Genomic DNA, 257,323 nt, shown 5'->3' with positions numbered 1-257,323 from the left:
AAGTGTCACAGGGAAAAGTTTTTTACACTTACAACATACACAAAAATGGCAATTTCAAAGACTTTTTGCTTATTAACTGCTACAGTTGCAAAATAAAAACCTTATTTAGGGAGTAAGTTAACATTATTAATTTTTTTTTTTTGCGAGATAAGTAATTGTTATTTACAAGAAAAAAATCTTTGTGTATAACAAATTTTCTTTTTCACGCAAACAGTTTGTTATTTAACACATCCTGAGCTCTCCTGTCCGCTACTTCTTCCAACCAGATAAATAAATGCACACGTCATCTACGAGAAGTTCTATGAGTAGGTATAACTGTTACCTTTCGACGTCAGAAACAAAATCGCTCGCTCTCCCTCATGCAGGTGCTGACTTCAAAATGAACGAAAACAACAGAGAACTCTTTGCAGATGGAGACATGAATGATGAGGGCCGGGCTGCTTCATGGAAGTTACTACTGAGTGAGGGAAAAGAATGGCAAAAGAAAAGAAGACGAAGAAAAAAAAAATGAAAAAAGCGAAATCACGAGTGTGCTCACTGTTGTTTGAGATTATTTAGATGATTAGAAATACAGAGAACCGATAAGTACTAAAAATACACATCAAGACCCTTTAACCATTACATGTATATTGTTTATCAATTTAGTCCACAAATGTTTCACTTCGCCAGTATCAACCCCCCCCCCCCCCCCACCCCGCCACCATTGTATACTTTATCTAGACATTACACAAAACTGCATTGCCTGAGTAAAATTATTTGTGTAAAATCTTAATATGGCCCATATCGTTGTTTTCGAGCAACTTAGAAACAACATCATTGCACAGGTGGGTTCAAATCACCCGATGTAGGCCCACTCCCTACCCTTGCTCAGACCATTGAGGTAGATGCATGGGTAGACTGCCAAGAAAGAACAGCGTGATCTTTCATAATTGTTCTCCGAGCCCCGTCAATAATCTATGAAATGCAGTTGAAGTGTACTGCAGGCATAAACAGAACATATATGCACACTTTTCGTTCGTTGTCGTGCCACAGTTTGTTCTTGTTCTACTTGTTCTATGCTCTACATGGAACCGCTGTCGGGCAAGTCATACACTTCATGCTCGCGGGTATACCTCAGTGTACGTAGAGCTCTATATCTCGACAGTAGGAATGGTAACAGTTTACATGTAATCCCAAATGCCGTTCATTAAAATAAATAAAATAAAAGAATAAGACAAAATAAAAATAGGTACTTCAGCCGAACGTGATGATAAACTTTAATATTTCACTGTGACTGAATGGAGAACAATACGTATCATACATTGGCTCCAGACGATGCCTGATTAAATAGCATTGCAGTTTTTTTCCACCTGCGGCAGTCAGCACGTGTTGCATTATATGCTGCATGCATATTGATGTAATAGTCTAGATTTAGTGTTTTGCGTCTAGCCAAAAAGAAGTTCTAATGTAGTTACACATCATAATGCATATAATCATTTTTTTTTTTAGATAATTTCATAACAGCAGCTTGGTCGAAAAGTGAGATTAGCACTGGTCAAAGGGAGATCACTGTTGTTGCGCTACAAGATTGACAGCCAGCCTCCTCGGGAATCAAGATCAAACAGGCCCTGCTGTTCCTAGACTCCGTCAAATGGGTGGCGTCTGCCTTTTTTGCACGCTGGGCTGAAGATTGGTGCAAGCAAGAAACGTGTTTTGCGCTTAGAGGTATGGTATAATAGAACATTTTCTAGATGTTTCAATTAGTTTTTGCAGTTAAAAATGAAGTAAATACTTTAATCGTTATGTTTCGACGGCATGGTTGTGCAACAACAACGACAAGCCATTGATTTAGCATGCCCGCCGCCGTCACTGTCAGTGTCAGCTATTAATTTAAGTCCTGTGTTCAGAATTCACAATTGAAGTTTCATCTAGAAGCTGGTTGTTTCATTCATACACATTCATACATGAATCTTGGCATGGATTACATCTATAAGTAAGACCTAAATAAAATTGAAATACTTATGTAAGATTATATAAAGTAGGCAAAGCCTAAGACTGAACGTAGTGTATAGCCTACATACACATTGTACATCTGTCAAGTAGCCCCAGGTTGCAGGGTGTTGGGGGTAAATTTGTAATGGCGTGTAGCCACCTTAAATTGGATGATTTACGCCAAATGCCAGATTTTAGTATAAAGTTGAGAAGATATTTGTAGACCACGAGAAAAGAAAGAAAGAAAAAAAGAACGTTGTTAAACCTATAGCAACGGGTAAGAAAATTTGCCAGATCTTGGAATACTTTGTTGTAGTTGTTCATGATATTGATAATCGTCTCCACTGTAAACTGAAGGATTCCTAATCTACGAAGATCAGTGCATAAAAAATGACTGGCGTCATTTTGGCCATCGCAGTGCAGTAGATCAATTCTTCTATGAGACTCTCTTCGTACAAACGCGAGTTGTGGTTAGCGAAGCGATACAAATACAAATTTGTGGGTAGGTGCCTGGATAAAATTCGGAAGTTATTCATCTACACGATGGTTAAGTTTGAGCGAATATTTCATATTGATGGAGGGTTTGTGAGATGTTCATTGTTCAACCTCACTTAATGCTCACTACTCACAGCAAAATGTCTAACTTTAATATCTCAATAAGACTTAAAAAGCAATGCTTGCCTGAGTAACGGTGTCATTGGGGGGTTTAGATATTGATATGTCCTAAAGTAAAATGCCATGAATCTTAGGGCCAACGGATGGATGGCTTACAACCGGTGTTACCCTACAGTTTCTCAGTTGTAAACTGAAGGGAAAAATAAAGTTTAGCAATCCGTCTGAAGTTTTCCTTAGATAATGACACTACCCCAGGTGGCTACTTCATCTCCTCTCTTTATATTGGGCTGGCGGAGTATGTTATCCACAGGGGGAACCAGTGGTAAACTATACACCGATTCATGGCATGTCCCATAAGTCCTTTCTAAACAATGGCCACAGTCCCAAAGTGGTGTCAACTTTGTCTCTTACCTCTCAGCTTGCCCACAAACACTTATAATTTGAGAATAAAAAGAATGGGATGTACTTTCCATTATATGTGTGACACAAATATGTTAAACCCAGTGAACACATAGGTCCTATACTTCAAAATACAGGCTGTGAACTCCTACCAGTAAGATACGTCATATGATTTTCTGGCTTATATGTTTATGTGGTGGGAAGGAGAGCTTGGTGCATGGTTCTTTCCATAATTTATCTTTTTGCAATCAGCCCTTGAGTGCATTTATATACAGCACATACTGTTGGAGATGGAAAGTACTGAGCGTTAAAAGCGATGTGGTTGGAAGAAGAAAATGTAAATAGAAGAAAAAAAAATAACTCTACTTTTTGTGGAGCCATAAAAGTGACATGGTTAGTAGAAAATTTAAATGGAAAAAAAAGACAGATGCCCAACTTTCAAAGTGTCTTATGTTTTTTTTTTTAAGTAAGTCATGCTGACAATATAACTGACCATTAGAAATGCACATTTATGTTGTACGCACGAGATCTTTGTTAAGTCGTGTACACGAGATATTTGTTAAGTTGTGCGCACAAGATATTTGTTAAGTTGTGCGCATGAGATATTTGTTAAGTTGTGCGCATGAGATATTTGTTAAGTTGTGCGCACGAGATATTTGTTAAGTTGTGCCCACGACAGCGGTACATAAATATAAGGTTACTAAAAACATTTTATTGTAGAAGTGAAAAACAATTCGAGATTTGTACCTTGTCTAAACGATACCACTGATGTTGTGGACCTACGGCTGAAGTGATAAACAACCTATTTATGCATGCTGTTTTTACCTAACTGGCACCAAAAAAAAAAAGGAAAAAAAAAACAGATTGAACAGAACAGTGCTTGTGAATGATAAGTACTGAGTAAAGTGTCAAGCAAGTGTCAAGTCAACCCTTTCCATCACAAAACATCAATTTACTTTCAACTAAGTCTTGTGAAACTGAAAGTTGCAGCGAGAATACATGCACAAACAGCCTGAGATGATCGCTCATTTGCGCGTGATTGCTGGGATACCGTGATGCTAAACATTGTTGGGCCTTCGCCTTCGGGTTCCTGCACCAACTTAGGCTAGGAGTGAAAGAGAAAGAAAAGACTGTTTGAAAGATTGATGATGAGTATGTGTAATAAGGCTGTGAAAATCATAAGCGTGCTGTGATGTGAAAAACCAAAAGTTCGCCAGCCATACTTATTCTGTCTCACGATTACGATGGTTAAATGAATTTAACATTACCTACAGACCTCTCTTCACTTGGCTTGATCTTCGGGCTCACTTCAGATGATGCCTTTAGTAGTTACAGACACTGTTCCCAAATGTTGATGCAAGGTTATTCGTTGATTTGTGGCAACTGTACCTTGTGACAGCAACCTCATCTTAACAGTTCCCCTTTTCAGCACGGTAGAACATGTGGGAGGGAAGTCAACATTTGTGAAATTATTTGTTTATCCATCCAAATTATTTTTACTGATCCTGTCTCTCAGATATCTTGTCGCACATTTACAATTGCTAATTCCATGGAAATGGTTTCAGTGAAGACCGTGCTGGTATCACTCAAAGTTCTTTTTTATGCCCTTCTTAGATTACAAAGGTTGATGACAGTAATGGAAGTATAAGGTTTTCTGGAGAATGGAAGTATAAAGTTTTCTGGAGAACTTCAATGTCAGAATTTCATTACGTTTCAAAACCACAAAGTAGGTCACATAGCCATTTAAAATGGCTATTAACAGCCAGGCACTCAATACAGTTTTAGCAGATAACTCACTTCTGCTGGAGTAATCAATTTGCTTTATAATGACGTACTATATGCAGAAATTTCCTCTTTAAAAAGATATTTTACATAATCTTTCAGAAGCCTTCACCTGCCCAGTTGTGAGTCTTTTACCATCTTTTAACAACAATCCAGCCGTTTTAACTTCTGAATAAAACCAGTTGAATCAGTGTCTGATATGTTTTGAATTCAAACTTCTGCCAAGTCCTGGCAAGGTACATGCTGGCTGTTTGAGAATTTTTTTCCAGCTTTACGTTTCATTAGGAATTTATCATTTTTTTTTTTGCTCTTTTATTGTTTTCAAATATAAGGATGCTCTAGACACTGGATTCTTTTCACACTTTAGCAATTATCATTCTTTCAACGTCTCACTATCAGATTATCATATAATGGTAAACTGTAACTTTTTTGTTATAGGCATGCACTATGTGAAATATTTCCACTTTAAAAAGATGTTATATAATTTCACAGAAACATGGGCTTTTGTCCAGTTGTGAGTCATCCTTGACATGTTGGCGACACAAGCACTTTGGGTGATCTCCCTTTTAGTCTGAGTTCAGAAGACATTTTTGAAACACAGTGGTCCTTTTAGGAGAGGCACACTGTGGTAGCAATTAAGCTTCATCTCCCGAACATTATTACACCTGCTCTCACTAGACACTAGACACTAGACACATCAGTTTTCTAATCCCAGGGGGGGGGGGGGGGGGGGGGGGAGTTTCAGGATGTAAAGTTTTGGTGTTATATCATTGTGGCGTCCCTTCATGCCTTGATATCCTTGGATAGCTGACTGATAGGAAGTGCTCTAAACAGATGTCTTAGATAGTCCAGCCCCACGACACATCCTTGGATGGCTGAATGATAGGAAGTGCTCTAAACAGATGTCTTAGTTAGCCCAGTCCCACGACACATCCTTGGATGGCTGAGTGATAGGGAGTGCTCTAAACAGATGTCTTAGATTTAAATGTGCCTTAAAACCAAAATCCTCTGATCCCTGAGAGAAAATATTCATAAACTAGAGTGGTAATGGAAGAAAAAAAAATTTTTTTTTTTTTGGCCTGACTTTGTCATTTCCCTGGAAACCATGATCTTCATTTTTGAGTTCCTTTGAAATCATGTATCCTAAAATATAGCTCTTGAAAAGAGAAGATTTAATCATGGTAAAACGTTGCCTGCAGGCATCTGGCTGTAACACCAATTTTTCTGACAGCCATTTTCCCATTGTTTAGCCCATAGCTATAATTTGTTCTATTTTCAACACCCAGATTGAGAGTGGAAAAGCGCATATAAACTATACAAAAAACTAGATAAATTCCTTTGTTGATTCCAAATTAACATATCAGGAAGAAACCAAATTTCAGTCCTGCCACTGCATCTATTCTTATTCATGAGAGTTTGGTGAAAGCTGGTGCATAAATAATACCCCAGTTGCATGCCCGACAAAAACTATGAAACTACAGACCTCAAGCAAGACTGAAAGGAAGTTCTTTTGAGATTGCAAACTGTGCTACTCGTGCTACTTAAGTACTGTCTTTTTTAAGAGGTTGATAAATTGAGCAATATGAAGGCTAACAAAGACATCTGTTTGAAGCACTTCCTATCATACAGCCATCTAAGGATGTGTTGTGGGGCTGGGCTAACTAAGACATCTGTTTAGAGCACTTCCTATCATTCAACCATCCAAGCATGTGTCGTGGGGCTGGGCTAGCTATGACATCTGTTTGGAGCACTCCCTATCATTCAGCCATCCAAGGATGTGTTGTGGTGCTGGGCTATCTAAGACATCTGTTTAGAGCACTTCCTATCATTCAGCCATCCAAGCATGTGTCGTGGGGCTGGGCTAACTAAGACATCTGTTTACAGCACTTCCTATCATACAGCCATCCAAGGATGTGTTGTGGGGCTGGGCTAACTAAGACATCTGTTTGGAGCACTTCCTATCATTCAGCCATCCAAGGATGTGTCGTGGGGCTGGGCTAACTATGACATCTGTTTGGAGCACTCCCTATCATTCAGCCATCCAAGGATGTGTCGTGGGGCTGGGCTATCTGAGACATCTGTTTAGAGCACTTCCTATCATTCAACCATCCAAGGATGTGTCGTGGGGCTGGGCTAGCTATGACATCTGTTTGGAGCACTCCCTATCATTCAGCCATCCAAGGATGTGTCGTGGGGCTGGGCTAACTAAGACATCTGTTTGGAGCACTCCCTATCACACAGCCATCCAAGCATGTGTCGTGGGGCTGGGCTAACTAAGACATCTGTTTGGAGCACTTCCTATCATTCGGCCATCCAAGGATGTGTCGTGGTCCTGCGCTAAGACATCTGTTTGGAGCACTCCCTATCATACAGCCATCTAAGGATGTGTTGTGGGGCTGGGATAACTAAGACATCTGTTTACAGTACTTCCTATCATACAGCCATCCAAGGATGTGTCGTTGGGCTGGGCTGACTAAGAAATCTGTTTGGAGCACTTCCTATCATACAGCCATCCAAGCATGTGTCGTGGGGCTGGGCTAACTAAGACATCTGTTTGGAGCACTCCCTATCACACAGCCATGCAAGGATGTGTTGTGGGGCTAGGCTATCTAAGACATCTGTTTAGAGCACTTCCTATCATACAGCCATCCAAGCATGTGTCGTGGGGCTGGGCTAACTAAGACATCTGTTTGGAGCACTTCCTATCGCTACATGTGAGTTAATAGTTTAAGGAAATATTCAAGCACAGATGAGTTATACATGATATAACTGCGCAGATTTTGAAAAACAAGACTTGTTGAGAGGCTTCCCCCGCTGCGCCCGTGTTACTATATATAAGTGACCAATTGTAGGGCACATAAGTTTTGTAATATACCTGACGTCACATTCAAGGTAGGCAGAAAACGTCAGGGAACCAGACTAAGACAAATATAGGCTGCCCCTTCAGAACTTAAAATTTGTTCACATGAACTCTGAAGATAAAACATTAAAAAAGGAAAAGTTTTCATTGTGAAATATTATTTGATAAAGAAAAATATGCATTTGTGTCTTACCTGACAACGGTGAAGAATTGTTGAAAAAAAAAACCCTGGATCCATATAAGCATAAACATCAAAAGGTGTCAAAAAGCGGAAAGAAAGCATAATGCCAAGGGGGGTAACTCAGTACTTGTGTAAGATCGTCACATTTTCCTCCTGCCATCTGGATGCACACACGCATTAGTCAGATACATGTACAGCACATGAAATTTGTGCGTTAAATGAACTAAAGATTTTTTTTTTAATTTGGAAGTTTTTGTTATTGGTAACAGTTTATTTTGTTGTGACTTGACAACACACAAGACACACATATAATCAATATCAGTACTGTTTTGAAAAACATTTGTTTCTATGAAAATAGTCAGGGGTTCATAGAAGTCGTCTGAATAAGCCGGTATTCGGTGCGTCGATTGAATGAAAAAAACTCAATAACTGGTTATATTTATTCAATTTGAGGTGGTGTTTTGAAACAAATATTCAAAATTTTACATAAGTTCAATTTGAACATATCCAAAGTTCCGCGAAGCATTTTTTTCGCAGTACGAGTTATCTCCCTTCTACGGAAATCTTCATGATCCTCTGCGGTTGATTAGATTCAAGAAGGCAATTTTTGGGAGCAGAGGGGAAACCAAACACGACACATAATAAGCTTCTTTAGTCTCTACCAAATCGGACCTCATGAATAATTTGACCTACTTCGGCTTCCGATTCTTCAGTTTTTCACATTAGCGTAGCGCGAGTGACTGCATGTGCGTGCACGCAGCCTAACTGATTTACTCCCCCTGACCTCAGGTGGCACTAATATCTTCAGCTCCTTGGAAGACAAGCACGCAGTTAACCCAGGTTTCATTTTCTGGATTATGATGTTTGATAAATGGCTTACAGCAACGAAATTAAAACTTTCTTTGCCAGATTTGCCATTTACCAATGACATCGTTTCACTATGAAAGCGTCTTTTTTGTTCAAAAACTGAACACGGAGTTGTGTGCCAGACAGGACTTCGGGCCGCTGAGATCCAGCCCTGTTCGTCGTGGAAAAAGTGACAATTCATTGATACATACTTCAGAGACTTCATTTTGAACTGCTTTTGTTGATTGAAATCTCCGTGTATTTGAACAAGTAAGGATAATATTTCAAGAGAATTTAAATAACATTCATCTGGATGCACGATTCATATTAGTTTCTAGGACACACGAACGGCGTTCCTTGAATTCGATTTTCTCAAACGTTTTCTGTTTTTTTTTTGGTGTTAGATCGTTTTTGACTTGCCTTTTTCAGACTCAGAGTGACAACCACGTGTCCATTAGCCATTAAAGTATGGCAGTTTTGTCTTCATTCATGACTTGAATATTTTTTAAAAGTGATATCAAGACCACTGAGTTTTAGTTAATCGAAACTGATGCTCTAGGTTGTAAGCTTTGTGGGCAGGCCTTCACTGGACTGTTATCCTGAAATACATGTAACAATATTTACGATTATCAGTTCGCAGTATCAACTAGGAGGCTGACTTGAGCTCATATATAGGCAGTGATAATTACTTTAATCAGTGAAGGACAGTAAAGCACAAACATACATGTATTCACATTTAGTATCTGAAACAGTCAGTTGAAACAAATAAATATCAATTTCAGCTGAAAGAAAAAAAATCAGTTTTGCCCAGTACGGTCAGTACGTGGAAAAATGACTTCTATGAACCCCTGAGAATATACTCAGGGTGTTAGAGGACACTTGTCCTCTGTCAATAATCTGTCACTGGATACAGCGGCATGCTTCGGGTCGCAGAAAAATAAAAACATGATCAACTCGGAGAAACTGCTTAGTCAGCACTTGTCAGTGATTGCCAGCCCGCATAAATCAACTGAAATTAGTGCCGAATCGGATGCTTCAAGCTGCTTCCCGTCGAAAAAATGACCTAGTTGCTCCTAGTAACATGGTTGATATATGCCCATTTTAATGACAACTCCAAGAAACAACAGTCACTGAATGTTCTGTTTTGTTACCACAAGTCTAGTAAACATATAAATCCCCGCCTATATCTCAAGATATGTATGTTGTAAACGGCAGAGAAGGCAGAAGCTACAAGCATTCTATTCCCAAAAGAAAAATGGTTGCATAAAACATTAATCAAAGACTTAATGTAGCCATGGACCTCTGTCAGTGGCTGAGTGTCACCATGCACTTTTTCGTCAATGACTCACTGTCATCGTGGACACTTTCGTCGGTGACTCAGTGTCACCATGTACTCTTTCTTCAGTGAGCCAGTGTTGCCTTGGACACTTTCATCAATGACTCAGTGTTGCCATGGACTCTTTCGTTAATGACTCAATGTCGCCACTGACACTTTCGTCAAGAACTCATTGTCCCCATGGACTCTTTCGTCAATGAATCATTGTCACCATGGAGTCTTTCAACAATGACTCAGTATTGCCATGGAGTCTTGACAATGACTCAGTGTTGCCATGAAGTCTTTCGACAATGACTCAGTGTTGTCACTTATTCCCCTGGGATCTGCCCGGATTCCTTCCACCATAATGCTGGCCGCTGTTGTATAAGTGAAATATTCTTGAGTACAGTGTAAAACACCAATCAAATAAATAGATAAATAAATAAATCAAAGACTCCAAAACTTGATAGATTTGATTTAGTCAGTGAGGGGATTTTGACTATGACTTACAATAACGGCTTGCTTCTGTGATGTACAGAAGGGAAGTAATTACATGTAACTGACCAGTGATTGTGTTACATCAGAATCCTTAACGACATTCAAAAGATCACACTCTTCTTTTGGGAATAGTATTTTGGCAATTTACGCCTTCCATAATAACACCAGTGTTCACTTTCTCTTCTTTGACATTCATACATGTAAAACCAAACTACATGCATAGTTCAGATATCCAGTGGTTGTCATTGTTCAACAGTTGTGCATCTGTAACCGGATGCTAGTGCAGAGCAATGACCCAGGAGCCTCTAAGCAATGTGGTCGCTGTGATGTCAAGTCCTGCTCCAGCTGATTCTGAGAGAGGTCTGTTGATTTCAGAAAGAGCATTAGTCTTGACCTTTATTTGCCTTTCATTATTCAGTCAAATTATTGGGATTTATTTTTTGGAATTTAACTACCTAGGTATCCATTTTTCAGCAAGCTCTTCGTTAGTTTGGGAGTAAAGAATTTTGCACATGTAATTATGCCAGTTCAAGAGAAGTTATAATTTATAAAAAAATGTGTGGAAGGAGTCCTTGACAGGAGATTGCAGGGTAAAAAACCTTTATACAATCTGGAAATAGGCACGATATTAATATAGGTGTAAAATGCTCTTAGTTTGAGATTTTATTTTCAGAACAAAGGTCACAGATATTATAAATTCACTGTTCATAATGGACAAGATTGTATTGTTAGCATGCAAATGTATCTGTCAGTATTTTGAGCAACAGAGTGCGCATAGTCTATGACATATGCTCACACATACACATGCAGCTGCAGTAGGCTTAGCAATTTTATGCAAGAAGGGATCAATGCAGTTTGTCCTTATGCACATACAGTATTGTATTCATACTCACTTTATAAACAAACCCACGATAGCATGTGTAAATACATGTAGATGGCATTTGTCTGTGACAGAGTTGGGTGATAGGACCTTCTCATTCTGCACCATGGGTGATACCAGCAGCATTAATGCGGGCCCAAACCACATAGTTGCCTCTGCGATCAATATGGATTTCAGCAGACCCTGCTCTGCATTATTCAGGCCTGATTCTTGAAGGGCAATTTTCCCTCTGTGTATGTCCCAGTCAGTTTTAGGCTTGCTTATTGGCCAGTGCTTTTAGGGTTATTTTGCTGCCAGTCAAGTCGCTCCACAGGAAGACAAGGGAGAGCAGTGTGTCACAGTATCCTTACTGGTGCCAGCTTACAAACAACTCTGTGTTTAAGCTCCATTTACCTTCCACTGGCTGAGGGTGTCATTCTGACAGGACATCAATTTAAGGACCGCAGGTAAAAGAAAATTACAAAGCCTCTGTTGTTGCTTGTGACAATGCATTTGGCATTCTAAACCTCTGTTCTTTCAGTTTTTTTTCGTTTTCCTCTTTTTTTTGCAAATGTGATATTTCTTGCAGAGGGCTCATTTTTATTGTGCACAGAGCCCAGGCCTGTTGGTGTCTCTCTATCAATGTGCAATCTAAACCATGTCTTGCACACATACCTGCAAATTATATAACTGTAGAGTGTATTTTGTGAAAGAATGCAATGTTTCCGTATTTAAAAGAGTGGAGAATTGATTTTATTAGTTATATGTTAATAAGGAAGAGGACAGATGTATGTGATGTGATTATGTATCATTGCTTGACCTTGTGTGTTACAATCGCATTCGATCTTCTGTTTGGCCTGTTGTGAGGAAGGTTGGTGCAGAAAGGAAGCTGCTCATCATTTGGTAGGTTAGAATTTAGGACCTATTAAATTATCCCACCAGCCACACTTTTGGTTACCAGGACAAGCTGAATGAGCTTTTGCAGACGTGTATATTAAGGTTAAACCTTCTCAAATAACTTACCAAGCTGAGATTTCCTTTTGCCAAAAAGAATTTATAAAATGTAAATGGTTGTGTAATTTTCATGTTTTTTGTATATTAATGATAATCAGGCAGCTGTGTCCCAAATGACAGTAAAACAAGAGGAACGATTAATGGCTTCAGGAGCCAATAATTAGTCTCAATGCAGGAGCTCAGTGACATAGGTGTCAGCAGCAACGGCAGTGCTTCTCGTTAATCCATCCCTGTCTCAAGTGAAAATGAATAATTGATTAACCAATTGCTTTACTTTTTATTTAATCTGCTTGTCTTTGTTGCAGTGGCGAGGCAGTAAGTTAACCCTGGAATCTGCTTGTGACAAGACAGATTGGCCAGTCTACCCGGTACACTAGCCTGTCTCCCCTCACAAGCTTTAGTCTCCTTCCCAGGCCATCCTCTCTACAGGTAGGTGCTAGTGCGAGAAAGTTTCTGTCAGAAGCTTTACCCATTAAGTCATGCTGAAAAGTTTGTGTCCTTGGGAGAAGAACCTGTGTCAGGAAATAACAACGGAGGGAGAAAGTCAAAGTCATGAGACATACAAGAAGCTTGCTATCCTGAATAGTTGATATGATGTGAATGGATGACTTCCACATGATCTGTGTGTGGGTACTATTTGGCTGGAACCAGGGTACATGTACACTGCAACTATCAGGGAAGCTCAGTCCAAACCTGTCACAGTTGTTCTCAGCCATGGCACTCATGTCCTTCAAATTATGTGCACAAACTTAGATCCTTTGTCCAAAGTGATTTTCTCATGTTGGTGTGATGTAATATTGGACATAAGCTCCATAACTACACCTTGTAAACATCAGCATCATTCTGGTGGGCAGGTTACATGAAGTGAAATCCAGTACAAAGCTAATAGAAATTGTGGGCTTGCCTTGGGGTAGAATCTCCATCAGAATGCATCCTGGTTTTTCTTCTTTGTGATCCAAAAAGCATATGATGCAGGTGTCAAAAGGTTTATCTGTTACTCTCATATATATTATTGGTACTTAGTTCCAGATAACTTAATATGATTCGTAGCGATCCATATCAGTTTGATGACCAATTTTCAAATGTTTGAGCAGACCAACTGGATAATCCATTTGACCAAAGTTCACATGCATGTACATATACATGTATATTTACAGAAACCTCTATATTAAGGAGTGGTTCGTTTCCACATGGGCTAGGAGCTATGCAGGGTAAAGCGTGTAGGTGTGTACATGTAGATTTGCTGTGTCCCTGCGTCGTCCCTACGTCGTCCCTACATCGCCATACTTTGTAGTCTTCATCAACATAATGAAGTTGTTATATGTATCAACACCCATATGCCATACACACACATTCGTCCACATGAAATGTGTAGACTCGTAGTTTTACGTGTAGCAGTTCTGTGGGCAACTAGAAGAGGGTATGAATATTAATCAGTGGATTGATATGTGTTGCAGTTAACAGCTTGGTATGTAATGGGATGGTGATGAGTTATTGCTGCAGCTTTGACAGTTGTTGTGTACCAGCTAGGTTAGAGTGCTCTAGTTCTCCACACCTGATAACTACCTGGCTAAATTGGAACAGAAATGCTGATAAATTATTCATAGGTGTTGTATCAGTAATGACTATGGCTGAAGGGCCCTTGTGTGGATGGAGTGGAACTCCCCATATTTGTTTGGGTTGAACTGGTATTGATTCCAACAGCAGATTTCCGTACTTCAACTGCAAGTAATTTATTATTCTGACTTGTTATTGTGATATATTTATATATATAGTAACCATGTGGGTTTGAAGGGGCAAGCAGACTTGAAAAGGTTGTGCTAAATTATTGTAATTTTTTTTTAAATTGATACATACCATTGAAAAATGGATGATTTAAAGATTTCATTTAAATATTGAAAGAAGGAGTTAGTATGGATTAATGGCAGCTGGACTGTATTGCAGCTGTATTATGACAAGACCTTATTTAAAGCAGGAGACATTAAATGTTTTTCAGTGTGATATTGAAAACAGAATCAAACAAAAATTGACACATTGTTTAAAGGTATGTAAAGAATTATGTTTTGTGGTATAGGCCAGTTTAAAATGTTGAATGATTGGAACACAACAGGCTACATATACATGTTAATAATAGAGGCTTTCAACTTGTCCAATTTTGGGATTGTAATTAGGCCTGTCCTACATGTAGTTTTAATGTATAGGTCTGCATTCTCTAATTATAGATGCCAATTGCATTTTCAGTGAGAAACTGTTAATAAATTTTTTATGAAGTTTTATGTTAAAAAATGGTTTAGTGAAGTTACTGTGAACAAGTGCAACTCTAATTATGGTGAAAATTATCAGAATAAACATAATAGAAATACTTTTTATTGGGCACCAAATTAGAATTTTCCCTGTTGATGTTGACTGACTTCTGATGACTGCCTGTCTATCGTACTCAGTAATTTTTGCAGAATATGATACATACAACAAAGGCTGGTTTATTGAGTGGAACTGCACAAAAGAACGTTGGATATTCATGATATCTTTGACAGATTTTTAATGGTTTGCCCCATCTTTTGGACACATATGGCTTGATGTTCTTTGTACCTCACAGTTAGCTTTGTCTGAATCTACTGATCAGATTAAGTTGTATGTTGTTTACACCTCAGACTTCGTGGAAACGTGACTGCCTTACACATTGGCCGTCAGAGAATTCCCTGTGGTAGCCAGAAAATTCAATAATGATAGTGGGTTATTTGGTAAAGAAACGCAAACAAAATAGGTCAGTCACAGTGGATTAGTCTGGGAAAAAGTAGCCCTAGTTTCTAGACTATCCTGACCAATGACATGCTGAGCAGTATTGTTTCTAAGCATAAACATGCCAGTTCTCAGAGAGTTGTGCCATTGTAGTGATATTGTTTACTGTTATACACACAGCAGAAAATATGTGATTAGACAAGTTTTTGTTTTGCTGACTTGTTTGCCCGCCTTCTTTTTAAAATAAATGTTATCGTTTTTTTTTTTTGGGATGTGCTGTGTACAGGGTGTTGACAGATTCAGTGTAAGGAATGAATCGATGTCCACATTTGCTGTTAACAGCTATGCATGCGTACATACGTTCATTGTTAATTGTTCGTTAATTAGTATGACAAAAGCATGTTGATATTCTCTTGTGTTTCAGTGTATATGACTGATCATCCAAAAGTCATATCTGCAGGGAATGTAATAATTAATGTAGAGCTATATTTCATATATTAGACCGTAAAAATTTTTCACTTGTTGTTGAAATTAATTTACTAATACATCTTTTCTGTTTTTTTGGTGGTGGGGGTTTGGTTTTTTATTTAAACAGAAAGGCAAAAGGTTTTTCTGAACTTTTAGTGCTTCCACTCACAGTTTGTAGTGTTTTATGTAAAATATTAAATAGCACTTTAAAATTGTGTTTTGTTAACACCCTACTTTTAAGAAAATGAAATTTTCAGTTTTCATGTGGCATTGACATTTCACAGAATCAGCTTTGGTTTATCACACTGGCTGACCTTTTTCCTTCTGGAATCTGCCAATAAATTGCACTGGGTTTTATATGGATTGCCACATACCAAAGTTGATTGTGTCATAATACAAGAACATTAGTCTTTTTTTTAGGTAGCTCCTATCATGTGCTGTGAAGCATTGAGCATGAAATACATGTAACTTCAGATAGTCTTCATTTTTTAATCTTTATCGTCTCACCCCATTTTATAAGGTGAAGCCGTGTGTCTATAAATTATCAGAAATGTTTGTTACATGTCATTATGTGAATCGAGCTAAGTGTATTACCAAAATGCATTATACAAATGTATTGGTGATTTTGTGGACCGTTGTAATACTTAAAAGTCAACCTAATTGGATGCTTGCTTCTTCTGAAAACATACTAGTATGACATGTTTCTGAAGGTTTGGGATTCAACAGGTCTTCAGTTGTTAGAAAGTTTTTTTTTTATTATTTATATGTTTAATACATTTAAATAAAACACATTAAACCTCAAGCAAACAAAGGAGCAAGGGATTTTATCTGTGGTTTTTGCAAAACATGCCGTTCAATACCGTGCGTTCCATTGCCACATGAGGAACGTACAAGTAACATGTATATAACTTTGCATTTCAAATTTGTCTTTGATAGATCAAGAAAGGATTTGCGGTACTTATCCATGTACATGCTGTATGACTGTGCCAAATTCTCATGTGTTAAGAACTACAGCAGCAGAGAATGTGTCTGCCAGACCAGCAAGTGCAGGTTTCAAGCAATCTTTTGGGCTTTGAAGATTTTATTTTTCTGCCTTTAAAGATTTCTGAGTATGCGAAATCTAGAAGAATCGTCTTCTGTAATCCTGTAGATATTGAAACAGGCCTTAGCTCAGCTTTTTGTCGACTTGAGTGTTTGATGTCTTCATTTCATGTCACAGTCTGGCTGATGTTAGCAGGTGCTGCTATAAGCATGTATTCTCCTGCTGTAATCAAGCTGGAGAACGTGTCAAAGTGGGAAGGGTTTAGTCCAGGCTGAATGGGGATAGGTACATGTGTGATAAACTAAGCTGGCATTCTCACCTCGTTACAAACCAACTAAGTATTTTTGTACAGACTAATCCTCTTCATGTTCTAATCTGACTGAGCATGGCGTATATACACTCAGGTGTAAGGATGATTAGTTGTAAATTCAAACAGATGTAAGTAAGGTGTTTTCCTTATCAAGACACCTGCTTATGATCTTCTAGCATGATGAACATCTTCCAAGTGATGATGAAAATCAAAGGATGGCAAGGTTATCAGTTGTACCATCAACTGACACCAAGGGACTGCTCAATACAATAATGTTTTTTTTTCTTCAGATCACATGAAATATTTCTTACTTGCTATATTCATGGGTTGCATTTTGTTTAGAAATGCAGTGATTCGTAGCTTCGTATGCGGCCAGACTTCTGCACATGGATGTACAAGTATGTGATCACCTTAAAATTGTTTTAACAATTTCCAAGACTGGTAGAATTCTGAAGGACATTGGATGTTGATGAAAGTAAACAGATGTAACTGGTAATTATATTGGTGTTCATCTGCCATGGCCCTGTGAGGAGACCCTGCTGCATTGTACACAAAGACTTTGGCTGGTATGATTAAAGTTCTAATTTGAGATTTGAATTCTTCTGAATCAGTGACATATTAATGTGATCCTACTGGTATCTGAGCAATGTTCCTGGCAGCTGAGTTGTCTCTGTTGTTCAACTCATTGAAGTGGGGTAAAGAAATAAAAGTTAGGCAATTGTATGCATGTATGTTTTTTGTTTTTTGTGATCTAAAAAAATGATGATGTTCATAAGTGTGGTCTTATTAAAACAGATAGTTCAAAATGGGGTCAATGATTTCAAATGTTCAAACCAAAAATTTTAGTACAGCTTTCAGTTGCTCATTGAGTAGAAATGGGAAGCTACCATGAAACAGCTACAAATTCTTTACACGACAAATTCTGATAGTGTTTGTTTCATGCATTCATACCATCGCCTTACAAGTATACTGTTCCTGTACTTCCTACATCCCATTCGGGAACATGTTTCTCAGTGAGTAGATGGTCATTATCTGTAACAGACATCTCTTTTTGACTTTCATGACATCATCATCTATAAATGAAGGCCTGAGGTATCTAGAGAGTGTGTGCTGTCTTCCCATCCCCTCCCCTGACCCTCCAGCCTAGCCTCTAGAATCAATACTCTGCAGTGTTGAACATTCGCCTTGCGTAATTGTAATTATGGTAGAGGAGTTGTTACTTTTATGTGGTCTTACTGAATAGCCTAAGCTTTCTTTGTCTGAGAGAGGCATTTGTTTGGGTGTGTGAAAGCCCCTTGACATGATCCTCTTAAGGCATGCCTATGTACCTGCTTGCACTCTTTGTCATGTAATCCTACACCTTACTGTCAGTATCCATGTATATACCTGCTTGTATCCCAGTAGCATACATACAGGTATTCCCTATGAATTCATGCACATTTATATTATAAAGGGCCTTCACTGGATGAGTCAACTTCAGCAGCATTATTCACACCTCAACTGATCAGATCCTGACTGATGAGGTCACAGGTTCAAATCCACCCTTCTCTTCTTCCATTATACATGTAGCTTTAAATCCTGAGTGGGGCCTCTGTGGCTCAGTTGGTTAGCGCGCTAGCGCAGCGTAATGACCCAGGAGTCTCTCACCAATGCGGTTGCCGCTGTGAGTTCAAGTCCAGCTCATGCTGGCCTCCTCTCCGGCCGACGTGGGAAGGTCTGCGGATGGTTGTGGGTTTCCCCTGGGCTGTGCCCGGTTTCCACCCACCGTAATGCTGGCCACCGTCGTATAAGTGAAATATTCTTGAGTACGGCGTAAAACACCAATCAAATAAATCAAATCCTGATGTTTGTGAGGTCCCTGGAGAATGGTGATGCTATAGTCAGACCGCTGTCATACATACAGGTATACATTGATAAGCCTGTGAAAATTTTTTGAAAACAGCTTTTCATGAAAACCCAATAAGTAAATTTACAACACTTATAATAAATAGGTAAATTTACGAACCAGTCATTCATGGTAACAGATAGTCCTGTGTACACATGATATATACACCCTACATGTACATACATAATATACATACAATCCTAAACATGTATGGTGGATTTACCACCCATGAAGCCAACTGCCATTTTGTATCGAAATATTCTGGAGTACAAGTTTTATAACGCATTGAATATATTACTTATTGCATGTAAATATGCTTGAATGTCTCCTCTAGAAATGTTTTTGGAGCATGTCTGCATGTACATGTATATTCAGCTCTGTTCTATGGAACTTGTGTGTGCATGAAATACACAGACAAACCCAAGACTCCTTAGACGCCCAAGATTTACTGCATGCATACAATGGTAATTACAGATTGGGGGATATGTCCATTACATGTGGTATATTTTACGAGCGTATCATTGATTTATCCATCAAGCCATGAACATAACATACTTTGTCAATTTGTTCCTTTTAATGAGTGAGCTTTGAGGTGGATGAGTTTACCCACTTGAATGTTAACATCCCTATAATTCTTGGGCTTGTCTGAAGAGCCTGACAGCAGATGTATGTATATTAGTACTTTCTCTTAGAGCTGTCCGTTAAGCCTGATAGACAAGTCTCTTGATGTGACAGGAGACATCCTCAGGGTGCATATGTAGTCATACAACAGATGGAATTAATTTGCAGCCTGGGAACTCATACACAACTTGTTTCACATTTCATATACCCTCTTCTAATAACAGATACACGCATATAAATAGATGAAATAAATACTAGTGTTGCCTTTTATATTGTAGACTTCACATGTAGCAGTTATTACTGAAGACACTTGAATGTGATCCTTTTTGTTTTGTTTTCAAATTGAGTGGGGTTTTATGGTGATAGTGGCCTTCTCTTCCTAAATTTCTCTATGTCATGCTATCTGGAGTCATTAACTGTCTTCCCATATCCACGTAATGATATATGATTGCTATCCTTTGTGTCAGCTTGCACGAATGTCTTCTTTGTGTTGAGTTATTTTGTCTGTTCACATTATGCGTCCGTATTGGTGGCCATTTGGGAAACATGTTCCCCTGACATTCAGTGTCTTTAACTGTCTTCCCATATCCCCGTAACGATATATGATTGCTGTCCTTCGTGTCAGCTTGCACGAATGTCTCCTTCTCTGTGTCGAGTTATTTTGTCCTTATTGGTGGCCATTTGGGAAACATGTTCCCCTGACATTCAGTGCCTTTAACTGTCTTCCCATATCCAGTTACTGATATATGATTGCTGTCCTTTGTGTCAGCTTGCACGAATGTCTCCTTCTCTGTGTAGAGTTATTTTGTCTGTTCACGTTATGTGTCATTATTGGTGGCCATTTGGGAAACATGTTCACCTGACATTCAGTGTCTTTAACTGTCGTCCCGTATCCAGGTAACAGTCTGCTATTTCAGTCCTTTGTGTCCATGTCCACGGTAACAGTTTCCAAGAAGACAGATCCTGAAGGCTATTTTGAACAGCTGCACTGAAGCCATGGGAAAAAAGCCTTAATAGGTGTGGCTGTGAATCGATAACTGATACCTTAGCTTTTTTTATGCTGAAGCAGATTCTTCTGACTATTAAGTCAGGAGGAAAGGTGATATTCTTTTATAAATATGAAACCTGACAGGGAATGTGCCAGACAATATCAAAACTTAATAAACACTAGTCTGTATGAAAAGTGAGTGATGACAAGGATTGCCTATTTGTCTTGTAATGGTTATCCATAATTTTTTCATATCTGTGTGCAATAATTCTATAATGAACTCGTAGATCCTATCTGAATAAGCGGCAGGGCTCGATTTAGAAATTCTTTTATGGCTGGCTGGTTTTAAGTGTTTATAAAAATGTAGGAATATCATTAATACAGTAGGGTGCCTCCATGGTATGCTAGCACAGCACATTGACCCAGTCATTGTTGTCTCCCCAATATGATCGCTGTGAGTTCAAGCCCAGCTCATAGTGGTTTCCTTGGCGGTAGAACATAGAACATAGAAGTGTGTATATATATATATATATATATATATATATATATATATATATATACACACATACACAGGACACTGATCACTTCATATTTACTTTGGGGGCCTCCGTGGCTCAGTCGGTTAGCGCGCTAGCGCAGCGTAATGACCCAGAAGCCTCTCACCAATGCGGTCGCTGTGAGTTCAAGACCAGCTCATGCTGCCTTCCTCTCCGGCCGTACGTGGGAAGGTCTGCCAGCAACCTGCGGATGGTCGTGGGTTTCCCCCGGGCTCTGCCCGGTTTCCACCCACCATAATGCTGGCCGCCGTCGTATAAGTGAAATTATCTTGAGTACGGCGTAAAACACCAATCAAAAAAAAAAAAAAAAAAAAAAATCATATTTACTTTGTGTGGAAGATTAAAATGTTACTAGAAAACAGTTCACTTGGAGCAAAACCCATTGTGAGAAGATGTATGAGTGGCACAAGAAAGTGAATTTTTAATTTGCCAGATCTGACAAGAAGACATGACAAGCAAAACCATTGAAAATCCTGAAGTGCCTAGTATAAAGAAACTTACATGCCATGGTGACTTCAGTCCTCTTTATACTGTTGAGGGTAACTTTGTGTCAGAACACCAGTAAATTGAGCACATGACGAGAAGATCTTAATACCAATGGTCTCTCAGTTTACTTCCCCTTCAAATAAAAGCAAATTACTGTAACATCGCCAGAGTTCAGAGAAAATTGACTTAAGCCCTCTGAATTCAATCATTGAATCGTGTTAGCAGATTTGTCAGTGTTAGATCTAGCAGTAGGCTTGAGGTTGGTTAGTGGCCTTGGTGTGCGAAGATCTCATTCCTCAACTCTTGCTGGAGCTTCCGGCTCAGGGTTTGAGTAGAGTTGGTCCATTAAGCTTGATCTGCTTTAGCTGGCTCTGACCTGGCATGATGGGTCATGGGCATGTACTTGTACTCTCCTGTATACAATTGGTTGTAAAGGATGATGACCACATACTCCTGTACTGACACAGGCTCTGGCTGCATGAAACACCTTCATCTTACATACAATTGTAAACGTTTATTGAATATGTGTCCTTTGACTGTGACAGGCAACTGTAATGATCTAAAATCATCAAAAGATATTTTATGTAAAATATATAATATATAATATTTCAAAAGGATTGAGTGGGAAAGCAAATCCTAAGATTCAATGCAGATTTTTTACATTACATGTATCTCCGAGCTTTATGTATGAAATTTTTTGATAATTTGTCTACAAAAAATCGTGTAAAAGTTGAGATTGTCTTACACTGGTTGAAGCATATGTTAATATTAGCTGGGAAAGCACAGTAAATCACACATACTGATATTTGTCACTTACAAACTGGACACAGGAGTATAGGATTAGTGACTGTAAAAGTTTTGTATCCAGATTACTGTTCTTTGGAAGAACTCACTGTGTAAACAGAGCACATAGTTTCATATAACCCTGGTTCCTAAAATGAATTTTTGCACAAAAAAATTAGATTAAAAATTAGAAGCAAAGCTTGTATGTCACATTTCACACCACATTTCCCACCACATTTCCATTATGACATGGTGAATGGTGATGATTTGATGGGCCTGGAGCTGGCTGTTTCACAAAGCACTTGTAGCTACAGTGAAATTGGCCCAGGATTGTTAAATTTTTGTCTCAGTTTCCTGAATACAATCCTCATGTGCTGTCAGCCACACCTGGCAGAAGGCCACAAGGTGTAGAAATAAAGGCCTTCAGGTAATGGGATCTGGATTAGCAGAGTGAACTTTGGTGTCTGAAGGTTAAGCCAGAATTACGTGTAGCTGTACGTTATCATTTCCATTCAATGCTACGATTAGCATGTGTAATAAATAATTGACTCATTAAGTGTGTCCAATGATTATGATAGCTGAGACCAGAAATCATCAGTTTTTTTTTCTTCAGCTGTGTGCTGAAGTCCAGGCTTGATCAGAAACAATACAGAGAGAGCGTCCTTGTGAACGCAATTGGGAGGAAGTTCTGTAAAGGAAATTTAAATTGTCAAATCAGATTAATCAGTTAAATCAGATTGACAATATCTTGTGTCTTTTTCTCAGCTTTTATAAGTGTAAACAAAGTCCCTGTCTGTATAAATGCAATATAGCAGACTTTGAAAGGGAATTTTGTGGCCATAACGATTCGTCCTACATGTAACTGTTACCATCACCAGTTCAGCTGTAAAGGAAACATGCCCCAGTGTAAACATCTGATGTACAGATGACGTCTGGTAACCTTGTGTAAAATATTACAACATATTCCCACCTTGTGCTGTGTTGTAGTTTTGTGGCTGTTACATTGCTGTTTTGATTCTTGCGTGACCTTCGCCAAGGTCTTTATTAATGCATGTACTGATTATTGCTCAGAAAAGTCAGTCCATGCTCATAAACCTTCTATGTTGTAAACAGATGGTATGTTTTTGAGGATGTTGTTCCTGTCCTTTATGCTTTTGATCCTCCAGTTCCCTGACCCTGGTGCTATTTAAAGACCACCAAAGGCATAGAATTGATTGGAAGTGTTTGTGTGAATCCTTATCTGTTGTGATTTCTCTAAGAACTGGGATTAGTCGGATAGAACTTTTCCCAGGGCAAGAAAATGGAGGGAGAAACCTTACATATTAAGCGTGAAGAAGATTGTCATTAATGCCCATCCCCTGTCTGCACCATCACAGCCCCAGGCCAGACAGGTGCTACCGAAATCACTTCACTCTACACAGCATATAAGATTTTCATGAGGAGCTCATTAGGGATGTTTCCCAAACCACATAAATTCTTCCAGCGAATGAAAGTCGGCGCTTTGTGCGCCATCTCATTTACAGGTTTGCCATCCTGGCTGTGTATGTACATGTACCTGTATGCTGCCTTGTGTGTGTGTGTGTGTGTGTATGACAGACATGGCTGTGTATATGGTGCCTTCTGTGTGTGTGTATGGCAGACATGGCTGTATATATGGTGCCTTCTGTGTGTGTGTATGGCAGACATGGCTGTGTGTATGGTGCCTTCTGTGTGTGTGTAGGGCAGACATGGCTGTGTATATGGTGCCTTCTGTGTGTGTGTAGGGCAGACATGGCTGTGTATATGGTGCCTTCTGTGTGTGTGTAGGGCAGACATGGCTGTGTATATGGTGCCTTCTGTGTGTGTGTAGGCCAGACATGGCTGTGTATATATGGTGAATTTTGTGTGTGTGTGGCAGACATGGCTGTGTATATGGTGCCTTCTGTGTGTGTGTAGGCCAGACATGGCTGTGTATATATGGTGAATTTTGTGTGTGTATGGCAGACATGGCTGTGTATATGGTGCCTTCTGTGTGTGTGTAGGGCAGACATGGCTGTGTATATGGAGCCTTCTGTGTGTGTGTAGGGCAGACATGGCTGTGTATATGGTGCCTTCTGTGTGTGTGTAGGGCAGACAGGGTTGTGTGTATATGGTGCCTTCTGTGTGTGTGTATGGCAGACATGGCTGTGTATATGGTGCCTTCTGTGTGTGTGTAGGGCAGAATGGCTGTGTATATATGGTGAATTTTGTGTGTGTACAGCAGACATGGCTGTGTGTATATGGTGCCTTCTGTGTGTGTGTAGGGCAGACATGGCTGTGTATATGGTGCCTTCTGTGTGTGTGTGTAGGGCAGACATGGCTGTGTGTACATGGTGCCTTCTTTGTATGTAGGGCAGACGTGGCTGTGTATATGGTGCCTTCTGTGCATGTAGGGCAGACATGGCTATGTGCACATGGTGCCCTCTGTGTGTGTGGGCAGACATGGTTCTGTATATATGATGAATTCTATGTGTATAGGACAGACATGGCTGTGTATATATGGTGCCTTCTGTGTGTACATGTATGTAGGGCAGACATGGCTGTGTATATGGTGCCTTCTGTGCATGTAGGGCAGACATGGCTATGTGCACATGGTGCCCTCTGTGTGTGTGGGCAGACATGGTTCTGTATATATGATGAATTCTATGTGTATAGGACAGACATGGCTGTGTATATATGGTGCCTTCTGTGTGTACATGTATGTAGGGCAGACATGGCTGTGTATATGATGCCTTCTGTGCATGTAGGGCAGACATGGCTATGTGCACATGGTGCCCTCTGTGTGTGTGGGCAGACATGGTTCTGTATATATGATGAATTCTATGTGTATAGGACAGACATGGCTGTGTATATATGGTGCCGTCTGTGTGTATGTAGGGCAGACATGGCTGTGTATATGGTGCCTTCTGTGCATGTAGGGCAGATATGGCTATGTGCACATGGTGCCCTCTGTGTGTGTGGGCAGACATGGTTCTGTATATATGATGAATTCTATGTGTATAGGACAGACATGGCTGTGTATATATGGTGCCTTCTGTGTGTATGTAGGGCAGACATGGCTGTGTACATGGTGTCTTTGATGCATGTAGGGACAGACGTCTGTATGGTACATATGGTACCTTGTGTACTGTATACATGTATACTAAATGCTTTTATCACACAGACTCTGAATATTACAGTACTAACTGATTAAATATTCTTAAATTAGGAAAAAGGATATAACATATACATGTATAAAGGCTTTATGGACTCTCTTGCCTATTGTGAATTTCAAATTTCAGGTTTTTATTTATATCATTTAACCCACAGAACATTTGTATTTGACCTTGAAATTATTTTTTGGCAACAGGGTTGAAATTTGATCTGAAAATTTGAATCTTGCCTAGAATATCACCTATCTTTCCTATTGAAAAATGATAACTGCTACCCTGTTGTATGTTACCAGTTTTAATTTTTGTTTGTTTTATATCTTACATTTTGCTTTGGGAGCTTTGGTTTAATTATGTTGTTTTGGAAACAAGTTTTGTGATTATTGACTAAGAATGTGCCTTCAGGGTTTATGAATCGTATGTGAATGTTGAATTTAACACTTAAGATTTAAAATTGCGTTTTCAAAACAATTATGTTTAAATAATGTAACAACGTTAATATATGCATTTTATGTAATTGTACCACACAGGAACAAAGCAGATTACATGGTGTTGGGCCAAATTTAAACTAACTCATGGTCACTTAAATATCAATCATGAAAGTGTAAAACTGTCTTGCAAAACACCAGACATCTAAGGATACAATTTTTCATTTTGTTTATATGAAATATTAGTGACGCACACTTAACTGTTCCAGACTGAGACTGGAATTTGTCTCTGTTTGATTTGAAATGGTGCACATTCATTGGTTGTTCCAAATGGGGACGTGGAGTTGACCACATGTATTTGACCAGCATCTGGCCTTTGCTCCGGCTTGGAGATTGTTCCTTAACTAATCCAGTCTGGCTGAGGAAGAGCTGACCATCAGACTACATCTACACAGTGGCTAGTGCTGAATGCATGGGCCCTTTTGGCTAATATTGATTTTACCACAGTACATGTGCATGTAACTTGCCATATGATGGAGAAGATCTCGATCAAATAGACCTACAGCAGGGCTGTTTATTTGGGAGTGTGCCAGGATTGGGCACGCCACTCTGTCTGCAGTCTAGAAAAGAAGGTACCCCGGGAAGCAAGAACTCCTGTACAGTGCAACATTGATAAACCATTCTTTTTAAACCTCAAGCTCTAGCCATCCCTTCACACACCATGGATCAGGGACAATTTTGTAAAGTGCTTCAAAACCACACACCCCTATCAAATGTGGTGATCCGTCATTATGAGGTTCAACATTGCATTGTAATTATGGAGAAACAATCTTCTCGCTTAGTGCTTGACTATTAAGGTCTTGTTTTTAATGCTGTTTGCTTCTAACATGTGTATTCTTTCCGGTTGTTTCAATCTTTTGTGTTCATCTTAGCGTTCTTGTAATCTCATTTCCTTAATATTAAACCAATTTTTTGGGGCACTTGGCTAATGTAGCAGTAATAGCCTTGCTGTAGCGACAGGCTAAAAACCATTATCCAAGAGTAAACATAACATGTGGTTGGTGTTAACACACAGCTGCTTCCCCAGCTTAGCTTGTCCTGTGCCAAGAGCTTCAAGCAAACCCACAAGGGAGCATTTGTCCATTAATTCTAAAGAAGCCATTTGGCACCGGAAACAGCTTTCAGGTGCGTCTGAAACAAGATGAATGAGGTGTCAAGAAAGAGTGACAATATAAAAACTCCTGCTGCTTTTGTTGCCTGTAATCGTAAGTCTTTCATTGTTTGCTTGACAAAAGGTGTCTCCCTCAGTTTGTCCAAGCATCTCCCTAGCCCATAAATATGGTTTGCAACCTGTCTATAGCTATTATAAGGACATTTGGGATTTTCTCACCAAAGTGTTTTTTTTACCAGAGGGGAATCCATCTTGAGGTTTGCTCGAGGTGTTTGTGTGTTTTTTTAGCAGTTTTTATTCTGCTGCTTTTACATTTTGTAGCATAAGGATATTCTGTCATGTATTGAACAGAACAGAGAACTTAAGTTCCTGTAAGTTAGGGAACCAGATCGTGTTTTCATGATCACATGGAATTCAGATCCTACAGAATTTGGATAGTCAGATTTTGAGGGTTGTATGAGATGAATTGTTGACACCTTATACAGGAAGTATCAATTTGAGTACAGCAATAAAGTAACCCATGAAGTATTTTGTGAGCATCTTTTCAGTTTAATGCAAAAAGCTTGAAGTTGCAGCGAGTGTGCTTCAAGATTAGATCTCAAAAGACAGAGAGTACACTTCCAGTAATTATTGTACCATTTATTTTATTCACAAAACATGCATTAAGGTCTACATTAAGTAACAGAATCATCATTCAGTTTTTTCTCTTCTTGGGTGATGCTTAAACAGCGTTAAATAATTTTTGGATGCTAACTTGTGGTAGGATGGAGCTGCTCTTTGCATGCTGTATGCAGCTTCATTATGCCTGCCTATATCAGATGCAGTCCTAAGAGACCTAAAAGTTCAGACGGATTTCATTCAATGAACAGTTTGTGCAACCAGTTGACATGTTGCCATTTATAACAATAACGTAAATATAGATTGTTGTAAAAATTATCGAAGTACAACACTGAATTATTGAAGACCACTTGTGATCAATCACCACCATGTCCAAGTCTGTACACACAGGAACTTCCTGAAACTTGGTAGTTTACCACAGTGTACCAGTAAAACTGGTCGCAATCACATGCACATGTAAGTGAAAAATTCAAATAAGAGAATAAATACCGTGGTGCACCTTTATGTTACAGTCAGAGACGTAACCATGTATTCATGTCAGAAATGGATGCTGCGGCTAATGTACATGTATACATCTTTCTCCATTTTATACCTTACTCAGGAGAATCTAGACAATAGAGCATTCAATATGTTGGATAAATGTCATTTACTCCAGACCAGTACTTAACTACTAGACGACTACAAGATGGATAAAGACATATTCATGTATACATTTCCATGACAGCTAAAGTGATGTCAGGATAGTAATACATGTGAGCAGATTGTGCATGTGTTTCTAGTGCCATGTGTTGATTACATGTAAAAGCCAGTATTACTACTGACATGCATTGTTTATCCTAGTTGTGATCCTGCATACTATAATAGAAGTGCACGTATACGTCCATTTTAATGCATTTACACATGATGTGCATTTCTTGTATATTATGTGTGTAATCAAGCCTTTATTTGTATAGCATCATGCAAATATTCATTGGGATGAAGAAAAATCTCAGGGAGAATGCCTAACTGGTTTGCTGGTATAGTTTTATTGATTTCATTGCTGGGTAATTTCCCTCCTGACTTTAGCAGGATATTTGATGCCAGCTTCAAGAGAGTTTTACCCTCGTCTTCCCTAATGCTTCCTGAATATGATGTCTTATTGATCTAAGGTGTGAGAGGAATCGCTCTGAAAGACATTGCAGTCTCCACTCAAACAACTACTCGTCCTTGGATAATGTAACATAGTTAGGTCCACCAAACCTTTGAACTAACATGAACTTTTGTGCTGACATCTTGGCTACTTTTTCCTCTCAGCAGTAAGAAAGATTTTAGTTTTGTGTGCTCACAAGACATACTGAACGTTACAACGATAAGATAGTTATATTCTCCCCCCCCCCCACCAAATTTTTATATTCCTTCAGTTCAAATTACCTCTGAAATGTCATTGTTTGTGCAGAAGGTTAAGATGTCGAAAAATTTGCATTTTAAAAAATACATACTTGTAATGTACCTTTCCTAAAGATAACCAGAAACCTGATTTTTGTCAATCGAGTCTCAAGTTTGAAATCCTGCTCTCCATGATTTCACTTGCTCTCTGCCCGGTTTCCTCCTGCGTAATGAAAGCCGCCATGGTATAAATGAAATGTTCTTGAACACAGAGTAGAACTCCAATCAGATGTACCTAAATAATTCAAGTTTGAAACCTGGTGAGAACTATAGGGGCTTTGTGCAGATTATGCCTGTACATGTTTATCTAGGGCCATTGTCCAATAAATGAATTTATTTAGTCTAGGGAAGGTCTAGCAGCAACCTGTGGATGGTTGTGGGTCTCCTCCGGGCTATGCCCGGTTTCCTTTCACCATAATGCTGGCCACCGTCGTACAAGTGAAATATTCTTGAGTACAACATAAAACACCAATCAAATAAAATAAGTAAATAAATAAATAAATAAGTCAATCAGTCTAGGTCATTTTGGTCAAGTGTTGTGTACCTATTTTGTACATACACATGTGGGTGTACCTGTGAAATGTGTTACACGACCAGTCAGCTAGTGACAGAGTCTGGAGTGTAACAGGACAGGTGGGGATTTTGTGGTGTTTTGCTGCCTAGTGTTAGCCCTGGCAATTCAGTAATACTGGAACTCGCTGGACTGGTGTTGATTCTGTGGTGTTTTCTGTCCCATGTAACCTTCGTAGAGCTGTGATACACGAACATCAGCCTGTTACTGGGTCTGGTGTTTTGTTCTGTCCCATTTAACCCTTGTAAATCTGTGATACATGAACAGTCAGCTTGATTTTGGGTGTGATGGAGCCTGCCAGGGCTGGTGTTGATTCTTTGGTGTTTTCTGTCCCATGTTAACCCTAGTACATCTGTGATACTCGCACAATCAGCCTGATATTGGGTCTGGTGGAGTGAGCCTGGCATGACTGGTGTTTTCTGTCCCATGTTAGCAATAGTAAATCTGCGATGCATGAACATTCAGCCTGTTATTGGGTCTGGTGGAACCTGGCCCGACTGGTGTTGATTCTGTGGTGTTTTCTGTCCCATGCTAACCCTAGTACATCTGTGATACTCGCACAATCAGCCTGATATTGGGTCTGGTGGAGTGAGCCTGGCATGACTGGTGTTTTCTGTCCCATGTTAGCAATAGTAAATCTGCGATGCATGAACATTCAGCCTGTTATTGGGTCTGGTGGAACCTGGCCCGACTGGTGTTGATTCTGTGGTGTTTTCTGTCCCATGCTAACCCTCGTAAATCTGTGATACTTGAACAGTCGGCCTGTTGCTGGGTCTGACGGAGTGAGCCTGGCAGGACTGGTGTTGATTCTGTGGTGTTTTCTGCCCCAGTCAACCCTGGTCAAACTGTTCAGCTCAACCTCTCTGCTAGCACAAGGTGCTGTTTACCAACTCGGCTTACCATAATCAAATCTATTTCCCTGCAGTCATCAACGTGGCTGGTTGGATTGCCCAGACTCTGCAATCAATGAGCATGTGATTGACCAGATCTTCAGGAGTTGTTCCAGTGCTGTTCGCCCCTTGTCATTGATCATTTATTGACCCCTTGGAAAGTGATTTGACTTTTGGTAGATCAGAGGAGTTGGGGATGGGGAAGCGTGTAGAGAAGGGATAGGGTACAGACCAACTAATAGGTAGAGCCTCAGGAAGTAACTTTATGTTAGTGAATCAAACTACGGGGCCTGCTTTAGGGGCAGTACACCCTCTATGGCACAACACTTCCTGCACCACACTTTCTGGTGAAAATTCATAGATTTTTAGACATAAAATCAATAGCTCTGTGACTTGGTTTGGCTGCAGTATTTGACTACCATTGACAGATTATTTGGATTTGAAGGAAGGTTGGTTGTTGACTAGTTACCCTGTGAATAACGTCCAAACTGGTGACAAGCAATGAACCCACTCCACAAATTACTAAATCCCCCCCCCCCTCTTTCCCTAAAAAAAAAACATTGTTAAACATTTCTGTCAATATATTTTTAGTTCAAGGTTATTTGTGAGGACAAAAATTTGACTTATACCTGCAGAGGTGTTGTGTGACATTTAGGATAGCCATTCCAAACAGCAGTTGTGAGTGGCACTCACAGGACGCCTTAGCGTTACAGCATCTCCACTTAGCATTGGTCAATATTCATTTCTCCCAATCATTTGTGTGCATTTCTGCATCACAGCTACTGCTAGAGAGAGAAGCAAAGGCTAGGAGGAGGATTCGATTTAACGGCCAGATTTCCCTCGATTCCAGTCACGCTTACTCAGTCCGTTTACGTCAGTTTTTAGCTGCGCCACTTCCGGTGAGGAACTTCTCTGGGCTGGGTTAAGTGCTGGTGATTGGTTGTACACGAGTGGAGCTTGACAGAGGGTCAGAACTACCTTCCTTTCACATTCTCTCTACACTACCATCATTCAGGTCTTTCTTACCTCAAGGATATACACAAATTTGGTTATTTCCTTTCTGGCAGAAGGTAAGCTTGGCAAGCCTATGTTTATTCATGTTTAATTTTATTGGTTTGAGGTCTTGGGGGTTGTTTCCCATAAAACCACAAATGCTCTCCATGACAGGTCGCCTTCTTTAGAGGTGAAGTGACCCTTCTCCTCTGCTACCATATGCTAGCATTGATATGACTCATCTGTCACGAATATCATTGGGAAATGCATTTATATAGGATATCAGTCCCTCAAGTATTGTTACACTTTGTATAATCAATTAATCTTCCAGCTAAATCTCAATATTATGCAAGAGACTTACTCTTCTTGGAGAAAGTTGTTTTTTTTTTAAACAAAATGCTTTGGTTGCCAATGGAGTGCAGATTTTGGTGCACAAGTACAAGTCTATGTAGTGGTAGGTGATTAACCTTTTTTCCTGTTTTTCATTCTTTCCTGCATGTTATTATGCTGAGCACTTTTGTATATGTAATCGAGAGATTGAATAAAGCTGAACGTAGCTCACTATGAATGCTTGCACATATTGTTAACAACTTTGATAAACCCATTTCCATGTTTACTTCATGTTTTTTTTCCATTTGGTGTTATAAAGCCAGTCAATATGACTGTGTCCCTGAGCTGTTAATGACTGGGGTTGCTTTGGCCTCTAGTAGCTAAGACCATGCAGCCCTGGATTGAAGAGTTGCCAGATAAAACCTCTCCACAAATATGCAGTGCTGGCTATTTCTAACATGCTGCTATTGATTGGACACTGGAAATTTGCATGGTGCCATAACGTACATATTGAACTATAGGTGTATTTGGCACATTCGGAAAATTGTGATTGATAGGTTAACCTCGTGATATTTTATTCAACGGTTGAGAAGACAAACTGTAGTGCGATTCTCAGATTACAGGGAATAGTCCATGGGGCACTTTTTTGGTCGCTTTTGAAATATGGGTAATATAGACTTTCTTGCTGCGTACATGTACATCATTCCATTAAATCTGTTTTGACGTCTCTGAATTTGAGGACTAAGTTATTGTTTTACACCTGATAATAAAAATGTGTAGGCCACTTTCCTGAGTAATAGTAAACATTTACCTGATATGGTGATGTGAATTAAGCATGCTTTGAACATATGCATGAATGTAAAATATACCAATCCTTCATATTGTTACAAGAATTTGGGCTTCATAAGCAAAAATCATTGATTAAAATCCCAAGCAAACTGTCATAGGAATAACAAAGTTGTTAGTTTTGCACACTTCTACATATAAAGTAAAAGTAGTATGTCCAAGAGGACTGAACCTGTTTAAATTCAGTGAAATAAAATCGCACGTAATATTCATGGAAATTGTATGTCCACAATATGTCAAAGGATATTGCCTTAGGATTGCACAATATATTACGTCAAACTTTATAGTGTCCCAAGGATATCCTGTCAGATGCTTTCACTCTACCTTTCTTAAATTTTGCATAAAGTATACATCCGGGGTGAGGAAGTATGGAATAAATGTCCAAAATTTTCGACACTGCTTCATAATTGCATCTCCTTCTTATTCCCTAGCAGTGGGATATGTACCTTGTTGAGTAAATTCTGCTGTACATGTTTGGTACTTGAACAGAACATTTACAGTTAAAATACTTAATTTGGTTAATAATGTTGAACTTATATGCATGTAATACCATGATTGGTGATTTGGATGCTGATTTACAAGTCATCATCTTTGGACATTGAGGATTGCTTCTCTTTATATGACTCTACTAATTTCTCATTTGTATACAGTAAATCACCTGTAATGTCATGGAATTTTTCATCCAGTATAGGGGTTCGTAGAAGTCGTTCTTCCATGTACTGACCACCACTCTCGAGAGGGAAATTGAGTTTTTCTTTCAACTAAATTTGAGTGTTTTCTTGTTTCAGCTGACCATTTGAGATGCCAAAATTGAATATCCATCATTGATTAAAGTTATTACTGGCATCATAGCCTATATAAATTCAAGCTGGCCTCCTATATATTGCAAACTGATAATTGGCTACAATGCGGTTACTGTACATGTATTTCAGGGTGCCAGACACAAACTGTCCAATGAAATGTGAAAACCTTCCAAGAAAACTAAGAGCATCAGTCTGGACTGACTGAAACTCAAAACAGGTGCAATCAGTATCCACATCACTTTCAAACAATATTTCAGTCGTGAAATATTGTGTGGTCATGAATATGGTGATGGCAAAGGGAATATGTGACTGACTTTCTCCCTCTGTGAAAAGACACATCAAAAATAATGTAGGTTGAAAGGTAAAGAAAAGCAGTTGAGACAGTTTAATTATTCAAAATGACGAAATGCATACCTTATAAGAATACTAGAGACTAACAGTATATCTAAATGAATGTTCTTTGCATTCTCTAAATTCTCCTGAAATATTATCCACAAATGGTCAGTTTCCCAATGGAATATTAACCTCAATGATCTTTAATTAGAGAGACTACATATTTAGAGAGAACAGAGTACAGTGCTATTATGTATCAATGATAATCGCTTGTGAGTTTTCCTACAATGATTACGGCTGGAAGTCCTTTCTGGCACACATCTCCATGTTCTGACTTTTGAGCAAAACAGATGCTTTTATCCCGAATTGATGTGGCTAGTATATATACATGTACATGTTCATATCTGAGAACAGTTAATTTGTGCAGACTCTCGAAAGCGAAACATGGAGACAAGATTGCAAACTGCAACGTCTAGTTTGCTGTCAAGTATTTTGCTAGCCTTTGAAAGTGGCTGAAGCTATTATCGCCACCTGACGTCAGGTAAGGAAACCAGGTGAGGAAACCAGCCAGATCATGTGCGCATGAGTCACTCGTGCAATTAAAGCTGATGTCAAAAGCAGAATGATTGGAAGCCAGGGAAGTAGGTCAGATTTATTTGTGACGATCAGAGTGGTTACTGTGTGACATATTTGATCTCGTGCCCCACCACTTTCAGTCTTAAGTCTAATCAACACAGCTGTTTGTGAAGACTTTCGTACCAGGGAAATAAATCGTGCTACAAACAGATTGCTTGCAAAACTGAAAGGAGTTGATAAAAAATCACATGGACTTTTCTTTGTGATTAATCACATATATCTCACATAATCACCTAGGATTTTTCACCCAGTATAGTCACCATTGTGTACTACAGTAAGGCAGTTATTTGGCAAAAGTTTGAAATTATAAAATTTTATGCGTTGGTTTGGGTTGAAAGTTGTGCTGGAAATCGGTCTTACTCAATAAAGTTAAGGGAAGTATACTTGAATCACCCTGTCAGTGGGTTATTTTTATTTAGGACTTTGCATAACTTTTCATGTATTCAGATTTTGTCCATGCAGCTTTTCCTAAAGCACTGAAGCTACATGTACATGTATTTCCATGAAACTTACCATACATCTTTCCTATCATCTAAACTTGTGCATGCTTAAGTTTAATTACAATTGTGTGATTATTTTCATAATTACTCCAGTCCAGGTTCAGTGATGGATATTCATGTACACTGTATTCTCTTCTGATTGCTACATTTCTCCATTCAAACTATATGTACCAGTAGTGCAATCAATGCAAAGGACGAATGGCCTCTGAAACAATCTATATGAAGCCAAACTATTGAAGCAACATGACTCCTGTAATTTCTGTTAAGGTTTTGTTAGTTCTCTGTGTATTATTTTTAGAAATGTTAAGGGATTGAATGGAGTATTTGGGATATCCTAATGGATTCTGGTTGTTTGCTGCTGCAACCAGTCTACTTATCCTGCTTTTTGATGCTCTCATATCTCTGTACTTCCTGTCATAGGTTTCACATATCAGGTTGCCTGTCTAGTAAACAAAAGAGAAAAAAGGTGGTGGGAAATAATTGGCTTGCAGACATCTGACCTTGACTCCACAGATGTACAGCCTTGTTATGAAGAGTGTTGTGGTTTTAGTTTTCCTCTGGGATTTTGCAACCCATTAGCTGACACCAAATCCTTGCTGAGGAGAGTCCCATTTTATGTTGTACATGTTTACATCACTTGTGGCACTGTCTTGTTCAGTGGCTGCCCACCAAGACACGTACATGTACATGTAGGCCTACATGGTCCTGTTTCCCTCAGATACTTGCTTCTATTCTCACAGCTGGACTGTTTCACAACCTTTAGCATTATTCTGTATCAGAAATGATTTCAAGTCTTATACATACAAAACATGCAGTAACATTAGATACATTTCAAGTCTTATACATACCGTAGGCCTACATACAGTAACATTAGATACATTTCAAAATGTGTATATGGTATTTTCTTCAAGTCAGGTGGTTTTCTCTGTCATGGTTGCCTATGGGCATAGGGGAGTTTTTGATGGTTTCCCCTGTCCTAATTAAGAGCTACTGTAGCTGTGATACCTGTTTGGTATCAAGTTCACCAGTTATGCTTTGCTGATATGACTTTACTAAAGTAACTGACTTCCTGAGATTTTTGCTTCAACATTAAGGTTCCACAATGATTGTGTAGTAGGCTATAGTCTTAGAGTTACCCTTCATCTAGCCACATCTATAACTTACATATAATCCTTATACAGTGTGTCTGCATGCTGGCTTCCTCTCCAGCCACACATGGGAAGATCTGCCAGCAACGTGCTGATGGTTTTGAGTTTGCACAGGGCTCTGGCCACTTTCCTCCCATTGTAATGCTGGCTGCCGTTGTATGAGTGAAATATTCTTAAGGACACGAGTCAAGTAAATAAATAAAGTGTGTCTGTTTTATGGCCTGCAATTTCAGAAAGGAAAGTTAAATGGGTTGTGAAATTATTAATTTTAAGATCCAGCCTTATCAGATGATAAGAATTACTTCCAACCTGTGGCTGTTTAGACTAGGCTACATTCTCTGGCATCATTAACACTATATAATGACTTGGAAATTGAAACAGCTATGCTGTTCGTCATGAGTTACATAGTAAATGTACAGTGCAGATGCAGCTTGTGACTTGGCTCTGGTTCCGAAATGGATGTATAACGCTTGTCATATGTTATTGTCAGAGTCTGTGATAAACACAGCCAAAATTGTTCTGTTATAGCCAATGTAAGGAAACGGTCCTGAACACAAGGCTTCTCAGGAAACATCTTCCCATTATACATTAGGGTTTAGGGTATTAAGAGATGTTCGTTGTCTTTTTTCTTCCAACCACAAATGTGTGTAATATGAACTTCATGCTACATGTAGCTGGGAACCACCTGTAGGTGAAATCAGTGAAGTTGTGAGTACCAGGAAATATAATCCCAAGGCAATAGAGGCCCAACTTGTAAGCATTAAATATTGTCATTATCCTCAATTGTTACCCTCAATTTTCAGTGCATTTATACATGTGGAGCTGTTTTCTGTTATTGTAGAGAAAAGTCTCGCAACCAGATTGCTAAAATATTGCATTCTTTCACCCTTTATTTCTGTATGCTTGTCCTAATGTAGATTGTCATTACTACAGTGTTTTTATTTTTAACAAATTCAGGCCATCTTTTAAACTATTCTTTTGAGTAAAGCGAAAGTTTTTTTTTTTTTTAATTCTGGCTAATGAAAAAAAGAAATGAGGATGGAGAGAAAAATAAAACAAAAACTTCTCTCAAAATCCCAATGAAAACTTTTGGCGTCTGGCCTATTTGAGAGTTGCTCAGTTTACACGTATAGAGATAATTTTAATGATGGCTGGATTCATAAGTGCTGAAATCTGTGTTAAGTGAAATTTGCAATAAAAATCAATGTATTGTCTCATATTAATTTATAGCTCGTTGATATGATGAAAGAAATTTTGAGGTGTGAAAGTGCCAGTGTTAGTGTGTACTGGTTTTGGCATTATTTAGCACATGCTGTACTTTTCTGACCACTCATCTTGATTTGATCATAATAACCGTGGTTGTTTATGGGTTAAGCATGCACAGTTTAGGCAGTTTGTCTCCAAACTGAAGGCTGAAGGAGCACTAATTGGGTAATACTGGCACTTAGACATTTTAGGTTGTTGATGCACTACAAATTTCTGCTCAGTTACTGTGTACCTGGTTAAAATATATCAGAATTTAGTCTGTTTTGGATAGAACTGAAAATTTTTGCCCAGTGTTACTACCCACATTCTGGACGTTACCAAGGCAACAGAATGCTAAGACTTAACTCACCAATCACTTCCAGCAACCACAGCTAAAGAAAAATGGTGGTCTTGCAAATTTGATGTTTTGATAAGTTGTAGAGAAAAGTAGAAGTTGTCTGTGGTGGTATGGCATGGTACCACACAATTGTTAGGGGTATATATTTCTGAGATTGAAGTTGACAAGTTTACTACATAAATAGTAAGAAAAAAAAACAAGATGTGCTTCTTTAACCTTTTATCCTCTCAGGCAACCTGAATCACAAAATGCAAATACACATCTAATACAGCAGACCCTAGAGAACACAGACATACACATGTACATGTACATTTCTGTGTACAAGTATTTACTTTGTACCTGACCTTGTGGTCAGGGCTAAATATACCCAGCATACAGGTAACATATAGAGCGAAAAATGCTTGACCTGACACAGGTGAGCAGGACTTGAGAGACACTGGACCTGTAGTCACGTGGGAGGATAGTGGAGTGTATAGCTTATAGATACACACATACAGATGACACCTTTCTCCTCGTGAACAGGACTTGAGAAACACAGAACATGTAGTTTCCTGGGAAGATAGTAGAGTGTATAGCTTGCTGAGATACACATACATGCATATACAGTATACAGATGACACCTTCCTCCTTGTGAACAGGACTTGAGAAACACAGAACATGTAGTTTCCTGGGAAGATAGTAGAGTGTATAGCTTGCTGAGATACACATACATGCATATACAGGATACAGATGACACCTTCCTCCTCGTGAACAGGACTTGAGAGACACTGGACCTGTAGTCACCAGGGAGTGTGTAGCTTTATACGTTGTACAGATTCTTGTACATGTACATGACATCTTCCTCCAGATGAACCGGAATGGAGAAATACTGGACCTTTAGTCAGTCACATGGCTGATAGGATTGTGTCCATAGTGTTGTGTAGAAGACTAGTTGATTGTGTGAGTTAGTGAGCTGGGCGGAGGATGGATGGGATGAGTGATCTTCACCCCTCTCTGCCAGGCTCCTCAACCAACCACCTTATAGCCTGACAGGTAAGGCCCAGGCCACAGGAAGTCAAGAGAATCCAATTTACTTGATGTATCCGCGATCCGGTACTAGTCAAGATAAAGGCCAATTTTCTGTCTGTAAATAACGTTAATGCTTATGTAGTTCTCTCTAATCCTATCTAGGTCCATGGATGTAGTATTAAAGTGGACTCGTATGTACATTAGAGCCAGCTACAATATCCGCTAAAACTTGTTATCAGGATGTATCGGTCAGCTACTTTTATGATATTATGTACTGGCTTAACACTTTAACATGTACAAGTTTTCTGACTAACACTTACAGTGTCCATAAATATTTTTTATGAAATGCTGGGTTGAGTATGGCATTAAACAACAGTCAGAGAAATAATAGATATCCAGTGCTACATGAGGTATAAAGAAGCAGAATAAAACATGTGTGGGAGAGTAAAACTTAACATGTGAGGGGATTGTGTCTCCCGTATGGTGACTTCATGTTACAAGGTTAGGAATATTGTGGATTCTTATCTCGGATTCATATACTCTGGTGTAGTTCATATCACCACTTGAAAGAAAACAGCAAATAAATCATCTACATTTACGTTACAGGTTAGGTACAAAGATGTGAAAGTCACTAATTTCTTGGCTCCTTCTTCATTGTATAGTAATATGTCTACCTGCTGACTCTGTTCTTGTGCATACTCCCCCCTCCCATACTACTAGTTTGTAGGCTGTATCCATGTGGTGTAACATGATGTTTGTCCCTTCATGAGCAGATGTGATCCAGCAATTATCGCCTGTCCACTTTCCATGGCACAAATCTACCCAGAGAAGCAGCAAATAGATACGATTAGCATTGATCTCAACCCTTTCATAGTTCATTTAATTGAATTGTTAGCGGTTGCCATGGTAACAAGGCATAGATAAATATCGGTGGTTGATTTCAGTGCCCAGTATGTGCCAAGCCTGCCAGTGCTGATTAGGTAAGATTCACCTAGGCTATAGATTGATCCGTTGTGCCTCTGTTGGTTACCAGAGGGCTCATTTCAGAGGTGCTTGTTTGCTGTCATTTGTCTGAATGCAGTTATATTCATCATAGCTCTTCATGTTGTTAACTGAATTAAGCGTATCAGTCGGGTAGATGAATCCCCTCTTTCAGGACTTTATATTCTAGCAGTTGTTGCAAAGCTGCATTTTGGTTACTGAACTGTGGTCAGCGCCTGTTACAAGAGCTTCATGACTGAAAGATTTTATCACACCTGTCATTAATTACTGATAATTCCGAGAAAACTGTGAGGTCAGGGAAATGTGTTTACCGGAGTAATTTCCTCCATGGAGATGAATTAGAGAAGAGATAAAAGACTAGACAAGTGACTAGACTGTTCACAGTGTAAAGTACTGCTTCTGTTTTGCACGTAAACCTAGTATACAGCTGTATTGTCACAATGTTTAATGCAACATGTAGTTATTAAAAAGAAATGTTTTGTTAAGGACAGAATGGCAAGGCCCATATACAGTATGGTGTAGCTTAAATTGCTAAGCTGTGCTTAGTTGTTTTGGTGGTGTTTGTATGAGATAATACTGGCTAGAGCTTGTCTTTCCATGTGCCTGGGTGCTAACAAGCAGACAAGGTGTGGTTAATTGTCCACCACAACTGACAGGTGGGCTCAGGTGGAATTTTATAATGTGTTAATGAAGCAGAGTGTGTATGGCAGCTTGGCTACTCTGGTGTGATACGAGTTTAACAAGTCTCTGGTTGGTTGGTTTGTTATGTTTAACTTGCTAGGCAGAATTTGGCCAGATGGACTTCCTTTAGTATATCTGCTCACAGATATATGTATAGCTGATGACAGGGTATAAGCCCAAGGGCAGCCAGGCAGCAATAAGTATTAATTATTAGCTACCACTGGTTGGTTGACCACAGATTGGACGGAACGGATATAATTGGAGGCTACACAGCGTGATCCGAGCGGACCTGTATATTAATGTCTACAGAAGATGATGTGGGGATTTTCTCCACTGTAATTAGTGCCTCACTGGGGTGTGATGACAGGATATGAGACAGTGCAAAATACGCCTGTCTTTACATGTATCTCCCCTCAGTAGCGATATCTTAATGACAAAAAACAGTTGTTTCTAAAAAAATAATTGAACAAGAAAAATGTGTTTGTTTCTTGAAAATTGCCCCTGTTGAATGTAATTTTTTGCATTTATCATGAATAGATGTTATCAGGCCTTGTTGTTGTTAGACAGTTGTTTTCTTTTTAATGTAAGGTTGTGTCACTGAACAGTTTAATCTATATGCAGTACTGAAGAAATATAAGTGACAGGCCAGTCTACCCGTACCATTTGTGAAATGTACGAGGTTTCTGGTAATTTGCTAACTGTTAACAATGTATTACCACTAATGATCTTTTGGAGGATTAATAGCCAGAAATATGAGAGAGTTTGTCCAAGGAGCCTTTTTTGATGTCTTTTTGCTTGAGCAAGTTGTCCAGATATCCCCCTTGCCATTAAAATGTGCAGAAAACAGGGAGTCCAAATATGCCCCAACACTTTTTAAAGCGGATAAATAGCAAACAAGCATTGGAACTGAAAGTTGTTTAGTATTAAAGGAAAATAATTTGTCAGTCAACAAACTCCAGGGGCCACTTTCACAAAGATGCCGTACTCGTACGATATTGCACATGTAGGACAAGGGTACCTTAATTGTGACATACAAAATATCCTACAACAGATGTACGATAAATAAATGTTGTTGTACGCTGCTTTGTGAACTACTGTGGTTAATTGAGGTTTGTTACCTGCCCTTAACTTATCAGCAGGTAGAACAGGTATTGACTTCTGTGATATTGTGTGCATGTCTAGAAATGTATACAGATCTATGTATTTACCTGCGATGGTAGTTGTGACATAATTCATGTGATGAGAAGGAATTGAGCAGAGAAGTAGATGAAGGTGTGTTCTATTTGTCCTGGTTACTAGAATATCATGTATAGGTGACCATCTGGACAGTTGTATCAGGTTGTCCATCTCTAGCTGACAATCACTTCTCATAGGAAATCAATAGTCTGAATGCCTGTATAACAAGCCCTGGATGGCTTTGCATATTGCTAGGCTTTATTAAAGACGTTAAGTTGAGGCGGTGGTCAAACATTGAATTGAACCGCCAGTTGATGAGGCGTCCGGGGCTCAGACTAGGGCTTATAGCTACGTAACCAGGCAGAGGTCAGTGGTTGGATGATACAGGTTGTGAAGGCTGAATAGTGTGAGGTGTGGATGGTGAGACACCTAATGCAGCAGGCAGATAGGAACGGCAGCTGGACATATGCACAGGCTGTTCAGTACCAGAGAGTAGGCATTATAGAGAGAATTCTCTCATGGTGAGTTTGGTATTATTCAGTATTGGCAAGATTGTTTAGCTATTGTTAGGTGGTGCACAATGCCTTTGACAAGTGTCACCACTTCATAGTACATGTATATACGTGACCTTTTTCGGAAAGTGAAAATACTTCATCTTGAATATCACGTCATTGAGCTACATATCTTCACCCATGTATTTGGGTATGTGAAGATATTCTGAACTGATTATAGTGTATATAATTAAGGGTATTGCTCAATATGTTCAAAGTATTTTGAATGAAAGTGGTGCATTTTCATCTTAGCCTGAAGTTACAATGTAAATGTAAGGCTTTGGGAATACATGTAAGTCTGCTTGATCTATATGATTTGTTCATAGATAAAAGTTATGGTAGATGTATAAAGGCTTAGAAATGACTTAGAAATGTTCAACACATGCTCTCCAGCAGTCACAGGGGTACGTGTTGATGTAAACCTTAGGGATAGCCAAACTGAATCATTCCCTAGGCTTACACGTACAACTGTGACTTCTGGAGACTACACGTCAAGCAGAACCATTCCCCAGGCTTACCCTTGCAGCTGTGACTTCTGGAGACTACACGTCAAGCAGACCCATTCCCTAGGTTTACACCTGCAGCTGTGACTCCTGGAGACTACACGTCAAGCTGACCCATTCCCTAGGTTTAAACCTACAACTGTGACTTCTGGAGACTACACTTCAAGCAGACCCATTCCCTAGGTTTACACGTACAACTGTGACTTCTGGAGACTTCACGTCAAGCAGACCCATTCCCCAGGCTTACACCTGCAGCTGTGACTTCTGGAGACTACACATCAAGCAGACCCATTCTCCAGGCTTACACCTACATCTGTGACTCCTGGAGACTACACCTCAGGTAGACCCATTCCCCAGGTTTACACCTACAACTGTGACTGCTGGATACTACACGTCAAGCAGACCCATTCCCCAGGCTTACACCTAAAACTGTGACTTCTGGAGACTACACTTCAAGCAGACCCATTCTCCAGGCTTACACCTACATCTGTGACTTCTGGAGACTACATGTACATGTCAAGCGGAGCAATTTACTAGGACATGTGGAGTCTCGGCTTGTGCTTACGTGTTACTCTGGCTGCGTATATCACAGTTAAGAATTGATCAATAAAGTCATGACCCATAACTGAAAGCCTTTCTACATAATGTGCTTAGGCTAGCTGCTCTCTCTGAGTTCTGGCTTCGTCTTCTGTAGTGATACAACTGTGTATCTCCCACAGCCAAGCTGACACTCACACATACTGAGCTAGTCCCGATTGATTTGTCTCTTTGTCAATCAATGCCCAGGACATGTTATAAAGGGAGTTGCAGGCTTGTCTCTCTATAGCCTCTGTTACATTTAATACACACAAAACTGCACCTGAATGGGTTAGGGTAAGCTTCTGTTCATGTTGATTGATTACATTAGACTTCTCTCTTCACAGCTCACTACTTCTTGGCCAAAACAGTATTGAAAGTTTTCCACACCTAAGCAATCGTATGCTGGTAATATTAAGAAGAACAAAAACATAAAGATCATCTTTAAATATTATTTCTTGGGCTTTAGCAAAGTGTAGTGCTTGTATTCTTCGAGCAGTTATAGCCACAATGTGCCATGGTAGTGTATTACATTAATTTCATTATTTAACTGCATGACAAATTGGTTTTGTGGTGGAATTGCTGATGTACATGTATACAGTGTAAATACTGTCTCCAGGATACATGTACATGTATTACAGAATATCCTGGGATTGCTGTTACGTGCATATACATGTACACGTATTACAGAATATCCTGGGATGGCTGTTACGTGCATATACATGTACACGTATTACAGAATATCCTGGGATTGCTGTTACGTGCATATACATGTACACGTATTACAGAATATCCTGGGATTGCTGTTACGTGCATATACATGTACACGTATTACAGAATATCCTGGGATTGCTGTTACGGCCATATACATGTACACGTATTACAGAATATCCTGGGATTGCTGTTATGTGCATCTACATGTACACGTATTACAGAATATCCTGGGCTTGCTGTTATGTGCATATACATGTACATGTATTACGGAATATCCTGGGATTGCTGTTACGTGCATATACATGTACACGTATTACAGAATATCCTGGGCTTGCTGTTATGTGCATATACATGTACATGTATTACAGAATATCCTGGGATTGCTGTTATGTGCATCTACATGTACATGTATTACAGAATATCCTAGGCTTGCTGTTACGTGCATATACATGTACACATATTACAGAATATCCTGGGATTGCTGTTACTGGCATATACATGTACACGTATTACAGAATGTCCTGGGATTGCTGTTACGTGCATATACATGTACACGTATTACAGAATATCCTGGGATTGCTGTTATGTGCATATACATGTACACGTATTACAGAATATCCTGGGATTGCTCTTATGTGCATCTACATGTACACATATTACAGAATATCCTGGGATTGCTGTTACGGCCGTATACATGTACACGTATTACAGAATATCCTGGGATTGCTGTTATGTGCATATACATGTACACGTATTACAGAATATCCTGGGATTGCTCTTATGTGCATCTACATGTACACATATTACAGAATATCCTGGGATTGCTGTTATGTGCATCTACATGTACACATATTACAGAATATCCTGGGATTGCTGTTATGTGCATCTACATGTACACGTATTACAGAATATCCTGGGATTGCTGTTATGTGCATCTACATGTACACATATTACAGAATATCCTGGGATTGCTGTTATGTGCATCTACATGTACACGTATTACAGAATATCCTGGGATTGCTGTTACGTGCATATACATGTACACGTATTACAGAATATCCTGGGATTGCTCTTATGTGCATATACATGTACATGTATTACAGAATATCCTGGGATTGCTGTTATGTGCATCTACATGTACACATATTACAGAATATCCTGGGATTGCTGTTATGTGCATCTACATGTACATGGGCACACATACTAACAGGCCTGGAGCCTAAACACACATTTTACTGTTTATTGGACATGTATCAAGCTTTATTGAACCCCTGTGATATTTCCATGGTATATATCATGGCAGCGGTTGGCATTAAAACCCCCAGGAAACAGCTTGTATACATCAACAACATACACATGGCCAATTACATGCACAGTGGTTGTGTTCACCTATAGCACGGGGACTGGAAATCTCACACCGGATAGAATGAGGTCCTAAAAACCATTGTGTACAATGATTGGTTTCTAAGGCTGACTGTGAACAGCATTAATTCCATGTTAATAACTGGATATTGACGTGGAGTCTTCCTCAGTAGAATCTGGTGGTGGTTGTGTATGTGTAGCTGCTTTTAATGGAGAAATGCTTTACACTTCAACAAAAACCTGATGAGTCACACATTTGTTCACTCCTATGATGAATAATGATGTCTTATTATATCCATGTAGTGTAATTGTGATCACTGATCATGTAAAAATCAACATTTCGTTCAGATCAAATAGCATGCAGTCAAAATCTGTCTTCATCACACATTAACAACTTTGTCAGTAGCTTTCCAGACATTGATGGTTTACCTCAGGAATTTGGCTTTCCTCTACCCAGAAAACTGCTAACTGTCATCTGAGGTAAAAAAATCCTGAATATGGCATTCATGAAGAAATAAACAAATACATATTCTTTGATTTAATACATACATGTACTTGTACATGAAAGCACCTGTTTTGTATCTCTCTAGAAAGCAAATTTCTGCTTTGAGTTAAGCTTGGTTTTTTTTTTGGGGTGTTTTTTTAATGGAACCTTTGAACGCACAGAATGCTATGTACCGTAACTGTACAAAAAGCTCCTCTGTATTATGTATTCCCTGAATTGATGTTAAGCAGTTATTCCCTTGATATTTATTACCATATTTCATTAATGATGTGTGAATTATAGGGTTGGCTGAGTTGGTCTTTCCCTGCAGAGACTTTTATTTCATGTATTGTCTCAGCAATCATTTATGTATGATTATTCTGTATTTACATATTTCCACTAGAGTGTCGGGGGCAAACCCAGCATGTTGTTGAACAGATCCAGGTGGTGGAGCATGCTTCCAGGATACAGATGGCATGCTGGAAGTCAAGGTGTAAAATATTCACACGGTCCAAAGGTCTGGGCTAGGCACCTTCTTGTCAGCAGGCATTAAGAGCCCAAGAAATGGACTGGTTTGACAGGAACTTAGTGGACACTGCTCTATCAATATTTCACCATGTTTGCTGAAAGGTCTTCCTTCACTCATTAACCAGACATTTCTTCGTGTCAGCATAGTCCAGCAGTTGACTGCAATCAAGAGCTTAGCATACATGGAATGGTTGACACAGAACATTGGGTTGTTGGAAATCCAGTCTGACCCGTAGACATCTCCGATGACAGCCTTGCCTGTAGCTGATGGCCATTGTTAGCTTTGTCAACCAACATGATGATGGTCTACATCGCAGCCATGGCACTGGGCTGTCTAAACTCACCTGGCCTTAACATGATGATGGTCTGTAGGGCAACCATGGTAATGGGCTGTCTGAACTCACCTGGCCTTCAGAGATCAGATGTGTATATATTGTCTTATCCTAAAGAATCCAATATGTAAATCCTTCTTGTGCTGTTGTCCTTATCCACAAAAGTGGAACGGTGGCTTCCAAGACAGATGCACTGCTGTCCACCTGTTCTTTCATTCATTACAAATGTATTGTTAATGCTATGAATGTGACGAAATTGACAACCTTTCAAACTTGGGCAGTGCCAATTCCCATTGATGAGAAAACAACTAGCTTGAAGTTTTTATAAGCACAGAGTGACTTGCATAGATTGTTCTCATCAACTTCTCTCTGTGTATCAAGTACATGTATGCATGATATGCAGATGATGACACCTATATGTAGTTCCTGGTGGAAACCACTTTGCCAATGATGCCCATCTGTCCACAAGTCTAGTGTCATGTCAAATCTCGTAGACAGGCTCGTTATCTTGATCTGAGGCTGCTAACTACTGAGCCTGTTTTAGCTTACATGCATATCCTTAGTGTACATTACAGCAAGGATGCTTGAGGTACATGGAAACCATAGCCATTTGGCAGCTGTAAGTGCCAAGAAAATGAGTATCACAGATCTAGGTGGTGATTTTGTGCGGCAGCACTGTGACAAAAGCATTCACAGGCTTTTGTTGATAGCAGATCAGAAAATGCTGAAGTACATGCACAGTACATACAAATGTTCATGTTGGAAGTTTCCTATATTAAAAGCAGGTGTATGGAGTGATGTGTTGATAATACGTCTCGTATGATTGCCTGAAATATTGATCAACAGAGCCTTAACTCATTTCTCAAGGCCATTGAATTTGCATTTTGAAGCTTATTACTACATATACATTGTACATCTGAATGTCTGTATTGCCTTTCATACAATCTGCTCTGCCGCCGCTGGCCGTCGTTGTATAAGTGCAGTATTCTTGATTACAGCGTAAAACACCAGTGAAATAAATAAATAAATAAATTATACAATTTGTATTTGTACACTGTAAGTTTTGCAGTAATGAAATGTAGAACTCAATTTTTACCCCTTGGTCAACAGGTAATATGAGTGTCATGTATAACTCGTGTCTTTATGTCTGTCTGGTTACCCAATGACTCCAAAATTGTTACGTTTATATATAATATAATGTACAATGTAGTTGGATTAGCCCATAGGATCCTGCTGGTATGTAACACTAACTTGTGTGCAGACAAAGAGCAAACCTTGTCCACAAGTGACTCTTATCTCAGGATCTCTATATCTCTTTATTGTCTGTTCCATTGTTTACAAGCATTATAACCTTTGTGTTATTTCACTCAGTGATTCCAAAGTTATCAGCAGTGATCATTTTTGATTTTTTTTTCACTGTGTGTAACTGTATTGCTGCTGTAACAGGTAGACTAAACTGTGATGATAGAGGTGTTCCCAGGTTTAAGACAAGTTGTTGATGCTGTAACAGGTAGACACTTTTATGATACAGGTGTTCCCAGATGTAAGACAACTTGTGAATGTTACAGCAGGTACATGTAGACACTTTGATGATACAGGTGTTCCCAGGTGTAAGACAGCTTATGGATAACAACATGTAAGACAAGATGTGGAAGCTATAAGAGGTAGACACTTTGATGATACAGGTGTAAGACAACTTGTGGATACTCTAACAGGTAGACACTTTACTGATACAGGTGTTCCCAGGTGTAAGACAACTTGTGGATACTCTAACAGGTAGACACTTTGATGATACAGGTGTAAGACAACTTGTGGATACTGAAACAGGTAGACACTTTGATGATATAGGTGTTAGACAACTTGTGGGTACTGTAACAGGTAGACACTTTGATGATACAGGTGTATGACAACTTGCGGATTCTGTAACAGGTAGAAACTTTGATGATACAGGTGTTCCCAGGTGTAAGACAATTTAGGTATAACAAGTTAGTCCTGAGTTTGCTATGATTACCGACCACCCACAAATCTAGCAGCATTGGGTAGTATGTCGAACAAGCCAGGTCGCATGGGAAACCTGATTATGTGTCGCAACAAAATGCATCTTCCTGGAAATGGAGAAAGCATTATCACATAACATTCTCTGCCTGGTTTATTTTATTCATTTAAAGACATAATTTAGACCAGAGGTTAAAACTTTTCCCCTTTTCCAGAGGCTAACTTGAAGTTATACCCAGAAAACAGCAGGAGACAATTCAGATTTTGCATGTTAAGGGTGGAAATAATACATTGTAGGAGCCAAATACAACAATAGCATACCCCAAGTATCCAGAAAACTATTTAGACTTAGAAAACATTTCACCCCATAGGTGTACGAGGTGAATTGTTCAGGAAACTGTGAAACCTGCACATATACATGCACTAGTGCAGGGTCGGTATGATGGACAACATTGTGAGTTATTGTCCAGAACATGACAGTTTTGTCCAATTTAGACAAGAAATCAGATCGTTCAGAGTTTTATAATATAACAGGAGAATATTAACGGGAGAACACTGGTCTTGAAAAGGCTCTTGTTTATTTAGATATCTTATCCAGATGGAACTGTACTAGTTCGTGAATTATGTTACACTATGTATCCATATTTCAGACAAAATTTATGTGCAAGGATTATGTGCAAGGTCTACAGATGTTTGTTCTCATCAGTGATGTGTTTGTTTTTTCAGAGAGAAGACCGATGTAACAGCCCTAGCTCTGCTAGCTGGTAGATACATCCACAGTTTGACCCTAGTCCTCCTGTCATTGCCAGCAGTCTGTGTCTGGCCAAGCCATCCTTCCCAGAGGACATTAGCTTCACAGTACTACCAGGCTTTGTACAGGACATCAGAAAGCACTTACCATGGCTTTTATTGCCAAACAGATGGTGGGCAACCAGCTTAAATCTGTAAAAGGTAAGGCTTTGTTGGACCAGAGATGAATATAGATGGGAGACTGGATGGTCGACATGCTGTTGTTGATGTTAAACTACTGCATTCATCTTGCGGGGCAAGTAATCTGAAACTTTCAATATAGAAACAATCTTTATTGAAAGAACTGTGGATATCAGATTAAATAATTACACCATGTAAAAATGTACAAGTGATCAATTGTGTAAGTCTTTGCATGATTTAAAAGCCTGAATAACAAGAGGATTTGTTATCAGGATGAAATGAGTTTATTTATTTTACACTATGCTATATGTGCTTACACATATTGTCTTGGTTTTTATGGTTGCTCTTAAGTCAAACACAGGAGCGATATTTTTGCGTTGTTCTTTCACGCCGAAATACATGAAGTGTCCTAGCAAAAAGCACCTTTGTTGAAATGATTCTGAGAATAACTCTGTTTGACACCTTCCACACATGGAGACTGTTCAACTACACAGTGCAACAAAAGTAAGTCCCCCAAAACGATGTTTGATATCTCCCTTGATATGTACCAGATCGCAATGAAATTTTGCACACACCATCCCAGTAATCTGGTGGACGTTGTATATTAAGGATTAACGTGCAGGTGCAGTTGTGCGCTAATGGGCAATTGCAAACTGAAAATCAGTCGATTTTGAAAATTTCACAAAAGGAGTCAACCAGATTTTTCAAAGACAATTCTTTATTTTATCACAGAATTCAATCATTTTCACTCAATGACCAGTAATTATCAATATCATGTGTAGCCGCCATGAGACAGTATCACATTTCGACAACGTGCTCGCATTGTGTTGATGAGGCGTGCGATTCATTGTTGCAGGATGGTTAACCACTCTTCCTGAAGGTGGCATCTCAAAACTGATGCAGGTCATGTTTAACTGCATGAATTTCTTGTGGTGTGTGTCATGTCCTTAATGCCCACCCGCACAAATATTTCAGGACTGGTAGCACGAATTCTCTGATGAAATCTGAGAAATTTTCAAAACCAACCGATTTTCAGTTTGCGCATGCCCATTAGCCAACAACTGCACCTGCATGTTAATCCTTAATATACCACTTCCACCAGATTACTGGGATGGTGTGTGCAAAATTTCATTGCGATCTGGTACATATCAAGGGAAATATCAAACAACATTTTTGGGGGAACTTAATTTTGTTGCACTGTATAGATTAGTAGACAGAGAATGCCAATGAGACTAGGGTTGATCAATGTTATTGATTACCTTCGTTGATTATATCATCTACGTGTAGTTTTCTTTCCATTACTAATTTAGCAGTCCAATAGAATTCCTTTGTTTCTCTTCATTTAATCACACTTCACTGACCAAGGTGCTCTTGTTGAACCCTTTCAAAGAGTAATTTCATTGTTATCCATTGTACGATGAACAGCCGCAGATGCCATTGTCCATATCTGAGAGATAAGTTTATGAAGTTAGATAGCGTGATCATGTGAGATTTTCCTGGTGGCATGATCAACGACAGAGTGTAGCGAGTCACCTTAATTATTGATAAGACGTTTGGCAGGAAGCTGAAGTGCTCTGGATCCACTCTGCCCTTCTGTCTGCTATGATTGAACTAAGCTGGTGGCCATATAATATAACGCAATGGCCAATGGCTTTTCAGTGTTTGTCAGGATCCCTGTGTATTTTAATTGGTGGCTTCCCTTAGACTAAAGCTTTTAGCGTTGCGCTGGGCAGGTGGTTCCTACACTGTAAGGTGTTTGATTGGGTGTCTTATCCGGGCTCCATTTGTATAAATCTGTCTTAGCTTAAGTGAAGGACCAGCCATGGCTATATACATGTGTAGATGGTGGCAAAATGCCCTGTGGTAAATGATCTAAAATTTGGCCCAAAAATTACATTTATGGGGGGCAAATAAATGTCATAATATTAATTTTTGTTTCCAGTAGGATATCACACTACATTCTAAACATACCTAAAAACAACTTTTTCTTTTAAAGGTCAACAGAACTCTCAGAATCAGACCAAATGTGCATCACGGGCAAACTTTTAGGTCATGTACCTTATTATTTGTATGGTATGGTATGAGCACATAGAGCCAGGTCCTTTGGCACAGTCAGCAGTAGTGTGCAAAGATCAGCACAATACATGTATGTGTACATATATGTAGATGAATAACCACCTATAATGTGACATCAATAAATCCATTAATCTCCCCTATCTCCTGATGGTGCTCAACTACATGAATAATAACCAGGGTTGTTGTGATGGAGGGTTTTTCCCCACTGAAACAAATTGCACCACAAATGTTCTGGTGATGATAGAAGACATTATAGGTCAAGAGAGATGTATCCACTGACACCAATATCTACTAGGCTGCTGAACTACAGCTTGTGCTAAAGATTGCTACATGTAAACCACACTTATGTTCAGTGTAACTGGAGATTAACTTGTGTGTATACATGTAATGATGCATGCAACATTCTTGTTTCTAGAACTGGTAATATTTACAAGAGATCATCAATAGTGCACTGGCTGACATTTTAATTACATGAAATTGGAAACGGCCAGTTGATAATGTACAATGTAGTGTTGCTTGATGTGGGGAAGCAGCCATATTAGCACTGTACATCCATGTAGAGTAATTGAGACAGTTGGCCAGGAAGTAAGGTGGAAGCAATATTGATAAAACATGTAAAAATCACATACCGATAAACTCCCAAGGACATTTATGGCCTTGAGAGTTTGCTTTTTGTTGAATACGTTCAATTTGTTTGCTCAAGATTTCCAAAGGTTTATGTGCTCCAAGATTTAGTTTCCTGTCAAGTCTCTCTGCATTTTTCTGTTGTTTTCTTTCTGGAGATGTTCAAAGTTCCCAAAAAGTGCTCATGAATTAACAGTGGACAAATAGGAGGGTTTTATCTGTGACGTCATGGCTCAGCATGGTGCACATATTTTCATCATGTGGAGGAGAGACACATCAGGCTATAGGAGCTCCTAAAGTGCAGATGTTTGGAATGGTTAAGAAATTCCTATAAGCCATCTATATTGTTTCTGAGTTAAGACCGATACTGCACACCATCTGCTCATGTTCATATATAATTTACATCCGACATTTATTTTTCCACCTACTTTTCTACTTGTGATTTATTGAATGTGAAGATTGTAAACTGTGTGGAGGCAGTGTTTATTGTGCACTAGGGCTGACAGGCTGTGAAAGCAGCTAGATTGCACAACCTGATGTCTCTGATTGATGCGCTATCCTCCAGTGTTGGATGGCACAAACACTGTCCATTATTTGTCTTCATATCTCTTTAGTTGTTGAATGCAGTGTAGGAAATCACATAAAGTGAACAGTAATTTGTAGAGTGCTTTTGCTTGATATCATTTGTGACAAAGTTATTTCTTCTACTTGATAGCCACTTGCCTTTGTTATAGACAGCTATCAAGCATAGAGATTTTATGTAATCCTGTTGGCAGAAACCTTGTAGTCTTGGGCGTCTAGAAACACAGAGAGCAAGGATTACAAGCGGACATTGTTCCCTGTTTTGAGAATGTTTTTGAGAATGTGCCAAGATAATGTGATTTAGAAAATATTCAAAAGATATAATATAAAAAAGCTGCAATTCTGGTATAGATGTTATTTTCATTGGTTATAGGATTACCTGGTCTTTGTTGTTATCATCATGTAACTGAATAATTGTTAAGTACGACATTAAGCCCCAAGCACTCACTCACTCACTCACTCACTTTGTCACAATATCTGTACAATTACAGAGACTGTTAAGAAGCCCTTATCCACAATGTACATGTGTGTGTGATGAAACATAGAGTGACTGTAACAGTACTGTCAGGGACTAGTCATTTACCCTCTGACTATCCCCTGTGTCACTGTCACATACAGCTTGAGCAGACCTCACCTGGCTTCTAGATGTCCATATGTACAGTAGTTTTATTAAAATTCTCTAATTCACAGGTGATTGTCAGTAGTTTATCTTTATTTTTTGTTAATGTTGTTTACTGTTGTTTCTTTTTTCTTTCCTCTTTCGAATAAAGCAGAAGTTTTCCTTGATATGGATGTAATTTAGCCAATGGAAAGCTAATAGAATCTCAACCTAATGTCTATCTGAGATTGAGTTTGTTCAAAATATTGAAGATTGCAAGGATTTTCATCACTTCCTGGATAAGGCTCAGAGATTAGTGTTTTTTCAAATAGAAGACTTTCCCTGAAAGTTTACTAAAGTTTGCACGTAATTTGTCAGTTTCCTGATTTTAACAGTCTTCTTTCAAGATTTATATACAGTGTTATGGTGAAAGACCTCAGTTAGGTTTGTGAAGGATAATACAGGAAGGGACTACCCTCATCATACAAGTGAAATGATGTTGTTGTTGTTGTACAGGAGCTCTGGGGGACAAAGAGGAGGAGACAGAAGAGGGTGGTGAGGGAGAGGCAGGAGGGGAAGATCCCGAGATTGTCCAGGCGAGACTAGAGGCTGAGGAGAAGAGGAAGGAGAAACACCGGAAGATGGAGGAGGAGAGGGAAGGCATGAGGCAGTCCATACGAGACAAAGTGAGCAGGCAGCACAGTGTGTAGCTGTATGCAGGCATTACACGGTTATTGAGTCCATGCAAGACAAAGTGAGCAGGGGACACCAGCCAGTCAGGCTGGTGCTATGTGTAGCGAGCAGTGATACATGCAGCCTATCATTGCCGGTCAGGCTGGTGTCCTCATTGGTCAGGCTGCAGGTATATGTAGCGAGCAGTGATACATGCATCCTGTCATTATTGGTCAGGCTGGTGCTATGTGTAGCGAGCATTGATACATGCAGCCTTTCATCGCCGGTCAGGCTGGGGGTATATTTAGCGATCAGTGATACATGCATCCTGTCATCGCCGGTCAGGCTGGTGTCCTCATTGGTCAGGCTGCAGGTATATGTAGCGAGCAGTGATACATGCAGTCTGTCATCGCCGGTCAGGCTGGGGGTATATGTAGCGAGCAGTGATATATGCAGCCTATCATCGCCGATCAGGCTGGTGTCATCATTGGTCAGGCTGCAGGTATATGTAGTGAGCAGTGATACATGCAGTCTATCATCGCCGGTCAGGCTGGTGTCCTCATTGGTCAGGCTGCAGGTATATGTAGCGAGCAGTGATACATGCAGCCTGTCATCGCCGGTCAGGCTGGGGGTATATGTAGCGAGCAGTGATACATGCAGTCTATCATCACAGGTCGGGCTGGGGGTATGTGTAGCGAGCATTGATACATGCAGTCTATCATCGCAGGTCGGGCTGGGGGTATGTGTAGCGAGCATTGATACATGCAGTCTATCATCGCAGGTCGGGCTGGGGGTATGTGTAATGAGCAGTGATACATGTAACCTGTCCTTATTGGTCAGGCTGGTGCTATGTGTAGCGAGCATTGATACATGCAGCCTTTCATCGCCGGTCAGGCTGCAGGTATATTTAGCGAGCAGTGATACATGCATCCTGTCATCGCCGGTCAGGCTGGTGTCCTCATTGGTCAGGCGGGGCCTCCGTGGCTCAGTCGGTTAAAGCGCTAGCGCAGCGTAATGACCCAGGAGTCTCTTACCAATGCGGTCGCTGTGAGTTCAAGTCCTCATGCTGGCGGCCGTACGTGAGAAGGAACCTGCAACCTGCGGATGGTCGTGGGTTTCCCCCGGGCTCTGCCCGGTTTCCACCCACCATAATGCTGGCCGCCGTCGTATAAGTGAAATATTCTTGAGTACGGCGTAAAACACCAATCAAAAAAAAAAAAAAAAATCATTGGTCAGGCTGCAGGTATATGTAGCGAGCAGTGATACATGTAACCTGTCATCATTGGTCAGGCTGGGGGTATGTGTACTGAGCATTGATAGACATAACCTATCATTGCTGGTCAGGTTTGGGTATGTGTAGATGGCAGCGATACATGTAACTGGTCAGGCTATTTAAGTGGCTCTGAGGACTACATATGACAATATGTAAATGGCAATAATTTGTTGGATTGCATTTGTCCACTAGAGATCAGCAGGCCTGTTGCCATCCCACCAGCTTTGAGTACACGAATGCTTTCATCTTTTGTTTGCAGTAAACCTGTTGTCATCCCACCAGCTTTGAGTACATGAATGCTTTCATCTTTTGTTTGCAGTAGACCTGTTGTCATCCCACCAGCTTTGAGTACACGAATGCTTTCATCTTTTGTTTGCAGCAGGCCTGTTGTCATCCCACCAGCTTTGAGTACATGAATGCTTCCATCTTTTGTTTACAGTAGGCCTGTTGTCATCCCACCAGCTTTGAGTACACGAATGCTTTCATCTTTTGTTTGCAGTAGGCCTGTTGTCATCCCACCAGCTTTGAGTACATGAATGCTTTCATCTTTTGTTTGCAGTAGGCCTGTTGTCATCCCACCAGCTTTGAATACATGAATGCTTTCATCTTTTGTTTGCAGTAGGCCTGTTGTCATCCCACCAGCTTTGAGTACATGAATGCTTTCATCTTTTGTTTGCAGTAGGCCTGTTGTCATCCCACCAGCTTTGAGTACATGAATGCTTTCATCTTTTGTTTGCAGTAGGCCTGTTGTCATCCCACCAGCTTTGAGTACATGAATGCTTTCATCTTTTGTTTGCAGTAGGCCTGTTGTCATCCCACCAGCTTTGAGTACACGAATGCTTTCATCTTTTGTTTGCAGTAAACCTGTTGTCATCCCACCAGCTTTGAGTACATGAATGCTTCCATCTTTTGTTTGCAGTAGGCCTGTTGTCATCCCACCAGCTTTGAGTACACGAATGCTTTCATCTTTTGTTTGCAGTAGGCCTGTTGTCATCCCACCAGCTTTGAGTACATGAATGTTTTCATCTTTTGTTTGCAGTAGGCCTGTTGTCATCCCACCAGCTTTGAGTACATGAATGCTTTCATCTTTTGTTTGCAGTAGGCCTGTTGTCATCCCACCAGCTTTGAGTACATGAATGCTTTCATCTATTGTTTGCAGTAGACCTGTTGTCATCCCACCAGCTTTGAGTACATGAATGCTTTCATCTTTTGTTTGCAGTAGACCTGTTGTCATCCCACCAGCTTTGAGTACACGAATGCTTTCATCTTTTGTTTGCAGTAGGCCTGTTGTCATCCCACCAGCTTTGAATACATGAATGCTTTCATCTTTTGTTTGCAGTAGGCCTGTTGTCATCCCACCAGCTTTGAGTACATGAATGCTTTCATCTTTTGTTTGCAGTAGACCTGTTGTCATCCCACCAGCTTTGAGTACATGAATGCTTTCATCTTTTGTTTGCAGTAGGCCTGTTGTCATCCCACCAGCTTTGAGTACACGAATGCTTTCATCTTTTGTTTGCAGTAAACCTGTTGTCATCCCACCAGCTTTGAGTACATGAATGCTTCCATCTTTTGTTTGCAGTAGGCCTGTTGTCATCCCACCAGCTTTGAGTACATGAATGCTTCCATCTTTTGTTTGCAGTAGGCCTGTTGTCATCCCACCAGCTTTGAGTACATGAATGTTTTCATCTTTTGTTTGCAGTAGGCCTGTTGTCATCCCACCAGCTTTGAGTACACGAATGCTTTCATCTTTTGTTTGCAGTAGGCTTGTTGTCATCCCACCAGCTTTGAGTACATGAATGCTTCCATCTTTTGTTTGCAGTAGGCCTGTTGTCATCCCACCAGCTTTGAGTACATGAATGTTTTCATCTTTTGTTTGCAGTAGGCCTGTTGTCATCCCACCAGCTTTGAGTACACGAATGCTTTCATCTTTTGTTTGCAGTAGGCCTGTTGTCATCCCACCAGCTTTGAGTACACGAATGCTTTCATCTTTTGTTTGCAGTATGGCTTAAAAAAGAAGGAGATTCCAGCTGAAGAAGAGCCTTTAGGAGCCGAGGGCCGGATAGGGAGGAAGAAAAAGACTCAGGCGGAGTTGGCAGCTGAAGCTAATGCAGACTCAGATGACGACGAGTTTGCAAGTAAATTCTCTTCTTTATGCTGCTGCATGAACTTTGTGTAGGGCTAGCTGGTCAACTGTCCCTACATACACAGCCTATCTTCCATTCTCCATGAAGGACTAGGAGTTCTGTTTCAGATGATAAAAGTGTTATATGCTGTGTATGATATGAAATCATGTGGTGAGGAGAGAGAATTGTACATGACCTACCAATTTTCTTTGCTCAAGGTTGAGTCTGATATATTATTGCATGCCTAGTGTGGAATGCATATTTAAAACTACAGTTTAAGCTGTCTGTATATTGTAGCATTCTTCATTGTTATTGTTGACATTTTTACCACTTAAAGAATATTCAGATATGTATATTATATATACAGTGTATACAAACATATATGTGTGTGTATATGTAGCAGAGAGAATACAAGTCTATGGCAAACTCTTATTTTGTCAAGAGAACAAAATGTGGTTTTATACATATGTAATAATTCTTGGTTTTAGGAGGAATTAAATGTGAGAACATTCGGAATTACATTTACATTTTAAGATTTTACTTTATATTGCAATTCTTTTACCTAAGGATGAATTTTTACCTGTCCGTAAGTTGGAGACCAGTTTTTATTCAAGGGAAGTAAATGTGGTCTTTTCAGGGGAGATAATTTCTAACTTCATGATGATTGATTTGAAAATGAACAATATTCAGAACTTATTTGTATGTCATATATTTTGTTTACAACAGAGTGTATAGGTAACTATGTTTAAATGTGTTTCGTTATTTTGTTACTTTTTCTTATTATTTTTTTCTTGTTATTTGAGTTTTTTTCTCTTATTGAAATGGTCACAGATATGCTTATTGCATACAGTTCAACACGATCCAAAGAGTTTATGTTGGCTTGCATGGAAATACCAAATATTGGTTTGGTTACAGTTTACACCTCAGACATCACTAATTATTTTTATATGCAGTTTGTTTTGGCTACTTAATCTTAACAACATTGTTGCATTAATTTAGTTTGGATACATAGCTGAGAACTATGTTATTTAAGTACACCTTACAGGATGACACCATTGTTTTTCTGTGGTTACCTTATTAGCCTGGGCCAGTTGTACGCCTTACACCTAATGTTGTATATTGCTGTCAGATATCACATCCTTGATGCGTGGCCTGTCTACTCAAACATTCTCACACTTCTTCTATACATATGTTCTGTCTACCATATGTTATAATATCTGTTTTTCTTTTTCTTCTTTGCTCCTGCAAGTTCTTAGCTGAATGGCTGTCTTATTTGGTGTATGTACATGTACTTGAGCTTGGTTACATCTCTGCCCTATTTTTGACTTGCGTGCTCCAATTGTGGTGCGTTTCCTTGTGTTTTCCAGAATTCCCCTCCAATTTAAGTGAGCTCACAGCTAAGGTCTCGGAAATTCCTTCTAAGTTGGCTGACAGTGTTGGGGAGGTCACAAGCAAGTGCACTGTCCAGTGAGCTGGCAGGATAGTCTGTAAGTGATGTTCGTGCACCGTATAAGCACTGTGGACATGTCCGTGCGACCATAGTATTACAGACCTAGCCCAGCCTGTGGCCGCCTCTAGAGGCGTCTTCACAACAATGTGCTTCCTCTGTCCCTGCTCTGTGTAGTTCTCCTGACTTCTGTATCTTTACTCGTCCTGCCCTTGTTGTTTTGTTGTTGTTGTTGTTGTTACTGTTGCTTTGAACTACAATGCTTCCTTGGATTTCTTATAATGTATGTTTTTGTTCTGGATTGTAGAAGTTTTCATGAAGGAATATGTGGAGTAGTCTGTAGGATGATAGATTCATTCATATGAACAACTTAATTTACAGACTGTGGAAATGCATTTTACCGTTACGGTCTGACGTTGACCATTGTGGTAGATTCTGATTACAAATTCACTGAAATGATTTAAAATGTAAGATCCCACAATTTGGCATCTTCCCACCGAGGGGAATGTCTGTAAGTATAATAAGGAGGGTCACACAATCTGGCATTTTCCTACCTGGTGGAATGTCTGTAGGTATAATAAGGAGGATTGCTCAATCTGGCATCTTCCTACCTGGTGGAATGTCTGTAGGTATAATAAGGAGGATCGCTCAATCTGGCATCTTCCTACCTGGTGGAATGTCTGTAGGTATAATAAGGAGGATCGCTCAATCTGGCATCTTCCTACCTGGTGGAATGTCTGTAGGTATAATAAGGAGGATCGCTCAATCTGGCATCTTCCTACCAGGTGGAATGTCTGTAGGTATAATAAGGAGGATCCACAGTTGGGATCTTCCTACCTGGTGGAATGTCTGTAGGTATAATAAGGAGGATCGCACAATCTGGCATATTCCTACCAGGTGGAATGTCTGTAGGTATAATAAGGAGGATCCACAGTTGGGATCTTCCTACCTGGTGGATTGTCTGTAGGTATAATAAGGAGGATCGCTCAATCTGGCATCTTCCTACCTGGTGGAATGTCTGTAGGTATAATAAGGAGGATAGCTCAATCTGGCATCTTCCTACCTGGTGGAATGTCTGTAGGTATAATAAGGAGGATCGCTCAATCTGGCATCTTCCTACCTGGTGGATTGTCTGTAGGTATAATAAGGAGGATCGCTCAATCTGGCATCTTCCTACCTGGTGGAATGTCTGTAGGTATAATAAGGAGGATCGTACAATCTGGCATCTTCCTACCTGGTGGAATGTCTGTAGGTATAATAAGGAATATACCACAGTTTGGCATCTTCCTACCTGGTGGAATGTCTGTAGGTATAATAAGGAGGATCGCACAATCTGGCATCTTCCCTCCTGGTGGAATGTCTGTAGGTATAATAAGGAGGATCGCTCAATCTGGCATCTTCCCTCCTGGTGGAATGTCTGTAGGTATAATAAAGAAGATGAAGTGAAATTCTTCATTCATTGTTTTAGATGAATTTGGCACCTGTATTGTACCTGGAACCTCACACCTATCATTATTTTCCATGAACATATACTATATGGTGTTACTTCACGTTATGTTAATCCTGAGAATTGGTTGATGAAACTATTTGACGATATTCTGAAAACATGCATGTGATATGTTTGCCATTATGTTCACGTCCTCTGTGGCTTCTACTTTACTCTGCTTGTGCACGTCCTTTTTCAATTATTTCTCGTTCACTTTTGTTATACTACATGTATTTTTGTTTGTTGTTGAGGACAATTAGCAGATAAGTTGATGTGCTGTATTCATAGCTGTGTGAATGTTATGACACATAAGCTAGAGAAGGAAGGGCAGAATGGATTACAGTTTTTAACTATGTTGGTAAAGATTCTGAACCCAGAAACATTAGCATCTAATATTGACTTTTATGGCTTTGATTCCTGTAAATAATGGACTACATGAATCTGATGAACTTTTTATCTCAAATCTTATTTAATCTTACTTATGTATAAATAGGTAGAGTAAATATACACTCTTTGCTTTTCGTAAAAGCTTATCTCATTATTCAAGACTTTTCTTGAAAGCTTTTGTCGTTATTCAAGGCTTTAATTTTATAACCACATTTGTATTTTAGGCAATTATGTCTTTTTTCCTTCTGTGCAATTCTTTTTAACAAATGATGATACATGTGTGTGACTTGTCTTTCTGATTTTTCATCTTTGTAATTCCACTTTCCTGTATTTGACTGACAGCATGGGGACCCTCCATTCAAGACCTCCAGCAAGAGTTATGAAGACTATGAAATATGTGTAAAGGATAAAAGTTTGGAGAAAGAGGTCTTCTAGGGGTGGATAGAAACACACCCACCCGCACACACACACATAACAGGTGCCTAATATCAGTATAGTTGTCTTATTTCCGTGAAGAGTATAAATGTATATTATCACACATTGTAACCCTATGTTTATAATTGACACTCTACTATTCAGCTGTGCAGTAGAGTACAGATAGTCTCCCATGTGGTGGTCAGAAGTTCTGGACAAGGCACAGTCGTATATACTGGGGCCATTCAGGACGGTCATCTGATTTGCCAGTTTTGTTAGTGGTATTTGAGCAGCCAATCAAAATGTTCAACTTGTCGGCATATTTGTTGTTGTTGTTTTACTGTATTGATACTCTTTTCCATTATTTAATAATTTTCTGGTGTGTTTTTTGAGCCGCCTTGTTGGTTGTATAAAAACATTTAAATATTTGGTGTTTTTAGCAAACAATTTCTGATAAATTGAGTTTTTATTCATGTTGCTAACTTCGTCTCATCATAAAAGTGTGCCACTATTTTTACCTAATAGAGGAGTTCAAAATACTTGGAAGTTGAGTCTTCTGCTTACAAATATGAAGTGCAGATTGGCTTGACTCTTTAAAATGGTTCCGTTTCGGGGATCATGTCATTTGTAAGTAAGTTAATTTCCACAACCAACCAAGATATTTTGAGTTCACAGTGTTATCCGTATTGAGCAAGATTTAAAAACGTGACATGAATATCATAGAATTAAAGGCTTTTTGAGTTCTGATGTGTGGCTTATTGTTATTTTGAACACAAAACTGTGTATCTTATATCCAGGAATTCGCCATAGTCACAGTTTTGGTTGTTTACTTAGTACTTGTGTGTAGAGCCCACATGCTGAAATACGAAATGTGTTTCTAAAGGAATATGCCTGACCAATGTATGGTCTACAATGCAATAGTCTCTTTTAGACAATACAAATGCGCTCACTTTCATGTGATAGATATTTGTTCCCGGTTGTTTTCGTATCAGATTTTACTTAATGTTTATTTATGCTGTTTATTTCACTGGCATAATATTTGATAAACTTTTTTTTGTGTGTGTGTTTTTAAGCCACGTGTTAGTAAGATTTGTTCTGTTATTTTTCTTGACATTATGGAGAGTTTGCTATCAGCAATAACACAGTGAAAGATCAGCACTATTGTAAATACATTTGAAATAGAATGGTGATTGATTGACATGCATACATAGTCTCACTGCCCCCTATGACTGCTTTGTCTGTAGCTTGTTTTATCTTGGTACAGTATATATATATATATATAGACACAGTATGACGTGTTGTGCAGAATTACACTCAGAAAATGGAGGCTAAAATCCAAGTTGCATCTCAAGGATTTCCATCAGCTTTTACACAGCTATCTTGTGTTCATATTTCCATTGTATATTTCCATAATGCTTGGACTCTACTATATAGTAACAGTAGGGAAGCACAAGTACAGGATGTAGGTGTTGGTAGGTTAACTTGGCACACATAGGGCACAGTACACAGTTTTAGTCTGCCCTGTACTGCACATCATTCTTGTGGCATTTGTTTCACCGTATGTCCCGAAGAACCCAACAGTCTTTGTTCAGGACCAAATTGTTCATTTGTTTGGTATGTAATACTCATCTTTTATTTGTTAACAAGATTGGAGACATGTTAAAAACTGTGTAAGAAATACAAACATTAACACATGTATCTAGTAAGTTGATTTATCTCTATGGAAGAATTCATTTTGTATGTGTACATTTCCGTTTGCTTTCTGGCACCTTCTGTAATTTGTGCTGTGGGCTGCACCTGTGGATAGCATCACATTTTGCACTTGTTTTCAAAGCAACCTCATCAGGGTCTTCAAGGCTGGCAAAGTTTGTATAGTTTCAAGATGTTTAGCAATAATCTAGTTCAGCCACAAGGTTCATATTGTTCTGCAGAGAAAAGCATAGGGTGTGAGTAGAAAGGGAATGTGCTAGGTTTGGTCAGTTACATGTAGAATGTTTATTTCAGTTGTGTTATTAATGCACAAATCAAGTACAGAAACTGTGTACTTCTGAGTATCGGCTGAAAGGAGAACTGACTAACAGTTCAAGGCTTGGTGTAAGAATAACATTTGGAGCCATGGCATACATTGGATACATCTAAAATAGTGCTTTTAGCAGGCACGCATGCAAACTGAATGTTAAATGCAAATGGTTACAGATTTTTAAGTTGTCAGGTACTGGAAAGAAATTTGATCTCAGTTTCGAATGCACTTATTTTGTACACAGACTAGTGAACAAGGTAACATGTAGATTCACATAGCAGGCTCCAATATTGCTGATTGTACATAATGTATCATTAACTTATTTACAGTTTATTCTTACTTACATGATCTCATATTCAGGTTATTTGTTAACCAGAAAGGATTCATAGTTTTGGCTTCCCGTATCTATTCTAGGGAGAATTTCCATTTAGAATAAAAACAGACGTTATACCTATATTTTCCTTATCTGACATTCCAGGTCATCCTTGTATAATGCTACATGGAGTTAGTATTGTTTTAACATCATTCTACCTGTTCCAGACAAATCGTTTTATTTACCTGTTTTATTTTTTTTTTTAGAATTACCATTAAAATTACATTTAAATAATTTGAATAAAGTTATCTGTTATAGCGTGAAAATATTCTGCTCTCATGTACAAATATAGGATCCTAGAGATCATTGTGAACAAATAAAATTACTGTTACAGTAATCAGTTTGTATGTGTTTGTTGCCGTCTCTCAATCCCTAAGCATGTCACTTTGGTTTCCAAGCTGAGCTTGGATCTCCAGCCAGTTTTATTAGTCAGTGATGATGACCAGGGTTTCTTAGTGTTTTAGAGTGTTTTTATAATGTTTATTGTTTTCGTCCAATCAGTAGTGTCTTGAATCAGTGGCTGAGGTTTCCTATGTCAGTGATGATTAAAGATTGTGCCTATTTCAGCCAATGACCAGAGTTTCCTTTGTGAGCAGTTTTCCTCAGCTAGTGACGAGGGTGTGCTGTGTCTGCGTGTGTCATGAAGCTTTAGACTAGCTCATTGCCTATCTACCAAACTAGTGTATGTCAGTGACCTGGTTAGCTATGTCGGGGCCCTTGGCTTCTACAGCCAGTGACCTGGGTTGGCTATATCAGTGTTCTTGGCTTCAAAAGCCGGTGACCTGGGTTGGCTATGTTAGTATTCTTGGCTTCAAAAGCCGGTGACCTGGGTTGGCTATGTCAGCGCTCTTGACTTCTTCGGCCAGTGACCTAGGTTGGCTACATCAGTGCTCTTGGCTTCAACAGCCAGTGACCTGCGCTGATTATGTTAGTGTTCTATGTTACCTTAGTGAGCAAGGTTTGCTGTGTAAGTGTACTTGGCTTCTCCAGCCAGTGGCCAAGGTTTGCTATGTCAGTGCTCTTGATTTCTCCGGCCAGTGACCTTTGTGTCTCCAACCAATGACCAGAATTTGCAATGTCAGTGTGCCCTTGGCTTTAGCCAGTGACAGGGTGTTTTCTGTGTTAGTGCTTTTGGCTTCTCCAATCGGTGACCAGGGTTTGCTATGTCTTGTGCCCTTTTCCAGCCAGTGGCCAGAGTTCGCTATGTCAGTGCCTTTGGCTTCTCCAGCCAGTGGCCAGAGTTTGCTATGTCAGTGCCTTTGGCTTCTCCAGCCAGTGGCCAGAGTTTGCTGTCAGTGCCTTTGGCTTCTCCAGCAAGTGGCCAGAGTTTGCTATGTCAGTGCCTTTGGCTTCTCCAGCCAATGGCCAGGGTTTGCTGTGTTAGTGGCCTTGATTTCTCCAGTCAGTGACCAGGATTCACTGTGTAAGTGCTTTGGCCTGTCCAGCCAGTAGCCAGGGTTTGTAAGTGTTCTTGGCTTCTCCAGCCAGCGACCAGGGTTTGCTTAATTAGCGTCCAGAGCCTTATTTCAGGCACACATAACACTATTTTCATGTAATTACCATGGTGATGTAATACCACAGCATTGGTTACCATTGAAGATATATGCTTGTAACGCAATATGTGCTTTGTGAAATGGCCTCGAGGCCGAAAGTTGGCTCGTAATCAACAGTTTGGGCAGACTCTCTACTTACATTGGTTTCCTTTACTGCCGTGAATTATTCCCTTTGTGTTGAATCACATGAGATTAGTGTAATTCCTTGTTCGTTGGGGCTTAGGGAAAATAAGTGGTAACCATATATGCAGTCTTACCATTTGTCTTCCAAAATAGCGCGCAAGACATGTGTACATCTGACAAGTGGAAAAGTCAGCATCCTGTCAAATGTCTTAGTTTATCCCGGGCACAAGCAACTTAGTACGTGATTACTTTGATAAACAGTGCCGTTGTCTGTTACAAGGGAGATAACTCTAATCCATCCTAAAACCTTATAACAGCTTTATGATTAACTCCCCTGAGTGGTGTTCCTTCGCTATGGGCAATTTGTCAATGGCTAACGTGGTACAGAGAAAGCACATGTATGCCACTGAGTTTGACTATTTGACTGGCATTCCACGCTTTTATTCCTACGCCAAGTAGATTTAGGAGGCAATGAGGAACATTTCCTGCCGATTAAATCACAATTCGGGCCAAAGCTGTAGGCCAGCTGCGCAACGATGTGTGCCGAAAGAGGTAACACAGAACACTGAGAACAATGGTCAGGCCAGCTTGGACGCTAGTCGCCATTGAACGGGAAAAGGTCAGTACCCTATGAAAGCACGGCACTTGAGCATGTATGCCCATGACCAAAACGAAATCGGAATCCCTGAGTAAAAGAAGAACCTTAGTTCAGTTCCTTTTCCTAGCCCAAACCAGTTTCTTCGGCCCCTAAACACTACAGATTTCCTGTATAACTTTGAAAACAAAAATTTAAAATTTTTAAATGTGTCTTTTTTAAAAAAAAAAAGACACATTTAAATTGCTTACGCTATATTCTTCTATTAAACAGATTTCACTAAACTCGTGGGAACTATTTAACCGCCTAGCTAAAGCCGCGTCCTGACGGCAAAAAGATTTGATTTAAATTGCGAAACCCTTTTCTTCCACCAAAAAGATTTGACGAAACTCGTGGGAACTGCTTAACCCCCTTGCTAAAGCCGCGTTCTCGCGGTGCTCTTTGTCCTACCAACGAAACGTGTCAGTTTGATTTTGTACAAATTTTAAGTATTCCTATTTCCATGCTACTAATCGCATTCTGTGTGTCTGTCAATACGACAAATCGCTGAATGTGAACGCGGCTTCACTTACAATTTTGGATTTTACAGATAAAGGTTTAGATTTCGTAACAGGTTAACCTAGCAAAAAAGATTCATTTAAATGCAACGTACAGATATGTACAGATGTACATGTATACACGATATTGGCGGGCTAAAATTGGTCTTAAACAAAAGTTAGACAGTACGAACAGCCCAACAAGCTCCACACGACCAACCAGAACGAGGCAATCAGCAAACCCCTTGTTCAAGGCCGGAATTGAACCCACAATTCCCCGCGCGAACAACGATTTGGAGCAATTCCCCCTATGTAGGGTACATATACAGGCAGTAAGCTTATATGCACCATCCTCTGTATATGTTACCGGCTAAATGAGGATTTCTGCGATGTTTTGTCTTATACTCTGTTCGTGCAGATGTGGACTTACTAAAGTCTGTGTACCATGGCGGTACCTTGGGGATGAGAAGGACGCGGGACTCATGGTTATTTGCATGTCCCACAAAAAATGCATCAATGGCTCTATCTACCTATAATAGTTGAGGCAGACAGGGTAATAAGCTATACCAATCTATATCCCCTCTAGGGCCATTTCTCCCAATCACGGAATGCCCTGCACCCATTACAACTCATCATCTATATCTATAACACATGATAGGAACCAACATTCTCTGATGTGGCTAAATAGGAGAACCAATCCTAACCACATAAGTATGATAATCCATGAACGTGTACTGATGAAACAACGATGTAAATAGGCACCTTCAGCTTGCTCATAGGTATACTAAAATGAGTATAAGTGTTAAATTTTATTTAATAGATTGACATACTTGGCTGAACTAATAATATCTATCGCAGTTAAATAACATCCACCGCGGTTGAAAAATTTTCAGTGCAACTGTTTTAAAAAAAATGATGTAACAATATTTCTCAGTGGAAAATAGATTGCTTTGTAAAAATGTGCATTACTTTGTGAAAAAAATATATATATATACAAAATGACTTACTGTACTTGCATTCCTGATAAAATGTTTGATTTATTGGCATGTCGTACAATCAGATCACTAAGTATATGTATAGGGTGCCATAAAAGAAACATGAAATAAGTACTAAATGCTCATTCAGCGCTGACACTAGTCACAAGTGGACGTTAGTCTCAGCATCTGGTGTCACCAACATATGACATGTATACCTATATATGCGCTTCTTTTGGGGGACAGTATAAAAAACATACCAAGAATTCAAATGAAATGAAAACTCCACTACACACAATAAAACACTAGAGTTGTGCGCGTTTTTTTCACCAGAAGTCTTGTGTCATACTTGAACAACTGGGTCTTGTGTTGAATTAACACAAAGTCTTCTGCTGAAAGAATTGAATACAGGATGTGTTGGATGTTATACACGATACTTCTTTCAAAATACACAAGTTTATAAAGCTTATAAAGCTCAAAGTCCCAGCTTAAGAGGATTTAGATACAGTTGTGACACTCTTTCCACATTTACCAATTGTTATATTTACTGTAGAATATAAGAAATTGGGAGTGAAGACGTGCAAACGAGTATCCTTAACACTAGATTGCTCTACTCAATAACCAGTAGGAAATCCTCATATTTGTCAAAGGATCTAATAAACGCTACAAGGGCCAGATATGTTGTACACTGAACAGTTTGGCATTGTGCTGTCTAAATAAGGATCATTTATGGTTTCAGTATTGAAATAATCCCTTTAATCTTTCACATGAGGGCGTCGTAAGAGGAGGCCTTTCTAATCCATGTACAGATAGGTTCAAATAAGATGCACCATTAGAACTGTCTATTGTCTTTTAAATCCGGCGAGGGTGGATAGATTCTGCTCACCACTTCAGCATTGTTAACACCAATAAATCCTCAATATATCACCTGGGTGGCAAATTAATTACGGATTGAGTCTTAAAAGATTGCTTTTTAGTAATTTGTGTTTATAGTTCTATTTATGTGAAACTATGTATCAGGCTATCAAAAGAGGTGCGCAATTCGCACCAGTAGGAATTCTTATTCGGGGCACCGAATTTCAAGTATTGTTATCATTTACTAAAAATTCAAGTAATACAATGAACTATGTAACATCCCATGAATGGAAAGCTATTTATTTATTTATTTGATTGAAGTTTTGCACAGCTACACTCAGCTACACTCTAGAATAGTTTACTTATACGACAAATCGCCTATGATCATTATAGATTATAGGCTATGATCAAACCCGGGTCTTGTCATACCAGACTTTAAAAATGGCATTTGTTGCAGCCTCCCCTTAGCACTCAGATGTTAGAGTAAGGCGACAAGACTGATTGGTCCTGTGTCAGTATAATGTGCATGACTGGTGAGGTTTCATGTCTGGTGTCTTTGGCATGTTACTTCAGTGATGGAAGCAGTTTGGCGGCATGGACCCGCTCTGTCACAAGGAGACACAGTATATATACATACACTTAATGACTCTCCGTCGTCATATGACTGAAAAATTGTCAAGTACGACGAGTTTACGTGGTGGGGTGAAACCTGGCAGAATCCGCACCTTCCACCTATATATGCGACAGTAATCTTAATAAATGGTACAACTAATTTAAGGCTTTGTTGCTGTTGGCGTTGGTGTATCAGTGACCTGTTTTAGTGAACATCGCGACAATTGCTGGCGAAATTCTGCCAGTTAAATCTTTGTGGGGCATTGCAGTGTACATACACGGGTAGTGTAATTCCCCAAGGCTAAAACTTCATTTTGGCTCAGTTTTTCAACATATATTTTTGCGCTCATCAAGAATAACATGAAAATGGGCAACAAAAATGGTGACGGTACCTAACCAAATCATAGCAATTACACTAACTTGGTAAACGGTAAACCTAAAGCAAAAAGAACCACTAACGCGTTATTCTATTCTCGCGATAAGGCATCGATCAACATTACCGGGGCACCCAGATAAACATGTTGGATATAAAAACATTGGAAATGACAAAGCGTTTATATTGCTTCGGGGTTGGGTCTTCTGTGATTGCAAAGAAACTAACGGATGGATTACTAAGTTGCTGTAAAATTTAAGTTAAGTTAAAATTTTAAAAGTTAAATGGTTTTCTTGTCTGCGAGATCAATGAACGTATACCCAGATCAGCAAGGAAACCGGTTCACTTCTAAGGAGTGAAGGCGCGACTACAAACATGGCTAGTCCGAACATTTGTTAAGTATACTTGAGGAAAAGGTGTGGTTTACATTGTTCGTTCTGGCCGATTTCATGCTCTCCTTAGGTCAATCACATAATCAGAGAATCAATCAAATATAAAAGAGTTACATCACAGAGAATAAGACCAGATCAGCGACGACAGTGTAATGGTTGGTATATGGCCACACGTATATAATAGGTAAAATACAGCCTCTTGCCAACTGACCTCAGTCAGGTTTTTTTATTCCAAATGTCCATGCAAATTGCGAAACAGTAGCAATTCACACGCCTCTGGCACCACGGTTAACCGACCACCGTGATAAGTAAAGGGAAACATTATGTAACTCATTTGATTCTATCTACACTCCCATTCCATGAATATAATGTATATATCGATTAGTGAGAGGTGTATAGATATAGACATGAGCATACCGTCAGTATTATTAGCCACATAACGATAAGATATATGGGAAAGGATGTGCGTAGAAAATGTGCTGCCTGTGTAGTCGTTAATTGTCACATAGCATGTTGTTGGACATGAGGGACATTTATACTGACGACCACCAACACAGTTCAATTATAACAAGTCAATGACAAGGTTGTCCATCACGCAACCATTCACCATCTCTGCGCGATCATGCGTGAATATACATAAAGACATATGTATATAGACTGAAGAAATAAGAATTTCTGTCTTATATATGTTGTACAATAGTTTTCCAGCAGTAGAAAGGTTTTGCTAACGATATATATGCAGTGAAACTCCATGAGTAGGAGTAGTGATCCTACTAGGTTTTCTCGGTAGTGAAGAAATATGAGCCTTAAACATTTTCACTGACCTGCATTAAGTCGTTAATCATAAAGCAAGGTGGATTTCCTTATATGGTAATTCCCACTGAACAGTTTGTCGTATATAGTATATATAGACTAATTTAGCATGCAACTCCGATGAATGACATCCACTGTATCGTTCGATACTTCGAGTCAGGAATCAAGAAGCCCATCAGCATGGGTGATATATTCAATTTTGATATTCAATTTGGTGAGGGTGCATAAGTCCATGGTACACTAAGCAGTTGGCAGATGGGGCTTATTTATTGAAATTCTTCGATACTTGCGTAATTGTTAGTGCGGCCTGGTGACCAGGCATCTCTCTGTTTTGTTACTGAAGGACGAAGAGCATCCTTGTCACGTGAGCTTGCACACAACCTTAACACTGAGCCCTGTATGGAATGTATTTCTCTCAGATGCAAAGGTTTTTGGTTGTACCAGTAGAATAGCATATGCGGCATAACCTCAGCCTGATTTTCTATAGTGTGGACATGTTTCTAACCAGCTTTTTTAACAATATAGGACAATCTTACAAACACATTTGTGCAGGTTTCTGATTTTATTATTTCCCTAAAATAATAAATAAAATTATTTTATTGTTAAAAACTATTTTATTCACCCACATTCTGTTTTGGAGTTTCTTTCAATTTTTACCAATGATATCTTAACCTTTGTTGGACGAATTATATAATGAGTTAAGGAACGAGTTATACATTCAATGAGTTAGAAGCTCTTGGTCGCGAATTGGAAACATTCCCGAGTTTCATTTACAGAATAAAGGTGGTTCCCAAGTAACCAGTGACCGTTTTTGGCCACCCTGTTTTATTTCTAACTTATATGTTGTGATCTGCAGGAGCAATCGGAGCATTTTCAAACAGAAAAATATTCATGAGCTGATGAAAACGTTCTGAACTCTTCGTATAATGGACCCTGACTGACTCTGGGATTTAAAGCGTTGGCCTCGTATGCATAACGCGGTCGATCAGCCCCTACCGAGTGGGGTCGCAGACTCTTTTTATGTATAGTTCGGTTGGAGCTGGGAAGCTTGTCAGGGATGGATTCCGCAAAGCCGTTTGTGACGTAGGCAAAAACTTAAAACCTCAGTATTTGTAACTGGAAGTTGAAATTTAGACACACAAAATTTTAATTTCTACAGGCGATAAATAAGCTTCAAGGCTGCATTTAAAATTTTGACTTAAGTCAGAAGTGGCTTTGTGGAATCGCCCCCATGTTCCTACAAGGTGAAGAATGATGGTGCATTGAAAGCTCTCCGGGTTCCCCCACCAATGGGGGATAAGTAAAGTTGGATAAGTAAAGACTCCTATTAATTAATCTTATTTCTAAAGAATGACTTTTATACACCTGACATCAACTGAACTCATTCAAACCTCTTGAAATTATACGTACACTTAGACATCCATATCGATTAAGCATTTTGCCGATAATCCGGATGTGAATTCCGCTCCAACAAATTCTAAGCGATTCTACACAGTTGTCAAATGTCTGCCTGTAACTTGGCGCGGCCACAGGCACGAATCCATTTCTGAATCATTTTTCGGCTGGAGCCTGACATTTGTCCAACGACTGTCATTCATGAACCATTTCTAGAAGTCCGTCTTTCTGTCAGAAACCCTAAGGGAAAGGTAAGCACTGCTTTTGATTGTGTTGCTTTTTCCGATTCTACTAATTTCAAAATATAAAAGACTACAGCACCGAGAGTAAAACAAGAGCAATGACCACAGCGTGATAGAGTACAGCACAGAGAGTAAAACAAGAGAAGTGACCACAACGTAATAGAGTACAGCACAGAGAGTAAAACAAGAGCAGTGACCACAGCGTGATAGAGTACAGCACAGAGAGTAAAACAAGACCAATGACCACAGCGTGATAGAGTACAGCACAGAGAGTAAAACAAGACCAATGACCACAGTGTGATAGAGTACAGCACAGAGAGTAGAGTACAGCACAGAGAGTAAAACAAGACCAGTGACCACAGCGTGATAGAACACAGCACCGAGAATAAAACAAGAGCAATGACCACAGCGTGATAGAGTACAGCACAGAGAGTAAAACAAGAGAAGTAACCACAACGTGATAGAGTACAGCAAAGAGAGTAAAACAAGAGTAGTGACCACAGCGTGACAGAGTACAGCACACAGAGCAAAACAAGAGCAATGACCACGTGACAGAGTACAGCACAGAGAGTAAAACAAGAGCAATGACCACAGCGTGATAGAGTACAGCACAGAGAGTAAAACAAGAGCAGTGACCACAGCGTGATAGAGTACAGCACAGAGAGCAAAACAAGAGCAGTGACCACAGCGTGATAGAGTACAGCACAGAGAGTAAAACAAGAGCAGTGACCACAGCGTGATGAAGTACAGCACAGAGAGTAAAACAAGAGCAATGACCACAGCGTGACAGAGTACAGCACAGAGAGTAAAACAAGAGAAGTAACCACAACGTGATAGAGTACAGCACAGAGAGTAAAACAAGAGTAGTGACCACAGCGTGACAGAGTACAGCACACAGAGCAAAACAAGAGCAATGACCACGTGACAGAGTACAGCACAGAGAGTAAAACAAGAGCAATGACCACAGCGTGATAGAGTACAGCACAGAGAGTAAAACAAGAGCAGTGACCACAGCGTGATAGAGTACAGCACAGAGAGCAAAACAAGAGCAGTGACCACAGCGTGATAGAGTACAGCACAGAGAGTAAAACAAGAGCAGTGACCACAGCGTGATGAAGTACAGCACAGAGAGTAAAACAAGAGCAATGACCACAGCGTGATAGAGTACAGCACAGAGAGTAAAACAAGACCAATGACCACAGCCCGATAAAGTACAGCACACAGATTAAAACAATAGCAATAACCACAGCGTGATAGAGTACAGCACAAAGAGTAAACAAGAGCAATGACCACAGCGTGATAGAGTACAGTACCGAGAATAAATCAAGAGCAATGACCACGTGATAGAGTACAGCACAGAGAGTAAAACAAGAGCAGTGACCACAGCGTGATAGTTGGCGAATGCTCACACATATTATACCGGTGAAAACCTTGCATCCAGGAATGTATAGCACTAAATGATGTGGATTTAGTTACATATATTGCACCGACTGTTTAAGAGGGAAATGTCAAGAACAGCAATTGCTTCCCTGTTGTGCATATAGTCACATGCAGTTAGTGGTATGCTACACGTGTTACTGCGGTCTATTTATTTCTTTATTTATTTGATTGGTGTTTTACGCCGCACTTAAGAATATTTCACTTATTCGGCAATGGCCAGCATTACGGTGGGAGGAAACCGTGCAGAACCCGGGGGAAACCCACGACCATCCGTAGGTTGCTAGCAGACGTTCCCACGTATTACTGCGGTTTACTATACGCCAATAAAACACAAGTTCATAAATAAGAGAACGGCTACATTAGTAAAGTTTAAGTCAAGTTTATGGGTAAAATATGTATCAGAAAAAATAGCAAGGCTATCCATCACTGATGTATGTAAGCAGTCGATCGCTTTCATAAGTAATGTTGTAACTCCAAAATAATTATATAATTTTACGCTCATCAGTGTGGAATACATATATGATAGGACTGACATTATCACTGTAGAGTTTATCAAACGGCTATACATACCAAATGCTTTCGTTTGAAATGCCCGGGTTGAGCCTTAGTTAATGAACATCTAGGCCCCATCATGTGGAATAGAACAATTTAGGCATCAGACCAAATTTTTCATATATTTTAAATGAATGAATTAGTTATAGACATTATCTGGGAACATACATTTAGCCAGCTATATAGTTAATTCCTGCTTCAAACGGTAACAATATATGTGGCGCAGGCACTCAGTGACATCTCTTTCCATTGTCTTCAGGTGGCTTTAAAGGTTAAATGTGTATTAATTATAATAGGAAAACTTGGATGACGAATGCGATAACTTTATTCATATTCATAACATTTATAAGTTAAGGCTACACCTTAAAATCAACTTCACTGATATATAATTTTAATTGCAGAAACCTAGAGCCAATGATAAGACACTTCCAGCTAGCGAGTTTTGTATACAGTAATCCACGTCGGAAAGTACAAAACTGGAAAACACTAATAACATTTTCCCCTAATCGATTTGTAGGATTATTCCTGCCTTATATATCAGCTTTGCTTATCCCCTCCTATGCACTTGTTTGTGAATATTTGCCTTTTTGTTGTTGGAGGGAGATTTTGTGAAACCAAGTAGAGTCTTAAAGGAGAAGAAAACATAAAAATGATATCAAAATCAGATTAAAGAGCGTCAAAACTGATTGCAAATATGATCTTTAATATTTTTCTGGATTTTTTTTTCCAAGAGAAAAGGGTATTTGAAATTTTTGTATGGTGGGTATTTTGGAACCAACTTTTGGTATTTATCGTTGTAGCATAGCAATGTTCTAAATAAGGATGTGGTGCTTTTCTAATAAATTTATTTGAATGTAAATTTGTTGTTTATATGGAAACATAAACCTAAATTATGATAATATTTATGAGCATATTAAAAATATAAATATGATCCAAATTGAGGTTTAATACATTTGTTAGCTGAAAAGAACAAATTCTAGTGCAAAAATATTTATTAAACCTGTGTTATATTCTCTCAAGACTATAAATACCAAAAGATGGTCCCAAATACCCACCATACAAAAAGTATATTCAAGTGTCTTTTTCTCCTTCTCCGGAGAAAATATTGAAGACCATGCACATTCAGGGATAACTTTTCGCACTCTTTCATCTGAACTTTATATCATTTTTCCAACCTTTAAAGTGAAAGTCCTTTACAATTTAAACACTGCGTGACCACAATTTCAAAGTCTTGCACAGAACACCCACAACTGTCACAACTGTAAAACAATACAAGAGTTGAAAATATCGCACATTATCAAAGTGCAGTCAACGATTTATGTAGATGATAATATGTAGAAAGTTCGTGAGAACGCGTCATGGTTTTAATAAGTGTTAAGCATCGACTTTAATAATATGTAGAATGTTCGTGAGAACGCGTCATGGTTTTAATAAGTGTTAAGCATCGACTTTAATAATATGTAGAATGTTCGTGAGAACGCGTCATGGTTTTAATAAGTGTTAAGTATCGACTTTAATAATATGTAGAAAGTTCGTGAGAACGCTTCATGGTTTTAATAAGTGTTAATCATCGATTTGAAGACATTTTAAATGTCAAATTTTGTAGATGGAAACATATAGCATTTCAGATTTTCCAATTTACTCAAAAATATCAGGTTTTAATAAAATTTAAACGGCAATGTTACAGAGCCATTCTGGTATTCCTAAATATAGTAGGTCAATATACATGCTTGCTGGTTCAGCTACGCATTTTAACTGCACAAGTATACCAGGACTATGAGTATAAATCTACACCCCATCGTTAAAACACAATTTAGGCTCAGTCTCACGTGCATGGGTCACATATTTTGAACATGTGTTAAAACAGGTTCTAGCTCCAGCCCATTTATTTTCACCATATATTCAGGGATTGGTCTAGGCTCCATGTGAAACTGAACGTCAAGTATAAAAAAAAATCTGAACTCATTTGTGAATTTGGATTTATGTTTTCCATAGAGTTATTTTATCATAACGGATATGTCATATTGCTCTTTACGTGTATAACACGATGACGTGTCAATGTTGTATTTATTTATTTTATTTCTTTGACTGGTACTCTAGGCCGTACTCAAGAATATTTCACTTATACGATGGCGGTCAGCATTGTGGCGAGAGGAGACCGTGCAGAGCCCTGGGAAAACCCACCACTATCCGCATGTTGCTGCAGATCTTCCCACGTAAGGCCATAGGGGAAGCCAGTATGAGATGGATTTGAACTCACAACGACCACATTGGTGAAAGGCTCCTGGGCCATTGCGCCGCCCTGGCACGCTAAACACCGAGGCCACCGAGGCCAAGTCAGATCAGAAAGTAAGTCGCTGATTAAAGACACAGAGTGAGTGTCTGTGTCGTGAATATTTCACTAGTACAACGGCAGTCAGTTTCATGTCGGAAAAAAACACGAAGTAAATTCGTTATTGTGTTTTTATTATATACATCTAAAGCTCTTTTATCGAGAACTCAGTTTTTGAGCTGCGTTCAAACGTTGTAATGTTTTGTTTACAATCATTGAGAGCACGTGGCACACGCACCTTGACCTACTTAACCGACCAATCGGTTGCGCAGACAATTTTTTAGCGCCTTTCATTTAATTTACGCTCATAAAAATGTATCGTTGTTATCTGTGGTCTTCGGGAGTCACAAAAGACTTGATTTATTCATAAAATTTATCTGTAATTATAAGGAAGATTTTAGTGAATGAAAACGTGACTATTTGACGCGGTGAGAATTTGCACTAAATGACCCAATCGGAGGACGAGATGGCAATTTCTGCTTGCGCATATGGCCGCCTATGTTGAACAGGTGATCGCCTGATCCCGCTGAGAATTTGGAGCTGATCTGACCAAGGCAGTGACTCGTGTGAGGTGAGATGTAACTCAGGGCTTACTGTGTTTTCTCCCTTGCCAAATAGACTGCCCATAACCAATAACAAGAGCTGTCAAATCGTAATTTTGACGTTACATGAGCCCCGACTCTCGTCGTGCTGGGGGTACTGACTACATGTAGGCCTACATGCCGGCTTGGTTATTCGCTTACTGACATTTGAGGTCACCAGGCATAGGTTGTTTGATGTGACGTTTTCATCCGCGCGCTCGCGTGCATCACATCCCAAGAGTGTGTCAGTTTGTTGGCGCAAGCCTTTGATCACTAATAGATAGAGACTGTCGAAAGGTTAGAAATAATAGAGAACGAAGTGACTCGTAAATCCTTTCATCTTTGTCAACATCAGACCATTGTGTCAGCCACTGAATAATCTCGATATCATAATATTAATAATCGTTAGCCACTTACACAAACACCTCAGGTGTCATAATAAGCTACAATGAGATTTGATCAGGGTACAGTTGTTGTTATACTTGTTTGTTTATTTATTTATGTGAGGTTTAATTAACACACTTCTCAGGAATATTTCATTTCATACCAGTATATATGACAGCTATCTAGCCCAAGACCTTGGTCTAAGGGTGGCTTATATATACCGTTACGCAGGGTTTGCTGGCCACCCTCAGCCCGAGAGTTATGTGGAACCGATTCGGTAATAACGCTTCAAAGAACTACCTCCCATGCAATTTTGATGCATGTGCATTAGATTCGTCCTGAGTACACATAAAGCATGGCAATTCTGATAGTTGAAATATTTATGCACGTTTTGCCACAATCGCTATTTGCCTTTACATCACCATTCTCCTGTAAATCTTAGCCGAAGTGGAAAATAGGCTCATATTTAGCAGGTCGTGACGTGTTCTCATGTTATCAAAATCTGGGTCAGCAAGGCGCGTGTCCACAACAGAGGTTGACCTTTCCGTGAAATTGAATGGAACGGTCTAAAGATACCTCCCCTTTTTCACTGCAAACTTGACAGTGGGCACAAACTGTGGGTTCCGTCATTCTGCTTCATAGCCTTTAGTCAGTTTCAAATTCGTGTCTCTGCAGCCTCTTGGCCCTCTGTCTGTCAAAACTGACAGCCAGCTGATCAAAACATAGTGACGTCGTAAAAGGTCAACCATGCACGCGCGGGGAAGCATAAGTCGATTTATTAGATCACGATTTATTAGCGCATGTCACAACTGTGAATTAGTCACAACTGTGAATTATGTTGGATTTACTGATCATGAAGGCTACAGAATAGACAAAATTGGCAGAGGAACAGAATGTCTTGGTGAACATAATTTATTGGAATTTTGCTCGGTTAATCCATGTCATGGTTCATTTTTACACTGAATTTTGTTTCTCTGCGCTAAGCTGTTCTTAAATACCACTATTTCAACCTGGAAGACTCCTTGACTGTAATCTACTCCTAATCCCATGTCAAATAATCACAGCCGAGATCCTTGGCTAACAGCTATCTAGCAGTAGGGATAAGGTTGGAGGAACACATTGATTCTGACGTCTCATGATTTATGCCATGTGGATGAAACTGCACTGCTCCATAAGTATAAGACTTCAAAATCCAAGTAAGTTACGGCTTCAGAATCAAACTGCGTGCAGGTTGTGGTTCAGCAGTTCAAAGTGCCTGTTTTGTCACTATGACACAGGAGGTGCAGATTCATCCTGACCTCCGTTTATGGGACATTGGTGGCAAAAATCGTCAACGATGATTGTGTAGCCATTTGCTCAGTTAAACGTCCATATATCTGTACCACACAAGTGTAAAAGTTTATCAGAATCTTGCTAAAGGCCGATGGTTTACCTCATGTGCCTTGGTTTCCCTCATCGATAGAAATGCCCTTTATCGTAGAGGTGAAAAATTATTGAGTATGGCATTAAACAACAGTTAAATAAACAATGATGTATTAAATGATGTTATTTCCCGTGATCATGTTACCTCTGCAGGGCTGCCTTGTGGTTTGAAGCATTTATTGCAAAAGTAATTGTCATGTTTTCTTAACTTTTTATATATATATGACTAAATGATCTATGTACAAAGTCTTGATCGTGTGTTCTTTACTAGGCATGGTTAATTTTCAATTCAATGGAGAGACATTTAGATTTATGAAGCAGATATAAATAATCCACAGTGGAAAATTATATTAACACTTAGTGCTGGCCAGAGTATAAAATTTTGTGGTGAATTGGTAGCATACCAACATATAACCATATTACATTTTAGAGAAATGGAGTGTTAGAAATTAGAGTGTCTTGAGAAGTAAAAGGTCCAGCTACAACTGTTTTGTACTAAGTCAAAAGTTCCGCTTTTTTCTAAAAGGGTGGACGACATTTCATGACATATACTTGTCAGCTTAAAATGGTACTGGCAGATCTAATATGCACCAATGCCTTATGTCAGAAGGTTGTGAGGAGTCATAATTAGAGAATGATTGAGTAAAACCAGAAAATTACTGTTGAACGCTGATGTGCCACAATAGAATTGGGAGTTTATTTTATTCTGCATCTCCCTTGTTGTCTCTTCTCTAGCAAATGTTTTTGGGAGCAGTTACAGACCTATGCATACATGGTGTAACTGAAGGCTTTATTACTTATGAGTATGTTATAATGCTTAATGTATGTTGAATTTTTTAATACATATTTAACACATTTCGGTGATTATACACCACCTAGTCATTATTGTTAGCTCTGGCAGTTTCTAGGTCATAAGCAGAGTCAGGACAGATAAACTAAGTAAGCATGTTGCTTTTTGAACATAGTATTGTTAGATCATATACACAGAGTAATACATGTTGCCCCCAACAGATTGTAGTCAAATAAGATACAGAACAATTGCACTTATAATTATTGTGTGGCTAGTGTAAGGATCAGCTGGTAGTTTGAGAGGCCAATGCACCATCACAGTGAACACAGTAATGCCATACATGTAGTAGTACCAAGTTGACAGGCCAGGTGACAGATTTCTCAAGACATTGACAAATATGTTGTCAATATCTGACCTCTTTTTATTTTTTTTAGAGCATTGATGTTGAGGCCAGAGTGGTAAAGATCAGTAACAGGTGGGTTTCAGCTTGTGATAAATGTACAATAAATGTTCTGTGTGGCTAGGTCAGCTTGTGCAAAGCTGTTTGAATGTCACATTTAAATTTTACTGATGTTACCACTGTCTCTCATATATTCATCTCAGACTAATAGTAGCATTTTCAAAATGCTTAATAAAACATCTCCCCTGTCTGTTCAGGAGAAACATTTTCCCTGCAATAAGTGGCTTGTAAAAGCTGTAAACTACCTGTATTTATCTGTCTCATATTGTAGCCTGGAGAGGACTAAAGGTTTACCCCTTAGCTATTAGATCATCAACACACGGTTTTCCCAGAGTTTCTCTATCAGTTCATCATATTGTGAATTGAAACTTGATACATGGTTTCACTGTGACAAGTTACAGATCTAGTTCGATGTTGGGCTGTTCTGTTCCTTTTCGACAAAGTTATGGACTTTTTTTTACTTTCACAAAATGATAGTCTTTCACATAGAATTGAAAAGACTATTTTTCAAAATGATCATTATTCTGATTTGGAATATGGTTTACCTACATGTACCTGGCCAAAGAGATCAGACTACCAGATGACTAGCCCTTGACAACTCATCTTGCATTTTAAAATCAATCTCTGGCTGGCTTCTTTGTGACCTTATTTTATGAGGGTTGCCAGGAACATATGTGCCGTGAGGCACAGTAGTTTCTCAGCACTGCCATGTTTTCTCAAACCATTGCCATGTTTTCTCAGACCACTGCCATGTTCTCTCTACCCACTGCCATGTTTTCTCAAACCATTGCCAAGTTTTGTCTAACCACTGCCATATTTTCTCAAACCATTGCCATGTTTTCTCAAATCATTGCCATCTTTTCTCCCAGCACTGACATGTTTTTATAAAGCACTGCCAGGTTTTGTCAAAGCGCTGCCAGGTTTTGTCAGAGCAGTGCCAGGTTTTCTCAAAGCACTTCCAGGGGTTTTCTCAAAGCACTCCCAGGTTTTCTCAAGCACTTTAATGCTGCTAAATGGAATTTTTTGATCCAGTGGCTAATCGTTTTGTGTCATACGAGAGCAATATGTGTTAGTATGTTGTGTCAAGCATTATAATGAAATAAATCTCATCCCCTTCTCCCTTGACTGAGGTTAATGATGCTGTTTTAGGTACTAATTTACAGCTATTTCTCAGACATCAATGTGTAAATTCCACCTAATATAGATGTATACCTGTTTGTGTATGTGTGTTTGTTCATGTTCTAACTTTGAAGAGGTGTGAAAATTGTCCTGTATCTAACAGTTGTGTTTAACATTATTATGTGTATGAATTTCTGGATGGTAAATTAACAGCAAGGTATCCTTGAAGTTCTAGCGTTGTTGATTGATTGATTTTTTTTTTTAAGGGCATATACTACGAGTGAGTGATGATGCATTTGTGTGTAGGCTGGTGTTGACAGATTTTACCTGAAAGGCATCCTGAATATAACATAAGTCATCTTATGATTGCAGTGTAAATGTATGTACAAATGAAAAAAAAAAAGGCAATTACATGTAGCTGTGAACCCTATTGGAAATAAGTTTTGGTGCCAATGATGTAGAATAGCTGAGTGATAGGTGGGTGGGGGTGGGTTGGGGGTTTGTTGTGTTTTCTCATCTCATTTGATGATGTATAGAATTGCCAGCTGCAATACATGAGGCGTCATGCGCATTTTCATCCCTTAGGGCGCATGCTGGTTTTCCATTACCTGGAAGTACGTCATTAACTGGTTACCTGGAGCATTACCTGAAGCCTGATGCACACAAGTGGAGGGTTGTGTTCAAGTGTCAAATTGATGTACTCTCAGGCAATTTGAACACCTCGTTTTCAAAAGCTAGCTGCCAGATGACGATAATAAATATGATAGCCGACATCCAAGTGGTGAGAAGTGATGTGATTACAAACACTAGTACATGTATGCTCTGTTTTCCTGATGGGTTTGCTGCACATTGAATGATGGATTGTGAAGCCTTAACCTGCACATTAAAGCAAACAGTCACATCGATAGCTAACAGATTTATTTATTGTTGTCTGTTGGATATATACATTTATTGTTGTCTGTTGGATATATACATTTATTGTTGTCCGTTGGATATATACATGTACGTAAAAGACTGCACATATTTTATCATGTTCATTGTGGAAGTCAGGGGAGAAAACTCAGTAACAGAATTGTCAATGAACAAAATGAATCTGCTGGGAGTCGTACATGGAGACATAGCACTGCTGGATGTGTAACTTGTATGCTGAATACAGTGAGCATGCAGTTGTTGTAGTTGAATGTTTAGATCAGTAGGCGTAGCTCTGCTGGATGTGTAACTTGTATGCTGAATACAGTGAGCATGCAGTTGTTGTAGTTGAATGTTTAGATCAGTAGGCGTAGCACTGCTGGATGTGTAACTTGTATGCTGAATACAGTGAGCATGCAGTTGTTGTAGTTGAATGTTTAGATCAGTAGGCGTAGCTCTGCTGGATGTGTAACTTGTATGCTGAATACAGTGAGCATGCAGTTGTTGTAGTTGAATGTTTAGATTTAAGTTTATTAACAGTTTTTTATCCTGGTAATATTTTTTTTATCCCCAGTTCTTTATTTGTGTGATTTTTCCAATTTTCCTATCTTCAGGAAATTGCCACACCTAGGTATGTCCCATGAACAGGTGACACTATGGATTTTTATCTGATATTATTGGGCTTTTCCACCCTTTTTTTGACCACTGTTAGTGTTTTTTTATGAATTCACCAGATGTTGTTATCTCTGTGAGGCACCAGTGGTAGACTGTAACAGCTGTTCTCATTAACCTACATGTGTAAAAACACGTTTAGCTGCATTGAATATTTAAACTGTAGTCAAGTTTTCTTTTTGGACAGGTATAAATGTCAGTTTAGAAAGTGAATTAGGTAACAGTATTATCATTATTAGGGATTACTCTTTCTGAATATAGCACAGATTCTATCGCTGAAAATTGGCTGAGACCACTGAGGGTTTTGAACCAGCGACCTCAGAGTCAGGCACCAAATTGCCAACAATACATGTCAACCACCTAGACCACTCAACCAACAGGACTTCCACAAAATAGAAGGTAGTTGACCGGTAGACTTTACAGCGAACATGCATTACCCCTCTGGTAATCACAAATGACTGGTTTGAAACGCGCAGTGATCTCAACCAAATATCAGCACTAAAATCTGTACCATATTCAGAAAGTGTAATCCCTAATAACAATAATACTGTTAAAATTTTTTTTATAAATGTTTTTTATTTCTCAAATTTAGCCTTTTGACTGAAATCCTTATTTGCTTATGTGTCCAAAAATATAAAAATTCTATGAAACTTGTACACAAATTCACTGGTGGTTTCAGAACAGATTCGTGAGAGCATCAAAATATAAATGACATTTGAGACCTACTTCATCTGGTCAGTGCTAAAACTATCTTTTAAGCTTTATCTACAGAACTGTACTCGCTTATGCAGATTCTATCAGCTATATAAATGGGTTCATTGGTGGTTCCCCAGAACAGATGAGAGGTTTAAAATAAAAGTTCACATCTGAGACCTACTGGTGAGAGCTGTAACTCATCTCCAAAACTGATGAGAGATATTTAATGAATCATCATGCAAGTATTCACAGAGGGTTCCCCCAGACTGTACATGTATAAGTGTTGTAAGTGCAGATGACCTCACCCTTATGCACTTTCTCAGGTGAGGTCAGATCTCATATCTGCAGATGACCGCACCCTCATGCACTTTCTCAGGTGAGGTCAGAGCTCATATCTGACTTGTTATTCTGTACAAGATATCTCCTTAACTACAAAGCCATTTTTCACTTTGAAAATTTTAATAAGTCACACGTGAATCCCAAGCAGTGAATTTCATTATGATGGTCACAAGTGACCTTGGACTAACTGCCATAGGTCAGTTCAAATTTGTGTGCAACTACAACAAAAGGCGGCCACATATGTGTCTGTACATGTATGTATGTTTCTTTGTGTATACATATGCCCTTTGATCTTCTCCAACACCCTTCATTTGATCAAGTTCACTCTTTCCAGGTGTATATGACATGATGTGAACAAAACCTATTTATATTCCTTAAATCTCTAAAAGGGCTTAGATACATTTAAACAATTTCTGAGACATAGTAACTATGAGAGAAGGAATCTCTGTATAAAAAGTAGGTATTTATGACATCACACATGTTTTGAACTACATATTACCTGTAATACTGTTAATGATAGAGTTCTGTGACATTTCATGATAATTACATTAATCCTCTTCTAATTCCCTTAGATCGTAAAAGATTGTTTTTATTGCAAATGACTTCATGTACAGTTTGCAACATCATGTCTTTAAGACTAAAATGAAATTTAATTTTTCTAAGTTTGAAAAAAATTTTTTAATTTTTTCACAGATGAGTTTCCCTTATCTGATCAGATAATGAGCAGTTAATTATTAAAATGACATTTGAGATACATGCACTGTTTCGTTTTTGGGGCAAAGTTTGTATTTGACTCTTTAGAGTGTAAAAGAAAATGATGGTGTGTGTGTGTGTGTTTTTAAGGTTTTTTTCTCCCCAGTTATTTAATAATTAATCTTTTGATTTATTTATTTATTTGATTGGTGTTTTACGCCGTACTCAAGAATATTTCATATTCATAATATACGACGGCAGCCAGCATCATGGTGGGAAGAAACCGGGCAGAGCCCAGGGGAAACCAACGTCCATCCGCAGGTTGCTGGCAGAGCTTCCTACATACGGCCTTAATGACTATAGTGCTTTATATTTATTTAGTATTGATTGTGTGAAATACTGAAGTGTGACAAAATAACTATTGTAGCTCTAGGAAATGCATGTGGATGTGTCTATGTGTGTTATAGAGAGGCTTGTGGGTATAGCCTAGCCCACAGGGACCTATAGATAAGACCTAGGTAAAGCCTATATTGTGAAGTTGTATGGTCAGTTCATGTAAGGCCAGTGTGGCTGTGTTTAAACAGGAAGGCATATGAGCTGGTTTCTCTCATTTAGGCTTCTCAGAACAGGAAAAGGGAATATAAACCTCTCCACGTTAAAATACATATTTCAGGTTCCTAAAATGTATTATTCTCCGTGTGGGCCAAGTTCAAGAGGCTGTCACTGAGCTGAGCAAAGAAAAGTGAATCGCTAGTGTTTGAAATCGGTCAACAAAGTGAGGTGGCAAGTTGACAGAGTCAACAGCCTCCTTCTGGCTAGCATTCCAATTAGTTCATTTTCTAAATCCTGGTGAAGTTTACCTTTGAATTTAGTTGGCAGCTTTGCCAGCATACCTGTGAGTGTGAGAGCATCTAAGTGGAGCAGATTCTCTCCTGCCACACTCCGCTAACACGGACACTGCTATAATCCATCTCCATAGGGAATATGCCTGGAAACAAGAACGCTTTCTGTGAAGTCGTTCTCTTCAGAGGATTAAAAGAATTAGAAATAGATAATGCAGTCATTCTATGTGCTATATGTACCGTAAATCTTCAGCTTTTTCAGCCTCTAAAGCACTTTTTTAAGTGGAATTTAGTGCGCGTACAATTATTAGGAAATGACACCAAGAATGATTTGTTTGTGTCGCAGATCGTTTCTCTACACCCCATAGTGGTCTCAGAATGTTTCAGAGTATTGGTCGCAGTGGTGGTTGAAAAGGTTGAAGAATTAAGGTATATAAAAAAAAATGGTGCATTACATAATAATACATTTTTTGGCAGTCAGTTTTATGGGTGGATGAAAATAAAGTGCCCAGAGTAAATCACCAACCTGTGACAATTGACTGCTAAACTTTCACACGTGTGAAATACAGATATGCACACCATACATTTGCTAGGAGTGATCTTCAAAAAGTGTTACACTGCACAGTCGGGCACACTAGCATCGTTCGCCATTTACTGTCGCCAAGGCCCCACAAACTAAGTCACTTGTTATATGAAGTACCATCTAGGAAATTGTAGCTACATGTATATCTAGATTGTCTCGCATACACTTTGTTACATGTTCGCCTACTTTTAAGATCGTTTATGCCACACCATCATGTGTTGTTAGTTCCTAAAATATGGTTATCACATTAAAATAGAAGTATCAACATATATTTGAAGAATTTCTTTGTCCCTTGTTCCTCTGTGACTGGAAAGATTTGGAAGATACATATGTAGATAGCAGCTTTTGTATGTACTATGGATATGCACTTGTTGATTGTATGGACATATATGTATTCCCATAATAAGAAACATTTCTCATTTGTAATTCATTTTGTGGATAGGACGTTAAAGGACTGAATAGATTAATGACATAAATGTAATCTGAAATGTCAGACCTCTATTAGCGGATTTTTGGCTGTTAACAGTTTCTGTGAAATCTGTAAAGGCATCAGCTTTAGTGTTTGTATATTACTGTATCGAAAGAGCTGAGTCAATCTGTGTCCAAACCTTGCTTCCCTGAGGTCTGAAGAGGCCAAAATATTACCCTACATGAGTTAAATCTAAAATATTCACATGATATTATATATTGCTGGGAAAAAGAATACCTTGTATACTGCTAGCTTCGGCTAAACAGGAAATGTGTAAGAAAATGATTCACTCTGTACATGTCGATAAATAGAGATAAGTTTTGCTTCATGGTCCAAGCATTACAAGCCAGATCGTCCTTGCCTTCTGTGATACAGGATTCCACATGTCTGGAATACTATCATCTCTTCTGGGAAAGAAGCTGGCTATTCCACAGCCATTATTTAAAGAGACTACCACAGATTTTTGGCTAAAGGTAAAATCCAATAAAATTTTGCTATCATTTTAAATAGCCGGTTTTAAGTACATTTGACAAAACATCTATCTTTTTTGTGCACATGTTACCTATCAAATTTGTAATAAAGTTCATTATAACATTTATAATAATTGCATTTTACATGAGACTTGTCAGTGCACATTAACTTTCAAATTCCTAAAATTGAAGACCCCAAATTTACAACCTTTCCACTGAAATGCAAGAAAGATTTTAACACCATAAATAGGACAGGTACAAGTAGGATATTTACTGATGCAATAATTAGAGCTATTCTTGGTGAATGCAGAAAAGTTGATTTAATCAGTGATATGGATTTTTTCCCCCAAAAATTGTGGTATAGCCTATTTATGTCATTGTGACAAGAAATATCTGTTAATTTTGTAGATACAGGGCCAGTGAACCCTTTTACACAAATCACTGTTCAGCATTTAAAGTTTACAAAACCTCCAACAAATGCATGTAAACTAAGAGGTTTTCAGTGCCATCCAAAGTTTCTTCCAGCAAACAGCTTGCTGTGATAGACTAGTGAAAACTGGTTTCTTTTTCCTGACCCTAAGAAGGACTAGTTTGCTCCTGAAGAGCAAATCTTGTGTCACTTTCCATCTCAAGGTTCCCTGCAGTGGCAGGGTAAAGACCTGACTTTTTCTTTTCTATCACTTCCACAAAAAATTTGCTATCATCATGTATAAACTTCGAGATTTGTTTGAAGTTTGGAATCTTTAGGACATCAGATTTCTTGAGACACATTTTAGGACATGTATTATAAGTTGAATGAAAATGGCTGTGAAAGAAAAGTTGTTTATTGAATTCCTGAAAAGGCTTGTAATCTCAAAGAAGGGAATAACAGGGTTTTTGCCAAAGATATCGGATACATGTATGTTTACCTCTAATACATGTAGGTGTCAGGATTTCCAAATGTTGAAATTCATACAGGTATCTATTTGATGTGTTCCTAGATGATAATAATTACAATTTACCTTGAATATTTAGCAACAAAGAAAAATGTGAATGATGGTGCTTTGCCATTTCTTGCGTCTTTGTTATCAGTGTAGATTATTTTCTCCTTGGTTTTTGCAGGTAGTAATACCTGTATCAGACATATATATCATCAGATGGTAGTCTGCTGATGTTAAGTTTGGTATATGTGCTTAGTGTTAAAATCACACTGATGATCAAGGCTTTATGGTTTCAGTGCTGGAGGTTCTGAAGAATCATCGAGGCGCCAAAATTAGCTTTGAAGTGGATATATGCAGATTGGGGTAGATAGGTGGGTGCTGCACTCTCTGAGAGCTGGCCTGTGATAAGGAGGATGTGTACACGCGTGTGCATGAAGGCACTGTCGAAACCAGCCCTACGTAGATGTTGGTTTGTTAAGGCAGCGTCTTTGTTAATGCCCAGTGAGTCGTGAGATTTGTGGCTGATTGTAGAGAACTGGTGTAATCAACTGTTGTGTCCAGACCGGTCGTTGCCTTAGAACTCCTGTATATGTGTGATGTACATCACAATGCATATACAGATAGGGAAACTTTGGATTTTTTTGTATTGTTGAAGTGTTCAATTTGTGTGGGTCCAGATATGCCAAGCATTAATATACCCACCTGGAAGCAGGTGGTAGTGTCTTGGAAAGTAACTTTAAATTCATTCTAGATTTGACAGTATTCTAATGCTGTCCAAGCCTCTCAATCTTCTGCCCCATGGCAGTTTAATATTCGGTGGGGATTTCATCATTGTTAAGATACTACTGTCATACGTTAGCATTACAACTACTGTACATGTTCTCATCTTTCTTGAATAGTGAGACGTAAAATCTGCCACTGGCTCATGTTATAGATATCTAAGAGCATTAAGCCTTACTTCAGCTGTGTTCGTACACTACTAAAATACTTTAGAACATCTCCTTTATTGCCTTTGTTGTCTGGTGGCCAATGATGCTGACTCTCACGGTATGATATATAGATGTTGTATAGCCTGTGACCTATCATTTGTATAATGCCACAGGTTTTGATAAGTAGATGCATAATCAAGCTTCTGCTTTCAAACAGAATAAAATCTCTGGTGGTTTCTTCACCGAAACATGTGAAAGGCTGCTTGTAGAGATGCTACAGTATCAACCTGGTACAATATTCGGGGGAGACATTTGCAGCTATGTAATATTGAATGGGAGACTCTGGGGACGAGCTACACAAAAGCTCCAGATTGCAGTAGAACACATCATTTTCTGTGGTGAAGTTTCAGTGCTTGTTTATTTCATACATGTTTCCTGAGCACACATACACCCATAGCCGTGATATGAAAAAGGAAGAAAACAAGATTTCATATCTTTAGACCATTTTCTTAGAGGCGGGAAGGAGTTCCTCATTGTGTAATGAAACCAAAATTTGTCTGAACCAGGCTGGCCTAAGGTGGTTAAAGCTAAACCCATGAGACCAGATGTTGGATTCCAACTCATGTTTTGGCTGCAGCGTCAAGAGGTTTGTCAGGTACTTAGTGAAGATGGGTGGTTGACCTGGTCTAGCCATAGTGAAGGTGGGGGGTTGACTTAGTCTAGCCATAGTGAAGGTGGGGGGTTGACTTAGTCTAGTCTTAGTCAAGGTTGGTGGTTGACTTAGTCTAGTCTTAGTCAAGGTTGGTGGTTGACTTAGTCTAGTCTTAGTCAAGGTTGGTGGTTGACTTAGTCTAGTCTTAGTCAAGGTTGGTGGTTGACTTAGTCTAGTCTTAGTGAAGGTCGGGAGTTGACTTTGTCTAGTCTTAGTCAAGGTTGGTGGTTGACTTAGTCTAGTCTTAGTCAAGGTTGGTGGTTGACTTAGTCTAGCCTTAGTCAAGGTTGGTGGTTGACTTAATCTAGTCTTAGTCAAGGTTGGTGGTTGACTTAGCCTAGCCTTAGTGAAGGTTGGTAGTTGACTTAGTCTATCCTTAGTGAAGGTTGGTGGTTGACTTAATGCCCTCCGGTTTACTTCCACCAGCAAACCTTACCACTATCCTTAGGTGGAAATATGTTGAGCACTGTGGTAAGCACCATTCAGACAATCTGAATTTGTCATTCCTGATAGGATAGTGTGAAGAATGCTGCAAATGGATTCCTTCACCTCTATACAACAACAGCATGTGCGTGTAGTTGATGGGAGTATATTTAGTAGTTTGCTACATGCATGTGCTCGTTATAGTTCACGTGGCAATATCCTCATTTTATCCTCTGAGTGGTAAAATGTATTTAAGTACATGTAGATTAGCCAGACTAATTACAACTTGTTTTCTCATAGTAGGACATTTGGCTTGTTGTAGCAAATTTTAATAATCATTGGTCATTGGACAGATAAAGTCAACATAGAAGCGAGATCGCTAACCACAGAATAACATCTCCCAATCACACTTACAGGCAAAATGCTGACCACCATGAATTCCACACAGTACCTGGATCAGTGCTTGTGTACACATACATATTCTTGTCGAGTTTAGCAGCTTTGTAATGAATCTTTTTTGACAGGGCTGAAGTTTAACATTTGGTATGTTTCTTTTGTACATGTTGAAATACACCATGGAAGGTTACATTTGTTATCCCATTTGTATTGTTGTGTGTCAGGGTTTATTGACGTTTCACCCAATGCTTATCTCATATTGTTTGGAAACAACTGCCAACATAAATAATGACAAGAATATTTCATAGTGAAAGAGGCATACTCATTTTCAGTCAGAAATCATGATGTCGATAAGACACTTGTGCTGTATCAGCTGATTTCATTGGTCTGTGATGTCATAGCCTTCACTGCTAGCCGGGACCTCCAAGGCGTAGTTGGTTAGTGTGCTAGCGCAGCTTAGTGACCTAGGAGTCTCTCACCAATGCGGTCGCGGTGAGTTCAAGTCCAGCTCATGCTGGCTTTCTCTCTAGCCATATATGGGAAGGTCTGTCAGCATCCTGCGGATGGTCGTGGGTTTCCCCCGGGCTCTGCCCGGATTCCTCCCACCATAATGCTGGCTGCGTCGCATAAGTGAAATATTCTTGAGTACGACGTAAAACACCCATCAAATAAATAAATAAATATATTGGGCTGGTGGAGTATCGTAGCCAAATGGGCAACCACACACTGATTGACGCCTTGTCTGATAAGTTCTTTATAAACAATGGCTGCGGTCCTAAGCAGATGTCAACTTTGGCTCTTACCTCTCAGCTCGCCCGCACACGCGGCATCATAGGCATATTTCATTCGGTAATGGCACACCAGCCCCGTATTCACGACATGGCAGAACAGTTCTAAACAAGGCGTCTATTACACTCGTCTTTTCGGGTTTAAGGTGCATGCGCCATCTACTAATAATAACTTTTTCAAGACCCATAATTGTGGTGAAGGCAAAATGTCAGCTGCTTTAGCGATGATTGTGAGATGAATTTGGGTCTCGTGTGCCCTTACCGCATGGAATATACCTGGAAAGTTGCGTGTGTGGGCGAGCTGAGAGGTAAGAGTTGACACCAGCTTTGGATCGCAGCCATTTTTTAGAAAAGATTTATCGGACTGGAAGTCAGTCTGTGTATGGTTTACAATTGGTTGCCCCTTGGGCTACGATACCCGCAAGCCCAATACAAAGAGAGGGGCTGGCGCTATGTAATAGTGATTATTATATGTATATGTTCTTAATACATGTATCCAGCAAGTAGTATTTTTAAGTTTCTGAGACATTGTAATAATATAAATACACTTTACAAAACGGCCAACAATTACCTGAACATGTGCACCTTCTAGAAAGGTGTCCATTGTCAACAAGTTTATTTTTTCTTCAGGACTGTAAATGGTGACACATTAGAACTTCATTTTTCTGACCGTGGGCTCTTGTAGGACCACATCTAGTTTATACTTGAGGGCTGAGTTTCGATCATCAGGTTTCCTGCAGTACCATGGCCGAAAGTTGACACAATATAAAATCTACATTTATGCATGTGCTCAGACTGAATCTGTTGCATTGTACAAAAAAATTCAGGCAATTACCTTACATTGCACACTGGAAAGTCAAATGCATTTGGTGCATGTATAGAAGAAAAAGTGGTGAAACACATAAAGTGTGGTCTGTGGAAGTGTTATGAAAATCTACATTATTTTGATATCCCCTCATTTTAGGCCACCTTGTGAAGTATGGAGAGGTATTGTGAGAGGGTGATCAGATGCTGTCAGTGGTGGTGTTGGTGGCAGTGTCCAGTTAAGTTTAAGATTTTTGCCAGTCATAGGGTTGCAACGGTCACCCATAGTACACAGATAGTCAAACATAGGGTCGCAGTGGCCCCCCATAGTACACAGATAGCCAATCATAGGGTTGCAGTGGCCTCCCATAGTACACAGATAGCCAATCATAGGGTTGCAGTGGCCTCCCATAGTACACAGATAAGCAGTCATAGGGTGGCAGTGGCCTCCCGTAGTACACAGATAGCCAATCATAGGGTTTCAATGGTCACCCATAGTACACAGATAGTCAGTCATAGGGTCGCAGTGGCCCCACATAGTACACAGATAGTCAGTCATAGGGTCGCAGTGGCCCCCCATAGTACACAGATAGTCAATCATAGGGTTGCAGTGGCCTCCCATAGTACACAGATAGCCAATCATAGGGTTTCAATGGTCACCCATAGTACACAGATAGTCAGTCATAGGGTCGCAGTGGCCCCACATAGTACACAGATAGCCAATCATAGGGTTGCAGTGGCCTCCCATAGTACAAAGATAGCCAGTCATAGGGTTGCAGTGGCCTCCGATAGTACACAGATAGGCAGTCATAGGTAGCGATTTTCATCAAAGACCAAGGAAGTCTTTTACCTCATAGCTCAACATATTGCTCAGCTATTCACAGGGCTGCAGTGGCCTCCCATAGTACATGGATTGTCAGATGCAGTTCGAGATTTGCATATCAAAGATCTTTGATTTAAGTTTGTGTACTAACTCCTCATAGTGACCTTTACCACAATGATTTACAACTCCATAACTTCATATGAAGTCATTGCTCTGCAATCCTGATGCATATGATAAACAGTGATAGTGGTGACAGTATAATAATTTTGGTCTTTTTTGTTAATTTAATAGCAGGATCTTAACATTCTATAATTAGAGAATATATGGTGGTGTCATTCTACTTTTTGGGGTCTAGAGGTCATTGTTTGAATGAACCTTGTGTCACATGACTTGAACATTATGCAGTTTTACAAACTGCTCAATCCGGCGGGCTACCAGTATTCTCTGAAGGCCTTGCTGTCCTTGGTATCTATGCTTTCATACAGCCTCTGTGTTAAGGGACACAAGGCATCAGATGAATGTTACACGGCAGAGGTACTGTGTCAGGCAGAGGTACTGTGTCAGGCAGAGGTACTGTGTCAGTCAGAGGTACTGTGTCAGTCAGAGGTACTGTGTCAGTCAGAGGTACTGTGTCAGGCAGAGGTACTGTGTCAGTCAGAGGTACTGTGTCAGGCAGAGGTACTGTGTCAGTCAGAGGTACTGTGTCAGTCAGAGGTACTGTGTCAGGCAGAGGTACTGTGTCAGTCAGAGGTACTGTGTCAGGCAGAGGTACTGTGTCAGTCAGAGGTACTGTGTCAGTCAGAGGTACTGTGTCAGGCAGAGGTACTGTGTCAGTCAGAGGTACTGTGTCAGGCAGAGGTACTGTGTCAGGCAGAGGTACTGTGTCAGGCAGAGGTACTGTGTCAGGCAAATATTGCAGTGTAAAACTGTTCCAGTTCTCTATCAGCATCCAGGGCCATTTTTGTGAGGAATTTCCTGGGATGCTATTCGTCGTCATCTGAACTACTTTTTTGTAGAGAAGGATGAGCTCTTACAGGAGATGGGCCAAGGATCAGTAATTGAGCTGTGATTGTTGTAATGGAGGGGAAGAAAAGATCTTGGTAACATTCCATAATCTTAAAATCCTCTTTTATTTTGGTGCTTTGCTAAATTCTCTGCTCTCCCATAGGTTTATGTGTACTTCTGTTGCACTCAATACCGCTGTCCATCTATGTCTGCTGTCTGGAACACTTCTTTCTCTGTCTCCGTTATACAAACCTCAGACCAGTCTCATTGGTTTTAAGAAGCTAGGGCTTGCATTTGGCCACTATCTGAGCTGCGTGAAGCTTTTAGAGAATGTTTTGGTCAAGGCACATATGTGGCCTGGTCAGGGTGTGTGGCCAAGGGTGGTGGTTATAGTGTTCATTAGTGGAACAATTTCTTGTTGTGTCCATTCTAGGCAGGCATAACCAGCTCTATTACTGTAGATCTGTCAGTCTGAAGATGTAAATAACTGCATGAAAAATGGACCTGTTGAGGTCATTTAGTGTGCAAAACTCAGCAGCATTGATGGAGATGTGATTATTGTATTTTGGAATTTAGCCTCAGTCTTGGTCGGCCTAATCAGTTTCTGTCTCAAGAGTTGAGATTTTGACCAAATTGAGACACTCAAGGTTTGACTTTAGTATGATTTGCTTTCTTAATTATATAGATTGCTGGCCTGTTTTCATTGAGCCAAATGTTCAATAGTTGTGTTGGGGATTCCTCGAAGAATTGTGTGAACACCTAGTTGACGATTTTGTCAAATGAATCATTGCAGCAGCCATAGTCAGTATGAGCAGTGTTATTCATTGAATGTCTAGTTTCCATGTCCTCTGCTTGTAAACTAGGAATTGAAGTAGGGTTAATTTTGTAACTGTGGGCCTCTATTGACAACTTACATCTGTCAAAAACAAAGTGAAGGTTTATTTTCAGCCTGCATTGATCGGCATTTTTGGCACTCCACATGTACTTCTTTCCTTGTTTCCTGTACAAAGTTGTTTGCTGTACATTATACATGTACATGTAAGTTGAAATACTGGTCTGTCCACACTGGGAATGGGTGAAAGGGCCTAGTTAAGTGTCACCTACATGGCTTTTGCGTAATGCGTAATCATTAAATATATGGCAACATCAGGAACAATTAGCAAAAATTATGTTTCTCATGGCATGAAATAAACATGAGATAAGTATTGATAAACAAAAAGTTACATCCATGAAATGGTGAAGGACTGATTTGTGACCCAGAAATGTGGTAAGAAAATTATACAAGGCAGAGAGAATGAAAAGATGAGCATAGGTGTTATATGCTCAGTGATAGGACATGCCATAAAGATGATACGATCCAATTGACCTGTTCTGTGTGGATTGTTGAGAGTCTTGAGAAGCACATAATTAAAATAAAGTGCACTACTTTTTGGAGATGACCAGTCGGCACCAGAGGCCAGTTTACAAAGAGCTTGTAGTGTATGATAGCTCTTTGAACACAGGTCTTCTTTGGTTCAGTGAAGAGCACAGTATCTAAAACTGTTAGTCCATAACCCATGTATATGCATTATTTGGTGATTGGCGAGTCATATTGTGAAGATTTGCATTACAAGCTGCCAGGTTTTAGCACAGGTTCATAGTTATCAACTTAAAAAAAAACGAATAAAAAAAAAAAACTCCCCCCCCCCCAACAGTCAGTTTCAAATGTGAGCATTTTTTGCATCCTTTCATGAGATCAGCTTCAACTGTTGTTGGCTAACAGTGACAAGATTACACAAAAAATACAGCTGTCCTGGTCAATCCCACACTATAGATGTGACACTTGACCTTCAGCATCCTGTCATTCATGTATTGTTAGCAACCAGCTTCACGAGAACTGACTTGACCTTCAGGATCCTGTCATGTTTGTGCTGTCAGCATTCGGATTCCTGAAAGCAGAAGTCCTGTTCATCACACTGGAGATTTGACACTTGACCTTCAGGATCCCATCATGCCTGCACTGGTAGCAGCTAGCTTCATGAGGGCTGAAGTCCTGTCTGTCACACTGGAGATATGGCACTTGACCTTCAGGATTCTGTCATGGCTGTGTTGTCAGCAGCCAACTTCATGAGAGCTGGAGTCCTGCCTGTCACACTGGAGATATGGCACTTGACCTTCAGGAGCCCATTATTCCTTCACTGTCAGCAGCCAACTTCATGAGAGCTGGAGTCCTGTCTGTCACACTGGAGATATGGCACTTGACCTTCAGGATCCCATTATTCCTGCACTGTCAGCAGCCAACTTCATGAGAGCTGGAGTCCTGCCTGTCACACTGGAGATATGGCACTTGACCTTCAGGAGCCCATTATTCCTTCACTGTCAGCAGCCAACTTCATGAGAGCTGGAGTCCAGCCTGTCACACTGGAGATATGGCACTTGACCTTCAGGATTCTGTCATGGCTGTGTTGTCAGCAGCCAGCTTCATGAGAGCTGAAGTCAAGCCTGTCACACTGGAGATATGGCACTTGACCTTCAGGATCTCGTTATTCCTGCACTGTCAGCAGCCAGCTTCATGGGATGTGACACCTAACCTTTTCTCACTCACCCCACCCCCTCCCATGCCAATGCTGTCAGCACCCAGCTTCATGGGATGTGACACCAAATCTATCTCACTCACCCACCCACCCACCCACCCCCTCCCATGCCAGTGCTGTCAGCAGCCAGCTTCATGGGATGTGACACCTAACCTATCTCACTCACCCACCCCACACCCTCCCATGCCAGTGCTGACAGCAGCCAGCTTCATAGGATGTGACACCTAACCTATCTCACTCACCCACCCCACCCCTTCCCATGCCAGTGCTGTTAGCAGCCAGCTTCATGGGATGTGACACCTAACCTTTTCTCACTCACCCGCCCCACCCCCTCCCATACCCATTAGTGAAAGATTACTGAAATAATGTTCCCAAAAATTCCTTTCTTCTGCTGAACATCAGGGGGGAAAAAAAGGTAATGTGATGTCAGAGTTCCTAAATACCATCTTAAAGCCCACCATAGTATTCAAATATTTGAATGCCTTTCAACACTGTTAAAAACATCTGAAGATAAATAAAAGTATTTTTACGCATAGTTTTCAGCTGTCCTTACTTCATATTTGAGCTTTCTTTTTCTTTAAGCACAATGAATGAACAAGTATCTCTATTAAGATAAAGGGATAAAAATAACAATTATGGAAATGGATCCAGTGTTATTAATGCAAAACATTGTGAATGCTACTATACAAGTACATGTGACTTTAGCGCTAATATAGAATAGGTGAAATTCCTGGCATCTAAGTCATATTACATTAGATACATATACATGTATCTACGCTAACAACTGATTGTCCTTGCCTCAGTATTTTTCCTCAGTTTTCTGAATGTACAGAGGCTTGTTGTTCTCACATTGATGAACCGTTAACAGAGTTATGTGGTGGCACACTTAACATGCCTGTGTCTCCAGTTGCCCCCAGCTCATTAGCATGCAGGGCTTGCCCCCTGGTGGATCTGTCAGGATGTACTGAAGCGTGTTAACAGGGGAATGTAATGTTTGTTTCTGATGAACTACATTGTAATTCACCGATAAAAACTCTGTCAGGTCTAAAACTGAAGGTGAACACACTGTACGCGATGTATTTCCTGCAGACAAAGTCAAGTAATTAGTCAATAATCTATGACGGTAGTTGGTGTTTTGTATGACATTTGAGAGTTCGTGTACTCAGTACAGAGTATCCAATGTATGCGATTTGGCAGCCCTGTTGTAAGTCAGGGTTTTGGTGAGAAGACCCTGTAGAGTGTTCTGCTATATTAATGTGTTTGAGGATATCAGTTACAGATTAGAGAAAATGGAGGTATTAATCAGAGGAGGCTCAGATATGCATGGTAGAGAAGAAATCCACAAAGGCTTTTTAAATGACCAAAAAAAGGCGGATCCAGTATGAAGCCTTTTAACAGAATGGATTTGTCATTTGACTGAGAGGCTTGACTCACTGTTGCATGAACGTTGCCTGATAGCTGTAAGAATTTTAACCATTTTTCATGTTTTATCACCCCATAATTTTGCCATCTTGTTGGGGTTTGATTAAGACAAATGTCTCTCTTGCCAGAAGATGTGCGTGGTATAACATGCACGATGTTGTACGTTTTGATCTGTTTATGTGCCCTTTTGGTTGCTTGACTAGAAGGTTGGTGGTTTTCTCCAGGTACACCGTTTCCTATTTTCATAAAAAAAGAAGAAAAAGCCACCTGGCCTACTGGCTTCCTCAGAGCACCACTCCGGGGAAATATGATCGACAAAAGGGAGTAGGCTGTTCAATTAGGCAAAAAGTGTCTGGTGTCTTCAGCATGGTATTTCAGTGAGGCAGCATTATAAATATGCTGGAATGTGACAGGAGAACCTCAAGGAGATGCCATTGTGATACGATGAAAATAATGTGGAAAGTAACATTAAACCCAAGCAGAACAGTCAGAAAAATGTACCACCACAATATGGCTGAAATATATGGACAAACCAATAATCATTCATTCTCTAGAGTGTAAAATTGCTTTTCTAAAGGCAGAGTTGTTAATTTAAACGAAAAACATTTGAAATAATTACCACTCATTTTATCCTGTCAACATTTGGAGTCAAAGGTTGTATGTCTATTGTGTCAGCACAAAATGGTGTTATCCTCTGTCGAAGGATCTTCAGAAAGCTGAAAGTGTGGGCTTTATTTACAGTCCTTGTACACACAAGTCTTTTTCTGATGTTGTGGTTCTTGTAAAACCTGCTTTGTTTTAGCTGAGTTTTTGTTAACTAAATGGTTAGAGGCTGCCTCGGGCTATCACAGTTTGACCCATGACCTTGTTCCTTAATGTTAATGTGATATAGCTCTGCCTACATGGACTACATGTACTCTGACTCACATTTTCTTTTGTCTTATGGTGCATGTATAATGAAACTAAAATTAACATGAGGATTTTGTAACACAGTATTAAGTGAGGTTCACAGATTGTAAGTTTCCTCAACCAGTAAACTCATAACTTCAATGTAAAACAGTGTCATAAATTCCAAAATGCGAAATATGATAAAGGACCTAAAATTTGGCCTGAAAAAATACAATTTTGGAACCAAATAAATGTCATAAAATAGTATTTCTGGTGCTTGAGCTTACAAGCAGCAGGAAACCACTCCACCTTCTAAATGAACCTCAAATCACCTTCTGGTGCTTGAGCTTACAAGCAGCAGGATACTACCCCACCTTCTAAATGAACCTAAAATCACCTTTCTAAGATCAGCGTAATTCTCTCAATCGGGCAAACTGTACAACATAGGAGAAACTTGTAGACCATTTACTCTATATATATTTGTGTTCATAATCCATGTACCTCTACTTGCTACAGCCTGTGTAAGTTTCAAAGATTGTGGTCATGGTATTCTGTGCTTGTACATCAGTATTCCCTTGAAAACCCTGGAATGACCACAATTTGGTATTCCCTGCTCTGCAGTTTGTAATACTGGGACTGATGTCATGGCATTTCTGCACATCGGGATTGAGTGTGTTTTAAGAGTAAGTGATATACGTTTAATATTGGACCCAAATCCTGATTAGACCTTAGGAGTTACATGGGATATCTGTGATTTGGACACGTACAACTCCCAGTCACATAGGCTAAGTGACCTTTGTCGCAAAATGTGTCGCAATTGGATCATACATGTATCTGCACTCATGATGGGAAAGATCCTGGTCCCATAATTGAGATCCTTGAAATTGTTGGGGGGGGGGGGGGGGTCTTGTGAAAAGTGGTTTTCCAATTTTAACTGATGTATGTATATTTTATTATATGCACATGTAGCTATGCCATTATATAACCATCAGAAATAACTTCTTGTAGCATGATGTCACAATAGTTTACATTTGTTAATGGCCATGTAGCAGTGTTGCTCATGGTACATTGTAGCAGTGCATGCTAGTAAATGGTCTTCTGGTTACATGATGTTATTAATGTTCAGATGTTCTTTTTCCTGTAGTTTGCTGTTTGCCTGGCATCTGAAATATGATGATGTTGTTTGATGTGTGCATTAAATCAAAGGTTGCCTATTTCACCAAGGGAGGTAAGCCTGTTGTCTTTGCACACACCTCGTGTGATTTAGGCCTGCCTCATGCTGACATCAATCATGCAGTACCTCAGAGTTACCCAAGAGACATTGGCCAAGTGGATAACTGAGACATCCCTTTCATCTGTCACTGTTCACATAAATCACAAAACATCGCTAAAACTGGTTTATTATCCCATTGTCCCACATATCACAAATTCAGTCGAGCTCTTCTTTTTTTTTCTTCTAGTTGAAAACTAAGGCTAAAGTGTTTGTAATTAATAATGAAAAGGCCGATGTACATGCTTATGAAAAGTGAGCCTAGTTTACACAAGTCACACGTATGTTGTTTTTGAGAATACACGTATTGCTCAAATTTAAACAAGTTGTCAGAGTTGACTGTCTTTCATGGAGAATAAGAAACTTTCTGGCAAGATGTACCTGTGTAAAATTATGTTTTGTTAAAATTTAAATTTTGAAGTTTTTTCTTTTGAAGTTATGTTAACATACATGTATATTGTTCACTGGATTTTCTGGTATTATTCCGATTACGTTACAAGCCACAACAGGTACCACACTGACTGTGTCTTTTCCAATGAAAAAGCTCTTCCTGCAAACAGTACTGAGACAAATGGTCTCTCAGTGATAGCCTTGTGTTGATGGTGAAGTTAACACATGTGCCTTGTCTATGTCTGACGTATGGATTTATGATTAATTTCTTGATACTCTTTTCAGTTGTGTGGATGGTTACATTTTTGTAAATATGAATGATTCACACCACCAATGATGTCGCAATGTTCTAAAGACAAGAAAAGTGAACATTTTCTGTACAGCATTGCATTGAATAATAGTAAATGTATATATTTAAAAGTACATTAATGAATTATTTTGGAAAGAAGCCTGTTAATAACAATTTTTGGCAAAAATTAAGAGTATTGCAATTATCCTTTAGACATTCTTTAGCTTACACCTGAAAAGCGTATTTGAAAGGTGTTCTTTTTTTCTTTAGTGTTGGATATCTGCTACTTTTAGTTTTATGAAGAAATAACAGTTAATTACTTACTTTTTGGTTGAGTGATATAAAGGTACATGTACATGTGTTACTGTGTGTGATGTACATGTGTTACTGTGTGTGATGTACATGTGTTACTGTGTGTGATGTACATGTGTTACTGTGTGTGATGTACATGTGTTACTGTGTGTGATGTACATGTGTTACTGTGTGTGATGTACATGTGTTACTGTGTGTGCTGTATGTTACAGGATTATGTCTGTAGGGGTTCAAGGGGTACATCTACACACCATTTCTTCCAGGTCAACAGGCAATGATGAAAGCTTTTCTTGGTTCAGTCATTTTCTTCTATGTCATCTACTGGGGTCAACTTTTTTTTTATTGTATGGTAATTTTTCAGGTAGACTTTCTGTTGAATCTCTCTCTTGGATGAATGGGCAGCTGTGAAGATTAAATTGTACAAGCAAATGAGTTGACCTGATTTGTCTCCTCGACAATTCACCTGGCACAGTAAGTATGCCTTTGCACTATTTGTTTAATACGCAGCAATGTATCAGTTTTCTTTGTGGAGCACCTGTATTTGTAGTTTACCTGTACAGGTCGCCTGGCCCTGATGCTAACCAACACATTGTGCTGCTGTAGTGCTATATCTAAGCTGCTGATGAGCAGTTTGTCTTGATCACTTTACTGGATCAATCAGCAGCTTCATACCTGGTGAAATATGCAGCTATTTAAGGTGAGGGGTGAGTGGTGCCGAAGTGGAGCACCAGTTGACCCCTGACTCCCAGCTGCTTGGCAAGAGAAAGCGTTTGCACCCTTACACTTATGATCACTGAACTGTGTCCAATCCAGCCGTCATGGCGTGAAGTGACATCAAATTTGATACCCGCCTTGAATAGGAATTGCCAGGGAAAAAAAGAAAGAAAGATTGTGTTAAGTGTTGTGTTTGTGTGACGGCTGGTGTCTGTGACCCTGCTGGGTACATCCCCATAATTCTTGTCTTCATTCAGGGAAGAGGACAGGAAAATCCCAAGCGACATTTGAACCTAACAATAAAGTTATGGTACTTTAAATAAATTCGCCATGACTTGGCTCAGTGCTCCATAATGTCAATCTCATCCCAGGTCAAAATGCCTGTAATGTCAGCCACATCCATGCTCACAATGACTGTGATGTCAACCACATCCAAGCTCGCAATATCTGTATTGTCAACCACATCTAAGCTCACACTGACTGTAAAGTCAACCACATCCAAGATCTTAATGACTAATGTCAGCCACATCCAAGCTCATAATGACTATAATGTCAAACACACCCAAGTTTACAATGACCGTAATGTCAAACCTATCCAAGCTTACAGTGACCATAATGTCAAACCTATCCAAGCTTACAATATCTGTAATGTCAACCACGTCCAAGCTCACAATAGCTGTAATGTCAGCCACACCCAAGCTCATAATGGCTGTAATGTCAGCAACATCCAACACTCACAATGATTGTAATGTTCATCTAAACATCTAAGCTCATAATGACAACCTCATCCAAGGCCGTAATATCTGTTATGTCAACCTCATCACAGGTCGACCTTCTTTGGTGGCTTAATGGTTAGAGCGTCCGCCTCAAAGTCTGGAGAGACTGGGATCAAAGCCCAGGATGGGTCATGCCAAAGACTTTCAAAAAATGGCACTTGTTGCTGCTTCACTTAGTTCTCAGCACTGAGAGGCTAGAACAAGGAAACAGAACTGGTTGGTCAGGTGTCAGTATAATGTGACTGGGTAGGGTGTTATGTCTTGTGTCAGCATGATTCTCCAGTGGTGACAGCGCTGTGGTGGCATGGACTCGCCCTGCCACAAGAAGACACAGTATATTTACACACACTTAATATGACTGAAAAATTGTTAAGTATGACATTAAACCCCAAGCATACATACATGTTCATCCAAGCTCACAATGTCTGTCATGTTAACCAAACCCAAACTCACAATGTCTGCTATGTCATCCCTCTCCAATTGCTCACGGTATTTAATGACATCTTCCTCAAAACTCACAGTATCTGTAATGCCAACCACATCCAAGCTCACAGTATCTGTAATGCCAACCACATCCAAGCTCACAGTATCTGTAATGCCAACCACATCCAAGCCCACAGTATCTGTAATGCCAACCACATCCAAGCCCACAGTATCTGTAATACCAACCACATCCAAGGTCACAGTATCTGTAATGCCAACCACATCCAAGCTCACAATATCTGTAATGCCAACCACATCCAAGGTCACAGTATCTGTAATGCCAACCACATCCAAGCTCACAATATCTGTAATGCCAACCACATCCAAGCTCGCAGTATCTGTAATGTTAACATCCTAAAAGCTTGCAATGTTGTGTAGTGTCAACCACATCCAAGCTCGCAGTATCTGTAACAGGGGTTTTAAATAAAGCCTGTCCACCAGTCGGCGACAGAAAATATTTCATGGCGACCGGTCACAAAAAAATTCACCTGTTGCAGGGACAGGTAGGCTCAATAAGTTTACAATCATGTGAATATTCTTGCATGTCTATGACTGTGAACTCTCTAGATATTACCTGGCATTCCCATAATCAAAATGTTGTTTTAAGACTTCGTTATTTTCAGGCCGAACAAGTCATCACTGTTAGGACGTCATTTAGTGGATAAGGCCGTCGTCAGTGGACCTATTGTATTTACGCTTTCAATTCCAAGACCAAACATACCTTCAATGTTGAAGAACTCACTTGGTTATCATAGAAACAGCCAAATTAAATCTGCAAGACCATTGTTCATTTTCGTCCCGGTCTCTTCCTCTCCCCACAGAAGCGTATATCTTTAGGCTGCACTGATAACTTTCCCGCTCAAGGATTACGCATGGTTTCACAACTGGAAAGGGGAGCAACTTAAGACACACACATATAAATCTAAACGCACACAAACCAAATGCTTTTCCTCGGTTGTTTCTCTTGAATGGGAAGCAGATGGGACTGGGAATGGGAACAAGTGCAGACTGAACCTCCACAAGTAAGTTTTGTTTTAATGAGCAACTGTGCAGAAGTCTCGGTCCTGACAGAATATTTAATAAAAAGGGAAATGCTACTGAAACCAGGTATTCTTGTAATACCATAGACTGATATTCCTTTCGCAAAGGTGGCGATGTTGATGGAAAAATAATTTCGCCAAAACTGAAAGTATGATCGCAAAATGCGATTGGCGATTGGTAGCGCTAGCACAGAATAGCCTTTCTGAAAGTCAGAATGATGGGACAGGTAAGAAAAAAGTCTACCTGTCTCTGTTACAGGTGGTAAGAAAACATTTCTACCCCTGCTGTGATGTCAACCTCATCCACGCTCACAGTATTTGTAATGTAGACTGCATCCAAGTTCTCAGTGTTTGCAATATCATCCCTTCCAAGCTCAGAATGTAAACCTCATCAAAATTCTCAATTTCTCCAGACATCAGTCTCATTTAAGCTTTCAGTATTCATAATGTTAACACCATAAAAGCTCACAATGTCTGTAATTTCAGCATGATTCACAAGTTCACAATATGTGTAATAACAGCCTTCTCCAATTTCTCAATGTATTGAATGACAGGCTCCTTAAAACTTACAATCAACATCTGTAATGCCAACCTCTTTCAAGCTCGAACTGTGTGTAATGATGGCTTCCTCCAAGCTCACAGTGTCTTTAATTTTAACCTCTGGTCATTTCGGAATGTAATATCAACTTTAATCCGTAGTTGAACATTCTGGAGTATAATTCTTGAGTTGGCAGTAAAGGTATATGAGCATAACCAATGAGGACCTGTCAAATACCCATCAGGAGGACCATGACATCATTTTATCAATTGTAACATTGTAACATTGCAGATGTTGGGCTATAATCTAGGCTTGACATGTGGCTCCTGCTTCTCACTTGTACCACCTCCAGGGATTACAAAATATGCCACATTGTACATGAGGATATTCATTGTGCACAGTGTTGGACAACAGTGAAGTAAATAAATACAATAAATACATAAATGACCTGTATACCAATTATAATCATGGAAGATGTGTATAGCTTTGCTTAATATCTGTGTAAGATGATGGCGTACAGTAGACAGTCTGAAAAGGATTCTCATCCTTCTTGATATTCTGTTCATTTTCTGACTGCATATGTGGTCAGTGGCATTGGCACCTCGTTAAGAACACAGACTGTTTGAATCAGGACAACTGTGTGAATGTTAATTGTTATATGTACACGTGGCTCAGACAGCACACAAGGCTAACAGTCCGAACCTTTCTCTGGTTTGTAAGGTGATAACAGCTTATATACCTAGCACTTAATTTAACTGTTGTATTAAAGGATTAGTGTACAGATTTTTTATTTAATCATAATTAGCTACCTTTGTAGATATTATTAGATTAATATTACACTGAAAATGACTAGAAAATGATTCTAATTTTATGCCCTTTTCCATCAATGCTTCGTAGTCTCTACCAATTTGTGTCATGCAAGTCTATCCTTTATGAGCTGTCAGAGCCAAGTAGCTCAGTCTTAAAAAAAAGCTGCAAGAATGGAACAAATATATCCGATTTCTCCACGAAATTGTATGTGGTTCTGCATACAATTGTAAAAGCAGGTAGTCAAAGAAACTTGGAATCTATACTTGTAACTTTTTCAAGTTCTAAGAATATTTGACCCTTGGGAAGGCGTAAATTTACAGTACAAGATGGAAGGATTTTGTACACATCAAGAACAACTGTATCTGCTCTCGCCAGTTTATATCTGAATGCTGTGAAACAAATACAGCTGTACTTGAAAAATTTGGCTACTGCGGGGGCCTCATTGGACTAAAACCTAAGAATTAACTGAATTGAAAACTGATCGATAGCAAATATCTGTACGCTAACGCCGAGATCCACATATATATGGTAGATGACTGTATAGGTGTAAGCTACTTGGAATGCCGTCAATAACGTGCAGTTGTCAACGCATATAGGCATGAATTTAGAAAACCTCAGAGAATAGAATGTTTATTGTGAAGCGGACAGAGGGAAAGAATAGTAATTAAGTATCAAATTTTAGGATAAACACGCAAAATGTACGATACAACACAGGATAAACTAAAGCTCTAGCTTACCAGTGGATATTGCCAGTGCGGTACTGATAAATGCTTGGACAAAGATCAAAATCAGCGTTTTGAAAACTGCATGTAAGAATCTAAAGTCTGCCCAGAGATGTCAGTGTCATAAATCTGAATTTCAACATTATCCATTATGGGTTCAAGTTCGTATTGCAGTATATTTGCTTCTGTGTAGCTACTGTAGAATCCATCTCGAAAATGACATCATTTTGAAATGAATTGCCAGGTTATATGCAGTAGTCCAGCCATCTGTGGGTTAATTGGCCAACTATGACATCATGCGCTGAGCCATACCAGTGCGGCTGGCTGGAGATTGGCTGGGGCAGTAAGTCTCTTGTTTTGGTGGATTTAAAGTTATTATGCTTAGCAGAATACTCTTAAAACAGGTTATATCTTTATTATAATCTTTATAATTTGGACTACTGGCAAAATCTGGACACTAATCTTTTATGGTCTATAGTGCCAGCCTTACAGGCATATTGGGAACAGCCATGAATACAAATACTCAACTTAAATAGGTCTTCTTATCTTGGCTGGTGGCTGTGAAAGGTTACATGGTTATAGCCTATTGATTAATCCTGGAAGTTCAGATTTCAGCTCGCATTCTCATTGGCTAAAGCCAGAGCAGAGTGAAACACCTATCATTGACTTCTTGGCACTTGGGTTTGGATATGATGACATTTTACAGCCCTGCTTCCTTCCTCTTATCCTACTTCACCAACTTCCTGGTTTTACTTGGATGAACCGAGTTATCCTTAAATTTGCTATATGTTAATGTTATAAATATAAAATGAAAGGAAATATTGTAGAGGAAAGTCAGATCTGCGTGTACTTATAAATGTAATTTTTTTTTCCCTTTGAAGTTAATGGTATTCTGTTTTGATTACATTAAGATTTATAAAGTTGCTCGTGAAAATGTGTAAATTTTAAGTTTTATTATTTTTTAAAAATTTTTTGGCCTGAGTATCAGTGAGGTACATTGCTGGCTTTCTTGAGGGCAAGTCATTATTTTTGTATAGCTCTAGAAAGAATTCTCTTTGACAGTTCAGTCTACAGTGAAGGTTTGGGGAGTGCTGAGGAATTGCTCAGTACTAGTAGACTGTATGGCATGCACTAGGTGAAACCTTCAAGCTGCTAATGAGCTGTCTAGAGTTGTCTAGATTCCAAGTTAGTTGGCTGTTATCTGAAGGAAGCGGCTGAGATGTGACTACTCTTTATCACCAGTAATCCCATAGAGTCACTTGTTTTGTGTGGTTTCATTGCGATATGTGCATGATGGATGAAAGCGAGGAAAGAACTTGCGAGTTGCGAACATCAAAGAAAAAAGTCAGATCATCCCTGGTTCCATCAAGGAAGCTTGCCGATTTCTGATATGATGAACAATGCTGTCAACATTTACCCCCACTTGATAAAGAGTTGCATTCCATAGCTATCACTGAATACCCTGTAGGAACTCGAGCATCCATGTAGTTCCAGAGTACTAAACTTTGAACATATCTGGCATAGTCACATGATAAGGAGAAAGATGCAGTAGCACGCAATGATGAAACGGAAATCTTCCACACTAGATGAAGTAAAACCTCATGGAATTTTAGCTGGAAAATGGATAAAATCTGTGTCAGGACCATCAAACTAAAAGGTGAATATGGCCTGCCGTATCTTCGTACATGTATGTTTGACATCTCATGTTTGTAGCTTATACCACATTTACACGTAGGCAACGCGCAGAACCATATTTATTTTCTGTGACCTTGGGAAAATTTTCATTAAACTTTTTCCAGACATGCACTTAATCTTTTAGTCCTTACAGTTGTTTTTCATTGACCTTGATGCATTTTTCAAAGCGACTGAAGTCTGCTGCCATCACCTTGTGAACCCACTGTATGTTTCAGCAGAAGAGTATGGTCAAGGGTTATTTAATATATTGCACTAGTGCATGGTATATGAAATTATATTCCTGAGAATATGGAAGGATAGCGATAATTCAAGATGTTTATAGGGATTTACATGCAAGTCTTTTGCTCCTAGTACATGTACACATGTGCTGAAATGTTTGAATGTTTTTGTTTTTTTTCTTTGTTTTGATTGTTCATGTAATAGTAGGTTTTGAATGTTTTATTTCTTCCCAGAGTTTAAGAATATCCTGACTTGCCTTGTTTGCTTTTTTTGTCCTAGCAGTAAGAATGACTTGGTATACAGTTATAAAGTTGGCTGACTGTGAGCAGTATGCCATTTGTGTTAATGTACACAACTTTGACATCAATATATGTCTGCTTGATGATTACGTTTGTTGTCACAGTCATTACAAATATTGAATTTGCTGCTGCAGACAGCCTTTGGTTTGTTGACTGATTATACAAGGCCTGTCTAATGATGGCTGCACAAGCCTTGTCCTGCTCACGATGGTCGCCTTCTCTCCTTTGGGTAGACAGGTGCTTGTACCTCTAACCTCCAACCCCTGTGTCAACACGCACACAGCCCCTCCGCTTGTCCCAGGCACACACATAATCTAAACGCAAACACCATCTCAACGATAAATTGAAAACTGTTTCATATCTTCACGTAATGTCATCTAAAGAAATCTTTTCTGAAAAGATTGTCGCTTTTCTTGTCCATTTTGGAGGTGCATTGTTAAGTTATGCTTTGCTACACCCATTCCCCTTATCAGAAATATCAGCTTATACGCATTTCATAATTTCTCTGTCCTCCTGAAGTATCTATGAAGCAGAGAAAATGAATGGCTCAGTAATCAGGTATAAAGTGTGCAGGTAATGAAGCTTTTCTGATATTGAATTGTTTGAGGTGAAAGGTGAGAAATCCCATTACCCCAGTACTATGGCTGTATTGTATGGACTGAGGTAGTCAGTACAGGTAACCTTGTGAGATACCAGGATAAGGGGGCTTGAGACATCTAGGTAGGGGACTCTTTGTTGTAGTTTTATCAACCAGCAATGACGAACTACTAGCACTTGTACCATCATCAGGCCCTTGATATAAACTGTTTCTCCAAACCATGGAAGTGATTAAAAAAAAACCCAAATATTTCACCTTGTAGACGTTTATCCTCTATGTCATTTTTTTTTTTACCTCTTGTATGCTTGATGTTCACCCTTGCTTTAATATCAGATGATTATATGCATGAAATAGTTAATGATGATTTGGGTTTTTGTATCATGGTCATTAATTAATTATGGCATGGGTGAACTCGCAGGGATTTGGTTGAACTTGAAAATGTTTTTTTTTGTTCACATTGTAAGATTTCACACTCTTGTGGTGAAGTTTTTATTTGTAGTAGTTTATCAGATTCATCTTGTGTCAACTCAGTTCACAAAAGCATCTTACATGTAATATGTGATATAAAGATATCTTAACTCCTTACATACATTAATTACTTTACCTTCCAGATAAAAATGTTCACTCTTTCATGGAAGCGCATGTTGCTGCTTTTCTGTTATAATCAGTGAAAGTAAACTTTGGAGAAATAATGAACGATTTGGAATTTTTCTAATTGTTTACCAGTAGCCTGTGTTATTTTGTTCTTCATATCTTAAATAATGGTAACTTTGACCTTTTGAATGAGACTAAAACCCATACTTTTGATTGTTTGACTTGAGTTGTCAGGATCCTCCTACATGAAGACAACATGTGGGGTTCTGTAGTAAGGCTCAGGTTTCTCCTACATGAAGACAACATGTGGGGTTCTGTAGTAAGGCCCAGGTTTCTCCTACATGAAGACAACATGTGGGGTTCTGTAGTAAGGCCCAGGATTCTCCTACATGAAGACAACATGTGGGATTCTGTAGTAAGGCTCAGGATTCTCCTACATGAAGACAACATGTGGGGTTCTGTAGTAAGGCCCAGGATTCTCCTACATGAAGACAACATGTGGGATTCTGTAGTAAGGCTCAGGTTTCTCCTACATGAAGACAATATGTGGGGTTCTGTAGTAAGGCCCAGGTTTCTCCTACATGAAGACAACATGTGGGGTTCTGTAGTAAGGCCCAAGTTTCTCCTACATGAAGACAACATGTGGGATTCTGTAGTAAGGCCCAGATTTCTCCTACATGAAGACAACATGTGGGGTTCTGTAGTAAGGCCCAGGATTCTCCTACATGAAGACAACATGTGGGGTTCTGTAGTAAGGCCCAGGTTTCTCCTACATGAAGACAACATGTGGGGTTCTGTAGTAAGGCCCAGGTTTCTCCTACATGAAGACAACATGTGGGATTCTGTAGTAAGGCCCAGATTTCTCCTACATGAAGACAACATGTGGGGTTCTGTAGTAAGGCCCAGGATTCTCCTACATGAAGACAACATGTGGGGTTCTGTAGTAAGGCCCAGGATTCTCCTACATGAAGACAACATGTGGGATTCTGTAGTAAGGCTCAGGTTTCTCCTACATGAAGACAACATGTGGGGTTCTGTAGTAAGGCCCAGGTTTCTCCTACATGAAGACAACATGTGGGGTTCTGTAGTAAGGCCCAGGTTTCTCCTACATGAAGACAACATGTGGGGTTCTGTAGTAAGGCCCAGGATTCCCCTACATGAAGACAACATGTGGGATTCTGTAGTAAGGCCCAGATTTCTCCTACATGAAGACAATATGTGGGATTCTGTAGTAAGGCCCAGGTTTCTCCTACATGAAGACAACATGTGGGGCTCTGTAGTAAGGCTCAGGATTCTCCTACATGAAGACAACATGTGGGATTCTGTAGTAAGGCCCAGGTTTCTCCTACATGAAGACAACATGTGGGGTTCTGTAGTAAGGCCCAGGATTCTCCTACATGAAGACAACATGTGGGGTTCTGTAGTAAGGCCCAGGATTCTCCTACATGAAGACAACATGTGGGGTTCTGTAGTAAGGCCCAGGATTCTCCTACATGAAGACAATATGTGGGGTTCTGTAGTAAGGCCCAGGATTCTCCTACATGAAGACATTGTGTGGGGCTCTGTAGTAAGGCCCAGGTTTCTCCTACATGAAGACAACATGTGGGATTCTGTAGTAAGGCCCAGGTTTCTCCTACATGAAGACAGCATGTGGGGTTCTGTACTAAGGCCCAGGATTCTCCTACATGAAGACAACATGTGGGGTTCTGTAGTAAGGCCCAGGATTCTCCTACATGAAGACAACATGTGGGATTCTGTAGTAAGGCCCAGGTTTCTCCTACATGAAGACAACATGTGGGGTTCTGTAGTAAGGCCCAGGATTCTCCTACATGAAGACAACATGTGGGGTTCTGTAGTAAGGCCCAGGATTCTCCTACATGAAGACAACATGTGGGGTTCTGTAGTAAGGCCCAGGTTTCTCCTACATGAAGACAACATGTGGGGTTCTGTAGTAAGGCTCAGGCTTGAAGAATTTATGAAACTAATGTTTCTTGTCATCTTTATTAAATTTATGGGCTGTCTTTTGTAGGAGCCCTATCCTTGATGTAAAAGTGGTTTGAAAGATAAGGCTTCATCATCTCTCAGCAGTTAGCCCATAAGTTAATGACCTAGGTCAGTTATATATATATATATATATATATATATATATATATATGTATAAAGTTGTGAAGTAACCTAATCTTGTGCAGATTCCTGGGCTTAAAGGAGAAGAAAACATAACAATGATAGCAAAATCAGATGAAAGAGCATCAAAACTTATTTGCAAATATGATCTTTAATATTTTGGGGGATTTTTTTTTTCAAGAGAAAAAGGTATTTGAAAATATTTTTGAATGGTGGGTATTTTGGGACCAACTTTTGGTATTTATTGTTGTTGCACAATAATGTTCTAAATAAGAATGCGATGCTTGTGTAATAAGTTATTTGAATGTAAATTTGTTGTTTATATCGAAACATATGCATTTAACCTAATTTATGAAAATCTTTATGAACATATTAAAAATATAAATATGATCCAAATTGAGGTTTAATACATTTGTTAGCTGAAAAGAACAAATTCTAGTGCAAAAATATTTATTAAACCTGTGTTACATCCTCATTTATGACATTATTAAGATGGTCCCACACAAAAATTATTTTCAAGTGTCTTTTTCTCCTTAAGGAAAAATCAGAAAAATATTGAAGCCCATATTTAGGAATAACTTTTCACACTTTTCATTTGAACTTTATGTCATTTTTGTTTTATGTCCTTTATGTTTTCTCCACCTTTAAGTATAACACTGGGAACTACATGAGTGGCCGAATGTTTAGGGCATCCGCCTTGAAGTCAGGAGACCTCAGATCAAGCCCAGGTCGGGTCAACCAAAGACTTTAAAATGGTACTTCTTGCTGCCTTGCCCAGTGTTGGTATAGTGTGATTGGGTCGAGCGTCACACACCATACAAGTCGTCGCCATCATATGACTAAAAAATTGTTCTATTCAGTTTAAACACCCGGCATACTTGTATCATAATGGATCAGTTTATACATGTACAGTGTTATTCTTCATTTCCCTGTTATAAGTTCAAATAACGAACCGTTACAATCATCAGAAAGATTAATAATGTAACATATACGTGTAGTTCTGAGAATTGACAATTGATGCAGGAATGTGTTAAACAGATTGATTACTTGTTAGCAGGGTTAGTGAGAGTATCACAAACAGGTTATAGAACAGTGTATAGCCTTAATTGTAGATACAGATTAGATATTAGGATCAGATACAGTGAAACTACAAAATATCAAATGGACAGTTAAAGGCCATATCCTGGATATAAATATCTCATGACTTGTTTGGCATTTGTGAGACAAGGGGTAATTTTTTACTGAGGATGTGATTAATTTTCTACACTGAAAAGTATAACTGTCAGCTTCAGAGGTTGACATGCGTCTTACATAGTAAGTGTACTTGCCTTTTTTGTCCTCATCTTTACTTTTTAATTTTTTGCTGATTCATTTTATTTATTTTTTTACGATGTGGAGGGTTTTTTTTAATGGGGGTTTGAGTCTCTTTTGCTGAAAATCGTGATAGATATATGATGTAGTGTGAAAGATCTCAGTATAAAAATGAGAATGTTCTCAGTCTGGGTTCTTTTGTGCAGGGTTCATTTGTTAGTGTCTGTGAACTGATCTTATGATATGATCCTTGGACACATTGTTGACGTGACCAAAACTGGTTGGACCTGTCAGAGATGAAAGTTGACCTCTTGTTTTACTCTTTACACCAGCGGTCCCACAACAGTGGGTCTAAGACACGTGGAAAGCTTGACAAGACAAATTACTGTGCACTCAATAGCTGGGTGGAGCACTTTTCCCTGGGGCTCTTACACTGGTTCACCTGGCCGGGTCTTGTAGTTACAGCTATTGGGTTATGTATACATACCCGTACACACATCATGTACACTTCACCTGTACAACCATAGTCATTTCAGGTGTTGTTACATGTATTTGGATGTGTGTACCTTCATCTACGCTTTGTCTTCATGTACATGTATATAATGTACCTGTACAATTACAGTTACTCCAGGTGTAGTTACAGGTATTTGTTGTGTATGCCTTCATCTACACTTTGTCTTCATGTGTACTATACCTGCTGTTGTATACGGGAAATATTGATGAGTATGGCACAAAACAACAATCAAATAATTATACCTGTACAGTCATTGTCATTTCAGGTGTACATGTTACAGGTATTGAATGTGCATCAGCACAAGTTTCCTTGTACACTGTAACTGTACAACCACATCTAATTAAGGTGTAGTTACAGGTATTGGTTGTACATATACATAAGTTTAGGCACATCTCTGTGTATACTGCAGATGTACAACCACAGTCACTTCAGGTGTAGTTACAGTTAGTGGTTGGATATACACCTTGTCGTCATGTGTAATAAATGTACCTTGGCAGCCACATCTAATTAAGGTGTAGTTACAGGTATTGGAGGTATGTATATATATGTTCACACGTCTTCGTGTTCATACTTTCATGTACCTATGTAGCGACAGTCATTGTGCAAAGGTATACATGTCCGTGTAGTTACGTATACCTTCTGCCACAGGTTATACCTGTACAATAACACTCATTGACTGTAATAGGTGCTTGTTGTGTGAACTTTTCTACTCAGCTAATCTGTCACAAACAGGACTTTCTCAAAGTTTGTAAAATGATTTGGGGGAAATTAAATTGTGAGCCTAGCATATAAGGTTATTGCACTAGTGATCTCTCAGTGTATGGCCAAAGGGAAATGCTTGTATTATCACCCACATATAATTTACCTAATTCTTATCATATGTAATAATTTGAAATTGGGTGTTTTAGGATCTCCATCACCAGTATAATTTTCTTCCTCAGATTGTATCACAACTATATGTATATTGTGAAATGAAATTTTTTCTTGTTCTGATAAATACATGTACCTTTATAGAGTGATTCTGATAAATAACCTTTAATACTGAAGTAAATATTTATCAATGTAAAAACCATTTTTCATAGTGTGCATATATATGTGTGTGTGTGCAAGGGGACTTGCTGCAGACATAGTGTGGCTTTGATACATCACTATTTTGGCCTGAGTTGTTGATCTGTCATTCATGTGACTGCTGTAACATCGTTAGGTAAACAGAATGCTGACGGGCTGATATGAATAGATAACAGAAACGTATGACAACACACTCATTATGCACCAGTACAGAGTTAATATCTTTAAACTTCAACATAAATGGTGAATGAAATGATGGCTAAGAAGCCAGAAAAGTTTCTGGCCTGCATTCGTGCATTTGTAATCAGATCAATTAGCTGATAATCACTTGACACATGTGGATGTTAGCTGAAGCTATAAATGCTTGCTGACTTATGAAGACAGTGTACACAAAAATGTAAGTTTCAGGTCACATTTCAGTTGCTTTCATCATGTATGAGTGAAACTGTGTTTTGCACTGATTAGTTTAATGTGTTACATGACTTCATCAGTAGAATGTACAAGCCAAACAAACAAGTATTCTGATGGCATGACATGGTGTTGTAATATCTACTATGGCAGCTATAAAGGGTGGGACTAGCATGACATGAATGAAATACTAGAATGATAACTGTAATTTGACAATGAAAGATGGTTTGTAGATCTCTTAGGTTACACAGTTTTTAGGAGATACACAGCAAATCATGTGCAAAAGTTTGTTTTTGTGTAGGGGCACAGGGGATAATGGTGCGGCCAGACTCAGTGCACCCACCCACATATCTCTACAGCCAGAGAAAGACTTGGAAGGAATACTAATATCTGTCTAGCTCTTACACCCCCTCCTTCCCAACCCACGCCACCCCACCCATTCATCCTCTTCTTCCACACCTCATTCCCAAGCTATCCTCATCTGACCTGATTTACCTCCTTGTGCCTCTGTAGTAAGGGGTACTTCAGGTCATGTCAGTCACCCTTCCCGACCTCTTCAGCTGCCTGTACTGTTTGCCATAATTATGCAGCATATGGGCAATGTGCTGAAAAAAGGATGCAAATGTAAAACTTGAATCTTAAGTGTGGTTAGATTGTAGCCAAGAAGCAGAAAATAGTCAGGTAATTTTACATAGGGTTTGAACTATAGCCAGTTTGGAAATAGTTCAGTTGTTTTATTGTCATGCACATATACATGTATGTGTTGAGGTAGGTAAAGGGACGTTTACTTCCTGTTGTAAACTTATACTGTGTGTTGAGATGTGAATATTTGTTTTAGATGCTAAATTCCTCTAATTTTGTTTCATTATAAATCATCACTACATGTACCACGCTGTTGTATCTGTTTTATTTCTACTACTGTGATGTTTTCAGAGGTGTTTAAAAGAGCAGTGCGAGAGGCCCTTTCACTTGGCAAGACAAATCTGACTGAAAAAACCCTTCTGGTAAAGACCAGATGACCTTTGTGACTTGCAGAGGCCATGTAAATGATAATGATATACATGTATACTGGTACCCTGGTCATCTGTTGTTCAGTGTAGTGTTTTTCTTTTTCTTTTACCTGAAAAATGTGGTTACAGCTTTTATGTTTGGTATGAATTTACCAAAAAAGTTCAATTAAATCTAGCAGTAAAAGTGATAAAAGAGGAGGAACTGCATTATATATGACTGTAGTGTCTTGTGCGAATGATTTAGTTTTATTTGCTGAGGGGGATGAGAACATGGCTAATTCAGCCACGTGGTGTGATAACATTCCCCTGGGCTCTGCCCAGTTTCCTCACACATTCATCCTCATGCGATCGTATTATTGAAACATTTTTGAGTACGATGTAAAACACCAATCAAATAAATAAATAAATATATCTGTTTGACAATATGAGAGTGCTTTGCTGTGTTGTTTTGATTATACAATATCATTGAACCTAGCAGTAGTAAACCGACTGTGAGTTAAACAGGTACAGTGGGTGTTGAGGTGGGTGTAGTCTCTGCCTTTGGTGCCCATCATGCTAATCCCCACCCTCACCTGGTTTAACTCACAACCTTGTAGTCCCAGTGTAGAGTTACACAGCAGGAAACCAGTCATGCACATGCTTATACTGCTACCACCTCCTATAGCAGTATTGACAGTATATCCACGTGGAGCTGTGTATTTGAAGTAGGTATGATTACATATGCAGCTATCTGTATACAGAGATCTGTTGAGGGATCACCAGATGTTAACATACAAGCACTGTATACAGAGGTTAATTGGCACTGGAAGCTCTAAGTATTACGTGAACATTGGTTATTCCTGTGTGGATCAGGACGACACACCATATCTTCTTAATGACCTATTTGTGTGTAATTTTTAGCTGGGAATGATTTTTGTGCCGGTGAACAAGTGCATTTTTTGAGCTTGCTCATCTTTAATACTTTACTGACATATTTGTACTTGACTGTATAATGTCAAGGACTTACCCAACAGAAGTGATTTCTGACACTGATATTGAGATGTGGGAAAATGCAGTTTGAAGGCTTATTTAAACTCACAACATGAAGATGCTTGTCTAGCCCAAGTAATCTACTGAACTACTACCAGATTTTGCAACCAGTGAACAATATTTAAAAATACTTGTTCTAAACGTACAGAGCACAATTTATTCTTGGTAGGAAATCCTATCAGATAAAACTATTTATGGTTTATACCAATTTATACCATTTATGTGTACATGGATTACAGTATTTCTTCAACCTTTATGCATGTTTGCACAGTATTCATTCAAACATATGTTGAAGGCATTTTTCTGTGTTGGCTGAAAAAATTATGCTTCTTGTGAAGCCCTGAAGCTGGCCAATCCAGCCAATCTTGAACTGGAGGCTGGAGGCTGGTCAACCTTACCTGCATGGTTTAGCTGGCCAATCCAGCCAATCTTGAACTGGAGGCTGGAGGCTGGTCAACCTTACCTGCATGGTTTAGCTGGCCAATCCAGCCAATCTTGAACTGGAGGCTGGAGGCTGGTCAACCTTACCTGCATGGTTTAGCTGGCCAATCCAGCCAATCTTGAACTGGAGGCTGGAGGCTGGTCAACCTTACCTGCATGGTTTAGCTGGCCAATCCAGCCAATCTTGAACTGGAGGCTGGAAGCTGGTCAACCTTACCTGCATGGTTTAGCTGGCCAATCCAGCCAATCTTGAACTGGAGGCTGGAGGCTGGTCAACCTTACCTGCATGGTTTAGCTGGCCAATCCAGCCAATCTTGAACTGGAGGCTGGAGGCTGGTCAACCTTACCTGCATGGTTTAGCTGGCCAATCCAGCCAATCTTGAACTGGAGGCTGGAAGCTGGTCAACCTTACCTGCATGGTTTAGCTGGCCAATCCAGCCAATCTTGAACTGGAGGCTGGAGGCTGGTCAACCTTACCTGCATGGTTTAGCTGGCCAATCCAGCCAATCTTGAACTGGAGGCTGGAGGCTGGTCAACCTTACCTGCATAGTTTTGCTTCCATGGTTGAACCGTATAGATGTATTTGTAATTGTGCTCAGAGTTACTTTTAAATGTGGAAAAAATGAATTAGGGTTTGATGAATCAGTGAGATTTTGACATCTGTGACCATAAGCAATGCAGTGATGTTGGTATCTCTGATGATCATTGAAGCATGTTATTTTTACAATGACATTTGTGATGATCATTTAAGGAGTGATCTCTGTAGGCATTGGTGAAACAGTCTGTGATCATCTGGGGAGCAGTTGCAATCTTTCTGTACTATGTATATGTATATTTGTGTACAGTGAGAATGAAGGAAGAGATTCTTGTGCAATGAGCTCAAGGTACACATTCAGCCTCATCCATCTCAAGAGCCCTCTAACTTCCTCTTTTCTGAAAGTGGTTGCTTTCGTCCTGAGTAGGAGTTAAAAATGCCCCGACTGTGGTGGGAGCAGTATCCTGCCTGTAACAGTTAACATTGTGTAGCCGGGGATATGATGGTTTCCTGACTCTCAAGGTCGAGTAGACATGAACTGGGAAAGCGTTTACATCATAGGCACATCCAGGATAGCGGCATATTTTGTGGTTTCCCTTTGCTATTTCTGGAGGAGCCTAGAAGAATATTACTGTGAATCTGCCCTTTGAACCTTAAGCTGTGTTTAAAACAGTTCCATACATTGAAGAAGTTTGACCATTTTTTTTTTTTTTCATTTTAATGTAAGCTGTTTGAACTACTTTCTATCCATTTTGGTTCTGCTCTATGGCCGTAATTGGGAAGGTCTGTCAACAACCTAGGGCTGATTGTGGTTTCCCCTGTTCAGCTGACTGCCCTCATATAAGTGATACATTCTGAAGTGCATTGTAAAACACGAGTAAAATAAATAAATCGGGTTCTACACATTCATGTCAGTATTTCAGATGTAGCATTTTCACATACTGAGGTTCAGTGCACATTTATGTACCATATCTGTATATATCATGTAGAATATAAATGTCGGCATAAAGTCACTCCCTCATTATATTGATCTAGTACAGGGCTTATTACTCATTTGCTGATACCAGCTACTAGCCAATGGAATGGTAATTCTGTTAGGTGGTGTCAGATTGATCTTAGGCTGATTTAATGGTATAATGTTTTCTTGATTGACGTTTTATCTTTACCAAACTGTCGCAAAGTAGTGGTGGCCAGCCTCTCACTTTTGAGATAGATTTAACTGTTAATTTGATAGTTGTGTCAATTTTTTAAGGTTTTAAGCGTAGAGGTTGTATTAGCAGGTGTTCAAACGAAAGCTTCCTTGTGGATCAGGGACGAGGTTCTGTTGACTATGTTAATGTCTCATTTACCAGCTGTAGTATTTTAACAAAAGGAACCCAATGAGCATGTTGATAAGAAAAGAAAAGAATTTAATTGTTGTTTTGTTCACCTCTGTGAAGCTGTCAGCTTGGTTTTGTTCTGAGGTTCAGACAGATTTGCTCATGCGTCATAACATTTCATTTTCACTGTCATTGTGACCTTATAATATTATGCAGATGACATAATAATGCTAGAGATTAATGGAACTTTTGACTTCACCAGCAAGAATCACAATTTTAAAAAAAGTATAGCAATTAATGTTGATAAAATACATGGTTGGAAGTAGCAGGATGTCATCGTAAAAAGATAAGGCATGATCTTAAAATGTAAAAAAAAAAACACTCTGGCTACATATAAATTATTAGTGCAAGTAGGCATAACAGTTAAACCATGGTGTAATGTCTTGTTCCACATAGAGTATAGATATAGATACAGAATGTGTTGTGTTGTTGTAAGCATTCGTTACATATCAGTCACCAAGCAGTGAGCACGTGCACTGGTCCAAAGCCACACTGGCAGACCCTTGTGTGCATGAAGGTGGACTAAGTGGAAGTCGGTGGGTTGTAATCAGTAACTGTGTTCACACTTTTCACATAACTAAGCTTATTCTAGGTAAGGGTCTCGCCTCATAAATCTTGGGCTTGGGCCCATGTCAGGTGGGGGGAAATTACCCCCAGAAAATTGTAGAGTACACCAGGCAATCTATTGACAGTGCCACCAGCTAGCGCCCCTGTACAAGGACCACCTTGTTCTGTTAACACACACACACCATGATTATCTGCACCCTTAACACTTACTCAGGCACTACTGGCCTTGGTTCAGGAGGAATAGCATCTCAAGACATTAGACTTGGTAGACATTAAATGTCCAGAAAAGCTCTGCGATTAATCCTTAGCCAGAGTCTGAATTTAATCAAATTAAGAAGGTAAATGTACAAGACGCCTACCTTTGTATATTATGTATACATGTAAGTGGTTTCTGGCTGAATGAGAACTAGCTCTGATATAACCAGTTTAATTCATCACGGTATTGTAAGCAATTTTCATACTGTGTTTATTTGGCGTTATACTTGTGACACAGTGAGCTCTCTAAGGTCCTCGAGAAGTAAATAATGGTGGTGTATGGTTGAACAACTTTCCTGAAAGCTCCAGGTCTGTACAACAGGTTGGTAGCTGTGCTGAATGGCTTGATATCTCCCGCCTTTACAAGCACTAGCTTGGTTGTATTTTAACATAAGAATCTGGGGGTAGACTCTGGCACATAGACCACAGCAGAACCTTCTGTGACAGCTGCTGGGTTATATCCTCCTTATTTGATACCACTATGCCAAGCTACACAGTCATTGGCTAACTAGTACTGCCGTATATCAGCCTATATTTTATTTCAATTCTCTGTTCCATAAAATAGAGACCATGCAAACAGAAAAAAGAAATGAGACAACTCTAAGGAGACCTTACATAGTTTATTTACTGCTGTACAATAAATCAGTCCTCCCATTGTTCTACTCTACAGAATTCCTAGCTTAGAGTGAATAGAAATAAACACATTAATTCTGAGCTGACAAGTCAGTCTGCCTGCAGATTCTGTACATTTTTTGGAGTGAAGAGGTGAGGAGTTTAGGGTGTATATTACAGTGTCAGATGACCCATCTTAACAAAGAGGTTTTATCCTGACCAGATTAGCCTGGTTGATTAGCAGGGGTATAGCGTGGGCCGAGTACAAAGTCTACAGGTTACCCCTGGACAACCCCACCATCTTCAGTGATTCTCAAGAAAAACCTGCCCTTGTTCATTCTCCCTACACTCTAACCCCCACATAACGGCTCTGTTTCTTACCCCCCTTTCCCTTTTAAGAGTCCAAAGAACACAGGAATGTGGCTATAAGCCTCACAAAACCTAGCCGACATTTGAAACTTCATCTGGTTCTCACTGGCTGTTTCTTTTTGAATTTCCTTGGTTAAGCTGGCAGTGTGGAGCTGTGTAGAACAATTGGGCTGGCTGCATGGCTGTACTGAGGTTGTACTGAAGCTGTCTGGTGTGGGTGAGTCAACACCTAACAGACCGCTTACTTCTCCCCCTCTGTCACTGATTCCTTGCTCCCAGGGCCAGGCTAACAGTTAGTATTAGGCACTGTTGTTGTTTTTAGCCAGGAACATCCCACTGAGCCTCCCCTCACAAAACTTGGTCAGATTGGAGTAAGTGGAGCACAGTGCAGTAGAGTTGTGCGTTGATAGGATATACAGCCTGGCAGTGTGACCCTTCTCTTCCCTCTTCTGGTTGATTACTGGTCTTACCTGGACACACCTTGTCAGTATCTCACCTCATCATGGTCACTGTACATGTCTCAGGTAATCTCACCTGTTCTTATCTGTTTACCAAAATTGACAACAGTTTTGTCAATATTTGGTGGAAAATTGATTTCATATCCATGACCCTTTAAACTTATTTTCTGCGTTTTCTTCATTTATTTATTGATGTATTTATTTTATAATGTACATATATAGATATCTTTTGGGGAGGAGGGTGCGTAAGAATCTGTATGTTTTCCTGTGAAAACATTTCATGATACTGACTTAATGGGATCTGGCTTTCCTGTGTAGCATGATGTCTATGTTAGTCCTAATGATGTGTTATTCTGAAATTGCTTCACTTCCCTGATGATGGATAAATAATGTTGATAAGACATTTATTCAGTGTCCGAATTACAGATATTTGTGTAATTATAAAAGTTGATGTGTATATGCAATGTATATATGCTTGTTGCATATTGTACTTGATTCCATTCAGCTGTGTCAACTGTGCTGACTGTTGATAGTTTGCACCAAGTCTATATTATAGAGAGCATATTTAGACAGTTGACAAAAACCTTAGTTTGTGTATTGGCTCAGTGGGTAGAGTGTATTTGCTAATGTTGATATCAAACTTGGCTTTTTAGGCCGCTATCAATGGCTTTGATTGAAGAGAAGCAGCAGCCTCTGACTACAGGAGCAGGAAACCCAGCTATTTAACCCCTGTTCACAAACTACTTGAAAAATAATGGCTGGAAATCATGTAACAGAGTTCCCTCCATTTCCCTCTGAATGTCTTGTAATGGTGATCATTGCCAGATGTGCTGCCAGAGAAGGGGAGGCTGGTAGACATACTCTGTTCTGCTGAGCTGTAGCATGTGTCCTACCCTGGCGCACACAGCCATACGCTCCCGCCACTTAGAAGTAGCCTAGACACCTGTAGAATATACAAACATGTTGTCTGCCCCTAAAGTTTGTTTTCCAAATGTTGTATCGGTGAGAAAATTGATCATGGTGGATAGAGTATTTTGTGAATGGAACAGAGAATGTTGCCTCCTTATTCCGCCAGCCAGCCAGCTTGTGGACTTGGACTGAGGTTCTTGCCTCTTGCATATTTGGGTGGTTGCCAGACTGTTCATGTTGCTGCCCTTACTGAGGTTATTAGACTGAAATACAATGAGGCCCAGAATGCTGCCCCATGCAGCTCCCACATTTTCTCTGCACCCAGGGGATCGAAAAGGCTGGCTGTCTGGGTGAGGATTTAAGACTGCTAACTGTCTGATATAGGGGATAACAGTGGCAGATAGTAATTATGAGTAATATACCTATTGATTAAGGCTTACACTTAGGAAGGTCTATCCAAGCCAGTCACACTCCAGTAATCAGATTGCATGGCGTTTGCATATCATTGTATCAGTCTTAGGCACCCCTACAGAAAGCCCTGTTAAATCTCTCCCTCTTTGAAGTCTTCTCTTTTCCTTCAAGTTGCTTTAAATGTTTTGATGAATTGACAAATTATGGCAACTCTCACTAACTGGTAAATGAAGTAAACTTGCATTATTGAAAAAAAAAACCCAAGAAGCAAATTATTTTAAAGTTGGTAGCCTCTTGATAGAATTTGCATGGCTGAGTGATAAAAGAAGTAGAAGTAAATCCTTGACTACATGTACAGTGTGTTGTAGAAGTAAATCCTTGACTACATGTACAGTGTGTTGTAGGAGTAAATCCTTGACTACATGTACAGTGTGTTGTAGAAGTAAATCCTTGACTATATATACAGTGTGCTGTAGAAGTAAATCATTGACTACATGTACAGTGTGTTGTAGAAGTAAATCATTGACTACATGTACAGTGTGCTGTAGAAGTAAATCATTGACTACATATACAGTGTGTTGTAGAAGTAAATCATTGACTACATGTACAGTGTGCTGTAGAAGTAAATCATTGACTACATGTACAGTGTGTTGTAGAAATAAATCATTGACTACATGTACAGTGTGTTGTAGAAGTAAATCCTTGACTATATATACAGTGTGTTGTAGAAGTAAATCCTTGACTACATGTACAGTGTGTTGTAGAAGTAAATCATTGACTACATGTACAGTGTGTTGTAGAAGTAAATCATTAACCACATGTACAGTGTGTTGTAGAAGTAAATTATTGACTACATGTACAGTGTGCTGTAGAAGTAAATCATTGACTACATGTACAGTGTGTTGTAGAAGTAAATCATTGACTACATGTACAGTGTGCTGTAGAAGTAAATCATTGACTACATGTACAGTGTGTTGTAGAAGTAAATCATTGACTACATGTACAGTGTGTTGTAGAAGTAAATCCTTGACTACATGTACAGTGTGTTGTAGAAGCAAATCATTGACTACATGTACAGTGTGTTGTAGAAGTAAATCCTTGACTACATGTACAGTGTGTTGTAGAAGTAAATCATTAACCACATGTACAGTGTGTTGTAGAAGTAAATTATTGACTACATGTACAGTGTGTTGTAGAAGTAAATCCTTGACTACATGTACAGTGTGTTGTAGAAGTAAATCATTAACCACATGTACAGTGTGTTGTAGAAGTAAATTATTGACTACATGTACAGTGTGCTGTAGAAGTAAATCATTGACTACATATACAGTGTGTTGTAGAAGTAAATCATTGACTACATGTACAGTGTGTTGTAGAAGTAAATCATTGACTACATGTACAGTGTGTTGTAGAAGTAAATCATTGACTACATGTACAGTGTGTTGTAGAAGTAAATCCTTGACTACATGTACAGTGTGTTGTAGAAGTAAATCATTAACCACATGTACAGTGTGTTGTAGAAGTAAATCCTTGACTACATGTACAGTGTGTTGTAGAATAAATCCTTGACTACATGTACAGTGTGTTGTAGAAGTAAATCCTTGACTACATGTACAGTGTGTTGTAGAAGTAAATCCTTGACTACATATACAATGTGTTGTAGAAGTAAATCATTGACTACATGTACAGTGTGTTGTAGAAGTAAATCATTGACTACATGTACAGTGTGTTGTAGCAGTAAATTATTGACTACATGTACAGTGTGTTGTAGATGTAAATTGTTGACTATATATACAATGTGTTGTAGAAGTAAATCATTTACTACATATACAGTGTGTTGTAGAAGCAAGTCATTAACCACATGTACAGTGTGTTGTAGAAGTAAATCATTGACTACATATACAGTGTGTTGTAGAAGTAAATCCTTGACTACATGTACAGTGTGTTGTAGAAGTAAATTATTGACTACATGTACAGTGTGTTGTGGAAGTAAATCATTGACTACATGTACAGTGTGTTGTAGAAGTAAATCATTAACTACATGTACAGTGTGTTGTAGAAGTAAATTATTGACTACATGTACAGTGTGTTGTAGAAGTAAATTATTGACTACATGTACAGTGTGTTGTAGAAATAAATCGTTGACTACATGTACAGTGTGTTGTAGAAGCAAATCATTGATTACATGTACAGTGTGTTGTAGAAGTAAATCATTGACTACATGTACAGTGTGCTGAAAACTAAAAATGGGGATAGAAAACAATTTTTGATTAGGCTGATTTAGTATTTTACAGTAATAACAGTACTAAAGGTTGCATGTTATTGTGAACTTGGATTAGGAAGCTTATTAAAACTATTTTCCAAATGATAAATATTTTATAGTGTGTTCAACCTATACTGTATTTTCACCTGAAGTTTATTATATAAAAACGCACTTTCAAAGTTTTTAAAGTTTTTCTGGTTAGAGATTAATCTTAACTTCATGAAAAACAACCCACTTAAGTGGCCTATCAGGTTATAGTTGATGAATCAGCCAGAATCAAGCAAAATAAGGCAGTTGAAAGTCCTAAACTTGGTGAAATACAATAAATTTTCAAGAATTTTCTATTTCATAGTGTTAATTTTGATCCAAATATAAACAGATGTGCCATTTGGCGTCAAGTATTACAATATACACAGACGAAGACGATAGAAGGAAGACCTTAAGGCAGAAGCAAGTTTGTGAACAGGTTTAATTTAAGAATTTGCTGTCAAGAACTGGTTCAAGATGGCTTGACATGGAGTTTGCTTGTGAGGCAGAGCTGGCATCACAGTTCCCGTATACTAGAGTTATATAGCCTGCAGGTATCAGTGCCCTCACCCATTTGCCAATCCCTCACTCAGGTATTAAGTCATATATATATATATATATAGTTCACTAGGCTATAAGAAAAAAAAAAGCCATCAAGATATTTGTGTGTGCACGAGTTGTTTACACGAATGTACATACAACAGGTGATTTGTTTGCTTTCCACAGTGTGGAAACAAAGTGTGTTATTTATGGTTTTCCATTTATACATATCTAAATGTCAGTTTAATGTAGTCTGCTGTGTCCTGTATCTTGTACACACTGCACACGCACAGCCTACAGGTTCTGTATGCCACACCGGCAATAGCCGGGATGTAATTAACTAGGGGCTTTGAGAAAGTCATGCATGTAGCTGCTGTTTGGATTTTATTGGATACGTGTTGCCTGTTAAAGCTATCCATGCCCTCAGAGGCAATAGAAATAAGATGAGCACAAAGGACCTTATAGCCATTCTCCTTATGGCGACACAGGCGCTGAGAATTGCATGCTCATGTACATGTAACTCTAACATTATGTTTTGAATTATTCATTGTGGTGTTCTTCAGGCAGTTTGTCATAAAATATACTTCGCTTCATAGAAAAACATAATTATTTTTCTTTTGTGGAAAAGTTGTTACTTGGTTCATGTATTTAATGGCTTTAGGTGAACTGGCTACTGTATCTAGATTGGGATCAGTAGTATTTAGGATTTCCTCCAAGCTTTATCCCAGAGGCTCTTACTTTTAGTTAATCAGTAAGTTGAACTAGATTATTTGTTAAAGTTGATAAATTTTTATCCTCAGCAGTCACCGGTTTGGGCTTAATGTTACCTTGCAAGGTAAGGTATTTTAAATGGGGGAAAACTGGCAGAAGTGTCCGGATCAGCTTTTATGTTGCGGCCAGCTGTTCAGTTTTTACTGTTCTGTGGAAGGAACATGGAAGGATTTATGTTTACCTTTAGCTTCTCCTACATCTTCATGAAATTTAAAGAGTTTGATGAACATATTTTGAAAATGAAGAGATGTTACGTACTTCTCAGATGATTTAATATCTTTTTTTTGCCAAGGTATTTTGTCTTAGGTTCTTACCAGTATCTAGGCCAGTAAGTAGCCCAGTACCTAGTCCCAGAAAAAGTGTTTTTATCAATTGGTCTCACAATTTTCATGACTGTACATCTATAGGGAACATAATGGGCATGATGAATATGCTTTGAGAATGTAGACCTCTTAATAGTGAGATGGTGATTTCATTTATTTTGTTGAATTACAAGGTTTTTTTTATATCTAAACATGTAGTTTCAGAGTGAGGCTTCGTGTATAGGTCAACTACTTTTACAGTTTTCACTACATCGTGGGCTTAATGGCCATGGTTTGAAGATCAATGTAAGTGTGCCTTTTGATATTGATTTGCCTTTGGTTTTTGTAGCGTTCTGAGGATTATATTTCATGTCATTGCTATTTAGCGCCCCCTGTACTATACATGCGTACCTCTTTCAGCAGACTTTCCTGAATGGTTGTGTTTGTGTTGGGCTTATATGAAGTTGTCTTTGTGCTTTTTAGGTAGTATATCCTGGGCAATTATTTCCCGAGTTTTCTCATAACCTTTTGTGGTATCTCCTCACCTGTTGCTCACTGTATGACAGTGTTTGGTCAAGTCTGTAGCCACTGCTGTTTGTCACACACATGTTTGGATGTGGTGTTTGCAGAAAGGCAGAATTTATTTAGTCCTCTATATTCACACATGTATATGCAACGTTTGTATAAACCGATGCTGCAGCTTGTGAGCTCTTATGTTCTGGAGGTGAATATATCAAGTTTGTGCAGGCAATGTGGCACCCATGTCCATAAATAAAAAAGTAAATACAGTCTCCACTGCAAATCCCCTGTTATCACCCTTCAGACTTATTTTGCTGGGAGTTGAGGGGTCATAAATTAAATAAATTTATCAAGTTTGTTAAAGTAGGCCAGAGCAAAGGCCATATGGTACTAGGTTAGGCCACACTTATTTTTTTGTGTTACTGGAGAAGTTTTTCACATAGACTTGTTCATGAAGATTTTAGCTGTAATATTTTACGACATTTTTAAATTTTAGTACTGGTGGATTGGAAGCAGTGAGGAAGGTTGCAAATAATTTACAGCTGGAATGTTTTCAGCCAAACTTTTGAGATGTTAAACAAGTAAACTGTGCGGATGTGGCCTTCTACTTTGATATGATAACACAAACAGTAGTAGACAGTGCCTGGTGCCATGGTGCCTGCATAGACTGAAACTTGACTTGATAAAATTAAACAGGCTGACATATTAGACTGACCTGGGCAAATATGATATTTTCTCTGGCGGTTTGACCTTGCACAGGCATATATTGAGGTCAGCTAATGTAACTGCTGTTGGCTGTATAGGCAGCGCCTGTGCAGGGTGGGTTCTGTATTAAGGCTGTGTACACGTGTGGCTGGTGGAACTTCCCTCTGCTGATATGGCTACATTAGCAGTTTGCTGTCTGCATGTCTCCAAGGATCCTCCTCACTTCTATTCTACAATTATCACGGCTCCACTAGACTACCATTCCTTTTTCTTGGATCCCTGCAGACCTTTTGTAGGTGTACTGAGATTTAAACAGCAAATTATCTTTAGATTACATTTTGAGGTTAAAGGGAGACATTAAGGAGGCTCTTTCAGCTTTGTTAACAGGAGAGACAAAGTAATCTATTTTGATAACTGTAATAGTTGTCCTTGTAGTACCAGTACATATGTACACTACACATTGCAGAACATATAATACAACAGCTTACGCAAATGTTTGCACTGCAATATAAGAATGACTATTCATAAAGCATGAAAACAGGTGTATCTAAAGTTTAAAAAGTTAGTTCAAAAAGAATGAAAAAGAAATGTTGACAAGGTTATAATGTCTGTCAAAATGCAACCCCTTTTCCCTTTTGTCCTGATGTTTTGTACAATACCATACATGCACGAGTTTTCTCTCTTCTACTGTCCTGTCCCAGTTGTATATATATGTCTTCATTTGTTCAGTTGTCATTGGTGAATTTGTTCGCATGACATTTTTTGCTTACATATGGAATTTCTTTTCATTCTGTTGATAACTGATGTAAGTTCTCTATGTACTCATGATTGCTATAAATTCAGTTTGCTATAGGATTTGATTTCATATCTAGACCAGTGTATTACATAAACCAACAAGAAGTACAAACAGCTAGGTTGGCAGGTTAGTCGTGTTGATGTATTTGAATTTCTATTATGAATCACTTTTATAGTAAAGAATATGTAGAAGCAAGCTGCTTTTCCCAGTGAAAACCATTTATTCTCACCATTCATTTGTTGTATAGTTGTATTTCAGCACCGTACTGTACACTTGTGCAATATTGTGTAACCAGGCAAATTTTTTGTTGATGTCAAATTGTAAAATATGTTGAAAAGATTGAAAAGTAATTTCTAATGTTACAGACTTTCTCATTTTCGCCACTGTAGTAGCGTCACCATATGTTGATCAAGTTTTAAGATTCATAATAAGTTCTGTTAACAAAGTGAATTCTTACGTGGGAAGGTCTGTTAGCAAACTGTGGATGGTTGTGGGTTTCACCTGGTTTATGCCTTTTTTCCTTCCACAATGATGTTTGCCATCATATAAGTGAAATATTTTTGGATATGGTGTTAAACACAAATCAAATGAATAAGTAAATAAATATATTTTGTTGTGTGTTTCTCTTTTACATTTTGCTTTTACCATTCCCTTGTTTCATTTTGGGTTCATAGATTTGCTTTAAAAAACAGTTGTCCTGCTATCAGGTTGAGCAGAGAAATGTTCTCAGTTTGTTACTTGATGAGGGTTGATAATGAAACTTTGTTTGCTAGGGACTCTCCTGTCTTGGAGGAATCAAAGGATCATTATCCACTGAGACCCTCTTAACCAATGAATAACCCTTATAATTGTTAGTGAACCTCTTGATAATGGCTGGTTTGACAGTCATTAATGGGTGACTTTTGTCCCTTGCTCTCTTGCTGTCTGTCTTGACTCGTCTTGAACTGCTGGGGAGCAGACCCACATTGAATGCCTGCCTCAGGGCTCTGAAGTGGGTAAATGATGATCATTAGAGTTACATTGGGTGACAAGAGCTGCTGCTCTCCACACTCACACAAGCCCCAGCCTCCAGACAACCACCCCCCCCTCCCTTTGACTTGAAATGTATCATTTTGCACATCTCCCTGCATATACAAGTAGTACCTAAATTTACTGCTTAGATGTCAGTGTGAAATGGATAGAGCAGGTGAATGCAGTGTATGCCAAAACAAGAGCTGAAACTCTGAGGAGAAAATTTGGCTATTGATCTTCACATATTTTTTGTAATCAGAATTTTTGCCTGAATTGCATCTTTTTTGCTAAAATGATATTTTATTTATTCATTTGGGTTTGTTCATGCTTGAATCTGCATTTGATAGTAAAAAAAACCCTGTTTGTCAGTCAGTCTTTCATCTTCACTTGTCTTAGAAATACCTATGGGGTTGCCGACAAATAAAGAAATTACAAACCAAATTGCCGACGGTGGCCAAGGTTTCCAAAATAAAGAAATTGAATGCCTGATGGAGGCTGAGGAGATTAGGCAAACCTTTTGAAGATTTTGGTTTTATCTTTGAATTTGGCCTGTTTGACAAAGCTTCGTCCAAAATTCATTAGTCAGATGAAAAAAAGAATTCCATAGAATATAGTTTAATCCATTTCTTCAGTATTCAAAGGTGACAACATCTAAAGCTTTATATTGCAGTACACTGTATAGCTGTGATTGAGCTCTGTATTACTGAGCCATTGAGCGTACAAATGTGGTCCTGACATTGTGCCCTTTTAATTAATAACTTTGCCCTTTTTCATAGTTCTTGAAAGAAGGTATTGATTCTAATTCCCAAAGGGGTTTTTGTTACATAGTTCATCTGCAGTTTGGGTTAAGCTTATACCGTGGGGATTGTGATGCAGAATGACAGTTTCTTAACCTCATTCTTACTTTTACAATTTGGAATTAGCTAATTGATTAAGCAGGCTCTCAGGTACATACATTCTTGCGTGCATGTCTTGTGTGAATCACTGCATATCTGCTCATGCTGTTTATTGGCTATCAGAAGTTTTCATGCCAAATTTATTCTGGAGAATAGTACACCACTACACTATTGTGTGTGACATTTCACATGCATGACATTTTGTGTGCTTTGCCTGGAACGATCCCATGAGAGCTCTTTACTGCTTGTCATGAAAATTGCATTGTTTTGGGTCATTTTGGTGTCTCTGCTCCCCTGAAAATACCAGTGTGGGCAGCTAGAATACTGCTTAGCTACAGTTTTCATCATGGCAAGGGTCCAGAAAACATTTTCTAATCAGCAATTCAGTGTGCATGCACTGTACTGAAGTTTAGGTTGGATAGCGGTTGTATTTGTCTCAAAGAACATGGATATCGGGCCTGTGCTTGTATTTGTCTCAAAGTACATGGATATCGGGCCTGTTGGTGTGTTTTTCTCAAAGGACATGGATGTAGGACCTGTTGTTGTGTTTGCCTCAAAGTACATGGATATTGGTCATGTGGTTGTGTTTTGTCTCTAAGTACATGGATATCAGACCTGTTGTTGTGTTTGTCTCAAAGTACGTGGATATTGGTCCTGTGGTTGTGTTTTGTCTCAAAGTACATGGATGTCAGACCTGTTGTTGTGTTTGTCTCAAAGTACATGGATATTGCTCATGTGGTTGTGTTCTTTGGAGTAGTACATGTATGAGACAAGGGCATTTTAATAGATGTTAATTTGTTAGGCTCTGATATACATGTAAGTGTGTTGGTAACTTAAACATTTCAAAGCTGTCAGCTATCTTGTAATTGTTTAATGTAATGGTGCATATCATAAGTTCTTAAGTATCATTGACTCTTTTCTTGATATAGAAATAGAAAATCAGTTCTGGCATTACTTGATAGTCCATGCAAACTGGACCATCAAAATTTAGAATTTAATAATTCAAAATTCAAAAAATCATAAAAAAACTTGAGTGGTTTTGTAAATGCCTCAGCAGTTTGGAGCTAGGCTTGAGGGTTTCAGAAAAACAAGCGAGTGAAAAAACTTTTTGAAAATATCCACTTTAATAGCTGCATATATCTAGCTTGGCTTTTCAAGTTGCTTTTTCTCTTGGGATCAACAAGACTTAAGCAGAAGTATTCCTGCTTGAAAACAGCTGCATAATTGAACCAAACACAGCTGTTAAAAGCAGATTCTGTGGTAATTTAAAGACAGGAAAATTTGTTTAAATACCAAAGTACACGAGTAAAGACGGCTTTCTGTTGTACGTGTATATTTCTTAAGTTTTAGCAGTCACAAAAATTTTGTTTATCAATCTGCAACTGTTGGGCACAGTTTTCTGCCTGCTGCTGAGGGACCAGGCTGCCGACAGATAATAAATGAAAAACAAAGAACCGTGACAGAGGGATGATTCCCTTCAATGGAGTATTTACTGAGGGTGTCCCCAGAGAAAATGATGTGATTTTATACCCATTACCTGTCAGTTGGGCCGGTAGTTACAGCATCCGTGTGCCGGGCATTGATTTAATCACTCCATCCTCTATCAGGTGTATGGTACATTGAACCTGAGAGCTTGACGAGGAGCCATGTAAAGCCTGCTCATGCCACTACATCAGATTTATCTTTTTTAAATAATTAAAAAGCAAAGTGAAACATGTTTAAAACATTGCTGATGGATAAATTGCTGATACTGTGTGATCTCTTTAGAAACTGTGTTAAGCTGATTGCTTTCGTAGCTAGTAGATAGAAATTTGTAAGGACAAAATTCAGGTTATGGTCATATATGTAAATCTTCACTTAGTGTTTGGATGCTCGGAGGTCAAGACTGTTTGTGCTGGCTTCTCCAAACGTATCTGGGAATGTGTGCAAGCAACCTGCTCACGGTCTGATGGTGGAGGATTTCCCAGAGCCCGCTTGCCTTCCACCATATTGTTGAACGTGGTGCATGGTATATGTGCAATATTTTTGAGTACCGTGTAAAACTCCAATCAAATAAATAAATAAAATCACTTGGTGTCTATTACAAAACAACACAAAACAACAATCATGGACTTAGCATAACATTTGCTCAGGTATCAGTACTGCATAATTGGGATTTTGCCACATATCATGTCATTGAGGCATATTCTAACATAACTTTACCAACAGGTAGCACATTGTTACATTTGACAGTGGATAGTTTCTGGACATTTTATATGAAGCATCATCTGCATGTCTATGTGCAGCTGAGGACTGCCATGAGTATGGTATTATGTTCTAAGGTAACAGCTGTGTATGTTAGTGGTAACCCGTACGTTCAGAACAGAATGCCCACAGGAAATTTTCTGTCAAAAGGTTGCCAGTAGCTTGAGGTGATAATCGTAGGCCTTAACCACACCTTTCGACTTCTTACAAGCTCTTTTACCTATTTTAATTCATCTGGCTTTTTTTCCTTTTTATTTTGTTTTTATACCCAAGTTTGAGAATTCCTTTTCCTTATCTGTTGATACATGTGGTGTTATACCTGATGATACATGTGGTGTTATACCTGATGATACATGTGGTGGTATATCAAATGATACATGTATTTACATATATATGTTGTGGTATATCAGATGATATATGTGGTGGTATATCTGATGATACATGTGATGGTATACCTGTTGATATATGTGGTGGTATATCTGATGAGACATGCGATGGTATACCTGGTGATATATGTGGTGGTATACCTGGTGATATATGTGGTGGTATACCTGGTGATATATGTGGTGGTATATCTGGTGATATATGCGATGGTATACCTGGTGATATATGTGGTGGTATATCTGATGATATATGTGATGGTATACCTGTGATATATGTGGTGTTATATCTGATGATATATGTGGTATATCTGATGATACATGTGGTGCCGCAGGGTACATGTGAGTCTAGAAGTTTGACTATAAGGCCTGAGGGAGACACGTGCTGTGATCTGTCCCAATTGGACAAACTTGATGCAGAGACACGCAGCAAACCTTCTCTTTGTGGACAGGGTCAATTAAGTGTATTAAGAGCCAGTGTGGAGGCAGGCACACTTTGACAGTCTTATTACGCTAGGTAAATACATGAACAGCCTAATTTCCCCGTACTCCAGTGCCTGTTTGTCACCTTGAGAGTGTGATGGGAATGACTGTTAAGCTCAGATCTCCCTCATGGTTCTGGCTGCTCGCCCGTGTCTCCTCAGGCGTGCCAGTTGAGGTCTGCACGAAACAGAAAAAAAAAAACTCAATTACTTTTGACAAAAAAAAAAAGTGTCTAGCATTGTAAAGATGATACAATCCGTAGGTTCTGTTGTACTTTGACCTTTGTATTCCTAGAAAGCTACAGATGTGGCAATAAACTGCTTCTTTTTGCTATCTGTAATGGTTCTGAATTTGTTTGAGCTAGAGAACATAGTATTGTAAAAGAAAAACTCAAAATCATATAAAAAAAAAGACGTACAATGAAAATTAGTGTTTTTTCTTTGTCTTACCTGCATAATACTAAACTTGGAATGGGTATGATGGTAATTGCATGAAACATGGACACATATGTAGATTTGATTATGTGGTTGGTTGTGTGCTCTGGTTTCCTGACCCGTCTTAAGGACTTTCTTGACTATTCCAGGGCTACCATTTTGTAAGGGAAGTAGGTCCTGTATTGCTTAAAGTATCATTAAAATAAATTATTTAGTGTGTGAATATTTTTTGGTGCGTTTACAAAAATTGAAATTGTTTCCAACTTATCTTGTTTCAGATTATTTGACGGACTCACTTATAGCATCCGTTGATGGAAATGTAAGTACACCTTAAATCCGCTTATTTTGATGTCATTTTTTTTTCCTTAAGAGTATTATCCTTTGTTATCCTGACACAGGAACTTTTCTTTAATATCCAGGAAGCACTTTGTAGCAATAAGTGTAATGACTATGGCGACCAATAGTGAGGAGAGAACATTGCCCTAGTCGTTAAGTATGAGTGACTTCACGAGGGTTTGCATTCAGAACACGCCCTGGGCCCAATTGTTTGAATGTTTGTTAGCTAACACTGGTATTAGGTAATATTTTATATCCAAGATTTTAGCCAAATTCAGCAGCCAATACAGTTGTTCAAAGTCAAAGTATAACAGCAGCAGATTTAGTTCATATTTAACACACTGTTATGCGATTGTTTTGGGGATGTTATGGAGAGAGTGTGAGGTGTATGGTCTATGATAGTCACAGTGTGTTATGGAGAGAGTGTTAGGTGTATGGCCTGTGATAGTCATGATGTGTTATGGGTAGAGTGTTAGGTGTATGGTCTTGGATAACCATGGCATGTTATGGAGAGAGTGTGAGGTGTAAGGCCTATGATAACCATGGCATGTTATGGGTAGAGTGTGAGGTGTATGGTCTGTGATAGCCATGGCATGTTATGGAGAGAATGTGAGGTGTATGGTCTATGATAGTCACGGTGTGTTATGGAGAGAGTGTGAGGTGTATGGTCTGTGATAGTCATGGTATGTTATAGAGAGAGTGTGAGGTGTGTGGTCTATGATAGCCATGGCATGTTATGGAGAGAGTGTGAGGTGTGTGGTCTATGATAGCCATGACATGTTATGGAGAGAGTGTGAGGTGTGTGGTTAATAATAGCCATGGCATGTTATGGAGAGAGTTTGAGGTGTATGGTCTATGATAGCCATGGTACGTTATGGAGAGAGTGTGAGGTGTATGGTCTATGATAGCCATGGTATGTTATGGGTAGAGTGTGAGGTGTATGGTCTGTGATAGCCAGGGCATGTTATGGAGAGAGTGTGAGGTGTATGGTCTATAATAGCCATGGCATGTTATGGAGAGAGTGTGAGGTGCATGGTCTATGATAGCCATGGTGTGTTATGGAGAGAGTGTGAGGTGTATGGTCTTTGATAGTCATGGTGTGTTATGGAGAGAGTGTGAGGTGTATGATCTGTGAAAGTCATGGTGTGAGTATGTAGTCTTTGATAGCCATTGTATGTTATGGAGAGAGTGTGAGGTGTATGGTCTGTGATAGTCATGGTATGTTATAGAGAGAGTGTGAGGTGTATGGTCTGTGATAGTTAAGGAGAGAGTGTGAAGTATATGGTCTTTGATAGATGTGGCATGTTATGGAGAGAGTGTGAGGTGTATGGTCTGTGATAGTCATGGTATGTTATAGAGAGAGTGTGAGGTGTATGGTCTGTGATAGTTAAGGAGAGAGTGTGAAGTGTATGGTCTTTGATAGATGTGGCATGTTATGGAGAGAGTGTGGGGTGTATGATCTGTGATAGTCATGGCATGTTATAGAGAGAAGGTGAGGTGTATGGTCTATGATAGCCATGGTATGTTATGGAGAGAGTGTGGGATGTATGGTCTATGATAGCCATGGTATGTTATGGAGAGAGTGTGGGGTGTATGGTCTATGATAGCCATGGTATGTTATGGAGAGAGTGTGGGGTGTATGATCTGTGATAGTCATGGCATGTTATAGAGAGAGTGTGAGGTGTATGGTCTATGATAGCCATGGCATGTTATGGGTAGAGTGTGAGGTGTATGATCTGTGATAGCCATGGTATGTTATGGAGAGAGTGTGAGGTGTATGGTCTTTGATAGATGTGGCATTTTATGGAGAGAGTGTGTAGTGCTGACATGCCATGGAGATGCTGTGACTTCAATCCTATACTTGACCTGATACTGTCTGTGGTCAGACATCTGCTTCCTGCACTGAGGTGTCTCCTCTACATTATCAGTTGTCTGCATGGGATACTGATCTCTGCTGTTTGGTCTGTTGCCAGACAAAGCCAAGTGTTATCTTAGTTTATTAAATAAATATACATGTGTGAATTGCCATTTGGGTGGTGATAAACTCGTGAACACAACTTTTGAGCAAGTTCTCCTCCCTGAATTACAAGCAGATATGTTGTAATAGACACAGCATCTCAGGAGGAAGGAAACTATCACATTTTTCAGACCCCGTAATCTTTGAAGCTGTAAACAATTTGGATCTGTCCCTGTGCAAGCCCTTTAACATCTGAACCTGTGTCATAAATTCTGATCAAGTTATCACAGAGCAAGTAATTCAAGCTGTAGCATGTTGGAAATCTCTTGCAGACTAAATAATAATTTCCTTTGGGGCCCTTTGCTTGCCGTAAACTACCATGTGAAAAAGTTCATTTTAATCTCTTTACAGTTTACCAGGTTTGTCATTGCGGCACATTAATAAATGTTTCTGTCGCTGAAGGTTTCTTGCCAAGACTTGATAGCGAAGGATTGTAACTGTTGTGCCAATTAAAATTCATCACACTGGCTGATAATTTGACATTGCCATTGGCTTGCCAAATATAAGGTATGATCTCAGGCAAAGTGCCTACTAATCAAATGTTGGGGTTGCAGAGTGTGTGTCACCTGAACTGTTCTGTTTGAACCTGGTATAACTGTAGCCAGGTTATACAGAAGACGTGTTACGCTTTGAGTTGGCTGCGAATTGTTGGTTTGTTTCCCAACCAACATGGTTGTATTGGTATCACTCTAGCCAGATTATAGGAAAGGCCTGTTAACCATCAGTACATCAGTATTCATAGAATGTTGGATTTATGGGCCTTTTGCGTAAAATGATATCTGATGCAAATTCATTCACATATAAAAGAAAACATATACCAAGAGCTTAGTTTGAAGGTGTTTTTCCTTGATACTTTTTTTTGGGAGGGGGGTGGGGCGATTCATTTAGTTTATATCATATATATTGGTAACTGTATGGGCTATTACTTTCGACTTATAGACAGTACCCATGAACATGACATGGCCACAGACCCCCATTAATTTTCCATAAGCGACAATGTTAAACATTAAATGGCCAATAAGCTTTGGTGCATACCTGACCCAGCCTGTGAGAAAGAAACCATTAAAATCTTGGCATAGGTTGACCGTCAAAATCTGGACCTTTCTATGCTGGCAGCTGGGAGGGGTGTCTAGCAGTGCCAAGGGGACGTCACTCACAGCCTTATCACTACCTATCTCCTTGTGTCCTCTCGCCCAGAATTTCAAACTTTTATTGGTAAAACTCATACCTGCCCAAAGCTTGGACAATTTTCAGCATTTTGATACCAAGCATGCACCGGTACACCAAAAATGGCAGGCTGGCAGCAAAAAAAGACTTTACACCCTAAAATACACAGAATTACATTCGTCCCTTCCGAAAAACGAAAGTTGTAATGGGGGGTCTGTGTCTACATCCCCTTTGACCCAAGCATCTAGTCTATCTCACTCCTAGGCCACATGCCATTGACCTGACAACATAGTATCCATGCAGATCTCTGAAAAAGGCTTTATCTCAATATAGTGTTTGATGAGTAACTGTACTGTCAAACTGTTTTAGCATTAATTCATGTACTTAAATGGATAGAACATATTTTTGAATTTCAGAAATGTGACAAGATGTGTTGTAAAGTTTCAGTTGTATCTCCTAATGATTGTTTACTGAGAGTGCACATAAAACAGGCCCATTTCACTTGAAAATTTCCTGAACAATAAACAACTGGTGGTAGGTCAAAGCCCATTAAAAAGACATACACTGTACAGGGCTTTGTTCAGGCCACAGTGCCCCATCATCAGCTGTGTTTAGGGGTTAGTTTTATCTGTAGTGTTTATGCCTGAACATTAACCTTGAATGTTTCCAGCACAGGGTTCAGGGACAGAATGCCCAACTCAGGCTCTGATATAAACCTTGCTGCAAGTCCTCTCAGCCTTTCTCATGTAAATATGTCTTCTACTGACTGAGCAAAACCAGTGTGATTTGACAAGGGCATTAAATAAGTCAGTGGTGGGGAATAAGCGATGGTAAAGGTTTAGACCATAACCAAACCATCAGATTCAGGTGTAAAAATCAATGCTAATCTTGTCCCTTCATGTTGTGGTCATGTATGTTACAGGACTTCTGAAGCCTTTTTGATGGGGCTAGCGGGATGTTATTTATGGGTTTAATCAGGGGAGTTATGTAGAGAACAGTTAAATGTTTGAGAAGAGGTAGCTGGCTGTGCAATCCAATTCTGAGCCTGCCACCATTGCTGTGAGCATAGACCTTTAACTGGATTGGCTGCTGTTGTATATACAGCTGTGGTTGTGGGCTGGAGATCGCTCCAGCGCAGATTGCATCAGATCACTAACCTTCAAAGACTTACCAGTCTACCCTCATATGTGTTGTGTTTAGCTGGCCCAATCACAGGTTTACCTCCTCCCCCCACCCCACCCCACCCCCCTCCAAACTTTCTCCCTCCGCCTTTCCTCAGTGATTTTGTGGCTGTTTTTGCCTCACTAGCTGGGCCTCATGTTTCCAGTGGTATCTCACTCATGTTCACTTTAACTTCTCTGTTACAAGTATAGTAGAGTACCTGAAATGTGGTGGAACAGATTTATGTCAGTTTGGATTGCAGTTGCTATCTTTTAAAGATATTAACTTTCTTTGATGTTATCTTTTTAGTGCATGAATTTGAGTAATAAATACCATGGTTACATGCAGTGTAACATATGTTTAACACGTTTTCATGGTTTTATGAAGAAATAAGTTCAGATATAATTCCCAAAATGGAAATTTTGGCGATAACTTATAATAAAATAATGTGGTGATTAGATATTCAGTATAAGAAAACTTTGTGTTGAGTCAAATACATGGCATATAAACAACATTCTTCACGTTAAGTGCAAACACGAGGAATGTGAACTCACATAGAGTGTGAATGGGGAATTACTTTTTCAGGCTTACTGTTATTGTTAACTGTTGGCAGTTAGGCACCACGCAAAATGACAACATTTTTTTTTTCTCAAGCCAAAATAATGGGGCATTTTAGGATGTATGCCAACATGTTGAGGCCTATTGAGGGAGCTTTCGTGCACCAGCTCTTGGATTTAAAATTCATCTAAGTGCCTTTTGCTTCAGAGAAAAAAGCCGGGAGAAGGCTTTAGTTATGTATAAGTGGGTGTTGAGTTCTCTCACCTAATATAAATGAGATGTGATGTGGGCCAAGACGCCATGGACCGTATAGGCTTCACTGACTACATTGGAAGACATTTTTTGTTCAGTTTTTAGGTGTGACTTTCTGTCCTAATTTGCAATTCCCTGATTTCCATCTCCTTGCTTTTGGATTGGCCGTTGATGTGGAGATGTTAGTGAAGTGTGTCTTCACTGATGAAGGATTCCTCTCGTCTCCCCAAAACTCCCCGTGGTAATGGTGAATATTGACTTACTGCGCTTCCCTTGTTCTCACGACTCGTTATAACCAATTACATTAGAGGCCGAGTTGCCTTCCTGGTCCAGCGGCACATATAGCATCTGTGTTAATGGCAGACAGACCCTAACCCACACCTGCGGGGACATAGCTGGCACAGGATACAGCCAAATCATTTTAGGGCTATAATTAACTCATCACCACCCACAAATCAATAAGGATAAGACAGAATGGGTGACAATATCATGATATCAATACTGTATTTGCAAAAGGCCCAGCTAACTAATACCCTTCAGATGACAGATTACAAATTAGATTTCACAGTTGACGCCTCAAGGATTAAACCAGAACACGAGAGATTTGGTAGTGTGTTAGCCTATCCCTAGTGAGATCTTGATGCACGTGTTATACCTGTAGTTGTAGACAAATAATGAGCATACTCTGTGATTCTAAACGCCACAAACCATGCACACCTGGTGTGGATGGCTAAATTGTCTCAATGAAGAAAAGTGTGGAACCTTTTTTCTGGTCATGTTCACCAGTACTCCCAGTTGGCTTGTCATGTTCAAAGACGTCATTTGAGTGTGAAAATGTTAATACTAGAAAAGGGAATATGATCCAGCCATTGGTGACACTTTGCTCTTTTTTGTTGTTGTCTCATGTATGGTCCCAGACCAGAAGTGACTGAGGGAAGCTGACATTTGCAGGTGTAAGTTTCGTCAAGGCTGTTTGGTCCAGATTTCATGAAACTTCCAATGTTTAGTAAATGTTTTAGCAGGGTTTTTTTTATACTTTTGAGAAATATGGAGTGTTGAAAAAACTTAAATCAAACAGTGCTTAGTTATAGTATTCTATTGCTTAAAGAAAACACTTTTGTATGAGCAAAAAAAAACTATTTGTGAAACAGGTGTTTGAGTAATGTCCGATAGGAAGAAAAGGTTTCGTTTCAGAGCAATGTCAGTTAGAAATTTACAGAAAGTTGGTAACACGTACAGTTTATTTGTATAAAATCAAGGAACTTTTTGCACAACAAGATGCTTTACCTTGTGGATTTATTTTTTGGATTGTACATGTTTCCTATATTTCTTAAGCACCTTGTGGAAGAACAGTTTCATTGTAAATTGAGCGAGCTACCTTCGATAAATGAAGATATTATGATAAGGTATGCATGTTGGGTAGTGAAGTGGTACACATGTACATCATGTTAACTGACCGAGGTAAATGTACCAGCTAGTACATGTACACGCATGTACAGTGAAGCCCTCACCTGCCCCTCAGTGCTGTTACAACACTTTTAGGTTACACACACTGCCTTTATATTGATTAGAATTGCCTGGAGCAGAGAATTTACAGGGGGAAAAGCTGTAAAGGAGATGGTGATGGTATGGGTTTTGTTTAGTGCTGCACCAATGGACTAGGAGCAGGGAACGGAACAAGGCTCCACAGTTTCCTTTAGGCTAAGCCTGCTTCCTGGACTTTATGGGGTTTAGAGGGCTCATTGAAAGGTCCAGGAACCTTACTGAAAAAATCCCTATAAATTCCTGTCAGTTGTGTTAATCTTTTTCTGTGGCTCCATTAATTTGTCTGCAAGAGAGATAGGGTGGAAATGACAAGGTGGCATCAGCTCCATTTCTCAGTGTCCCTGACAATAAACACCTCAACACGCTTATGATAGCTTTCAGCCTGGCCCCAGACTTGACCTGGCACTGACTGCCTGGTAATTGGATTAGCAGGGGAAGGGCGGGAGGAAATCCTTGTGGGGTCAGTTAGCAAATAACACTTTGAAGATATGAACTGCAGAGGGAAAAATAGAGGTATGGGTCAAGTGAAGATGAGGATTTGGTAGGAAATCTCCTGTGTGGGTAGAGGGATTAAGCCCAACCATGTATGGCTAATCCTGCCAAGGTGTGCTAAATTGGGGGATAAGTACAGGCTGAGGTACACAGGTAATAAAGGTAAGTCTACCTGCCCACATTGCTGTAGGGAGAGGTAAACATGAGGGCAACTGAGGTAATACACCTAGTGGTACATGTATGTGTTATTGTATCTGGACAATTTAGCAGTTTACAACTGTAATATCAGTGATCTGAATAGTGGTACCCTAGTGGTTTCCTCAACATTTTCCCATATGAAAAAGCAACTGTCATTGCAATTTATGCTCATTTTTTCTTTGATTTTGGAAACAAAACTACATTGGTCAGAGTGGCCAGTTTTAGGTCTTCACAGAAGGCACAGTTTTATCAGTCTACACAGACTAATGCAGCAAGGTTCAAAAATTACAGTACATACATGAACATACTTGTATATAACTGGTGAGATTGATAAATTTGTAGTTATGAGCCTTTCTTAAATTATATATCGAGTAATAATTCAGCAGTAGGGTGGCACCAAGTTTACTCTGTGCTTTGCCAGCGAAAATAAAATAAATTTAAATTTGCCTGCTTATTTTGCTTGTGCTTAATTTTTGTTGTTGTGATTTTCCCTTTTTTGAAGGCTTTCTGATGACGTCAGTATGACTTTAACAGGAACAGTTCTGGGGACAGTCTATATTTCCCATCAATTAAATAATTTTTTAGTTTTCTTTTTATTTTTGTACACCGTCCAACTCCAAAAAAAGATTCATTCTGCCTGTAAACAACATAATACATATATGTGTGAATCAGCCAGTTTTATGAATGGCACTGCTACATTTATGCAAATATGCCTGTTCAAGTTGATCTCATAAAACCCTATAGACTATGCTATTGATGAAATGTACCAGGTATGTCAAAGTGAGCATTTCTTCATTTTCTCTGCATCAGTGTATTGTAAACAGCCGTAACAGCAAACTGTGTACAGGACAAGTAACTGTTCAGTATGAAATATCATTTGTATCTGTTATTACAGACAATATACACAGCTTCTTCCTCAAGTAGAGATTCAGTGATTAAAGCCTCAAAACAAGACAAGTAAAGTTGATAGTGAAGAGTAAACTATTAATCTGTCCTAGCTGTAGGAAACACTTACCTGTAGGAGTAGTAATAATGATGTGTATGTATATCTCTCAGACATATGCTTATTTCTGCTGCATCACAATACACACTATATCTAGACAAGGTAAATATGCCTCATCTCTTACTCAGCTAAGCACTTGATTTTGTTTGCACTCTGATAATATATTTCAGATTAAAGGTTCAGTTACATGTAGTTCTGCATTTAGTTTTAGTTATTATCAGTTTAAAGTTAAATTCTGAAGAGAATTCTTTTAGCTAGTAAAACATATCCGGCCTAAACAAGGACAGCAGAAAAACATTATGTTTGTCTCGATGTAATGTGACCCATTAGAAGTTTATATTGGTGAGCAAGTATGCTACTCACTCTGACAAGTCACGTTTTACTTTTTCTTTATAGTTTTGTTTAATTATTGTACAGGTGTGCATCAATTTCTGATCACAATGTAGAAATGAATGAATACATTTCAGAGGCTTTTTGTTGTTCGTGCAGTTATCACATGAAGATGAAACTGTTTTGGTGACAAGTCGCTTTTGTAAAATTGTCACTCATTGAAAAGGTTACAATCATAAGAGTGAGAGATCTTCACTCTTTTAGTCCACCATGGGAAGAAATATAATTGGGTCAGTTGTGTGTGTTTTGTACTGGTTGTACAGTGGATGGTGGCAGAGATAAGTGCTATCTGTGTACAGGGGGACATAGATCTGACAGTTAGAGAGATCATACTAACTAGCTGGGGCACACAGTTCCTCAACATTGACCCTTGTCCACACAAAAAATAGGCTTGAAGTGTGTTGAGGCCACTGCCTGGGTACGCAGAGAGAAAGAGCTAGGGGCTAGTGTAGACCCAGCTAGACCAGAGCTGGAGATGTATGTCAGATCAGACAGGCAGCTAGTTGGGCCTGTTCACTAGAGTATCTGGCTTGAGGCCTCTTAGCCGAGTGCACAAGCAGCAGTAGACAGAGACTACTACAGCCGATGTATTATCTGTCCTCACGCTCTGTGTGGATCTACCCAGTTTTTTGCCAAGGACTACCCTTGATTTGCCCCACCTTACAGCGGTGTTAGCAGGGTAGGTCCAGGATCCCCAGGGTCCTGTCTTTGGCATTTGACGTGGGTAAAATCAGTGGACACCGTAGTGTACATCTGCCTGCTTGTCTTCACCTTGTACAACAAGATTTGCCGCCTGACTCCACTGTACTTACATGGCTGGCTGCCTACAGGGACATGTGGGTAAGTCTCCTTCATGCTGGCCTACACCACCGTCAATGAGCACGTATTGAATTCTGACGGAAGTTTGTTTTGATGATTTTGCTATGGATTAATACTACATGTGATAAAGCCTCTTGGTGTTTTACTAGCAGGCATTATCCTCTGTGGTCAAGTGGTTAGGTTTTCTGCACTGTTGTTATACCAGTCACACTCAGCTGAACGTGGTATACATTAGGTACCATTTACGTTGTAGTGGGTGCAGAAGTCTCTGCAATGATATGGTCACACTGCAGCACAGTTTAATTCAGTGGAAAGTTTGTCAGTCTTTCCCAGGTTTTATAATGCAAGCTAAGAGTATGGCTACAACGGTTGTACAGTTTACACTGCCATCCCTGTCAACATAGTTGATTTTGGTTCACTTCTACCCCACGTTTCTTATCACATGTAAATTCATGATTTTTCCTGGCATTATCATGTAGAGATTATGTCTTAGTATTGTGTCCAATTTGCTAAATGCTAAAAGATTAAATGTTTCAAATGAATCTGAGTAAAAATATTTTTGTTTATTTGGTCCTCGTCGTGGTTTTTATGTAAACTTTTTCAAGGATTTATGTGTAAAACCTTGAACAGCCTGGATATTCATAAGCGGCTTGGCATGTATTTACTGTGGGTTTATCTACTGACAAACTACAGAGCCAACCCTAGTGTAGACTGCACCGTATGTACATGTAGTATACTGTCCTCTTTAAGGAATTTGATTTCCATCATCTAGGGAAGTGCTCAGTGTGCTTGATGTGCTGTTGTTGTTTATGAGAAAGTTAAGCCAATAAGATCATTTTACGTTTTGGAAGCTTGTGTAACTGTAGAGTATGTCTTCCAAGTAGCCTGAAAATGTGAATTTGGAGCCTAAAAAAAGCCAGTAAATTTGAAATAATTATGGTGTACCAACCCTGAATTAACCTCAGAAAATAACATCTGAGTCTGAGAGCATTTCAGAATTTGTTAGACTTTATACATAGGATGTGCCTTTTGGGATGATGTGTGTAGATTTACAGGTATTCATTTGGTAAAAAAACAGCCATGTATCTGGCATGTTCATTGCTACCTTGAATGGAAATGCTACATAGACATCAGAATGATTCACCTCTTACCTAACGTATTAACATAGACTGATGGAAAATTTACATGTTAATGCCCACGTGTGCTTCCATGTATTAGTAAGGTCAGGATAATGTAGGCATGGAATGCAGAGCTGACCCGCTGTGTGACTGATTAAGGCTGTGTCTGTGATGTTGGCTTTCCAGTGTAATCAGGCAGACCCCCCAGCCAAGTCTGATTATATGGAACAGAGCTTCAGCAAATCTGACTGCCAAAATAATGGCAGGAAAACGGGAAAACTATTACCTGTGGTGTTGCATAATTGTCTTGCATGACCGTTGTACATCTTACCCCAGGTGTCTGTAAATGCAGGTTATTAGAATTCGCTGAAATTTTTAAGTTATGTAGACTACATGTGTAAATGTTGTATTAAATATGACAATTGCGATTTTTTTCATGCACTGTACATTAATATTGTGAAGCTATGGTTAATGAGCAGTACATCAACGTGTAGCTAAAGTTTGTAAGGCTTGAATTGGATACATGTATTACCTGCATGTACATGAATTTCTATTGAAGTAAGAGTTTACTTTGATTAAAATAGCTACAGAGGTAATTGCAGGCATAAGTTTGGATACATGTATTAGGTAGTGTAAAATTTTTCCGTGGCCTTGCTGAATATAATAAAGTCTAGAAAACTAGTGTTGGGTTTGATATTGAATGGTAACTTTAGGATTAAACCTAAAGTATGAAACTTACATGACACATATGTTAACTGACATGATCATCTACCTGTACTGGTGGGTCGCCTACCTGTGCAGGTTAGCATGTCTACCTGTGCAGGTTAGCATGTCTACCTGTGCAGGTTAGCATGTACCTAAGCTGCATGTATCATCACTCACTTTTTGGAGACTGATTCTCCGTCTTTCTTGCAGAATGTTGATGGTATTCAGTGACATTTTCCAGCATATCACCTGTGTGTTGGTTTGTTGATTCATTTTACGCCTGTTGTTTCATACCAGTCTGCTAAAGGGTTGCCTGCTATCGATATTCCAGCAGAGGGAAACATGTTTCTATGGTATAGTAGTATCTGAGTATTGGGACACTGGCTTATTTGTGGCGTGTAACTTTTCTCACTTGCTTGTGTGGATAGGATATAGAACAGGTTTATGATACTGTTGTTCTAATTGTGTTTATTATAGTTATTGTTACGAAGGCACAGTACAATGTGCCAGAAAAAATTGGGAAATGACATGTATATTTTACATTATTGTAACCATTATGTCACTGGATAGATAACATTTGAAGGCAAGTGGATTAATTATTGATGGTATATGATATGTAGTGAGGTAAGCATGGGATAAAAGCTTCTTCTCCCAGGTGACCAATCATTGTGTACCCTGTCTGCTCATCAATTCATCATCTCTGCACGGGCGGGCAGGAGATGGCATATATAGACACTCATGCTAAAACAGCGTGTAGGCTGAAAAGATATACTAGTGCTGGAGGCAAGGGAGCAAGAGCTCAGGGATGGACAGCCACTGGACAGCAGAACAAAGGCCGAGGTTTATAAATAAATTGAATACACCTACCTTCATTAATTGGTTTCCAAAAAGAAACATAAAAACAATCGTAAAATGTAGAATAAATGGGAAAGAATGTTTGATGAGAGCGGTGTGTGTTGATCTTCAGATGAAGTATGTGTACAGGTAGTTTGTACTGGTGTGAAGAGATCTAAGGATGTGTACAGGTAGTTTGTACTGGTGTGAAGAGATCTAAGGATGTGTACAGGTAGTTTGTACTGGTGTGAGGAGATCTAAGTATGTGTACAGGTAGTTTGTACTGGTGTGAAGAGATCTAAGGATGTGTACAGGTAGTTTGTACTGGTGTGAAGAGATCTAAGTATGTGTACAGGTAGTTTGTACTGGTGTGAAGAGATCTAAGTATGTGTACAGATAGTTTGTACTGGTGTGAAGAGATCTAAGTATGTGTACAGGTAGTTTGTACTGGTGTGAAGAGATCTAAGTATGTGTACAGGTAGTTTGTACTAATGTGAAGAGACCTAAGGATGTGTACAGGTAGTTTGTACTGGTGTGAGGAGATCTAAGTATGTGTACAGGTAGTTTGTACTGGTGTGAAGAGATCTAAGTATGTTTACAGATAGTTTGTACTGGTGTGAAGAGATCTAAGGATGTGTACAGGTAGTTTGTACTAATGTGAAGAGATATAAGTATGTGTACAGGTAGTTTTTACTGGTGTGAAGAGATCTAATTATGTGTACAGGTAGTTTGTACTGGTGTGAAGAGATCTAAGTATGTGTACAGGTAGTTTGTATTGGTGTGAAGAGATCTAATTTCATTCATATCTGTGCGTCACGTGGTTAAGCTCATTTTTCACCTGCCAAAGGCCAGTGGTTTACCTCGGGCACTCCAGTTTCCTCCTCTGATAAAACTGACCATTTGTAGAAGTGAACAATTCTTCAGAGTATTGTGTTGAATACAATAGATCAATGAATACGTACTCACTTGTACATGTATTTTACAAGACTGTGTTTTATCCTATGTCAGCTTTTGTTAAAGTTCCTCTGACTCTTTCTCTTGTTCACATATATCTGGGAAGTCAATGGGCGGGTGGCAGACGTGTGTCTGAATATGCCCATTGTTTCACTGACAATTAGGGCTTACGCACTGTTACCATTATAAAGTATATCGGTCACTTTTAATTACAACAATTTGGTAATTATGACGAAAGAGCTGATGAACAAGATTTCTAATTACTTTAGGGGATTTGGCCTAGACAAGCAAGGTCAGACCATGGGGTTCAGATTTCCCATGACTACATTGTGTTCTGCCAATACAAACATTCTTTTGTCACCCTTAATGTCATCAGTGACATTGTAATGAAAGATTATCATCAGATGAGACACACTTCCGTGAATGTAGTAGTTCATGTTGTACCCTGTGCTTAAGGCATTATCTTTGTATTAAATAAGACATTATTTGTACATGTATGCAGATTCATTATTTTATCTTAGAGAGGAATGCATATGATTTCTTCAAATGTTTAATTATGTGCGTGGTATATTTGAGAGGTTTTTGTCTCCCTGAGGGTGTATGTGTTAATAGTGTGTCATATAGCTATGTTACATTGGGGCAGTGGGCAGGGGACAGAGTGCTGACAGAGCCAAAGAAACACAGTTCTCATGGTGAATTTGGGGAAATGTCCTTCAACATCCACCCAGATCAAGGATCTTTATAAGGATACAGATCTACTGGTAGCATAGTGTAGAGAAATCTGCTTCAGGCACCAGTTTGATAACACTGCTCCATTACATGTTCATTTTTTTTGGCTTAGCTCGTGGGGTGCAGTGACCTTGTGGAGAAAACTTTCCTCTGTTGCGCACCAAGGCACTGTGGTTCTGCTGCTCTGCGCTGTACCCTCTAGTCTCCTGTTTCAGGATGTAAGTGTTTCTGTATTCGGTGTGCTGGATACATTGTCATGCATTGACAAACACAAAGTCATACCAGTTTGAGTATTCAGGGGGCCTCGAGGCGTAAAACAGCAATCAAATTGACTATTCAGTATTTGGCTAAAATAAAAATAAATTAAAAGCAAAACTATGCTAACGTTCCCCAGTTACATGTACTTGCAAAAAGCTAAGCTTTCCTTCCGTTTGAAGGCACATTGTTGCTATAAGCTGGTTTTCTCACAATATAATTCATTTCCTTACTTTATGAACATTTTTTTTTTTAAACATAATACCCGTCATTTCCTTCTCAAGAAAAATATCTAGTACCTGTTTTATAGCTGTTTTGGCATCTAGGATAATGCTGTGGTACAAATGTTAGCAGTGTTATTTGGACAGTTTATGATGCATATTAATTGGGATATCCATTATAGGTACTTTGAGAGCCGGTAGCTGTTGCAGGTGAGAAAATGGCCACAGGATAGCTGTGATGCCTTGTTGTCCATGAGCAGTCATCGGTGGCAGCACAATAACACCCACATGTACATGTATGGAAATAGACAGCTCAGATATACAAGGAGGATGACATGGTTTTATTTGTCATCTTAATCTATGTCAGTCATTTTTGTGTACTTTATGAAACATTTTGCGTTTTTTTTTTTGTATACCTAATACCACAGAATTTAATGAAGATGATTTAGACAGAAGACATTTATGAGTATAAATGGATTGGTGTTTTGTCTTCTGATCAAGTTGATGACAATTAGGCGGACACCTTTGGCCCCATGACAAGTTTTTACTTGCACAGTCTCCAGAATGCCTGAAATTAAGATCATTTAGGATGGGCTATTGTCATTTTATTGTTTCTCTTTGCACGGCTCGACAGATTTATGACTACAGTACATGTATAATTTAAGACTCTGATATGGTGTAATGTTTTCAGGGACAGACTTGAATACTAAATAAATGTATTGATGTTTTGTCCCAATTAAATTTTTCTTTACGTATGTAATTTTAGGTGGTCCTTTCTTTTTATATATTCACCTGTTTTACTTTATGTTTTCTTTGCCAGTAGTGCTTTGGAATCTGATAGTTTGTAAGCTGTTTGGTGATGGTCAGACTGGCCAGCCATCTGTTCATTTTCTCTTCTTTATCTTATTATTACTCCTTCTCCTGAACATGTGTGTCTCTACTTCACCGAGGTTACATCACACCTGCACTCTGACTAGGGGAAGGACCCTTTGGTTTTCAGTAATCTTGACCTTAAATTTGATAAATTTTATGAAAGCCTTGCTAATATAATATCTTCTGAAGTTTGCAGCAAAAATTAGCTAAACATGTACATAACATGTAAACCTAAGCATGTGGATGAACACTATTCAATTCGATGTTCCATGGCCAATCAGGAATCTTTCTGGCCATCCATTGGTTTGTCCGTCTATAGTCATTCCCTGGTAGAGGCTATCTTCTGAATAGTTTACACAAGATTTACAGATACCTAAAATAAAACTGCCTTTATTTGTGACATATCCTTAAAACATAGGTGTTTTTAGTGCAGTGCACAATAGTTCTTAATCCTTTTGTGAATTTTGTACAGGAATTTCTCATTACATTTATTTGGGCAGCACATTGTAGATGTGACTAACAGTGGATTGTTTTGTTAGAATGGCCTTTATGCCCAGTATTCGTGAATCCCTTACTTGGATCAAGTTTGAAGTGTTCTGTAGAACTGTGGAAGCCCTTTGGCTCTGTAGTTAATAGGTCAGCTGTCTGCGTCAATTCCTGTGGCAAAGTCTGTTTTCTTCCGCCCACATTTATTCCGTCTGTCAGATTTTATATTAGACATCTTTATACATATATATTGTATACATGTATGTCCATTTACATAACTTACAAGCTACACATGGTTCAGTACTCTAAACTTTTATACATTATTTAACATAAACACTTAATAATTCCAAATTATTATCAATGAATGGGCCTCCGTGGCCGAAGTGGTTAGCTGGCCAGTGCAGCACAATAACCCAGAGACTCTCACCAATGCCATCGCTGTGAGTTCAAGTCCAGCTCATGCTGGCTTCCTCTCCAGCCGTACCTGGGAAGATCTGTCAACCAGATCCAACCTGTGGATGGTGGTGTATTTCCCTTGAGTTCTGCCTTTGTTTCCTCATACCATGATGCTGGTTGCCATCCTATAAGGGAAATATTTTTGAGTACAAAAAAAAAAAAAAAGAAATGAATCAAATAAATAAATAAATATTATTGATTTACTGTAATACAAATATTTTTTAAAGTTTCCTGTATGTTATCTGTAGACCTGTGAATCGGAAGCTCCATGTTTAGGTGGTTTTGTTATGATTTGATGATTTCCCATGAAGGAAGAATGTCCATTAAATCCTTAGACAGAGGCATGTTATTAAGTATTCTCGCAGTGATGTCAGAGTACAGGTACACCAATGATGTCAGAGTACAGGTACACCAGTGATGTCAGGGTACAGGTGCACCAGTGATGTCACAGTACAGGTACACCAGTGATGTCAGGGTACAGGTGCACCAGTGATGTCAGGGTACAGGTAGACCAGTGATGTCAGAGTATAGGTACACCAGTGATGTCAGAGTAAAGGTACACCATTTTATCTGGCCCAGATGAGGTGAATTTCCTACACAAGGAACAGTCAGAAGAGATTTCTTGTCAGAGGTGTGTACAGTACATAAATGTGTATCTGTGACAGAACAGCTTCATGTATGTGACATGTTGCTGGCATGTAAGCACGTATCTGTCACAGAACAGTGACATGTATGTGTCATGCTGCTGGCATGTAAGCGGTTTTTGTTGTTAATATGTTGTGTTGCTGATCGGTCTGAAGTAATCCGATAGCTCTTGTTGTTGAATGGTAGAAATTACCCCAACTGTTATTGTAAGTAATCTTGATTAGCGGCTTTAGTCAGAGCTGGTTCAAGACGCTATTGTTCCTCAACGGTTAAGTTTGCTGTACAGTTGCCTGCTCAAGAATCTGTGCGATAGAAGTCCACAGGGTATATGGTACAAGCCATTCAAGTAGAAAGGTGAGCTGGTTGTGACAGCTTCTGTCTTTTTGCCTCTTTCTTTACAGCTCTGGAATCACAGACTAAGACATTTCATGTCACAGGGAACAGTCCTGAGCTTTAGGAGATTCATTTGCGTTAACAAGTGACAGCAGCGACAGACTGACAATTCTGGGCTCTGTATTCTCTGTATACTTATTTCAGGGATACAGATGTGTGTATGAATCTAGACATGCAGTTGAATGTTTTTGTCCGCTGTTCATTTTATTTCTAATTTGTAAATGGAATTCCATGGGTTTTTGTCCCACTACATTGGTTAGACAATGGCATTAGAACAGGTTTTCTCTGTAACAAACAATGCTGACTGAGGTGTCCGTGATGATTATAAGATCTGGCCTAGTCTGTAATTCACTTCCCTTGGATTGTTCAAAATTTAAACAGAATGTTTTTTTTTTGAAGTCTCCTACATGAGGTTCTTGTATTTTGTCCAAGTTCATTTTACTCTCTGCACAGCAACGCACAGTGTGAACCTCGCTGTAAATTTATTCGTGGCAGACGTAAAAAAATTTCCTTGTCACAGGTGAGTGGCCTTGTGTAAAACTTTGCTCAGTGTTCCTTCTGTAAAATAATCCACTCTTTGTGTCAGCCATTCTAGTGATGTATGATAATACCCCGTATAAGTAACTTCATCTTCAGTTTATGTTCACTTTTATGCCTAAAACAGCTACTTAGAGCTTCTTACCTTGTTTATTTATTTATCTAATTGGTGTTCCAAGAACATTCCGGTTAGAACAGAGAGGTCATGTTTATGGGGGAAGACTGGGATAGGGCATCCTTGCCAGATTTCTGACAGACTGTCTAGCATAATGGCACAGTTATGCAAATAGAGTGCCAGAATGACACTATTACAAGCATGAACATAAGTGCCTGGACCTACACTACCATATGTTGGTTTTTTTTTTTTAATTTACTTTTTGACCTGATGATCCATGCCAAATGAGCTACCAGAAAAGGGCTTGGGTTGTACTATTTCTCTGTGGCTGAAACGTGAATCATTCCATGGCGTCAAGTACAGAGCAGAATGGCTTTTTGTAATTCTTCTTGAAAGTAGGAAATTGAGTTATTAGATTTTTGATGCTATTTTTTCATGTCTGAGCCTGTATGATATAATGATATTAAATCTGAGAAGATCAAAGGCTTTTCAGGTGACAGTCACTGAAGTGATTGTGAATGCTGTGTCAACCCTTATCTGAGTCACCATGTGCATGATCTGCATGGCTTACACTTACATGTTATGAGCAATTATCTGGAGAGTAACACTGTTAAATGATCAAAGGCGTATTATCACTAGATGTGAGAGTCGATGATTTCTCGTTAATTGTATGAATGTTTTGGTTGATTGTGAAGTGAGGCACGTGCATTGTAGGTATTGTTAATGTTAGTGGCAGAAGATAAATCTGCCAGAATGCCACATTGCTTTGGTTAGACATGGTTGATCACTGCTACTCACACTGATCAATTGACACCAAGTATATTATACACTCCCACTGATCAGTTGACACCAAGTATATTATACACTCCCACTGATCAATTGACCCCAAGTATATTATACACTCCCACTGATCAATTGACACCAAGTATATTATACACTCCCACTGATCAATTGACACCAAGTATATTATAATTTATACATTTCTACTGATCAAAATGGATGGATGATACAGTGTTAGTGGTGATTTAGCAATTCATAATTTCTTCAGTTTTCTTTGTGACACGGTAAAAATCTTGTTGTAATTTTTTAGTTAGTAAACTGTGTCCCCCAAAAATATCTTGATTCTGTTAGTAGATAGACAGGTATATTTACATGTTGCTACCAGAACAGGACACCTGATACAGTGCACATGTATGAACACGCTTCTGATAAAAAGGCGGTCAGTATTTGCTCCTGTTGTTCAGTTTCTCTATGTTTTCACCAAAAGTTGTTCCACATCATCAGAGAGCCTAACATGCCAGCTTATTCTGGAACTTGTTGGTAAGCCTGCCAGTGCATTTCAGAGGTAAGGAAGTTAGGTGTAGTCATTGGTGGAGGGAGGGGTGAGATGTGTGTGTTTAGCTCTAGGGGAGGATTTTCCCAGGAAGCATCATTTAACTTTTTGCAATCAGACAAATCTGCTGTTACAATCTCATCGTGAAAAGTCCATGTACCTGTTCCAAAACTGTCCACAATTTAATCAAATAGATGACCCATTATTTGTGGAATTTCTTGTATTAAATGCCTTCTGCAAAACTGCCTTATTGCTGGTAAAATAAAACAAGCGTATAGCTATGCCGATGGTTGTGGTGGTGTCTGGCTTTGCAGGGTTGAGGAACAGAAACCTTTCTCCAGGGAAACACATTCCAGGCATATTTCTAACCAGGCTCTCTTTCATGACAAGGCTTTTAGTTAATATAAGTTGATGCCCTGTAGTATTTTGAGAATTTTTTTTTATTTTCCACATTGTCTCTGTGGGAATACTTTTTTTTTGTGGAGTGAGACAAAATGTCAAATTCTAGGTTTCCATTGGCAGCCAGGGGCTAAATTTCAAAGTTGTTTTCATTCACTATGGTGACTTGCCTCACTAGAACAATGTGCCATGTACAAGGGTATGGAATGTGCTGAACTGTAAAGAATCCCTCTGAAAGTAAGGTCATGCCCGTGGCCGGTCCATGTGGGTGTCACCATAGAAGGGCTAAGGTTTCAGGGTGAGGCAATATGATGGCAATATTTGTTTCAGTTTTCCAGCAGGCTGGGAGGGAGGACAACTTATGGTGAAGGTTACAGGTCTGTGGTGAAGAAGCCTGGTTCTCACTGGCTATGTGTGAGAAGGTTGGCTTGTTATTATTGTCTGTAGCCCTTCATGTCGGGCTCACTTCATACTACTACTTTCCCCTTAGGGCCATTGAGTGCCAGATTGAGTTGATGGGAGATAAATTGGTGTGTGTTGACATCTGCAAGGCATCAGGCAAGGTGATGTATTATACCTGGGCCTGTTTGCTCCTCACTTATTTTGCACAAGACTGTTTGTTCTCTGTGTGTGGGTGGACAAAACCAGTTTTAATGGCTCCATTGTGGTACCCTTTGGTCATCTGGTCTCGGATCTAATGGTCACTGCTATTTTAGGGCCTTATACAAATATTCACTTTGATCTGATTGGCCAAATTTTCTTGCCGCTTTGTTTTTGAAAGCTTTCTGGTGCTTGTTGGTGGTGACTTGTGGCTCTGTTCTAATAATGAGTCCATATGCGGCTTTAAATACATGTCTAATTGGCCTGAAGCTGTGACAGAAATGCTGCCTTGTTGGTGGGAGGCTGTTAAACATAGACCAGCTGGTTATGTGCATGCAGGTATGCTCTCCAGAAAAGAAAAATCCTTCGCATAACTCCCCTGATTGAAGACCTGTATCATGTTTAAATAATGTAAAGACTTGCTACAAAAGTCATAACTATACTAAACCCACTTATATGACTGTCGTTTGATTGAAAGCTTTATGCTTCCTGACTAGAACTCTGATTCAGTTATTGTCAGTTAATAAAAAAAAAAATAACATTCATGTACACGTCTCTGTACTATTTTTACCTCATTTGGTCTTTTTTGTTGGTTTAGTTGCATAGCAGTTTCTATATATACAAGTAAGTGTGTGCATTAACAAAAAGTGGTATTGTATGAGAGAGACAGTGGTTCATGTATGTATGTAGTGTACCAAGTTGATTATTCACTTCCTTTTGGGACATTTTTTGGAATTTATACCTCTTTTGCAAAACTTGGTCATTCATGGTGTAGATTTAAGTGGCAGTTAGAAAGTGTTTTCATTTGGTCTCACAATCATTTTTGGTGGGTACCAAGAAGCAATGAGCAGAGGCCATTCTGCTTTTATTCGTGACTAACCCTGTCATGTGATTAAATTTTACAGGCTAGTGGTTTAGCTAATGGTAGGGGAGAGACCGAATGCTTCAACTATCACACATAAATAACTCTCCTACCATAATCAGAGAAGTGTAAAGAAACCACAGCATAGATATAATTGCTGTCAGAGCAGGGAACATAGACAGGTGTGGTATGAAAGAGCCTCTTTGGAAATTGTCAGGCGATAGATATACCTGTTGACAGTGTCCTTAAAATGGCCGAGTAGTCTGTGAGCTGAGGACATATCAGTCTGCACATCTCACTCTCCACTGAAACGCTAAACCATGTTGAGCCTGTTCAACAGCTGAAGGGCTTCGTTTTCAGGGCAGCTTCAACATAAGGGGATAAATTGTTTTATTGAGAGGTACTGGGCAATGGGCAGGGTCCAGGTTGTGAGGCAGGGACCTATACTTTAGTTCACAGCTGCTGAAGCACAGCATAGAAGGGAAGGCGGGGCCTGTGGCCTCTGCCTGAATGAAGACTGTGTATTATACTGTACCTGACAGCATATAGTATTCAGTGTACACCTGGAAAAGTGTGTTTGTTCTTTTAAATATATACGACACTAGATTTGTCACTAGAATTGCTGAATTATGATCAGCTGGCTGTTGCGCTTCACCAGGGCTGCATTATCTTCAGTGATATTTTATCAGGATCGCTTTCTTGTGACAGTCTGATTTATGTGTGTAAATATTGGTGAGTAACATGTATAGGTACCTGTGTGAGGTCAACCTTGCAGTGCATCTTAGACTCAGGTCACTTGGTGCAAACTATTCAAGATTCAACTCATACATTATTGGAACCCTTTTCAGGTACTGTTTATGGCAAGTTGAACAAGTAGTTTAACTAAAAGTATTAGATGTTATAACATATTTTTTGTTGTTATTTTTTTCTATTACTTTTTAATCTATGTAATACATTTATATTGAGTTTCATATGGAAGCTGTTTTCTTTGGCTGTTTGTATTGGTATTTCAGAGTTGACATGCACTGATCAGGTATTATTTACATTTTGTGGGTTTGTGGGTATTGGCATTGACCAGTTTGTCAGTGCTTAGTAGTAGTGTGCATATCCGGGTTGTGTTGTCACGGGGAGAACCTCCAGAGTATTCAATAACATTCAGTCGTTCATGACTATTGAGAGACGTAAATGGCTTCCCATAGGTACAGGTAAACCTGTGTTACAAACTATTGTGAATGTGTTTTACAGCTTTCATTTGAGAGGACAGTACTTGTAAGCAAAAAAGGATTAGTAGGTCTAAGTACTCTGTGTTGTGTTTAGTATACCTGTACAAACATGCTGTGGTGAAGTGGGTTCTTTTGTTTGTGTGTGTGTGTTTTTGTTTCTTGATCTTTGTACAATTTGATTTAAAATTTGCTTACTTTATGTAATATTTCCACACCATTGGTTGGTCATGAATAGGTACATCATCGCCCCTCATTACTCTCCTCTGGTATGTTCCCTTACCTCTTGGACCTGTCCAATGGATTGATGTGACCAGTGGGGACAGTTAGAATGATAGGTAATGGATAGTGGGTGTCCCAGGTAAGCCCCGTTGTGACAGCTTTAGTGATTGGGGCTGTACACTTCAACACCCTACAACACTGGCACAAACAATGGACCCACTTTTAGGTCCGGAGAATATGTCCCCATTTTGTACCTAACACAGACAGTGGATTTTTGTTTGTGGTAGGGTCTGAAGACTGCTGTAATGGTAGAAGTCTGAGGCCCCTCCAGCATTGTGTGTAGCTGATCTTTGTCCTTTGTCACAAGTAGGTTTAGGTGGCAAGGTAATCCGAGTATGATGTGTTCACAGTGACACATAGACATCTGCCTTATGTAGGATTGCTGGAGACTTTGGTACATGAGGCCTATCTGAAGGCCAAGGTACACTATCCAGCCTACAGACCTCCACTTTTGTATATTGTATGGGAAGCTCTGGTGGCAGTCCACTGGCTGAATGGCTTTGGTTTTGTTTTAGAGATGGATGACACATAAATGGCTACACTTTCTAGGACAGACCACTGTGATATCATGTCTCAGTCGAAAGACTGGATTTTTCTGGTACAAGTGGTGATTGACACAATCCCTGTTAGCCAATGAGCACTCTATACAAGCTCAAAGCCTTCACGAAAGTCTGAATTTTCATTGGTAGAGATGGAGGTGTGTCTTCTTTAATATTCACGATTAACCAAGAAGTAAGATGTAACCACTGAACACTAAATTAAATAAATTCTTAGAGAAGTTGATGTTATTGTTTGTGAGCTCCTTGCATACATACAGATAAAGTCTTCCAGTCATATTCTTCACAGAAAAGAAATTTTATGTATCAGTTACAGATGAAGACAGAAACAGGGAAGCCCCTCTGGTTCACCACGCTATGGAGTAGGCCTACAGTGGTCCTAGAGTTAGCCCAGCTGTCTCAGACCTCCACGCAGAGCCCATCCCCAGAATCCTCAGAAACTCCTGATAAAAAATTATACCCAACTGGCATTGGCAAACAACCCGTTTGTAACATACGTGTAATCCAGTGGTTCAGTCTTTTCAGCAGAGTCAAACTGACTTCTGATGGAACAACAACAGCAGTTTTTTTCTTCTAGGTGTAAATAGGTTTGTTTTCATTGGTTTATGTGGATTAGCAACACGAATGTGCAGGGTGTTTCAGCAGAGAGGTTGGTAGACTGTAAGACTTCGGCCTCTGCCTGAGGAGAGGAATAACTTATAGTTTTAAACTTAATTTAAACTTACAGTGTTAAATACAAACTGTGTTTTTGCATAGATTTACTTGTAATATTTATTTCTAAACACGAATAGTCTGATGTGGTATTTTAATCTCTGAAGTCTTGTAAAATATTTGCTGTAATATGACAGACATATTAAAGATCCGGCAAGCTGTATTTATTTAGTACTCAGAAATTGTGAATTTTTTGTGAATTAGCAACAAAAATTTACATTTATTTGCATAAGGCCTAAACCTTCAGTCCACAACCAAATTGATTAGCGATTGAGAACCAGTATTTCCGTATAAATTGTCAGTGCAAAGTAAGAGTTGATTACTTAGTGTAAAATGATGGTGAATAGTAATTGATTATGAATACAAGGGATCATTTGTGCGAGTATACGTTTTGTGGAGCCTTTCACTGAGGGATTGATGATCAATGTCACCTCAGTTGTGTGAGTATACGTTTTGCGGAGCCTTTCACTGAGGGATTGATGATCAATGTCACCTCAGTTGTGAGTATACGTTTTGTGGAGCCTTTCACTGAGGGATTGATGATCAATGTCACCTCAGTTGTGCGAATATACGTTTTGTGGAGCCTTTCACTGAGGGATTGATGATCAATGTCACCTCAGTTGTGTGAGTATACGTTTTGTGGAGCCTTTCACTGAGGGATTGATGATCAATGTCACCTCAGTTGTGAGTATACGTTTTGTGGAGCCTTTCACTGAGGGATTGATGATCAATGTCACCTCAGTTGTGCGAGTATACGTTTTGTGGAGCCTTTCACTGAGGGATTGATGAGCAATGTCACCTCAGTTGTGTGAGTGTACGTTTTGTGGAGCCTTTCACTGAGGGATTGATGAGCAATGTCACCTCAGTTGTGTGAGTGTACGTTTTGTGGAGCCTTTCACTGAGGGATTGATGATCAATGTCACCGTGATGTAATGGATAGTAAAGTGTAGTGACTAAACCTGTAATCCTGCCAATCTGAATGCATAGCTTCTGTGAATCTACTGGTCAAACCTGGTTTCTTTCTGCTGGTACATGAGAAGGTCTGTCAGCAACCTGAGGATGGTTGTGGGTCTCCCACAGACACAGTTCCCTCCCACTGTAATATTTTCCACTGTTGTGTAAGTGAAATATTCTTGAATACAATGTAAAACACGAAATAAACAATTAAAGTTAGAAATCTGACTTCCACATCACAGTTTCTTCATTATTTCCTGCTCTTCGTAGTGGACATGTACTTGACTGCCCGCGGCTTACCTGCATTGTGCTGCACCACTGCAGTCACCATACTTGTACATGTACGTGTTGTTGTTTCTCACAGGTAAATTTGTTACACCTGGTCAGGTTGAGGAAGTTAATAGCTGAATGTAAATGCCAGGTTCTAGTGATCCAGTGTGTAAACCCACCCTCTTGGTGAACAGTGAGTTGCTTGCAGTAATATATCACCTGTGTCTCATCAGATGAAGCACCTAACTGACAACGGCAGGTAATTGAATCAAGTGTGTTGTAATGTGACATGAAGGTGTTTCTGTATTCCGTATCACATTACAATCTGTGACAAAAGTCTTGAGTGTTTCAGTAAACAACAGTCTAGGGAAGAAATTAATATGCAGAATAGGGGACTGTGTATATGTCAGTAAGAATTACAATGTACATGCATGTTTATGTAGTGAATGTGTAGAGGATACCTTATAAATTCAGTGATATGTGATGTTAAATGCTTCCGCTATCTGAAGGCCTATAGCTGGTAGAGCTGATGTATGAGAAAACTCATTGATGTGATGCACAATTGATGCACACTATGGAGACTTAATACTTGCTTGAATCAGGTTGTGGTGTCCAGGTGACACACTGTGTTATGCAATCATACATGTTGATGTGAGGATCATAATGTTCTTGCTGACCACCTTGTATTTTGTGAATGATGTGATATTGTAGTGGCCAGATTGCGGTGTCAAGTCGGCTGACCAGATTCTTCCACAGCGGGTGGTTTTTGTACGTGTGAAGAAGCCTTTGTGTGTTTGAGACACCTGAGATATTGTTGTTTGTTCAGTGTTAAGTAGGGGAACTTGTGGGCCCTGCATGAACTCAATGTGCCGGAGAGGATGCCTCACATCTTAATTTCCGCTCCCGTTTATTTTTTGGAGCCAGTCAGGCACAAACGGTGGTTTTCAAGGCCATAGCTGGATAGAAGTGTGGTATGTCCATCTGTTTAGGTGTGAGGGTCTGATATAAGACTGGTAGTGTGGATTACCATTGACACTCTCCTCCATCGGGTAATCCCCCCCCTCAGCCAATGTCAAGCACAGCATTCAGCACTGGTCATATTTAGCTCATACAGACATAACTACGAGAAGTTAATGAGGTACGGCTTGTGCTCTACCCTCTGAAGAGCTGATTTTCCAGCTTCGGTTTTTTTTTACATGGTAATTTTTCTCTGGTGTGGATTGCTCCAGTGCTGCTGGTATTTGTCTCTGGCTATAGGTGAGGGTACAGACTCAGCCTGGGTATAAATGTCATGTCGTGCTTGTTTATTTTCCGTCAGTCATGACTGGTGTTGGCCTGGTACTCGCACAACCCTAAGCAGGTGCCCCTTCCTGACTTACCCCTCAAGGCAAGAGGGCAACAAGGGTATTGCTGCTCTCCTACATCAGGAGTGCATTCCACCAAAAACTTGGCAGATGCAGATATTGTTTTTCCCCAGCTATCTTCAACTCATTTTCACCAGTCTCTCAGTGCTTTTATGCTTCTGACTGCGCCATTACGTGGGATTCTGTTGAAATACTGAAGTCAGGCGGAACTTATTTTTGGAGTTTCTCAGCTGGAGACTGGAGTTGAAATTTCTTGATAGCTCCATGCGGTGTTGAAGCTTTCTGATAACACCATGATGTTTGGCTACCCTGGACGAGCCGTGGAGCATTCTGCTATAGACCTGGACCTCTACAAGGTGGGCAATGTTACCTTACCCATGTTTATATTTGTGTATCTATGAAGTAACCCAGTCATGTGACAAGGTGAGAAGGAAGCTGCTAACTTTGTTATGGAGCTAGAGTATGGCCTACACCACAGCTTGTTAGCTGTGGGAGTGACGTGTCCACGGTCCTGTACTGTACTACAAGGCGTAGGACAATGGCTGATCATATCTCTCGAGCACAGTAACCCACAAACCAGTAGCATGTCGAGACAAACTTAGGGATCTGCATTTCACTTTCTTTTTCAGGTGTATATATATTATTTAAATTTGGGTATAACCTAATTTTCGTCCATATGGTAGTTTTCAAAGATGTATGGCAGGCTGCTACTTCTGTGGGAGTTTTATAATATAACTGACAAGTTACAGTATACTTGGTTTTCTCAGTTACCACCGTCATATGTAAAAAAAAATTTCTTGAGCTTGATGTAAAACACCAGTAACACAAACAACCCAATACATTACTTGGCTAGTTCGACTCTTCGTGGGCATTGCTGTAAAGATCTTTTAGCATGGATAGAAATCTTTTTTTTTTTTAGGTGAAATATTGGAAATTTGCCAGCTTGGTCTGCATACTAGACTAACCCATCAAATCTGGCACATATCTTCTTTTTTACCCAACAAAAAAGAGAGTCAGGCATATGAGTTTGTAAATATCAAGATGTACATACATGCAAATAATTCCAAGAAAGCAGCAGCAAATTTGTCACACATTTATTATTCTAATAAATATAAGATTTTGTGGTGTTTAAATTTTCATGATCATCAGCCAATGTACATGACAAGACTGACTTCAAAGAATTCTGTTGTGGAGATTCCATTATAAAGAGTTCTGTCAGTCATAAGACAAATATTATTTTAGTTATAACTTCTTCGGATATCACACGTAACTACATACAGTGTGAATGTTGTTTGTGTTTCTTGAAAATCCTATCGGGTGAAAACATGGAGCAAGGCTTAACTTACTAAAAAATTCACATTGAAAAGATGAGATTTGGCATGAAATGAACTGTATCAAAAGATTTTCTCTGGTGACTTAATGAACAATATAGAGCAATAAAACTTTGGTGTTCTGAAGATCTCTGTAGTCTTTAAGTCTGACAGATTTACATTAACAAGGTTGGTGTAACTCTTATTGTAGGCTGTGTAACTCCTATTGTAGGCTGTGTAATTCCTATTGTAGGCTGTGTAACTCCTATTGTAGGCTGTGTAACTCCATTTAAATTCTGTGGCTATTTCACAAGGTCGTGGGAAGGTCTGACAGCAACCTGCGGATGGTCATGGGTTTCATAAAGTAATAGCGTCACATTTTCATGAATATTAAATGCAGACTATTTTTTTCTTGAGTTCAGTTGTTCACCTGATATTATCTGGAACCCAGCCATAGATTAGACAAATCAGACATATATGACCAGCAACGTGTTTTCAATATTTTACATTAATTGTATATTAACTGTTATCAGCTTTTAACTGTGAGCTTGTATGAAACCTGCAAAATTGCCTGAGCATTTGAACAGTTGAAGAATCTAAGTTTGTACTGTTGGTTTATGATGAAATTTACATGCTACATAATTTTAGCACATTTGATTTAACAATGCAGCATTAAAGTAAAAGATCTCTAAAAACCTAAGTAGGCATCACTAAATAGACCACTTAAAGTTATGCATAAATATACTTTTATTTATTGTTTTTGATTTTTGTGAAAAGAGTTAAAGGCGCTCAGACATATGACTTCTAAGGTTGGCTTTATGAACTATGCTATCAGAGGTTAGAAACTCTGATGTCAGGGGAAGTTTTCCAACTCTAATGAACACATTGAGTGTTGGAATAACTCTTTTTACCCTGGAGTAGCAGATTACCAAAATTATGTTCCAAAAATTCCTTACTTCTGGTGAACTTGAGGAAAAAGAAGTGATGTGTCAGAGTTCCGAGTTCCTAGATATACCGTCAGTATGGCTCATAAAGCCCACCATAGTATCATATATTTGAATGCCCATCAACACTCTTGAAAAAAATCTGAAAAAATTAATGAAAATATTTTGATGCATAGTTTTCAGTTGTCTGTATAATGAACCATACTTCATATTTTAGCTTTGTTTTACTTCAACAAATCATCAGACTGTTGATGTTAGGCAGGTTCAGGAAATGCCTTATTCATTCAGATAACGTTTTACTTTAATGCATCACCTATCTCTTGTCACTAGCAACAGTTATGTCTACACAGGCAGCTAGATTAACTCCCTTGTTCCATCCTTCACTTGAGGAATCAGTCCATGCCTATTGTTAAAGTTAAAATATGAATTTTACATCAGTATAAATATATCAATTGTGCTGATAAGATTTTAGAAATTTGAAGGCATTGCATTAAAATTTTTATGCCAGGTCAGTAATGCTCATCACCTATATATTCATCTTAATATACTGATATACTTTTAAAAATTATCCTTCAAGTTTAAAATGTATATGGCATTAAACACAAATATAGTAAATAAATAAAAAAAAGTAGCAAATCTGTGCTGACATCATTTTTGTGTGGTAGTGTCTGTTCAGGGATGTTAGTGTTCATGTAAGATGAAATGGCTGTAGATGACAAAACAGGTGATATTCAGATTAGTTCTCATATACTTTTTCGCTTAACAGTTGGGTAATGTGTTCTAACAAGATTTTCATCCCAGTGTGAATAGGATTGCTCAGGTCTTGTGTGAAGCTGTTCAATCTGCCCTGCCATCAGACATCCTTCACCTTACTACCAGGATATTTGTAATTTTGTCCACCGTTCATGGTGGACTGTCCCAGATGTAGGGATAATTTAGTGCATGAGTGACGTGGATGAGGCACCTTCCTCTGTCTGTAATCTGATTCATGTGCCAGGCTGACAGCACAATGGGCGTTAGTATTATCCGCTTAATAGACCAGATGAGAGTATTAACCAATGTGATATAGTCAGGCGGCCTATAGACATGCTCTGATCAATACTAGACCTACTTGTGCTGATAGCCCATCTGTTAAGTATGTGCAAGACCTATAAAATCTCTCACTGTGCTGGCTGATTGTTTTGTTGTGTGGCGTAATCTAGTGGATGTGTATTGACTGATGGCCATAAGTCAGGGGTTCACCTTATCACTAGGAAGAATCCCATCCTGCAGTGTGCCACTGAGCGGGTGGGCGGAGTCTCAGCTACTGCACATTAAACAGGTATGCAATCCTGCATACAGCTTCCTCCTATAACCTGTATGTTGCAGTCCAGTTCCATTGTATGGTTCAGTTGTCTCATACAACTTGTTCCTGCTTTGTATTTCATACAGCCTATTTCTGCTTCATACTTCATACAGCCTAGTTCTGCTTCATACTTCATACAGCTTGTTCCTGCTTCATACTTTATACAGCTTGTTCCTGCTTTACATTTCATACAACTTGTTCCTTCTTCATAGTTCATACAGCTTTACATTTCATACAGCTTGTTCCTTCTTCATACTTCATGCAGATTGTTCCTTCTTCATACTTCATACAGCTTGTTCCTGCTTTACATTTCATACAGCTTGTTCCTTCTTCATACTTCATACAGCTTTACATTTCATACAGCTTGTTCCTTTTTCATACTTCACACAGCTTGTTCCTGCTTTACATTTCAGACAGCTTGTTCCGTCTCCATACTTCAAACAGCTTATTCCTGTTTCATACTTCCTATAGCCTAGTTCTGTGACATATCCTGATCCAGACATATATATATATATATATATATATATATATATATGTGTGTGTGTGTGTGTGTGTATATATATATATGCTTCACATAGCTTACTCTTCATTCATACTTCATACAGCCTAGTTATGCTTCATACAGTTCTTTTTTGTATGCCCAAAACAGCAAAACAGTCACATGATAAACCCCACCCCCACCCCACCCCCTCCTGGTCCTGGCTCCCATCTTGACATGGCACACTTACAGATTAGGGCCTTTGGGACATATCAAGACTTTAAGCATTACATTTATTGCTGCTATGTTGTTTTCTCAGAGAAAAGGCAAGTTTGTTTTAAGGTATTAATGTTTAGATTAACATCAGGCAGAACTAGATTGGATCGTATCTTACTAATTTTTATTTGTAAAGTAACACGTTGAAGCCTGGAATGAAATGAGATTGAGAGAGCCATAAAATCGGAAATAGATCTTAAATTGAAAACAGCGTGGCTGTCTGATATTGAATAATGATGTACGTGTACATTGTATGTAGCATAACCCTAATGAGTTTCCAAAACTCTCATGCAGTGGCATGTACGTATGTATTAAAATAAACTCTGATGTTTGCGAGGTAACAGGCCTGTGGGTAACAGATGTTAATGGCTGTGCTTATTTCTGTGACGAGAACCACTGACATCTGCTGTCATGTGTGTCTATCTAGCCTGTTGGACTTCTTACATGCGCATCTCTATGCATGAGCCTTAATTCAAACATTGGTGGTATAATATGGAGTTACATAATTTTGTTGTTGGTTGTGTAAATTGTTGTGAAATAGGCTATTTGCAGTCTGCACAGTTATAGTGTGAAGTGGACCCATTATATAGCTCAGGATAATGCCAGTCCTTGGGCATTTTCGTTATGGGGTCAGTGTTTTATGCTATAGTAATACATGTATGGTGTGTGGCTGTGTTGTTGTCAATAAACCCTTTAGTTTGCTGATCGGGGAATTTTACTGGAACAGAGCAAGAATTCTGTAATTAAATTACCAGCTAATGTAATAGTGCTACTGCTAGATTGGATGCCTTTTTGTTTTGAGTAGCCACATGTGTGAATCACTGTATTGCCATAACCTTCAGCGTTGTACAAATAATGGACAAACGCAGAACCTCAAAATACATCAAAGTATGGTGTGATGTAGGAATAAGAGAAATTCTCCTCTGTGTCAGATAAAAAGGTGTCTTTGTGTCTCTTCACGGAATATTAGATGTTTTCCATTGGTTGATATTGGACTGTGCCTGTGTACATCAGCATGTTTCATATTTTGTAAAGCTCCTCTTTTGAAGCCATATTTGTGAGATAGAAACTCTGTCTAGAAAATGTCTGTTGGCTACAGCCAGAGCTGAGCTATAGATAGATGTTGCCTGGTTTTAAATTACGGATATTCATTTTTTTCCTTATTGATAACCTTAGTCTTCAAGGTTTCTGTTTATGAGCGTGAATAGTCCTGTCCCTGGTGGGTGTTGATTTAATGTACCGAATGGGAAATCTGTTGATGCCAGCAAACTTCTGACATAGATTAGGAACTGAGTCAGTATCTTTACAGGCTTGCCTGCTGTAGGTTGTGATAGGAAAATCCACATCATCTTTTGGTTAAATCTTGTTTTCAGGAGGAAAATCATTAGCATCCACTAAGAACTAAATAATTCAAAGTAAAGTTTTACCAGAAGGGAAACAAATCTGTTAATTGTGCTGGTATTGAACATGGAGATGAGGACGAATACTCTCTTCATCAGGTATTTAATCAGTGAAGTCATTCAGAATGTTAATCAATAATTTAATGAAAGGCAAAACTATCTAAGATCAGGAATATGATGTCTTGTGTGAATTGATATTCGTTCTAAAGGCAGTCATCAGATGTACAAATATGTAACCATTAGGAATGGCGAGACTGGGACAATGATTTCAGCAGGTACATGTACATTCTGTGATGTCTCAAGCACCTGCTCCTACAGTTGTGGGCCATGCAGCTTGGTCTCAAAGAAGGCATATGTCCATGTAGACAGGTGTTTGTAGGGAGTTTATAATCACTATCAATAATACTTTGTGTGTAAACTTTGGAACCTTGCATCCTGATTAGTTCACACATTTGTTCCTTTGATCTGTGATAAGTGAACATATGTAATGGCAAGAGGTTGTAAGGTGAACACAGATCACATAAATTAGTCACCTCATTAAAGGCGCCCTAAACCAGCTTGTTCATACATGCAAACACTTCCATGAAAGCTGATTAACTTCGCATACATATTATAATTTTTACACTTGACTGCAGCTTCAAAATGAACAAAAAAGTGGAGATGAGTGGGTATTTTGTGAAGGGTATGATGTCAGCCAGTCATACACTGTTATGGTTGGCTGACTTCAGAGATTCTTCCAGGAGATATTTTGTGTAGGTGTTAATTGCTCTGTGATAAACTTGCGTGTTGTTCCCTGATCGACAAACCAGATTTAGCCACTGAGAGTTTTTCCAGATCTCTGTGTTCAGAGACATACATTAGGACTGTTTTTGTCTTGGATGTGTACATGTGGTCTGAAATGATGGTGGTTTTTAGGCTAGCTGAAAGTTAGCTGTGTTAGTGACCCTACAATAGGTTTCTGTTAGCATGATACATCTGTTAAAGGGTGTATAGATAGAGAAATGTATTGACAGACACAGACTGTGACTTTGAACATTTGTCAGCAGAGGGGAAATTCTGTATTTCTGTGCTGTAACTGTCTAAATAGTAGATAAATGTTGGCTTTACCATAAGACAGTTAAGAAGTTATATATGGCTCAACAGATAAACAGCAGGTTCTACATATATAGTAGCTTTCATTTGGTAATAAACACACTGCAGATTCCAACAGATTCTACGAAGGAGTTAGGGAATTTATATTTGTGAGGAAATAGAATAGAAATACTTGGTATTTTTATCAAAAAAGGTCCTTATCATGTAAAATCTTTTATCATACTCCTTTCAACCTTCCTTAACTGATTCATTGCCAGATATCAACATTTCTGGATGCCACGCGAAGTGTTACAAATGATTTTTGTATAGTCTCTTAGTTCAACGTGAAAAAAAAAAAGAAAAAACAGATAAAATGGAAGATTGTTTTGGTTCATTAATTGTGTTTATTAATTGATGTGTTACTTTGTGTCATAGTTGATTGCTTTATTTGTTTTCTAGAAAGATTTTTGTGTGCTTGTGTAATGGGCTTGTGGCAGTACATTGTACAACATAATTTGGTGACGAGAGTTAGCAGATGGTCTGTCATCTGTGATGATGGGAGCACGGTTTCTCAAATCTTTATGGTTGATTTCAGTCATAGCTTGTTTGTTAAAAGTCATTGTGAGCAAAATGCCTTTCAGAATAGTGCCTGTGAGCGCAACTCAAATACCTTAAAACTGAAATACGTATAACTGATTAATTTTTTAGATTTATGGTGAGATGTATTTATATTCTTCATCACTTCATTCATTTCACATTTGAAGGTTTAGATTTAATTGTGGTATTAAAATCATATTTTGTTTAAGAATGCGTAGAACAGATGCTGCACTTGAGGGTATTCCTTGTATTTAGCTGATTTGAAAGCTGACAAGATTGGGGTGATTTTTGTTGTGATGAAGGAGGACAGGTAGCTTCCCTGGGTGCTTTGTTGTACCTGTAAACACAAGCTATTTGGCTAAATTTACCTCACTGTTTACACAGCTCATTTTCTTTTGGCTTTTGTGGCTCTGTTGATAACATGGCGGGCTTTGTCTTGAGCATTTGTGCAGCTGTACATGTAGGAAGATTGTTTTGGTTCAGTAATTGTGTTTGGTTTCACAGAGAATCTTGGAGCATACTTGTTTAAAAGTATTGGGAATTCCATGTGGAAGAAATATTATTTTAAAGAAAGTTCATCTCTTACCATGACCAATTCGTAGATACTGCTTTAAGAGGTGGGAAAAAACATGCTTTATGAACTGGTAAGAAAAGAGGAAGTATGTGTGAAGAATTTTTTGTAATATACTGTCCAATGGCTGTGGTGAAGCCTGGTTGGCGTGGGCTGTGTGAAAAGTCAAACCGTTTTACTGACACCTCTATTGAAGGGGAGATCAGGAATGAAAAGGTTAAGAGGTTGTGCCCCCTTCCTGTATTGTTGCTTAGTTGACAAAGGATTGGGGAGGAATCCTGACGGAGAAGGTCTAATCTTTTGGCGAGAGGCTGGCGGGAAGGCGGACAGAGTTCTGGTGGCTGGCTAACTCCAGCGGATGTTTGAGAATGCGACAGAGGAACACGTTCAAGGCGTTAGAAGGATGGTGCCCCCAATTAAGTTTGGATGGTTGAGCATGGTGGAGCATAACACTGCTGCATGGCGAAGCTGAGATAGGGCCTCTGTCACTGTTTGTTCACACATTTTACTCTCCCCTGTTTGTTAGCTGGGCATGATGGTCGGCTTGCTTTAGTGCTGTGTGTGTCTGTGTCTACATGGGAGACAGCACAGACACTTTGGGGGGTGGGGGGTAGATACATGTCCATTAGATCAGTTTCAGAAAGGATATATCACCTGACATTTACTTTCTGATGTAATATGAACATATTCGAGGAGAAGAAAATTTGATGATGTTCTGAATTGAATATACACTTGTGTGGCTTGCTGACAATCAAGTGGAGCCTATGAGGCAGTATGGAAGTATGGTTGGTCATGTGACATTCCTGTTAGGTGGCAAATGACTTCATGAATTGGGAGTTGATGCCTGTCTAATGAAGATAACATTGCAAAGTGTTGTTTCTGAATGGTCTGATTATAAGGTAAGTGGAAGGAGACTTATTACTTAATAGATGGAAAGAAAAACAAAGGGGTTTTTCTGAGGTATACATATAACATGGATCAGGTAGAGCCACTGATGACATTGAGTTATTGCCCTTGTGAACTGTTCTTCAAATACACCAAAGAACCAAAGATGCCTGAAGGAATTGCATTGAGTGAGTTCAGCTGCTGTAGTTGATCTGTTACAGTTTTGATAGGAGGGAGCAGCAGGAGATGTAAGTGCTGGTGTAACAGGAAATTTAGGTGTACATTGTTAGATCAGTCCCTCTGTTTGATCAGCCCCTCCCATCAGTACAGCAGTATTTGTTTACACTTCAGTCGCACATAGGAAGGACGAGGTTCTCCCCCACCTCTGCCTGGTGAAATATGCTCAGGTACCACGTGAAATGAAATTGCAATAAATAAATTGTTTATAAGGGTACAAAGTCTGAAGGTTCTCACTCCAAATGTCAAGCTCCAGAGTGTAACATTTCCAAACACAGAGCTTCTACAATGATGTAGGTTTTGGTTTGACTCTCACCTATACGAAACTAAGTCCCATTGTGCCTGATCACAGTCTCAGCAGCCAATCAGCACCTACCTACACGCCACTAATACCACTGCCTGATCACAGTCTCGCCACTCAACCAGCTCCTACCTACACGCCACTAATACCACTGCCTGATCACAGTCTCGCCACTCAACCAGCTCCTACCTACACGCCACTAATACCACTGCCTGATCACAGTCTCACCACTCAACCAGCTCCTACCTACACGCCACTAATCCCACTGTGCCTGATCACAGTCTCACCACTCAACCAGCTCCTACCTACACGCCACTAATCCCACTGTGCCTGATCACAGTCTCACCACTCAACCAGCTCCTACCTACACGCCACTAATCCCACTGTGCCTAATCACAGTCTCAGCACTCAACCAGCTCCTACCTACACGCCACTAATCCCACTGTGCCTGATCACAGTCTCAGCACTCAACCAGCTCCTACCTACACGCCACTAATCCCACTGTACCTGATCACAGTCTCAGCACTCAACCAGCTCCTACCTACACGCCACTAATACCACTGTGGCTGATCACAGTCTCACCACTCAACCAGCTCCTACCTACACGCCACTAATCCACTGTGCCTGATCACAGTCTCAGCACTCAACCAGCTCCTACCTACACGCCACTAATCCCACTGTGCCTAATCACAGTCTCACCACTCAACCAGCTCCTACCTACACACCACTAATCCCACTGTGCCTAATCACAGTCTCACCACTCAACCAGCTCCTACCTACACGCACTAATCCCACTGTGCCTGATCACAGTCTCAGCACTCAACCAGCTCCTACCTACACGCCACTAATACCACTGTGGCTGATCACAGTCTCAGCACTCAATCAGCACCTACCTACACGCCACTAATACCACTGTGGCTGATCACAGTCTCAGCACTCAACCAGCACCTACCTACACGCCACTAATACCACTGTGGCTGATCACAGTCTCAGCACTCAACCAGCTCCTACCTACACGCACTAATCCCACTGTGACTGATCACAGTCTCAGCACCCAACTAGCACATTCAAGGTCAGAGTCATTTCCCCTGGGGTTTGTTCAGCTATCCTACTACCCTGCCGTCGTCTAGCCAGCGTCACTCACCAATTAAGGCACTATTGATTAGATTCAATACTTAAACTCCAGAATCTGAGATTTCCTAGATCTGTTTATTCGATCCTGTCTATTTTTGGGCTTGAGAATACATTCTGTTACCCTTCATTTGTAAGACAAGTCAAATGCCATGCCAATTCAGGGTCTTGAATGAAGACATTGTCTTGAGCACCCATCCTTGAGCTTATAAATTGCCGAGGGCACAAGCATCTCCGGACCACGTTGCTAACCCCTTCTGTGTGAGCTCCATACTTCTAAACCCCATACTTCACTCATTCTTTAGCATGTACTGAGTCAGAAATAAAAGATAAAATCAAAGATGAGTCGTGTCAGATAACACAAATTAACCAACAGGCCAAATAAAGATGAACCATATATAAATTTGAAATGTATTTTTTTTTTTTTCAATTTTTCATGTTTTTCTCACATCTTGTAAATTGGGAATATTCATTACTATGAGATCAGTGACTGGACTAAAAACATGTGCACCAGAAATTCTGGAGGATTTATAGAAGTGATATCATCAGATGATTAAGGTAGTTGTATAATTGTCTGCGTGCATGTTGTCAAGGTCTTTCAGTTTGATCCGATATCTGTTTCTGTGATTAAATAGTTGTGAGTGGTTAATAAGTGCAGGAAGCCATAAATACAGCACATTATTGGATGTTGGTACAAGATGTGGCATTATTCCTAGATCACTCACAGCACATTATTGGATGTTGGTACAAGATGTGGCATTATTCCTAGATCACTCACAGCACATTATTGGATGTTGGTACAAGATGTGGCATTATTCCTAGATCACTCACAGCACATTATTGGATGTTGGTACAAGATGTGGCCTTATTCCTAGATCACTCACAGCACATTATTGGATGTTGGTACAAGATGTGGCGTTATTCCTAGATCACTCAAAGCACATTATTGGATGTTGGTACAAGATGTGGCATTATTCCTAGATCACTCACAGCACAGCACATTATTGGATGTTGGTACAAGATGTGGCATTATTCCTAGATCACTCAAAGCACATTATTGGATGTTGGTACAGATGTAGCATTATTCCTAGATCACTCACAGCACATTATGGATGCTGGTACAAGATGTGGCATTATTCCTAGATCACTCAAAGCACATTATTGGATGTTGGTACAAGATGTGGCATTATTCCTAGATCACTCACAGCACATTATTGGATGTTGGTACAAGATGTAGGCAGTTATTCCTAGATCACTCAAAGCACATTATTGGATGTTGTACAAGATGTGGCATTATTCCTAGATCACTCAAAGCACATTATTGGATGTTGGTACAAGATGTGGCATTATTCCTAGATCACTCACAGCACATTATTGGATGTTGGTACAAGAGGTGGCATTATTCCTAGATCACTCACAGCACATTATTGGATGTTGGTACAAGATGTGGCATTATTCCTAGATCACTCAAAGTACATTATTGGATGTTGGTACAAGATGTGGCATTATTCCTAGATCACTCACAGCACATTATTGGATGTTGGTACAAGATGTAGCGTTATTCCTAGATCACTCAAAGCACATTATTGGATGTTGGTACAAGATGTGGCATTATTCCTAGATCACTCACAGCACATTATTGGATGTTGGTACAAGATGTGGCATTATTCCTAGATCACTCAAAGTACTTATTGGATGTTGGTACAAGATGTGGCATTATTCCTAGATCACTCACAGCACATTATTGGATGTTGGTACAAGATGTAGCGTTATTCCTAGATCACTCAAAGCACATTATTGGATGTTGGTACAAGATGTGGCATTATTCCTAGATCACTCAAAGTACATTATTGGATGTTGGTACAAGATGTGGCATTATTCCTAGATCACTCACAGCACATTATTGGATGTTGGTACAAGATGTAGCGTTATTCCTAGATCACTCAAAGCACATTATTGGATGTTGGTACAAGATGTGGCATTATTCCTAGATCACTCACAGCACATTATTGGATGTTGGTACAAGATGTGGCATTATTCCTAGATCACTCAAAGTACATTATTGGATGTTGGTACAAGATGTGGCATTATTCCTAGATCACTCACAGCACATTATTGGATGTTGGTACAAGATGTAGCGTTATTCCTAGATCACTCAAAGCACATTATTGGATGTTGGTACAAGATGTGGCATTATTCCTAGATCACTCAAAGTACATTATTGGATGTTGGTACAAGATGTGGCATTATTCCTAGATTGCTAATTTTTCCTCACATATGAAAGAGAAAGTTTCTGTGCAGTTCATGTGCCTTTGTAATTTACTTTTGGGGGCCCTCCGTGTCTAAGTTGGTTAGCACGCTAGAGCAGCGTAATGACCCAGGAGCCTCTCACCAATGAGGTCGCTGTAAGTTCAAGTCCAGCTCATGCTGGCTTCCTCTCCTGCTGAAAGTGGGAAGGTCTGCCAGTACCTGTGGATAGTTGTCGGTTTCCCCCGCGCTATGCCTGGTTTCCTCCCACCATAATGCTGGCCGCCATCATATAAGTCAAATATTCTTGAGTACAGCGTAAAACAACAATCAAATCAAATAAATCGTAATTTGATTTGAAGACAAAATCTGCAATGGTTGAGTTGGCCAACAAAGCTTTACGAAGAGTATAATTTTGTCATTCTACTCAGATTATTGTCTCGGAACGTGCAGTGTGAGAATTACAGTACATATATGCACAAAGAATCTTATAGCTACACATGCCAATCAAGTTTGCTGTTGTTATGAAATGTGTAGAATCCAAGTGTTTTGTATCAAGTTCAGAAAAAATGTGATTCATTAATAATGGAATAGGAAAGTTTTAAAATTATGATATTCATTTAAGTGCAATGTGCTCATAATATAACAGTGGATGTGTGTATATACATGTGTATGTGTGTGTAAAGAAATGGCTGGTGAAATGAAATTTATATTATTTTTTATTGACTTAAATGTATAAAAGTGATTTTTGCTGTCTTGCATGTGCAAGCTATGCTGAATTATTTAAGACAGGGAACCAACTAATTATTGAGCAATATACATTAATGAGATGAAGATAAAGTGTTTTTCTCAGTGTTCACTGTGGCGTGAAATGTAATAGGAGTTAAACAAAGCAAGAATAGTGGATAAAAAGTATGGGCCGGTAATGATGTCCTTGTTGGTGTATTATGAGCTCTGTCACTGTCTTAAGGAGGTTCAGGTCATCTGAGAGAGTTCTCTGTAAATGTATGTGATGTAGGACTGACTGCTAGAGGTTGTACAATGTATGTGAGATCATATCAGTGGGGATTGCTAAATCCTCCCATACATTTTCATAATTTTTTTGATGTGATGTTTTAATATGCATCCTAGTTTGAGGAATCATACAACATGTTCCAAGATCAAAAATATCACAATCTGTATTTAATTAGGTCAGCAGAACTGAAACCTGATTGGTTGCTTTTTAATTGGGATGTTCCCATCTGTGTGATGTATTCATATATTTCAGTGTACTCTACTAGTCTGAACCTCAAGGGCCTTTGCTTTGGATTTTATCACCAGGGTAGATTTCAGTGAAACGGCTATTGTTTTTAGGCAGCCAACAACTTTGTGACTTCTGGTAATTCAAGCTTACAGTGTGTTTTAATTGCCAGCTAGCTGTTCAGGAACTGGTTTACCTGTATTCAGCAGTGGTTGTGTATATCTGTACATGTATGTCCTGAAGGTCTGAAAAGCTAACTGATCACAAAGCAATTTATAGTCCAGACTAGTCAGCAGTGAAGGTGAAAATTGACCCGGTATTTGTAGGTTATAGCTTATGGGGTTGATAGGCCTGGTGATAGGAGCTTGAAATAGTGACTGGAGTTTTATACTAGTGGAGTTGAGTTGGCCTTGTGCTGACCTGGTTAGAAGCCTGAGATAAGACAGAGGCACAGCTGTGTTTGAGAGCGGAGAAAGTGTACATACAGTGTAAATCAGGCTGGTCTGCCGTTATGTATGCCTTCCCTCTTGTACTGGACCGGACTGGCTATCCCTACCCTTATCACTATGTGGATGTCAGGCCTGTGAAGGTAAGCCATTTACAACACCTTAACCTGTCCTTAGAGTCACCTTAACTCCAGCACCTGCAGGGCAGGCCAGGGCTGGGTGGGGGTGGGTGAGGGAAGTGGGGTACATTGTGGGGATTGCATGACTCGCTGGTTGGCTGGCTGGCTGGGCCCAAATAATGGCTGGTGGGTGCTATGTTACAAGCCCTTGACTGACTACACTGGTTAATATACAGCCTGACCAGTCATTGAGCCAGCTAACCCCACGCGCCTGGCATTGGCAGCATTCCCTCCTTAATATGAACAGTACTACATTACTGTGATTGGAGTATGAGCCTTCTCAGGTGTAGCCTTTACATTTATCATGCCAATATCACATTGTCTGCCATTTTTGTGACCACTCTCCCTGCCCGAATACTGGGGGATAAATGGGGGGATATAGATGTGTTACATCAGGGTGATGTATCGGGGCTGTGTAGGTAAGGGATAATGTTGTAGGGGTTAAGGCTCTCTATTTCCACCACAGTGATTTCCCACCCCTCATTATGTGGCTATTCTGGAATCTGTGACACCTCATGGATCAATTTGCCAGCTATGTCAGGGTAAGTTCTGGTTTATAACACAGCCCCATGGATTTTTCTGTGCCAAAGACTAGGGTACATTGTTCATGTGGGTCAGGACACACTGTTTACAGGACTACCAGGATGTAGCTTCTCTTACTCACCGCCTGGCTCTACATCTAGCTGTTTTGCCTGTACTGGTTGAGTGGGATGATGACTGAGTACCCCTCTGATTACACATTTGTGTCTGTCCATCACCACTCTGTTACAGTGTTTGCACCTTTGACACCAACACTACCATTAAAACCAAGGCCTTGATGCTGCTGTATTAGAGTTCTCTATAAGGGCAGTGTAAGCTGGATGCTGTGGGTCCAGCATAATACAACCTAGACATCCATTATAACTCTGTCAGATTCAATACTATCTGTTAATCTAATGAGTTCAATTATTTACCAGTCTGTAGATACATCTTCAGGTGCAACAAATGTTCGTACTCTCATTAAAGACACTTATTAATGTAAAAATATCTAAAAATTTAACGAAAAGATCTCTGTTGCAAGGCTAGTATTCTTAACCCTCTAACTATAAACCTGTTTCAAGATGTGGACCACTGCCGTTTTATCAGCAGATATGTGCAATGTACCTGGATTAGATCTGATATCAGTTTTTGTAGGCTGTTGTACATACAGTGTAGAACTGTGGCTGGTTTAATAAGCAGGTGTAGATACAGTGTAGGATTGTGGCTGGCTTAAATAGGCAGTTGTAGATACAGTGTAGAACTGTGGCTGGTTTAATAAGCAGGTGTAGATACAGTGTAGAACTGTGGCTGGTTTAATAAGCAGGTGTAGATACAGTGTAGAACTGTGGCTTGTTTAATAAGGAGGTGTAGATACAGTGTAGAACTGTGGCTGGTTTAATAAGCAGGTGTAGATACAGTGTAGAACTGTGGCTGGTTTAATAAGCAGGTGTAGATACAGTGTAGAACTGTGGCTGTTTTAATAGACTGTGATTGGCTGTGCTGCCAATACTGATATTCTGGCAGTTAACATGAAATGCCCATCAGTTCCCCAGTTGCTTGAGCTTTAGAGCTTACTCAGCCACTTATCAAAGCTCATTGATCATATCTGAAATTATTCATCTTTAATAATTAGCAGGTTCTGGAACTAACAGCTTTGTAGTAACATATTTGACTGGGATACATGTAAGTGCAAGGAAATCACATCTTAATAAATGGCAGAGTGATCTGCTTTCAGGGAAAAAAGGAAATAAGTATGATTGGAGTATTGGATATGTAATAGCCAGTATGGCACCAACACATGTGACGACCAATGATTGGTGTGTTGCACATGTAATAGCCTGTATGGCACCGACACCTGACGACCAATGATTGGTGTATTGCACATGTAATAGCCTGTATGGCACCAAAACATGTGACGACCAATGATTGGTGTATTGCATATATAATAGCCTGTATGGCACCAACACATGTGACGACCAATGATTGGTGTATTGCACATGTAATAGCCTGTATGGCACCAAAACATGTGGGGACCAATGATTGGTGTATTGCACATGTAATAACCTGTATGGCACCAACACATGTGACAACCAGTGATGGGTGTATTGCACATGTAATAGCCTGTATGGCACCAAAACATGTGACGACCAATGATTGGTGTATTGCATATATAATAGCCTGTATGGCACCAACACATGTGACGACCAATGATTGGTGTATTGCACATGTAATAGCCTGTATGGCACCAAAACATGTGACGACCAATGATTGGTGTATTGCATATATAATAGCCTGTATGGCACCAACACATGTGACGACCAATGATTGGTGTATTGCACATGTAATAGCCTGTATGGCACCAAAACATGTGGGGACCAATGATTGGTGTATTGCACATGTAATAACCTGTATGGCACCAACACATGTGACAACCAGTGATGGGTGTATTGCACATGTAATAGCCTGTATGGCACCAAAACATGTGACGACCAATGATTGGTGTATTGCATATATAATAGCCTGTATGGCACCAACACACGTGACGACCAGTGATGGGTGTATTGCACATGTAATAGCCTGTATGGCACCAAAACATGTGGGGACCAATGATCGATGTATTGCACATGTAATAGCCTGTATGGCACCAACCCATGGAATGACCAATGAATGGTGTATTGCACATGTAATAGCCTGTACGGCACCAACACATGTGACGACCAGTGATAGGTGTATTGCACGTGTAATAGCCTGTATGGCACCAAAATATGTGACAGCCAGTGATGGGTGTATTGCACATGTAATAGCCTGTATGGCACCAACGCGTGACGACCAGTGGTAGGTGTATTGCATATGCAATAGCATTTATACCTTCATAACATCTTATGACGTGTATTTCATGTACTTTAGCTTCTACTCATTTGGCAACTGCACGAGGAATATATCATGTATGTAACAATAATCTACTGGAGATAATTTCTAGTCCCTTGGCACTATTGCCAAGCGTGTACATTTACTCATACAGACATCCCTGTATGTAACATGGCAGTGTTAGATCTAAAACCTTACTGTGTCTGTGGTAAGGACACTAATCAATCTGGTTTGGAAAATTTCAAATGTTATTCATAAAATTCAAAGAAAAAACAAGAAAACTGAAAAGATTCCCAGCTAGTTTCGTTTTTAAACAATTTATTTATTTATGTTACTTGATTGGTGTTTTACGCCGTACTCAAGAATATTTCACGTACACGACTGTAGCAGGCATTATGATGGGAGGAAATGGGCAGACGCCAGGGGAAACCCATGAGCGTTTTTCAAACAAGGACACAACCACAAATTATAGGATATACCTCTGCATGAAATTATTGGAGAAACTAGGTTTCTAGTCGATCAGCATTTCTGCTAGGTTTATACATGTACAACCCTGTATGTAATGTGATTAATGAAGAACGTGTCTATTCCTTGGGCACTTCTGCCAGGCATTTACATGTACCCGGTATATATTTATTACCCACAAACCTGATGGCCTTTCAATCAGTGAAAAATTCCTGAGGACTAGCGGTGTTGAAATATCAGCCTGATGGATAAACCTTGTTTTAAATTTTTGAAGTCATCAGATTAAAGTTTGTCAATTTAATATGAGGTTAGAATCTGCGTTAAAGGCAAAGCACAAGTGAAGCAGTTGCCCCCTGTAACTGATGACAATTCACATAATAGATAGGAAACAAGCCAGTCTAATTAGATACAGACGTTGGCTGAAGTTAGACAGCTTGATGAATATTTCAATGAGCTCTATGTGTTGAATTAGTTTTTTTGTCAAGCGTAACATCCGTCAGCTAGCCTGATACATACAGCTGTGAACAAAACCTACAGCATGTGACTTAGTTTTCTCTGAGCCTTCATTATGGCCTTGTTTTTTAACATGCCCAGCAGCCATCCCTGCCATTGGATTCAGGGAGGTCCGCTGATAGAACGGCACAGCAGCATTCCCCGCCCCCGGGCTCTGTTTAATTAATGTCAGCCCCTATAACATTCAGAGTTATGCAGACCAAAATGGTGAATTGTCTCCTTTTTTGTCTGTTTCATCCTTACCACCTAGATTAAAATTGTGACCGTATACAATGTTACATGGTGTTTGCATGGACTGCTTTGTTATAATATATACCGTATAGGTATAGGAGCCCTCTTAATGTGCCGTGGGAGACATGGTTTTTATTAAGGCTTCCTCAACTAAAATATTCTATACATATTTTATATATTCAGAACATATATAATTCTAGAGCTCTCTATATTATATATGGGGAAAAAAACTCTGCTTCAATTCCTGGACAGTTGCTAGAAAAAATTCACCTCTGTGAGCAAATTGTGAATGTCGTTAATTGAACATATTAGAATAGTTTTCTCCAGGTTTCATTCAGGTCAGCCATTGGGGATATTTGAATCATTTTGTCGTTCTCTCCTCATAATGTTGGTCCTCAGCAGTAGATGTGCACATACACCTGTTATACAAAACGTAGGCTCAGTTTTGTGGGAGAAGGTTGTCTTTTGTGGGAAAATAAAGGATTAGGTCTAGCTGGCACTGATTTAGTAACAGCTTAAAATCAGGTGGTTATCTGGACACTGAGTGATTTACTACAGGCGGGGGGGAGGGGGGTGGAGTAGATGTTCTTGTTCCGAAAAAATTTAAATAATACATGGTATACAAATCTGTTAAGTTTTGTAGAGTAATACCCTCTTGTTGTGAGATTCTTATTTAAGATTGTTGGCGGAGATAGTAGCCAGTTGTCAGATAGGAGTTGATCAGTATTATGTCACTGTGACGGCTCGAAGCTGATTGGTTCCTGGATTGACCAGTATGGCTGAACTAGACCACCTATACATCAGGTTATTGATCGGCCTACATCCATTACTGTGTCATCGGCCACTTATACATGCAGTTAGAGAAAGCATGGCCTCCAGACAGCCGATTCCTTAGCCAAGCCTTCCCCATTCACCACCACTCACTGGGTTTAAAAGCCTCTTAATTAGGGCTAGGCGGCGCTGATAAGATATGAAGAGTCTAGTACATGTAACTAGCAGCAGTGAAGGAAATGGAGATTGCCTTGGCTCTAGTTCTTACTACACATCCCAGCTGTACATGGAACCAGACCTTGTCTACTTCTGAACGTTGTTTTATCAGATTTCTCCTGCTAGGAGACAAAATTGTTTCCCTGTTTTTCACTGAACATAATTCTTATTCATAAATATTGAATCTTTGTACCAATTATTTTTCTTGGTGAATTGATATCACTGTCCAGATCAGTACAGATGTAATTTATACATTTTCTCAACTCTCAGTTACAAAAATAAGCAGATTTTAAGTGTTGATGAAAGGAGGAATCCTTCAAAAGAACTTGCATATCGCATGCAAAGATCAAATGAAACAGGTTGATCTTAACTATGTATGCATTGAAACATTTGTCATTTTAAATTTTTTATTCTTTTCCACATAATCAGGCTTCAGAAATAAATGTGATGTGTTGTTATTCTGGGTAGAGCAGTAATTTTTCCCTTGAGAAACTGTGGTTAGGATTTGGACTGTAGGTTAAGGGAAATGCTAGGTCAGTAAGAGCTGATAGATTTGGTTATTTATTTAATTTATGTTTTACGCTGAGCTAAAGAATATTTCACTTATAAAACGATGGCCAGCATTATGGTGGGAGGAAACCAAACAGAGCCCATGGGAAAACCATGACCATTGCAGGTTGCTGACAGACCTTCGCACCTACGTCCGGAGAGGAAGACAGCATGTGTTGGACTTGAACTCTCAGCATCTGCATTGGTGACATGCTCCTGTATCATTCCGCTGCACTAGCATGCTAACCACCTCGGCCAAGGAGGCCCCTCAATAAGAGTTGGAGTGGTCAGTTGTCTGGCGTCTCAGAAATAACGATTAAGACCTCATATAGTTGTCGCCTTATGTAGCTTAATGGAGAGTAAGCTGTGCTAGAACAAAGTCATGGTGCCCGTTGTTGTGGTGCCCGTTGTTGTGGTGCCCTGACACCTATTTTATTTTGTGTTTTACTAGGGAGCCAAAACTAAAATATCCAAAAATATAATAAAAATAGAAGTGAAAATCCACATTTGTATTATGTCTCACCTATTGTTCTTTACGATTTACCTGTTTTACAAGGCTTTTTGATGACATTAAGATATCTTTAACACAAACAATTGCTCACGCAGTCCACGTTTTCCACAAATTAGCTAATTTTTCTTTTGTTTTTATACATTGATAAAAGAGTCATTCTGGCTGTAAGTAAAAATTTAAATTGTTGTGACCTAAGTAGCTAGGATTAAGACCTCGCTTGGTACAGTTGTAACATTTGGATGAAGTGGAATATGGGCAGAGCTGTAACACTGCATTGTGTTGCTCATTGCTGATGATAATAATAATAATACTTTATTTTCTGAGGGAGATTGATTAGTTACAAGACCAGTCTTCCTTGAATCCCTCATACATATACGCAAAAGTTTATTTACAAAGTTGGTACAGTTTATGTAAAGTATAGAAGATCCTGATATAAGATGATCAAAGACTGTATACAATGCAGTGCATCATAGACAGTTTCATACTTAATCTTAGAGACATATTTTGACATGATAAACATTTCCATTCTATTTTTAAAACATTGCCATGCTGTGATATTTTATCATGTGTACAAAGTCAGTTCCATAATGTCACACCAGAATATCTGAAAGAATTTTTAATGGCATTGGTTGTAGGTTTTGGAGGGATGAGGTTCATGAAGGTGATAGATCGAAGGTTATTTCGATAGACAGTTGCAGCATAGGTAAACTGGCTGAAAAGGTAGCTTGAAGTTAATCCGTTTAGGCATTTAAACATTAGTTGCTTGGGCGTATATGTAGTGGAGATTGCGATTAAGACCTGATACAGTTGTAACATTACCACACCAAGCTTCTGGTGTAATACGATCTTGGCTGTGGTGCAGGAACTACCTGGGACATGACTACTTAGTTCAGCTATTGTACCCTTCCATAAAAGAGAATTAATGAGGCAATGTGCTATGTTATTTTATTGATTGTAAGCCAACACCTGTGTGTGTATGTTAAAGTTGGCCTGCAGCTCGTATTGTCAGCAGGATGGCAACCTGTAATTAACGGCTCTGATCTCCTTCAAATCTTCTGTCCCAGACAGATATGTATCAGGTGTTACATCTACATGTCCTCTTTTATTTACTTGCTGTTGAACTAGATTAGAGTGGAAAATCAGATAACACAAATTCCCTGATTACAGGCCTTTGTATTATGGTATGATGGATAATGAAAATCTGTTTGATTTCTGTAGGTTATATTTGTAATTTCTTTCAGTCTGCCCAGTTATCTTCATTCTTAAGCCTGATCACAGTTGTATGCGTAAAATATTGTTGAATAGGATGTTAAAAAAAGAACAGCAAAAAAAACAAGAAAAAGGACAAACAAAACAGTATAACCAATAAATTGACCATTGGTTAGCAACATATACTACTCTTCTAAATTTTGCGTTGGGATTTTTGTTAACCATCTTAAAATATGTCAGGTATAATCCAGAAAACCTCTTTGACAAATGATGTGTATTATGAGTTATTAGTAGACAGGTAATTCCGATCTCAAAGGATGTCACAGTCAGAAATCAATACATAAGTAGCTTTTTTGTTTTTTTCTGGAACTTGGCTTAAAAGGTTTCTGGATTCTTAGAATGTATCATTCTTAGAAACATGTGTTTTTTAGGTTTCATGTTTTTTTTTGGGTTTTTTGTAAAATAAGTAACTGTGCTGAAAATTTTGATGACAAGAGTCAAATATCAGAATGATAATTTTCCCAAATTGTCCCCTCAGAAAACTCGACAATTACAGAGAACGATACCCATCTGGATTTTCTTGGAAACGTTGAGAACTACAGTTACAGTAGAAATATCTTGTGTCAAGTTTTTTTCATGTGTTTGAACTTCATCCTTTCTCTGACCAAAAAGGAAAAAACCAAGATGTTTGCATTTCATAGTTTGAAACGCCCATCTTTATTCTCAGTATCAATCTGAAATGTCATGTATGACACACGATAAGCCAGTTACATGTGCGGCTTGTAATCCCACAAATCTTGTTAATGCTCTTTACCCACGCTATACCCATGCTTTACTCTCTGTCTGGTAGTTTGCAGCTTTAACTTTCATTTTCATGTATCTTGTGCATTGCTGAAGAATGAGTTGATTTGTGAGCAGGTTATTTGAAAAAAGCTGTGTTAAGTGGACGTCTGTCTTAATGCATAGAGAATGCTTTCATATGTTCTGTCTGCAGAGATTTCCCTATAAAAGCCACACATTGATTTTTTTCTAGCACTCTCTTGAATGACAAGTTTAAATATTGATAGCCTGACTTCCTTAAGGTTTGCACAGGTAAATTGGCTGAGTCAATAGGCTGTCCTGTCTGTCAACACAACCTGTCAGTCACTGCACACGTGGGCATTTACATCAGTTCAGAAAGGAAACAAAAGTTTCTAGCAGCACACTATAAGCAGCTTCTGATGATCAGTGCTGTGATCAAGAATTACCGTAGAGAATTTTGAAGAGGATATGTGTATTTCCATCCCTCTTCTCATCATTAGTACCTTGGATGTTATTGATGTCCTGGAAAGAGGATTCCTCAAGATGGACAGGAAGTAATTACATTGATGTCTTACAATCAGACCATTATCTTGTCTTTAATTCTCCTGGGCTGTAGCATATGGGATCGATGACCTTACAACGGCCAAATCGCATTTTAAGATTGGATGTTCTGTGCGAGTACAATCAGAACCCGATTCAATAATACATAGGTAGCTGCATGTATCATCCTGCATGGTTAAGTGTAACCATTTTCACAGTCAGAGATATAACCTGATGAATGTTGATGGCCGATCAGTCACTGCTGTAACAGAAGTTCATGCTACTGATTACAAGCACCACCACATCACTGCAGGTATTGAATTTGATTCGTACATAATTTTCAGAAGTGAGTCACAAGAGGCATATGATAAATATCATCTATCACCATGCCTGTTAGCTGTATAGGCCTTGCCATTTCTCTCTTGATTCTCTCCACGGTCTTCACCTTTGGGTTACAGGTGTGAGGAATTCGGTCAACAGGTGAGTCGTACATTAAATGGGGATTTGGATATGGCCTCCAGTTATAATCCTCTACATGGTCGGGGTTCCACAAATGTAGAAAAAGATATATCTGGTCAGATCATTGACATAGTAGACCACCAAGACCTAACTGTGGGATTGAGTGTGTGATTTACAGGCATTGATGTTTTGATTGTCACAGATGACTATCATGTGGATGGAATGAACCTTCCTTTTCCCAACCTAGTCATTAGTTGTATCATTTTACCTGAGTCTGATTATAAACCGATTGATTGGTTGATGTACAAGTAATGTCTATGTCCAGATTATTACACTTAGTTGTATGTGACACTGACCAAGGATAAGGTCAGTAGGGAGTTCCTACATTACTGTGTTAAAACCACAACACCTGACAGCTACATGTGCTTACTGCCCCCCACTGTGGTCCAGGGAAATGAACATTATAGCAGAGAGACTACATGTATACTGTATTTAGTCATTGATGTTCAACCATGTTGATCAGGCTGATAATGACACAGTCAGCCACAGTGACAAATCTGGGATAAGAATTCATTATGTTGTGTTAATGTTATGGTGGCTGTCTTAAATCTCCAGTATATAGACATGCATGTGATGAGATCTCTTACTTGACAGATATTAGTTGCTGATATTACCTTTCTATGCTCGTTATCTGATTGCCTGATATACTTACCCGTTCTCGTTCACTTTGACTGATATGATTTCTCCAGATCGTTATCAGGCTCAAACTTCTAATGAAGTGTAACGCCTAATCAGTACTACTGTGTATGTTTGCTGTAAATGGTAGAAAACTGTTAAGTGATTGTAAAGACATACCTGTATTACACCCACATCATGGCACATGAAATCATGGAGACAAGCCGCTTTGTATTGTAGACCATATCCCCATGGTTCTGGTTTGGGTGGTCCTGACTTTATTTCCCTGATTTGCACATTGGCCCCAGATCACCCACACGCTGTAGTCAGCAGCTTTTGTAGGACTAATTGTTATTCTTCCTCCTCTTCGCCGGATCTCATTTGTCTTTGTCATCTGCTCTGTGGGCTGTGACTGAAACGGGATGTTGTTCTCTCAAAGAAATGTCAGATTTGTTCTAATTCATAATGTAATCAGCCTTAGTGGTTTAACATTTGTAAGCCTTACTCAGTTTTGGACATGATACAGAGCTCACATGAAAGAACAAATCAAAGGTGCTCCAGGTGCTCAATAGTTCATCATGGATGTATGAATGTCCACTATACCAGCTGAATATGGCTGATCTAGTAGAAAAACTAGCTTTGATGGTAGCACTTACACAAGTATATACTCAGAACAAACAAGGGCAATATGATATTGGTAGCAGATTTAATGGCATTTCCAACATTTTGGAATTATGAGCTGTACAAATGGTACAGAGTGCGGCAGCAGTAAAACAACAGTGTGGACTACTGGCTGTATTCAGGTGTCCCACAGACATGGGTAATTGTTTGTGTATGAGTATTAAACAGAGAAAGACTTGCTCTTGACACATTTCATACTGGCTTGGATTTACAACCAGTTTATCCCATTACTTATATATCTATTATTAATGGATCCATGGGAAATCCTTGTGATGGACGCTAATTGCTTAATTCTGGAGTAAACCTTGTAAAAGTTTGATGATAAACGGGATGGGGATTTCCCTAACGGGGATATTTTCCTGGAGGACAAATCAATTCCATTCCAATGTACGTAGTTGGGGTGTTCTGCAAGCCAGGTTTCTCGTGTCTTGGGACACTGTACCAGGTGCTGAAATGTTGGCCTTCATATCACTACACCACGGGGACACATCATAGTAATAAATATCTGAGTAAACATTAACAGTAGACAGGTGTGGGTCAGTGTTTTAGTAGTTCCATACTGCTATAGGTTCACCAATGATAAAATGGATCAAAGTTTGTTAACTGTTAAAAAAGTTGACACGTGTTATGTAATGTGTCAAAACACACAACAACCCATAATGTCCATTACCGAAGAGTAGACATTTAATGTAAGATAATACAAATGTCAATGTAAGAGACGCATGTCCATTAATGTAAGAGTAGACATTTGCCCAATAAGGTAGGAATAGATATATGACATTAATTTAAGAGTAGACACATTATGTCTGTACAGTATTAAAGAGAAGACAGTTCCCATAATGTAAGGGTACACACATGTCCAGTCATGTAAGAGCAGACACATGTCCATGTAATATAAAGGTAGACACATGTCCAGTCATGTAAGAGCAGACACCTGCCCATGTAATATAAAGGTAAACACATGTCCAATCATGTAAGAGCAGACACATGCCCATGTGATATAAAGGTAGACACATGTCCAGTCATGTAAGAGCAGACACATGCCCATGTAATATAACAGTAGACACATGTCCAGTCATGTAAGAGCAGACACCTGCCCATGTAATATAAAGGTAGACACATGTCCAGTCATGTAAGAGCAGACACCTGCCCATGTAATATAAAGGTAAACACATGTCCAATCATGTAAGAGCAGACACCTGCCCATGTAATGCAGTTGTAGAGAAGACATGTCCAGTCATGTAAGAGCAGACACATGTCCATGTAATATAAAGGTAGACACATGTCCAGTCATGTAAGAGCAGACACATGCCCATGTAATATAACAGTAGACACATGTCCAGTCATGTAAGAGCAGACACCTGCCCATGTAATATAAAGGTAAACACATGTCCAATCATGTAAGAGCAGACACCTGCCCATGTAATGCAGTTGTAGAGAAGACATGTGCAGTCATGTAAGAGCAGACACCTGCCCATGTAATGCAGTTGTAGAGAAGACATGTCCAGTCATGTAAGAGCAGACACATGCCCATGTAATATAACAGTAGACACATGTCCAGTCATGTAAGAGCAGACACATGCCCATGTAATGCAGTTGTAGAGAAGGCATGTCCATATGGAGAACATTAGTTAAACTGTTTAGCTAATAGGTTGTAAGTTAAATTCAAGGATAGACATAATTATTCTTCTCTGTAGCTTATTGTTTTGGTGAGCATTTTGGTGACATTTTCCAAAATGCTTAAGTGAAAATAAGTGGAAAAAACATTCATTTAAAACAAGACTGTTGATATTTTCCACAAATGGTTAGAGTGTTTTTCTTTGTGTTAGGTGCCATCATGCTGATTCAAGTAAAAGTGGTCTTTCACCAGCCTAAAGGCTTGTAACATGTCTCATTCAGAGTGAGAATGGATTAAACTCAGCAGCCGTCCTATATGCTCTGTACGTCGAAAGAACTGTCCGTGTTAGGTACATGTGTATATACTATATAGCATGAGACTATTCCAGGCTTGTGTGTGGAGTATGATATAAGGGAGACTACTCAATCAATATTATGTACCTTATAAGAACTTGTACTATAAACACAACAATTACCAAAGATGTTTGGATGCAAAGAATTAGTTGTGGTGTAATGCTAATAATATTAAAAACAAAAGCAATACAAAAAAGATTGCATGTAGCTCACGGTTTTGTCAGAAAGACATCAAAAGAAAAATAAATGATTAATAGTGCTAAAAGATTTGAGACCTAATGATCTGTTTTTTCTATCATTTCAGTTTTTCGGGCCAGATAGTACAGAGGACACTGTTAACATGAACTCTTGTATATCCAGCAGGTAAGTTTATCTCAGATTCCCATTGCTATCAAGGAGGAAGAATATCTCAGTGTTACTATGTATGCTGTAGTATGCAGTCGTGTATATCCAACAGGTAAGCTTATCTCAGATTTTCATTGTTATCAAGGGGGAAGAATATCTCAGTGTTACTGTGTATACTGTAGTATGCAGTCGTGTATATCCAACAGGTAAGCTTATCTCAGATTTTCATTGTTATCAAGGAGGAAGAATATCTCAGTGTTACTGTGTATACTGTAGTATGCAGTCATGTATATCCAACAGGTAAGTTTATCTCAGATTCTCATTGTAATCAGGCAGAAAGCCTGTCTCAGTGTTACTGTGTATACTCCAGTATGAAGTCTTGTATAAATAGCAGGTAAGTTTATCTCAGATTCTTATTGTAATCAGACAGAAGGCCTATCTCAGTGTTACTATGTATATTCAGTTCACCGCCACGTCAAAGGCTACAAATATATTACTTAGAACATCCCTCACTTCATCTGATTTGTTGACAAGTCGTTGCAAAGAAACTCTTTTGACATGTCCCCATGCTGTGGTAAAATGACAGCCGCAATTAATACAGTTCCCACTCCGTAGCTGGCTCTTCTGACATTTCGCCTGTACTGCGTGTGACCCTTTGACAAAGGTCGGGGAAGCCCAGTAAACAAAACCATGTGATGCAAATACCGGGGTTTCACAATGTCACATGACATGAAATTGATTATTGCGTGAAATTTAGTCCAAACATGGCGGAATTATACCGAAGCGAAGACGTTTTGTCCAACGCCAATGATTTACTATACTGACCAGTTGATGGGAACATAAAACTGATGATACAGTTGTATGCTGACATGATTTATCTGTTCATCGATGCATACATCTACATGGTTAGGGTTTAATACTTAAGTTTTGAAGGCCGCTGTTAAGGTAGAACATCGAACACATCTTGGATCATTACAGGAGTGTGTGAAGCTGGCCTAACAGCTCGGTATGGTAGTACATTGTTAAATATACTGTGAGCTTCACTTGTTTAGCTAGTCCATTCTGTGCATAGCTCTCCAATCATCAGATTCAGAACCTTCTTTTCCGTTCCCAGATTAACAGTAACATTGTAGTGATTGGAGAGAAAGTGATAAAGGCCTGTTTGTTTTCAGATTGATATCATAAAATGACATTTTTGTCATCAGCGAGAGTATTTGGGAATAGTGTGCCAGGGGAGATAATCAAGTGTAACTCACCTAATCTCTTCAGCTGCATGGCATGCATGGATAATGCAAGGTTCAGTAACAGATACTGTCAGGGGTATTTCAGGCTTTTATCCTAATATCAAGTGTGCAGTTCAAGTAGCATGGGAAAGTTTTTATCTCTCTTTATAGTAGTGTAGACATTAAATTGAATGCATGAGAGTTTGTCAAATAACTTACCAAATGTGTTCCCCAAAATGTATCATTCCTATCATATCATTATTACATTTGTTAACATAACACAGTTGTATTGAAGCTTGAGTCTTGGAACAGCACAAAGATTTTGATAGGAATGACAATCTAAAATCTTACCTTCAGTTATTCTGAAATTTCCAGGAATTGTGAAAGCAGTAGATCAAGGGAAACAACTCTGCTAACCTAAACTCAGTTTGGTCTTCTATTATTTGGTGTGAGGATTATATTATTTGGCTTAAGAATGATCAGTTACTATACTGATCAGTGTTCAAAGCATTAAGATTCAAATGTGATAGAGCAATGATTAAATCAAGATTAATTCACAATTATTCTTTTTTGAATGTGATTACTATTAAACCAGGCTTATACATCTTGATTAAAGTGTCTCTAGATTTATTGGTTTGCTGAGTAACACCTATATGCCAGGTGCATGTAAATGTACATGAAACAGAATACCAACAGAACACAACAAAGTGCAAAAGAATACAACGTGATACAGAAGATTACAAGAGAGTAAAAAAACAAAGGCTCAAAGTAAAGAAAATACAAAAGAATAGGACAACAACATAAAACCCTGTGGACGTAAATAAAAGTAAAATTGTCATCAGTCAAACATTTGACATTAGTAAAATTCATTTTATAAACCTTTCACTGGATAGCTCTCAAACTAGTGTTTCAGCTTTGTGAATGTATGGAAGTCATCCAGTAGCACTGAAATGTATGATCCATTTGAATCGGTGAAGCCTGTACTGACTTGTGTTGTTAGAATTAGATGTTCCTCAATATGAAATGTACCCAACGAAAGATAATTGTAAGGAAAGGTTCCATATAGGAATTAGCCATTATACATTGATTTTATCTCCTAATCTGATTGGTAGGCTTGATTATTTAATTGGAAATGAGGTGTCATCTTGACAAGTGTTTATCTCCACATACAGGTATAGAGATTTACATATGCTATTCTGAAGTGGGATGAGATATTGAATCGAAGATGGGATGTTAACATAATGTAACAATGGGTTTCCTGAAAAGTATGAGAGGGAAGACTTGGGTGAATAGAGTTGCCATTGGCTTTTGGCCGGTTAATATGGTTTAGTAAATGAATCCTGGTGTTTAGTGAAGTGCTGTGAATGCGTTCATTGTTACTGAAACAGTGAAGTATTGAATGATGGATGTTAAGTGATTTTTTGTACCGCGCACTAGAGCTATTCAGCGTTATGACAGAGTGGGGTTCTGGTCCGGATGAAGTGTGATGTAAAGTTGTTCAGTGGAGTCCGTCCTGATGTGGATTGTTTCCATCCGAACCAGAGTGTGTACAATGACCACAAAGCAGTTGAACCCTCTGCCTGATGATGCCCTACTCAGGCTGGTTTATAATTTGACAGATTGATGCTTCCATATACTGACATTATCTCCCCTATGCGGAGGGAAGGCCTTTGTCCACGTATCGTGTTTTGGAGGAAGGGCAGGTCTCAAATAGCCCCCTTTCATCTCCTAACATATGTGTGTAGTGAAACTTTAATTTGCAATTAAGTACTGGGTTATGTTGTTAAATGCGTCCCTGGCTCCGCACGCTTCACAATCGGCTGACAGACTAAAGAGACCTGTGACAGATTCAATATTTTTCTGTGAGGCAATAATTGTCACACTTGAATCACCTGTCACTCCATTGATGCAATCTGGCAAGTCGCTGTATGGACTGTGGAAAATCGATTGTAGGAGTCTGACATATGTAACTCGTTTGGTCTGATGTCCTACCAAACAGTGGCTGTGTTCCTATTGAGAACCCGTTTGCAGTGTGTGCACCCGCCCCGCATTCCCCTTGAGTGCTGCTCTATTGAGACTATCAAGTTTTCATGTAACGTGTTCAGTTCAGGTGGTCTTTTGTCTGTAGGAACGAGAACAAAAACAGAGGAGAAAAAAATGTTGCACCTCTGGTGGTTGCCATGGAGGTAGTTTTCCAGGTGAAGTGAAGGGCAGAGTTAAACTTACTGTGATTTCTGCAGTTTGACTGTGGTCAGTGGTCTGTGTTTGACCAGAACCCTCAGTCGACTTGTTCAGCCTAATTCCATGGGCTACTACTTACGTGTGCCTCTAGAGATGTTCATCTGCCCTACATTTGCACAAATTTTTTGTTATTATCATACCCTTTTGTTTTGCTTCTTTTTTCTGCCTGCTGACTTTGAACAAAAAGCCAGTATAGATAATGCAAAGGGAAAAACAGCCTGTATTAAGGGATGCTTTCATAATGTTATCCTAGAGCGTTTTTCTCTGAGGTAGGTCTGGCAAGGATTTCCATCCTGTCTGACGTTTTAATATTCAGCTTACCTCATGCGCAAACCCCAAAGCTTTGTCGTTACAAAAAAACCCTTCAAATAGAAACTGAAGATTGTGGAAAATTGGCGTTGGGCTTGGACGCAGGTGTCTCCTTTGGCAGCCTTTGCTGGTTAGGGACTACCCTCCATAGATGCTCTTAAAGACTAGAGCTGTGCACCTCCCTTGTAATGCTACAGAAGATGAAAGGCTGGCTGCTGGTTAAAAGTGTGTGGAGATGTTTCCATGGCCGTCTGATGAGAGCTGCTCAGGTTTTGGCAAATAGCCACCCATTGAATGAGCTTATTTGTAGGCTTTAAGCTATGGGCTTAGAAAAAAAAAATAAATTGTTGAAGATCAGGTAAGGTTAGAATTTGTTCCATCTTGTGTCCACTTGAAATGTGAATGTATGTCATTCTGGCATAGATTGTTTCCACGATCACCTTACACTTCCCTTTGATTGCGCCTTATGCCATCTTGTAAATGGGTGATGTGTCGCAGTTGGCCATGAGACCAGGATAACTGAAATAAATACTCTTGTGCAAGGGAGATCTCCAGCTATGTTAAAATTTCCCTCCATTGTTTGCCTGCAGGCCGTCTAAGTGGTGGACATACACTTTTAACGTGCCTCAAATTGCGTACGACATTAGTTGTTGGGTATATATTTGAAAACTTTTTCCAACTGTTCAGGGAAAAAAGGCCTTGTGGGTGAAATCGGAAACTCCCGACATTGTTTTTTCCTTACCAAACTGAATAAAAAGCAAAAAAAAATTTCCCCGGTAAGATCCTGCTGTCGCACATGTTGGGGCCCCCGTGCTTAAAAGGTTTGATAGAATGGCTTCTGGTTTTCACTCACAAGTGGGCATATAGCTTACTAAAACAGCACTTCTCGGCCTGGAGCATATGTTCTGGAGGACAATACAATATGGACTTAGCAGATTTAACACTGCTGCTCTGCTCGCATGGTCCCACTGTTCTTGTTCTACACCAGTGTGTGATCAATCTGTGATTGAAGTGAAAAACCAGTAGTGAATGTATAAAGCTCGGTTAGTCTGACTATTCTATACGGGAAAGAAAAAGTAGCTTATTATGTTTGTTTCATGGTTGAAATGAATAGCCGTCAGAATTTCTGTTATTTCTTTACGGGCTCAAACTTAAAATTTTATTTTTGAAGACCTTTTTATTAAAAGATGCATAGGCTCAAATTTAATTCAGTGGAAATTAAAAATTAATGACTTAAATTATTGTTGTTGTTCAAGAATATTAAGAGGATTAATCATGGAAGAGGTTAGAAAATCGTTCTGAGAAATGCTTTATTATGGAATATAATTATGTCATAAGTAGTTGAAGCTATTCACAGCATGATGTACATGTAAGTAGATTTTCAAGTGCTTAGTTTTGATGTTTTCCGCTGATGTGGAAATCATTTCCTCTTCCTTCGCACCATTAGGAAGCGTTATGCAGGTTCCATGTGTATGAAGCAGTTTGTAAGGAGCGTTGTGCTGGACAGTTTCCATGTATTAGGTAGCACAGATTGGCATGCCTGGCCGTCGGGTGGACCTAGGCATCAACAGGGAAGGGTTGGCGCAAGGTTTTCCTGGCAGGGCTTTGCCCAGCCGTATGTCTTTGATCCTCCAATGTTAGCTCTCCAGGATTAAAATCTGACAGGATTTACTGAAAATAAATATATATAAGCAGTGTTAAAGATGCCAGATAGAGTAGTTATATTCCTAAGACATACTGAAGATGACAGCATTGCGATTTCCTGAAGAAAAAATGAGCGGATGAAAACTCTTAGCTTGTGCAAGAGTTAAAATGATGGGTTATATACATAGCGTGTCCCCCAAGCTAACTAACTGGAGTAAACCTCCATAATCTGAATTCTAGTATTAGTATTTGAGATTTATTAAAGGGATTTGGTTAAAAAAAGGGTGGATTTCTCTTTTTTGTAACAAACCTGATCACGTTAAAGTCTCGTAATAATTACATGTCTAGCCAATTTAAACAGGCCTCTTGATGGGATTTCCTATGCAGTTCATTGAATCAGTGTTTGATGTTTGAACCAGTAGAAGTGCCTGTTTAAGGTAGCTAGAATCCACTAATATGGGAGTAAATTGGATCATCTCTAATATCCTATGACAGTAATTAAGAACAAATATCCTGTGTTGCTTTGCCAGGCTTGAAGATCAAGATTGCTAGGCATTTTGTTGACCAGGACATGTAATATCAAGGTTGCTGGGCATTTTGTTGACCAGGACATGTAATATCAAGATTGCTGGGCATTTTGTTGATTAGGGCATGTAATATCAAGATTGCTGGGCATTTTGTTGACCAGGACATGTAATATCAAGGTTGCTGGGCATTTTGTTGACCAGGACATGTAATATCAAGATTGCTGGGCATTTTGCTGACCAGGACATGTAATATCAAGGTTGCTGGGCATTTTGTTGACCAGGACATGTAATATCAAGATTGCTGGGCATTTTGTTGATTAGGGCACGTAATATCAAGATTGCTGGGCATTTTGTTGACCAGGACATGTAATATCAAGATTGTTGGGCATTTTGTTGACCAGGACATGTAATATCAAGATTGCTGGGTATTTTGCTGACCAGGACATGTAATATCAAGATTGTTGGGCATTTTGCTGACCAGGACATGTAATATCAAGATTGCTGGGCATTTTGCTGACCAGGACATGTAATATCAAGATTGCTGGGCATTTTGCTGACCAGGACATGTAATATGAAGAAAATACTTTCTTACGGCGAAACTTTTATAGACTATGTTTCTGTGGTAGCTTCTACATTGTAGCAAATTTATGTCATCTATAAAGACATAGATTGTAGTGCTGTCATCCACGGGCAATATTACGTATATCCTTTTGAACTGTTGGTGGTGCGATAGATGTCTGATAAATGTATTAAAAAGTCAGATACAGTACTTAATCTGTACGTTCAAAATTTCAGTGGTAAATGGTAAACAGGTCTTAACATCCATAAAGAAACAAGTGAATGGATGTGTTAATCTACATGCAGTAAATTAACAGACAAAAGTGCATTATTATGGTTTTCTTTAATTTATTTATTTATTTATTGTTTGTCTGGAAGTCTTATGACTTTTGTGACAATCAGATGGAATAGTATGCAAGTAGAGAACGATGCCTAATGGATGTTCACTCAATACCACAACATTAAAATATGACATGTAACTCAGATTACTTTTATGACGGTGTGGTTGATTGGTTGTTATCAAACTGCAAATTGTTGATCTTTGTCAGCCCTTCAAAACATGAGCCCAGATTGGTGTCAAGTTTTTGTTGGTTCAAACTGTTTCTAAGACAACATGGTCGGTAAAGTTATAATTCTACATGCTTTAAGTGATTCAGTTTGCCGTATGACCCCTTCAAATCACCCATACCCCCCACCCCCACTCCCACCAGCCTGAGGGCTTGAAAGAGAGGCGAGAAAGGTAAGAAATCCATTGCTATTAGTGTTATACATTGCGTCCACAAGACACATCTTTTCGGCCCTACTGTGGCCCAGTGGTTTCATCAATAAATGCTATCATTAAAAATGTAAATATTAAAGTTTTTCCTGATAATATATTGATCTCTTAAGCATATTTATGAACCTAGTTTGTTTAGAAATGGAATATTCTACCATTGTTTTGCGCATTTCATCATGTCTATCCCAGTTTAAACCATAACACTGGACAAATGCATGAAAAATTTAATATACATTTATAAATGTGTGACTTAATTATTGCAAATTACAGTAAGGTAATAAATATATATATATATATATATATATATATATATATATATATATATATATATATATATATATATATATGTAAAGTAACAAGGAAATAAATTAAGACAATATATAGATACATGTAGATAAATAAATGTGAATAGTCTTAAACTTGTAATTTGAAATGTAAGGTTCAGGGAATAATGCAGCTTTTCAGTTATCTTTTGTAAGCTACATAAGCATATGTCAGTATTTCTTGTTCTGTTAGTCTGTGTTGATGGAGAGCCATATCAGCTATTCTCCAGTGATCATTGTTCTTTATGTACTTTTTGTGTTCACATTGTTTATAAGTAGTCCCATTATTGTTTTGTCACATACCGGTTATTGTTACTGAATCCAGCACACTGTATTGGTTGGCGTACTGTTGAAGATGTCCTATCTACAATGGCTAGCAGTAAAACTGTTCAGATTTGTGCAAGAAACTTTGACATATATGATGTGGATAAAATTTACTTACAGTGCAAAATTTATAATGAAGAACCATCGTTCTTGTAAAATATTGCATGATGATAGTTAAAATATATTTGGTACGACACATTTATTTACTCTCAAAACACATCATATCTGACAGAGTGACTACCAGGTTTTGTTGTGCTAATATTGAGAGTAGCTGATTGTACCAGTTTGTAAATAAAAGTACATACATAACCTTTCTTTGATGTATATTGTTTGCCAAACCATTATTTAACCTGCCTAATCTTTGGTACGCATAGGGCCTTTGTTAGTGGGGTACTTTTGTTAGAGTTGCCTAGGCTTTTGGTCGCATTTCTCACTGCCTCACCTATGATTATCAGCACATGTGATATTGTTACATGGAAAAATGGCAAACATCGAAGTGTTTGCTGTGAGATTACCGATGGCTTTTTTACCCCAGATTTACCCCTGGAATTAAGCTACTTTTCAAAATCTCCGTGTCCACAATCTTTACAGCCCATGGGCTCACTTTTATCCCTGGCTGACAATGAAGTCTTTGCATATAATGGCAAAATAGCCGCATGGATAACTCGGGAACGATGGTAAATAAACAGGTAGACGTGACAGGCGGGTGGCGAGCAACGGTCTGGAGAAGGTGGATTTCCCTGACCCTGGTTAGCAGTAGCAGCACCATACACCCCTCTGTTTGCTCTTCAGATGTCCCCCTCACAAACTTGGTGGGCCTTATCACGCAGTCAGACTTCCACTCTCTCTCTCACCCAACCAGACTCACTTATAAATTGAGTAATTGCTTGTTTTATGACCTTATGAGAAAAATGTCTCTTTCCACAGATTACTGATATTTTTCATTGGCTGAAGGAGCCGTGATTAGGTGGGTACTACAAAAGTACCCCATTCAGACACTGTAGGTTGGGAAAACCAATTGAAACAGGGCTTAGTCATCTATAGGGAAAAGCGTACCTGAAATCATGTGTTTGCTATGTTTACCACTATTAGCTTAGTGTTCATATGCTCATTTCCGTAAGCTTTTTATAGGCGTGAGCTTTTTATACTGTTTCCTTTTTTCTGCCCCAAAGGTCTAAGCGACACTGCTATTTATCCAAAGAGTTGATCTTACATACAGAGCCCATAAGGCAGAATACAACCGTTCATAAAATGTCAAATATTTTCATAGAGTTCTGACATCAGACTTGCATTAGACCTGTATTATTTCTATTTCACACAGAGCACATGAACAGCTGGTTAAAATTTTGGGTATGGGGAAGGTAGGCAGGGCCATATGCGGTGTACAGAACATTGTAGTCCCAACTGATATGTTGTGGTGAGAGCTGGCCAGATGTGGCAAGTGTTTAGCAAGGGTAAGCAGAAGTCAGCCAGCCTGTCCCATGTGTTCTGCACCCCGCCCGGCTACATTCTACCCAGGTCTCTGGAATCAGGAGGCCCATTCCTGGCCACATTCTCCAGGAGAAGTGAGGTGGATCTAAGCAAGGGGCATAGGGCCCTGACCACTAATAAAAAACACATCCACTTCCAACTCTCTCACCGTATAGCAAAGTAACCTAAAATTTTAGAGATTTTGGTGGAGCCTTGCAGAAGTAAAATCTGCCCATGTAGAATTGTTTTTGAGCTGGCTATGATAAATAGATCAATTAGGTATTATTGTGGGACGGCTGTAGCCACCAGCCACCGTGGGGTCTGTTCAGAGCAGAGGTGAGCCTGTAGTTCCTGCGCTGACTGAGCAGTGGTTGGTTACCTGCTGAGCCTGCGGCTTTCATTCTCTGCTGTTGGATGTGGGCAGATACATGGTAGCTATTCCCAGGCTGAGACAACTCCCCTACACAGACCCTGCCTCCTGTTCTATCTGAGGGAAGAGGATTAGCTGGGCAAGCCAGGGGGAGTCTCTACAGTCAGCCACTGTCAGAGTAGACTTATCAGGCCTGGTAGCTGGCTCTGTCCCCATACCTGCCCTGGGTAGTACTAGAGTGAGGTGAGAAGTCGAGGTCCCATCTGACACTTACCTCACTACACCTGTGCCACTCAGGTCATCAGCTTGTCCTTACCTCCATCTACCTGTAGCCAGATTTAGACATTACCTGGACACCTTGTGGAGATCTTGCTGAACTCAGCATAGGAGCACGCGGGTCGACTCATGAGGAGCAGTTTCTGACTGTTAATGTATTTCGTTACAATTTGTTCTACTGACAACACATTTTTACACTGAATGGGACATCGTACTGAATGAAGATGTGGAGTATATTTCAGGCCTATCCCCCTGGCCCCCCAGTGGGTCCGTTTTACTATCCACCCCCACCGTACTTCAGGTAAATTCCCTTCTTTTCCCTTCTCAAGCATTTGTGTCTATCTGACATCTCTGTTTATCGGATGTGATTAAGCACTATACAGATAGTGTCATACTTGTTTATTTATTTTCTTTTGAGGAACAAGTATTGTCATATTTGTAAGGGTTGGGAAAGTTTCCATAACTTTGCTCGTGTGACTTCAGTATTTCACATGAGATAAGCATCAGATTTGTTTATGTATACATGTGTATACTTTTATACTGAGCTGTGTTATTATGTTTTAGTCTACTAGCTCATGGAATTTGGTCTGTAGTTTTTGGGAGGTTTTTTTCTTTTTTTTTTCGTTATTTTCTTGGAAATTTTGCAGAAGACAAAAAAAAGTTTACACACAGGTGTAATTAGTTTTAAGTACATTTAATTGAATTATGCAGAACTAGATATAAAACTAGAGATTTTTTGCTTAAGTAGTGTTGACAGAATTGTCTGGTGGTGAGTTCTGTACTGTATCTGTTAAGCTGTATGCTGATCTTGATGAGGATGTGTGCTCTGGTAGTTTGTGATAAAGATCAGATGTGGTAACATCAGCCCACACTGTAGACATAGAGAATTGTTACAGGAGCATTGATCCCCCACAGACTCTAGCTGTCTGTTACCAGATGTTTATTTCACTCCCATTTTCTTAACTCTCCCGTCTCCTAATCTCCCAGGTTCAGTAATTGTATTACCAGTGTATAATTTTCATATCATACATTAGAACAAAGGTATTGATTTGCTGAGAGATATATTAAGGTGGCCAGCCATTTTTTTAAAAACACTTATCTGTTTTTCAGTTTTTTTTTTATCTGGGATGAAAAATTTCTGTTGGAGTACTCTGTTTGTTTAAAGGAAATATGTGGGTTATTGACAATTTTCCTTTCCTTTTCTCTTTTGAGCCATCAGATGGATAACATTGCCTCAAATCAGATAAGCTCAGGAGCTGATTAAGTTCAATTTGCGGGTTAACAAAGTTAAAATGCAAGCTTTAAATAAATTTCGTGTTGACAATCATGTAAAGACAGGCAGTATGTTCTGAATTATTTTCTACCAAACTTTTAAAAAGTAAGTTCTTTCTATGGATTTATTTAATTTTAATGTTGCTTTACTTTTATCCTGTACTTCAGAATAATTCACATGGTCAGGTAAACCAGTAAGACCCTATGGACAATCATCACAGGGTATCTCACCACCGTATGTGAACTCAATTTCACACCTTAACCAAAAATTACTCAAAGTGTTTTTATGTCACGTTTTACCGTATAGTCTTTATTTACAGCGAAATATTTTTTTCTAGTTTTGAAATATAAAATTATTTTGTTATGTCAAATTTTCTGATTGGCCGTACTGGTGAACACAAGTGCTAAGAATGTCTATCTTGTGTGTCGAGGAACACGCCCATGTAGCCCTATTACTGGGTAATAAGTCCAGGCTTCTGGTATAGAGTACAGATGCACTGTATATGTTTGGGTAGGACTAGTTTCATATCCACTCAGGTGAGTTTGTGCAGGTAGTGTAATGTTACCTGTGGCTGTAATCAGGTCCACTTGTAAAGGGACTTTACCTGTCAGAGTTGAGCACATCCATCAAACGCTGCCACATATGACTATCAACAAAACCACTTTCTACCTGTTTTTCACACAGTCTTAGCTATGCTATGCCATTTGTGTTCATATCTTGGCAGTTTCTACTGTTCAGTATTGTCATGGAGATAGAAAAACTGGTCAGGCTGTGAGGAGTTTTAAAAGTATGACCTCTGTAAATGTGCCAGTAATAACAAAACTTCCCTTCCGCCATAGTCTTGTACTTTGCACTTTATCCTAAATAGTCAAAATTATTTTATTGACTTAAAAATATCCATTTGAAAGGTGATGATTTCCTTGACATGGTCAGTTTGTGATAGATGTACATGTTGATGGGTAGTGTGTATACCTTGAGTTGATGAATGTTTTATTCATTTGGGGTTCAGTGTGTGAGGTAAACCTGTATCTGAGCATGTGACTTGTAAAACACATGGAATACAAGACAAAGATTTGCAATTTATATTCTATTTAAATGAACACTTAAGAAGACGAATCAATCAGGCAAATTTCTTGTAAATACATGATTCTTGATAGGAGCCTGCAGTGTCATGTAAATTCCTACAGGTGCGTACCCTTGTGTGGTAAGTTGTGTACACCTTCTCATTGGCTGAACTTTACTACTGTGCCTTGTAAGGCTGTACATATTTTGTACTGTTCCTGAATGAAGAAACTTGTAATTTCCTCCTCATCTTCAGTGGGAAAAATATAACACCAAAGCTCACCTGTATACTTCCTGCAGGTAATATGAAGGTATAAAATAGGAAGAAATTCCAAGGGTTTTCTGGGATTGTGAGGAAGTAAGGTGTTGTTCATAAGCTGGAGAATTAATAAGAAACTTTAGGCTCTTAATACCAGAACATACATGTATGCTGTTTCACAGAAATTGTCCAAAGTACAAAAATACAAGCTCATAAGCTGTTCACAGAAATTGTCCAAAACACACAGAAATTGTCGAAAGCATGTCTGTATGCTGTTTCATGGAAATTGTCCAAAACCCAAAGACAGAAATTGATGAAAACACAAGCCTTATGCTGTTTCTCAGAAATTGTCCAAAATACACACATAAATTGTCGAAAGCATAAGCCTGTATACTGTTTCATAGAAATTGTCCAAAATACAAGCTCATATGCTGTTTCACAGAAATTATCCAAAACCCAAAGACAGAAATTGTCGAAAATGTAAGTCTGTATTCTGTTTCATAGAAATTGTCCAAAATACAAGCTCATATGCTGTTTCACAGAAATTATCCAAAACCCCAAAACAGAAATTTTTGAAACCATAAGTTTGTATGCTATTTCATAGAAATTGTCCAAAATACAAGCTCATATGATGTTTCACAGAAATTATCCAAAATACAAACACAGAAATTGTCAAAACACTAGCCTTATGCTGTATCACAGAAATTGTCCAAAATACAAGCACATATGCTGTTTCACAGAAAATCTCCAAAACACACAGAAATTGTCGAAAACAGAAGCCTAATGCTGTTTCACAGAAATTATCGAAAATGCAAACACAGAAATTAACCAGAACACAAACATGTGTGCTGTTTACAGGATTGTTCACAAGACATGTAAATTGTTTCTCTGAACTTGGCTGAAGATATAAATTGTAAAAATTGTAAAATTAAGCAGCAAAGTGTTTGCTCACATTAAAACATGATAAAATTTTCTTTAAATTGTCAAACTTAAACAATTTTCTACAATAAAAAGAAAAGATAAAAAAAAAAAAAGCAACCAGTGATAATACCTTGTCATGTTTCTCTAAGTTTTCAGCCACAAACAGCTTTGCTCTTCTCATATAAAATGTTGTGAGACAGCTGTCTTTGTTGGCCTTTTTTATAAAAACTAGATGTAAGGATAACTGAAGGAATGTGGGATTGATGTGGCTGTATGTGGATGAGATCAAAGCCATTGGTGTCACGTGAACATGTTGAGCGGCCTCACTGCGTAGAGCCTTTGCATTCCTCAAGTTAGCTACCCTGCCTATTACATATTACGTGTATATTACATCTCTAATCAGTAACCATATTCAAGCACATTTTCACTGCTGGGATGTAGAAATTTGATGTCCAGGTATTAAGATACGCTTAGTTGTCGTAGCATAAAAAACAGAAAGTGGCTTGGCCAAGGCATGTACTGAAGATCTGGTGAGTAACAAAGCCACAGTGAGCTTATTTACTGATCTTTGTATTTACTGTGTAGGTTTATGATCTGATGGATGTAGTGAGCGTATTTACTGATCTTTGTATTTACTGTGTAGGTTTATGATCTGATGGATGTAGTGAGCACATTTACTGATCTTTGTACTTACTGTGTAGGTTTATGATCTGATGGATGTAGCGAGCTTATTTACTGATCTTTGTATTTACTGGGTAGGTTTATGATCTGATGGATGTAGTGAGCACATTTACTGATCTTTGTATTTACTGGGTAGGTTTATGATCTGATGGATGTAGTGAGCACATTTACTGATCTTTGTACTTACTGTGTAGGTTTATGATCTGATGGATGTAGTGAGCACATTTACTGATCTTTGTACTTACTGTGTAGGTTTATGATCTGATGGATGTAGTGAGCACATTTACTGATCTTTGTACTTACTGTGTAGGTTTATGATCTGATGGATGTAGTGAGCACATTTACTGATCTTTGTATTTACTGGGTAGGTTTATGATCTGATGGATGTAGTGAGCACATTTACTGATCTTTGTACTTACTGTGTAGGTTTATGATCTGATGGATGTAGTGAGCACATTTACTGATCTTTGTATTTACTGGGTAGGTTTATGATCTGATGGATGTAGTGAGCACATTTACTGATCTTTGTATTTACTGTGTAGGTGTATTATCTGATGGATGTAGTGAGCACATTTACTGATCTTTGTATTTACTGTGTAGGTGTATTATCTGATGGATGTAGTCTGTTCTGCCGTAACTTGTTTCTTGATTATACTGAAAGGAAACTTTATTCACAAGAGAGGAGAAATGTGTGCTGTATCTTGGATATTCCCTCAGTGCTGAACATGGTATACATTTCTTTTTTGTTGTTTTTTGTAGCCAGTTATGTTTAGGAGAGGGTTTTTTATTCGTTTGTTCGTTGAGGGATTTATTCTAAAAAAAAAATATTTTATTAATATATTATTTGATCTGTGTTTTTGCATCATGGTGAGAGGATGTAAAAAGAGAAACCCTATTTTCTATGTTTACAATCAACTGTTAATACCTGCAATGGTTGTAATACAATATGTTTGGAATGTTGTATTATGTAGAACCACTGACTGTATGATATTATTTTTGCTCTGCAGCATGGACGGCTTTCCTGGATGGATGACCAAGAGTCGTGGAGACCACTCTGATAGGGACAGGTAAGAGTCTAATCTGTGTTTGTCCTCACACATCACCTGAGTAATACAAATACTTGCTTGCTGCTAATTTTCAATCAGCAAGAGAACTAACTAACAGTTATTAGTAACAGTTGAAAAAAAGAGTTTAGATACATGTAGCAAATAAATATATTTTCTTTTGCTGTTAAGATAGAATAGTAATCACAGCTTACATGTATAATTGATGAATGTGCTTTCTATACAATCTTGACATAACATAATTCCTCAAACTTTTTGCATTTGAAAAATCAACTGTAAGTGTGATTTGTACACCGAATATGATTTTTGTGACAAAACTACATTGGTTGGGTTGGCCAATTTTTCAGCGCACCACAAGAATTATAATTTTATCCGTCTTCACAAAATATTGCCCTTAGAATTTGTGCAAATGTTGCATTCGTCTTGCCACAAGTCCTGCTGTATAAACATATCACCCACCCTCTTACATCCAACCACCACCTCCACCAGCCCCCCCCCCCCCCCCCCCCAGCCCCACAAAGTCCTGTCTATATAAACATAACACGGGTCACCCACCCTCTTACATCCAGCCACCACCTCCACCAGCCCCCCCCCCCCCAACCACAAGTCCTGCTGTATAAACATATCACCCACCCTCTTACATCCAACCACCACCTCCACCAGCCCCCCCCCCCAGCCACAAGTCCTGCTATATAAACATATCACCCACCCTCTTACATCCAACCACCACCTCCACCAGCTTCCCCCCCCCCCCCCAACCACAAGTCCACTTGTATAAACTTAACAGGGTTCACCACCGTCTTACATCCAGCCACCACCTACACCAGCCCCAGCCCTAGTCACAAGTCCTGCTGTATAAACATAACAGGGGTCACCCAGCCTCTTACATCAAGCCACCACCTTCACCAGTAACACCCCTCCACCCCCCACCCACCAACACACCAGGCTTCCTTCTTGTCTAATTATAAACAAAAAACTTTTCTAATGGCATTTTGGAGGCGGCTGCCAAACTTTTCTGGACATTCCTTATAAACTTGTAACCCTTGAAGAGTAAGGTCACATGCTCAAGCACAGCTTGCAGAGCCTGGCTTCACCAGTACTCAGTAACTGACAGGGTAGTCGTTTCTTTCAAAACTTTTGCTTGGTTTCCTTCCGTCTGTGCTGGGTTTCCTCCAGCAATTAACTTGTTCCTCCTTGTGAAATTTTCTGAAAACGATAAATTAAACAAAAACAACCAAAAAAATGGTCACTGATCTCCATGCGCAGAAACAAAAACTTCTAACATCATGTCACTGAATACCTCAGTTTGAAAAACTTCTTAACATCATATCATTGAATACCTCCGTTTGAAACTTAAACCTTTGTCTTCAAGCAAGAAATTCATCACCATTTAACCATACTAAGTACTCGTGAACAAGACTGACCTAAGAAGCCTAACACAGAAAAATGAAGGTTAAAAAGTAAAAAAAAAAAGCAGAAAAGCAGCTATGCTAAAGGCTCTTGGTAACTTCTACAGACATCTGGAAGTGGATAGATTGTTGAGATCATGAACAACATAATAAAAACTGTTTAACTCGTAAAGATGCTGTTTTTATTTTTGGTATGACTTGAACTGTTTAATATTAAAGATGCATGAGACTGTTTGTTCCATATATGCTGTCAGGCAAATATAGCATTTGATAAAAGAAGGGTTTCATTTGGATTGGATGAAAGTGGTAAAATGTTACAATTTTATTAGAATTTGTGTTTCTGATTTATGCTAATCTCTTCCGTTCATGGTATTATTTAATTGTGTGCACAGACTGATGTGGAAATGTGAAAAAAGTGCTTAACAGGATGGCTGGTCAAATTTGCAGCAAAATCTCTGAAAATTACTGCTTTTGAAAACATAATGCTAGAGCAACTGCTGTTGTGTATCAGAGAAAAAGTTTCCAGAAGTTTGTTATTATTATTTATGAAGTAAGAAATTGGGATTATTTCACTAAAATGATTTTCAGGTTTTTTACTGCCTGATGAAAACAACCAGATTACACCATGAGTTAACTCAATTTCATTTACCCATTCTATGAGAGCTCTCTAATATTACATGTAAAAACTACTACACATATAACAGAGAAACCTTTTGGGTGTGGAAGGGATTACTTCTTGAATATCACGATTGCTGATGTAGTGAAAATACCAATGATCAGGGATAATAATAAAAATAATAATAAAACTACCTGAACTCGCAGTTACTTGTTGGTGTCCTGTGGCTGTTTTCCAGGTAGTGTATTATATGTCTGTTGTAATCTAGTATCAGTGAGGTTAGAATATATCTTTGAGCAGATCTTTCCATGTGACTTGTCCGATGCTGGACCTCAGCCCCTTTAATGGCTGCGTTGAACATGTTTCACGGAGAAAATCTAAATTGTTAGGGTATAACGTAAGATCCACCGATTATGTCGTCAAAGAGAGATCTTCCTTCGAGGAATTGATTCTCTTGGTCTGTTTTTGATTTTTTGTTTTTCTTTCACCTTTATTTGTCGTTGTCTCAGTTTTTCTTTTTCAGCCAAAGTAAAACTATCTTGTATTGATTTGTCTGGCCCATAGTCTGGGTATTGATGGGAGTTGTGCGGAGCTTTTCATCTCCATGGTGATAGCTATGGCTTACAAACAGTCGATAAAGCATTGTCCATGCACAGGCGTGCAGTTTTACTTTGTTAGTGAAAAGACAGCCAGCTGACGTAACCATTTTGAAAGCGAGTGTGTTGAAATGAAGAACTCTATAAATGGCTTCATTAAGCCTAATTTAGCAGCTCTTCAAAGGTTGGAGCCTCTTTCAGTCAGCAGAAGGCTTAACTGTGTTGAGAATTCTTTCACTTTTAACCGACTGATCTGAAGTTTTCTGCAAAGCCAACAATTGAAAAAAGAACTCAAAAGAAAAAAAAAGGAAAAAAAAATGAGCACAAAGTTGGGTGTGCGTTGTGAGTCTATGGTGTATGGTGTATGCAACATGTCAACAGCTGCTGAATTCTACCAGTTTATGCAAGACTGTATTCTGGAGAACCTGATTGTTGGTAAAACCGTGTCAAGAACAGTTTGGGTATCACTGACCCTTATGGATGCCCAAAAAAACCCAAGAGCCCCCAAAAAACCGTAAAAATAAAATAAAAACTGGCTACATTTATTGCAGCCACAGAAAATGAGGTGATCTTATTAACTTATGAGCTGTTAAATAGATTGCCTCAAGTCTGATAATACCTAATAGAGTTCCTTTCAAGGCTGAGGCTTGCAGATGCGTATGTGACAGCTCCATATGTAATTGATGTTATATTTCTTTCTGTGAATTCGTAGATCGCTGGTATAGCGAGACCAAAATAAATTCTCATACCTTGTGAAGATGATATTTATTTACGGTTGGCTTCTTTGTCTGTTCCATCAGATTTTATAAAAAAAATTTTTTTATATTTTTTGGAACATCTCTTGTTCAACATCTTGGTTATTCCTTCAGGGCACCATTTCAGGAACAATCAGGCTTTGGGAAGTGTATGTGGATCAGCCTGAAAGCAGAAAAGAAGTGTGAATGCTAACATTGAATTCATCTTTCTTGTCATACTCCCCAAGGCATAAACAAAATTAATGTTAAACATATAAAAAATTTAAACATATTCTGAAGGCATTTTTCTGTGTTGGCTGATAAAACTGTACTTTTTGTGAAGCCCTGAAACTGGCCAAACCAACCAATATAGTTTTGTCTCTAAACTTAAATTAAAATTATGTATAAAGTGCACTGAAAGTTGCTCTTTCATATGCAAAAAGTTTGAAGAACATCTTTTACCACCTTTTGAGTGTTAATGCCTCAAAACTGTGATTGTAGTATTGTTGTCTCCATGCTTTTTGAGGTTCTGATGCTGTGATCTGCTGGGGTATTGACCTGATCATGACCTCTGACCTCTACACTCTGACTAATTCAAGCCACCTTAAAGCACATGAGCATTGTGTAAAGCAGTGGATGGTTAGGCCTGTGGCTGATTTGCACCCTCAAATGTTAGGTGTCAGTGGCTGGTAGATGTGTTTATTTTATCAAGAAATTGATAGACTGGCTCAACTAGTGACCTCAGTAAGAACAGTGTATAAATAAACTTGATCAAAGTAGTTAAGTTTTTCTGCTGCCTCAAGAGGTGGTCCATCTAATTGCCTCTCAGTTTAGCTCTACAGGAATGGAGCAGTTCTGATGGACTCAGAATTTATTTTAACTAAATAAGAGTATTATGCATCTTCATTTTATTTTGTTGTCCAGCTTTTTTTTAATTTCATGATATGTTTTATGGAGCTGAGTGTGTTAGCTATGCAACTGAATTGTGGCTGACATGGACATGCATATATGTATGGGTTTAGCCCAACATGAATGTCCATAGCTTTGCATTAATTAATGTGTGTTTAGAGCATAACGTTTGATATTGAATTAATTCAAGTTTGGACATGTGAGTTACAGAGGCTTAGTTTTGATTCTACATTCTTCATACCTGTACGGGTAATGGACTGAGAAGTAGGACAGTCCTTTCTCTGATAGGTACATGTATATCCACAAAAGCAACCACTACACTAGGGAAATCCTCAGGGCTGCCATTGTGATTGCCTCTGTGGGCTGGTCACTTTATGATGGGTCTCTTGTACATGTCATTGGGTCATGTCATCAGGGGGATGGCTCCACTGTCGTCAACAAGTCGTCCCACACATGTAATAAACTATTGTGTATCAGGCTTTAAATACCTTATTAATATGAAGTACTCGAACATGTAGTCCTTTACAATCATATTGATACCACATGGGTTTTAATTTTCAGGGGAAGTGAAAGCTTTTGTTTTTCATTTAGTACACATATCTAATAACATCTTGCCATTGATATTGTTTTTCTAAGCTCTTGACTGATGTGGCAGACGAATGTATTTCATTTTCTACGTATACAGTATGCAGATTTTGTACTCCCTAATAAGATATATCATTAAAGAGCTGTTCAGTACCATTTCAATGACTGACAGTTGTAATGAACACAGCCTTGTATGAATATATTATCTGGCAATTGATTGATATGTGTTGTTAAGTTGTAGTGAATAACATAGGATTGACTTATATATGTTTTTGGTGGATTTTTTAAGCATTTCTTCTGTGTTTATTATTTTAAATATTTATTGCATTTTTCTAGAATAAGATGAGATCTGTCTTTAGTCACATGACAAAGAAAATCCAACCAGTAATCCAATCAGAACACTCTAGAGTGAACTGTAAGACAGATAGCCCGGTTTATAGTTGAGCAAAGCTATAGTATAGGTGTGATGACCAAGTTTATAACACAGCTCCCCCCCCCCCCCCCCTTCTTCACTCTTTTGTCGTTTTCTTGCCATCAGAAAAGTTTCTTCTGGTAACAGATGTTCTTCACATGTCTGTAAGGGAACAATCTCGATAGATTTCATTGTAACTGAATTGTGCAAAAGAAAACAAGCAAGTTTACAAGTGTTGTCAAGATGTCCAATCAGGGGCAGTAACTCCTGTCACCTTGTAACTCCACACGCCTGCCCAGGTCCTCAGTTGAGTGACAGGCTCATTAATATTAATGTGTCCTCATACCAACATACTCATGGCCCATCTGATGTTGCCTTTATGAATGAATTAATAATTAAATTAGTCTTTTCCATACTTTCATACAAGTCTTCTAGTCAGTCTTATCAATGCAGATTAATTCTGTGGCAATTCAGATTATAATTTTAGATTTCTTCATACATTAGTAAAGTAGTTCTCTTATGTTAGATAAACTGGTGGAATTGTTACTGAGACTAGACACAAATGTGCAGTTTGTTATGGCTATTAAGTTTTTGTATGTACATAAGTAAACAATCAAGATCTATGGCTTAGCGGGGCATTGTTCATTGATATGACACAGCCAGCCTATATACATCCACATTAACCTCATAATGTCACGCTGTAGACATCTACATGTAAATATATACATATCATTTTTTTTATAATTGGGATACAAATAAACCTTACAAACAAATTTAAGTTTTAGGACAAAGAGTTACATCTATTTTCCTCCAAAAGTGCACAATGAGTGTAATTTTAGGTCAGTTAGGGAGTACCGTTGATATATCAGAGAGATCTTCATCTGTAGGTATCCTGTCTGTGCAGCCTGTCTTATGTCAGTGGTACCCCAATTCCTCAACCTTTTCTCATATGAAAGGGCAATTTATAGTGCAGTTTTGCATATTTTTGAATTTGATGTTGGACACAAAACTCCATTGGTTGGATTTGACCTAGCAAACATGCCGAAAGGTTGAAGAATGACAGTAAATCTATTGTGATTGTCATGTACAGTCGTGTGCATTGTTAAATGCTCTGAATAATAAGTTACCATAATTTACAAAATAGTTTGGGTCACACTTGTGGAAGATTGTAGAAGATGTTAGTCTTGTCACTGAGGTTGAAAGTGTTTGTATTGATGATGGTGATTAGGGCTAGTTGTACGGCTTCAAGCTCTGTTTGTGATTGAAAATACACTTTTGACTTGACCAAATGAGACGCCATGTGTTTTTTGTGCTGCAGTTTGATGAAATACTTCCGTTAAACTTGTACATATTCAGTTCCCTCTGGCGTCAGAATACCATGCCTATTTAGCAATGAGGCTGTAAGTTTTAAAATAACTGTTATTTGACAAACTGAAACAAAACCAATAGTGCAGGTGAAATGGACTAATCTTGTTCGTCAAGCTAGTACAGATTCATTGATCCTCTCCAGCAGGGGCTGACAAAGGATACTGCCGTAAACCCTGTAGGTTGTACTGATGGTTGTGCTCTTTGCTTGTCCTGAACTTGCTGTGCCCACAATTGTCCCTCACTACCATTCTCAGCTTACTCATTTTCTGAAAGCTTTGATATTTTATGAATGTGTTTGTTTTATGTCGTTTTGTTTTTCTTTACGTTTTTTTTTTTATTTATTTATTTATTTTCTTCTCTCTCTCACTCTCTCTATATATATTCTTCTTGTGTTACGATTGGCTGAGCTTGTGATGGGTTCTAACAATGACGAGGTGTTTGGATCGATGGAACTGAGGTCATTCCCATAATGCATCATTTGACTATAGAAACTGGATTTGACCTAAAGATGGCACAGTAAAATGAATTTTTGAAGGCATAAAAATGACATCAATATCATACCTCCCAAATAAACCTGTAAAGTTTTTTTCTAAGATCAATTTTAGGTCAAATATAGTATTCTAATTTCTGCTACTATTACCTTCCTTCACTCTCAGCCTAATCTGTTTTCTTCTTTATACCTGAAGAATTAATTAAGAATAAGAATCAAGAGTTAATTTACTTAACGTGAAGCCAATTATACCATTTCAGCATTTGAATCAACTGTTTAATCAAGAAGGAAATGTCACTGACATTAATAAATGAGTGAAACTGAAAATAGACAAAACTACACAGTGGCTGAAGATGATCAGAAAAGATAAGCTGTGTACAAATTCTTGCAGTCAGAAACAGTTTTTGTTTCTGCTTGTTTTATACGTCATGTTAAAAGAAACTTGACAACTGTGAAGATTTGTCAGGTTGATGAAAACTTACACAATATGAGATAAAACTCTAGGTACAAATGTTCTAGAGAGTTCTGTCTAATGATTTATACTTGTAACTGTGATTGTGTGCAGCTTCAGTGAGCTGTAAACCTCTTGTGTATAAATGTGTATAAATTATTTCAACTTGCTGTAAGGGAACATGGGATTTTTAAGGGATACTATAAATTTATTTGCTTAGTTTTGCTTTGTTGCGTTGATCAGTTTCAGTCATTATGATTTGGTTTGTTTATCCGTGAATGGCTTCTTCATTGTGTGCGAAAGTGGCCAGCAGTAATGTATTACCTGTGGCTATCAGATTGCCTGTAATGACACCACTAACGCGGCTAGGCCACTCCAGGTGCTATTAACTAATCAGTTCCGTTAAGGTACCATGTTTTATCCTCAGACCGTCACACATACATTTACCAAATTGATCAACACACAATGGGAGTGTATTTAACAGACATACACTAGAGTTGCACAAGTACTTACGGCAAACTTTGACTCTGTCCGAGTGACTTATCCTGAATTTTAATAGCACCACCTCACTTTTTCCTCTTGGTTAAACATCTTTGAGGGGGAGAAATTCTGGCATGATGTGATATTTACTTTCACAGTTCATATATCTTTGCCGGCACATTGACATATATTGAGGTCTGACGTCAAAGATCACAATGGTAGTTAGTATGTGGAGGGGTTAGCTTGTGCGTCACCATCAGTTATGGGGTGATATCTGTATGAATGTGAATGTACAGTGGAGACCACACCCCGAACACATCTGCCCGGTTTACCTGTACACTCAGTTAGAAATCAAAGAACTAATATGAGGAAGCAGTTCTAGCCACAGGTCAACCTATAAAAGCCTATCCATTGTGTTGTTGGGATGAAGTCTAGCATGCTATTTACATGGGAGTCTTAACGTTATTACACCATTGCCAGCTGGAAACTTACTATATCTACTATATAGTCATCTGTAGTCATAGGTACTATTAAAATGATTTCTTGGTGTTTTCAAAAATGAAAGCAAGCTCCAGTGAGAAATAAGCCCTGTTAATGATGAGACGTTTGGAATCTAATTCTGTAACTGTTCCTGTGTAAGAACTGTTCCTGTGTAAGAACTGTTCCTGTGTAAGAACTATTCCTGTGAAAGAACTGTTCCTGTGTAAGAACTGTTCCTGTGTAAGAACTGTTCCTGTGAAAGAACTGTTCCTGTGTAAGAACTGTTCCTGTGAAAGAACTGTTCCTGTGTAAGAACTGTTCCTGTGAAAGAACTGTTCACCTGTCGGTTTTTATGTGCAATACCTGGTCTCTCATTTGATACACTTTTGTTCTTTGCTTCTTAATCATGGAGTATTGTAAACGACTACTGTTTGTGTTAGAATTTTGATGTTAAATTATTTTAGAACTTTAAATAGGCATCATCACGGTACTTCATATATATTTCCCTTTCTGTGACTTGTATTGTACAGAAATGAGGCTGTGTAAGTGGTATAGAGATTGCACTCAAAATGTTGGTGTCCACCTTGCCCCATACATCACACTACCTGTTACATATTCAACATGCCCCAGGGGGAGGCCTATATATCCCGCAGTCACTTTTCCTGTGGACCTCTGGTTTTTGTTCACTGGTTTAGAGATAAGATTGAGAGATAGGACCCAGACCTATGGTGAATTGAATTAGCCACCGGACATGTTGGGGGGAGGGGCGACACTGGGGGGAGGGGAGACACTGAGGTGAGGGGAGACACTGGGGTGCCCTGTCGCCCCTACAAAACGTTATCAGGTAGTGTTTCTGTGTTGCAGGTAAAATATGTTGCTGTTATGTTCAAGTTGTGTACAGCATATGCATACATTTAAGTAAACAGTTGCGCCGCAGTTAATTTTAGGTTTTGCCTGAGACGATGTGTATCAGTTATAATATGAACATCAAAATAACGAAAGTCATGTGCCTAATGGACATATATGTAGATGTGAAAATGCGCTGGAGGTAAAATAGAGGGGAAAAAAAGTGAAATTAATTTAGTTAATCGGAGCCCAAAAGCTGCATCCTGTCGCGAGGATGTAGATACACGGCCAGGCTGAGCAGGATTATAGTCTTCATACTTTTTCCTGTATGTATAACATGGTTGTATGTGGGGAAGACTGAGCCAGCCCAATTCCACAGGCTGCCCTGTACTCAGTGCTGCTTGAACCTTTTTAGGTCAGCCCATTGGTGACGTGATAAGAGGGGAGATAGGAAAGTAAAGTTATGCGGAATAGCAATAGAAACTTCTGGTCGGTCCCCATTAAGTATGATTTGATATTAGAAATTTGTCTGCAGCAACAGATGTAAATTTAGGATCATGATTACATTTGTCTGATACTCAGTCTTGTCCACTGAACTAAATCCGGGTTGAATTAAGACAAGTAGCCTTGACTGTTGGAGTCTCCTTAACCCCTCCATCGACATCCAGTGGGCGGGCGAGTGAAGAGATGAACTAAGCTGACAGCTGATTGGTCAACCAGTTCAGAGTTTGCACCGAATAACCTCGCTCTGCTTGGTTTGTTTACTAATGGGGTATTGGGCTTACTTCACCTTAACTCTGGCAGGGGTAGAGGTATGTGATAGAGTCCTGGTCAGGTTTGCCCTCTGCCTCGTATCTGGTGGGAATCAGCCTGCTTGTAGCTACGGGAAATGCTCGTCGCAGCTACATGCTGTACATGAAGGGGACTGTGTCACTCAGGTAGACTCGCTCACCTGTAGCTCTCAGCACACCTGGGCCACTATGAGGCCTTTTTAACAGCTCCACACTTGGGCACCCCTCAGCGACACCTATCCGCCACCTTCCCAAGGACAGCTAGACCATTTTCCCGTCCCATAACCTGTGTGGGTTCATTGTGGGAACACCATGTTTTCTGCGTGTGCCCAATTTCCCCGTAGCGGGATGGATGCTACAAATGATGTGTTTACGTGTCTGTTTGGCGACCTGTTTGTGAAATGGTGAGTGCAGCATTGCGTAATGAACGCTGTAATGAAGCTGAATGAGTCAATAATTAAGTGAGACTGTTGAAACGTAGCCTTAGTTTCCGTCATTAGCATCTGAACATAAAACTGTCAAACTTTCAAGCCCCAGTTTCAGCAGTGCTATGTGCCGGTATTTTTGCTCACTTCATTATAATTTTAATAAGAACATGCTTGTAGGCTAGTATTCTTGATTTGTCACATGCACACACAGATAGGAATTGTTAGATTTTTTTTTATTTCTTTTCGAAAGCCTACTCACTTTCTGTCATCCTTCATTATTATATATTACTTGAAATAATTTTTTAAAAAATGTTCATACCCCAGCAGTTATAACTAAATGACCAAACTTGATCATTCTGGACAAGGTTTAGCATGTCACATGATAACGAGATACAATTGTACAACCTGTACATATGCATTAGTTCGCAAAAGAGACTAAACAAAATGGCATTGGAATGCATGTGTCTTATTTCTTTTCACTTTTAAGTCTAAGTATGGGTTGATATAATTTTTTCAAGATGATTAACCTCCTTACCTCTATAAGAACACCTGTATGTATTTTCTTAAATCATAGTGTAACATTCAAATAATTATCATTCTCTGTAGACAAATCTCTAATTAACAATTTAACAGTCCGGTGATATTTGAAAGAATCCTATTCAGAAACACACTTGTTTTCGAGAATACAATGTAGAGAGATAAACTGATGTAATATTAATGGGCAGAGTTTATTTAGACGTTGTGCCCATGGGAGTTTAAACTGTTGACACAAAGCCTATTTACCTCCAAAGACGTTACCGGCAGCTAGACTTATTGTCTGTCCCTGTGTGCTGTCATCCGGGATTTGTCTCAAACTTCACTTTCATTGAATCTTTCAAATATCATTTAAAAATGAGGATTTTACTCATCTGAAAAGTTGACAGCACACAACTATAAGGCAGATGAACGTCAGTACAGTTAAGCAAAAAGTTTTATGAAATAAGAATTGTGTCAGAAAGAAAAGTCATTAGAAACTGCATTTCTGTTTTGCATCTATGGTAGATGTAAGTAATGTCACCAGAAAATGTACTGTAATCATGTTTGTGTTAAATTTGTATGATCTTAGAAATTTTAAATTCGGGGAGATTATTATAACTTCCTGAGTGCTGGTGGGAGGCATTTTCACATCTTCTGTGGCGAATAGATTGTGTGGGTTGATCAAGATAAGATGACGACACCACAAAGTACTGCTTGGGTTTTGTGTGATTTATTTGAACATGTTTAACTTTGATTATGTGTTTGAAGTGAACACATACTTAATTGTTTATTTTATTTTTTTTTTTGTAATGTCTAACTGGGTTTATATGATGTTGTTGAACATCTTGTAACACAAGTTTGATTTGTTAAAATTTAATAGATTTAACTGGATTTATGTTTTACAGTTAAATACATTTTAACTGTGGTTTATTTGATACAGTTGGAGACTTTCTAGGCTGATTAGAGGGCCACAATTAGACACATTCTATGGTGTAGTGACCTGACCTTTCTCATGCAAACCGGAAATACTTAGATTATGTTTTGAGTAGTGTGCACACATGCGGATACAATAATGATGTAGATTGCCAAAGTGGTGATCCCTGTGGTTGTCACTGTATGGTCCACCCAGTAGAGTGTGCACATCCTCAACACTAGATTACAACCGTAGTGTCAGGGACAGGTTTAATACAGTCTAATCAGTAGCAGACAAGTCGCAAACCCAGTCTGAAACTAGTAGTTGTCAGCCCTGTATCTTTACCCCTGATCATTTTGGCCTTCTTTTGTCCAGGAGAATGGTATAGACTTTCACTTGTACACAGAATATTGCTCTCATAAAATGCAGCAGTATGCTGGTTGTAAATGTGAGAAGAACTGGAGGAATAATATATGGTGTGCGTATTGAAAAGCAGTACACATTGTGCTTGTGTAGCCAGGTCATTAGCAATAGCTAAAGGCACCTCTGCCGTACGTTCACCAGTGCTTATGTATTTCTGTGCTCATTTGGTAGAAAAACATCTAGCCTCTCGTTCCACTTGACTGCACTCTGACAAAGACGAGCAGAATTTTAATTGGTTTTGATCTGAAGATAACTTATGCATTGCGGACATGATGTTAAATTTCATACATCATACATTTTCACAGTTACAAGCAAGCAGATTTAGGATGTAGTAGCCGGTCTATAAGAGCGAATTCATTTGGCATTCATTAGACATTTTATCCCTTAGTTTGCAAAGTAACCTTTTCAGGCCAAATTTAGATAACTTTAAGTTTCTGCTGTATGTGAATACAGACATATATCCATACATGTCTTAATGTAGAATGTGAAGAAACAAATTGATTTGAAGACCATGCAAGCAGCTATTTTGTTTCTTTAAAAGTTCCATAGTTCAAGTTCTGTTCACAGTTTATGTTCTGTTTCACAGTTCCTGTTCTGTTCACAGTTCATGCTGTTTCACAGTTCATGCTCTGTTCACAGTTCATGCTGTTTTACAGTTTATGCTCTGTTCACAGTTAATGTTCTGTTCACAGTTCATGTTCTGTTCACAGTTCATGCTAGGTTTCACAGTTCATGCTCTGTTTCACTCAACATTTAATAAAATGTCAACTTTGCAATAGCAATTAAAGTAATATGCTGGAGCCACAAGGCAGCATGGATGTACCATGCTTTGTATCTTTGAATATAAACAGCCAAACATCAGTGCCAGGAAACCTGTTTCTTTCATTTCTGTGTATACTTTATAAGTAATTCAGATTCAGTGTTGCATCTCTCTTGAATAATTACCACTTTTGTCTTTCAGCCAAAATTGGCTAACAGGCATTGATCCCTTTAAGTAACTTTCATCAACTTTGTATTACACCTAGTCATGTTAAAGAACTATATTGTTTTTCATTGACCTTTACTTATTTTTTCAAGGTCATTCATTCTGTGCATTCATTACTTTATAAACACACAATCTGTTACAACTGTGCTTATGGCAAAGAGGTCATTTAGTGCATTGCTCAATAGTTTTCACCAGTGACCCACAAGTCCATTAGCAGGCCCATCTGCTCGCATCATATCACCAGTTTACCCTGTTGTTGATTGTGTGTTGCATCCTGGGATTGACTGCACATTGGCTCATTTCGTTGCATGAATCTGTTTTTATTAAGTGTTGAGAATCTTTGAACGAATTTCAGACCATAGGTTAAAGAGAAAGTGTAATATAACTTACCAAATGATTGTAAAAATGGTACAGGTATATGTGATCTGCCAGATCACTTTGTTTGTGGTAAAAATGTGCACTGTGTTGCTCAGGTGAAAGTGAAATAGAGGTTATAAGGTTAATAGCTTAGATATCGGCCTGGAAATAGGTGCTGCATGCTTGATGTAATAGTTTGTCAGCTCTGGTTACCACCTGCACTGATCAGTCATCAGAACTGTCGCCATTTATCAAAACATAGAGATATGTTGTTGTGGGTTCTGAAGTGCAGATGAGTACGGAAGAAGGGGTAAACGGGGAGATAAAAATTGGTGTGTTGTCTGCATGGCCCTGGCAGAATAAGAATCTGCGAGGTGTCTACAGGATATAGTAATATGATACAAATAAATTGGCCAGTTAAACAGGTGAGGATAGAGTTACTATGTTACAGGTACTCAACAGCTATGCTATGTTACTTAAACCTTGGCTGTATTGCGTGCAAACACATCACTTTAACTTCAGGTTTCACAGAGCTTTTGTAAGCTGTGACATTGTCAGTTTTCAGACATACATGTATCAATGTATTGATTACGTCAATTGTTTTTACCCTCTGGTATAGGGCATGGTGGTGCTGTCTTTTAAAGTAGCATTCAGCCACGAGGAGTGGAAAAACTTAATCTGTAAGGATAATGGGATGCCTCGGGGATTATCTGATGAAAAAACATTGTTTCTTTGTAAATGCCCTGCTTTTGTTTCTGTATGCCAATAATCTTAAGGTCTCCTATCTCCTGAATTGAAACTTCCCCAGTCAAAATTGTTTTGTCATTAGAGTATTATGACACATGAAACCTGATTACAAGCTTAGACTAGATTAAGTGATGTTACAAATTTAACATACAGTTTGTAAGCAAATAATGTTACTCCAGGCTATACGTTGAGACTATATGGCTGGCCAGACCCCTGCTCGGGAATCTGTCTGTAGACAATAACATGAAGTGTCAGACATGACTGGGAACAATTAGCTAACCTGTGGTTTCTAGGGTATAACAGCAGCAGATTATGTCAGCTTATTCAGGGCCCCTATCACGTCCTGGGCTTGGCCTTGTCAATGACAACTTGTACCTTGCCACAGACAGCACCAGTTGGCAGGATTATATTTTATATTTTCAACATGGTGTCAGAATTTGTCAATTTGTCAGCTTCAAATGGAGTCAGATTAAATTCTTTTTGATGAGGCCAGATATTTGAGTGGGTTAAAAAATGGTTGTTATTGAAAACTTGTCAAATCACATCGTATATTTAAGGTCAAAATGGAGGATATTGTAAGCCCTACCTTGTCAGACTACGACCAAACAACCCTATGTCGCATCAGAAAGCTTTTTGTATACGTCTGCATCAACCTACTTAGGTAATTAAGGAAATTAAAATCAGCCATATTGAAAGCTTAATTTGAGCAAGTGTATAGATTCCAAGGTACCCTTTATTATTATTATGAAATTAGCGACTTTAAAAACTGAAAGTGTCGATCAGTTTTGTATCCTGGTTTGTTTTTTTGAGTTGCATGTTCACTCTGGTTGTCTGCCAAAGCTAGTCCATGTTAGCTCTTTAGGGAGTCTCCCACCCACCACAGTGTGGGCCGAGTGTATCAGGGCAGACCGATCTCTGTAGGCCTACATGTGAGCTGATATAGATAACTACAAAGCTATGGTTCTGTGTGCCCAGAGAGTAAACCACAGTGACAAAGTGAACGGGTAAAAAATGGAACGGGAGCCTAGCCTTGCGTGATTATTGAGGAGTAGAACCATTGTGTTTTTATGTCCTGTATGTCTCCCTCTGTCAGGCTCAGCAGATTGAGAAATGACCTGGAAATAAGATGTCCTAATATGTTAAGTATGTGTTAAGCAAAGTGTACAGAGGCTGGGGTCAGGTAGCCAGGCTGTTTGCAGGTGTGTGTACAGACTCCTCACTCACTCAAACACCCAACACACCTATAGAATTGCCTCAGCTTTGACAGCTGTGCACCAGAACAGTGACTACATGTCTTCTAGTCGCCTCCTTTGGTTCTGCTAATTCTCTTGGGCCAGAGACAGAAGTATAGTGTTCCCTGATGATACCTGGCCAACCATGTCAGAGATTATTGACGCCAACGAATTCATGCTTAGTTACTACCAATATATATGAACTGTATACGTCCAATTATTTCATACTGTGACCCATATGTCCCAACAAAGCTAGACATGTTTCCAGTAAGTTCAGCTTTTTAGCACTGTGTCCCCAGCTAGAGTTAAGCTAAGCACCTATGCAATGCTGTAACCTGGCAATCAGTTCTGCATATTGTTGTAGAGAACATAGTAATGGATGCTCTTAGGCCTAGGCATCCAGGATACCAATCCAAATACAACATGTCTGGTCTACTCAGTATACATGTAGTTGTGCAGATCGAGCTTTTGACTTGGAGGGGGTTGAAGAAAATTCTTGTTCTGTATATTAAATTGATTCCAAAGCATGATCAGGATTAGTGTTGAAATTGTTTTTAATTGTTTTAACATTATTATAATTATTTTAACATTATTTTAATTGTTTGACGAATATAACTTTTACTTTAACTTATTAATTGATGGTACTTGAATGTTAGACCAGTGGTCAGGAGTTCACGTTCTTTTTTCAGTTATGGTGAGGATGATTGAGAGACGAAAGAAGGGCTGGCACATGTTTTGCCATCATGTGAAAGTTTTCCATTTCTTCGTGCTCTTATTTCTTTTGTGGACTTCATGCTCAGCAAGCCAGTATAAACCACAGTTTGCAGAGGAGAAAATCAATTTGAGAAATTTGAGCATTAATGTTGTTTGTGTAACATGTACATCATAAAGCATTGGTCAAGGGACAATGTTTACCTAAGCAGCTCAATTTTTCTGTCTGTGTCTGGAAATGTTACACACTTCTAAAATCTATCAGTTAAAACATCTGCTTTTTGTAGGGCATGGGTAATTGCAATGACTATGAAATCAACATAAGATTATGAAGTTAATTCCCAGCCAATGGCCTGATGTGAATCAGTATTATACATGATTTTCTCCTCAATTCAACCTCCTATCACCTATACAAACGCTTAATTTTTCAGATGTATTTTAGTTCAATTAAACGTGCAGTCAGGCGAAGACAAGTATCAGAGGATATATATGATTTTGTCAAATTGTCCTGGCTCTGGAGTAAACGAGTTTGAGAGGATTGTCGCCTACCATTATGTGTTCTCTTACATAATTAATTAGGGATTTGACAGTGTCATCAGGTGAACACTTCACATTATGACAGCCTTGATGTAGCACTAATTGTTTGCTGAGCAGAGTCGCTGTTAACTTTTAGTTCTGTGTAGACTGCTATAGAACTGACAAATGACCAGCCAAATGCTTCTTGAATGTAAATGGATGTCTGTTGAGATTTATTTTGATGGTAATTTTCTGTGTGGACTGATAAAAATAAAACTACACTGTTTTTGAAACCTTGAAGGTCATGATTTACCAGATGTCACTGTATTTCCCTTATCAGAATATCACAAAAAAGATATAGAGATTACATTCAAAGTGGTTCTTTCATAAGTCTCATTTCACTTTAACGAAGTATGATAAATTTAGCAGAAACGAGAATATTTACAAGTTTGAATATACATTTAATTTCTATGCGAACAGTTGTATGGTTTTGACAATATTATTGATATTACTATCAAGCTGATACTGCCCAATATGTGTGAAGAATGAAAGTGCAAGTCCTCTTACAGATGTATTTGCAGAATCAGTGAAACTTTTGAGGTGTGGAATGTGATTGGGAACAAACTTGATACCGCTTACTTTTCAGTGCTGTTGTTGTGTTTTGAGATGTTCCACAGAGACCCTGGGTAGTACATGTTCATAGCTAGTTCTTCTACTGCCAGCTGTGGATTCATGAAGTATTTAATAAAGTGTTTTTAATGCGATGTTGGTGTGGGAGGGTGCCTGCTGCTGTGCAGTTCCTCACTGAGGCCTATCATCCACGTGGTTGCCCCTAGAGAAGAGCTTTCCAGCAGGCAACTGGTGGATAGTCCCAGGCTTTGTTTTTGTTTGCCTATGCGCTACATGTTGTAATCTCACTAATTATTCATACCACAAGGGGAGAAAATGAGAGGGGATATGTGTTAAATTTACCAAGCAGTCCAAAGTGGATATTAGACTGTTAATTAATTAATAGATGCAAGGTGTAAGTTTGGGGCTAATAAAGAGAGAGCGGACGGGAAGCGCTGCATGCAATGTTGTCTTCAGGGAGTAGATTGACCATAAAATAGGCTGAGTAGCTGTGTCTAGGCGGTATCAGGGGGCAGGGCTTCAGCAGGCTAGGTTACCTACTCATCAGCCAGCGCATGATCTATGGCACCTTTGCATTACACCTTTCATTACGCAGACAATCCAAGGTAAATTTACACCTTGCCTGCCTTTCGTTTGGCTCAACATCATGGGACTGAAACATTTATGAAGCCAGATGACAAGAGAGAGCGGTAGTCTGTCAGAATGGCTGCTACTGCCGCGGCTCTTTCATTATGTGTAATTATTGTGATTAGTCATTTATTTGGGAAGCTTGAGTTTGGGTGGGTATCCAATGTCTGTAATACCCTGATATTAGCAATGGAAGATTTGGGTTTGCTGTGCACACATCTGCTTAACTAACGATAAGAGACATATGGGATTGTCTGTAAATCTGCAATTTTTATTATCAGAGCTCAAGAGTACCTAAATAAAGGATTTTAGTAGGTATGGAGGTAGATCAAGAAGTAACTTTATAATGAACATGTTTGTGACTTTCAGATATCATTTCACTAGATAGATCAATCACATTAAGCTAACTAGTGAAGAGCTGGCTGTGGCTTGGAACAGTCGCCCCAGGTTGTTCTAGGGGACAGTTTGTACCGGCCTTTGATACTTTCTGTTACAGGTCTTCTGTTGTTGGCTTGTTTTGTTTCATACAGTATATCAGAATACCAGATAGGTATTTTACCATATGTTCTGTCTGATATGAGCTGTTTGTTTTGAGGAGGTAAATGAAATAATGTGATGTGACCAGGGAGGAAGTTTTGTCCATGGTGGACGATAGAGAAACTGCTCCTAGGCGAGTAAAATATTCATACATTGTAGGTATTTTAAAACAGCATAAATTACGAATTAAGTAAATAAATGAAAATAAATACATCAAGTACCAAAATGTGAATTCAAATGAGGGTTGAGACTTTTTAATAAATATACTTAAACTCATTTCCTTTTGGTGATTACCATTTTAATGTAACTATGTTAAGATGTTTACTATAGTTATATAGTTAGTTATAAGAAATAGTTGTGAAACCTTTAGTACATGTGCTGAGCTTTTGTGCTGAAGTTTTATCTACAACTGGTGTGAAAGTTTGTCCTGAGTTTTATTTCACTAGGCCCCTGTATTTGTGAACATCTCCAGGCTAGGGGGATTGGCTTTTGATGGATTACTCTGGTCTGGCTATAAGTACCACATCAAAGTGATGGCTTGTGTTAATACACAGTGCTTACATCAAAGATAGAGCCTACACCAACAGCAGGCAGATTTAAGGAGAGCTTATATTTAGATGTACAGGGTGTGAAAAAAAAAAGAGGGTCATATGAAAGTATTTGTGATGCTCGTGTGTATTAGTTTGAACACTTGAAGGGTAAAGGAAAATGTGAAAGGAGATAAAAAAAACAAGACATTTAGTTTATTCACAAATAAATAATAAAGTAAAATTGAAAATAAATAACACTTAAATTATCTTTAGGTATAAGGCTAATCTATTGTGGATTCACAGAAAATGACTTAGTGGCAACTAAATTTTGTAACCCTGTAGCCACCAGATTTCAATGACAAATATGGGAGAGTTTTTGACACAGATTATATTACAGGTAAATTTGATGTGATACCATATCCTGTGTATATTTGTTTACCTTGTGTTCATCATTATTTAGATGGTATAGGGCTAGCTATACTGATTCAATCAGATTTTCTTTAGAAGATATAAGCTCTATAAGTTTTCAAGCCATGGTGAGGGCTTGACCGCAATATTGAATTGTTAAGCTGCTTAGATCACATTTTAAGAGGTCTTTAAAATGGGACAAGCTTAAGGTGTTGTGGCTGGTGTCTTGAGGTGAGCAGCAAACGGTTCAGCTAACAGTACAGGTTTGTTAACATACAAACTTCCTGCCCATTGTTACCTGTTCTCTGTTGCCCCGTTATGGCAGGTTTGTGGGTCATCCATAATGTTCATAAGTGTTAACACAATGTTCAGTTATCATGAAACAATTGGCTTAACCACATAGTTAGGAGCCTAAAGATGAACTCAAACGTATCCTACACACTTTATCCCTTAATCTGTAAAGTCTGATGTAAATGTTGACAATTGTCATTGTGTGTTTCATGGGTTCTGGTGGTTGACTGACATGAGACCTTAGTCCATGGTTGCTCAGCAGGTGACAACACGACTTCCTACAGACCCCAACCCTCACCCATTGAGACGCGATACCTTTTGAGGGTTTCCAGCCTGTAGACTTTTGTAGCTACTTTTCCTTAACCTCTGCTGATATCTCACCTCAGGTGTATTGTTGTGAAGACGTTTTAACGACCCTCGTAATGGAGCTGTTTCAACCTGACACCATTTGTCCATGCCCTCTTTGATTTCATGATTAGAGGTGTAGCCAGGCAGTGGGTAAACCACTCTGTAATCTGATATAGGTCTCTTATCTTGAAAGATGTAGATATCCCTTGATTAGTGTCTGGCCAAGAAGTTCAGGGGAAGAACGGGGGTGGGGGGGGGACACTGATACCTAACTCTTGCCGCATATGATGTCCTGACGCAATCATATTCCTCGCAGTTTCTGGAGTGTGTGTAAAAACAAGTCTGGCGTACTTTTAATTATGATCAGTTACAGAAAGTGAGGACTTTATTAAATTAGCAGACCTGATTTTGTTGCCACTTTGGTACAAGGCTACCAAGTCTCAGTATACGTCAGTTTTTACTCAGAGCACATGTATACATCAGTGAACTGGTGTTAACCCACAAAAGTGTGCGCTGAACATGTTAAAATTACATGCCTATAAGAACTGGTCTAATAGGCTGGATTTTACCCAACAAACAATTACATGTATTCATTAGAGGTCGGTTGGGTGTTGTTAAAAAGGATCTGAGAGGTCGGTTGGGTGTTGTTAAAAAGTATCTGAATATTTCAAAGCCATTACCTCATGAACTTCTTATCTGAGAAAGAAATTATTCTCACAAACCAGTTTAAATGCCATGATGCTCAGCAACTTATTGTTAGGTATAAAGGTGCATGAACCGTTATCAAAAACTAATTTTATTCTTCAGGCTAACAAAGTTCAGAGCTTTGGCATTATTAGTAAATAACTGAGCAAAGAACTTGTCGAAAAAAGGAATTTGAAGTGTGGGCAGTTGATTAAGTAGTGTGAATATACTTGCAAAGAGGACTAGTGTATTTCTCGTGGATCATGATAAATGTGTTTTCTGAAAGATTATATGGAAGATTTCAAGTTTTTCAAGCTTTTAAGATTTTAGTAGGCTGAACAAAGTTACGTAAAAGGTGAAAAATACACTTATTACTCAGGAAAAAATGTTCTGTATGATCTTTTTTTTTTTTATGAAAATTTTTTATGAGCTTTTGAAAAAAATTTATGAGCTTTTGAAAGGTTAGGCTGGTGAGATTAAAAGTTTGTAAGGAAGGTGTCTTCTGAGAAATTTATCCGTTGGGTTTTACACCAAGAACTAGAATAAAGCCTGAACAAAAGTGTTTTCTGGGAATTTCCAGTTGAAAGTATTGAGCAGAGTAAGATTGTCACCTTCAAAAGCCCTGACCTTGGCCTGAACTCTTAATACTTGGTTTGAGAATGCAGTGAGGCAAGGGCTGGCACCCATGGTGTGGCAGAGACTGGGGCCTGTGTCCTGAACAGAGGTGGTTAGAGGCTTGACCTTCTCTGGTATACCTTGTGTGTACAGGATCACCAGTAGAGCAAGCCATGTTGTCTCTCAAGTGGCCGCCTTGTTTGACTGCTTGGGAGGGCCAGGCTCCTAACTCAGCTATTTCTGTCATGCATGCAGCTAAGTTCAATATTCCCATTCACCAAACAAGTCACTTTTAGATTTCTCTGCACGATTTCTGAGGGGAAAAAATCCTGAAAATATGTATATTGCTCGAAGGTAGAATTAATTAAAAACTGCCTCTGTGTTTTGACATATATGTTATGTGTCATGCAATGCATGTACCTGTAGGTAATAAGGTTTGCTTTTTTATAGGTACTGATTATTTATTTTTGTGTATGACACAGACTGGTTTACAGTGAACTGCCCAGCTCTGTGTTCTTGCTAATATTATCACCTCAAACAGTGACTGACCTCTTCCAGATCAACTGACGCGACTTCAACATATTTTATTAAGGGTTAGAAATGAACCAGCTAACCCCAAGCGTGGACAACCTCTCAAACAAACTCTTTTTTTTTGTGGCAGTGTTGTCTGTTGTCGGTCTACTGCCATTGTAAAGACAAACAAGGAATAAAGTTTATCCTTGTATTGAATCCCGGTCTTCGACAAAGTGAGACCTTTGGAAGTCCTTGTGCACTCTTTTGGTTAAAGCCTTCACGAATACGTGCAGAAGGGTAACTCAGTTGTTCCCCTGTATGTTGGCTACAAGCCGCATGCTGTTCTTTAGCCCCATCCCTCTTTGCAACACTTCTGAATGATAATAAAGCCATTTAGAGGAGATCTACATGTAACACACCTCTGTTCTACTGGATGACAATGGCAGCATTCAGTTGCAGATCCAACTCATCCCTGTGATTAGTAAAGTGCAGGTAGAATAAGATCTGAATTGTGCTTCTCTTGCTGCTTGTACATGGCCAGAGTTGAACAAGCGTTATCGTTGCTACAGTTGTCAGTCTGTTTGCACTTCTCTTGCTGCCTGTACATGGCCAAAGTTGAACAAGCGTTATCGTTGCTACAGTTGTCAATCTGTTTGCGCTTCTCTTGTTGCCTGTACATGGCCGAAGTTGAACAAGCGTTATCATTGCTACAGTTGTCAGTCTGTTTGCGCTTCTCTTGCTGCCTATACATGGCCGAAGTTGAACAAGCGTTATCATTGCTTCAGTTGTCAATCTGTTTGCGCTTCTCTTGCTGCCTGTACATGACCAAAGTTGAACAAGCATTATCATTGCTACAGTTGTCAGTCTGTTTGCGCTTCTCTTGCTGCCTGTACACGGCCAAAGTTGAATAAGCGTCATCATTCCTGCAGTTGTCGGTCAGTTTGCACTTCTCTTGCTGCCTGTACATGACCAAAGTTGAACAAGCTTTATCATTGCTACACTTGTCGGTTGGTTTGCGCTTCTCTTGCTGCCTATACATGACCAAAGGTGAACAAGCGTTATCATTGCTACAGTTGTCAATCGGTTTGCGCTTCGCTTGCTGCCTGTACATGGCCAAAGTTGAACAAGCATTATCATTGCTACAGTTGTCAGTCTGTTAGCGCTTCGCTTGCTGCCTGTACATGGCCAAAGTTGAACAAGCGTTATCATTGCTACAGTTGTCAATCTGTTTGCGCTTCTCTTTTTGCCTGTACATGGCCGAAGTTGAACAAGCATTATCATTGCTACAGTTGTCAGTCTGTTTGCGCTTCCCTTGCTGCCTATACATGGCCGAAGTTGAACAAGCGTTATCATTGCTTCAGTTGTCAGTCTGTTTGCAGAACTGTAGGACAAAATTTCATAATGACTGAACTGCGGAATGAAAACTTCAGGTGACTGTAAATAATTATACACATAGGTGCTTCAGATGTTCTGGCATGTTGGAAATAGTCAGGGTGTCCGTGATTTAAGAGTGAAAAGGTTAGACTTAATTTGGATTATTTGTTTTTGTTTTGAGAATCTGCTTCTTTGGTTGTGTGATTTGTCTGTGGTCTGGTCCACGTCCATGAACTGGGACAGGTACACATCCATGAACTGAGACAGGTACATGTCCATGAACTGGGACAGGTATGCATCTACTTGGACAGGTACACATCCATGAACTTGGACTGGGACGCATCCTTGAACGTGGACAGGTACGCATCCATGAACTTGGACAGGTACACATCCATGAACTTGGACAGGTACACATCCGTGAACTTGGACAGGTACACATCCATGATCTTGGACAGGTACATATCCATGAACTTGGACTTGGACAGGTACATATCCATGAACTTGGACAGCTACACATCCATGAACTTGGACAGGTACACATCTATGAACTTGGATAGGTACATGTACCCAGCTTTCATCCTCTGTCCGCTATTTTTCTGTATGAACCTTCTGTGTCAGGTAACTGAGTGCAGTTTAAGAAATCCAGCTCATTGTTACTAATATTTCATAATCAGATTCTGGTAAAAAATCTGATGAATAGGTATAGTTGTGTTTTGGATTTGTGGGTTATTAATAGCCAGGTAAAACTGCCAGATAAATGGCCTGAGGCATCTGTGTCTCAAATCCTGTCAAGCCTGTCACTCACTCAGTCTCATCATCTGCAAGATTGATAATTCTCTGGGATAGTCATAGCAGTCTGTCATAAAGTTGTCAACATTTTTAAATTCTTATTTGCATGTTTGACTGCATGCCAAAGCAGTTTTATTCACAATTTTTAAATTTTTTTTTTGTTTATTTGACAGCATGCCAAATAAAAGACTGGTTACATGAGTATTTTTCAGAGAAATAACATGTAGTGTGCTGTTGATTGTTTTCTTTATCAATCTGCTAAGCCATCATTTTTTACACAGTGAATTATTTGCATGGACTAGTACATATGTAGTGCAAGCAGTGCTTGGGGGCTCGAGCACTGAATTGGTTACACATCCCCTGTATGGTTTGAGAGGTGCTTATGTTGAGCAGTGTTAGCTGTTTATACATTGTTACCTTTCTCTCGGATCACTAGCTGGTGAGTGCAGATGTATGCCTATCTACCACAAACTGCTCACATTTTTTGAAACCTTGTCTGCCTTGATGCTGGATGGTGGTAGTCTGTGACTTGTGGACGCTCCTGTAACATTCCGATGGCGCTGACTCCAGCTTTGTGGATGCTGGTTGTGCTGTGACCAGTCTGGTTCCTGGCACGGCGAGGTAGTGGTCAGACATTAAAGGAATGGTCTGAGTGGTTCCATCATCCGAGTGAAGCATACCGCGGTCTGTCCACACAGACTTGTGCAAACAACCTTCTCCCACAACACTTGTTTGTCCACGCTTTGTCTTACATACAAGCCCCCAGCAAGTATTAATATTCAAATAAAATTCTTTGGAATCCCGATTCCATGTGTATGACTGCAAACAAATGAAAAATATGTCTTGTGTGAAGGTGATGGATGTGAAACCTTTGAAGTATACCCAAACACAGCAACACAGTCAACAAAGACACTGGAAACCTAAAGACTGGCAGTCCATGGCAATGTTAGTTTTTATCTTAGATCTGTCTGTTATTGACAGGTACAAAATTATCTCTTTTGAGGCTTGCTTAGTGTAAATAAATGAACTTGTTAACCAGTAAATTTTAGGCATTTTACAAAATCAGACAATTTGGTATTGAAACTTTGGCATATGATCACAATTAATTACAATATTTGCAAATATTCAATGTACATGTACAAGAAATGATAACAGCTTTTTCTGATAACACAAATGACATCAGGGACGTATTGAGATTTGCATAATTGATTAAATTTTGCATACTAGTACGTGTATAAATAAGTGGATCAAAACCAAAAATGTGAAAATCTAATGAGCCTAACTGTATGTATCAATAAATGGAAGCTGTAAATTGTGTATGATAACATGTTAAAGAAAATCCACATTCTTGTGGGGATATCATTGGGTCACATCAAGTGCAACACCACAACATTCTTGTGGGGATATCGTTGTGTCACATCAAGTGCAACACCACAACATTCTTGTGGGGATATCGTTGTGTCACATCAAGTGCAACACCACAACATTCTTGTGGGGATATCGTTGTGTCACATCAAGTGCAACACCACAACATTCTTGTGGGGATATCGTTGTGTCACATCAAGTGCAACACCACAACATTCTTGTGGGGATATTGTTGTGTCACATCAAGTGCAACATCACAACATTGAATGTCACTGAATGATCATTAAAGACTCATTAAATTGACTTATGTTTTGCATTTCCTCAGAATATAGGCTCTAATCAGTGAGTTTCCATGTCATATCCTAGAGGAAGTATCAGAAACAGTTCAAGGCCAACAAACCTAAACAACAAACTTTTGATTTAACAGCTTGTCAACATTTTTATGACTGTGTTGTAGAGCTAGTTGACATAGAACGTGTTTCCCTAATGACGAGACTGCCTCTGCTTGGTCAGTTTGTTAGCTTTATGGGAAGGGGCACAGGGAGCTGGAGTGATACTGTGTGTCAGCACAATTGATCCTACAATTGCTGTTTTGAAAGGTGGCTTTTTCTGCATTTCATTAAGTATTGTCTATATTTAAGGACCACCCATAAAAAAGAGTCTAAACGAATGATGGAGACTTGCACAATTGTTTGTGGTGTGGCTGCTAGAACAGAGAAAAAAATCCATGTATCTATAGATGAGAGTTTGTGCGGAAATGTCATCAGTCTGGATTTCCTTGTGATTTCCTGTAGTGGACAAAACCTCTGCCTCCTTATCACATGTTCCCAAACACAATATTCTCATTGTTCTTACCCCTGTGCAATTTGTGACATGCACTCCCTGAACCAGGGCCTTGAAGCTTTGCCTTCATTTTCATCCTGACCCCGCACCCTCCCTGCTCCCCTTTCCCCCAAAATCCCTTTGTTTTTGGCACTGATCAAGCAAAAGCCATTCCTCTCTCTCATAGTTTTTTCATGGAATAGATTTGGGGTCTGCTGCTGACTACACCTAGTTGCTGATTGACAAAGCTGTGTATCAGATTTACCTAGGAAATCACATAGGGTAATAGAAAGACTTGCTGATTGACAAAGCTGTGTATCAGATTTACCTAGGAAATCACATAGGGTTATAGAAAGACTTGCTGATTGCCAAAGCTGTGTATCAGATTTACCTAGGAAATCACATAGGGTTATAGAAAGACTTGCTGATTGCCAAAGCTGTGTATCAGATTTACCTAGGAAATCACATAGGGTTATAGAAAGACTTGCTGATTGACAAAGCTGTGTATCAGATTTACCTAGGAAATCACATAGGGTAATAGAAAGATTTGCTGATTGACAAAGCTGTGTATCAGATTTACCTAGGAAATCACATAGGGTTATAGAAAGACTTGCTGATTGACAAAGCTGTGTATCAGATTTACCTAGGAAATCACATAGGGTTATAGAAAGACTTGCTGATTGCCAAAGCTGTAAATATCATATTTACCTAGGAAATTATATAGGGTTATAGACTCATATATTTATATATATACCTATTTATTTTCTTATACCTATTCTCCACATCATCTTTCTATATATATATATATATATATATGTGTGTGTGTGTGTGTGTGTGTGTGTGTGTGTGTGTGTAGAGTTTGTGTTAAGGTGTTTGAGGGTTTTGCTATATCAGATAGCTATTGATTTTCCAGGGGTATTATGAAAACACGCGTGTCTGTTAAACTATAAACAATTTAATATTTTAATATGAATGTGCAAACATGCAACAGGATACAGGATGAAGTACACACAACTGGAGTGACTACCAAAACAGCCTGATGCAGTTGTAAAACATGACACATCATGACTGAACATTGCTGTAATGTGCTGGTAAACAGAGTTAGAGTAGGTGCTAAGTCAGGTGGTGTTTGTACGCTAACACTATTCAGGGGAGAGATACTGTTACTGTAAGACACCTGCACAGAGTTGTTGGATGTTAGTGGGATTCTGGTAGCAGAATAGACGTCAAATATCATCAGGCTTCTGCTATGTTCAGCGGACAAACTGACCAACTTGGCCCGACAAGGGGGCATCTTTACTCTGCTGGCAGCCCTGGAAATACGAATGTAATCTCCACTGGGTTTATTTTCAGGCCGAGGAATGTTTAATTTTTGTGATGACCTTTAACACAGTGTTCTCACACAGCTGAAGACTGGGGACTAGCCACATGTACAACTGTAGCACTACCTCTCATTTACCTGACAGTCTTAATTACTTGCTCACAAACACCTACAGCTTTACCCTATTCACCTGTCCCCTTTAGGAAGACCTTTACCTTCAGCTAACATGTTACTGTGAGGATCAAATCCCAGATCCACAATCTCATAACTTCTGACAATTTAAGCTGACTTGTGATATCAGCCTTACGAAATAGCTTTACAGCCAAAAAGATCGGTGATTTACGAACACATATCCAGATGAAAGCTTGAAGATCAACCAAAAGAATGTAGTTTAAAAAACATATTTGGACAAGATTTTTGAAGTGTAAAAGTAGATGCTGACATGTAATGAAGTTGTATGAAATCATATGCGACATACATGTACATGGTTCCGTTCTGGAGGATCATATTTGTGTTATGTTTAAAAGAAACATTTGAGTTGACAGTTACATGTTTGGGCTGGGATGTGTGTTGTACATGTATAGATATGGTGTAAATTTTTATACAACAAACTTAATTATTTTGAAACTATTTATATTTATGGGAGCACTGCAAGTGCTTACTTTTTGACAGAAAGTGGAGAGTCCTATAGTTGCAGGTGCAGATGAACTAGAATTGCACTAAAGGCTGTGGCTGCTGCTATGTGCTGTGTTGTGCTGAGGCTGGAGGTACCATATTGCAGCAGTGAACTCTCTCCCCACCCAGAGCCTGTATATCATGTGTACATTATCCTGTGAAGCAGAAAGAGCTGAATCCTGGCTGACTACTCTCCAGGACATAGCATTACCCTCACACCCTAACCTTCTAAAGTATCAAGATGATTGGCTGCAGATGTAAGAATTACACTAGTGCCCGCCTCATGCAAGTCCTTCCATCGCACACTAATGTCCGCCTCATGCAAGTCCTTCCATCGCACACTAATGTCTGCCTCATGCAAGTCCTTTCATCGCAAACTAGTGCCCGCCTCATGCAAGTCCTTTCATCGCAAACTAGTGCCCGCCTCATGCAAGTCCTTTCATCTTACCTCACATTAAACAGAACCATCTCTGTTACCCCTCTACCGAGTCTCTGTATAGCCTCTTTATCATCAAAGAGCCTGTTTAACTGACATTGTCTTCGCAGCATTTGTTTTCTGCTGAATTAACTTTCATATGGAGTCGGCAAGCACATGTGTCATATTCACGACAACCTCTTAATACAAAAGGGTAAAAAGTCAAGCTGATGTGTGGTTGTGTTTTGTGAGACTTTAATTAATTCCCCCCGCCTTCTCACATCAAGGTGTTGCTTGTCTCACCGGTAAACAGGTGAGCTATTGTTTAGACAATCTGTAATATTTGTCTGTAAACGTTTCAGATAACTTGGACGATCTGCTTACATTGGAACAGCAAGATTTATTACTGTTCTTTAGTCTCTTTAATTACAAGATGGTTTCTGATGTCTTTGGGCCAATAACCTTGTGTGATAGATGAGACAGGACAGGTATAAGACTGATATAGCCTAGTCAAGTACAAGAGCAGAGCATTTACCTTGATGTGTAGGGTGTGGCTCGAGCAACCTAGCCCTGGGTCAGTCACCTGTGTGATTAGCTTTATGCCCACAGGTATTACGTCTACCTTCACAGAGAATTGATTGTCTGCTTTCTCTTTAGTTTGTTTCATCATACCCTGCGTGAAGCAACTCCTGGGCTAACTTTGATATATGCACTGTCAGAAAAACAATTCCATTTTGTTTTGTATTCCAGTATCCACAGGTGTGTGTGGCTCTTGCAACTTTTCTCTTCTAATTTCCTTTTGACATTGCCGTCAAGTGCCTGGTTTTGTACTAGATTTGGCAGTTGATTTAGGGGTTTGAACTACATCAGTTAACAACCAGATATTCACAGTATAAAGTCAATAGGGAGTAATCCACTGAATGAACTTCATAGGTAATGATAGATCACAACCCCCTGTCCACCGATCACGTGTAGCCCACCTGAGTGGGCACCCAGACCAGGTTTTCCTGTCACTTACACATTCCCCCTAGGAGTTTGCCTTATGTCATGGTATAACTTACCTGTGTGACCTGGTGCAGTCAGTATTACAGGTACATGTACTGTAGACTTTCAATCTTTTGGTTTCAGCAAATATTGATATTTTGTTATCTGAGTAAACCATAAGATTTACATTTCATCTGAAGCCTGGACATTAAACAATCCAGATTCAACGCAAGGCACATGAAGTAATAACATCCAAATTACCCTTTTATGTGTGAAAGGATAAAAAATGGTAAGCTGATGAAGATGTTTAAGCCTTTGTGCATGTTGTTTATTCTAGGATGGTGTGCTGAGTGTGGGTAGTTTTACCTGATCTTGTACTGTGTGAGAGCTAGAGATGCTTCTACCTGTAGTACTAACAGATAATCTTACTGATGTGTACTGCTGGTACCACATAATCATTTCACCTCAGTTTACCTCTGCTGGCATCCACCCGGCCCCTCAGTGCAATATAACCAGGTTACAGCTGTAAGGTCGCCATTTTTTTGCTTACCTGTTGGGTGCTATAACCCCGGCTCACTCTTACCAGACTGTTATTAATCACTGTGGGCCTGTGGAGACCCAAGTGCGCACCCATTACAACTCTGATAGCAGACTTTAACCTACATAGCACCCGGGTGTTCGCACATATCAAACAACTAAATGATACAAACAGAACTGTTCACACCCACCATCATAATCTTAGTACCTACCATAACACTGATCCCGACCACAGTCATATGGGCTAAATCTTGTGTACGATGTCAAACAACAATCAGATAAATTAATAAGTCTATTCTGTAGACATTGATGTACCATACCATTCTATGCCAGGTTTAGGTTATGTTGTTGTAAAAAATACACTAAAGTCCATCCCAGCAGATTTATGTATGTTTCAAAATTTAACTGAAATGTTATTGTAACTTTTTTTCACTGAACAGAGTCTAGGTAAGAAGAATAAAGCCTTTCAGTGATGTTATTTGAAACTACAGGAGGATAGGAAATTCAGAAATCCTATAAAGCATGTGTTATGCACAGAGCAAAGTGATGCGGGCATGTGATGGATTCAGTGGTCTGCATGTGAATGTCACTGGTATTTTTGTAGACCAAAGTTGCAGTATATTTCTAGTTTTATGTAAGGTATTACCAGTCAGCTTCATCCTTATGTACAGTGTGTGGCTGCTGGTGAACTTTGAGAGTCAGAAGTTTGACAGGCCCAGGGGACTCTAACATCTGGTTTTGAGTACTTTTGTTGTGGCTTTGCTGGCCACTTTTTTGTAGGCAAATGTTCTGTCGAAGGTCAGAGTTCGGAGTAATTTAAGCAGAAGTGCTGGAAGAAAGGTTTTGCTGGGTTTGTTTGCTGGGCCATGACCAGCTCAAGCCGCTTGTTGATTTGTGAAAGGGATTCAACAGCCCAAGAATGTTGGGATTGTTTTCCCCAACCTTACACAGATTGAAAGGCTCTGTAAATTATACCACTATGGGGGCAAAGGAACTCCTCTGTGACAGTAGTAAGAAATGTTACTAACATTCTCTCAGAATGCATCCAGCAAGCTGTGTATCATAACACAATGTTTAATTTTGCATGGATATAGTTTATAAAACTTATGTCTTTGTTGATAGCGAGGCCAAGAAAACTACATGTTAAGAAAAAAAGGGCATTACGTTATTCTAATTAAATTAATTCCAATGTTGACTTCATCCTGAATTCCTCAGTGGATTCATTACAAACTTCTCTTTTATAATCAGCTATTTAATCTCATGAGTTTGCAGTAAAGCTGATGTGATTGTTGTGGCTTATACTTTTTAATAATGTAATTAAGTGGGTTATTTTTGCGATCTAATCTCCACACATGAATGAGGTGAGCTCCCAAGCATGGCTGTAGACAGATTATTTCCTTTGTATGTGAACAGAATGTTCAATTGAATCTATAGTATTAATCCTCATGTGGTTGACAATTATTAAATCATCTGGTTGGTATTTTGACAGAAGGTTGAAAAGGTCATGGTTGGAAAGCACGATCAGGATGCTATCCTAGCCGGCTAGCTGCTAATTGCCCAGTACTACCTGGGTTAATCTTTGTTGTACTCTGGAATACCTGACCTTCTACGCTAGTACTCCCCACACTTCTTAATGCCTGGCTAAATGTGGCTTCCATAGATCCTGTAATCAGTGAGTGTACAGAGGAGAGCATGCCTGGTCAATGAGCTACCCAAGCTCATCAGACACGGCGTAACGCTGCCTTCTTTATGTCATAACTTACCTGTGCAGCTGACTAGCAGGTGACATTAATATGCGGAATTATGCAATACTGAATGATAATTAAACGAAGATATGACCGCAGTAATCTAGGTTATTGCATCATAGTGTTAAATTATTTCCCAGATATCTCACGTATATGAATACGCCATAGATAAATCTGTGACATGTATTTTTGCTTTTATTGAGGAAGTGAAAGAATTAAGTGTTTTGAAATATATGCTATGGCTTAACAGATTGTTTTTGCTGTGTAAGTCTGGGCCTGCCTGCCATATATATCTGAAGCCCATTGCCAGCGTTGAGAAATAGGGATAGTCAATGAGGCATGAAGTAAGCAAGTTAATGTAGGATAATGGCTGTGGATGGCAGACTGCTGGCCAGTATGGCCCGGCTGTATATCAGCAGGCCACAGAAGCCAGGGTCACTAGGTACAGCGGTTGTGGTAAACTGATTAGGGTTAAGGACAGGCTGGATATCATAATAGCCATTATAGACTCTTGGTGAAGTCTGTGTTATGGATGGCTGACCGCGACTGATTTGATAAGCAGCTTGTTATTTGGCATAAGCACCTCTGACAACTTGCTCAAACTGTATTAATTTTAGCATGTTTCTCAAGTAAGCCTTATTTGATAAAAATAGGAGCACTGTCTTATTTGATGATCATTTATGCAAACAATTATGAAATGTAAACAATGTTATTCAGCTTTAAGTTTTAATTGTAGATGTCACTACAGTCAAGATACCCCTCCCCACCCTTCAACAGGCCTGTTTCTCCTTGAAATTCTTTCCAGCCTGGAAGTAAAGTAGAGAATCAGAAGGGTCAGGGTGCAAAGGTCATCAAAGCTTAAATAGGTCAAGGAGTCACTGAGTGCAGAAAAGTTGTTGAGCAAGCCTAAGCTCACCACAGCATAACTTCTGTCAAGGCCTTCTGAGCTATATCGATTGCCATGGATACTGTAACCTTCATATGCAAATCAAAGTTTCAGCTGCATGAATACATGAATAGCAATGAAATCTGATGTGAAAACACCAAAATGATTGAAGGAATTTCCGCATACTTAATAGTTTTTGATAAAATCTGAAAACCATAGATTGAACACAATACAGATAATTTAAACACCACACCCCTGTCAAGTCAAGTAGTCACGTAGAAGATCTTTTGAAACCCTTTCAAAAGCTTTGGTATTTCATTGCTCATGTAAGCTTCACCACATTGTAATAAATTTCAATAGGCTATATAACTTATTGTACATGTGTGTGTCAGATTAAGTTTTTGACTTTTGAATAGAGATATATTTACTTTGAAATATATTTTGGCAAATTTTGTGACTGACTGATATGCGTGCAGCAAAGATGATCCGTTGTCTGAAAGTTTGTAGGTAATACGCCAATTGTTCCTGGTTGAGAAATGCCAAATTTGGGTTGAAAATAAAACTGTCATATTGTATTGGTTAAGCCATTGTTTGTCTGTCACAAACAGTTTTGAGCGACTTGTTTGCTTATAGGAAACTGCTGCCATCCAGGGGAAACATGCAAATCCTTGCTTGTTTTGAAAACTAGGGGTAGAAATGGCGAAGGTTTGAGTGAGGCGGCTCACGTGTGTGGAAGTGGGGGCTTACAGGCTTTACCACATCCAATTGTCAAGGTCCCCCAGTTTCCAGCGCCCCAGACCCAACGCTGAGCCATGTGCTAAAGACTATTGTTTGTAAAACGGATGTTGATTCATGTGTTAGGAGGCCTGGACCAGCGAGCAGACACACCAGCACTGTTTGTTCAGCTTTTTCCTCATATTTCCACTGATTTTTGCTCTAATTTTTTCCTGCTTGCCAACTCTAAACTTCACAATTTTCCTAAAGCATCCAAGATAAATATCCCAAAAATTGTGAGCTGAAGCCAGGCTGTTTTGGTGGACGTCTTATATAGATGGCATTCTGTGATTGACATATGGAACACAGGAATGGGGAGTGGGGGGGGGGGTAGGGGAGAGGCAGAGGTAGCCCCATCACCTCTGTAATTATGCTTAAAACAAACACAGCATGGCGTCACATGTGGGTAGAGCGTGCCGTAACTGCTTCATGAATCTTTCCCCCCATCTGATCTCTGGCCTGAAGGGCTTGTGTGTTTTTTGGGCCAAGGATATGCTGTCACCTGCATCATCCAGCAGTGTAGCAGTAAACTGACACAGTTTGGCTAAACACCTTATAAACTACGTCACAACATAATATTTCTGGAGGTATTAAGTAGCACTTTCTGTTGCAGAGCACAATAGTGATGCCATTGACCATACCTATACTCAGAAGTTCATTTAGCTGTATGTTCCTCTTGTGTGGTGGCATTGACCTTTCTGACCTTATATGATGTGCACATATATATTATGATTAGCTTTGATAGGTTTCAGTTCTGAACAGCTTGATATGTTTAATGCCACATGACCTTTTTCTGCTGTCTAATATGTTGTAGATTTCAGTAAGCTCCACTGTCTGAAATGTTAGCATCTATAGCCTCAGGCCTGGAAGCATCATAAATAAATCTCTGTACAAATCAGGATTATTAATGTTTGCAACTGTTCAGTTCAGCAAATTGTCAGAAAAGTTTAGTGTCAGTTTTAAAGAAACGTTTTGACACTCTTGTTAAAAAAACTAAAGCTCAGGGTTTGCATAACAAAACTGTGTTGTGTTTGATTGTATGTTGTATTTATTTCTTCCACCATTAAAAACGTGTACGAGTATAAACGTGTCTCAGTTAACTTATCAGAGATAAAAGACTTTGGTCACAGAGATTAAGACCAGAGCAGTGACGACTGTGGTAACACATAACCGGTGTGGCCGCTGGTCAGTCTACCTGCGTTAGGGTTTTATGCTAACTGTTCACGTCCATGCTTATATTATTCAAACTCAAAGTTATCCCTGTCTAATGACATGCATATTGGTATACCTTGTGTAACAGTGATAAGATACGTCAGTCCTTCCTGTGGAATGAAACATATCTATATATCACACTGCTAAACCTGGAACACCAACTTCTCAACTTCCCTCCCACCCCCACATCATTGTTTTTCTCTTCAGATTAATGGAACGAGTTAGAGCATTACTGGCAGATTCCAGTAGTAATTATACAGTGACTGGATGACAGATGTTGATCTCTCACGTTGTGATGTGTTTATTGTTTCAGTTTTGAGGAGGTCAGCAGTATAGACTCGGTATCAAACCACCATTATTCACCTATGCACCCACAGAGTGAGACGCCTCCACCGTTAAAAGGCCGTAAACAGAAAGAGGACAAGTACTGTGGTGTGTGTGGTGATCGGGCGCTGGGTTATAACTTTGACGCCATATCGTGTGAATCGTGTAAAGCTTTCTTCAGGAGGAATGCCCCTAAAGGTTTGGTAAGTAAACCCATGAACCAGTGGGTTTTTGCCACGTTCATATTACATAGCCCTCACTCACAGGTGCTCTCATTTTTGCTGAAACATTTCAAAGTGTTACTTACTGCGCATCGTAGAACTTTTTTGAAGCTTAATTATGTGGATTTCTGTGGAGAAATGAAATCATTGTGTGTTGGCTGGTTGATCTACTGTGGTTGAAATCATAGCTGCATCGATGTACCATTGTAGTTTTATGTTAAAAGTTCTTAGTAAGGACTTATTCTCTTTGGTGTAGATTGTGAAGTATAGTTGTGAAATCCCGAAAGACAGGTTGTAGGTTTATTTCTACTCTAATTATGCAATATTGACGGTCATTAACATTCTCTCCGTTGTTTGTGGAACTCTTCAGTCTCTGACCCATATACATATGCCTAGCTGTGATCTTTGCCATTTCCCCCCTGAAAGTTTGCTCAGTGAGATTCATTGAATCAGAAATGATTCAGTAAGTAAACAGAGGTACAATAAAGACTGGCTCTGGTGAAATACCACTGGTCTGCTGAGGAAGTGCTGATGGGTAGATTTAGAGGTCAAGATGGAGCACTTCACACTGTATTTATAGCAGGACATCAGAAGAACACAGCCATGGACATTTACGCTTTCCAACATGACCATCATGTGTGACCAATTCATATTCTCAGCAAACAGTTTCATGGAGAAACCGATAAAATAATCCACTTCATTTAAGTCTTTTGATGCATAGGCTGTGGTCACATGATTTTTCAAGACATCGATTTATATATCCATGACGCAGAGTTAATGATGGTGCTGAAAATCTAAAAAAAACTATGTCTACACTCATAAACCTGTCTTGTTGGACATTGTCACACAGGATGTAGAGCTCTAATTTTGTCCTGACAAATGGACAACCCAACTACAAACACATCACCACCTTGTCGTGTAAATACCATGGAAATGTGGTAGCTGTCTTTATGCATGTGTGTTGTGTGAGCTGCACATTAGTGAAGACTTGTGGTAGATGCAGGCATGTGGGTGGAGGTATGTGTGCATACAGTCCTGTGATAGATGCAGGCGTGTGGATGGAGGTATGTGTGCATACAGTTCTGTGATAGATGCCTGCAGGCAAGTGAGTGGAGGTATGTGTGCATACAGTCCTGTGGTAGATGCAGGCGTGTGGGTGGAGGTATGTGTGAATACAGTCCTGTGGTAGATGCAGGCGTGTGGGTGGAGGTATGTGTGCATACAGTCCTGTGGTAGATGCAGACATGTGGGTGGAGGTATGTGTGCATACAGTCCTGTGGTAGATGCAGGCGTGTGGGTGGAGGTATGTGTGGATACAGTCCTGTGGTAGATGCAGGCGTGTGGGTGGAGGTATGTGTGCATACAGTCCTGTGGTAGATGCAGGCGTGTGGGTGGAGGTATGTGTGCATACAGTCCTGTGGTAGATGCAGGCGTGTGGGTGGAGGTATGTGTGCATACAGTTCTGTGGTAGATGCAGGCATGTGGGTGGAGGTATGTGTGCATACAGTTCTGTGGTAGATGCAGGCATGTGGGTGGAGGTATGTGTGCATACAGTTCTGTGGTAGATGCAGGCATGTGGGTGGAGGTATATATATATATCTTTATCATATGTGTGTATGGCTAGGGACTAGGGAATATTAATCACTTCCATTCCTCCCTGTGTGAGTGACTATCACAGACCTGAAGCATGCTCTGTCAGACTGGGGTGGATGGGGGAGATATGCATACAGTCAGCCTCCCTCACTGCAGGGGACAGGTAATGCTGTATGTTGACTAACTGGGCCATTGTTATGATGCGATTATCCACATTAGGTATTTGATTTGTCATAAATCATGACACCCACTGATCCTGGGGACTGATCAGGTAGATATGGTTAACTCTAGAACTTGACAGGTTATAGAGGACGGGGGTGTACACTATGGTATATGGTCTTTATAAACCCAGCAGTTAGCGGCACAACTACCAAGTTATGCTACTCAGCTCCACTTAGGGCTGTAAATTACATTTGAACAGGTATAACTACACTCTTAAGTTGTCTTCATGCAGCTCTGGCCAGTTGGATATGTGTATAAGGCAACATGCTTGTCATCCGGTATCAAGTTAGCTACTAAAGTGTTTAGAAAGTGAATATGAGAACAGGAAATCTCTTTAAAACTTCTGATAACCGTCTAAAAAGTTTCCTCTAGGGCTGGTCATATCCTTTCGATGATGAGAGAAACTCAGACTTCAAAAGGTCCCACAGCAAGTGTTTGTACACTATAGTTATTGATAGGTCACAAATCTGTTGGAAATGTAAGGGCCATCCAATCTCCCTGACAAACCAGTCACCTTCAGTGACTCCATGTCGTGAGATAGAATATGGCCGAATTTACACTGTAAATGATGGAGACATGGCTACCACAGTGTACCAACGTACAGCACACACTTTCACATCATGGTAGCACTCTGCGCAGTGTCAGTTGTCCAATCAAAATGTTGTCTGTGAAAAAGAGGTGTTCTACAGCCTCGCATAAATTTTCCACTCAGTCACCATCCATGTAAGTTATTACTGGAGGTTTTTCTCCAAATTAGCCTTGTTTATCAATGGACACATTCAGGGCTGTACATAAACTTTGATCTCCAGACCTAGTTGGTTTTTGTTGATGTCTGCAAAACTGAAACCTCCATTGTTTTCGTGACCTGAATATTGCTATTTGTGGAGCACAAGTCAGCGAATGCTTACAGAAAATGGAGGAGTTGTTGTGTGACTTCTTGTGGCGACAATCTGTGAGATCCAACATCAGGTTATGTCCCTTGATCTGTACATTAAACTGACATTACTCTGTTTTCCCACTGGACACCTACATATGTAAGCTACAAGTATTCAACATCTGATCTCCAGGAATTTAAAAAACATTTTTTGAAATTTTCTTTTTTTAAATATTTTGCATGTAATTTTTATAGGTAGGATAAGTGATTGAAAATGAGAAATCTGGTCTGAAATGTTTTTTGTTCCACATATGTCATGTTCTGATGTAAACTAGTAAGTCTAACGGAGATGTGAGAACAAAGGAGGTTGTGTGTTTGTAGAGAGCATTGATCACTTCTCTACAGATATCCAGCAGAGTACAACACAAAGTGATGTTTAGACATGATATTGATATCCCTGTACACTACACATGAGCAACTATTCTCAGTTTTTTTCTGAGCTATTTATTTTTTTCAGTTGAGTTTCCAAACAGAATGGTATTGATTACAGCTTTTAGAACTTCAATTCATGCCAGGGAGAGCCTAGATTTAGCCGTAGCTTTAGCTGGGAGCAGACAAGGGGTACATGAAACAGTGTATTGATGGGAGGATTAAGGAAGTACACGTAGGCAGGGAACACAAGACAAAGCCCTTCCAACAGATCATCATGGCAAAGACTTACTCCTCTTCATGCTCACGCAAACTTTGCTCAGAATGCATGACAGCGCTTAGAAACATACAACCACATCCAGCCTGCAGCTGCGTGGTTTGGGTGAAAATTTCAGATGAAACATTTTCTGATATTTCTCAAAGTTCAGTCATTTTGTAGTACATTGTCTCAGCATCTGGCTTGATTTTCTCCTTGTCTTCTTATTGATTTCCGGTGGCGCATCCATTCAAGTTTTCTCCACACTGGCATCACTCTATGAGCCGTCTCTGGTAGAGATTACCTGGCCTTTGAAGTGGAAGGTGATTATTGTGAGCTGAGAGGCAGACTCGTTACCTGTGCCCTGGCGGGCTTGTTAGCTGCGCCCTGTCACCACTCCCATTGCTCTGGAGTATCACTTCATTACGGGCCTGGATTACTTCCCCTGCTCTGACTGTATTGTTCTTTGCTGATTTTCTAAGCATTTGCGGCTTATTCACGGCTACGTCACAGCATGTAACTGCAGTGGATAATTGAGGAGATGTTGTTGTGAACAGCTATCAAGTGTACATGAGGAAATGTTTGACCAATTTTCCCACTCCAGCTCATTGTCACCGGCCCTTTGTCTCCGTTAGCAGGCTGAAATCTCCTGCAGACCTTTTGTCTTCCTGAAACAATCTTGTCTGACTTACATGTTTTTGATCGTTTTGTTACAAAGTTCTTCAAACTTGGAAACTTCCAAGGATGACTTTCAGAGAGGTGTCAGCCCTAAGAGATGGGATCCATGGGATCATGCTGCTTCTCGGCACACAATAGCAGCTTTACGATGCTAATTGAGCATATTTTGAACCAACTCATAGAGGGTTTTACTCCTTTCTTTTTGCCATTTTTCTTTTTCAAATCTTTGCATGAGAAGTGTTGTCATTTTCCGCAGAACTCCTGATATGTTCTGACAGACAAAGGCTTTAACCAGCGCTTCTTGAAGCCAGCTCATGTTTCTGAAGCCAGCTCAAAACATTGTTACCTTGCATTAGGCATTTAAACAAGGGAAAGACATTCTGTTTTCTACCTGAACGTTACACACTTCCTCTAACTTATATGTATTATATTAAATGTGAGGAAAGAAAGAGCATAGAAATCACCATACTGTGTAGTTGTAGAAGTGAGAACAGATTTTCAGGAAACAGTCCGTCGTGCATGAATTTCCATAGTGTTGTATGCAAGGCCCACAACTGTTAACACAATGTACATACAAAACCTGTGATAACAACGCTAGATACCAGAACAACCAAAGAACAACGGCAAGTGTCAGAACAGTTGTTGATACCAAAACAACTGTAGAACAATGGCAAATGCAAGAACAACTGCTGATACCGGAATAAATGTCATTACTCCAGCAACTTAAAGTTAACAGAACAACAGTTAATACCAGAGGAACTGTAGATACCCTGTCATGAACAGATTAGATGTAAAATAACAGAACAGCTGAAGATGGCATAACAACTGTAGATTATAGGACAGGCATATATAACAGAATTACTATACATAACAGAACAACCGAAGGTGGCATGACAGAACAACTGAAATACTACAGCAACTGTATGTAACAGAATAACCCTATCTAACATAATAGTTTTAGCAAACAGAACAACCCTAATTAACAGAACAACTTCAGCAAACAGAACAACCCTATCTAACAGAACAACTGAAGCCAGCAGAACAACCCTAGCTAACAGAACAGATCTAGCTATAGACAGGACAACCCTACTCACAAAACAAGCCTGGCTAACTTAGAACAACCCTGGCCAACAGAACAAGCCTTATACCTAACACAGAATGACCCAAGCTGACAGAACAATCCTAGCTAACAGAGAACAATGCTGGCTAACAGAGAACAACCCTAGCTAACAGAGAACAATTCTGGCTAACAGAGAACAATCCTGGCTAACAGAGAACAACCTTAGCTAACAGAGAACAATCCTAGCTAACAGAGAACAATCCAAGCTAACAGAGAACAATGCTGGCTAACAGATTGTATATAGCCAGCTTTGGGTTGCTGACAAAGGTGTAAAGTGGAGGAGACATGAGGGAATCACCAGTCATCTGCTAGTCCTGCCACAGCTCTGTAATTTCCACAAGATATCCTAACAATGTCCTATCCTCGCGTTGTAACCGCAGCCACTCAGGTCAGCCATGGACCTGCAAACAAAATGTGCCAGATTTCAAACGTGTTTTTACTGGCTGGGACTACCAGAGCGCCGAGAGAAGCATGCATGGCGTTTTTTCCCTGCCATATCTCAAGTGTCTGCCAAATCTGGAAGACCTTCAGTGGCTGAGACAATGAGCCTCCCGCTGTGGCCCAGGGAATAACTCCCAGTGGAGTCAGGTTCACAGTTATGGCCCTTCAAAGACCGCTGACATTCCAGGGGGATGCTCTTGCCTGCTCTCCCCCTTGTCTGTTGCTCTGTGTTTTCTGACTGGATAAACAGTGGAAGTGAGGGGTCAGGGCAGCTTGTGATTCAACTCTGTCTGGTAGTGGCTCACAGACACTCATCTCTGCCACATGTCCCCCTCACCAAACTCCTCCCTCACACAACTGTCATTCTGAGTATACCCAGTTTTGTTGAAGTTTTCAGGTATATGTGATTGCGTCAAATCAATTATTCTTTCAGGTGTTTCTATTATTTCACATTGTTTTTCTCTCTGTCATTTTTTCACAAATTTCCTGTTCTGTCATAGTTGTTGAATGTTTAGCCACACATTGATATATTTTACATTCTGCCAGAGCCTTCAGGCATATCCCAGTTCTGGCACATCCCAGTCTTTGAAAGCTGTTGAAATATCTCGTTCAGTCATCTGTGAAATGGTGGAGTAAAACATGTTCCTCTTTTCTCTCCCCACTTGACTGGCAACAATCCAAACTGCTGCAGACATGTGCTCTGTTAATGCACCGTTATTCAAAGCTCATTTAACTCTTAATGTACTTGAAAAAATCAACTTGCTAGATATTATAAACAATTTTTATTTATTTAATTTTATTTCACATCAGTGTGTATTTGTTTACTAGTTAATTCAAGTTACAGATGCTTTTATCGCCAAAGTCAGTAGCCGGTCATGACTAAAGAGAAACAACTTCTAAAAATGTTTTGTATTAGGTTATACTATAAATCCCTATATGCATGGAAAGCCTCTGATCCACTTCCATATGAGTTTACAGTTTATACTTTATGCTGTGAATCAAAATCAGCTGAGATTTGTGACTTGCTGCAGGTGCGGAGACTATATCTTGAATCTTATATTGTACATGGAATCTGCTGTATGTTTGTGGAAGCCATGTGGGATTTACAGCTACTATCCAGTTGGAACTGTCACCCTGGAAATGACCTCCTAAATCCTGACTGACCACCATTTGCTTTGTCATTTACAGGACTATTTCAAATGTCCATATGAGGAAAAGTGTAAGATGGACGTGTCGAATCGCAGATTCTGCAAAAGATGTCGTCTTCGAAAGTGCTTTGAAATTGGGATGCGTAAAGAATACATCCTAACAGATGAAGAGAAAAAGCGGAAAAGAGAGCGAATTGAAGAAAACAGGTATCGGTATGTTCACCGGGCACGACATCAGAGGCTCATTTGTATCTCCAATAACTATCATTTATATCTCCAGTAACTCATTTGTATTTCCAGTAACTCATTTGTATTTCCAGTAACTATCATTTGTACCTCCAGTACCTTTGAATTATATCTCCAGTAACTATCAGTTGTATCTCCAGTAACTATCATTTGTATATCCAGTAACTATCATTTGTATCTCCAATAACCAGCATTTATATCGCCAGTAACTATCATTTGTATCTCCAGTAACTATCAGTTGTATCTTTAGTAGTTATCAGTTGTATCTCCAAAAACTATCATATCTCCATTTGTGTGATTTATCTCTCTGATATACATGTGTCACCTGCCATCATCGAGGACTATTTAAACCTGACCATAATTGACCTGCTTTCTCTTTAATCTGCATAGTATTTCTGCATAAACAGTTTTGGAAACTTATTATCATTTATGTATTGGGTGGGCAGCTCTGTAAATGAGAAAAAATACTTTGTGGTCAAAATAACTTTTTTTGTAAGATTTGTTATGATTACACTGATCCTAATTTCAGCTTTAGAAGATTGTGCCACAGTGTAAACATGCGGGGGAAAAAAACCTTAATTATTGTAGTTTTTGCATGAAAAAAAGAGGGCAAACCAAATTGTTGTTGTTGTATTAGGAAATACAAAGAGTGTTTAAGTTTCACTTAAAGTAGAGGGCTTTATACATTTTCACTTTGCATGCTTACATGTATACATTTCACAACATAACCCTGATTACATGTATGGTTAACTGGTCTGATAGTACAAGTTACCCCCCTTTGAGAGAAGGTTGAAGTTGACTAAATTTTCCTCCATAAAGAAGGCTTTATTTTTCTGCCTTTCTCATTACTTGTGTCTACTATGGCAAGAGTGAAGCAACATCTAAAATGAAGTTAAAAATATTAAACGAAACAATCCTCCCTGTGAGAGAAATATTCTCCAAATGAATAAAACTAGCATGATGTTGTGTGTTACAGAAAACAGCGCGAGGTTAGTTACCCGAAGGGCAGTTCCCCGTCCATGCAGTCGGGAGATGTTTCAACATCGCAGCAGAAACTACGGCACATGGAACAAGAGGAGTACCTCATGATCAACGAGATTGTGGGTGCATACCGTATGTCACTAGAAGTCGGGGTCGAATCAGACTACCCTCGTAACAACCCGTCCATGATTGACCTGGTGAACATCGCTGAGCTGAGTGTGCGCAGGGTCATCGATATGGCCAAGAAAATCAAGGCGTTCAAGGCGCTCTCACAGAGTGACCAGATCAGCCTTCTGAAAGGGGGCAGCATAGAACTTCTTATCATCCGCTCCGTCATAAACTTTGATAAAGAGAAGCAGCAATTCCTGGATCCCTATGATAAGGAAACGAACGCCATGTCCACAGAACAGTTGAAAATGGGAGAAGGTGGTGGGCTATTTGAGGAACACATGAAATTCGTGAAATCGCTGGCTGTCGATCTACGAGCTGACGAAACTGTTCTCATCCTCCTGTTGGTTATATCCTTGTTTTCTCCTGATAGGCCCAATCTACTAGACAAAAGCTACGTGGCTTTTGAACAGGACAAATATGCCCTGCTGTTGCTACGCTACCTGGAGTCCAAGTACTCCGTGTATACTGTAAAACTTCTGTACCCCAAACTGCTCATGAAGCTCACAGACATACGTAACCTGAATGAGGAGCATTCACAGGTATTGCTGAAGGTGAATCCTGAGGGAATCCAGCCTCTTATGAAGGAAGTGCTTGACCTCAATTTACCTAGACCTTAGGACAACGGCCTCAAGGTCACGCTCCATGTTGATGTCTCGTTCATTCTGTCACCGACACCAATCACAGTGTCCTTGCCACAGCTCCATGATTGATTGCCAATCAGCCATGCCCAAAGAGAAGAAAGAAATTAGCTCAGCTGCAGACAGATTAAGCCTTCCACCATTTTTCCAACCCTGTTTTGTTGCTTTGACGCCTTGATTGCTAAAAAAAAAAAGCAATCCTAAGTAAGGACTGAAAAATGGGTGATGGTTTTATATGCAAATTCACTTTATAAAAGTGACCAGTACCTTGCCAACAAGAAGGGTCATTTCGAGAAAGGGGAGGTCTATCTGTTTTCAAGTTTTCGAGCCACCTTGTAAAAGTGAGTTGAGAAATGTGTGTATATTTTACTTAAACCACCTGTGAATACACGAGGAGTTAGTGCTCAGGTTTGATGACATATTCACTTTCAGGTAGCACTCTAATCAGAAGTTTGTGATTAAACCAAGTTATCCACCAGCAGCTTTGACTGTTGATGCCTTAAAGTTGACTACTTGCACGTAGATGCAGTCAGTAGTTTACAAACATTATAGTAAGTACTGCTGTGAGGTAGATTGACAGCGTACAACAACGTGCCATGGAAGAACTGTGTACATAGTCAGCCGTGGTAGGAGGTGGTGAGAAGAGATGGCAGTTGTGATATGTGAGTGGAACTGCCCCCCTGTGATAGCCTGTGGTAACCAAGGGGAGTGAACTCCAGCTGACATGTGATGAACAGTGCTACTTCCACCAGTGCCTGCCAATGTTGACCTGCCTCAGATCTAAAATATGACCTCGGTGAAATGACTTGAAGTATTTGGGGAATGCTCAGTTCTCCGTTCCTTTATTATAGCTTGGACTACTTTGTGTGCATGTTTTGTTTTCCCTCATGCCTGAGCAGGAGTGACATAGATACATAATGGTAGACATGATCCTGTATTAACGTCATTTTCCTGGATTGGAATTCCAGAAATACTACGAATTTTTAATGCTTTTCTTTTTGATTTCTGAAATCACAAGGGCTGGTAAATTCACCTTTTGTCTTTTTACTCTTTTGTCAGTATTATTAATCTTGTTACATACTGTTGTATAATTTGCTGTACATCCATGTATATCTCCATTTTATCATCTACAATAATCCTGTACTGTTTAGTAATGAAAATAGAGATGATTATTGAATTATTAATCATGCTATTAGAAATCAAGAGGTGAATTTCTGGATGAAATTGTGTAAAAACTATTTCACAATCCAAAAACCTGCTCACATCGAGTGCCACATAAATGAAAATGAAACATACTTGAGAAAAATTTCCTGACTGTGAAATGTCCATGATTAGCATCATATTTGTTTTGTCGCACAACTAAAATCTTGTTAAAAAAAAAATCAAAACTGCACAGGAGGAAGATTTTGTCATATTCGCACAAACTTGATTTGGCAGAAGTTCAATTTCCTGACACGACAAAGCGCAATTCTACTTGAAAGAGGGATTATGGTTGTGTTAGAGCTGTCGCCGCCTGAATGGAGGAGGCTGGATCATGGTTTTATGTACACTGTACTGGGGTACCAAGATAACTTACAGATTTTAGATGTAAATCCTTTGTAGCCTTTTTCTGAACTATTGACTAGTGCAGCTAATTAGCTTATGCAGTGCCTACATTTTGCTGTTTTCTATGACAATAGCAGCAAGAGCCTACCGTGTATACAGAGCATATGCTGTGTCTTCGGCTCTGAATTTCTCAATTTTGAAAACTGACTAAATGTAGATATATTTCACCGGATGTTAAACAGTGAGATTCTGATTGTCTTTACTCAGTTGAGTATGACGTACATGTTTCTTATCAGAAATGACTTTGAACTCCACAGACACTATTGGTAAGCTGATATTAAATGAGTATTTGCTACTCATGTCATTGTCTGATATAGTTGAAGTCTAGAACAATATCGAGTGCTGACTGGTAAGCCTTTTTACTCAGTGTACTTACTCTTCACTTCAGGTAATTCCTACTTCGTGTTAACCAGTAACAAGTTGTATGTAGGCAAATTTGGCTTGGTATTTACCTAACAGGAGAAGTCAGGTGCTTGTATGAACCATACACACTGTGCTGCTGCTGCTGAAGTTCCTCCTCATTCACTAGCCACATGCTGCCTCACTGTTATAAATGTGGATGTACTGGCTACAGCAGAACTTGTGCATGTACGCTGACCGCTACGCCTTGCTTCAGTTGGGCGTCACTCCTGTACACTGCCTGGAACCCTCCTCAGGGATAAGACATCCTATATCCTGTGGCCAGCAAAACCAAGCCTGGTGTTGTGAAGAAGCCTATCAGGAAATGACAGCAATAATGTACATGTCTTTGTCCCTAATTCCTTATCACAGATTACACATGCCTGCTCAGATATAGGGGTAATTGTTTTGTTAAGAATTGATTTTAAGCCGAAAAGCTGTGTTGTAAATAGTGCTAGATTTAGAAATTTCCTGCTCCTTTAGCTCAGATACAATTATGTGCTGAAATGGTGAGCTGTTGTGCATATTGTCCATCTGTGTGTCTGGTCAGTCTGACTATTGTATCAAGTATATTGTTATCTGCGTACAACTGTCGACACTGCTCCTTAAAATCATTACCTAACCTTTGGATGAATCTGCGAAGTAAGTCAGGAAGCAGCAACTGAGGCTTTGGATGACCCAGTGTACTAAATGACAGGATCAGCACTGAAAAACTGTCCTCTTGTCTCTTGTGTTCATCAAAGAATCAGTATATACTTATACATACATACATATATATATATAGATATATATATAGATATGAAATACCATATAAATATCTTGCTTTGACGCTGTAATATATATTGTTGCTTTTTCGCTTGTCAGTGGTTTGGCAAAGATTTCTGAGTTGAGAAGTGTGGCGATGATTTACCAAATAAGTATTTCCATTATGTCCAGAGCTCAGTACAAATTACACCGACACGTCAAATTCAATATCCAAACATCAAGTGTATTTCTTCTGGTGATCGAATGTCACAAACTTACTTTTTAGACTACTAGTCTGTATATGTATTCACATACTATCTAAGGCGCATGTTAGTAAACATTGAATTTTCAAGTACAAATCAGTACAAATTTTTGTTTTTGAAACATTTTTAGCAAGCTTTAAATCATGATTGTTTTCCAGAGTATGGATTAGAGAAACAAGTCCTTCATTTTGTATGAAATTTCAGTGAGATGTCTTTGGCACTTTTGAAATTCCTTTACGAGAGCATTTGTACATAAGGAGTCTTTATTTACACTGCTGCTTCTGATTTTCAAACTCAGCTTGTTCCAAATAACTGACATTAAAGTTTTTGTCTTGTTTTAGTAAAACTGTAGCAAAATGCTTCCCAGCTGAATAAAGCTCGCTGCATACTTTTTTTCAAAATCACTTTGATGTGTTGTTCTTTTTTAACTACACGATGTACTATGGTTCAAGGGACACAACTCTCAACACCCATTCTTAGTCCAGTGGGTCTACCTTCCTGCCGGACCTCATAGCTTTGCTAACTTGTAAAACTTTGTTGCAGTGGTGTCAGTCCATTTGGACAAGGGTTGTGCCCCTTTAACATTATGCTAACATTAGCTCTGGGTATGGCTAGTGCTCTGCCTTGTTTCCTCTGCCCATTGCTTGCAGTCAATCAGTCAGTCAAAAGGCTTTAATTTGAGTGCTCTCTGCTGCAGAAAAAGTCTTCCCATCAAAACGTCTTGGGCAGAGCCAATAAAACCATAAACCGACATACAGTGACCAATCAAAGGATGAGGATGTGCCTAAGTGAGCCAATCCATCCTCTTTACTACACTCTTGTGAACTCTAACCCGTAGATTTAGTGACTGATCAGCTCTGCCACCATGATGCTTGGCTGAAAACAATATAGGGTTCTTTGCTCCTTTCCTGTGAAAAGCAATTTGGGCCAAGGCTGTTCCAGCCTTTGTGAGGACACTTTGTGGACAAAATGGGAAAGCATTATTTCTTTCTATTCTCTCTTTATCCAGTGATAAAAGGGTGACTGAAAGCTTGTGGAACATTGATATTTATGTTCAAAGACTTTTTGTTTCTTTATTATTAGTTCCTTTAAACATAGTATAGACACGTGTTCTTGAGTATGGCTTAAAACACCAAACAAATAAAACAAACATAGAGCAGACATAGCTTATGTCATACATTGAGCATCGGCGTCCAATAACAGTGAGAGCAATGTTGGGTGAGTGAGTGCTTGGGGTTTAACGTCGTACTCAACAATTTTTCAGTCATATGACGACGAAGGAATCCTTAGGGTGCATGCACATGTAATGTGCCTCCTTGTTGCAGGAAGGATTTCCACCGCTCTTTTATTTAGTGCTGCTTCACTGAGACGACTTACCGAAGGCAAGCAAGCCGCCCCGCCCGAGCCATTATACTGATATGGGTCAACCAGTCGTTGCACTATCCCCTTCATGCTGAACGCCAAGCGAGGAAGTTACAACTTCCTCTTTTAAAGTCTTAGGTGTGACTCGATCAAGGATTGATCCTGGATCTACCGGTCCTGAAGCGGACGCTCTACCAACTGTGCTATCCGGGCCGGTAGCAATGTTGGGGACCGTACCTTAAAAAGTATTGCATGTATTCAAGTTTTGCACACAGGGCACAATAACACAAGAGAGATTTTGTGGTTGATGGGCTGTGTGCATATTAATTAACTATCTATGTACATACTAGGTGCTGCGGGGACCTCTGTGGCCGAAGTGGCTAGCACGACGCAATGACCCAGGAACCTCTCATCAATCCAGTCGCTGTGAGTTCAAGTCCAGCTATTGCTGGCTTCCTCTTAATGGGAAGGTCTGCCAACAACCTGCAGATTGTCGTGGGTTTCCCATGGGTATTGCCCAGTTTCCTCCCACCATAATGCTGGCTGCCGTCGTATATTTGAAATATTCTTGAGTACGGCGTAAAACATCAATGAAATAAATAAATTACAAAATTTATGACATTGTGTATTGTGCATTAGAATCGATAAGTAATTAAATGTTAGGGGTTGTATCTCAAAGAGTACTGCTTGTGTTCAGCTGAGGTTTGCACACACGTAAAGCAAAACATGAGTGGGCATGTTCCATCCATGATGCGCTGTATGCATATAAATTTACTGTGAATTATAAAATTCATGACTTCGTGTAATAGAATTAATGTTAGGGGTGGTATTTTAAACAGTACAGCACGTAGGCCTGCTGATCTCAAGTTTCACAGACATATTAAGCACAATGACATGAGAGAATGTTCCACCAATGATGCTCGGTGCGCATATCCGTATATTAACAAATTCATGACTTCAGTGCTTAATGTATTGATGTGAAGTTTGCATTTAAGTGTCTCCTACAGCCAATCTCACTGGTAGTATTTCAGTGGTTACATGTAATAATTGACAGTGAGCTACATAATCACTACAAGCAGAACAATGGTCAGTTCAGCTTGGACCCGAGTTGCCATGGCACAGGGAAAGGTAACATATTTCATTTAGACAACTTCACTTTACTTATCAAAATATGTCCTTAACATACAAGTTACAGATCAAGGGAGATTACCCTGTCACCCACAGAGTGAACATGATCAGGGTGAATAAGGTACGTGCAAGACAGAGGATTTACACACGACATGAATTCGGAAATTTTTATTGATGCATACTCTAATTAATCAACCTTTTCAACTACCCCTGTGACTAATATTTTGAAACATTCTGACAGAACTATGAGGTGTAGAAAAACAACTGCAGTGTTTTACGAAACTTGCATCTTTAGTGACAAGTCATTTTTGGCGTCTTTTTCATACTAATTGTATGCATTAATTCCACTGAAAAAAGTTCTTAAGAGGTCAAAATGGTTGGAGATTTACAGTAATTTACACAGATAAAAGGCTTAACAGATATGCATATACAAAATGTAAAAAGATTAAAAAAAGAGTGAGTGAGTGAGTGCTTGGGGTTTAACGTCGTTCTCAACAATTTTTCAGTCATATGACGACGAAGGAATCATTAGGGTGCATGTACGTGTAATGTGCCTCCTTGTTGCAGGACGGATTTCCACCTCTCTTTTATTAAGTGCTGCCTCACTGAGACGACTTACCGAAGGCAAGTAAGCCGCCCCGCCCGAGCCATTATACTGATACGGGTCAACCAGTCGTTGCACTATCCCTTCCTGCTGAACGACAAGCGAGGAAGTTACAACCTCCTCTTTTAAAGTCTTAGGTGTGACTCGATCAAGGATTGATCCTGGATCTACCGGTCCCGAAGCGGACGCTCTACCAACTGTGCTATCTGGGCCGGTGATTAAAAAAAAAAAAAACAGTAAACACCATTATATTTACTAAGTTGACAGTAAAAAAATGAACAAATTACTTCTGGCAGATAACTGGAAGACTGTTCTGACGCACATAATAATAAGATAACACCACTTTCCTTGGGTTGGAGTGGGTTACTTATTTGATTTATACCGCTTCGGTGGACTAATCGTTAAGAGCATCTGCTTTGAAGTTGCGAGACCTTGGAAACAAACCCGGTCGGGTCAAACCAAAGACTTTAAAAATGGCACTTGCTGCTGTCGCTCAGCACTGAGAGGTTTGAGCACTGAAACACTGACTGGTTGGCCTGGTGTCAGTATTATTTGACTGGGTGGGGTGCCATGTCTGGTGTCTGCAGCGTGATACTTGAGTGGCAGCAGCACTTTGGCGGCATGGATTCACCCTCCCCACAAGAAGACACAATACATGTACACGCACTTAATGGCCCCTTCTCATCATCTGACTGAGGAGTGGAGTGCTGATGACCAAGGGTATGTAAGTGCTGATGACCAAGAGTACCTAAGTGCTGATGACCAACAAATGCTGATGACTAATAGTACATAAGTGCTGATGATCAAGAGTACCCAAGTGCTGATGACCACGAATACGCAAGTGTTGATGACCACGAGTACCCAAGTGCTGATGACCACGAGTACGCAAGTCCTGATGACCAAGAGTACGCAAGTGCTGATGACCACGAGTACGCAAGTGCTGATGACCACGAGTATGCAAGTGCTGATGACCAAGAGTACGCAAGTGCTGATGACCACGAGTACGCAAGTGCTGATGACCAAGAATACGAAAGTGCTGATGACCAAGAGTACTCAAGTGTTGATGACCAAGAGTACTCAAGTGCTGATGACCAAGAGTACGCAAGTGCTGATGACCAAGAGTATGCAAGTGCTGATGACCACGAGTATGTAAGTGCTGATGATCAAGAGTACTCAAGTGCTGATGACCAAGAGAACATAAGTGCTGATGACCAAGAGTATGCAAGTGCTGATGACCACGAGTATGTAAGTGCTGATGACCAAGAGTACTCAAGTGCTGATGACCAAGAGTATGCAAGTGCTGATGACCACGAGTATGTAAGTGCTGATGACCAAGAGTACTCAAGTGCTGATGACCACGAGTACGCAAGTGCTGATGACCAAGAGTACTCAAGTGCTGATGACCAAGAGTATGCAAGTGCTGATGACCACGAGTATGTAAGTGCTGATGACCAAGAGTACTCAAGTGCTGATGACCAAGAGTACTCAAGTGCTGATGACCACGAGTACGCAAGTGCTGATGACCACGAGTATGTAAGTGCCGATGACCAAGAGTACTCAAGTGCTGATGACCAAGAGAACATAAGTGCTGATGACCAAGAGTACGTAAGTGCCGATAAACATGTACCATTTAAAGAGTTACTTCAGTTTCAAATCCTCTGTGTCTTAAAAACAATGTTAAATGAAACGGATTAAAGTAATACGAAATGCCTTCCTAGAATTTCAAATGCCCTTGACATCATTCCAGCATTATTGCCGTACTCCCTTAAGGCCACACTCACAGCCAGTACCAGAATCAGTATGCCCCCGTCCCCACACACATGTCCCCCAAGGCTGGATGTATTCGAGTTCATTCATTAGTCTGATAGGTCTTTCACACGATACTCAAGAATTCTACCCAATACATCTATGATGACTTGCCTATTTGTTCATTCCTTTGACTGGAGTTTCACGTCGTACTCAAAGAAGCACAGATGGCGCCAGCAGAGAGGAAACCACATCAAGCCCGGGGGGAACACATGACCAACTGTACATTGCTTGTAGACCCTCCCATATACTAACGGAGAGGAAGTCAGCCTGATCGACCGCAGTGGTGAGAAACACCCGAGTCATTGTACTGAGCTAGCACCCTAAAAACCTGGCCAGAGAGACTCACCTTTGTGTGTGTTTACCTATAACTCACACAATACCCCAGCTTACAGCATTAGAATCTTTACTATACACATAAGTGTATTCACATTTTGTGAAGAAATAACAAGTAACGATGTAAACTTAACAATTATTATCTCATAACATTTATGAATACAAATAAATATCTTCACACCCAGAACATTGTTCCCATGAACTGCGAACATTGTGTTCCTATACATCCAGAACATTGTTCCCATGTTTCCCAGAACATCATGTTCAAATACACCCCGAACATTGTTCTCATGTACCCTGAACATCACATTCCCACACATCCAGAACATTGTTCCCACACATCCAGAACACTGTTCCCATGTACCCAGAACATCCTGTTCAAACACACCCAGAACACTGTTCTCATGTACCCTGAACATCACATTCCCACACATCCAGAACATTGTTCCCACACATCCAGAACACTGTTCCCATGTACCCAGAACATCCTGTTCAAACACACCCAGAACACTGTTCAAATGTACCCAGAACATCAAGTTCAAATACACCCAGAACATTGTTCCCATGTACCCAGAACATTGTTCCCATATACAATGAACATCATGTTCCCATACATCCAGAACACTGTTCCCATACATCCAGAACACTGTTCCCATGTACCCTGAACATCACATTCCCATACATCCAGAACATTGTTCCCATACACCCAATACTTCATGTTCCCAAACAACCACTTCCTTCCTCTTATTTTCGAACAAGTATCTCAAAAAAAGTACACAAGACACACATGCTGTGACAAAAGTGACTATACATTGATAACGTTTCTGACTGGAAGAATTACTCTTAAAAGCTGTGGCCAAAACAGGAACACAATACAGCTGCTGATTCAACTATACAGCACAAGATGTAAAAACAGTTCAAAGTGACAGTACTGAAAACTTTTACTGTATATACACTATGTGTGTTACTCCTGTATTACATTATACACTATCTGAAATATCTAACCTCCAACAACTTATGAGACAAATAAATTTTATTTTAAAACATC

At 39.3% G+C, this 257,323-nt stretch overlaps 3 protein-coding genes across 17 annotated transcripts; all 3 read left to right on the top strand.

The window, feature by feature from the left end:
• Positions 1–1,584: 1,584 nt before the first annotated feature.
• Positions 1,585–63,941, top strand: LOC135468081 (complexin-like). 4 transcript variants are annotated; one of them, XM_064746126.1, is made up of 8 exons: positions 10,798–11,793; positions 12,198–12,229; positions 12,646–12,769; positions 49,320–49,544; positions 53,920–54,089; positions 57,348–57,483; positions 58,839–58,958; positions 61,134–63,941. In XM_064746126.1, the coding sequence occupies exons 4-7, from the start codon at positions 49,493–49,495 to the stop codon at positions 58,940–58,942; spliced, it is 462 nt and encodes a 153-aa protein (XP_064602196.1). In that variant the 5' UTR covers positions 10,798–11,793; positions 12,198–12,229; positions 12,646–12,769; positions 49,320–49,492; the 3' UTR covers positions 58,943–58,958; positions 61,134–63,941. The 4 variants fall into 4 exon arrangements, with proteins under 4 accessions (XP_064602194.1, XP_064602197.1, XP_064602196.1 ...); XM_064746124.1 differs by lacking the exons at positions 10,798–11,793; positions 12,198–12,229 and adding an exon at positions 1,585–1,704; XM_064746125.1 differs by lacking the exon at positions 12,198–12,229.
• A 12,906-nt stretch (positions 63,942–76,847) lies between these two features.
• Positions 76,848–250,811, top strand: LOC135468811 (nuclear hormone receptor HR96-like). 12 transcript variants are annotated; one of them, XM_064747251.1, is made up of 9 exons: positions 76,848–76,956; positions 101,120–101,229; positions 134,296–134,336; positions 157,840–158,116; positions 188,269–188,327; positions 203,553–203,612; positions 239,000–239,213; positions 246,033–246,205; positions 247,215–250,811. In XM_064747251.1, exons 5-9 carry the CDS (start codon positions 188,305–188,307, stop codon positions 248,005–248,007), a joined length of 1,263 nt encoding a protein of 420 aa, XP_064603321.1. In that variant the 5' UTR covers positions 76,848–76,956; positions 101,120–101,229; positions 134,296–134,336; positions 157,840–158,116; positions 188,269–188,304; the 3' UTR covers positions 248,008–250,811. The 12 variants fall into 12 exon arrangements, with proteins under 12 accessions (XP_064603321.1, XP_064603319.1, XP_064603320.1 ...); XM_064747249.1 differs by lacking the exon at positions 157,840–158,116; XM_064747250.1 differs by lacking the exons at positions 76,848–76,956; positions 157,840–158,116 and adding an exon at positions 79,874–80,037.
• Positions 250,812–253,572: 2,761 nt separating this feature from the next.
• On the top strand, positions 253,573–255,828 carry LOC135467581 (RNA polymerase-associated protein LEO1-like). The gene is made up of 2 exons (XM_064745354.1): positions 253,573–253,650; positions 254,920–255,828. The coding sequence occupies exons 1-2, from the start codon at positions 253,573–253,575 to the stop codon at positions 255,826–255,828; spliced, it is 987 nt and encodes a 328-aa protein (XP_064601424.1).
• Positions 255,829–257,323: the final 1,495 nt, after the last annotated feature.

The sequence above is a fragment of the Liolophura sinensis genome, chromosome 6, assembly GCF_032854445.1.
Source record: "Liolophura sinensis isolate JHLJ2023 chromosome 6, CUHK_Ljap_v2, whole genome shotgun sequence".
NCBI classification, from domain to species: Eukaryota; Metazoa; Mollusca; class Polyplacophora; order Chitonida; family Chitonidae; genus Liolophura; species Liolophura sinensis.
This window is presented reverse-complemented; position numbering and strand designations above follow the sequence as displayed.

Coding starts and splice junctions, on each gene's coding strand:
- LOC135468081 (XM_064746124.1), top strand. CDS start 49,493: ATGGCTTTTATTGCCAAACAGATGGTGGGCAACCAGCTTAAATCTGTA. Junction 49,545..53,919: donor CCAGCTTAAATCTGTAAAAG/GTAAGGCTTTGT, acceptor GTTGTTGTACAG/GAGCTCTGGGGGACAAAGAG. Junction 54,090..57,347: donor GGCAGTCCATACGAGACAAA/GTGAGCAGGCAG, acceptor TTTTGTTTGCAG/TATGGCTTAAAAAAGAAGGA.
- LOC135468811 (XM_064747241.1), top strand. CDS start 175,373: ATGTATGCCTTCCCTCTTGTACTGGACCGGACTGGCTATCCCTACCCT. Junction 175,451..188,268: donor TGGATGTCAGGCCTGTGAAG/GTAAGCCATTTA, acceptor CTATCATTTCAG/TTTTTCGGGCCAGATAGTAC. Junction 246,206..247,214: donor ATTGAAGAAAACAGGTATCG/GTATGTTCACCG, acceptor TGTGTGTTACAG/AAAACAGCGCGAGGTTAGTT.
- LOC135467581 (XM_064745354.1), top strand. CDS start 253,573: ATGTCCTTAACATACAAGTTACAGATCAAGGGAGATTACCCTGTCACC. Junction 253,651..254,919: donor ACATGATCAGGGTGAATAAG/GTACGTGCAAGA, acceptor GATGACTAATAG/TACATAAGTGCTGATGATCA.